This window comes from Haliaeetus leucocephalus, unplaced genomic scaffold (genome assembly GCF_000737465.1).
Source record: "Haliaeetus leucocephalus isolate CR32 unplaced genomic scaffold, Haliaeetus_leucocephalus-4.0 Scaffold0, whole genome shotgun sequence".
In the NCBI taxonomy this organism is placed as follows: domain Eukaryota; kingdom Metazoa; phylum Chordata; class Aves; order Accipitriformes; family Accipitridae; genus Haliaeetus; species Haliaeetus leucocephalus.
The window spans coordinates 23781936-24066051 of NW_010972436.1; the positions used below are offsets into that span (position 1 = coordinate 23781936).

Genomic DNA, 284116 nt, shown 5'->3' on the forward strand with positions numbered 1-284116 from the left:
AGTCCTCAGCCTCTCTGCTATGGCTATTAATAATCACTTCCCGTGATTTTCATAGCTTTCTGATGCGGACACTTGACCTCTTGTAATTGTGTTCAGATTCCCCACTCATGTTACACAGGATATCCAGCAGCCGTGGCGCTGGGGACGGGGCTGAACGTCTCCTCCTCGTTGCTCAGCCCCGGAGCCCATGTGCTGGTATCCCCACTTTCATCTCAATAGGGATCCGATGCGCAGTTTTTCTCGTCGCTGTTCTGGCAGCTCTCCATTATCCATATTCAAATTTAAACACCAGGTTGCACCTGTTAGTTTAGCTGTTGATTGGGAGGAACCGAAGCGGAAAGTGACCCCGCGTGTCCAGCTAAGCAATCCCTCGCCGCTAATGGAAAAGAGCCGGCTGCACTAAAGCCGCCAGCGTGTTCCTCCAGGCTATTTGTATCGCCAGCGTTTCTGTCTTATTGACTGCCTCCTTGGAAAATAATTCTGTTACTTAATTGATTGTAACATTTCTTTCTTTTTTTTTTTTTCCCCTCTGCCAGTCCATCAGCCTCGGGACTTTATTTCTCACTTTTATTTATTTGCTGGTGTGCAGCGGGAGCTGATTTTAGGATGGTAGGCAGCACACACTTGTTCTTCCAAACCATGCATTAGGGAGTTTGATATTGTCCCAGCACAATGTCTTTCTTCAATGAAAAACAAGTGGGTTTTATGCAGCTCTGGCTTTCCAGGCCAACTCCGTTCACCTGTATCCTCTGCTTTACACAAAGACTTGCATTTTCCAAAGTTGTTTCCCGATTGTGTGGTTTCCTACGTGTCTATGGGTGGGCCCCAGAAACGGGGGCTTCAGAATGAAAGGGTGTGAAAGAAATGTTAGCCGGGGACCTTCAGTCAAGCAGCACAAACCACAAGAGTCCTTCAAAATGCCGTATCAATGCAGCAAGTCGGGTCCTTCCTGGTGAGAATAACCATCAGCCAGGAGAACCATCAACCTGGGCCCTTGTGGCAGCCCAGGACACACTCTGGGGGGAAGCAGGGACAATGCATTTTCCTTTCTTTCTGCTGTTAAAAACTCTGAAAGTCACATATTAAGCTAGCCCTTGGATCATCCTGTTGCAGCCCATATCTGGATACCTCCCAACAGGCCATAAGGAGCTTTCAGAGGTCCCTCAAGCTACCCTGTTCCTATCTCCCATCAGCCAGCACCTTCTCAGGGTAGCTCAGCTCAGATAAGAGATGTTCTTATTTTCTTCATGTTCGCGGTGTGACATCCCAGTCCTGCTGAGGAGGGATGATATTGCCTGTATTGCCAACAAAGAGAGTGGAGAGGGAGGGCAAAACAGCTTGGCAGCTGCTTCTCAAGTAGACCATTGACGACTATCTGCTGGTAAATTTAAAATAAATCAGGAAAGAGTTCTCATTTACAACTTTCCCTCATTTTTCCGCTGGCTAGCAGGCAGACTTTTGCATCCAACAAAATAAGAAGCGTTTCCATGAGCTGTTTATTTGACAGGGCATTGGAGGAAGAGGAATGATTAGGCCTTGGGGGTGTTAGCAGGGTCATTTCATACTGTGGTTATTGGTGGACTGATAAAATGGATTATGTGCCTATAATTATCATTTTTTGCTGCTGGGTGGTCACCATTTCCCATTGTAAATCTGCTTGTCAGGGCACCAAGACATTTTTCCGTGGGTGTTTCTTATTGTTATTTAAAGGTAAGGAAATAATTTCAAAAGCACAAATTAAGCTTGGTTGCCAACAGGAAGGAGATAAAGTTGACTGAAGGAAAAAAAAAAGCCACTGGGAATCTGACAGTCCTTCCCACATGCAACCACACTCCTGTGGGATGGGGGGATGCGTGGGCTGCCACCGGCCCCCACGTTCGGCTCTGACGTGGAGAGCTGGGAATCAATCACTTTGATGTCTTATCTTATCCCTGAAGAAAGATAGCAGTGGCTTGTTTGGTGACTGCTGTAGTGCTACTTTAACAGACCCTTTTGAAGTACTAGAGCAGCACTTCAGTGGCTGTTGTGAGAGCAGAAAAGCTGACACCAACGCTGCTTTGGGAAATGGCCACCAGGGACGGGGGGAAGATGACGTGTTTGTGCTGAATGGTATCTTTCCTTGTCACCCATGGGTGTCACGGCCGTGACTGTCGGTGGGTGGCTTTGTGCATCTCCCATCCATGTGCGCCTCTGCCCTGGGCACGTTTCTGGGTCCGACAGCTTTTGCTCTAGCAGAGATGCACTTACTGGGTGTGAAGATGGCAGAAAAAGGCAGGGAGGTGTTCAAACATGTTCCTCTGCTTCTTGGGGCTTAGATATCTTGCTGGCATTTTGGGTATCCAAGCTGAGCTGCTGACTCTGTCCCTGGCAAGTCTCTGTGGACAACATGAACTGGGTTCCTATCAACAACCCTAATGAGAGTCATCTTCCACCCCTCCAGCCTCTCCCCACACAGTTTATTTCTTGTTCTTTCTGATTTGTTCTTCCTACCATCCAGAATATACCACAGAGCTCAAAGCCAAAAGTTTGCTCCAAGTTTACATTACCGAAATTTGGAGCAACCTTTTCCCTAGACTTGACAAGCACAGCCCTACTGGGCACATACCTGTTCACAGCATTTTCCCATCCCTTTGCTATGGCTGGCACACCTCTCTGCTTTTATCTTTCCACTGGTTTGCCTTCCTTTTTGCATCAGGAACAGCAGTCTGATTGTATTTTTCAAGACCTCTGTTGCCTGTTTCTTGCTGCCTCTAATTCCCAGCTCTAACCTGCCCCACATCAGCCTCTGCTTCTCACTTGTACGATTTTCGAACAAGCACCTTTCTGTTTTCCTGTGGACACTTAGAAACTATCTGCAGAGTGCCCTCATTGCCCTCCTTCGAACTTGCCTTTGCTGCAAGAGAGCCCTCGGTAGTAATTAAGTCACTGATGGAGGAGTATCACGGCCATCATGCTGACAGATACCACTTCATCATTTCCCAGCAATCTATTGCACCTGTTATTAAATGTTGTCTTTTCTTTAGTCTGGAAACTCTTAAGAGGGCTTTTTATTTGGCATTTTTAGAGTCCCCAGAACAAAGATATCCTGGACTCTCTCGAATGCTGTAGGAACTCAGGTGATGAATAAAAGAATAGTAATTTAGAGCTGACCACTTCTATCTAGTTCAACACTGAGGATAAAATCCAGCTGAGTTTCTTTCAAAATTTTCTCATTTATACATCAGCTGAATAAAATCCAAAGGCTCTGTTCTTCATCAGCTTGGCTAGTTTGTTTGCAGTGCCATGGCAAAATTTCCTTCCATTAATGAAGTATTTCTTTTTTGTTGTTGTTTGTTTTCTTTTGGCAAAGAGTTGAAGACTTGAGTTTTGAACTGAAAACAATTCCTTGCCCATACCCCAAAACAGCTCTGTGGTGCATCACAGTTTCCCCTCTCTATGTGTTATCATGCAGAATAAAAGCAGATCCTGGAACCAGTATGTTGAGAAGTGATCAAGCCCAATTCACAGGATAACTTCTGCCATCTGCCACCAGAAACCTTCTGAATGACATTTTTTTCCTTGCTTTAAGTAATCAGTCCAAATGGAAAGGGCATAGCAATGGAAAGCAGACACTCTTTGGTTTAAAAAAAAAAAGAAGTGTTTGGTCAAACCCCTAACACTCAGTTGCTGAATGGATTTCACAGCAGGTACCTGATCAGCCTGGCTCACAGGCAATAGTCAAGCTGCTCTTTGCAGAACTGATCTGACGGTGAGTCCTGGTACTGACACAAACCCTTTGCACCAGGAGGAGCTCTTCCCAGCTGTCTGACCTGTTTTAACATCCTCCTCCCTCACACTGGGTTTTTTGGCTCTCCTTCCATGTCACCCACTGAGCCCTCCTCCCAGCATCTCCTTTGGCTCCCCTGAGTTTTAGAGGAAAGACCCACAAACCACAGCAGTTCTCACACACCTTGGTGGATCACCATGCATGTTTATCCAGCCTGGACCTCCTTTACAAGCATCATCTTTGGTGATCACCAGTAACTGGAACAGGTTGCTGGATTAAAGGTCTGACTCCAGTACCCCTGCTTGCAGTAAAAGTCTAAAGTGTAAGTATAAAGGCAATATCTGGGTAGTACCTCCACAAAGCTTTCTGTGTGGGGCCAGCTACACTTGATTGGTCTCTTCATCAGGTCATTTAAGTGTGTCACATTTTCCTGACCTTACATAAGAACGCATTTTATTCTTTATTTTTTTCTTTTTATCCTGTGGATTCAGAAGTGAAATTGTTCAATATAAAGGAGCTCCATTCTGCTTCAATTTATATAGCCGAATATTAAAATGTAATACTGTGAGACAAAGTCACCCAGATCCTGGTTTTCATCTGGCAATAGTATTTGCTAGTGAATCATTGCTGAAAATGGTTGTTCTCAGTTATTTTACATCGTGGAGAAAAAGTGGCTTGGTAGCAGGATCCCTTCAGATGCCTGGACAAAACTGATTTTTTTTTTTTCTAAATTACTGTTTAGAAATCCAAAGTTGTTCCCTGCTATTTGCTGGCATGTGAAAAAAGGCACACGAAATGGCACTTGGGGGTTAATTTCCATGACCCTGACTCTACCTCTCAACAAGACAGATTACATTTTCAATTCTATCCCTTGGTGTATAAGAGAGAATCATTTTGTAGAAAATGAGAATTGATCCAAATCTTCACCCTAAAGTCAAACTGCAGCATTATTGACCATAAAGCACAAAAAAAAAAGGATGCATTTCTTTAGAATAGTGTTCCCCATGATATCCTCCGTGCCAAAACAGCATGAAACAGGAGCAGAGCTCCCACCTCAATGGGGAAACCAAAGTCTGGAGAAGGGCAGGCCATGCTTGGGACACCCAACTCTCTCCTACGGGCTCATTTGCAGCTTGTGTGCAACCTTCACACCTTTTCTTCTCTTCCCACGATTTGGCTCACTGCCTCCCTGCCCTCCGTGCCTCTTCGAGCCTGACACTGCAGCCATCGGGGACCATATATAGCCCGATGCAGATAAAAAGCCAAGGGGATTTTCCAAGGTGTGAACAGGAGCTAGGCGCCTCTCTCTTGTTGAAAGTCCCTGCGAGTTGGCATCCGTGCTGGCTTTCAGGAGTCACGGGGCAAAGGGAAGCACTGGCGTTTGGGTGATGGACATCCTGCAAGAGGGTTGTCAGGGGCATCGGCAACTGGGCACAGCTCAGGTGTACCCTCCCCTGGGCTGGGGACACTCCACCTGCAAGGCAAGCAGGGTTTGGGACTTCATCCTGCTGTCCTGGCCAGGCAGAGGCATAGATTTTACTTCTGGCCATGCCCCAGGCCTGCTGTCACTTTGGGAAAGGTCATTTTATTACTCTGCTTCTACGTCTCCTCGCTCATGTTTGGCTTTGCTCCGCTTATCTGCACTGCCAGTCCTCTGGGGATGCACTGGGAATCAGCCCTGCTGATGAAGCCTGGCCAGGTGTCTCAGGTTGGGTATAAAGTCTGATGCCATTTTATCTTCCCGTTCCCTTGAGAGATTAAACAGGGTTAAAAAAACCAAAAATGTTCCTAACCTTTACCCTGGGAGAAGAATGCTTGAAAATGTGAGCCTACAGGGCAAAACAAGCTGAAACTCCTCCCTTTCATAAGACATATAAGAAAATTCCCAAGTTTTACTTATTGTAGGGCTGAAGACTTTTACAGCCTCCCTACCGCATGGCACTGAATATTTGGGCTGGCACTACCAGTGACGAGCCAGGCGTGCCAGCGTTTCGTTCTCAGCACCTTGTGTGCCTGCATGCGGCCAGGCTGGAGAATCCTATTTTATCATCCTGCTTCATAGGAGAGGAAAAGAAAAAACCCAACAGATCCCCAACCCAACAACAAAGCCTTTCTGCAGGAGGCAGAGGGCAGTGTTAGCACACACATAGTAATTAGAAGCGCAAGTGGGTCAAGTTTGTTCCTGATGCTCTCTCTGCTGTTCTCTTTGGGGTGATGGTGGTGCCCCGCTGGGTTTCGGTGAGATGAGATGGATTTATGTCCAGCTTGGATGCGTTTGGAGAACCTCATGGGGGTGGTTGTAGTGCTCACCTCTTCTCCAAAACTGCCACGAGTCCCCGTGTGAGCCCCTTGAGACTGGGGGGAGCACTGCCTGGGGGGAGCACTGCGTCAGGGAGCCCTGATGGGTTTTTTCCCCCCCCAGCTGGGGGAATTGCGCTGCACCCAGCAAGATCAGAAGCTGAGTCACAAATATTACAGGTTCCGCAGGAGGCAGCTGCTCACAGGTTTGGTTCTTTGGGCCTGTCCCTTGAGCACTCATGGGTCTGGAGAGAGGGAAAAAGTGCCCACTACACTATTCTGCTTGTTGCACTTAGTATGGCTCTCTTAATATTAGCTGTATGGGGGCAGCTGGTTTTACACCCCTCCGTGATAAGCAGGCGAGGGGCAATGTGCCTGTGTGCACCTTTTCCCTGTGTACATGCCTAGGAGGCTAATTCGATCTCCTCCCTGCCTCCCCCCGCCATGCCACCCCAAAACAAACCTACAGCGTGGCAATGTGCCTCGCGGATTAGCGAGGGGAGACTGTGGGAGAGTCTCGCTTCTGGGAAATGACACCGGCTAATAGCACGGCACAGGGCGTTTGCAGCCTTGGAGCCGACCCTTTGGCAGGAGTCTGTAGGTCTGAAATCAATACCCCCCTCTGCTTCCCGTGCCCCCCTGCTCCTGCTCCTTCCCTCCAGGGATGAGCTTTCCCAGGGTCACAGCCCAGCTCGGAAAAGATCTGCCTCATCCAGACCCCCCCCGCAATGGCAAAACGGTCTCTAAAGGTAAACATGTGTAAAAATGGAATGAAAACTTTTTTCCAAGCTAAACTCGGTTTGCATTTACAAACAGGGCTGCTTTGGAAAATTAATAAATTTCACACCTCTGTGCTGGTACCCTCATGGGAAAAATACTGCAGCTCTGAAGCCCTGTTCCTACAGAAACAGTTGGCGCGTGCCTATAGAGACCATCATAGTTTGTATTCATTTGAACAGGGAGTACATAAAATTTTCCTTAGCATCTCTTTGATGTCACCTGCAACCTCCGTTGCAAGAGGCAGCTTCCCCTCTCCAGCAGCGGCTGCATCTCACATCACGGTAAAGATGGCAAAGGGAGATTCTTCTGCCACTCGATACTAACCTCCTGTGATTAAATTCATCCTTACTTTAGCTTCATTGTGCCAATGGAGCTGAGTCAAGGATTAATTTATCCCACATAATTTACGAGGTCCTCATGAGTTTATGGCAGAAGAGAAATATACTACATGCCAGCAGTACACCCAAACAGCTATTCGAAAGTCCCGGCTCTGAGCTGAGCGGGCTCTAGGAGACCGCTGCAGCAGGTGGTACTTAAAGAGATGTAAAACACAGCCATGTCTAACTAGTTGTTAAACCGTATGCCTGAGAAATGCAAAGTTAGCTCTAAGATAACATTTCATAGCCATCAGAGACATGGCACTGCTCTCACTGAAGTGTGGGAATTCCTGTTCCCCACTTTGAGCCAGGCAGCTATTGAATGCTGAGGGATCCCCAGGCTGTTTCCAGCAGGGATGGGAACTGGCTATAATAAGATATTTCTTTGATGCAGTCTCTGATGGACATGTTTGGTCCCTCACTGCTTTAGGAACCAAACAAGAGCACATCTCCTCTTCCAGGCTCTGTCCTCCTGTCAGCACGTCAACCTTTCTCTATCATTTTTTCTAATGGCCATCCTATAAATGCCTTCTCTCTCTGCTTAGCAACATGTTTGCTCCTTTTGTGCCAGCCACATCTAGCCAAACACACACAGAGAGCACTCTGCCAGCACCAGTGCACAGGTTTCTACTCTGGCATCCAGTCCCAAGGCCAGGCCTTTCTTACACAGTTTAATTCTGATCAGCCTCACATGTTCTTCTGGTCAGTCTTGCAACTTCAACTATGTGCATTGCAAAAAGCTTATTTACTACATCCATCTATCCTGAATAAAGAATGACATTCCCACCTACATGGCACACAGCTGAGACCGGGTCCCAAACCTATTAAACCCCCAGGGGTCTCCCCGACGGGATGGCGATGCGCTCTTAGGTTCACTCCAAATGAGATTTGTTTTGTTAAAGATTTAAAAAACTATAGAAAAGCAATTATTTTTATAGTGTGTTTCTGTTGGGACATTTTGACAATGCAGGCTGATTTTAAGTCCTGTCCAAAGCTCCTCGGAGCTTTTGTGCCACTCCATGTCCATCCCAGCTGGCCAGGACACCTCTCTGCACAAGCCCCCTGCTGCCCTTCTGCAGGGTGACGCCTGCCCAGAGCTCCAGCCTTTTTGTTCGAGAGGAACCTCATTGCCCTCACACCTGCCCCAGGCTTTGCTACCCTAATTGTATTCTCAGTTTTGGAGGTTTCCACTGTGAAATCCTGTCCAAAACCCTGTCCCCTTCACACCTCTTTGGGTGATACATAGGGATAACTTGGAAGGCAGACCTGAGCCCGGCAACCTCCTGTACAGAAATTCACTTTTTCAGGCAGCACTGGACAGTGTCTCCCCCACAGTTTCTCTATTTTAGGATTTCTAGTTTCCCTTCTTCCAGAGTTGTGGAAGCAAAAGCAATCTTGGATTTTAAACGTTTCACAATTTAAACAGCTCCCTTTAGAAAATGAACTAAAATCTACCTATAGAATTATTTTAACAAAACTTCTAGCTTTTAAAAACCCTGGAGACCTTAGTGGGAATTCAGAAAGCTGTGATGGCTGGGAGAGCCTTGGGGGGCTTTGCTGCAGGGTGGTGAAGGGATCAGTGGTACTTTCATGGATCAAAAGCAGAATTTGGGAAAGCACCACACCAGTGGGAGGCTTGAGATTGGCATTGGAAGAAGGGAGGTGGGAATGGAGATTAGAGATTTTGGAGGCTTTGGGGGACTTGAGAGCAGACAAGGGACTGATTGGTCTCTCTCCACTGGTACTATAGGTCCCCCCTGAAGAGAAACAGGAGAGAAAAGGACAGAAGCTGATGGTGGTGAACAGGGCTGCCCATACTGCCTTACACCCCTTTCCTTTCCCTTGATGCCGGTAGAGGACTGTCCGGGCAGGAGGCAAGCAAAGAGCAAGACCACTTATCCCAGACTCCTCTGACATGCCCAAAACAAGCAATTTGCCTTCCTAGGGAAATGCTTACTTAAAGTAGGTCAACATTTGTGGTCAGTCATGCTTTCCATTTTAGGTGTTCTTCAAAACTTCAGCAAAGCTTCAGACAGGGTAATTCCAGGTGACTAAAGCCCTAAGATTCGTACCACAACATCCTTGCGTAGTGTTGGTGGTGCTGGGACAGCCATGGTTGCTTACAGCAGCTCATCATGTTTGCAACAACTGGATATACCTGTTGGGAGAGCGCCATGAATGCTCAAATCATCTAAGGGAAGTACTTTGTGAAACACATCATTTTAGGGGGTAAGATGTTTCTTGCTACTATGTGTTGGTGCAAAAAAATAAGGGAAAAGTTCTTCACTAGAATGACTTCACCCTATCTGATATTCAGAGCTGGAGAGAAGCCCAAGGGAGTAATGGGCCCCTTTGCTGCTGAGTGCATGGGAGCTTGCAAGAGCTGCCTGCCCAGCAATGCCTCAGCAACACTTTGGGCATCAGCCTGGCAAGAGAGATGGTTAGCCAATGTGTGGGTTGCAGAAAAGAGCTGGTTCCCATTTGGTTCAAGCAGAATAATGTCCTCAAAGCTCCAAAATCTACTTTTTTAATTTTTTTTTTTTTTTTTTTTTTTTTTGCCCCAAGAGAGACTTTTTCTCCCCTTTCAGGGCTCTGATGTAAGCTCCGCACAGCTCTCCTTCATGGGACACTGGACAGAGAGAGGTCTTTGCAGCACTGCAAAGCAGCACGCAGCCCCCGGTGACCACTGCCGATGTGACAGCTGGTTTTGGAGCTGCAGTTGCCTGGTGGCAGCGCCTCAGGGTTCGACCAGACTAAACTTCCAATGTGGCAGGAGACACCTCTGCCTACGTGCTCCAGGACTCGGGCAACGTGCTGCCCTCAGGCGCTGAACAGCAAATGCAGCAAGTGGGGTTATGGCATGTTAGTGCTGTAGGGGTTCACGTTTACACTGCATTTCTTTTCTTACATCAGAATTCTCTTTAATACACATTCAGAGTTTGCATACAAAGAAGATTTGCTTCTTAGGAAAAAACTCCTAGTAGGAATCCACTTGTTCCCCAAAATCATGATGGGGGACTGTTCTTTGTTTAGGAGGTGTCCCGCTCTCCCCTGAGCACTCTTCACCTAGCAGAAGTGCTGCATAAGTTATCACAAAAAAGCCTACCTTGTCTAGCTTCGTGGGAAGTCAGATCTGGGAAGAATATCCTTCCCTACTTATTTCTGCACAAGTTTTTAACATCTGGCTTGGTGCTCAAACCAGGACACATCCACTTTGAACTATTTTGTCTCCATAGATGGTGTTGGTGTGCCCTGGTGTGTCTGACCTCTGTGCCTCCAGGGATGCTCTATGCCAACATGTGCATTGTATATGTTGGGATATGCTCAGTAAAGACAATAGATTTAATCCTTGGTGACACTGTGTAAATAAAACAGATTTTAACATCTGGTCTTCTGTCTTTAAAACACAATGGCACTTCATAAATAATATAGCATTATAGCTCCCAGAAGGCATATACAAGTACTTTATTAGGTGTCATGTCAGTGCTCCATTTTGCAGTAACTGCCCAGAACTAGACGTCCTATAATTCAGTTACACTGTAAGTAGCTACTAATGAGGCATATTATTATAAAGAGCCAGTGCTGTACAGCTACACTGCAGTAAATCTGGAGTAATTCCAGTGAAATCAGTGCTGAAGAATGGATTTGCCCCTATGAAATGAACAGCACAGTCTCACTCAAAAAAAAAAAAATTGAAGAATGATTGTAAGACTTGGAGGAGAGGTTTGTGGAAACCTCCTAATTCTTATTTTCTGCCCTTCCCTATTCTCTTTTCCACTCTGTTCTCATCTGTCACTCATGTATTGAGTATCCTGACAAGTCTGCCTGATGATTAATGCTCCTATTTTGTGGGTTTGCATAGTACCTCCTGAGTACTTAACAGGTCTTAGAGAGTTCAGTTCACTAAGCTCTCAGATTGTCTGGCAGTCCCCAATGGCTTAATAATGTAAAATCATAAAGCGGACTGCAACTGATTCCTCTTTCCTGTCTATTTTTTTTATCAGGGACTGCTATGTGGGATCTGGAAGATAGAAACATAATTAGATGTGTGCTGAGTGGGATTTCCCTTTAGCAAGCACAGTTCTGACCTCCAGCTCTAGATATAACCAGGGGTTTGGAGGAGATGGATTTTCTGGAGATAATAATGCTTCCTTTGCTATAGGATGGAGAAGTTCATAAAGGAGCTTTCTGTGCATAGAAAGATTTCTAGCCTCTTTCCTGAGACTGCTTACTCAAATACGCTCCTGTAGCAAAGCTGAAATTGTTACATGCTCTCATAGTATATAAATTGGGATGCAACATGGCTGTATGACGTAATCTAAAGATGACCTCATCCTCCTTAAAATCAGTCTCATTCACCCAGTTTCCAGCTGATTGATAGATTTATTCTTATCCCAGAATGACATTATCTCCCATAGTAGACTAAGAGGCTTGTTTCTGATCTCTGCTAATTAATTGAAAGTGTGTTTCCAGAGACAAACCCTGGTGTGTATGTAAGGATAGGTCACTCTGTGGGCATGTGCATGTATACGTGTGCGTGTGCTTGATGACAGCACACCAATCCTGCTAGTAAGTCACAATTGAATTTACTGTTTCTTTTTGATCTGAACAACGTCATTACCTCCCACTAATGTGGTTAGGAGGGAGAAGGAGATGCTCTGGGATGTTGGTTGTTAGTAGTGAAGCCAGCACCAGAGCACGTGCGCGAACCATGGGCTTTGGGGGCAATTGCTACTTGCACAGGAGAGGGATGCTATACCCTGATCATAAAATTGGAACGATGTTTGCATTGGATGACAGAAGCATAAAATGTCCCAAGTTGAGACTGCTTTGAGCAGCAGTAGTCAGCAGCAGAACACCCATCTAAACTTACCTTTGTGTTGCAGTTTCTGCAGTTTAAGAAAGACGAGTCAACCCTGATTCAGAAAAATACATGCGAAGCTTGAACTGGGCTTCCCTGGGGCTGCCCATGGGCTCGCGATGGGCAGATGCTTCCAGGCACCCCTCAGAGACAGGAGTGGTTGGCACTGTGCAAGTCAGCACACAGCTGGGCTTGCAATGCTTCTGCTCTTCACTGGACAAAAGGGTTGAGGTGGAAGATCTATGTATCTCTGGAGGCACTCAGGGAATAGCACAGAGCAAAACCTTTTCTTTAATATTGAGCAGTAAAATATTAAGTGGACTGGAAGCCAGCTAACCCCTCCTAGGGGAGCACCCAACTCATGAAAATCAGTCACTTCTCCCTTCTTTCCAGCCCAGCCCAATTGCCATTTAGTTCTTTCAAGAGACCAAAATAACATCTATATCAGGGAATGAAACACACATCGCTGCTCCAGCATGCCCTATGCTTTTGTGGCCACAGTGCCCAGAAAATGGGTTCAGCTCCCCATGAGTGGAGACAGAACCATATTTTGGTCTTCCACAAATGAACCAGCTTCCTCAGTGGTGGATCTACAGGAGAAGAGCAGGGAACCATTTAGTTTTGGAGGGGGCAAAGCCTGGTCTTGCAAGCGTGCTCAGAGCATGTCTGCAGCCCAAACTCCACCAGGTAGCTTCTAATTGTGCAGTATGATAAGCCTGAGGAATGAGGTAGGTGCTGGGATACTTGGTCTTCCGAAGACTGGGACATGTTGGGGAGTGCTATCGGCAGACCTTTAACTACCTGGAAACGTTGATGTAAAAAGACATTAGCAGCTCTGAACTTCGAGGGCCTCCTGAGCCCTGCCTCTGCAGAACAAGAGTTTTTCACGGCGGAGCCCCAAGCAGTGTTTAGGCAATCGCGACCCCTGCGTGGAGGTAGGGCTGTGTACTTCCATCTGCAAAATAGGTGCGATGAGGTGAAAAATGCTACGAGCACAAAGCACTTGGCCGTTGTGCCAGTAGGAGCAATGAAATAATGTAGACAAACAGAAATAGAAAAGTGTTTGCACTGTGTTCCAGGGACAGAGAAAGAATAAGAAACCAGGTATTTGGTCTCCCAAATCCCTACTCTGGATATAAAATCAGACAACTTTCCTTTTGGTGCAAAGATGTACTCAATTTCCACTTATTCTACAGAAGAGTTTGCTACACTTGTGTTTTAAAAGCACCACCGTGTTTTCTCACAGGTCTTTGTTATGCAGCTGATCTTTACTCTTTGCATAAAATATCTTTTTTTTTCTCACATACCTTGGGCAAGGTCTATTTGCTACCCATCTCCTCTTGCCTGGCATAGTGAATCACTGTTCACACAATGCTGAACGAAGCCACTAATTAAATATGTGATTTTTATTAGGCTCTAGACAGGCTATACTTACAAGACTGTGCAGTAAATGACTTGTTTGTACTATTCTTTAACTTATCTCCTGCCCCTATCCAACTGCTTTGAGTGCAAACAACTGTGCTCGCAAGGTATGACGGCCAATTCTCTCAGGATTCATGCTTTTGTACACAGATCCAAATTCATAAGTAAGGAAGCCTGGAAAAGTAATTACTTGGCCGCTTGTGACTCATTTGGTTACCCTGAAGTAGCTCCGAGGCTTGAAAGGGCTCTCTGTGCTCACGCTGAGCTGTTTGCTGACTTTGCGAGGAGTTCATTGAAGTGAATGGTGCATACCCACTCCCGTACTCACACATGTCGGACAGAAAAAAATTGGGGTGAAAACATACCCAAAGAGCGCAGTCTTATGCAGATCTCCATCATACAGATCTCCATCCCTTCATTCCCTTAGGCAGGAGCAAGTTGCCAGTTTTGTCGCAAAACTCTAGTTAATAATAAATCATATTGCTCTGCTGGCCCTACTCATGTGTGTGAAACAGCCCGGCTGGATTCAGCCAGCTCTCCCAAATGTTCTGCGCTGCCAGTGTGCCATGTCGCTGAGCAGTAGCTGGGGGCACCCAAAGTTTTATCTCCTTCTAAAACAAATTGGTTATTGTGATACCTCAAGGGGGTCTGTGCAGCAGGCGAAAAATGGGTGGAAGTAGGCAAAGAAAAACATCACTTTGCAGTCACTCTTTCTATGACTGAACGGATTAAAAGCAGATGTGCAAGAAGACACAGCTTCCCAAATCCCAGCATAAGATTTTTTTTGTTTTTTTTACAAAACACCATCCAGCTTTACAAAGATAAGAAAGATGTTTGTGGGAAAAAAAGCAGCTCACCTTCTGTTTCTCAGACAAATGCTCTTTTATAGTGTGGATGTGTGCTATTTTCTTATGGCTTTCAAATTGGTTCCTTGATTTGTTTCTTTATCTGCTCCCTGAGACTTTCCTGATTAGTTGAGATTTTTGCACTCACTAGTTGATTAAATAATGAATACATTTGTTTGATTTGCAGTTGCTTACTTAATTAAAATTTCTTTTCAGTGCCCCAATTTTCATTATGATTTCAATTTTGCATTTAATCACTGTGTTGTTCTTTGCTGCCACCTCTCTTAATAGAGGTCTACTCTCCTGTCAGCCTTATTGCAAAGCTTGGCTCCAAGCTGCACATGGGCACACACTAGAGAGAACCCTCCATTTGTGCAGTTGATTTAGACAGGAATTAGAACCTTGGGGGGAAGGATGGGAGGAGGTTGAGTTTGCAGGAATATCCAAAGAGTATAGATGCATTTTAGGATAGAAAATTAAGGTAAACTATTTCTAACATTTTCTGGTCAAGGAGCATCACATTTGCCTGTGGAGGAAGATCAGATTTTATATTTAATGGTCTCTAGGCCAAGTACAAAGGCAAGTCTCTTCACCCCACAGTGCAGAGAGAACAATCACCAGTACCAGTAGCTCATTCATAGCAGTGGGACAATATTTCCTTCAGCAGAATTTGTGTGATGAGATATGTGTTCAATGCTTTAATGCTGCTTCCTTTTAGAATACTGCAATTTCTTCACTTTTTTATTCTCCCTTCTCTCTCTTCTCACTTTTTTCCCACATCTGATCCCACTCTTTTGTCTATATTTGCTTTCCTGCAGTGGACCTCAAATTTCTATGTCCTGGACTTCTTTCTCAGTCTGAAACTTTTTCTATTCACTGGTAGGATCACGCATGAAATGCTTAATGTTGTCCCATTACCAGATTTTAATGCCTGTATCCCAGTCTAATTAATAAGAGTGAGGGAAATCCCACATTTGATGCTGGTGCAGGCTGCAGATGTGGGCACATGCCCCTGCCTTGGTTCACAGTTGAAGGGGACTGTGAGTCAGAAGTGTAGTATTGGTGTTTCAAAAGAAAAAGGCATCTGTCATCCCATGTGCAGCAAGCTCAGCAGTTTTTTTTTTATTGCCAGGCAATGCAGAAACATTGCATGGCAAACCCCTCCCCAGGCACACAATAATACTCCTATGATGGGGTTCTTGGAGAAGAAATTATTTATGATATATTTGGTTGTCTGCACAAGTATTACAGTAAGAGTCATCAAAATATCTAGCTGGAAAAGCTGATCATCACATCAGAGGTGAAGAGGGCGCAACACAGAGGGGTTCGAGGGGACAGGCACTGAGGACAACTGATATCTTGGGAAGCCGAGAGGAGGGAATGACCAGGGTTAATGGCTTAAATCCTTATCCATCCAGGAAATCCCTTTAACTCCGCTGAAGTGAATATATGTCAGCTTAGAAATCACAAGAACATCTGGTTTATGTATTTGCAGAAGCAAGTCTTTTCAAGGACTCAAATTTTGCTGTGCTTCCATGTCTGCAGCTTTTAATTCAGGATGAAATACAAAAGCATCCTTTAAAGCTGTCCACAAATAACAATGAGTCTTCTGGAGTTACGAATTATTTTTGCTAACACCAAAAGCAGTAGGAACAGATCTTGTAATCTTGACAACTGTGCGTGATAAGTCTATGACAAATGTGCCTTTTCATAGAAATTAGAAATCAGCTATTCATAAAAAAATGGAGTTGAAAGAAACCTTGAAAATTCATCTTTCCCAAGCGTAGGAGAATCAGAGAAAAAGCCTTCCTTCCCCTAAAAGCTGTTTTGTTTTTAGAGTAAGAGACACATAATAAATGAGTGAAAGAAAGTACCTCATCCATCACCTGTTTGAGAAGGGACTGAAGTGTACTGACTCTGAAGCAACCTCATGAGGAAGTTTTCAGAAGGTATGTACTGTAATATGGACCTTTAAAATAAATATGTGACATCAAGTGCATTAATCTAATGTAAACAGTTATGCTTCCTCATTCTGGATATTTCAATAGCTCTCTTGCTTAAGGAACAGCAGCCCAAAGCTTTCCTGCTCTGGTCTGTGATTTGGATCTACCCTAGTCACCAGCTGCAATGACTATAAATGTGGGTTGCACCTGATTAAACATCTTACACCACTGAAAACATTAATTTCTGAACTATTCACCTGCTTTTTTAATAGACTGTGGTGTTTGGGAGTTGGAAGAATCCATGGTATTGGTGGCACGATTCACCTTGTCCTCTAAAGCAGGTCAGATGAATCACACCCTGCAAGTGGCTATTTCTCTGCACGGACTATAATGAGAGCTACACCAGCTGAGGTGCAGGAACCTGCATGGCAGATGTCTGAAGTTGGAAGGATATTAATCTTGCACATCGTGTGCCTCTATTTTTCCTACTATCTGTATTGACAGACCGGGCAATATACATCCCGGTCTTATCACTGGCAGAAAGATCTATGTGTGCAGCATGGAAGGTAGGAGCAATGACCAGTCACACAAACTGAACAAGAAGTTGTCTTTTGTCTCAGTCTTTCCAGGTGGGATTTCCTTTAATATTATTTCTCGTGAAGTTAGGTGCTAAAAGGTCCATGTGCGGTCTGTGGTGAGAGACAGGTGGCTCACAAAGGGTAATTCGTCCCCTCTTAAATTAGGTATCTCAGATAAGTGGGGTGAATCAGACTCTAGAGGAATTTATCCCTTTCCACCGACTATTTATTAGGTTCAATTAATAATGTAGTTTGAAAATTTAGCTTTTGCTGAGCAGTAACAATGGCAGCAAACTTGCTGTGAAGGAGCACTTGGCATCTAAAGCTTCGAGTTAAGTTGCTTGTAGGCACTTTGTTAAAACTGCCTCCATAGATCTAAGAGCTAAAATGTAAGGAAAGAAAATCAATCTGATGCAAGATTTGATTGGTTTTTTTAATTCTCTCCCCATTTAGCAACCTTCCCATTGTAACATCTAGCAGCTCATACTGGTTTAACTTGTGGAATAACCATCCCTAAAAAGATAAATCCCATTTTGCCAATAAAAGACTTGTCCCACTATAAAGCATATGCCTATGGAGCAGTCGATCATCTCTTGATGCCAGTGTCCCTGGGGAAGACTTTTTTGACTTTGTATTTATCACAATCTGAAGCACCGTCAGCCTTAACATCTCAAATTTAATTACCTCTTCTTCACGCAGTTCATAATTCAGATGGTTTTGTTGTAAATCAACCACAACATAATAACCTAAGTCACTTTTAAGCACTCACTGGACAAGTGTATGTTCTGTGCTTCAATAAGTATTGATAGCAGTTTCAAGTTATAGAGCAAAGATTCAATTATATCTGGGACTAGCAGCGTCTCAAGTATTTCTGATCAGTGCATTCATTATGGAGTGAGTGCTGGAGAAATTTGTAAATAAATCATTCAAATGAAAAGAGGATGCTGTCATCCTCTAGTCTGATGAGTGAAAACAAGATGCAAAACACATAATCCCTGTTGGAGAAGTCTCATTTGGAAGGTAGCTGGAGATTTTGGTACGGCAGCACCCATCTCCTGTATGGAAGGAGCGTAGTCCAAACCTCACTGAATATCTGGATGCACAACCCACCACACAACTGAGTGAACCTGAAATTAGTGGAAATGTTGTGGAATATGGTGATGTCTAACAGATGCACGACTGACATAATTTGGACCTTCAGTAATATCGACTGCCCCAAAACCTGCTCGGTAAAGCCTGGTCTGTTCCTTGCACCCCATCGGCAGGACAGGCTCCGGCTGCACCACAGTGAAGAGCGGCTCTGGGAGGAAGCTGATGGCTTCTGGTGATGGTTTCTGAAGAGGCGGACTAAAAAACTGAAGTTTGAAAGATAAAGGCGTTGTTACAGAGTTCCACAGGCTGAGACATGGAGAAATATGGAGGGAAAGCCCAAATGCTGTGAAGGAAAGAAAGAACAGCTCTTGGCAAGAACAGACATCTAGAAAGTGCTTGAAAATTATGTGTGACTGAGCATCGCAATCCTTTAGACATTTTGGCTTATGTTTACCCACGATGGTTAACAATAAAGGAAACAGAGACTAGCACGCTAATGAGCTTTCGTTCCCTGAGGCACATGTTGCCTTTTTTCAGGTAACGGCACCCTTTCCCGTGCTAATGATTTTCTTCTGTCTACCAAGGCAGATTTTTTTTACCGTTTACCCTCTACCTATGCACGACAGATGGTACGACGTGCAGTTTTGGGAGCTAGTCTAGGGTGCATGAACTGATATGCATTAGGCTCACAAATTCAATTGTGTCTTACCTGTCTGCCTGAGGAAACCATCTACTAGAAGAAGTGAAGAGCCAGAGAAAGGCAGCAGCTTATGCTTGTTTATTGTGTATTTCTTTGCAAAAAAAAAAAAAAATAGTTTTGCCTTTCTGCCAGAACTTTAAATCACATTTCAACAGAATATGTCGAGGGCTTAAGGTCATCCTCTTATGAAAGCACAGGCAGAGGGTCTGGGAAACTTCAAGCTGAAATAACGGTTTCTGGCCTAGATAAATTCAGGGCATGCGGCAAGATGCTTTGCTGTTATGAGTTTAGGCCCAAAGCCTGCAAACTCTGAAGTACTTAACTTTACTCACATGAGTAGATCAGCTGAAGCCTGTGCATCCATTTCCGGGAGACAGGCTAAGCATGGGCATAAATAGCAATAAATCAGGTAAAAATCAATGCTTTCCAAGCTCCACAGAGGGCTGTGCCTGCTCATTCAGTTACAATAATGACAATTCTAGTTGGTCCCCATCTCCCCCCCCCTATTTTACCTCTGATGGAGGATGCATGGCTGAGGCTCGAGGCAATCTCTGTTGACCCACAAGTGAACCAGAGACTGATGAAAGCAGCATTGTGGGGCTCAGCATAACGTAATCATTGAAAAGGGCAAATACGGTAAAATAAAAGTACTAATCGCAGGAACAGGGCTAGTGCACATCCCTTGGCTTGCCAGGTGCAATAATTTTTTTTGCCCAGATTATACAGGGCTGTATTGACAAGATCACACTGTTTGTGCCCTAGACAAACCTTTGCTCCTGGGGATTATTTCTTTCCTTTTGCTGAATTAGAAGAGTGGGGAGAGAGAGTGTCAAGATGTGTCTCGTCCCTAAAGAACAGACTGGAATAACTTGAGCCATCACCCATGCTTGGTACAGGGCTGAGCCAGACTTTTTTGCCAAAGCAAGGCCAGACAAGGACAGACTGACCTCCTCTTGTGCCAGCACAATATTGCATTATTTTTTTGCACTGGGAGAAGAGGAGTTGCATTATTGCAGTATAGCCCTGCAATAATACTGCAACCAAGTTATGGGAGGTCAGACCTAGAGCATCTATTGACCAGCTCACAAATTACCTTGCAGGACAAATTTCCCCTGTAAGCAAAAGTTTTTAAAAACATCTCTGGCACAGCGGCCTGGGTGGATGTAGGCTCATAAATTGACGTACATGTAGTAAGCACTTAACGTTACTGACTCTTTTCAATGAGCAATGAGATCTGGCAAGGGAAAACAGGTCAGCAATGTTGTTTTATTTATTTGTCTATTTAAGCTATAACTCTCACTGTTTTTTTGGCCCCACTCACCCCTTCCCAGCTGTCCGAACTTATGGCCTATGGTGAGACATGAGACAGCTCTAACTCAGATATTCATATGCTCACTCCTTCCTTCTCCTGGATCCTTGCAATGTGTCATGAAGACCAGCATGGGCAGTTCTTTCTTTGTAAGTATTTCACACCAGGAAATACTGGTTTGAAAACATGCATGAAGAGTTCACCTGCAGAAGGAAGAGTGTTAAATGGGAGTGCAAGGGAAACATAAGAGGTAAAAATGAACCAAAGCTTTGCAACCTCAAGTCGCACTATTTCGAAGGTCACTTTTTTACTTTGACCCAATGTGGAGGTAGTGATCAAAGTCTGTGATGTTCTTTGCTGCAGTGTAAAATATAGAGCAAAAAAAGAAAGCTTGTTCCTCCTGCTGCCTCTCCCTTCCACTTGCAACAGGTTTCTCATCATGTCCTGCCCAGAGACTTATGCCTCTATGGAGTGCAGGGCTGTAAACAAGAGGACAGAGAAGGAAAAATTCTGGTAAGCATTTTTTAAGGAAAAAATGACAAAAGACATTAAAATATCATTGCTTTAGATGGAATTTGCAAATTAAACTGCCTGGTTAACTTTCATTGGCAGCTGAACTAAAAAGTAAGTTTCTCCTTCTCCCCATCTCCCACAGCCCAGGGAAGCACAGACACTATTCCAAAGGCACCATTTTTTCCTGTTTTCAAAACCTGTGTTTCCAGCATTTTGTAAAAAAATAAATGTCAGCTAAATGAAAATTTCCTATGGAGAGTTTTGCCCAAAAGCCAGAGGGGAATTACCAGTTCGTCCATTCAAATGGTTGTATGCCAGAGGAACCAGCATAGGGGATGTGGACCAAGCCCTGGCTTTTGAGGACATTAAACAGCCCTGAAGATACAGACGTGTGACCTCATTTAAAGCAGGCTGCCGTGGCATCAGTTACACTGGTGATTAATGGGTTCCTGGTGACTCAGACCCATGGTGATGTCACGCTCTGCTCATATGCAACCCGGTTATCAGAAATGTAATACAAGTGCAGAGTTTAGCCCAGGATTTCATGGAAAAGGGCTGAGTACAAAGTTTAATGTATTATACACTACGGTGTAAAGAACTGAGATTGTGTGGGACAGATATTTATCATAAGATAAAGAAGCACAACAGTGATGTCCAGATGATTGCTTTCTCATTGACCTTCTGAGGGAGCCTCATGCCCTACTGTAGAGACCAGACCGCATACGTTAATTCTTCTTTGATCAACACTTGTATTGGGGTCATTCTGCATACAGCATACCTTAAATTTCCTTCTCAATTCTGTGCCAAAGAATGGAAGGATTTGGTACATCCTGCAGCTTTGAACAGGAGTGAACTTGCTTTTGGACCATTCCTTTCTCAGTGCTAGTGTAGGACGCAGCATTTCCCCAAATCCTGATCTGTTTATCTAATCACAGTGAAGAAGGTGACACTACCGAAAGTTCACCAGAGGAAATGCACTATTGAAATAATAAATATGCTGACCTTTTCTGCCTTCCATGATCTGATGTGACAGCAGAGGTCTAAGATAGAAAACCTTTTTCATTTTCCCTCATCCTTTGCTATTTTGATGTTCTTACTCTCTTCTCTGCTTTGCAAGCATGAAGCTTTTTACTTGCTTTCTCCCACCAGCACCCGCAGAAAAAACCCACTTTGGAATTAGGTGCTGGAATTTGGGCTGGGGAGGCAAAACCTGGCCTTTGAGCAGACATGGCTCCACACTGCAGGGTGATGGGGACCAGGAGCTGAATGTAGGTGCAGTCCTTTGTACCCACTTTGCATGGAAGGGTGCAGCAAGGCTGGAAAGACCCTGGCTTACAGGGAAGGGGGTGAGCACAAGGAAGCCAGAAGCAATGCCAATTTTGAGAAGGTGGCCCCTCCACAGCATCTACTTTGTCTTATTTCACATCTTAACCCATTTCCTTATCGCATGGTCTTGTGGGAACAGGCCTGTAATTCAAGTCATATTTGTTTTAATTGCCGCTGGCTTTCCTCGCCATTTGGCATATGTACAAAAGGAGGGTGGAAGAGCTTTTATGGGAGTAAAATTCTATGATGAATCACTTATATACAAAACAGACCACATACTAATGGGGAGGCTGGGAAAGTTGCTTTGACCATGCCATTAACTTATTATTATGCATCCCAGAAATGAATGGAAAAATCTTTTGCTTCACAAAGTCTCTCCTTTGCTGCGGTACAGCAACCTTTCCCATAGCTACTCAATTGTAGTGTGTATAAAGGAGATTAGACAGTGCATTTGCCATATGTAAAATTTAATTGTAGCATTTCCATGACAACAAAACTGACCGTACTCTTTCCTGGATGCTGATATGAGGTTTGAGTGTTGGCTTCTCCCTGTTATTACATACTCCAGAGCTGATTTCATATCCTGCGTGCAGCCTTTTAGCATCACCTACCCGGCATTAAAGACCATTATCTGACCAACCTACCGATTTTCTGAAGAACTTCCATGGGGAAGGACTGGAGGATGGCAAGTCACAGAGACAATGAACTTCCATGCCAACTGCTCCAGCCACCTCAGCATGGGGATGTTTTGGGACTGGAGCCAACTCCTCACAGGCATACGGTCCTTTCGCCACTCCAAGGCACGAGCAGATTGAGAAGCACAGACCTTTCCCAGCCCCTTATATGGAACAGATTTCAGTAAAGGAGATAATCCAGCCCGAAGGGGTTATACAGATAATACCCAACAGGCATGATGGAGGCATGCTCTGCTGAAATCCCCTTATATGGCATAGCTGAACAGACTCAGATCTCCCAAATATCTGATGCATAAAACAACTCTGCATGAGGTCATCACACAGCAGACAGAAAGCCACGGGGCAGTGACAGAGTGCATCTTCCCACCACTCTCTTTAAAGCTGGATACCAGAGCGGTGCAGAATCTCCGACCCATGCACCGAAGGCGGCTGCCCCTGCACCCCACACGGGTGGTTGGACAACCACTGCGGTGCTGCAGAGCGGTAAATGCGTCGCATACGTTTGCTACAGGTGTGATTTTGGAGAGGTTTCATCTCATTTCACTTCAGGTGTCTACCGTGAAGGCATCTGCAGAAGAGCTACTCACCCTAAACTCCTGTTGAAATCACTGGAGAGAGACAGGCAATTCTAGCACCATTTTTCTGCCCCAGTTTAGGCATTGGGATGGAGCCAGGCCATCGACATCGTAAAGTCCTTTGCTCCTTGCTGACTGTGCTGGTTGGTTCCCCAACGGGACACAGACATTTTCACTTAGTCAAACAAACCCATCGTTTGCATGTGAAACCTGGCTCATCTTTGGATACTTTTTTCTCACCCTCACTTCCAAAACAATTACTTAACTTTTTTTTTTTTAAAGTGTGTTCTTTCATCTTTAAATTGACAAAAAGCACTTAATGTAGGTACTACCAGAACAAAATGACATGTTGTTAAGGCATTTCCAGAATGTTGTTTATATCCACAAAACTGTTTCTTGAAAGACTTCTTTTAATTTTTTTTTTGGAATAAATACAAAGTATTCCTTCCAAGTCCAGAACTTGTAAATTTATGACAAAATTCCAGTCCTGTCAGACTCAGCTCAACACAGCTATTTTACATTTCAAAACAAAAAAATATGAAGTGACTGGTTGCTACATTTTCTGACATACATCTCTTTTTGAACTTTATTATAATCACTGTGCAGCTGAAGAACGACTCTGAATATCTTTGACTTCATAAAGCCCATGGTGCTCCAGCAAAGGATGCTGTTCACGAGCCAGACCCAGAGGGCCCAGTGCCAAGTCACCTCCCAGCAGGGAAATTCTCCTCTTCCCAGCAGAGCAATGCACCTTTCTCCACGATCCCCATTCCTTCAGCAATATAACCTCTACCTTGTTTCTGATGCATCGACATAAAGTATGTTGGAGTATGCTGTGGAGGGATATCTTAGCAACTGGTAATTTTTGGGTAGGATTATTACTTGTATGGTCAGCCATATGTTTTACAAAAAAGGTATCAGAAATAATATCAGCCTGGCATATTGCTAAACCCAAGTCTCCTCTGACAGTGGAGACTGTCCTCTTGAGCCTTTGAAAAACTTAAGCCAGTACTAAGTATTTTACATTTTTTCCATTTAATTGAAATTTACCAGTATCGTGCACTTTGTAAGATGAAAAACCTGAGCTGTTCTGAAGCTTCTAAAATTCCCAGATTGAAATTTTTCTTCTGGAGAGTGTCATGTAATACAAAAGGAGCTGATCTCTTGCGGCTCTGCTCCGTAGGGGAGAGTGGGAGGGAACTGGATTGCAACTTGTCTCCATCTGAGATTTCTGAAAGGGAAAATACGCTGAAAAATTTCAGAACAGCATCGTAACTGGTGTATCTTATTGCTTGCTAATTGCATAATTTACTGCTCAGAAACTGTGTGGTTTGCACATTCTTGTAGGAGTAGGGTCTACTCTGCTGCACCTCCTGTTCCTTGAGCTGTTTGTTATAGCATTAAGCAGCTAGTAGACTGAACCTGAATTAATCTGAGGAGCACAGTGGCCCATTTTGCAAAGAAGGGGTGGATGGTTCTCCAGCCTCCTCCCTTCTAGCAGTTTCAGTGCCTAAACCTTCCTAAATCACATTTAGATGTTTAATCCTTTATTGGGGCTGGTCCTAAGTAACGTCCCAGGAGGTGCCCTGCATGCCAAGGTGGGAGACCCACCATGCCACAACATACTGCATTCCTCCAAGCACTGCTCGGCATTAATTTTTAAAAGCTAAAGGTTTATATGCGCTTGCAGCTGAATATACATGCATGGAAATCATGGACACAGACAACACTCGCTTGTCCATGCAATGGACACTTAAGCACCCTGTGTGAAAAATCACGTGTTTGAAGTACATGTAGTTGCCTATTTACACAGGTACAAAAGCATGTGTGCTAAGCAGGTGCCTGACTTAAAAATGTATCATCTACTCAGTTTTGTTCTTTTTATTTACACTTTCTTCAATAATTTCACCTGCTAACAGACGCATCAGAAATGCATGATGCTCTGCAATGGCTGCCTAGCAACTCAGTGGGATGAACAAACTCATTTTCATTTAGGTGTTAAATAATCTGAAGTGCAGTGAATTTATCTTACGCAAACATCGGAGGGCTTAATAACAGCAGCAGCAAAACACAGCATTGGCGTAATGGTAATGATGTCCTCATATAATGGAACAATTGATATTTGGTATTTTTGAAACTGCAGTCTGATAGGTTTCTTAAAAGCACATATCTACTAAAATGAGTGAATTGCCTTGGTAAAGATAGACAGACAAAATAGCCATCAGATCTCTGCACACACTCCAGGTATGCTCATCTAGGGCTTCATGATCTACCTAAATATCTGCAAATTTTGAAGTTTGGCAGACCTGAAGTTGCTGCTTACCAAAAGAGCAATTCTTACTTCAAAATATTTTTCTTCAACTCATTAAACAGTTGATTTCAGATTGTTAATTTTACCTTGTAAGCAGAATAAAAATTGACTTTGGGGAAAGAAAAGGTAAAAAACCCAACAATTTTTCCACACAGGAGGTATTTGTGTTGCAGAGTCCTACCTGGGATGGACAGAATCTGCCAAGTAGAGATGAGGGACAGGAATGTATGAAAATGGTATAGAAATCTAAACCCACTGTGGTCCATGAGCATTTCATGCTCCTACATAGTTTAGTAATGCTGATTAAAATGATGGTTTAGACGGTGCAAGGAAGGAGTCAAGACTGAGCTTTCCTATAATATATATATTCGACGAAGATAGCAAATTCACAGCTTGTGAGGCTCGTGGGTGGTTGCTTCTGCTCCCACTGAGAAGAGCAATAATTTCCTTGGAGGTCACGGTTGTGCCAGGCAGTGGGGAATGCAAACTTAGGTGGCTGCTATCCTGGGACATAACCAGCTCAGTTCAGCTTGAACTTAATAAAGGTGGTACAGCAACCTGAGATGGTTACTGTGTGGTCCTGTAATGAACAAGTTGTTTCAGAGATGTGGAGAACCAGGAGAGCTGCTGGGGAAATGCCATTTCCCAGTATATTTGTGGTTTAACCCCAGTGAGCAGCTCAGCCCCACACAGCTGCTCACTCACTCCCTGCAGTGGGATGGGGGAGAGACTCAAACAGGTAAAAGTGAGAAAACCTGTGGGTTGAAATAAAGACAGTTTAACAGGTAAAGCAAAATCAAAATAAGTAATTCATTCACCGCTTCCCATGGGCAGGCAGGTGTTCAGCCATCTTCAAGACAGCAGGGTTCCATCACATGTAATGGTGACTTGGGAAGACAAACGCCATCACTCTGAACGTCCACCCCTTCCTCCTTCTTCCCCAGCTTTTATTGCTGAACATGACATCACATGGTCTGGAATCCCCCTTTGGCCAGTTTGGGTCAGCTGTCCCAGCTGTGTCCCCTCCCAACTTCTCGTGCACCCCCAGCCTGCTTGCTAGTGGGGCAGTGGGAGAAGTAGGAAAGGCCTTGACTCTGTGTAAACACTGCTCAGCAAGAATTAAAACATCCCTTTGTTATCAACACTGTTTTGGTCACAAATCCACAGCATGGTACCATAGGAGCCACTATTAAGAAAATTAACTCTATCCCAGCCAAAACCTACATCCAGGAGCTGGTGACAATGTCTGGGTGCGAACTGGATATAGTGTATCAAAGTGACTCCTCCAAAAGCGATGCACAATTATTAACATAGATGTTCACTTTCCCAGTGGATTTGCAATGAACTTACACTGATGGGAAAAACAAAACAAAAGCACAGCACAGCTTTGAGGTAGAAAAAACCTGAAAATTAATTTTTATTTAATATTCTGCTTCCCCCTCTAAGTTTTCTCCTTTGGCAATAACGGAACAAAATCAATTATTCACATAGATCTGTTGGAAATCAACAGTGAAGCCTAGCACATCCGTATCATTTCACAATAACAGCACTTAAACAGTCCTTACAGAGGCAGAATCTACTTCAGAGCAGTGGGGCGGATCTCAGTCTCTGCTCATCATGGAAAGCAAAAAAGAAAATATTTTGCAAGTCAGCACATGTGTGAGGAAGGTAGATTTTCAACAACAGTTTTTAGATGACCCACATAAATGTTTTTCTCAAAGAATAGGTCCTCCTAACTGCAGAATATCTGCTCTGTAGATGGAGGTCTTTGTGCCAAACTGCTCGCTAATCCTCTTCCCTTGTAAATGTGTTGGCAGAGAATACAAGTCCATTAAGACTCGCATTTAATATTTACAAATCCCTATTTATCTATAAATGCCGTCCCATTTCTTTCCCCATCACTCTATCAATCATCACCTGCCTGTCTGCTCCCTGCATATGTTGTGGTGGAAGACGATTTGGTTTGGGAGAACCTGCTGCTTTGGCTTTTTGCAGAGTCTCTACAACAGTTTTTATTACTTTAAGAGTGTGGTAAAACAGTGCATCGTCTCACTTAAGCTTCTGTTTTTCCAAAGGAAATTCAATTAGCTTTAACATAATTCCAACCAAATGGAAACGTGGACTGTGTAACCTGTACTGGTCTCCTCTGAGAACAGTCCTTGACTTGCCTTTCCACTTGCTACTGAAACAGCAGCAAAATCTGCTGGCCAGACCTCCCCTTTTATCAGAGGCAAAATTAACTTGTCCCTCATGTGTTTTGGATTCCAGTCTAAATCTGGACACTGGGAGATTTTCTCATTGATTTTGACCTTGAAATAGGCCGTGTGGGTGTAGCTGAGCACACCTGGCTGTAGGATCTGAGCTGCTGAAAGATATTCAGGAACAAAAGTGTTAACCGAGTCCACTCCCAACCTCTTTTACTTCCCTTTATCTCTCCCAGCACGTCCCCGTTTCTTTTGCCTAAGAGATCCTCCTGTTCTAGTTTGTATCCAGCTCAGAGATTTGAAACCCTTCTAGGGTTTTTTGGGGTGTATTCAGTTTAATGACAAGATGCAGGTGTTTTGACTTCACCCCTGTCCTGGCGTCCCGACACAAGTACAGATACTCAGTCAAACATTTTGCAGGCTGCATTTAAAAGCCCTATTACAGTGCATCCTGCTATCTGGTAGGCAAGATAGGCGCTGCCATCCAGGTGACGAGTTTTTCTGAATAACACACTGCTCAGAAACAGGGCCATGGGCAGCAAAGACCATGTAGGGTGCAAGCGAGCGGTGGGATACCCACCTGCGCCCAGTCCTGGGCTCTGGTTCGCAATATCCGCGCTGCCCAGCTGCCCGCTTGATGCTGCCACCCAGCGCTCTCGTCCCCTACATCCTACCCCCTTTTCTCTGCTTTCCAACAGCCCATAAATTATCTGGGGGAAAAAAAAAAAAAAGATGCTTTTGTCCTGCAGTCTTTTGTTTCCTCCTCCTCAAATTCCTGCTGCAGTTTGAGACTCCGACCCTTTCCGCAGCGAGAACTGGCGATATCAGAGGCAGAGGACTGTGACCTTTAAGTGTGAACAAGTCAGAGGAGGAGATAAGTTATAAGAAAGTTCCTGCATGGAATAATTCAGTGACAAGGTGTTTTGAGGAACAAAATAGTTTCAAATATATAGGCTGTAATTTCAAAGCTGAGGGGAAGCCCTAAACCACCTCCAAATACAATGATTAACTAAAAAGTGGCTTCAAGACTTAAGGATTTGTTTTGTTTTCCAAGCCCTGCGCTATGCCAGTGTATACAGGGATATATAGGCCTGAAACAATACCAGATTAGAAGCACTGCTGGCACTGTAATATTTGAAAGGCCTATGCTATGAAAGTGTGAAAATACAGCCAGTGAAGGAGAGACGACAGAATATATATAATAATAGTAATAATAATTTTATATGTTTACATGAGATTGAATGAATTTGTTTTGTTGTTGCATTTTGCCTACACTAAAAGCAGAGCATTATATTGCTCCAAATTTCATTAACACTGAAGGTACATGTAGACCTGCACATGATCAGGTCTCTAGTGAGCCAAAAGACTAAGGTAGTCCTGTGGATAACTTTGGATTTAGAACTGTCTCAGCTTTTCATTTTTTGGCTATATCCTCTGTCCATGCTTCAGAGCCAGGTTCTTCACGCTGGCAACCTGGATCAAAGGCAGAGGTGATGTTTCAAATTTATAGACTTAGCTGAGAGAAAGATCAGAGTCATCTTGTGACTACATTTTAGAAGTCCAGCAACACAGAACTGTAGCTGAAGGAAGAGAAAAGGAAATAGTAGCTGGTCACCATGAAGGAGAATTGTGACCCCAAGCTTTGGAAGCGATTTTAGAAGGAATAGAGTCAGGCAGTAGGTCAGGAAGGATTTTTTAATATCCTCATATCAAGGATGAAGGATGAGCCTTGATTTAATCATAAAATCAAAAGCAGGAAGGTGGTCTTGTGTTTAGGTAAGGAAATAGAATGCAGAAAATCAGTGTTCAGCTCCTGCCTTTGGCCAGGCCTCAGTGGGTGCTCTTGAGGTTTTGTATTGCAAATGTATTTTAAGACTGTCCTTGTGGTTAAATTGTCTAGTCATCTACAGAGTTTGAATAGGAGAAACCTTAACATGACTCTGAATTTGGGGTTCTCCTTGCAACTGGAAGAGGTCTTGTTTCTGCACCCATGCCCATTACATGGAAGGAACAACATCTCCGAGGGATGCAGAGTTAAAGCAATGCTGTCTGAAAAATGCTTAAATAATATTTTGTGGCTAAACCCCTTTGCAGAAAGCCTTACAGAGAAAATACGGAAGAAGCACTAAAAGAGCAGCAGGAGTTAAGCTGCTTGCTGGTGTGAAGGAGGCTCATTACGTGGCTGGGTGAGCACCATCACAGAGGAGGTTTGCCTCAAGCAGGCAGACATCACTCCCAATGTCGTGTCCTGGGCTCACTCCCGATGTGTAAAACCACAGCTACCAACTTGAGATACTAGCAGGAAACTGCTCTGTTTTGGCAAATAAATGTTGCACAACAGAAACATAAAAATACCTATACTGTGCCAAACCAGAGATCTGTCTTGCCCAGCGTCCCACCGTCACCCGTGAGCAAGAGCAGGGTGAGCAGACAGCAGCAGCGCCCTGTGGCACCCAAGGGAACTCTCTGTGCTTAGCAGTCCCTGCAGGACTTTTCATCCATCAGTTTGCACTGTCGCATTTTGAACCCACGTAAAAAGAATGCAATGACTACAGCATCCCATGGTCCAAGCTCCAAAGCTGTAGTGCACAGAGGGTGCAGAATAGCTCATTTTATTGCTTTCCCACCCGCCTGTTACTGGTTTATTTGACACCTCCCTAGCCCTTGGATCAGAGGAGTCAGTGTCTCCTTCCCTATTCATTTTTTCCAGGCCAGTCATGATTTTATACCCCTCTATCACATCCTCCTTCAGTTTATCTGCCCTGCAGGCAGAAGAGTCCCAGTCTATTAAATCCTTCCCCACATGGGAGCTGTTTCATACCTTTGATCCCGCCTGTCACCCTTTGCTGCACCAACTCAGCAGCATCTTTTGGGCAAGGGGGAGATGGGAACCGGGCACAAGGGAGACTTACCCCATATTTACGGAGCAGCACATTGATATCTCTCCCAGTAATGCCTAAGAGTTTGTTTTTCTGCCCGCCACCACCCTTCAAGCTGACATTTTCTTAGAATGCCCATTTCAGCTCCAGGATTTCTTTCCTGAGTGGCAGCTATTTCTCCGAAATAGAGGCTTTTTGCCCACCTCTGTCTGCAATTGGCTGTGTGGTGGTGGCACAAGCCAGATTCCCAGCTCAGCTGGGAAGAGGATTAGAGACTTCAAAACTGCAAAACACATGAACAAAGCCACACGCATGGGGGGAAATCGATGTCTCTGTGTTTGCTCTGGATCTAAAAAGCACATAAATCACTGATTAAAACCGCTGCTACTAACGGACATCAGAGGCATGAATGAAAAGAAAGCAAATAATTCCATGTGGACCTTTACGCCAGAGTTGGATCTGCGTAGGTGGGAACTAGAGCTGATGGGCCCTGGTTGCTACCCCTCTAGCAAAGGACCTGAGGCATTTATTGCTATTTTTAGCTTGTTTGATGAGGAGGACTTCCAGAAATAGTGCCTAACTCCAGAGTCTCCATGCCGTTTCTCTAGTGCTACTAGTGTCTGGAATTCAAACTGCGGAGCTCTGCGGGCAGCCTTGGTGCCAAGCACGTTTCACCACACTGCGCACTGCACAGGGTTGAAAAACACCCGCTTCTTGTAGAAAATACTTTCCCTTCCCATAGGACACAGGTTACCAGAAACCTCCAAGACTGTCAGAAGTTGGCATCCGGAGCAGCAGCCAGTCTGATTTCTTCTCTGAGTTTTCGCAAGCTCTGGAAGGGTTATAAAATGTTTAAGTTACATAAACAAATCTCTTTCCTATAGGTTGCTTGATCATAAGTGGGTGATGAAAATATTGTAAGTTTGTGCTTCTACAGCATCTTTCACACGAGGATATAAGAAGTGCTTTATAAACATTAACCAATTAAGCCATTAAACCACACAACACCCCACTGAGTATGTAAGGATTTATAGGGATGTATACAGTAAGAAGATTAAGTTTTACTCTTAGTAGATTTCTTTTTTTTTGGCTGAAAAATGGAAAAATAAATCCAGAAATTATTTTCCTATATAAATGACTTAAACATCTAATAAATCAGGATAATGTCAGCAAATTAGAGACAGGCAGGCTGTGGGTGGGTGGTCTTGGGACCACAGAAGCGAGCACCATGCCGGGAGGTTGCTCGGCGTTTTCCCCATGCTGTACATTGATGGAAAGTAAGCACAGCTCGATGTCAATCCCCTCAGCTTTAAAATAGCCCCTACCCACTGGCACTTCAAAGTGCCTACGCTTTGAAGAACACAGATGCCCACAATGAAGGCCTCTGGCATCTTTTGCACATCCATCACATTAAACGCATCTGTGCTGGAGCACTATATATGCTCATAAGCTGATGCTGCATATAGTCACACATAAGTTGCATCCGTCAGCCTGGAAGAGAGGAAAAGGGAGGATGGGGTTGTCACCTCCTGACCACCAGCTGCAGGAGGACGAGGAGCGCCCTGGGTCTCCGGAGGGGACAAATCCCATGCTTTTCACAGGATGCCACAAGAGCAGCGGTGGCGGGTATCAACAGCCACCACCATGTCAGCAGACCTGACTCAACAGCACGCTCAAAGCTTTTGGGTTCTCAGCCACTTCGGTATCGCCCCGAGGCACGAAAGCTGTTTGGTATCGCGTCTGCCTGTCATCTGGTCTGAATCAGGGTGTCAGGGCTGGTGGCCGGGAAACTTTGGAAGGTTTTTCAGCTCGCAGATAAACAGCAGCAAGCATTCTCAGGACAACACATTCTGGAGCCCCAATCTTATCAGGGCACTTAGGACGCAGTCTGTATACACGTTTCAGGCCAGACAGCCAGAGTGCACAAACAGCTATGAAGACCATGTTGATGGCTGCAGGTTTTGCTGCCTTCTTTCTTTCTTTCTTTCTTTTTTTTGCCAGCCTGATATAACAGAGAATGCTCTGCATGGCTGGCAGGAGAGTGCTAATTAAAGCCAGCTTTGCAGAGATTGATGCAAAACCTAATAGCCCTGAGTGCCTTTACAGCTAAGAGGCTCACCGTGTTGTCTCATGGGGTTGGTGGTAGAGAAAAGCAACCCAGGTCATCCATTCAGATGTGAGGAAGGAATGTGAGACGGTTTTGAGTCCCGTGTTCCCCGCACACAGCTTAAAGGGAGCACTGCGCAGCATTTGGGGAAGAAGCTTGCTGCATTGCTGGCGTGCAGCCCCTGTTCACCCTGCATTGCACAAGCGAGGCTAAACTAGGTTGGCAGTTGTGAGTGTGGCCATGGGGCTTCTGTTATTGTTTGGCTCAGCTTTGTCAAAGCAAGCTCAAATCTGCCTGCACTGTATATTATAAACTTAGCCTCAGTCCTCGCTTTGCATTCACAAGCAGTTATTTGTGTATTTTGTAAAAACTCATCCCACTGCCGTGACTCTGAGAGCTCAAAACCACAAGAAACAGAAATAAGCTCTTATTTAAAAAAACAATATTTCAACAAGAACAAGTCTCTTTTCATGGCTTTTGTTTGAGTAAGGGCAGGGAGTTATAACTGAAATATGTGCATTATAATTTGGGGTTGGAAAAATCAATGTGTTTCACACCTACGTGTATGTTGTTACCTAAAACACCTCCTCCTCCTTCCTGTCTCTGCCTGGAGACTTCCCTGCTGCTCAGTTCCTGCTAGAGGAGCTCTGTGATCTTCCTCCATCAAAACAAGCTCCCCCGCTAAATTCATTACAGCCAAAGGACGTGATGGATACGAGCCCACACATCAGCTCCAACTTCATGTTGAAGTCAGATGTGAACTTCAGGTGAACTCCCACATGCGGTGAGAAAGATGATGCCTGATTCCAGACTCCTCTTTTCTACACTTTCTTCTGTGGTTTGGACAGAGCGCTGTCACAGCCAGGTCTGTTTAACTCTCCTCTACTGCTTTGGGATGGAGTTGTGGCCAAGATCAAGTTGAGCAAGGAACATGGTGGGCTTTAGACAGATTGCCAGCAACCAGCCTTAGACATTCAAAGGGGCAAAAATACAGTCAAAACCTACTCGTTTTGCAAGCAAAAGGGACAAGATCACACGGGTAAAGGCTGCATCTTCCCATTGCTTCTCACACCTTCTTTCCTGCATTGTTCCCCCTAAAAGCAAATATAATTTTTGGTGCATGTTTGTAACTTTGGTGCTGCAAACACTTTCCCTGGATCCTGCTTCACTGCTAGGGGTGATCAGTGTTTGCCAAGTTCTTCTTGGGGCATCTGTGTGATGTGGGAATGGGCCAGATGCTAAATGAAAGCTGAAAGTCAAATAAAGAGTCATCAGAGCTAAAACATTGCATTTTAAGGTGATGTTTGTGTTACTCTGAATTGGATGTAGGCATGACAGCACAGTCCCTCCAGCAGTGCTGTACTGTTTCTGGGTATTAAAGGTGCTGCTGGGGATGTAACTTTGTAACCAGGAAACCGAGCATAAAACCCCACTGACTTTTATTGGCAGCTCCTGATTTAGCCATGATTTTATTATTTTTTCCTTTGTTACTTACATTAAGGCATTCCAAAATTTCCAGGTCCTTTTATTCTAACCAAAGCAATGCCCTTCCCTACCAGCCTTTACAAGCTGAGAATCAGATTCTGCCAAAACGTGCTCCTCAGTACCTAACGTAAGGATAGATATGAGTAGAAAAGGACATAACTCACTTTTTCCTGGAGTTACCTGTTCTCTTCACAGCATACCTATATAAGCCTAGCCTGTAAGCCTATACTGTCATTTTATGTAAATCAGTGTAATCCTGATTTATTTTTAACCCTTCTGTCTCCCTTTTTTCATACTTCTCTCTCTATCATCTACCCCCTCTCCTTCCCTTCCTATTAACTCTTTGCAGAAATCAGTACATGCCAGAAGTCTCCAAAGTCACAAGGACTTGCTCTTGCTATGGCCAAGACCAACTCTGGGGGTCTCATGATCCGCAGCCTCCTCTGCCCGGTGGTGGAAGGACTATGGGGTGTTGCTGTCAGACCTTGGATGGCTCAAGGGTTCCCAGATTCTTTCACCATCAGAGAGATGGGTATGCTCTTGCAGTGGGCTCTTCACAGCTTATTTTTGATCTTTATCACACCAAGGATCTTGCACCAGGAACAGAGAGCTGAGCACCCACACGGAGGCTTTTTTTATAAGGTCACTTGACATCTTCATCCCAAGTTTCCTGTATTATCTGGCATGAGAATGCACTTAAGGCAAACATCTGTCTGAGGCTTATCTGGGGTCAGATTATGTTCACGGAGAGCAAGCTAAGAATACAGGGATTTAAAACTTTTCCTTCTGCTAAAAATTAGTTTAAACTTTACATAATCTGAAAAAGCAGAATGACAAACTTAATTCAACATTCAATGAAGTTGTTTAAAAAATTTCTTCCTGGGGTATGAGCCGACCTTTTCCCAAATAACAAAATGCCAGTGGCTTCTGTCAGAGGCACTCTCAAAAAAGGCAGTTAGGTGTTTTTATGCCATCTCTCCACAGTTCCTATAGGAGGTGGTTTTCTCAAGGCCTGACTGTACTTATCCTTACAAAAACCCTGCGGGGAGCAGAGATGCAATCATTCCTATTTTACCTGTTGGGAATCGAGGCCTAGAAGAATAAATCTTGAATTTTGAAGCCACTATGGAGCAGTTTAACTGGGCAGGTAAGAAACTGCGGGCACGTATCCAGGCATGGAGTACACAGGTGTAGACCCTCATGTCTTTGGACATGAACATACGGACACGCTGTCCATAGGGTGGCCATGGTGAATTATCACATCAAGGACACAGCAGAGATGTTGAGTCTGTGACTGTATCTGTGGCTGCTCTAAGAGCACCATGGGGTAGACAGAGCCAGGATGAGACTCTTTAGCCAAGGGACCTCAGCTGAACTATTGCTCCAGGCTGTCTTTAAGTTAATGGAGAGAAATAGGTGCCTCTACAGAGTGATTCATCTTCTCCTAATATGGCTGTCTATGGGGAATTGCTCTCTGAAATTGCCTGTTTCTATTGATTCCCACTGGAGCTGAGGGTTTCTATCTCAGACTGAGACATCAGTTTTGGGTGAGAAACTCAGAGCAAGGAATTGAACTGGATTCTACCCAATACCGCCTAACCCCTGGAGCAACCTTTCCTATAGCTTTGCATTATGCAGGGCACATTGCTGCAATATCTCAAAGCAGCTGGTAAACTTTGGGTGCTCTAAAGGCCATCTCTATGGCTAAACCAAATTCTACTCTACAGGAGAGACACCAGGCAGGTCCACAAAGGGTTTATCTGCCTTCCAGAGGGTTTGCTCCAACCACTAGACCTTGTTGCCAAGCAAGCTGGCAGAGTTAGAGGGAAAACTGCCCCATATAAAATATTCTGGGTTTACATTTACAAGAATCTCAGTCATGAATAAACCATAGGAGAAGAGACTACATTGCAGTGACATAATCCACGGGCAGAATAACAGTGAGCATCCCTGAAGGCGAGCACTCAGCTGTTTAGCCTTAAAAACAGCAGTAACGAGAAACACCATCCATGTCTGAATTTTCTAATTCCCTTAAAGTTTAGATTCTCCATAATTTAATTTCATGAAAACAGTTAAGTGCTTTCCAGCAGGAGTTGTGATGAGAAGGCAAAAACTTCCAGCTGTCGTGGTTTAACCCCAGCCAGCAACTAAGCACCACGCAGCCGCTCACTCACTCCCCCCCATCCAGTGGGATGGGGGAGAAAATCAGGAAAAGAAGTAAAACTCCTGGGTTGAGATAAGAACAATTTAATAGAACAGAAAAGAAGAGACTAATAATGATAATGATAACACTAATAAAATGACAACAGTAGTAATAAAAGGATTGAAATGTACAAATGATGCGCAGGGCCATTGCTCACCACCCGCCGACTGACACCCAGCCAGTCCCCAAGCGGCGAATCCCTGCCCCCCACTTCCCAGTTCCTAAACTAGATGGGACATCACATGGTATGGAACACACTGTTGGCCAGTTTGGGTCAGGTGCCCTGGCTGGGCATGAGAAGCTGAAAAATCCTTGACTGTAGTCTAAACACTACTGAGCAACAACTGAAAACATCAGTGTTATAAACATTCTTCACATACTGAACTCAAAACATAGCACTGTACCAGCTACTAGGAAGACAGCTAACTACATCCCAGCTGAAACCAGGACACAGCTTACAAACACTGGCACAAACTTTTGTTGTAGGATTAAATAAAAAAAAATGTCCCAGACATCATCAGTGCAGTTCAACTCCCTGTTCTGCATCCAAGAACGAGCATTACATACTGCATTTGCAGAACTTCTTTCACGCCCCTCCCTGTTTAGTAGTCCTGTATATCACAAACACGGTCAAAGCAAGATATGGCCTAACTCAGCGTGGCTTTACTTGCATAAATGACCCTTCCCTCAATGAATAACACCCAGCGATATGTCTTGGGCAGACAGCTGTGTGCAGCTGCTGCAAGGAGCACCAGCTCTTGGCTGCCTGCCTCTTCCAGCCAGATGTCACAGGAGCTACTGAAGATGAGCTGCCAGGTCAGTCTACAGCATCCACACCCTGCGGGGAGCAGATCGTCCGAGAGCATTTTGGGGGTCAGAAGGGCTCATTCTCCCCCACTCATGGGAGCTGGGAGCTGAGGGGCACACGGCCAAGGCTGGAGTGGGGAGGACGGGAAGAGCTGCTAGGAAAAAACCCTCCCTTGGCAGCCGTCAGCTAGCGAGGCTCCGTTGGACGAAACGGCACCGAGAGGTACCATGCCCCCGTCGTCTCGACAGCCAGCGGGAGCTCATACTGCTTGCTCACGCTAGTTAGGTTCTAAATCACTGCTCCAATAATTATGGGTTCTGTGGGAGGCAATTCTCATCTCTTGTGAGGTTGTCCAAATTCTGGACACCCTATCTTATACACAAGTATTTAAATGGTGCTCTGGAGACAGGATATGGAGAGAGGGATCCAAGAGATTACTGCCTGTATCCACTTTTCTATTACCAACATGAAAAAGGTTGTTATAATGTTCCCAAACAGCAGCTCCTGCGAGTACACATTACTGTGCAAGTAATATTGTTCTACAGTACCCCTTCCCTCTGCTGTCACCTCTGTTTGCTTAACAATTGTTTTATTTTTAGCTGGAAAATAGTCATACAGTTGAAATGAGCCAGCCAGAACACTGTCTCTGAAGTGATAGTCCAAATACTAGAATAAGCAGCCACTGGCCCTAAGAGGAATGACATGAATGAGATGGGAAGTCGTTCATCTTTTTTTATATGGGTGAGATGGTACGTTTCTAGACAAAGAGAGCCCGAGTTCCATCTTGCATGCATACAGTGAATATTCTCACACTGAGTAGCTAACAACTACTTCACGGCTGCTAAGCAGGACACCTTTCCTAACCCTGCGACCTTTGATTCTGCTAAATACAACAAATATGGGTCAGTGGCTTTTGGAGAGGTAAAACTCCAGAGCACTCCTGTACTGACACTGAAATAATTCCAGTGCATGAAAAGTGAGAGCAGCTGTGGCTGCTTCCACATCCACAAGCAATGCCGCTTGCTCGTTGCCAGTGATCCTTAATCCTCTTTGAACTCCTGACTTTACATATCGAATGGTTGCTCCATGGAGTAATATCTGTGTATTATTGCCCATTCACTCTAAGTATTTTACAAGGTGATACAAAGTCGGGAAATGTTTTCTCAGGAGCCACAGGCACAAAGGTTACCAAATGCAAATCATATTTGCATTGGCACTGGTATCTGACATGTTTGTAAAACCGGGAGCAGGGTATCAAGTGTTAAAATGGGAAAAATTCCCTCTGCATCCTGTGAAAATGCTGGCAGCCCAAGGGCAGAGAGTGCCCGCGGGTGTGGTAATTCAGTATGGGCACTGCTTACTAAACAAAGTACTCATTTCAGCCGCCAAATAAAGGGATAAAACTATTTCAGTGGGCAAAATGGAGTCTCTCTTAATCTGGGGAGATGTAATAGAAGCCTTTAGGTCTGTGTTAGTGCTTGCTCTTCAGAATACCTATTTTGCAGTAGTCTATGTTTTCCTTAAAGCCCTGGCTTTGGGACTCTAGTGATTAGGTGTTTTACACATTTTTTTAGGAAGGATTTTTAAAATGCAAGTTTTTTTGTCTTACAGTGGAGAAAATGCCCACCATGTTGCAGCCCAAAAATATAACCTGCAGATGCTGAAAAGTCAGAAGTAAAAAGAACAAAAGAGGAGGTTGAACCTTTTCTTGGTTTTTTTTTAAATATTGTTTCCTTCTCCGACCCTGCTGTTGGGGGCAGGAAGGGAGAAAAAAGGGGTAGCCAGTCATGATTTGGGAGCATTTATGTTAGTGTTCTCAGCAGCCAAGGGGATTGTGCTCCCCTGGAGATGGATGCGCCCTCAGACAGGAGTCAGTCACTGCTGGGCAGAAGGGTATTCCTGCATGTATGTATTACACAGAGGTTAAGAGTATTTTTATTTTCCAGAAGATATTTACTGCTTTTTTTCCCTTTCAAAAAGTTTGTTTGGTTTTTTTTTGTTTGGTTTTTGGGTTTTGTTTTTGTTTTTTAAATAAAAAGATTTGGTTTCCTTACAAGATTGAGGTTTGTTAATCACAAGCAAACACTTCTCACAACAGATGGCTTCACCGCAGAGTGAATTTCTTGGTGAAAAGGGATTTTGACAGACAAACAGTGCTCATCTCTCCTTTCCCCCAATCTCCCTTTTTCGCACAGGGACATTGGCACTTGGGCTACATGGTCAGAAACACGTCAGCCATGTGAGCTGCATCCTAAGGCAAACCACCCTTGGAGTGGGTGCTCTAGCCTTGGGAGCAAGCTGATTTGAGTCCAGTGAAAGTACATATAGTAAAATTAATCCCCATGCTTTAGGCTGTCAGAGTTTTTAGGGGTGTTGTGCTGTAGGATGTCCACCAGGACCCACCACCCGTCCTTGCCAGGCAATGTCTCCATGAGCCTTCCTTCAAGCCTGCTTGCAGCGGTCTACATCTTTGATTGCAGAAGCAAGGTCATTGATCAACAGCTTTTTCATGGACAGACATTTGCCTTATTTGCTTGTATTTGGGTCAGCCTGAAGCACAATATCAAGGCTGAGTCTTCCATGAAGAGACTGAGAGCTCCAACCCTCTCCTGTCAAGTCTGTCCTAGGGAAAAGACTGGGAAGAAAGAGGAAAGTCTGTCCCCCCCACCAAATCTTCTACAGAAGGCAAATCCTGCACTGAGTATGAAGGGTTAGGAGAGCTGAGACCCTGTCTGGAAGCCACTTGTCCTGTCAGCTGAGCAATATATGACTGTCAAAACTTTTCCACAACCCTATTGTTAACAGCTCTTGAGTTAGGTACATACAGCATTAACATCCAAAAGTCGTCTCTGGAGTGAGCCCATACTTGGGAGGCCTGGCGACAGATCACATCAAGGACCAGCTCCACATCCACATCTCGCAGAAGACATTTGCTTTAACAAGTCTAGTGGAGCACGTGGGGTCAAGTCTGTGTCCTGAAGCACTCCTGCTGCAGTTGACTTTTGACTGGAACGGAGATGACCCCTGGAGTCAGAGGCAGAATAAGCTCTGCCCTCAGTTGCATGTGTAGAAATCCAAATGCAGGACATTTGCCTGAGTTTCTACCCATGAATCTGAGCCCTTTACATAAAAAGCTGGCAGAGCCTTGGGAGCAGCAAGTTGAAGAATTTTGTCAAATTTTATTGAGGGAGGAGAAAGGAAAGGGATTTCATTAGCTAGGTACCAAGTATATGCCAGAAGAACTTAATCCCCATACTTCAACACAGATTTAGAAGTACTGTTTTGCCCTGAACTCCGCTTCCTCACATTTTTCCCAAATAATAGAAAAATATGAGGTTTACAAAGGAATAAGGCAGTTTCCTGGAATACGTCAGCTCCTGTCCTCATTTCCTATGCAGTCATGGTGTCAGTCACTGAGCATCATCTGAAGGCAGGTATGATCGTAACAGCAAGAAAAATTATGATTTTCTTTTAAAGTCCATTTCTGAAGTTTACAATCCAAGCTGGGGCAAGAGACAAAATTAAAATGTGAATTTACTATTCAGATACCAGGGGTGTTCATTCAGCTCAACACAACTCAAATGTCAAGGAGATGCAATAAAGGGGTAAAAAGCTAGAAGCAGTGAAACTGTAACTCATTAACATCATTATTCACCAACAGTGTACCCCACTGATGTCCTTGCAGAGCAGGTCACATACAGAGTAGAAGAGATTTCTTTAATTAATGAAACAGATACTAAAAAATGAAAATATGCTGGAAGTGCCAGGACAAAAGTGACTCAAGGCTGCTCACGTTGTGATACAACCTAGGGATATTCGTTTTTGTGAAACAGGCAGGTTGCTTTCTATCCTCATAAGAATGTGTGTATGTCTTACCAGATAAATGGCAAGAAAAAGCATTTATGGGTAGCATACATGGAGAAGGGACTCACTTGGAACCCATAAGTATGGGCTTCTTGTTAGGGGGTAAGTCAAAAAGATGCATTTTGAGCTGCCTGAACTATGATTTATGTCCGTGCAAGGGTGTAAATCAGCATCACACAGCATTTTCCCTGAAAGAGCTTTCCCAATATTGCTAGGGTTTTTTTTTTTTTTTCCAAATAGGAAAAACACATATTGCAGACTTTTCTTAAATCGTGTTTGGGTATAGCCTGTTAAATGGGTTCTCTGACAGGGCTGATATTGTAATTATGGCATGTGTTGTGCAGTAGCTCTTCCCAGTCATTCCTAATCTGCTGGGCTGGAGGGGTAGGGAGAAGCTGTCAGCGGTGGTGTGCAGCAGCATAACCCAGCTCCCTGGCTGCCAGCCAGCATGGATAATAGACATTTATTCAGTACGTGTTCCTCTGACAGACCCCAGAGAAACTTCCCAGAGCATTTGTGGCGCTGGAGCGGCAGTTTGCACCACCTCCACTGTATATAGGTATTGCCAACTCCCTCTTGCAACACCCTCACTTTGGAGGACACACCTCCAGGTCTCTCGGTGAGGGCTGTCCTTCTTGCATCTACTCAAGTGACCCTTCCTTGAAGATGTGGACTCTAGCCAGAGCATGGATGAATTTCCCTAGCATTGTGGATTTATTGCTTGAACTGGTTGCATGTCAAACCCTATACCTGCTGCAGTTAACAGGCATTGATATAAAAGGACTAAAATTTGGCCTTGCTCACTCTTTGGTGAATTTCAAGAGGAAACTTCAGCTGATAGTAGGTTGTAGTACATCTTCTTTGCAAGGATTGCTCTTGCACAGGGAAAAATCCCTCTTCCAGGGGATGCGCAGGGAGCACCAAATCACACCAAGCTCTCAGACCTTGTGTCCAAGGTGCCAGCAGGTCCCTCCTCCTCTCAGAAGTCCAAGGGTTGGACGTTGACAGCTGTGCTCTCGAGGTATTGCAGAGCTGTCTGTGATAAGGATAAAGTTCACGTGTGCATGAAGAAGAGCTGCAGTGGAGGCCAAGCCCAAGTTCAGCAAGGGTATAACCCAGCAGCTGGTGGCCACCTCAAACCTCAATGCCTTCTGCTCCGAGCGAGGCATGCACCCTTCACCTTGCCTTTTCCAGAGCAGCAGGTACCCAAACCCCACATTTGGTGTCCTTAAAACACACTTGAGAAAACCTGATGCCAGTGTTGTCGGGGCGGCTCTGTGTGGATGAGAGCTGCCGTGCTGATAAGGGCTAATGAGTTTACAGAGTATCTCCAGCATGATAGCAGCAGCTGCAGCTGATCCCAGGGACATTCCCCAGCCACTCAGTGAGTCGGCAGAATCGTTAATCCTGGGGCATTAGATATCTGAGGAGGAAACGATGGAAGAGACACAGGCTGATGCTTGGCCAGAATTATGGAGGGTGTCTCCCATTCCCACCCTTTACATAAAACTCAAATACAGGAGCAGTAAAGGCTCTGCATGTGGCAAGCTTGGGAGGAGTGACCGCAAACACTAAACTTGTTGCTTTGTCTTGTTTTCTCAAGCTTCTGGCAGATTTAAGAGAGGATTTTGTGAGGCAAAGGACTGATCCAGGGAGGTGGGTTGTCCAGGGAGTGCCCAGACATGCCCAGACCCAAAGTCTAGGGAAGGTGGATGTGGATGTTGATCGTGGTTGGGATCTTGGCCACAGGTCTTGTGATAACTTCTGCTGTTCCCAGACATCGTCTGCAGTTTCAAAAGCAACTAAAATACCAACATTGCAATTCCCAACCTCTCCTCTAACATCCAGAGCTCTGTTTCTGCATGTCAATGACTGCCTTAGCAGTCTTGAATTCTTCTTAAACACATTTTCCCTTCAGGGAGCTTATACACATGAAATGTCAGAACAGGCAGTCATTTCCCACAGGTCACGCTAATGAGCATCGCTGAAACATCCTCATCCCTGAGCCACCCCAGCAGGTGACTTGCCATGTTAAGTAGTATCATGTTCCTCAGCAGAGACAGATGAGGGCCAGGCCAGCACATAACATTCAAGTTAATGGATTAGATCTTCAGCTGATCTTCAGGACACGCCTAAATAGCCCATGGAGCAATGGTCTGTGACGCATGCTTCAAAGATGCTGTAGCCTGTGCTGTAATCCAAAATATTCCCAGGGTACTTCTTAGGTAAAGCTTAACACTTTAGGGGATGCCTGCATGGTGTGGCTCTAACACAGCTTTCACTTTCACCAGGTGTGACAACTATTTGAAAATTTATTTTCTGAAAAACCTCAATCATCTCAAATCCTAGGGTGCTGCAGAAAATATCTAGGCAGGGTTTTTTTTCTTTTTTCTTTTCTATGGATAATTAAACTTTGCTTTATTCAAAACCTTTCAAAGAACAGCTGGCAGAAAATAAACCCTAAAACTCCAAGACATGAAGGAAGGGTTGCTTTTACAGAGACATCTAAATTGCACACACTTCAAAAACAGAGCACTAGAACCAGCAAAAAGGGAGGCATTTAAATAAGGGTCCCTTGTTCTGTGGTTGCCAACAAAGACATTACTGTTACTCGACAGTGCTACAAAGGCCTTTTTTAGCTCAATAGAAACAGCCTTTTAAAACCCAAAGATGTCTTTAAAAGGCCATCAGATTAGAGCAAGAGAAAAATTGTAGCTATATTACATTGAAAGTTGCTCTACAAGCCAAGGGGAATGTCTCATGTTTTTGGCTGTATTTGCTTCTACGATCCTTACTCTTCATTTCTGGCTCACAGTTAGTCATGCTGGGATGCTGTTCCTACCAGATACATCTGCTGAGAAGAAACAAATGGAAAGGGTTTCCCTTCCAGCACAGTGCCTTAAGGATACCTTGCCATCTTGCTATGTTAAAGGCAACATCGCCATTTTCAGCCAGTTCCTGCATTTTTTAAACTCCGATGGTTTTCACATCAAGCTGGAAGAAAAGGAGGTGGATTAGACACAGGCTTTTGTTTGTAGAAAGGATCCTCCAACCTCATGGGCCTCTGACCCTTTCCATAGTTGTGTCCCACAACTGACTCATTATCACGGGTAAGGAGCATGGAATAGATGTTCAGTCACACAGCCCAGCTTTATTTAATTAGTGGCACTTTTAATTAAACTTCAACGTTAAAGTTGTAGCAGGAGCACGCTTATATAAAAACCATTTAATAAAGATTTCCTTGGCATCAAAGAAGAAAGGTGTGACTTCAGCTTAATCACTTAGACCAACAGAGGTAGAACATGGATGTATCTGAGAATTGGTTGCAAGCAGTGTTCATAATTCAACCACCAAATTAAGGCTGCAAATAAAGGCATTTGCTGTACACCCTGTGGCTTTCCTGCAGTGTTTACTGGCATGGTGGCTGTAAAATTTGATGACAGCTGAGATATAGCTCTTGGGACATTTTTACTGTTTACATTAAACAATTGATTAGACCTACAATTACACTGTGCTAATTGTTAGCCAGGAACAGAGACTTCTGCTCTAAGCAGGCAGGTAATAGGATGTACCCTAATAGGTTCCCTTGAAATTCTCAAACCAAGAGCCAGATTTAGGAGTGTGCTGGTTTCAGCTGGGATAGAGTTAATTGTCTTCCTAGTAGCTGGTACAGTGCTGTGTTTTGAGTTCAGTATGTGAAGAATGTTTATAACACTGATGTTTTCAGTTGTTGCTCAGTAGTGTTTAGTCTAAAGTCAAGGATTTTTCAGCTTCTCATACTGCCCAGCCAGCAAAGAAGGCTGGAGGGGCACAAGAAGTTGGGAGGGGACACAGCCAGGCCAGCTGACCCAAACTGGCCAAAGGGGTATTCCATACCATGTGATGTCATGTCCAGTATATAAACTGGGGGGAGTAGGAGGGGGGGGGGATCACCACTCAGGGACTAACTGGGTGTGGATTGGTGGGTGGTGAGCAATTGCACTGTGCATCATCTGTACATTCCAATCCTTTTATTATTACTGTTGTCATTTTATTAGTGTTATCATTATCATTATTAGTTTCTTCTTTTTTGTTCTATTAAACCGTTCTTATCTCAACCCACGAGTTTTACTTCTTTTCCTGATTTTCTCCCTCATCCCACTGAGTAGGGGGGAGTGAGTGAGCGGCTGCGTGATGCTTAGTTGCTGGCTGGGGTTAAACCACGACAAGGAGTTACCCAAATCTTGCTCAAATGGAGCTTGGAAGTTTGAACCTCATGGATCCTACCATGACCAAGGACCATTATCTCTGTTGGAGGGTCCTGTTGCAGAAAAGGAGTTGGTGAAGTTCCCCCTTCCTGATTTTCCTTCCACAAAGGGGACACTCGTCTGATTTGTGAGTCATTGCACGCTTGGAAAAAATGTCTAATTTGCCTGCTCGTTGCCAGACACATCCCAAGCTCATCATTTTCTACCAGGAGGCAGAGAGAACAGCCATCAAACCCAGCAGTGAAAGAAGAAAATCACATGCACAATTTGCTGCCTGTGCCTCTCCCCTGGGACTCCAGGGTTTAATGCAATTTGGTGTATCCCAGCCGGTGGTGCTTGGCTGCTTTTAATTAAAAAAAAATTAAAGGATTTATGTTGGGATTAAATGGGATAATTATTGATTGATCTCTGCCTTCTAAATTGAAAAGCATTTGGATTAATCAGCTTTTAAGTAGGAAATCACTCGGCTCTGGACAGGAAGCCAGCCTCAGGCCCTGCACTTTACCTCTAGCAGGGCTTTATTTTGTCCTCTTTCCCCAAACCCAATGGGAAATATTTTCCTTTCTCTCTTCTTCTTCCTGATTCATACTCATAGCTCAGAAGAAAATTGCTTTCGTTGAGACAGGCTGTAGGTCATACGTGTTAAGATCACCCTACCTTTGCAAGTTACCTTGCACTACCCACAGAGAACATCTGCCAGCCTCTGGACCATCCTGATACATCTGGCCAGGAGGTCTGCCATCCTCTGAAAGCCTTGTGCTGGGAACTGGGCAACCCACCTCCCAGGTGGGTCAAGTCAGCGCTGAAACGCTCCATGGATGGAAAGAGTATGTTTGCACCAACAGCGATGCTGGTAGATCTGTCTTGCAGGTCAAGCAAAGCAGACAGCCAAATAGTCAGCTCAACAATCAGAAAGGACTTGTAAATAAAATGGCGTAAAGCTTGCTCTTGGTTTAGTTCTGGGACTGTATATATCACCCCATCTCTACAAGCAGTTGGAAATTAGGTTAAGCAGGTGAGGAAGGTGGTAGGGCAGTCTGAACTAAAAATAATAATGGCATACTCAAAATAATATTGTTCTCCATCCCCAGCTGCAGAAGTAGGCTGCTGACCTAAGCACTGTGTGTTCAGGTTTCTGCATTTATTCTGGAGCAGAAATAGTGCAGTTGTGTGACCCTCATTGGATTATTCCACTTGCATGAAAACAAAAGTCTTGTTAACTCCCAAGAAACACCAAATGGAGAATTTGGAAGAAAAGATTTGCTATTTCAGGAGAAATATTACTTTAAAAAACAGGGAGTTTCAATGGGATTTTTCAGCCTCTGAATAAAATTCTCATTTCCAATGAGTCATGTTTCCAATGCCAGAACTTAGAAGCAAGTTTTAACTTCACCCTTTGTGGATGAGGACAGTAATGTCCACTTTACAGTCTTTGCCTTCTAATTTATCTAGTGTTGGGAAATTTTCCTATTTTATTTTAAAAAGTTCCTCCTGCCTCTAAAAAAAGAGTCCCCTTTCAAAATTATTATTTTTTTTAAGATTCCCCATCAGAAGAAAGGAGGATACCCATCCAATGAGACTACTTTTTTCTAGGAAGCATTTCTGCTGAAGTGCTCCAATCACTATGATGCTGATCCAGCATTGACTCACACACAAACCTCCCCCACAACTCATCTACTGGAGGTAGGTGACCCGGCAGCACGGTGGCAGATTACATCCCTCTGCAGATGTAAGGTAATTCATACTTGAAAGGCTGATTTGAGTTCCTCACAGAGTAGTCAACTCTATATTAATTGGAACAAAAGACATTTCTTCAGCTCAGTGAAAGCCTCTCCTCCACAGACAGCCAAACTCAGAGAGCAAAGCACCCACATTGTTTCAGTCCCAGTCTCTGGGCACCCTGAAATTATAACCACCCTGGCCATAACCCCTGAACGATCCCCTCTGCACAGCTTCGTTAGGAAGAGTGTACTCAGAGCTGATCAGCCTAGCTCATGAGCGTTTCAAGAACTACTGATGAGATTAGGCAATGATGATATAAAAATGGGTGTATTGTTATTTGAACTCTGAAGTTACTTGTCTCATCTCAGTTAGAGAGAAGAGCTAGTGCATTTTCTAAAGCGACCTGATCCTCAGACTGACTTCATATGTCTTGGGTACAGGGTTTCCATAGGATGCCTTCTAAGGGACATCAAGAAACGAATGAGCTCCACCAAGTGTTGACCAAGTCCAGCGGAGCCATTCCAGCCTCTCTGCACCATACCGCTGGTGCGTGGACTGGTCTGCGTTTGGAGATGAGCACGAGGGAGAGCACTTCTGTCTACATGTGTAGGCAGACGTATATATACAAGTCTATATGCATAAGTCTATGCAAGTGCATGAGTGTCATGAGAAAGGGTGGGACCATGCATCCCTGTGCATGATCAGCACGTCTCTCCACCATGTCCTTTAGCTATTTCCAGAGCTTTGATCAGGTGCAGCACTCGGATGCAAAGCTACATGTGTCTCTGTGTACCCGAAGTACTGTTCTCCCCTGGGCCTGATGCTGCAGGGCATGTGACATGGGATGCAGGCTCAAGGGGGTCTGCAGAAGTCGCTCCAGACCTAGGAGGACTTGTTGGGCCATGTCGTATCCCAGCTCCTTCTGGACAAAGCAGCTCAGGTATTTTCAATACTTTCTGTTTATCTCAGGCCCACATGATGATGGAAAACAAAGGGACTTTGGCTGTCTTTTTAAGAAGAGACTAAGTAAAACAATGAAGCACAATAAAATGAATTGGTTAGGGAAGATAACTGAACATGCTTTTCTGCATAAGAGTCATTACATTAAAAATATGTAAGACCGAGTGACATAAAAAATTGAAGGCTAGAGATGCTACTTTGAATGCAGAGAAGAAAGTGTAAAACCAGCTTCTGTTCTTGTCCTTTTCCCAAAGTAAACAAGTGGAGCAAGACTAAGGAGTACGGATCAGAAGAGTGCAGAACCAACATGACCACCTGCTCAAGGGAAATAATCTTGCTCAAGATCTCTCCAGACTACTGCATTGTGCCATTCCCCATGGTGAAACTTAAACCCACTCTCAGATCTGTCAGTCAGAAGTAACTGTCCTTACTTAACATCTGATAACCACTTGCCTAGTGACCTCCTGGGTTGACCAGAGGGAGGCAGCATGTTGAAGATTTAGTCCCAGATCAGCTCCTGCACCTAAGTGCCCTGCTCCTTTAGGGGAGATTAAAATCACTTGGACCACCAGTGCAGCTCTTCTCCACCTCCCAGACCACACATAGCAAGGAGAAGCTGAAGTGCTCCTTAAAATGTTGGTTGGACCTACCCTGAGACATAGGAGACTGGGACTGAGTTTTACTTTACCAGACAACGTGTAGCAGAGTATTTTCCTTAACAGTGCCTTAAGACATATTTTGTCCTTGTCCTTCAGATAATGTGCTTACTGGGAGCCTGGTGTTGTCACCTCAAAAAGAAGTGGCACAATCCTACCAGTCAATCAATGACCTTTTTGAATTTCCTGCTTTCCGATCTCAGAAGCCATACATACCAGGCATCAAGTGCCATTTAAAAGCCTGCTCATGTGCCAGCTATTACTTTCCCTGGAACCCGAGGGGAGCAGACAACAAGCTGGAGGTCAAGGCTGCCATTCAGCCAGAGAAATGGGCAGATGGGAACCTCACAGGTTGCAGCACGAGCAAATGCTCTTGCAATTTGCTCAGCAAGAGCATGTGCTCCAGTCCTACACCTGGGGTAGAATAACCCCACACAGTTGGACCTGCTGGGGGCTGACCAGCCACGGGGGGCTTTGCAGAAAGTCTCCTGGTGGGTAAGGAGTTGAACGGGAGTCTACAAGAGTCCCTGACAACAGTGAAGGTCTCTCACATATTGGGCTGTAGCAGCACAAGTGCAGCCAGCATGCCCAGGGATGTAATTTTTTCCTTCTCTTGAGCCTCATACGGTCATATCTGGATTACTGTGTCCAGTTTCAGGCTTCCCAATTCAAGGGAGATATGACAAACTGGAGCTTGTCCAGCGGAGGGCCAGCTTGGTGGTTAAGGTGCTGGAGGGCAGAGTGTGTGAGAAGAAGGTCAGAAAGAATATTTTCCTCAGCCTGGAAGGAAGAAAAGACTTAGAGGGGACCACACTGCTGTTTTCTCCTACCTGATGTGGGATCAATGAGAAAATAGAACCATATTTTTTCCCAAGGACCACAGCAAAACAGGAAGAGGCAATGGCATGATTTGTGGCAAAGGAAATTTCAATTAGGTATAAGGGCAAAAAAATCCCCCAAAGAGCGATGCAGCCTGGAACAGGGAACCTGAGTAGATAGGGCTCTGAACAACCTGATTTAACATCAAACGCTTGAAGCAAGACCTGCTTTGAGCAGGGCATTGGACCTCTAGAGGTCCTCTCCCGCCTAAATTATCCTGTGATTTTATGGCACATTACTGACTTCCACTACAGAAATCAAAGTTATAAACCATGGATTTTATTCTAAGAGCTCCAGGCAATCTTTCAGATACCTCCAGTCCATGCTTTTAAATGCTCGCAAGGTAGGCACTAGAGACTGTGAATCTGATCTGATATTCCCTGGGCAGCGCGGGAAGCAGAGGAGACTTAATGTGTGTGCAGGAGCCGGTATCGCCAGGGAGACACGCAGCACGCTGCGGTCTGGGATTTCCCAGGCGCTGAAGCCCCTGTGCCAGGCATGTTGCACCGCGATAGCTGAGAGGTAACGAGAAGCATTAGCAGACAAGCTGTTTCGCCGGTCAGTAGAAAAAGGATATTTGGGCAGGAGGCAACAGAAAGGAGAAATTTTGGGGTGATGCTCTTCGTGCATTTTGCAGGTGTTGCTTGTGGCAGGAGGACGCCGTGCCTCGTGCCTGAAGGAGCCTTTAAGGCAGCAACTGAAGTGCCCCTGCAAGAGGCTGTAGCATCGATAACCCCTTACCACCTCCTTGCAGGCAGAAATTGGGGCAGGCAGCAGCTACTAACGTCTCTCCTGCCCACATCGCCGTAACCTGCTTAAGCAACTGCCTCTGCATTTAGAGCCAGCCGTGCTACAGGATGGCTGTGTAAAGAAGGTAACCTTCACCCATCTCCTAGGAGCCTCGCAATGCATTTCTTTCTTCTCCTCCCCCATCACTTTTCCGTGACCTCAAAGTCCCCCTGGGGACTGTCAGAGTTTTGAATGATTTATTCCAGTAATGGCAAAAGCCCTGCAGAGCCCAACCCCTTCTTCTCAGTAACTGCTGGCTGTTTGGGACAGCTCAGGTCACCAGAGGGTGCTGCTGGGGCCCTCCAAGAGCCAGCCTGGCAGATGGAAAGCAAAATAAAAGTGCTCTTCTGCCCCTGCTCCTTTTTTTCTGTGCGGTGACCCGTCTATTTTCAGGCAGGTTGGCCTTTTCTCCTGTGCACTCCCCATTCCTGTGAAGGTAGGCTGTGTAAAACCGCCTTTCTTTGCAATCTCAGGGTTGGAGCATCCTGGAGAGAGCTGGTGTGTGTTCTCCTGAGATTTTGCTCATGCTCGTTCAAAAAGTCATCTGGCAGCCCCTCGGTGCAGGAGGGTCTGTAAGGCTGAGTGGTTGACCATGGTCACACATTAAGAGGGTGTTTCCACCACCCCAAAGAGGAAAGGAGAAGAAGTGTGTGTATCTGTGCACGTGTGCTGTGCACAAGCAGGCACAGAATCACTTAAAACCAGTAAAAGCCAACGCATTAGTTTCATGGAGCGGCAGGGAAGTCCGTCTGGACTTTTTGGCTTCTCGTGCCTAAAGCTGCTGTTGTGACAGATTATCCTCGCAGTTTGTGAGGCATCCTTGAATTTAGTCTTACATGTTTCTATACTGTTTGGTTTCAGCCAAGTTAATCCTGGCTGTCACTTGAGTACAGTTAATGATGTTCTACCCAGAGATTTGCAATTGTGCATAATGGGGCTAAAGTCCCTCCCTGCATTCTTCACGCTGCTTTCGGAGAGCTTCTGTCGGGCGCGCAGGAGTCACCGAGCCTTTTGCAAAGGAGTACCTGAAAATGAATTCTGCAGTCCTAAATGAGCTGCTTTATAATCCTTCTATCTGCTTCAGGCTGTCTCAGATTAAAACTATTTGCCAGTCACTTCCCCCTCGCTCTAAAAAAGGCACGTATTTTTAGCCTCTCAACAAATCTGACACACTGGAGTTTCCCCTTGCGTGTAATCCCACTGTCACCATTTGTAAGTATTTTTTTAAAAAACTCTTCTTAACTTCACGTAGTCCAGGACAGGGAATTTAAGATCAGTAGTTCAAGCAGCCGGTGCCTATGGATACACGTGCATTTATAATGCTTGCGAGAGACACAGTCCCCCCCCAACTGCACCAGGGGAAAAAAACCAGCATAGGTTTGTAGAGTGACAGAAAAGCTCTTCCTAAAGACAAGCTCTGCGGCGGAGTCGATGGCTCTCTCCTGCCCACGGTTTTTAACGTGCCCTGCGCAGGCCAATTGCGGTTATATAATACTGGCTCCGGAGCAGATGCTGCCGTGTTCGGGCTGGGAGATTATAGCTGGCATGCACCACTAATGGAAGCTTTCTGACAAATGCAGCCATCCCTGTCAGGCAGGGGATAGCAGCGGGGCAGCCGCTCTCCGGCTCTTCCCCACGATCCCGCGTGGCTGGGATGGAGCGGAGGCTGCGGTGGGACCCGGCAGCTCCGCTGGGAGCAGGCAGCCTTCCAAAGCAACAACAACAAAAAAACCCAAACCCAAAAAACTCAGCAAATACTCTCCTGCTCGACCCGCGTATGGCTGGAGGTGTACTACGGGCTGTAACTGATGGACTGTAACAGTTGTCAGGCATGGGTGTCTCGTTTGGAGGAAGATGATATACCGCATCCGCGACGGTTAGTGTGTTCCTGTGGTTAAGTATCTGATCGAATATTTCTTCGTGTTCCTTTGTGATTCGCCACATGTTTGGTGTATCGAGTGTCTCATTACCTTTTTTGAGGGCCGTGACTTGGCGTTGTGGCATGTGCAGCATAATGCCACCACGAAAATGGAACAGGCCCTTATCACAGCGTGCTGGGTACGGCTCCAAGATAGGCTTTAACACTTAGGTATCGAAAGGCTATCTTAACCATCCTAAATCTGCTCTGACTCTGCTTCAGAAAATCTCACGCGTCATCTTTTGGTGGCACGGGCTTCTTCCAGGCAGGTAGGAGACAGGAGGGAAGCAGAAGCAAAGCCTCCAGCTGCTGTTCACAGCAGCACTGCCCCTGTCCCCACCCTTGAGAGACTTTCTATGTCTGACTGATCAACGCCAATCCCTGCTGTCCCTGAGGGGCTGCAAACGCAGCTTCCCGAGCGTCCTGCGGTTTGACAGACACAGCCGTTGCAGTCTGCTGACTCCCAGCACATCCCTCCAAAACCCTGGGCTGCTACATCACGTTAAAGTGATGGACGAGGAAGAGCTGTACCCAGAGGATTCAAACCACTCCTTGTTAGTGCTTAAAGTTGCTTCACATCTGGATCCCATTAAAAAAAAACTATCCAGTTTGGTTACCAAATAAAACTCATCCAGGCATAAGACTAAATGAGCAAGCATTTCTCGTAAGACTGGTATTGCCTGGTTTGAGATATGTGCCACCACAGATGCCCTTATGCTACCTTTACAGCCATACTAGGGATAGGATCCAGCTGGATCCTTTTCCCCACAAAATGAAATAATCAACAGGCCACCTCCTACTTAGCCTTATTTGGCCATTTTCAGCTTCACTTCTGCTGTTGTTTTCTGATACCTGGCAAAACAGGCCTTTTGCTATCACCAACCTGCATCTGAGTCCAGCAGGGAGATGAGCGGGGGTGACACATTCCCATGGCTCACACCATGGGACATCCCATCTGTCCATATGGAGCTGTGGGAGAACTCCCAACTCACCTCAGCCATTTCCTAAATCCCCACGGAGAAGGAGTATTTCCAAGAAGAAAAGCAAAAGGAGATCTGAAAGGTATGCAGGTGCCTTAAATTTGCCTAATAATGTCCCTTGGGAAGGTCTGCCAAGGAGATTCTTCCTACCTTCCAGTCTCAGCTGAGTAGCCGCCTCTCCATTTACGGTCCTCAACAGTGACAGGTCAGATGTGTCGGAGCATCAACCAAGGGAGGATTGGACCTTGCTGGACTGCAGACACATGTATTAACTTCTAATTAACACTTTAGTTATTCTTTTTTATTGCCTTTCCACTGCACGCACTCCATCCATCCATTTCACAAAGGGCAGAGAAAGCAGACAGATTCCTCAAGGGATTAATCTGCAACATCACCCTTTGGTTGCACTTCAGGATCTTCTAGGGCAAGGTACCAGTGGGACCTGAGCTCGTTTTAAGCCTGCTGGCTCGCAGCAATCTAATTAAAACAGCACAGAGGTCAGAACGGGCTGCGTACCTTACCCAAGGCAGGGAGGAATCAGTTCATAGAGGGATCTGTGCTCATGTCTGTGGTTACATCGCCACCAGCACCTGAGCTATGTAACGCCCATCTTGCAAAGGCATGTCTACATGATGCTGCAGCTCCCAGAAGTGGTGTTACCAGAATAAAATGTTGGGCTCCAGCCACCGTCCAAACCACAAAGCCTCCCTTCCCTCAATAAACAGCAGCTGCTTCCCTTCCCAGAAGTGACCACATTTCAGCAATGGCTGTCGCAATGTAAATATTTTCTAACCCACCAGAAACACGTGGGCAAACTGTACTTAAGGGTTTACGCTCTTAAAGTGAGAGGTGCAAGCGTGGAGCTGGATGGTCTTGTTGGGTTTATTTGTTCATAGGGAGTGCAAGAACAAATGATCACGTATTTGCTGTTTAAGGGCAGTGCTGTCAGCTGAATCCGACTACAAACGGTTCAGTCAGTTACTTATGCAAGAGTATTAGAAGCATTGGACCAGAGGAGGAAGAGCAGTGATCCTTTCATGGACCTAACTGTAGCAGAAGAGTGGCAGCTCCATAGTGCCATGTGTGCATAACAATGCTGGCACTGGGGAGCCCATGCCACAGGTCTGCACCCCAGATCTGCTTTCCTCTGGAAAGCAACAAGAGATGGGATTGCAAGTTATCATGACTGCACAGGCTCTGACAGTCCCGCAGAACCAGTAATATCCAGAGAGGCAATATTTCACTGTGTCGCTGGAAAAAGGCTATGGAAGAGATTATTAACATGACCACTACCACCAAAATCCTCTAGGATTGTGGTCATTTTCTTAGGCTGTTCTGGGGAAAGCAAACATAACAGAGGGGCCAAAAAATGTTACAGTAGATCAAGCAGGCTTCAGGTAACAGCTTTCAGTTGTGGCTTCAAGCAGGATACTTCTTAACCCCCTTTTTCAAATTTGCATGAAGTTGAACATAGTTCAATTGTTAACAGCATTTAAAGAATATCTACAGTCATTTGAAGAGATATTAGATTATCTTGGTTCTTTACAGCATCAGCCACCTAGGACAAAGGCTGTCTTTATTCACGGCCAGGGCTGGGCTTGAGAAACGGAGTACAGCAATGCATTTGCAGAGGAACACGCTGCATCTGGGCAGAGCTGGGGCAGCTCGCCCGTCTCTGCAACCGAGTCTGCACAGTGCTACGCTGCAGCAGGTCACAGCTCGCTGCTGCATTAACAGCTTAGGGACGCTCGCAGGCACTACAAAAACCCCAGTGGGAAATGGAGACTTTCACCTCCAGGACATGGTACAGCATCAGGCCGGAGTGCTACTGGAGAGGAATTAAATTCTTTGGCCTGTGGCATGGACAGTAGCGCCAGGGACATCTGACATGAGCTGGATGTCCAAGCTTGACCAAGGCTTGAAATTCTTTTAGCCTGAATCTTAATGAAACAAAAGGCGGATAAGGAAACAGAGTATTCAGAGAGAAAACTGCGGAGTCCAAATATCTGAGTGTGATATTGCGATATGATGTCTTCATCCAAAGCTGCCCTTAATAAATATACATGTAGTTTTGGTTCAGTCAAAATGTTTAATATAAAATTGACCAAAAGATTTGAATTGGGGACTTTGTTCAACAACTGAAAGAAAAATGTCTGCTAGCAGTACTTCTGTCACTGAAAGTTAGGGGAAGTCCTGGCAGAAAACTGTTATTAACCAGTGAGGGGCTGGAGACGTCCATGCTGAGAAGCTAGGGGAGGGAAAGGGAAGAGGAGCTATGGTGTTTCTGGAGAGCACACCAGCATGGCTGGTACCCCTGGACTGCCACATGTCCTCCCATGAAGCATCCCGTGGCCTGCCGAGCCTCAAACATCAGCCATGAGCAAGGCAGGACAGCCTGCATCTGCCCCGTGGCTAGAGGACATCAGTTGTCAATGCTCTTTGGAAAGAATCTTGCAAAGAAAAGGGGAATCCTTTACTTACTTCCCCCTCTCGGAGACCTGGGTCTTGCTGAGCATGCAATCTTTATGGAGATTCCAAGAGTCAGCAGAAAGCTAACTCCTGGAGCTTGCCCACTGCTTCTCATGCTGATTTGTGGCAGAAGATTACATTTGCTCAACACAAAAGCCGTTGCTTGTGCACAGCTGAATGATTACCCGTTTTTAATGTGCTATGACAAGGACGACCGGGTCTTGAACCTTTTGGCCCTGCTGCAGGATCACTTTTAGCCTGCAGTGCTGTTTGAGTTTTCCTGCTGAGTGTGGCAGGAGACATACCAAGATTTCTTAGATGCCTCTTTGCTCTGAACAGAGGGACAGCTGCTGTTACGAGAGATGCCCAGAGCATCCTTTATGGATCAGCAGTAGTCAAGCTGCACATGGGGAGAGGAGGAAAGCTGATTTACTGCTGAGTCAGATGCATTTATCTCACTCTGGCCTTGGGTCCTGTGATGATGTTGCCATCACTAGCGAGATGAGTTGTCTCTAGCACAAGGAGCCTCCTGCCTCCCTCCGTGATCCCCTATAAACAAAAAGGAAAGAGATTTAGCAAGGAGGAAGCAACAATAACAGCGAACTGCACTCACGTCTTGGGTCACCAGCTGCCTGGGGCAGGTTTCTAGCCCAGCATGTTTTCTCCCCAGGAGTGGCGACAGCAGTAACCAGATCATGCTTTGCATTCCTTGTGGTCATCTTCTTGTAAGACAGCAGGCATTTGAACTCCACCAATATTAGATTTTGTGGTCACTTTGTAATGCAAGTGTAATTGAGCCCTTTTGTGGTTTTGGCTTCATTAGTGTCGCACTCGTTTTTAAAGTATAAAATAGCCTGCCTTCTCCATCCTCTAAAAATGAAGAGTATGTTTTGGCTCAGACAAATATCCTCAGCAGCCCAGGATGGAGATGTGGAGTCCTCTCCAGGTAAATCACTCTCAGAAATTCCTCCTGCAGCTGTGTATTTCCATGTATACATATGCATGCATGCAGAGTTTTGCTTTTCTGATTTTATTTTTTACAATATAATGAGATTGTTTAGACTTGTGGGGAAAACAAAAAAAGTTGTTAGACAAACATTCCCCAAAGTCCTTAACTTCTAGGAGCCTACCAAGGAGAACTCTCAAACCAGAATATACCACACTTTTTGGTAACTTGACAAATCAGCCAGGTTTCTTGTCGGGACTGAACAGATGGAGAGGCAGCCTATCTAGGGAACTTCCCGGGTTTCTTCCAAGGTGTGTGAGCCCTTTGTCAAAGTGATTATTCCTGTACTGCTAAATGAGACACGGCCAGACACAGACCTCAGTGCTGGCACACTATCATCTGGACTACAAAATTGCTCTGAGCACTGCACCACTTGCTCCCTGTGTGCTTTCTGGTAGTGGTAGCAGCTTGGTGGTGTCCCCAGGCTATCCCATGCCACCCATATTTAATTCCGCTGTTCCCTCACACCCCTTCCCATCTCTCATTGATTGTCTCCCAGTTCTGTTCTACCTACATTTCTTTTCCCAGCAGCTGTTTCCCCTCTTGGAAATTGGAGCTTTGGTGGAGACTGGTCTAGCAGCAAACCCTGATAGGTGATCAGTGAATGATCCCTGGGACTGTTCTGCTCTAGGTCAATGTGCATCTCCCAAATATATTTTTCAGGGTTTAGACTGGCTGAGGACTGCTAGAGCTAAGCAGGTTGGAAGACGAGACCCTGCTCAGGGAGGCCAGGATTTAGTCCTGCCATCCTATTTAGCCTCTGGGCAAGAAGAATAACCTGTGACTCATTTTGGTTACCAGTGTGGGTGTAACCTGTAAGAGTCAGAAACGCAGCCCAAGATGTGGTCCCTGCAGGTAAACAGCCCTGCCTGGCTCACTGCTCCAAAACTACTTATGTCTGAGGTTAACAGAGAGCATGTTTTCATTGTGCTCACCTAAATCCTACAGCAAAAGTAAAAAAAAAAATTAAAAAAAAATCAATAGTCAGAAGTTAATGTATATCCTTACAAACAGGGAAATCAGCAGAAAACTAGTGCTTGGAACCAGTGTAGGGTATCTCAACCATTTTGGAGGGGTGGGGGAATGAAGTGTGTCTCGTGGCTGGATGTGAGGAATTGTCTTGTGCTCAGTTGTATAGCAAGTGCTGCAAGCCAAGGAACTCTTGATTCATATTGAAGGGACCACCTTCTCATAGCTTTTGTCAGTGACATGACGCCCTTAAGAAAATCTGCGTCTTGCAGGCAGACCTGTCTGACCCCATTAGCTTGGGAGGGAGATGAGTGTTTGGAATGGAAACTCTCATCCTGACTCTTTCATAGACCAATAAGACAGAGCACCAAGGTGCAAACATCAGAGTGACTCATAGCAAACTGAGCTGAAATAGAGATTACATCAAAGCATTAATAACAGCATCTTTGCATCGCGGTGTTTAGAAAACCAGCTTTAGTGATGGCAAAGCAGAGTAGAAAGCAGACTTAGAGGGTAAAGAAGCTGTTTCTGGACCTCACTGGAGAGCATCAGGTCTCCCTGCTTCAATAAAGGGATTTATTTGCTGAGTAGGTGATAACATCAAACTGACACCCCTGGAGAGAGAGCATCCCAATTTAGGACAGCATCACAAGCATGTTTTGCCAGTCGCTATGAAGGTATTTACATGCATTTAATCCACATAGTCAGCTGGTGTGAGAGTCAAAGCTCTCAAATTAGAGCTGGGTAACGACCTTAAGCTTCAGGCTTCAGGGATTTGGACACAGCTCTGAGACCAGAACTGTGATACTTGCAACCATCAACTACCTACACCAAGAATGGACAGGATTACAAAAGCTCAGATTGCTAATTGCAAACATCATCAGATAAAAAGATTCTTACAGGATCATGTTTTATCTCATTCTTTACTCTGGGTAGCTCCCTTTAACTTTATTTGGCGTTTGCTCCAGGACAGATCTCTAAGGAAGGCATGCTCTGGTTGCCTTCATGGAGGTGATAATATGGTTTTACCAAAAATCCTCCACACCAGTTCCGAGCATGTGAACTAAATTCCTTTCAGAGGAAACTAAGGAGGATGGCTCACTTCGAGTATGAAAGGGTGTGCTTCGTCCACCCTTCCCGATACACACTGCGACACTGAACTGACTTGAGAGGTGTAAACCATCGAAGTGACCCCCCACTCCCCATGTCACCTACAACCTTATAAAGCAACAGCCCTACTACCCCTGTTAGATTTGGACAGGGGCCACGTTTACCACCTTCGGGAGCCTGGGTAGCTCTTCACCTTCCCCCCTGTCAGTGCCCAGGAGTGTTTCTATGCCAAACACTCCAAGAATGTGAAGGCTGACTAATCTCCAGGCTGATCTTCCCACTCTTCCCAGGGAGGCTGAGGTGTGAGGAGATCGTAGCTGCCGGGAAGCAGGCTCACGCTCTGGCCCCCAAAGCTGTTAAGTCCTTGAGACCCTACCCAAAAATAAGCCTCTGCAGCCTTTGTGGATTACGGTTCCCGGAGTACACATACCATAACGTGAAGTGCAAGACCTTCTCATGGTGCAAGAGCGTGGGTCAACAGCGGGGTGACAAACTGGGGCTTTACCCTTGGTGGTCACACCTGACCTGTGGACACGACCAGCTTCCCCTTGCACCATGCACTCCTGTTTTCACCGGGGACAACTTATCTTTGACTGCGCTATGGCAGCCCAACGTCAGGCTCAGAATAGGATCAGAAACCTGACTTCACCCAGTTGGGCATTTCCCTTTCTGGCTAACCACTAAAAGCTTGAAGTACAATGAGGAAGACCTCCCTGGAGCTTAGCAAGCCTCCACCTGTGAGAAGGTAGGTGGTTTTTCTGCTGGCCTCTCTTGTCTTCTCAGTGGATAAAGTGGGATCACTCATTTAGCCCAGCTCTATTGCAAATACTATTGCAAGGAGCTGCTTTTTTTGCCAGGCACACACTCCCGGCAAAAGAAATTTCATCATAGCTTGAATGGCAACAAACTTAGGTATTTAAACAGGGCATTTTAACTGTGTTTTTTCTTTCTTATCCTATACCAACATCCAGCTGTGCAGTGTGCCCTGTTATACGGAAGGGAGAGAAACAGCTTGGCTTATAACTGCTAACAGGAGTAGCAGCACTGGGGTTGAATATTACAGGGTTTCAGAGGGGCTTTCGTCTGACAATGAGGAGAAAAAGGACTTGAATCCAAGACCCCCAACACAGCCCTGAGTTTTAAAAACAAAATAATGAAAGTGGATCTTATCTCCAGTGGATGTATTTTCGAGCCCACCTCATCTTCTCTTTTGCCTTACCGTATCACGGTGCTTTGTGCTCCATTTTCTGGGAGGTCAATCCAACCGTTGGGGCCCCACATGCAGGAACACATCCAGATTGCTGCCCTTTGCACCTCCCTGCTGCCTGGAGAGGAGAGTCAGGGCAGCCTTTTGTGCAGGGAAACCCTGAGGCTGGAGAGCCTGCCCAGCTGAACTCTGCAATATTTCTAGGAGGATAAATGAACACTGGAGCACCAGCCATGCAGATAAGCAGTTATCCGTGCTGCACACACACAGAGGCATCCGTCGCGGCACTGCACGCAACCCTGAGCTGCTTACAGGTCTGCATCACTGCTGCTGCTACTGAGATGAGCGTTGCCTATTGCAAGTGATTTATGCCAATGTCATCACCACTGAGTTTACCCCCTCACCCACCCACCACACTATTCAATAACTGCTCGTACCAAAGCAAATCGAGGTACTTGTATACTCTTACCCCTCACCTTGCTTCTCCCCATTTCTCAACTCCTCAAACTTTTGATGAGAAACACTTCAGAGAAGTGCAGCTAGGGAGAGAGGTACAGGGCTGATCTTACTTCTAAAGTGCATAGCTGTCATCCCAGATCCTCAAAGAAAACAAAAAGTACAACAACTTCTGTCTCAAGCATCTTCCCATTTGACAGTGAAGGCAATCCCAACAAATCTCAAGGCACCAGAACTAACAACATCTGATTTCCTGTGGTTCATGCCATGGAATTGGTGGTCCCTGGTGGTAAAGCAAGTGCAAATGAATTGCTCCCCTTACAAACTGAGGCATTTACAAGATCTGCCATCTCTATGAAAATGTTTTGTCTTTTCTCAAGACCTGAGCTCTTTTTACAACCTTTCCTGCTTGCTGAAGCCTCACAGTGGACATCTCCCCAAGCTGCTTATTTTCACAAAACTTGTAGGAATGAAATTATTTTTGAGATTCTCACCCCTCCATCAAACCAGACTGAAACAGGACAGGGGGAGAGACACAGGCAGATGCACATGGACCCTGTGAGCTCGTAGCTCGTCTCCACGGACAGCCAGACAGATCCTCAGAGGCACCTGCCTCCTTTGAGGGCTGATACCACCATCACTCATCCCCATCTGGGTAAGGGGCTCCCTTCTCCTACCACACAAGGGAAACAGCTATCTTCATATCAACCACAGGCTTTAGAGAAGACCTTGCACATCTGCAACACCTCAGCACGGCGCTGCTGAAGCACTTGTCACAGCTATGAACCTCCTCCTGCAACATCCAGAGCAACCCACCTTCAGACCTCAGCCCCTCACTTTGTCACAGGCTCAGGAGGACCTTCTCTTCTGCTTCCCCCAAAGTCTTTCCAGGAAACCTCACACCAGCTCCAGACCCCACAACAAATGCAGCTAAGCCCCAGAGTCCCCTTTCAGTCCCTACTCCCATAATAGGAGAAAGGAGCTTGTTTAAAGCTGCCTAGCTCTTTCTCTGCTTTGCTTGACCTCTGGGGTAAGGCAAGCACAGGTGGAAGTGATGTCCACTCCTTTTTAAGGTTTAATGTGGCTGGGACTGCAAGTTGCGGTCTGCAGTCTTCAACTCAGTAAAAAAAAAAAGAACATTGAGTTCCTTCAAGATCAACAAAACACCTTTCAGAAATAGTAGGTGTGCCTTCCAAGCATTGCCATGCTCTGCTGTGAGAAAAGGCAGCTCTTCGCACCAATCCGTGAAGGAAAGCAGCCCAAGAGGTGCGCTAGGGATTTATCCCTCCCCGCAGACCTTACCCCACTCAGGTGCAAACTAGGAAACAGCTGCAGGATGGAGAGCATCCTCCATGAGACAAAGGTGCAGAGCAGACGTGGGGATGTGTCGGAGGGTGTAGGGCTTCTTGGAAGAGTACCTGCTCTTGAGCCCCAAGCGTGAATGCAAGCTTTGCCTAACCTGAAGCTTTTTAGCTCAGCCTGCAGCATTTCCATGTCTGCTGGGAGCGGATTCAGAGAAGCACCTGCAGTCACGCCGGTCTGCAGATCCTGCAAAGAAAGGGTGTCAACAGATCTCCATGTGGTTTTGTCTAGAAAAGGGCCTGTATAAAGGAGACAGCTTTGGGCTTACGGTCAACTTGTCCTTGTGCCTGGGCTGCAGTTGCACAAATATTTGCTAAAAAGCCAGCCCTGCATGATGCAGTGAGCTTTTCTCCTACTCAGACATCACCGAGACAAACCATGCTCCTGGTCTTCTCCTAGTAGGACTTAGCTGGTCCTCAAAAAAGCCCAAAATTCCTTTACACTCCAACGTGTCACCGAGGGCTGAATTGTCCTATGTTGCATTGGGTCCCATGACTCCAGGTTTGTATCCTTTGTAGAAATTCACCTGCACAGCTTGTGCTTGAGCTAAAAAATGAAAATTATTTTATTTGTGGTTGGTCTGCAGGCTTGGGAAGATTAAAAGTTAAGACAAATGTGAGCCACTGGGACAGTCTCTATGAAAAAAAGGGTTGGAAACCTGGCTCCCTAAGGGCAATTGCTAAATTCCCTTTGGCTTTAGAGTAACTGGGATTTCACAGAAAACACAGATGTTTTAAAGTACAGGTACATAGTTCAGGTTACCTTTCAGCAAAGAACCACATTTTAACTCCTTTTAGGACCACTTTGCATGGTGTTATCCTAACTGTCTCAGTTTTTAGTCTTTTAAAACCCCAGGTTTTTTCCTAACATAGTTGTTAGAAAATCAAAAAGCTTGAAAATATCACCAGGACATACCCTTGAAGTTTTGGGGAATTAAAAAGAAAATACTACTACTACTACTACTAATACACACGCACCCCGAGACATTAATTTTGAAATAAAATCTCACTTTTTAAGCCCCTCTGGTGATGTTTGAGCACTGGATCGTGGTTTGTGGGACTGCGCAGTATTCAATACAGTTATTTTCTAGGGGGAAAAAGCCCCCCCTGATGCCCTGGCCTGGCCAGGACTCACTACCCATCGCAAACCAGTGAGACCCCAGGGACAACAACTGCAGCAGCGGTCTCAGAAACTTTGCCGCGGCAAAAGCACGCTGGCCAGGAGCTGCTCAGAGTCCTGTTTGTCAGCTGGCGAAAATAGCTCAGGCGGAGGTGCTGACAAACCCATCCCCACACCGCGGCCCAACACCTCCAGCCCTCGTGGGGTTATCGGTGACGTTTGACTCCGAAGCATTTTTTCGCTCGCTGCCAATAGCTATTCCCCTTAGACTATTTGCTTTCACATGCTTTCCCTTTGACACGGCTGCTATTTCTTTGTAATATGTAAACACTCAGAAGGATTTCCATGTTTGTTCTTCACGCGGCGCGGCCAGTCTTTCACAGCTCGCTGGGAGAATTGACATGAAGAAGCAGCCGTTTCGCAGGCGTTTGGTATTCTTTTTTTGTGCTGCGCTCCCGTCTCTTTTCTCTTGTTTTAAATCCAGTTCTGCTCTTGTCTCGGCACCCCGGCACAGAGCAGAAAAATGCAGTGCTGTTGTCAGAAACACGACACTTACTGTCATCCTACATGGGCGTCCTTTAATACTAGAGCCCAGCGGAGGCTTCACGCTGCAAAGCATTTATTTTTTATTTCACCTCTTCCTACAGCAACTCTTGATGACTATAAAAATTCTCTTTAAATCTAAAGCAAGCTGCTAATGTGTGGCTTTTTCTAAGAAAACTGCCTAAGTTTGCCTGTGCTGCTGTTAATGCAGTCTTGTTTCCAAAATGATCCTGGTATTTAGTAAGACAATCCACATCAAAAGTAAGAAGGAACTGAAACCACTAAAAAATCTCAAGGTGCATCTGGAAATTGCAGGCCCTGACTCTGATCTCATAGATTCACACAGGCTCAATTTAATAGATCTGCAGCTTTGTAAAATCAACGTAATTTGACAGATTAAAAAAAAAAAAACCCTATAAAAATTTGCATTTACTGAGGACCCAGTCCTCCACATTCCTTGCTAGGGTTGGAAAACAAGAAATCCCTTTGGCAAATTTTTTTTTAAATTTCATCCTGAAAAATGGAAAATCTGAAAGCCTTTAGAAACTCCACCAAGATCTGCATGAAAATAGAGTCCTGTAACCCAAAGCAGCCCCTAGCACAGTGATGGGAACACATGTATAGGAGTTAGGTGGTTCTGGTAAAAATCGAGGCACGGAAATTTTCATAGTAGGGATTATGACCCTTAATTTCCTTCCCATGGGAAGTTTGACCACAAATTCTAAGGAATTTCCTTAACTAACCTGATGTGTCTCCACAGAGTGTTCTCATTTCAGCAAACTGTTCCTTCCAGCCAAAAATATCTTGCTGAAAATTTTTCAGACAGACTATATACACAATTACTCAGAAGTCATATTAGCATATGACACATTTTAGCAAAAGTTTATTTAAAAAAAAGTCTTTTCCACAAGTCAGACTGCCCCAGGTTAATGTAAAACATGATTATAAAGTGATTCTATTAAACTAATTCAAAGGACTGAGTGGACTTTTTCATTGCCATTTAAACCACCTCAATTTTGTTCTGTTTTAATATGATTAGGAACCTGCCATGTTTAAATAGAAATTAGAGCACTGAAACAGGGTAACCAAATTGGTGCTAGCCTGGGTGAATATAAGGCTGATTCAATCAATGCTGATAACAACCAAGGGACATCTGTGTCCCTTCTGAAGCTCCTTCCAGGATTAAGGCCTGCATGCATTGGGAAGGATGTCACTCTTTGTTTAGTACAAATTTTTACATATAACTAACATAATAATAATCAAAATGCAAATCAATATAATTAAACTGGAAGGACATGAATATTAGCATTAAGAAAATCTTATATATATATTTTTTTTTTAATCTCCAGGTGGGATCCCATGTTTCCAGTAAACCCCTTCCTCCTCCAGCTAATTCTACAGGGCAGGATGGGGCGAAATATCAATGCTGGGCTCATCCTATAAATTACTCTGAAGAGAAGCTTTTGGATCTGAAGTACCCAGAAATTCTCCACTGATTTCCACAAGCTTTGGCTCAAGCCTTTAATGCCCTGTAGTTAGCCTTACAATGCAAGATGAACTAGAGGGGTTTTCACTGACAAGCCTTCTAACAAAAGTCACCATGCATTTCCCAAACAAATGTGCTGAAAAAGAGTCAGAGAAATAATAATATAAATTTTGATAAAATAACAAAAAAAAAAAAAAAGGCACAGGAAATATTTGTTATCCTTATTTATTTAATAAAGAAACATAATAAACTTGAATTTTTCCAGGTACAAACAGCTTAATATGTCCTATGATATTGGCTGATATTTTCCTTGCTCTTTTCATAGCTTGAGTGATTCATGTGGTAGCCTTTATTGAACAAATCAACAGAAAAAATGGTAGCACTCACCATGCTTATAGACAGTGTGGGCCAACTATTGAGTTAGTGTCTTTAACTAAATCACTGCACCGGGAGGTTGTATCATTGCTAGATTCGGATTGGCATCTCCATTAATAAAGATCTGCAAGTGAGGTTATTTGAAGTTTTTGAGGGGAATTCTGCATACCATACAAAGATACCTTTCCCTCTTCAGGTCTAAAGAAATGTGCCACAAAACAATAGAAAACCAACCTTCCAGTTACAAAGGTTTTGAAAGTAATTTACAATTCAGTTTTAGAAAGTTGCACTGTAAACTTCTATGGTTAAGACCCTCTTTCAGATTTTTTTGCATTATGGGTTTTTTTACAGATTTTGGGTAGAAGACAGAATCATTTGTAATTGCATCAGTACTGTAGGGTCTCACAGCAATGACAATAAAATATTCAACGCAAGGGTGAAATGACCAGAGGAAGAGCTCTTCTCTAATATAATCAGTGACCAGCTAATTGTCCCATTACATCCTGTTCTTTACTGGGCCTGACTCTTAATAAGAATATCAGTTGAATATTTTTTAATACAAGTTGCAAATAATTAAAATATTTTTGAAACAGCATGACCAACACCACACTGCTGAGTGCAGACTGTTTTTTTCCTTGGGTTTTCAACAGTTTACATTGTACGTGAAAGAATCACGTAAGAAATGCTCCTTTTTCTTAGTATTTTTCCCCTCTTTTTTTATTCTAAAGCTTTGAAAGGAAAATAATTTTACCAGTTGTCAGCCAATAAATGCTTGTTCAGCAAGTAATGAATGTACTATTTTCTAATTAAACGATTTCATTATAGGCAGCAGCTCGTTGCTAATGATCAATAAATCCCATTGAGAAGAAAACATTTTAATCAGTAAGTCGTGTCCTCTGAGTGTCAGCCACTCTATAAACTCACAAGATACATGTATATGTATAGATATACGTATGTGTGTATATATATATATGCATATAAATATAAAAATCGCATACTCTTTCTGGGTGATATGTACAGTTAGAATAACATTACAGCATAAATACACAGGGAATCTGTATAAAGTTTCCCTAATTTGAGAAGCCTTGAGCAATTTTGTTTTTTTGGGGGGGAGGGGGTTAGGAGTGGGGAGGGAGGAAGGAATAAAGAGTGTATTCACTTTAAGGAACAAAGAGTAGTTCCCTTAAGTTAGAATCTAATTACATACAAGATTTAAAGGCAACAAAATGCCCAGAGGAACAGCCCTATGTTATACACCATAGACGTGGTTAAAAGGGCAAGAGAGCATGATTATAATAATACTTATATAGTACGTTTCATTCCCTTATAGCACTTTGCAACCAGAAAGTCTTACAACACCCTTGTGAGGTAGGTAAGTATTATTATCCCCATTTTACAGATGGGTAAACTGAGGCACAGATAGGTTAAATTATTTGCCTAAAAATCGTGTAGTAAGAATCAGGAATAGACCCCAGGAATCCTGATGGCAAATCCTCTGAATTAACCGATAGACCACTCTCAAGTGAATGCCTGAGACACCTCTCAATGAATGGAGAGAATATATATTATTTACACAGATACATTGTCATCCTTTTGACATGTTGTCTTTACATATTCTGACTTGTTTAGAGGACAGATAACAATGGCCATAGATAAACTTGACTGTAACACGTTGCTTTAATACTTGTTGCCAACCCCATGTGGATTTTGACTCCTTTACAACCTGGGATGTAACTAAATGTTAATGACAATACACCCTAAATACATTCTTGGTATCTTTGCTTCTCCAAGGTGAAAAGCACAATTACTCTTCCTTAAAGTGCAATGGCTCGTTACAGAAATCTCAAGATTTTCCATGAAATCCAACCAAACCCAAGTACAATCAGTCTGAAGGTGAAAAAGAAAGAACTTGTCTGAATGATGGACTTGTCTCTATATTCCATAAATACTTTCTCACATTCTATCGAGGCTGAAAGTTTAATAATAAATAATAATCTATGTTAGCACGTAAAACCTCTAATACTTTTCTACAGCCACACATCCACCTTTCACCCCGTTGTCTTTTCTTTGGCCTGAAGCTGATGGACACATCAACTGCAAATATTACTTTGCCTACAGGAATGAGGATATATCTATTTTCTAGTAGATTCTTTTCATGGGTTCCTGTATTTCTTGTCCTTCCCCAGTAATCTAACTGTACCGTCTGAGAAAATGAAAGATGGACACTGAGTAGAAAGGCTTCAAAACCTCAAAATTTACATACAGATCCAGAGGCGATTCCCCTCCCACCTTCCTGAACACACTGCCACAGCCGTTCTGCATGGTCCAATTGGCATTGGTTTTATTCATAGCAGTAGTAGTGGTTTTGGAGTAATGTTGATGCACAGAGTTTCCAATAAGGCTGCTTAGCTCAGTGTTCCTGGGGAAAACGTGACCTATCCCACTACCTTAACAGAAACTTTGCCAGCATAGATGGTGCTTTGGAGCGCTACACACAAATGTGATGCACTACTTCTATGGCGAGTTGGCAGTATTCAAAGCAGATTCTTGAAACATACTAAAAAATTAGTGCTTTTATTAACAGTTTTACAAACAGAATCCATTACTGTCTAGTTTCCTGAAGGATAGAACAAGCCATTTCTCTCATTATTTTGACATCATTTCCTTCTCTGGTTTTTTTTTTTTTTGTATTTCTGCTGATGAGCAGTTGCAAGTCCCAAGAGGGAGGGCTTAGCGTATATAAACAGTTAAAATGTTGCTAATTTGATAGTTTACTTTGCAACAACTTTCCTCTTCAAACGATGGGGATCCCGCAAGTTCCTATTACCTTGACTCAGAGTTCATCATGAAGAGTGTGAGGATCATTAATCTCCATGGAAAAAGAGACATATTTTTTTTTTAAGTAAAAAAATATCAAATATAATAAATTTATGAAAGACCATTCACAACATATACAGTAAGTGTTACATTTTGCTACAGCAGCTGTGATATTTTTTTTTTCTTTTTAGAATGCAAGGTCATACATCGCCATAAGTAAACACACTAATATGAGTAAGACCTTAAATGAATGTATACAGCCAGGCTTTATCTGTGGATAGATATACACTGTGTTTACTGTTTTACAGTCTAGCATATTCTTATTCACACCATTGATATAACAGCTATGACCCTGCAAAGATTCTTCCTGTGCATATAAATATAAATATTGAGCCAAGTCAAAAAGAGCAGGGTCAAAGGTTATATGTCTTATTAGACTCCTGTAGTTAAGGGTAAAAACTCCATTGTTTCTTTTGCAACTAATTTTTAATAAGAAGGCTGCTTCAATCATTGTGTAGTTACAGCATTACATTCTGTAAACAATATTTTAAAGCATTCTAAACAAACATTTAAACAATTGATTCTTTATCCTTGTCTGGTGAGAGAAGACAATCTATAGCCTCATCGCTTTTGCTCGAGTCCGTCATCTTCAGCTGGAGATTATCACTCGTACCTCTGGTGACGCTGTCGTAGGATGGAGGGAAAGATGTGGAGGACAGAGTTTCTGATTTGTCTATTGGCCTGCCGTAGTTTTCGTTCATCATGAACGCAATAAGACCCTCCTTCTCGGGTGCATCATCCTCGAGGATGCTGCCATCAAAAGTTCTGTGCCGGTACAGGTAAGATGCTTGCTTCATGGAGCGCCGAAACAAATGTCTCCTGTAGGCCCGCTGGATGATGATGGCGGAGACCTCTTCTTGTTTCCGTCTGAGAGTTGTTGTAATTGGTTCGTAAGAGATTTTAGATGGATTTGCTGCCATGAACTTTTCTTCCATCTGTATTTTAAGGGCATCCATCTCTCCGGATTCTCCTAGCACCCTTTTTGTAAAAGCAAACAAAATATCCAAGCAATGGATCCTATCTCCACTGACCATGGGCAAGTCCATTGCTATGAGTTTGATTTTGTTTGGTTTCGCTATACGCAAAGGTTCTGACAGCGCGTCTGCAAAGTCTGAAAGTGCAGAATACTCAATAAACTGAGTGGCTTCGGGGTCAAACTTCTCCCAGATTTCATAGAACATATCAAAATCATCCTCGCTTAGAGGCTCTGTACTTTCCTCAGTGGCTACACTGAAGTTCTCTAAAATAATGGCTATATACATGTTTACAACAATGAGAAATGATATAATGATATAAGTAACAAAGAATAAAATCCCTACAGCAGGGCTTCCGCAGTCTCCCTTTGAACCATTTGCATTCGGAAGGTTTGGGTCGCAATACGGTGGTCCAGTGTTTAAAATAGGGTTGAGAAGACCATCCCAGCCAGCTGACGTTGTGATTTGGAAGAGACAGAGCATGCTGTTAGCAAAGGTCTGGAAGTTGAACATGTCATCAATCCCATGCTCCTTCTTAACATAGGCAAAGTTAGCCATGCCAAAAATGGCATAAATGAACATGACCAGAAAAAGCAAGAGGCCAATGTTGAATAGAGCAGGTAGAGACATCATTAAGGCAAACAGGAGAGTTCGAATTCCTTTGGCTCCCCGGATGAGTCTTAGGATCCGGCCAATCCGAGCCAAGCGAATGACTCTGAAGAGTGTGGGAGAGAAGAAATATTTCTGGATGATGTCAGAAAGTACAGTGCCTTGAAAAGGAAAGAGACAAACAGCGAGTTAGTACATGGGAAATAATCCCAGGCTTCCCTTTAAAGCAATCAGTCAGGATTATGGACAAAATCAATGAAAAGTTCCTCAGACTGGAAGACCCACAGTAAAGGGAATGGCATTGTCGTTAACGTTTTCATGCCCATTTAATACATTCAAACTTTGTTGAGCCTATGAGCAAAGTTGTCAATGGTAGCTGCAGTTTTATTAAGGGAAAGCTTGTCTATTGGGAATGAGAAACCAGGACCAACTCAGATAGGACACAGATATCTGCAGCTTTGGGCCACGACCCACCTGAGAATTTTATCCTGAGTGAAGCTGGTCAGAATTTTTCTGATACAACAATATTTTTGTCTGTAAACTGTTAGCGAGTCAGCTGACTGAAACGCTGGTGTGCTGGGCCTGTTTGCTGAGCCACCACCAGAACAGTGCAGGTTTCTACTGGAAATGAACTTGGTTGCTTGTTTGCTTATTAATTGTCCCAGCTTCCCTGATGGGCTGGCAGGGAACTAAGGGCTAAGATTGTACTAGTAAGGAAATGAGCTTGCATCCCTCTAGCTAAACTTTTCTTGCAGAAACACAGCAGCTTGGTCTGGATTGATGCCAACAGTCCCTGGCTGCACTGAGCTGTGCTGAGCTCGTGTCTCCCAGCCCAGCCTGGGAGATGGTTCACTGGCATGGCCCGAGTCTTCCGACACTGGGATGACCTGGTTGATCATGGGGCAGCACTATGACCAACGTGATTGCTGTGGTTAACTGGCTGCTATGGGCATATCCAGAACATCAAGGCTCTGATGACAGCTGCATGGTAGTGATGTTCCCTGAGTGACCCAAATCTGTGAAATACAGGTGGTCCAAGGCCCCCAAAAGACCGGCTGCTCTCTGGGCACCAGAGATGTGCTGCATTGGGATCTTGCAGGTTCCCCAGTCCACCAGAGAGAGTTTAGAGCAACAGGAACATCAGTGAATGAGCAGATGGCTCTGTTTTCCTAAAGTGACACTTTTTTCATTCACCTATTCCCTCCTTCAAAATGGAAATTTTATTTGGAAGAGCTGAATTTCTGAGTTCCTTCTGCTCACTGGATCAGTTGATCATGAGGGTGTGGAGCTCTAGTGACAACAGGGCTGAGAACAGCCAGACTCACTGCACCTGCCCAAACCTGCCCTGAAGGACTATTTCATACTGTTGTAATAAAAAGGAAATAGTAAAACAATAGCAATTCACATGTGCCCTTTTCGTGTGACTTTTTTACTTCTCTGTCTTTGGCTGTTACACAGAACCAGGGTTAAGTGTATGGTGCCAGTTCTGGACCATGTTTTATCACCATGAACCATTAAGCGTATATTAAAACCAATACGGTGGTATGATAAACTACATCATTTTGCTGATCACACAAGTTATTGTTTGGTAGTATTATGTTATATTATCATTACATATTAAAAAAAATGCTTAGGATCCAATTCTCTGAGTTGGAAGTGTATATTATTGCACAAAGCCTTTAACTTTGTCTAATTAATTTCACGTCTGCCTTTTTAACTTTGGAGTTTGGGTGAAAATCTAGGTTCACCTACCTACGATAGACAGAATCACGACGACAAAGTCAAATATGTTCCAGCCATTGGTGAAGTAGTAGTGTCGCAAAGCCAGCATTTTGATAATGCACTCCCCAGTGAAGATGGCAACAAAAAGCATGTTGATTTTATGGAGGATGTTCACTTTTTCTTGACTTTGGTCATCCGTTTCCACCATCATGGTAACCATGTTAAGGCAGATGAGAATCATGATAGAGACATCAAAGGCTTGTTTTGAGACGACATCGAAAATAAAACCTTGGTATTTGTTCTGGAGGAAAGGAGAAGATTTAGTTAGGAAATTTGAACCATGCCAAAATGATGACATCATTGTCTCCTGATTGATCAGAAAGTAGAGGAAAATAGACAGTATACTGTTTCTGATTGGAACTTCATGAACTTAGAGATGATGACAAATGGTTGTATGATAGTTTTCAAACCCATTTACTCCTAATGCTTCTTGAAACTACTGAAAAAAGACCCTGGACTGGGGCCATGACTTCATTCAATACAGGCATGTGGCCACTGGCTTATGTAAATGCATACGTAAATTGGACTTTTAGTCAATATTGCAGAACAGTGGGAATTTTGTACCACAGGTCACTGGACTTGCAAATATTGTCCAAAATCAAACCATGTAAATACTAAGTGGCTTTCATCTGGGAGTGATCAACCCTCCTACACCGGGAAGTTGAATTGCATTTATTTTATTAAATGTTCAGCTATTACACAAAGTTCAACCGAATTATGCCATCCTTACCAGTGGCCTTGGGATTGGCTTTTGAGGTTTCTTAGATCCTAGTTTTTTCATTGCATTATAATACTTTTTCTGTTCTTCTGTCATAAAGATGTCCTGGCCACCTAAGTATAGGGTGAGAAAAAAGCTATTACTTTTGATGGAAAAAAACCAGTTCAGGGCTGCATCTTCTTCTTCTATTTTCTTATTTCATGTAGCTTTCATCAAAGTATCTAAGGAGGGCTTGTTGAGATGCAGTGCAAGGAGCTGCTTATCGCATGGAGGCAAAGGGCAGGAGATGGAGCAGTGCGGGCAACCGAGGAGGAGCAAGACTCCGATTCTGTCTGCACTCGAGGAAGGTCCAGGGCGAGAGGACAAAATATAAGAAACTCAGCCCTTTGTTTAGACCCTACAAAGCAGTGAGAAACACAGCTCTCAGGCCAGGCTGCTCCTCCGTGACCCTGCCTGGACCTTGGGGCAGGGGGGTGATGGGTTGAGGAGACTGGGTTGAGCTGTTTGTGCATGGGGGACACCACGGTGGTCTGTGCCCCTGCGGCAGAGTTTGTGCCAGAGATCCCGTCCGCATGGAGCTGCTTCACTGCTTTCTGTGGGGAATATAATCCCCCAGCCTGTATTTTCAGGATGCTCATCCTATGGGGACATTAGGGGCTGCTACAGCTGTGCTTTTGTAAAAGTGGTTTCTGCGGCTGTTCTGTCAATGCTAATCTCGAGGGTAATGTGGCAAAAGAACTGCTTTTAAATCTATCCCTTGCCCTGGTCTCTGCAGCAATCACAAGGTGATGTGTAGCATATGCACTACTTATCTTTTTCTTTTGTTGGTTAAAATTGTCAATGATGACACCAATGAAGAGGTTCAATGTGAAGAAAGACCCGAAGATGATGAAAATCACAAAGTACAGGTACATGTACAAATTACATTCCCATTCAGGCTGCTCCTCACACTGCAAAGGGAAAAGGGAAAATGTGAAAATGACACCATTTCTGCACATATCAAAATATTAATGCAGTTAAAAAGAGAACTGTCCATTGGCAATAGAGATTATGAAACAGGAAAAACAGTGTAACTCCCACTAGCAGAGTCAGCACTCCTCGGTCTCTGTTTGACGTTTACTATCTTATTATGTGTAATTGTTCTAGTATGAGAATTAATAATAATATTTTTAAAATATTCAAAAATGGTCAAACAAGCAAATTTAAATTGATGAAGATTTAGGGGGAAGGATAGCAATTCAGAGAATAATAAGGACTGTGTCTCGAAGGTGTCTGCCTGATCATGATCAGACAATCTTGCACCAGGGAAGGTTTAGTTTGGATATTAGGAAAAATTTCCTCACCGAAAGGGTTGTCAAGCATTGGAACAGGCTGCCCGGGGAAGTGGCTGAGTTGCCATCCCTGTAGGTATTTAAAAGACGTGTGGATGTGGCACGTAGGGACGTGGTTTTGTGGTGGACTTGGCAGTATTAGGTTTATGGTTGGACTCGATGATCTTAAAGTCTTTTCCAACCTAAATGATTCTATGATTCTACTGGCATCTGCAATGCCATGGTCATTTCAGCTACATTTCATAACACTGCCATAGCGATCACACTGCTCCAGAAAGCGCAACTTCAGAATAAATCCTATAAAATGTTCTCAGTCTGAACCCAGAAGGGGAAGAGAATCAATCTCCTGATTATACCCAATCTTATATGAACTAATGTTACTTATAAAAAGCGAAAGTATAATTAAACGCTACTGAAGAGCACTGTATTTAGAAGTACAATTTTTCATTTATGAAGGGTGGAAATGAAGAATTTCTCTTGCTGAAGAACTGAGCAACACAGTCTGATAGCCTCAAATCACACGTACTACATTTGGCAAAAATGCTCAAGTTTGCCTCGTCAGCTCCAGGTATCTCACCAAGAAGCCAGAAGCTCGCATTTCCCTAAACGTCGTATTTTCTCACGTGTAACCCATGTGTTTCATTCAGCAGAAGGGAGGATACACACACGTGTACATGTAGTACAAGAATAAATCAACATCATGAGCTATGCTATGCAAAGGTAATTCTCTGCCTCTATGATGCCATGAGGCTTTTCCACCGCTTATTCCTCCATTTAGGGCTCGACTCCCTTTTACTCAATTCAGCCTGTCAAATTCCCAGTACCAGATAACTATCTCAAAAATTAACAGTAAGTGTAATCTTGTTTCTTTAATATTATTAAAAGAGGGAAAGGAGACAACAGGTCCTTCCATAAAAAATAAACAAACCACATGTGATGTAGCAAGTGAAATGCCTTTTTTTTTTTTTTTTTTTTTTTAGGAAACCTGAAAGCTGAACAGGATACAAGTAAGAACTGGGCAGTCCCCAGCACTCAGAGCTCCAGCACATCTCAAGCCTGAGCTGGAAGCTCACACCAGCCTCTTTCCCTGCCAGGAGACCTCCCAGCCCTTCTTGGATGGAGCTGCTGGTTGCAGAGAAACTTGACTAAGGTGAAGATACAGGGAGGGTTGAGTATGTCCGTTACAGGGGAATGTAATTTATCCCAGTGCTTTTAGAGAGGGTCTATTAGCAGAAGTTAGAGCCTTGGAAAATATGGGAGTCAACTGGGAGAGTGGAAGAAACAGAGAGGACAATTTAGGGTTTCAGTAGACTCACTCTCACCCTGGAGGCGCCTCTCTGTGCTGGGAGTTTTGCAATACTAATAGAAAAATCAGTTGTGTAGAACTGAGGGCTACATTTGTTTTAATCTCAGGATCGTGATGCTTCAGTAGCAGCTGCAAAAAATGAAGGTCTGCAACTGTCTCAACCAGGGTAAGGCAAGGACTGGCAACCTCTGTGTATTTTTTTTGTTGTTAAACATCATGCATGCTGCAAATGTCAATGGAAAAGGAAGTGATTCATTTCCTTGTAGTGACCTACCTCTCGTGAATCCACTGCTGCATACATAATATCCATCCAACCTTTAAATGTGGCCTGAAAAAAACCCCCCAAAATATATAATTAAGCATATTAAATAAGTATATCTTGAAATGATATAATCTCTGTGATGAGTTTTCAAAAATGCAATGTTGAACGTGTTTTTCACAGTTAATGAATTGCCTCTCTTTTAAAGCAATATGTATCTATGAATTCGTGTTCATTTAGATATTTAAAATCATTACAGAATGGTTTTCTCCTGGATTCTCTCATTCACGTTTTCTGATTTTCTGCACTTTCAGTGATAAAACAGAGGTTTTTAAAAAAGATTTTAAAAAGGAGAGAAAACATGGCAATTAAATCTTTGGAAGCTTTGACCTTCAGAATTTCAAGTAATGAAGAGATATGGCTACACAGGACAACTCAGAGTGCTATCCTGCACAAGTCTCGGACCAGGTGAGCTGGATGCCATCCATATTGCTTGTTCAGACTGATGGGCAGTGACTATGTTGTAGGATCCCACTGAAGCTTGGATTCTGCCCTTTTTTAAAACAGGGTAAATCAAGGCAGTGTCAAAGCCCAGGGAGTCGCATAAATCACAGCTGACTTGAAAGGCGCAAAGGCTATCAACACCTGCTGTGAGCCTGGCCCTGGAAATTCAATCTGCTTTACTGTTCAGATTTTTTTTTTTAATTTTTAAAAAATTTTACTTTTTTTTTTCTTAATTGTTTAAACAAGGAGGGATTCCACAGAAGTCAGTGCCTCTTTCTGGAACGTGCAATGGAGAAAGGGCAGTCACAACTCTCCTAGGAGAAACATGTAGAAGTGATTTTTTTACTATTCTGTAGCAAAAACATGACTCTTTGCTCTCAATATATACCTCTTAATTAGACACAGCCTGATGCCAAACATGCCTGGCATTAGGTCTGACTCTGGCCTAAGCCACATTGACTTTTTTTAGTTCTCTGGGATTGTTTCTCATTTGACTTCTGACCCGTTTAGATTTTCACTGGATTTAAAATCAGTGTGAGCAGATAATGAGGCATTTTTAGATTTATTTATTTAAACAGATTTACACTAGCATGCATGACAGATCCAGGCCCAATATTTTTTTGCATCCTACTGACACTTAGGTTGAATTTTCTCCTGGTGTGTAGGCACACAATTCCAGATAATGCTAACAGGAACTTGGCCAGTGGTTCCCAGGAGAAACCCAGGCATTTGTGTTGAGCTGGGTACATCCAGCGGTTTTAGAAATGCTCCATTATACACTCTCTATTATTAAATTAAATCCTGGAGGTTACACTGCCTTCCCATTTCCCTCTGAAGGCTGCTGAGCCAAAGGAAAATGTTGTACAAGAGGTCAACCGTATTTCTCATGAAAGTATATATAAAATAATGTTTGAAAGGTTACATTCATTTTTATCTATTGGTTGAAAGAGATTAAATCCCCCAAATCAGAACCCTTTGGAAAATCTATTCCATGGTACTGTGTTAAAAAACACTTTGGATGTAAAGTGTTTACAGGAAAAATCAGCACTTTTATTGAAACAAATAATTATTTGAACCTGTCATGCTGATCCTCCTCGACTGTTCTAATATTTTCCTTTTTTGCTTTTCTCTTTCTATTCTGATGAAAGATTTTCTAGTGTCATTACAGTTGCTTGCAGCTTCCAGCTCAAAGTGCCGTTCAAGAAGGGTGGACAGGATGAAACAAGAAATCCTTTCCCTGTGTCACAAAATTATATGATCTTAGCCTGTACTTTTCTCCCACTTGGGAGGAAATCTTTTCTCTTGAGTAGCTATTTTACCCCTCAATGTGTACCACAGACACGAGAGACTCTACTGCAAGGCGCAGTGGTTTATAGTGATAACAGACGATGAAGTGATCTGACAAAAATAAATATTAAGAGAATGAAGTACTGTGATTTTCTGCTTTTCCCAGTTGTCCAGAAGTAAGAGAATTAAAAATCCATAAGGCTTCTGGAAAGCTTCCCTAGACACTTCATCTGCAGAGGGTAAAAGATACTGAGAATGGAAGAAATATAACACTGGGGAAAGAAATTATTTATCTGGAATTAGTAACCACTTACACTCTGGATAAGGAAGTGACAATATCTTCATGGGAGTGTTTGTGATATTATCCTGTCTGGAAGCTATCCAGAGAAACACCATTTTCTACTGAAACTGTCATGTGATGAGATTATCTACCGATAAACTCATCTTGGGATGGGATTACATTTTGTTATTTGACTGGTGGTTAGAGTTGCAATGCAGTAAATTAGTGAGGAGGAGAATAGGTGGGATGGCACTAGCTGCCCTCAAACCATTTATTGTATAACCAAATGGTGCCTTAAAATAAAACAAAGCATTAAATCTGCAAGGGGGGTGTGTGTCTAGAAAAGGACTGCAATAGTGCAATAAAAATGTCTGCTTCTGACGGCAGAAATACTGGTCTTTGCATTTCTGAAATGCTTCTTTAAGCATTACTATTGGCAAGAGAAACTTCTGAAAGCTAAACCACAGCCACCAACAGTACAGCCAAACTACATATATTTAAGTTGGCTAGGATAACTCACTATCTGCTGGCTTTTCTGTTGAATTTGTCAGTTTGTTCAACTTCATCATAACAGCAATTTTATACCAAACATTTGTTCTATGTTTATTTTGCATTAAGATGATTTACTGGCAAGGACACCCCCAAGCACTGGACCCACCAGAGCATTCCAGAGGTTTGCACTGTGCTGGGCTATGCAGGCTCCAAGGGCACTGCCTCTGCTTTCCTTGAATTTCCACCAGGAATTCCTCATGGAAATACCACTTACTCCTGATCTTTGGGCATACAGAGAAATCTACTCAGGCGCAGCAATTTATGGTTTGTTCAGAAGCACGGATTTTTTGCACATTTTGCATCCACTGTGAAAGTAAAATCCAGTATTACAGTTTACAGAAGGCCAAGAGATCGTGTAACTCAGTAACTTTAGACACACGCCGCTGTCTCATGACCATTTTGTAGCTGATTTACGAGCTCGGTCATGACTTCGAACCTGGCATGAGGGCATGATTTAACTCTACAGCTCCTGATTGCTGTACTGGTCTAGGAGTGCTTCTGTTATCTTCCCATTCCTTATCTGGAGTCCCAGAGTGACAAAGAGTTGTAGGACATATTAGATGTAAGTCTTTTCCTGTCTAAGGAGAACTTTTCCAACCAAGCCAGATGCTGCATGAGAGACCACTTGTTTTCTTGGTGTTCTTCAATAGGTTGCTGAAACTTCAAGATACGTTGCAAAAAAATCTGTCGTGATCATAATGTGAAAGGAAGGATTCTGCAAGGGAAATGCAAAACGCCTACTGGAAATTTAAGATGTTTCTTTGTTTAGCTCAAATACAGATTTATAGAACATAGGTGCTACAATCTGCAAAGCAATTCTGGGAATATAGGAAAAGCATTACTGAAGCATTGGGTTGTAGCAATAATTTTTTTCCTAACAGATTAGGGTGTTAAGGGTGTTAAATCCCCAGAAGAGTGAAACATCCTTCTTGCAAATTAAAAAGTCGCGATAATGAAGATCTTTTCCTCCCTGTGAATGAGGCATTTCTCTTGCTTGTAGAGTGAGCAGAGACTACCTCCTATTTTAGTAATCTGTTTTGAGACAGCCTGTTTGTTAGTTGGAGAAGCTTGAAACTTGACTGTCCACTTCACATGAATGTTTTCTCAGACTCATTAATTCAAAGTAGCATCTTCAGAACAACAGGATGGATCCTAAACAAGGTAGGAAAATAGGAAAGAATATTTTGGGAAAGTTTCACACAGTTCTCAACTACATTGTCAGAAAGTTTGCCTCTGGATAGTAGTAAGTCTTAAGGATTCCATAGTAGCAACTTCTCATTTCTTTCAAGGATGCTGTAGAAGTGAAGACAGAACATTAGACTGACAGATTTGTTCTACATATTTCCATTTGAATTTTCAGACACATTCAGGCATCCAATGGTAACTTTAAAGTCACTTAAAGAGTGTGTTGCAGCAGCTGAAAATGTCAACAGTCAAAAGACAAGTCCCACTTAAAAGCTCATATTTTGGATCCTGGAGGATTGTAACCAAAAGGCTTATTTCATCATTGCTACGTGCTGTCTCAGTGTGCGCAAAGATGCCTGGATGTGTCTGTCTCTTTAGGAAAGCTGACTGTTAACTGATCCCCTGCAATTCCTACGGTAGTTTGCTCATGAAATGCGACCCCATACGGAGGATATTTGGCAAGGAGCACCTGTAACCAACACTCCTCAGCTGGAGTCTGGCAAAGGAGATCCAGATGTTTGGGTCCCTTCTCTGTGGCTGTCATCTTCATGCTTTATTGCCTAAGACTGTCGCTAGCAGCAGATGTAAGAGCTCCAGGTGCAGGATGAAAGTTAAAATCAATCCCCTAATGGCATCTGGCTCCTGCCCTTCCTCCTGGAAGAAGGAGCCAGCACCTGCCATAGAAGCTGAGCAAGGTTTTAGGGCTCCCTCATTTTCTGCCATAACCAGTTTGTCCAGCCTGCACAGACTCTACATTTACGGCACCTCTTTTGTACTTCTGCAACTGGAAAACCTACTTCTTTGCAACCCAATACAGGATCATAGGTTTGAAAGAAACCTGCAGGGTCGTTAAGTCCATTTTCAGCTGGAAAACAGCAGTACTAAATCATCCCTTCATATATGTGCCAAGATCCACCTTACGACCAGTTATATTTCTTCTGCCATCACTGATCCTAACAGAAGGCAGTCCCACTTGCTGAACGCAACCAGTATCACCAGTGCCACGTGTCCAGGAACTGATACTGCAGAATAGTAGAATAGACTGCTTCAGGATACTCCTTAGGCAATGCCAGCTTATGAAAAGTTTCAGATTTTCAGAAAGGTGAAGTTTGAGTCTTATAGAAGAAATGGTGAAGGAATAACTACTACTCTGATGGCATTTTTTCACCAAACTAAGCACCTTTTATGCAGTCATGGAGAAGATAAAAAGCTTCAGGTAAGGCACAGTATTTTAAAACTGGAAATATTTGCTCAGCTAGATTGGATGTTTAACTAAAAGACAAAGAAAGCGCTATATAGAACGGAAAATCTAATTAAAGACGTTCAAAGTGAATTAATCTACCCTGCATGGGTGAGCTGAATATCATAATGACATGCAAAAGATAAAAGCTCTTGCTCTCAGCAAGTTCAGCTTTATGTCATGGAAAGAACCAGCAGTAGTTGTGCCCATTCTAACCTTTCTGCTTTCCAGAGGGTATGAAAGCAAAGACTCGATGGGCAGTGGTGAGAAGATGGCAAACTAAAGTGTATGTGTACCAGGAACAGAGTACAGAAGGATAAGCGTTTCTACAAGAAAGGAAACCTACTTCATGGAGCTATGTCACTTATCTGTGACAGAGAAAAAAAAGATCTGGGAGAAAGCGAACTTGCATCATGGGAAGGAGAAGGGCTGGCAGATCTGATGGGGATGCGTGGGAGGCACGTGCCTGCTTGGAAGGGCAGGTGGGGCCCAGGGCAGTACTCTACTCGTTGCGAAGGGTGGATGTCTATATGTGACCACCGAATTAAGCTCCAAGAATGCAAGTCTTTATCCCAGAAGCAAGGAATGCCATCACAGGAGCTTCAAGAAAGTCCAAGGATGTAGCAAGGGACTTGTTGAACTCTGCATACATAAAATGCAACACAACAAACACTCCTAGTGCATATCCAGCCCTTGTCATTGCTAGGCTTCAGGGCAAATTGGGAACAATGGAAATAAGTATCATTACCACTATTTTACATGAGGGCCCCATGGAATTGAAACACAAAGCAATTAGTCTAAAATCACTCAGTAGTCCAGCGGCAGAGCCTGGACAAGAAGATGGAGTCTCCTGTGGCTCTATCCATTAGGTTGTGCTGCGTCACAACGCAGTAAATCTCAGCGCATACAACCCATTTATCCATGTTTTACATTTGCTGCTGAAAAACGCTGTAAAAGTGGCTTACTTCTGTCTTTATAGGTCAAGTATTGCCATCACCTTTGAACCTCAAGTCTCTTCTCTGATATGCTTTTGCCACCCTTCCAGCGAGACCAGGCTGTATGGCATTACAGCAATCTGATCACCACCATGTTTCATGGTTAGGTTCAGTCTGACTCATTATGTTTAGCAGGTGGAAATGAGGTGAGGAACCAGAACGAGAGGCACCAGTGTCCTTCTTGAACATCTCCATGGAAGGTGAGCAGAGGACTGTAAATTAAGATTCCTCTGTGACTACAGCTTTATGCAATAACTTCAGCTGAGTAACTGAAGGCACTGCAACTTCATTTTTTTCCCAGCAGGGTATAGTGAAGTCCCAGGCTGTTCAGGAAGGCCAGTGCACTCTGTCTGCATGAACAAGCCTTCCTGGACCATGACTTCTTGTTTCTGGAACTGAACTTTGCTCTGGATTACAATATTGACAAAGTGGTCTTTAATTCACCTCAAGGGTCCAATCACCTCCCAGGGTATAGCAGTGATGCAGCAGAAATTCAGATTAAAACCAGAAGCTGCCATAAATATGTCTAGGCCAAATTAATAAGCCAAATATGACTCATTTACACTTGACGAAAGGCATTCCCCTGATGGGTAAGGCTGAAAATCCCAGAAAAGCATAAAGGTTAACTTGAGTCTTTAAACTGATGATTTCAATGGGAACAAGTGACATTTTCCCGTTAGTTTCTGGTGGTCACACTTACCACTTGTAGCAGAGCCAGGTACCCAGCACCAACATTATCGAAGTTAACTTTAACTTTTGTCCAGTAAAACGTGCCTGACACATTATAGAGTATACAGTCACTCATGTTGTTAATAATTTTAGAGTCTAAAGGCATATCTCCTTCTGTCTTATTAATGCACTTCCCAAACTTCCCAGCAAACAGGTTCACTCCCATAATGCTAAAGATAAGCCAGAAGATGAGGCAGACGAGCAGAACGTTCATGATGGAAGGGATGGCTCCCACGAGGGCATTGACCACCACCTTGGGGGAAACAGGAGAGGAAAACCAGAATTGATGTCAGCACTTATATAGACACTTAACTAACAAGCTGTTGTGCACTCTTGATTAACTAGGCTTAACCCTCATATGGTGACAGGTGGGTAACTATTAACACTACCTAAGGAGCCAGACCACCATTAAAGGCTTCACGCACGATTATTTTTTTCCTTTTGTAACTGAAAAGTTAATCTGTTGGCATCCCATGCATGGGATGATGTTTTTTTAAGAGGAATCTTTTAATTCAGGAGCAATCTGTGAAGTCATCTTGACCTCTCAGATCCTACTGGATTAATACACTTCAGTCAAACTATCTCTCATAATCATATGATTAATTGGAAACAGCGGGGGTACATCACAGTGTCTCAGAAGAGACAAAAAAAGATTTCTGAAATCTTTTACTGAACTCAGGCCTCCATAGTCCTTGGGATGTGAACTCTAGCTGTGATAAATTTTGCTTATTTAAATAACAACTGATTGAGACATACTGTATGAAGCCAGCTTCCCCTGTCTGATCAGTATGCATGATTAAAACAGTGAAACCATTCTAATTTAACAAAAAATGCATTATTTTTTCCTGTGACATGCTGTAAAGTTCCTACACACCAACCTGGGCAGGGCTGTAAACCCCTGTGTAAAATCATAAAAATGAAAAGCAAAAGGAGCTTTTAAGGTGTGGGAATGATGGCACTGGCAATGGACACCATCCTGAAGCCATGCAAAAGAAATGATAATTTCAGACGATCCACAGACCCTCTACAGCTGCCAGGTTTGAATGCAGCATTATAATACCAGTACATCAACCAGGCAAGACGCACATCATGTACTGTTTTGAACATTAAGATGTTTATGCATGCCAAACATTATACTAAAGATATTTTCTGAGGGAAGAACACTATCGCAAAATGTAGTTTTCTCCTTCCTATGTCAACAAGGTTTCTGCATATTCACAGCTTTTGGAGATGTTGCCGCTACATGGTCCAGGCAAAGCTGCCTGACAGCATTGCAGCAGACACCAGCCCCACTACATGAATTTGTCTCCATCTCTATCATGCTTTGGTGATTAAAATCTGGTAGGCAGACACTAAGCTCTTCCTCTTCTCCATCTACATTTCTGAAACTGAGACAAGGTGATATTGATCCATAAAAATTAAATTTTATTCTATTGTGAATCTGATTATGGAAAATGTCAGATCTTGTTTTCTCTTGTATTAGTGTCCAGTTTTCTGACAAGCTAATAATGTAACGGTCGTTTCCCCATCATTTTTGCATTGCTGAGGAAGAAAAATACCCGGAAGAGTAAAATGGGTTTCATGCATGTATAGCAGCAGCTTCATCTACAATATACAATACAAAATTATGTAGATCTTTCAAAACTCAGATTTGTATTTTGTGCATTTATGAATGAAGCTAATTTTCACATAGAAAAAGCTGCTTGACCATTTAAAATTTTTTTTTCTGTATAGGCCCATTCCTGATGACTTTTCAATTGCTTTTTTTTTTTTTCCTGATTTTATCTTTCAGTTTTGGATGTTAATCAATTTCTAACTTTGTTGTTTTAAGATCAAGTTTACTACTTTAATGAAAATGCCAAATAATTTCCAAATCAAGGGCTTACTTGGATATAGCCCTGGCCCTTGTCGAAGTAGCTGTCATTTGCTGCTATGCGGGACAATATTTTTGTTCAATTTTAATCCCTGCCAGCAAAAAGCCACTGCACCTATGTTACATACAGTGCTGAACCCAGCTCCTGCCCGCAAGCCCTGTGACAGGACACAGACATCCAGTGGGTTTCAGCAGTGCCAGTGATGGCCATGCCTGCATCCTGCTTTTTTCTTTCTTCTGAATTATGTTCGATGACTTGTAGATAACAGAACACGACATGAAGCTGAAGCAAATCCTGTAACTCCTCTCCAAATGAATTATTAACAGGGGGGTTTATTCTTCTCTCGCTGCTTCTGCTCTTACACCAGCATGATGGCATTTGGTCTGCTGGAAGCACTCCTGATTTGCACTGAGGCAAGTGAGAAGACTTAAAGACCTGGATACATAAAGGCAAGTTATTATCATAAATTCATGTTAAAAGTTCAGCTGCAAACCTTGCCATGGAAAGGGCTGAATTTCTGCTGCATCTAGGAATAGCAACATACATAGCCATGTATAAGAAAAGGTTTCACGCCTCTTGGTTTCCATCAATACCTTTATAGCTGAAACCACCTTCCAGGTGACTTCGTTAGGGATAGCCTAGAAACTGAGCCACCCTCGGCCCTAATCCACAGTGGTGCAAATCTATAGTCTGTGCCCGGCCCCCAGCTCTCCTGATCTCATGGGCCACCTCCTCAGCCGAAGCTGATTCAGATTTTGAATCCGGAGATAGACTTGCATAATGTGTTAAATCCTCCCTTTGCTACAGGAGAGCCCACCAGACTTCCCACAGTAATTTCACCCCCAGGCTATAACTCCTAGCCAAGCCTGGGCGCAGCTTTTGCAAAGACATCTAATTTACAGTGTCATAATGTCAAATAATGGACAAAAATTTTATTATTAGATAATCTATTCCCGGTGTCCTTTGCCCTCACTGTTAGAAAGAGGTGCCGTATTTTTAGGTTGAATTTGTTGAACTTGAGGCACTAGTCATCTGCTGTTAGATATCTTCTCCTATTATTCCCATCTTCACTGCATGTGAGTTACCAGTCAATGTTGCTTTGGGTAATTAAAAAAATTAAAGAAACAGAGCTTCTTTCTAACTGTCATGATTCCTTCAGATTTCTAATCACGCTCACAGCTCCCTGCAGAGACTTTCCCATTTTTACCACCCCATTTGCAGCAGTTTGGTGGAATTCCAGTATTGAAGTACTGCCCTCTCCCTCTGCTTGCTGGGTTATTTCCCTACATATTGAGGGATTGTAATAGTCACCTCATTTATTGGACCTGCCCAAAAGCTTGTGTCCTGTTGAACAGTCATCCCAATCCCTAAGTCCTTCTCAGCTGCTGTTTTCCAAGAAACGTCCCCCGGGGTGACCTACTTTCCTCCTCCCGAGGTGTACGACGTATGTGGTTTTATTAAAATGCATGTTGTACAATTGATCTGTTCTTCATGGTGATCCAGATCAGTCAGTATAATTCCCTTATCCGTAATATCACTTACTACTCCGCTCACTTTGTGTGTTGTCAGCAAAGATTTTATATTTTCTTCCAGATGCTGTTAAAGTCCAGATTAAGGACAGTTCTCATTCTGAAGCATCCCTCACCCTGAGACACTCATCACCAAATTTACAGTGTCATCACTGTTTACAATTATTTTTTGAGATCCATCAGCCATTTAAAATTAATTTAAAGTATATTTACTTGGCTTGGTACAAAGCCTGTGTTTTCATCACAATGTCCCGTGGTATCAGATTCCTCTCTGAAATCTAAGGATATTATATCAGCACAGTTACCGTCATCAGCATAATTTGTAATCAAATCAAAGGACCATATCGGATTTACAAGAACTATTCCCATGAAATCATGCTAACTAGCATTAATTATGCTTTCTTTCCTGCATGTAACTTGTAGCAGCCTCACCATGACTTTGCCTAGTATCACTTTCACATTAAATGGTCTATCATCATCCCACTCATCCTTTTAAAATACTGCAATAACCTCCCTTGCTGGGAAGAAACTTGCAGGGAAGTGGCACCTCTGACACAGCTCCCTGATGGACAACAAATGAGGAGACATGGGAGACTTCATGATTCAGGACAGGCAGACTTAAGTTAATTTATGCTGGGCTCTAATGCTGCCTGGAAAGCAGTGGGTTAGGCAGGGTGGTGGCACGTGTGTGGAAAACCCCAGGGTCTACAGTAACTGTCAGGTGGGATACTGGTCTTACTGGGATCTTTTCTGGGGCCAGAGGGGCAAGATGGCAACAGTTCAGCCTTATTTTGCAGACCTCTCATGGGAGCTGCTGGGACTTGTGTCAAACTCAGGTCCCAGCCTGTTTGAAGACAGGGAAAGGGCTGAAGTCTGATGGAAACAGGTCCTCTTGGCCATAAAAGTCCTACTCTGTGCCTTTGCCTCAGGACCAATTGTTTCCGAAATTTAGGTACAGCGTCAAAGAAATAAGTGTCTTACTGCAGTATAAATGACAACTTTCTTGTTCCTGTTCTAGGCATGCAGAGATCTTTCAGTTATTCAAGAAAAAGACATTATAATAGAGCAAACTATTATTATTGTCTTACTGTCAGTGTTTGCTTCCCAACATTATCATTATTTAATCCATCACTGTGCTGGCAATTTTCCTGTGCATTTTGGAGCATATGAACTCCTAATAATGAAAGGTCTAACTGTCCCTAGTCATGTTAAGTGTGGTTAGACAAACTAAAAATAAAATGATTTGATTTTCCAATAGCACGTATTCTCAATTACACTTTATCACAGTTTACAAGCTAATTCACTACCTCCAATAGCTCAGAATGACTGAACATATTTCAGCTGCAGCAATGGTACAGGGAAGAAAAGAGATGTTGGGTCAGGGACCAGGGGACCCTACAAGTATGAGCACGTTAGGAAGCAAACTTGCAGGGCTGATGCATGTGTCTATGCCACGTAAGATCTCCACCAAGCCAACCTCTTGCTCTTCTCAGATAGAGGTGCAAACTTTTTCACATTCTTTCTTTCCTATTTCAGTCTCACTTCTCTGATGCTTTGGGCTAGCCTTCCCACTGCTTTTCAGGTTTGAATCCAATTTAGTTAAACTGATGCAAAGTCACGAGTGAACATTCTTATGTCAGCTTAGAATATGTTAAAGGGGTTTTGCTTGAACTTGCAAATCCACCAGTAGAAGCTAAGCCTTCATAAACCAGATTTAAATTGATTTGGGAGAGTCCGTTCACGAATCACTCTGGTAGTTAAACTAGTGCAGCTTTTGCTGATACCAACTTTTGCTCAATTTGTGAATGTTTAATAAAGACTTGGGGTGAGGTCATCAGATGACATAGGAGTGAGAGCTTTAATTAATGTCGGTAGTGCAACATCACTTTGTGCCAGCTGAGTATCTGCAGCTTGCTTTTGTTTTATTTTGTGAATAACCTGCAAAAGATTGCCTGTGTTTGCTGAAAAGAGTGTGGTGAACAAAACAATTCAGGTTTGGGTGCCAAGATGAATAGAGCCTTTTGAATCCTTTTGTCTTAGTACTAACACAAAGGAGAGTGGTCTGCAACTAGATTTGTCTGATCTTCACCCACAAAAATAATGTCATTTACATAATCACAAGGACTGTGGGATAAAGCCACAGATCCCCAATTCTGGTCTTCCACAGAATAGGCAAAGCATTGGTACAGGGTTTTCAAAAATTGCTCTGTCACCATATTTCCTGGGTTATCTTGGTCGTTAGGCTCTCTAGCCTTCAGTCTGTCTTACTGCAAGGGTATTGCAAAAAAGAACAGTTAATTGCTTGGAGCTCAGTGCATGAACTACACATTTTAGTCACTGATGATTCAGACCAAAATTTTGTCTAGAGGAAGGCTTTACCCTGAATATACCTCAGTATGAAAGCTGTAGCATTTTCGTTGGCCTAGTAGAGAGATTTGGGATTGTCAGACAGTGTAGGTTGTTTTACATATAATTTTGTCACAGATTTGCTTTATCTTGCTATACAATCTGCAAGATTAGCTGTACCCTCAGCTCATACAGAACACAGTTGTCATCATCTGCAAGTCGTGCATGGTGCAAGGAGTTAAATAAAGTGCTTATCTAGAGAATAATTGATTAGTGGAGCAGGTAGGCTTAACAAATAAACAGGTATGCTGTGTGGATATAGCCATGCTGGCAAAGGAACGCAGAAAGGAAAGAGGTCAATGCACAAGATGGAGCAACAAACACAAGCTACATGGTTTTAATGTTAATCCTGACATTCCACATTAAAACTGCAATCTGTTCAAAGGAAAGATTTTATATTTTCATCCATTTGCTTTCCCTATCTTTAGCATTTCTAATTTTTGCTTTAATTATTAGTGAAAAAGTCCTTAAGAACTTTCCCAGTCGGTCTCATTTTAATACATGTCAAAAGCAGGGAGAAAACTTGTAGCTTGGTTATTCCCCTGATACGCCTTATAATTGAGAGGTAATTGTTAGCCAGATGCTTCCTTGGCCAAAAAGCTGTTTTTTAAAGTGCAGTATGACAAGTTAGGCAGCAGGATTAGTTTATCATTAAATCCACCAGAGGATAAAGCTATAATGATACAATTGCAATCAAGACAAAGGAGTGATTTCTGATTTTGATACAGCATTATCATTCATTTCCTTCTGCAGACAAAACAAACCCACATGCAACAGTTGCCTGTTACATGCTTGATGTCACACAGTTGAGCTTTGATCGATGCTTTATATACTCTTACCCTCATCCCTTCAAATCGTGACAATGCTCTTAACGGTCGCAGAGCTCGGAGGGTCCTGAGGGATTTAATGGGACCCATTTCAGAGTATCCAAGTGTATTGGCGATGAGGCTTATTAAAGAGACCTGAATGGAGACACAAAGCAAAAATCCAATCTGTTAGTACACTCCTGCCATTTTCCTTCTCTTCTGACTTCCTTTCCTGAAAAGAAACAGCTAGTTAGTGGAACAGTGGAAAAAAAATCTTAAATGGAAGCCATTAAATTAAACCTACACAGAAAAAAGGATATTTTTATATCCACACATATACAGAATTCTTACCAACTGACAAAACTTTTGTTTTCACTTTAGTGCAAAATTTATAGAAATACAGACTTTCAAAGCTGTTGGTTTTCTTTTAACTAAGCACACAGAAATCCTCTTAATGTCACCTTGCACAAAGTGGATGAGAAAGGAGATCACTAGTACAAAATCACTGCTCTGTGATGCTTGTGCTGTAGGTTTCCTGTACACTCCTCAATATGTGTGTATCTTCCACTATTGAAAATATGAGTCATGTAAGTGTTATAATTTAGGGTTTTCTGGATGAAAGCACCTGTAAGATCTAACCATTTCTAGCAGAGATAAAAGATTTTAGCATTACCGTTCAATTACTAATCTTAAACTTACTGATTAGAAACAAGTCTTCTAGATTGCTGATAGACGTGACTTTATACCATAGACTCTAAAAGAATGATGTGCATGACACCTTGATTCTGCACTTTTTCACTTTTTCTGGTTTCTGCACAGCCTCTGAAGGAGAAGGAAACTTGACAGGTGCTCAACATTGAGGTTCATACTTCTCAAAGACTATTTCTTTGAAATAAATTATCTATTTCTGAATCTGGAGACAGCATGGAGGGGTTCCAATGCTCTTCATGTTCTCAGACCTTTTGCAGTGCCCAGTTGGTCAGAAATGCGGATGCTATCAGGCACAGGACTGGAGTCTGGATGAACTGAATGGCAGTGGAGATTATGGGTCAGATTAACAAACACATGGAGCAATTGGGTTTTACATGCTCAAATCAGTGTTCACAGCCTGAATTCTTACCGAGCAGGGAGAAACAAACAGCTCTCCAACACCACAGGTATCATGCCAATTTGCATGCATTAAAAAAAGGAGCAAAATTAACTGCTAGATATTACAAACTATTATTTTCTTAGAAGAGCGAGACCTATGTATATTGTTCATCACGGTTCCCTTACTCCCATCTTTAGCTGTTTTCACAGCCCCAGTTATCGTAGTATCGGATTATCTCACACTCACCAATGTGGGTGTTGAATGCTTATCTGGAAGGAGTGTGCTTTATTGCCATTTTAAAGATAGCAGCTAAGTTTAAAACCAGGGATTCTTCTACACTATATAAAAAATAGGTGCTTAATGTAAAAGGAAACTTTAGTCTCCCCCATGAAGACACACAGCTCTAGTGGGAACCCTTCCTTTTCATTTTAGGATGGGATGATATTTTCCTCTGAACCCCACTGCTGGCTGACCAGCCCAGCATCACCCATGAGGTTTGTGATAAAGCAGGATAAGATGAGCCTGGTCCCATAAGTCGCAAACTAGTATCCTCAGCTTTCTCCTCAATATGCACTGTCTGCACAGCTAAGCATCTTTGTAAAACTTGATCAATTTGTTAAATTATTTACCTATTGATGGCTTTATTGTGGCATGTGGGTGACAGCAAGCCTAAGGGCAGGAGGTCTCAGAGACACCAAGGTTGGGCTGGATGCAGCGGGCTGGTATCTGCCGGGAGAAGACAGCCCACCTCTGCAGACTACTAAGTGGCACAGAGGCTGGCTGTCACGCTTTAACATGTCACTCTTTAACAAGGTGTGACACGAACTCACTTCTTGTGTACAGACCCAGCGGCTGATGCGGAAGGAAGGTCCTAATAAACACTTCTGCATTTTAGCGGTGAGTGTGCTGTAAAACCATCACAGTAGACAGGCAGACTGGATTCAGGGTCTGATGTCTTAGGCCCCTTAGACATGGGGAGGTGAAAATCACCAGTGAAGCCTTTGCTTCCATCTCTAAGAAAGCAGATCTGAACCCGTGACGTGAGCATGCCTAAGAAGTTATTTCACAGTAAGCAATGCCATAGGTTTGACATGTTTCTTTCACCTAAATCCTCCTCAGTCAATGCTCACAGTTAAAGGTCAAAATCTGGGTTTGACTTAGAAACCTTCTTAAACTCACCAGTACTTCCAAACTGAGGCAGCACCCGTTTTCTGTCTTCCCTATTTCTTACCAGCCTTGATTACATCCTGTACCCTGAAGTTGCATTAACATACAGTCCAAAGCCTTCTCCTTTCATTTACTCTCCTCATTGACTTAATGTTGCCTAAATAATGAGAAAGGGCTGAAGGATTTGTCTAATAGCAGTAAGCAAATGCACAGCACACTTATATACTAAAGCCATTCAAATAAGTAATCTTAAAACTGCAATATAACTGGCATTATTGAGATATCGTGATAGGAGTAACACTGTGGCACATATTTCTGTCTTTGGTGGAAAGTCTAGTGCTGAAAATGGTCTTAACCCCACAAAGCCTTGGAGCTTCCTATCCAGAAAGGCTGGAGGTATAAGAAAAACAGCTCAATGATAGCATGTTTGATAGAAACCAAGATCCATACACTCACATACCAAGGGAAGCTCATTCATTTGTAAAATGAATGTAGACATTTAAAAGAAAATTAATCAGAGAACATCCAACACCCTTCTTTGCTAGCTTCACCCCCAGTGACTGAAAGTCAGATCTTCTCAAGGTCTTCACACTGCCTTGTGCATCTGCATGCTTCCTCACTCATCCTGGATTTATGTCCTATAACTCCCCTTTCTCTTGAGGCAGAAGACATTCTGTTCAAATCCTGCAAGACCAGACTACGGATCTGAGAGGGTTACCATTTTCTTTGGAGTCCCATAAGTGTCACCCTGAAACACATCACAGGTGCTGTTGTCCTCCTGACACAGATTTACGCAGCATTAGATATCTCTTCAGAGGATTAGGCCATGAAGCTGTGTGATATTTGGCAATGATTTACAAGGCCTGGAGTCAGAACTGAGTTTGAGACAACTTGTTTAAATGCTTGGATGTTGGTTTTGAAGGTATCCCCGTCAAATTTTATTTATAGGAGAATTACTAACACAGAGACTTGGCCATTTGGACTTGATTAAAAGTGACCCGGAAGGCTATTTTTAGGAAAAAAATCAAGCAGTGTTCAAAATTGGTGCTGACTGCCCCACATAATCACAGCAAAAGGTGAAGTCAGCTGTTTCTGTTACCTTTTTTTTCCTGTTACAAGGCTGTGCAGCCCAGAGCTGCTGTAAGATTCTGCTTTGTGCTCTGCTCAGTATCAGAAATGTGCTGGCACCCAGAAAGCACCTCCAGGGTCAACGTAACCTCCAGACTCACAATATGACACACATTTCTGATCCTTTGAGTATCTGTTTGAAAACAGTTTTATAGGTTTTTCAGAAAAAAACCCCAAGCTCTGAAGACCATGCAGCACTGTAACATCATGGAGAGCAGGCGAATCCTAAGGAGTCACTATTGCCTGGAACCATTTCCCATAAAATGCACAACTTGCTGTCGGGCTTGAGCTTTCACCTCACCTTCACCTTTCACATGGCATGTGTGCTAACAGGCAAGCTACGGAGTCTCTCATCCTCCTGTGCACTTTTTCTGACCCAAGAAGCCTTATTATTGTTCTCATTCGCAGATGCTCTACTTCTAGCATTTCCCTTGAGGGTCTTTCCAGAATCTGCTAGATCTTACTAAGAAGCTTTCAAAGCTTTTCATCTAAACTTTCCTGGCCCTTAACTTAATCAAGTAATAATATCCTCCATGTTAGCTCTAGACTGTTCCTTATCCCCTTGGCTTGCTTTTCATTTGGTGCCTCTGAAGTTCCCAGGACAATGTTGTCACTGGAACCGTCTATCCAGCGTGAACCCCGGTGTACAACCTGGCCAGCAATGAGAGTCCCTAAGGTGGGGAGTGGTCCTCATAAATCAGCGTTTGCAATCCTGTCTGCGCAGACGTTAACAGCAAAAGCCTCGCCAATCACACGGGCTAGGATTTCAATCGCGTGGCAGCTCTTCCCTTTTGCTTTCTTCAGGTCGTCTCAGCACAGCCCAACAAGAGCCCAGCCTCAGCACTGTCAGTAGCTTCCCCAAATTTATTCCAATCCAAAAGAGTGGAAACCCTGAAAGACAGCATTTACTGCCCAGCTGAATAGCAGAGTTTCCCAGCTCAGGCTCCAGGCAAAGCCACGTTGATGTTACCTACACACCTTGGCTTCTTCTTGCCATTGTAGACAGACAGATGGTGTTGAGCTCTCTCTGCTCCTGGCATTTAGGGAAGTTTTTTGCCCCTGTTCCTTACTTCCTTTGCCCAGAGATAGTTTTATCTATGTGTCTATAAATATACTCTATCTGTAAATATATCTATAGACCTGTATTTCTGTATTTCTGTATTACTACATATTTCTATATTGCTACATATTTCTATATGCAAGTTTATCTATATAGATTTTACAATCGTTTGTATGACAGCCTCCTGGAGCTGGGTAAGGGGAGAGATAAATGAACATCACAGCTTTCATTTTTGCCATTTTCAGTGTTATGCTCAAGGTAAAAATGTGAGATTTTAAATCTTGTAGCTGCATTGAACACTAGAAATACCAGCCATGGGGATTACCGGGCCTGTGGCTGGTGTTTTGAAAGCCAGCCTCCTGTTATCTATGTGGCTTAGCGGCATTAGCAGCACAGGTCTAGAGTGCCCCACTGTATGACACTCATATGTGTTTCCAGGGCAAAATCAAGAAGAACCAATGAATTTCGACTGCTAGAACAGAGGCAATGTTCTCTGAAGAGAGGCTAGCCTCACTGATAACTGTTCAAAGTTATTGCTAATATGTTCTAATGAGAGTAATGTCTCAATTTCTTAATTATTTTGATAATCCACTATTAGATTATATTTGACCAAAAACTGTCTTGTCCAGGAATCGGGATGGTTTTTCAGTAACTGCCACTTTTTGGTTTACTACTTTAGTGGAATATTGTCGTTCTTGAGATGGGAAATACAGCTCATGTATTTGTACCTAGGTGGCACCTGTGTAGTGTTAGGTTCCCAGTGTGCTCACATTGGTGCCTACAGTAATTCATCAGTTAACAGATATGCAGCATTTTCAGACTATTAAAATTGTTCATTATGAACACAGAGAGATAAAGTTATACAATAGGTATATATGTCTTCATTATCTGACAATGACTTAAAAAATCAGTGTTGTAAACCAATGTAAACTCCAGTGAAGCTGTCAGAAGAGAATTTTAAGGCTGCAGAAAAACAATTATAAAGTAGGAAGTGCAATAACGCAGCTTCCTTTCAGCACACACAGGGGAAATGGTCTTTAACCAAAAGATCAGACTCTTCTTCCCAAGGAGCTATTGCATTTATAACAGTAGTGGGGTTCCTTCTTATATGCATACATTTTAATAGCATATCAGTAGCATGCACAGACTCCCTAGCCATGAAATTATGCTGGTGGCAGTAATCCAAAGGGCACAGACTTTGGGAGCAGTGTTTCACCTGAGGCTGACAGAGTTTCCTATAGCGAGGAGGTGAGTTTGAGCTGGAATAGGGGCCGCTCCTCTCTTTTTCACATTCCTTCCCACCACCCTGAAAGCACATAATTTCAGATAACCAGCGAGCATCCACTGGACCGAGCTGGAAGCAGATCTGAGCAGCACCATTCAAAGGCAGATGCTATTCGGCATAGACGGCATTTTTGAATTAACCCCAGATCACCACCGAGATGAATTAATAGCAGAGCCCAGGGAACAAGGAGTTCTGCCTGAGCAACAGTAAAAATCCTCCTTGGCTAGTCACAGAAATCCTAAAACCCAGGAGAACAACGAGAACCTCTACTAAATGTCTGCCTGCTGTAGCACACAGCTGTGAGCGATACCCTGCAAGCTGCTGTCTCAGGGAGAAGAGGAGACCTCCTTCCCGGTTTGGGCAACAGCATATGTTTTATGCAGCGAGGGATTTCGTCAAATTAACCTTCTTGTTCAAATCAGAGGGGAGGGAGCAGGGGAAAAAAAAAGGACATTCGAAAGGGAACACAGCAGCTGAGTTGAAAGCTCTGGCCACTTATTTAAATAAGCAGTTTCAGCTAATGCAGGCCCCCAGTGCTTTCAAATAGCTTTTTGTGTGCCCCAGGAACACCTGTCTCTCCTTCCCTAATTGTGCTTTTTTTAAAAAAAAAGTAGAAGAAAGAGAGCTTGGATTACTTTGGATGCCTCTTTTCAATGCAGTCTGGTTTCTCCTGTCCATTGCTGCCAAGAATAGGATTACCCAAAGAAATCTTCACAGCCCGAGCGGCAGCCCAGTGTATTTGAGAGCCAGGCCTGTGGTCCCAGGTTGCTCCCCTTGATTTGAAAAGGAACAAAATTAGGTCTGTACCCCAAATGCAAACTGGAAAAACTACAGGGAAAGGGGAATTTGCAAATAAATTGAAATACTTGGAACTTCTTGTTGCCACTCTGAAATACTTTTGGGAGAAAAGGGCTTGTAATGAGGTTGGTACTCCCTTTATCGTCTACCATTTCTGAGCAGACATTTATTATTGCTTTTTTTTTTTAATATCTTGTTACCCTTTCATTCTGACATTGCATTTTCTGCCATATGGATGCCTAACTGTATGATTGCACCTGCCAATCCAGAAATTGCATGCTATGAATGAAAGGCATAAAGTTAAAGGAAAGTCTTCAAATTAGGATACTAGCGAGAGACTAAGGTGACCTAAACCAAATTCTCACCTCTGCTACCTGTTCCTTTGAATCACAACCCTCACGTTCAGGTAAAGACTACAAACTCCTTAGGGCTGCTCTGGAGTTAGTCCATGGCATGGAGATGAAAGCACATCTGTAAACGAGTTAATGAACAGCTTCTCTCACCAGCAGCGGAGTTCATTACCGCTTGTGGAGTCCTCTCGTGTATCATAATGTGACGGGCTACACGAGCGCCTAGATTAATTATAAACAAAAATTATCTCATGGAAAGCCCAATGCTGCTTCTTATAACTCAAGTTAAAAAAGGCTTTTACATCACCCACACATGTTTTTTTTTTCCTCTGGGACACTTCCTCTTCTTTTCTTATTTTTTGTTTCCCCATCTACTACTCAAACTAAGTCTGTGAAACTCTATTAATATTCCATCTTCTCAGCTTGTTTCCTGGTCCTCATGTCCATGCTTTTTGAGGCAATATTTCCTTTTCAGAGGGCAGCCTTGTTGCAAACAGCATGTGTCACTCCTGTTGGCTTAAATGCTTTTAAATAAATCATTCCTCCATCCTAATTGCTTCCTGGCAGTTTCCAGAAGAACCTCTTTACGTCTCGCTGTTCTCTTAATCTGTCACCTCCTTTACACCTGCTCAGGCTTTTCTAACAACTCCAGTCAATTCCCAAGGCAGATGGCTGTGAATCAAGAATTAAACCTCAGCAAATTTCTGAGGGTGAGTCGAACGACCTGCTGCTGCGAGTTTACATCCAGCGAGATGGCAAACTGACTCATTGATTTGCAGTTTTCCCACCTCACCCTTTCCAAATGGATTTTCAGCTTGTCTCGATTCACCTTTCCACTGCAAACAGACACCTTTGCCAGACCTCTGGGTCCTGTTTATCAGCACTGGGTAGGGATGGCAGAGGGATCGCTGTGACTTTTGGGGACCGCATGACACTCCTTGATCAGCCAAACCTTGGCCAAGACCCAAAGTCTTTCTCCTTGTTGCAGCAGTGGTGGCTGTGCAGGTACATCTGCCTTGAAAAGTCTCGTATTTCTACTGGGATTTAGAGCAAAAGAATTTCTTCATCATCAACTTCGTTCTGCTTCTCATGTGGAGACAGCCTTGATTTAGGGTAGCTGAAGAGGAAAGATAGTCTCCCCTTACAAAGATCTCCAAAAACATGGCACGATTCATCCCAGGGTACCTTCCTGATGCTGAACGCTGTTGTCAGGAGTAGACGGGAATACACTTGATTATTATTTATTATTTGAAGATAGCCTTATAATGCCCGAGGTTTGCATAGTGATTACTGAGAGAACATTTCCCTGGGGGTTCAGGCCCCTTAGCTCTGCTGCATTTCCATCCCAGCCGGTGGGAGTTGAGGTGCTGAGCTGAAGGCGTGCCTATTTCTGGGCAGGATTAGGATCAACCCTACTTACATATGACATGATAAAAAAAAAAATTTAAAAAAAAAGAGAAAAATCTGTTTGGGCTGTTTCCACAAGGTGCTGTTCTGGATTTGCTTGACTCCCTGAAGCACTTATTTAATCAGATGTTCCAAATCAATATGAAAAATACCAAGTTGATGTGGGAAATATGACAGTCTTAGCTTGAAAATCATCTCTGTTTAGTTGGATTCTTGAACCTGATTGATCTTGATATTGTATTGAATATGCTAGGATGGAGAGAGAGTCAGAAGAATTAGAGGATCCCCAATTTCTGCCAGAAAGGACAATGGTACAAGTAGGAGTACATACTACAAGTAGGAATCCTCATCTTCATTTGCCTTAGCACAAAGCACCCCAAAGCCAGTCATACCAGGGTAGGAGGCCAGCACAGAGTCTCCACACCACTGGGGCCCAGCTTTCAAGTTTCAACCCAATTCCTTTGATCTCTCCCCCTCGCAATAAAGAATCCCTGACCCCTCTGCAGGCTGCTTCTCTCCCTTCACTTCTTCCTTCCCCCTCCTCCTGGCACCAGTCTCTTGAGCTGTGCCTGGTCATCCTGGATGGAGCCACAGGGGTGGTAGGAAGATGTTTTTCAGTCTGCAACAGTTGACGTTGCAAAGTTGCTGGTCATCAGGGAGAGGAACGGTAGGACAATCTTCCCCGGCCCTGCAGAGCGTGTGGGACTCTGTCTGGAGTGTTAAATCCAGTTTACATGTCCCTCCCAGCTCTGATCCTCTGTGCAAGGGAGAACATCACTGTATAAGGAATTTGGCTGCTATGCTCACAGTAATGGAAAGGGCCAAGCAAGCTGCATGCAAGAGCTCCAGGGTTTTATTCATTATTTTCTTTTTAAGCATATTCTTCTAAAAAAGGACATTGAAATGTGCTCTATCTTTAAATAACTTCAAAAAATAAACATGGTTGGTAAACTTAGTTCAGCAGAATCTGAGTTCGAATGAGTTTTTTACACCGCTTTCAAAAGCTGAAATTCTCCCTCAGTAATTGAAATTCTTCAGTAATTGCAGTAATTCTTCATATTGCAACCATTTCACAAGGTGTAGGCAGGCAGTGAGCTACGCTTACTGCTGGACTTTTCTCCTCACCTCCGTTTACTGTCCCTTTTCCTCCAGCTGCAGCGTTCTTTGTCCTGCTGTGCCTTGTCTGAAACCAAGCTTGTGCTTCCTCTTGGCAAAGCCTGGTTGCTCTCCTTTTAGCATCTATGTGGTAACCGACATGAGGTGCAAACCAAGATAAGACAAGACATTTGGATGTTTTTGCATGTGTTATGTTGAGATAAAATGTGGGGAGGCAGCAGGGAGATTTACAGCATCGGCTGACCTGCTAACACACATTAAAACCACTTATCTCCTCTTCATGTGGAATTTTTTTTTTCACTTATCCTGAATTAGCCGATATGTAGTAAACCAGCATTTTTTTTTTCTTCTTTTTTTTTTTTCTCTTCAAAACCAAGCTCCCTGGCTTCTGGAGAGGGATTCTCTTTCCTATTAGTTATCTGGGAGGTTTATGCCATCAGCAGGGGCCCAGAAGAATGTGCACTGAGACATCTTCAAAAATCCCACATGAGCATTTGCTTTGAGGAACTGGAAGAAAACTAGTCAAAAAAGAATTCTGAAGTAATAGTACCCTGTTGAAACCCGTGGATTTTTGATAACTCGCAGAGAGCACTAATAAGTTCACTCTTAAGATGCTTCTCCAAGTGACAAGCTACATTATTTTTACTTTGCCTCGGCTGTATTTTTGTCATTCTGTTCCTGTGTGCTTTTCTGAGCAGAAACTAGATGAAATTCGCATGCTTTTAGGATAATTTCCCAAGAATACAAATTGGATTTCAGTGCTGTTTGGGAACAACTCATTACAGCAGATTGTGTAATTACTGGTAAAGCAAACAGAAATCACCTTGCTAATCAACAAGGAATACAGATGGAAAAAACAATTAAAGTAATCATAAGTCATCAATAATTACTTCACACAGCAAGTTTTTAATTGTCACTTAAAGACAATCCAACACAAGGGCATAATTTAACCCAATTCAATTTTTAACTAGGGATAGAAAGACTGTTTATATTGTTCATCTCAAATTCAAAGATTATTATCTGCTTCTTAACTCATCTGGCAGTGAAGTATCCAAAGGAGAAATCTTAGAGCAAGTGCTTTCCAGGAAACTCTCTTGGAAAACATAATATCTGTATTTTTTTAAGCATTCAGCGAAAATGATGGTACATTTAATGACTGAACTTCCCTGAGCAGTTTTCAAACAAGCAGACAGGAAATTTGGCAGCAAACAGGAAATTTGGAAAGCTGCTCAATGGGGAATACAGATCTCTAGGTACAAACTCAGCAGCTCCAGGCAAACAGCAGAAACATGTTGTGTTATAATCATTCACAAACGGTGTGGTGACGGGGAAACGCACATAGTATTTTCCTTCCGTAAAAGCATGTACAAAAGCCTGCCTAGTGGACTTGTTGAATAACTCATTTGAGATGTCTGGCCTCCAAATCCTTTGCTGAGCTTTGCTTGAACTATTTTGCGGACAACTATACTGTTTAAAGCTGTTGTGAGCCCCTGCCTCCACAGCAGCAGAGCAGGCTCTTGGGGAAAAGGGATGGAAGGAGCAATCTTTCTCTGTGGTGACTCAGCTGGAGAGAAACTGGTGGGGCATCGGAGTAGAAATTGAGAACTAGAGATGATCTTTCCCTCCTCGCTGAAGGACATAGTGTTAGGACACATTGCTGGAGATGGCTGAAGGGGAAGGAGGCTGCCAGCAACTCTAAAAAAGCAATTGCTTAAACTACCTTTCCCAAGTATCAAATCTTGAAAGATGGGATAATCTTAGAAAGAATTGGTGGAGAAACCCTCATCAACACTCATCTCCGAAATCAGTAAATGACAATCAGGGGCTTTTTTAAGCCTGGATTGGGACTAACTTTTGGTCAATTAAATTGAACCCAAAAGCTGCGCTGGAGATGATGGATTTGTGGTAACGGACTTTTGTAGAGAGATGACATTGGGGCCCGTTTAAGAGGATTTTCCTGTGTATGCTACAGGCAATGGAACTTGGCTGTGACTTTTTTCCTGAGCATTCTTACTAATGATTTAGGGACTTTACACCCGTTTCCTAAGAGCTTTCTCGTGACAGCTTCCGTAGAGTACTGCTCTTTTCCCTCTGCCTTCAACGCATGATCAGCAAGCAAAGAAGCTGTTGACTGCAACACCTCCAGTCTTTGAATGATGCTAAGCTCCAGACTGATGCCTTTCCTGAACTGACCACTGCAATGGAATAATCCACCTGCTGTCAGCAGAGACTGGGACATAGCTCAGAATTAATTGGCTGAAGCTCAGACTAGATAAGCTCAAGATAATATTTATAGGTCGGAGGAAACAATTGAAAGCAACATCAAACATGACACCAGCATGCACAACCGGTGGAGTTTATCTGCCCCTTGTTTTAAACCCCAACTGTCTCTGCCTGTCGCAGGACATGCCTGGTTGAGAGCGGTTTTCATAAACATTTGTTTTGAATGCCACGCATCTCCATCTCTGGCCAAGTTCCGACTCCTTGTTTAATCTGCTTTGTACAAAGAGGTTTTGATTGCATGAATGCTTGGAAAATATCTATTCCTTGTGAAAATATTTGCCTGCGCTTCTTAGCAAAGAGGATTGTGCATAAACACCATTCCTGATGGTGATACTGATGTCTGTCCATACTTCAGATATACTACGGTCTCTGCTTTTCCCTCATTTAAAAAGAGGTGTGGACTGAGTGCCCACCACTCCAATTCATGAACACAGAGAGTCTGTATTTGTAGTGTAGAAGGGGGTTACTTTTAGCAATATGCTTGTTATTTGCAGGGAGGTAGCACGTATAAATGTACATTAATGCTGTTTGTTCAGTATATCCAAATTTCAGCAGACATTTAAGGCATCTTTCCCAGGTGCCCTAAGTTGAAATGAGCCTGTATTTTGTGGTTTGATTACTTCTTTCTCCCTTCCTCCCAAAGAAATCTGTTGCAATGTTGTTGATAGGACTTTATTGTATTGCAATGTATTTAAAAGCACTCTCTTATGGGTTTGCTACACTAGCACACTTCTTTGAGATGCAGAAGCCCTTATCAGAGATCATCCTTTAGGGATTCTTCATCCAAAAAAAATAGCTCTCAGTTTGTGGATTACTGTGTGTTTTGATGTTCACACTTTGCAAGACAGAATTTTCTTTAGTAATCTACAATTGTCAGATGGAGTCTTTGCTGTTCCACTGGCCCAAATCAGTGTCAAAGGTTTTTCACAAGGCAGGGTAAGAAAAAAAAAAAAAATTCAGCAGCAGAATGCTTATACCCCCTCTGGGTTCACTTCCCATTTAGAAATAGTGAATACTTGCAAATTTTGAGCTGGTTTTATGAATTATTCACAACAGAAAAAGGATTCTGAGTTGCATTTGTACAATGAGAAAACACAGATGATAGATGGTTTCACATGTCCAATGAAAAATCAACCATCACAGCTTGAATTTTGAATACCGATACCAAACTGCTAATGAATAATTTGCAGATCAGGAATTTTTAAGTGAATAATTTTAAACAAATAAATTTGAGAAAATCAGACAAGTGGTTCATCTGCTTCTTTTGGAGCAGCTAATTCGCCCATTCACTCCCTTCTGCAGCTCAGTTGCAGTGATTTGGTTCTCAAAGGACCAAAAAGAAAATGTAAATTGAAGTAAAAAGTGTGCTCGAAAAATGATAGCATGTTACTCTGCCAATTCAGAGTGGCAGGGTGTGCGAGCAATAGGGTAGGAGAAGAGCATCTGTTAAACCCGCTAAAAATATAGTACCAGGTTCTTATAATCCGCATTGGGAAATGACTTTGAAGAAAAGAATGGGGCATGGGGAAAAGCTTTATTCATTGAGAATGCCAAAAGGCAAACGATTTCCTAGAGTCAATCAATAACTAAACTCAAGGGTGGAGCGACTTTTTGGTTAGATCAGGAGACTTCAAAAACAACATTTAAATGTGGGTTAAGAAACTAAAAAAACTCTGGGTCAGTAAGAAGGCTCTGGGGTGGATTTTCTGGGGATAAGGGGAGTCCCAGGGGCCCGAGGTCCCCTTTCCCCCTAACACTGTTTTATGCCATATGTGCTCCAGATGCGTGTCAGGGGAGGTGAAGCCCCTTTCCCCAGCCCACCTGTGGCTGCCTCTATAATCTGTCATTATACTCACAATCCCCACCATTAAAAAGCAAATATGTAGCTAAATTTGGGGGTTTCAAACTGACTTTGCATTGCTCCTGTTCCAAGGGGGGGTTTCTCACAGAGGACAGAATTTAGCTTAGTTTTTGTTTCACTCTCTTTGGTACTAAATAGATGTCATGCTATAAAGTATGTATTTCTAACAAGTGTGGAACTCATTTCAAACTGTTAATGATGCAGCAGAGCTCCAAACTGTTTCGGTGAATTCATGGTGCAAACTGTTGCTCCCATCGGGAAGACCCCTACTTATAGTTGTGACAATATTCAGTCCTCATCCAGCCCTTCTAGTCTTCAGAAGCTCATTAAAACAACAACTCCAATAACAAATTCCTGGAAGCCCATATAATACTTTAGGTGAGTCCTATTAGTCCCATTTTACAGATGGAGAAACCAGGAAAGCAAAGCTATGTCACTCGACTGAAACTACAGTAAGCACAGTTTTCAGGGTTGGGCTCTAACTTAGGAACTGGTGGTTTCCAATTTTGTGGTTAGATAATTAAACCAGGCTTTCCTCTTCCATTGAGGCTAATCTGTGAAAAATGAGTGCCTTTCCTTTAAGAGGTTTCCAAGCATGTATGCAAAGAGGAATTTATGACCTACGATTTATGTAAAGAACTTCCTTTTCATAAATCAATTTATTAAAGCTCTGGAGAAGCTTCCAAAGGCTCTGATCCAGCAGTGCACTTAGACACGTCCATAACTTCAAACAAGTAAATCGTCCCATTGAAGTGCTTTCCTGGACAGGGGCCAAAGAAAGTGCAGTTCTCCCCTGAGTCAAGGTTCAGATGTAAAACGGGGAAAAATAATTTATCAAAAGTTTAATAAGTTACACAGTCATGGCAGAGCTCTGCCAGCTTTCCACATTAATACCTCAAGCTAATAAGAAATGGTCTCAGGGAGGTAATTGCCTCCTTGTTGATACGCTGTGATGAAATGTTAAACCTCATCTGGAGGATGGCTGGGTTTTCCTGAATTTGGCAGATCCCACACCCAGGCAACGTGAAACTTCAGAGGGGACGTGCCTGGTTCTAGCAACGCTCCTGGGGCATTGAGCTCCCTTTTGTTCAACTATTACTCGCTTTTAAGGATTGTCCTCATAGGAGAACGAAGCATTGCGATATTTCAAGGATTTGGAGTATTTTGTAAGGTTTTGTAATAGTAAAATAACTTTGACAAGAGGACTGTTCACACCTTCTTCTGGACTCCCTCGCTGGTAAATACCTGGGAGACGGCACTGAACATACTGTTACACGCCGCTGGCAGCCTCACCGGGAAACTACGCCAAGGACAGCTTCTCTAATCTGCTGAAAGACTTGTGTGTCGAGGTCATGTGCGGAGCAGTTAGAGGTAACCGGACCTTGTGCTAGCCGGGAGTGTGGAACGAGATGTTAAATGCTAAAAGAAAGAGCGAGTTCCTAGGGACGAGAAGGGAACGTGACTCAAATTAGCAGGGTGACACCTCTACGTAATGACACGAAGAAGTCTGCTTCGCTCTGGCACGCTGATTCCTGGGGATGCATGGTTACATATCGAGACCGCCTTCGAGCTTTGCCTGGGGTTGTTACTCAGAATCAGAGTGACAGCTGTCATTTTGCAAACACAAAGCTGCCAGACTTAACAGCCCATTATTATGCATTATAAAATCCAACACAAGAAGCGCCGTAGTTCCAAAATGATACTTACATCCACAATAAGGAAGTCAAGCCAGCACCAGGCATTGGTGAAATACTTCTTGAAGCCATAAGCCACCCATTTCAGGAGCATTTCCAAGACGAAGATGTAAGTGAATATTTTGTCAGCATATTCCAGCATGGTTTTTATGTTTTTTCGATCTTCAAGGTAAATATCTTCAAAAGCCTGGAAGTACAAAAGATTGATTACAAACTTCTCCTAAGCTGTTTTGGAAAGCATCGGTGCTGCGCTGCAAGTCTGTAGTATTATTTGATGGGATACCACGTACTGTCTGTGATTCCTGATATATTTTAATGTTACCATCAGAAAATGTGCACAGGCACAAACAGAACTGACCTTAACCGAGACCTGATCAGCTTTCTCTTATAATGAACACATGTTTATCTCTCTCCAGCCCCTACTGCCTGTACTGACTGGACATCCTTTGAGTGTAAGGAGAGCTTAAGGACCCTAAATTTGGGAAAGTGAATCTGTGAGCAGGGTGCCATACCCAAGCTGCCCCATGGCATCCTGCCTCAGGTCCCGTTGGCTGTGCCACTGCTATCAGGGCACATCAGGTGTCCTAGGGCATAGGACACTTGTCTTTAGGAGGCAAAATCTGACCCAAACATTTAGTCAAATGTGTCTTATTGCTAATGAAGACAAATTGAGTTATTAACTTGCTTGTGTTATAGAGTACTGGAGTTCCCTGGCTTCTGTTCAGCCATCACATTTCAGGTAGCTACAGCTATCTGCCTCAAGAAATGCTCATTATTATTCACTTAACAGAACAATTATGTTTTAAAGGTCAAGGTATCTATCTACACATCTCATCTGTCTCTCTAGCTAATCTTTGCAGGGCATCATCAAAGGACTTTCAGCATCTGTATCAAATACAAGCAACTTAATAACCCCTTTAAAATATTTAAGATATAAACCAATATGCCCACTAAAATAAAACAAATAAAGTTGTCTCATAATTTAGTTTTCACTTTATAACGTAGGTCAAATAAAATGTAGGATCCTAGTGTCAGGGCTGCATATATATATGGCCCGTTTGGGGGGCTTCTCAGTCGAGCAGTGGTTACGCTCTGCTTCCCCAGCTTCTCCAGTGACCATCACTACACAAGCTGCTCCCGTGTCCCTGTAACCTGGATAACCCAAGCTTTGATATATTACTCTCATCCCATTGTGTGACCCAGATCACTTGGCAGGAAGAAATAACATTATTTGAGAGCGTCTGTGCTAATCATCTTAATTATCTGCATTTACATATTTTGAGATCTGTAGCTACTTTCTGAGGAACTTCAAAAAGTTAGCAAACACCCAGTGCCTGGAGATACAAGAAGTGTGTTACTTGTCACTCAAGCAGTCACACTGCTCTTTTGCCTGCCAGGGAACAGTAATTAAACTGACAAGAAAGCTTTGGCAGCCTGTGCCAAAGCTTGTCCATTTGTCCCCACACTTTGGGGTGATATTTTCACTGCAACTCAGTCTCCTATCTTGCCTTCAAAAATGATATTTCAAGGGTGTGAAAGAGCTGTTGGAGAAAGCCACAGAAAACAATACACAGAGCGATTGGAGTTTATCACTTCTTGTAGGGGCTCACTCACTTTGTCAGATGACTTGCTGTACTTTGCAATTACTGCAAAAATAACAACAAACTATTTAAAGTGATTTCCTCCTCTCCCTCCTTTGCTCTCTCTATTTGCTACTAACTTGTCAAAAAGTACATTGTGTTTTGTCTACTAAAAGCACCCTGTGAGTCAGGAAGCAGCTTAATAAGGGATGAAAAATATGCTACCTGAATGCCTCAGGTGCACTGTACTTCTGCACGAGCTATCGATATTACCCAAATGACAAAACTCTGGTGCTTTGCATTTTTTCATGGTGACAACTGATGAAAACTTTACAATGTAAAACATCATAAGGGTCACCTCTTCTGCTTTGCTTTGTGTGTTAAAAAAGCGTTAAACGGGATACCTGCAGTCTTATCCACAACTACTATTAAAACACAGGCTCCCAGTTTGGGTGCTTATGGCTTAAATGCATAAGAAGGGGGCTGTAACTTTTGCATTAAGCTATAGATGTATTCTGATGGTTTAACTACCACACACAAATATATACTGGCTTTTAAACTCCCTTAAGAACTTAGCACGTCCCAGGGATGTAGCCAGATGAGCTCAGTTTTTGGAAGAGCTCACCCCAGAATAACAGAAGAAAAAAGTTGTGTGCTGCCTCCAACATCTCCAGTCCAAATACTGAAGTGCAGTGCTGATATGTGAGAAAATGCAGCATAATTTGCCCTTATACAGAATTGCACTGGCTAAATTGAAAATCGCAAAAAGTAAATGAATGCATGCAATGAAAATTAAATGAGATTTATATTGCAGTGTTCAGTATCTAAGGCACTTTTAATTACATATGTAAGGAAGTGTATTCATCTATTATAGCAAGCGACATGCCCCCTTTAAAATGTGTTAAAAAATTAACATGCTGATTCTCAAGCTGGTGCAAAAACTGTCAGACTCCATTGATTTCAGCAAAGCTATGACAATTTTCAGCAGCCTACTATTTACCCAAGTTTTTCAGCCTCTTACTTTTCGTAATAAAATAAAATCCCCTGGGTGAAATTTCAGCCCATCCCTGGTGGACCTGGAGAACAGTCCATTCATTTCCTTTTTGCATCAACATTTATGTATTTCCACCTTCTTGTCTCCCTGCAGAGACTTTCTTTAAACTACATAAGCCCAGTACTTCTGTATTTTCCTCCTTTTTTTAGGCCACTGATAATTTGTGTTGCTCTCCTCTGGAGTTTCTTCAATTAGCCCATGTCTTTCCCAAAGTGCAATGCCCAGAGCTGAAGCCAGTGCTCCAGCTGAGGCCTCCTTGATGCCAACTGGAGTGGAAAAACATGCTTATTTATACAGCCCAGTGGGGTGTTCGGCTTTTGTGTGGTGCTGTGATGTAGTTTACTCTATCCTGTTTGTTGCCTGTTCTCTCTCCAGCTCTTTTTAGTAAATCTGCTACCTCACCAGTCATCCTGCATCATGCCTTTCTGCCCGTGAGTATTCCTGATGAGGTGAAGCAGGCACTTTTTTAAGATGATGTTGTTCCTCTTACTATTTAAGGCAGATTCATCCGTTTGGCTGAAGTTAATCCTGACATCCAGAAATACATGGGTAACCTGTCCAAACACGGCACTGCCTGCAAATTTAGTAGGTGTATTTCTTACTCTGTCACGCAGAAGATCAGTGACCACCAGACCAAAGCCTGGAGAACTCCTGATATACCCTTTGCTCTACACCTAGATAAAAACCTGGGAGAAATCCCACCAACTTCAGTGACATCCTTGCCATGTAAATTAGCAACATAAATATATGCTGCCATCGCTACGAAGAGCCCAGGGCTGATAATACGGAGAGGATAATCCCAGTACGCAGTGGGATCTCAGAAAGAATCCCTTATCAGAGTCCTGGGCAATGACCACCCAGCCTCCATACATGCACATTCATTCGTTTGCAAACAGGAGCGATCTGTGCAGGGAAGGTACAGCGGTTTAAGCTAACGTGTATTCAGAACGTGACAGGCACCCACTGGCTCCATGGATAGCACTGATTCTGTGCCCCCTGCGCCTTTTATGATTTTGCTTTGCTGGTTATAAAATGTGAAAAAAAAAAAGAAAAGAACAAAAAGCCATCCCTGGAGCAAAATACAAGCCTCCAGATGGGAACTGCCATGGAGCAGCCATGGGATGCTGAAGTAACTCTGGGATTCTTCCTCACACAGCCTTCCTTAAGGATTTGCTTTTCAAAACGTGTGCAGGTTATAATTTTATGTTATAACAGAAGGAAGTTCTCCACCATATGGTACAGGCAGGTGAAATCAGAAAAGCTGAAGAAGACCTGTTTTAGCCCCAAACACGCTTTGCTGTGAGAAATGATCAGTAAGGGCTCATAAGATCTTAGGGACAGCTAACTGGAGAACACCTTCTCGGAGAACCACGTCCACTTTTGACCAGCTAGGAAATCCTGTTACATTTACCAGGGCTCCACTGCTCAGCAGGATCATGAATATGATGAAAGTTTCAAACCAGTTGTGTTCAACGATTCTGTAGCAGGTTTTCCGCAGCCTCCACCAGATTTTGCCTGGAAATTTCGTGATGTCCACTGAACAGCATGGGAAGAATCGCACACAAACTGAAAAGGAGCAAAACAAAACCAAATTGTCAAAAAAGCCCATTTAATTCTTAAAGCTGTGATAAGGAGCTGCTGAACAAGATTTCTTCTAGCAATAAGATGCTGCATGGAGTCTTTCCTCCTTTGTTTTTCTCACCAACCTCTTCTGTTCTGCCTTCCTTTTCCCCCAATCACTCATCTATTAAAAAACATTCAAAATCACTTAAAACATGCCGCAGTGATTTCTCCCAATGATTTTTATAATACGGAATATATTGGCCATGAGTCACCAGTGCCCTAGGTTGATCACATTGTATTAGCTGAGCTCAGGCAGCACCCCTGATCAGGACTAATGACTCTAGCAGAGTATTACCAATAGTTTCCACATTCGTTTGAATGGAGTAAGGATATTTTCTTGCTACTAAGATACCACTAGAATTACTGATTAAAAGTGGCAATCTGATGAAAGGGAGACGAGGAGAGGAGGTGCTACAGTGCAGATTGGACCAACGTGCTGAAGAGACTCAGACAGCAAAAGCAGGAACAGATTTTGATCTCTTGGACTCTCATGAGCTTAAACAAGGCGTTAGAACAACTTTGGAAATATATTTAGGTGATTAAATCCCCTTTGATGTCAGAAGAAATTTAGATATACAGTCCACAGCAGCTTCCCCACTGATGCTTCATAGCATCACTTTCTGACCTTGGTGATAAATACTGTGTGATAGTCAAATGCTGTGGTCGTAATGGGGACCACACAAGGATTTCTGATCGGCAAAACCATAGCTATTTTTAGTTTCCTTACCAACATTCATTTGTTATAACAAAAAACTATTGTCATTGGTAATGGACATATCCATCTCTCCTGTTTTAAAAAACACCATGTGTGTTGCCTTGTGCTGGGTAAAAACTTAAAATTGTGTGAGAGGACACCCTGGTATCTGGGACTTGTCCTCTTCCAGGCTGGCCATTCAGCCTTATGTGAGATAATTTGACTCAAATTTCACAACATTTGCTGATGAGAATGACCTTCGGAAATGACTTCGTTTTCAAAAAGCAAGCTTTTTTACCCTACATTTAATCTATGTGTTGTATAGAAAGAGACTGAACTATGGAGCTTTATCAGTCCCATCATGAGTAAAAAAACACAGGCCAACTGCTTCCGTAGCTGAAAGGTGGCCAAGGTCACCAGCATGTCTTGAAGCATACAACAACTGCTCAGAAGTGACAAGGGAGGACATCTCACTGTAGTGATGTAATGAAATGTTATTGCAAGTAGAAAAAATATTTAGGCAAGGAAGCTCGGGAAAGAAAGAGGGTGAGTGCCAAGGTTACGCAGACAGCAGATGCTGCTAATTCAAGGTGGCATAACTGAGGTGCTTGAGCTGCATGCGATATGCAAGGAGATCAAGTGCAACTCCTGGGATGCCAGGATTCCCAAGCAGCTGGAAGCTGGGCTGTGCTGGCAGCAGGCTCTGCCAGGAAGAAGAGTAGTGCTAAGTCTGTTGTGGTCCTCCTGCCATTTTCTGTAAGTTTTTATTATCCCAGATCACTGCTGTGGAGCAGCAGAACTGTAGGATGTTTCATACATGAACCGCTCCCGGAGCTCCCCTTTCTCTCACATTTCTGAGATTTTAGTTAGGTGTAGGCTCTTGGCTGTATGAGATTTTTGGTATGGGACTAACAGTACAGTAAACCATTTATGCAAAGGTAATGTCACAGTGATGCAACTAACTACCTGTCCCCTAAATGCCTGCATCACACAGAGCCACACCAGTTCCCAGCCTACCACTGTATTCTGGAATTCAGAGAAATTATGGGCTCAGTTGAAATACACTAAATTAATCAACCTATTTGAGAAGGACATAATGTTAGGAGAAGATAGAAATGTAAGAACCAGCTCTCTGCATCTTTGTAGGTCAGGTACCAGTCCAGCAAAGGCAAGTTTTATCCTTCTAAGCACTTAAATCCTAAATACCAAAGAATCATGCCAAGGGATAAAAGGATATCATATTAGTCACTACTTTTTGCTAAAACCAGTACACTGCTCATAGAAGGTAATGTGTGTGATTTGGGTGTATTTTAAGAAGTAGGTACATGGAACTACTCGTATGGCAGCTCTGCTTAGAGATGCCCATGTGCTATAATCCCACCAGCATGGCAGCAAAGAGGGGGCTATTAGTTGCATCTCTTAGCAGCGCTGTCAGAAATCTCTTACACTAGTTCTCACCCCACAACCGGTTCGGTCATTACCATCTTTCAGGTGTCTGGTCCGCACTCTGTGCCATTATGCAGGTACACTGGCCACCTCATTGTCAACTCAGCTTTGGATCAGGGACACCAAAGGCTTGGGCTCAGATCCCTTGTTCGTTAAGTGAACAGACTAATGAGCAGGTTGTTCGCCATGTAAGTGTGGATTTCTCATGTTAAGCAGAAATCCCCCTTTGTACTGGAAGTAACCATTGCTTCTAGCAGAATAAACTTTCGATGAGCCTACCTTGTCCCCATAAACAGTTTCAATTTGGAAAAAAACCAGCTTTTTTCTGACTTAAAACATTTGCCCAGAAACTTTCCCCTCTTTTCTCCTAAGTTACTTCCTAGAGGGATACTTGGCTTTTTAGTCTCTTAGACGAATGCCTGGGCTCAGCTACTTACTAACAGGCCTGACACTCTCTGTCATGGTCTTACAGAGTAGAACTGCTCTGTAAGTACCGTTGGAAAAAGTTAGGATCTTCCAGGAAGTGGTTTTCCCCACTGTAAGACAGTTAGATGAATCATTCCCTGGAGGAGTCTGCCTCTGTCTTTCCACTACACAGGGAGCCTACATGATTACCTGAGCCCAAGCACAGCTAAAATTAGGGGATCACCTTCAAATTAAATACTAATGAGCAGGGCACCGTGAGTTCCAAAGTCACTTCTTTTGTGATGGAAAAAAAAAGTCCTAGTTTCTGACAGTAATACCTTGGAAAATCCAAAATAGCTTCTCAGATGAGTCAGCCCAAAATCACAGCGCTATTAAATCCCATTCTTTTGATTGGGCCCAATTCAGAAATGTTTAGACCAGATTCTGATACAATTACTAATGTCAAATAGCACTTCCATGAATAATCACGCTGGCTGCAATTCAGATGACATGCTCTTTTTAACTATTCATCAATCAAACAGAAAAAAAGAAAATGGAACAAAAAACAAAAAAAAGAAAACTGACCAAAAATAGGTCTTTTAATGAATTAGTAAAGTTCTATTTCCATTTCAAATTTTCTGATTTCCCTCACTGACTGTTATTTTATGCCTGTGCTTTTCTGGACTCTCTCGTGGTGCTGGTAGCCTACTGTTCTGGTGACCCTGACCCGAGCTTAAATGCTGAATTAGAAGCTTCACATAACCCAACAAAAAAAGTTTACCTGACCTTGGTCAGCATTCTAATAGTGGCTTTTTTTCCCATTTCTGTGAAATCAAAATATCAAAAACATTCCAATGTGTCTAAGGCATGACCTGGTGAGGGTCTGTGCAATCATAACTCCAGCTGGCTTCTATAACAAGGCAGGTGGTCAGCAGAGCCCAGCTTCAGGTTTTGAAAGCTACTTTATCCGCACGAAGAAGACTATTCATTAACACCGTTTAGCACAGCAAGTGTCAAGGCAGGAATAAACCCTTTGACATTTCTTATAGCAGCATTACTCATACTGCCTTGTCTAATAGATTTGTGCTATCCCCCTGAAATCAGTGCTAGTAGGGGACGCGTTGTGCAGAAGAAGCTGACCGCCTTGTGATTTAGTAAGGACTTAATTTTGCCACTGTAATTCATGTTGGGCTACATCTTTTTTGAGAGCAAAACTGACTCATTTCCACCATGGCCTGTTGGCTAGTAGGTTACTGCTCAACAGAAACACAGAACAGCAGAAAAAGTTCCCCCGAAGTGTTGAGTTACATGCTGGTAAATCAGTGAAGCTGTACTGAGTTGCATCAGTGGTCAGCTTGTCCAAGGACATCTGTTTTCAATTCACATTTCAACTTTATATACCATTTCTCATGAAACAGAGACCTATTTACCAAGAAACCTTTCCAAATGCATCGGTTTACTATGATATTATTTACTTTTTGTTTGTTTTTCATAACAAGGGAATTGTTCCCTTCAGTCACCGGGGTGTCCTGTAGCGCAATCACAAACTGCAGATTAAAATGTGTCCTAAACCACAGTCTCCACTGCAGGTGTGACAGGGAAAGCTCTTACTTAAGCATCTGCCACAATGATAAACAAGTTAACAACAACAAAAAAAAAGGCAGGAGGAATTTCATTTACAATGCATTTTGTGTAAATATTCCTTTGGTTCCACATTCACATTTTCTAGCCTGGTGCATTATAATCATGGAGCTGCTAGACCTGATTGCATTACCTTGCTGCATTAGGAAAAAAATCTCTTTGTAAATGTGGGAACTATACAGCAAAAACTTCCTCCTGCATGCATGACAGCCAAGACTATTGATTTCAGGCTTATGAGTAAAGACTTTACAAATCCACTGCTTGTTCACACCAATACATACATTTAAATTTACATAAAATTATTAGATATGTTTCAGATGGATTGGGCTGCTGATTCTCTTCAATAAAGTAGGAAGACCAATTAATTTCTTCTTTACTGTGGTACAGCAAGTCTGGTACCTTGTGTTCAAACTGCAGTAATTTTGCTCCTACTTTTACACAGGAGTTCCCAATTATTGGGACATTCATTTTTAGAACAAAACAATATTTTGCTCAGTTCTGAATGCTCTGAGTGGTTACAGCATTGCTTGGTTTGACACAAAGAAAATACAGCTTCCTCAGCATAAACTCAAGCAAGCGGGTATTCGTAACATGGTTTTAATATATGTATCTTCCAAGCTGGGTTTGTAATGACCAGTCTAGCTAGCTGTGTACGCTCAAGCAAGAAAGCAAGCCTGGCTGTAGTCCCTTTGTAAGACCCCAGCTATCTCCCCATGCTGGAGGGAACATGATCTCTGCAGACCCTCCTTATTTAACACCTTTCTCATCTTCGAGCCCCACTAACCCCCTGGCATGCACGGCTGGGTTTTATACTGTGCAGCTCGGAAAAGAGTTTTTTCCCCCTGGCTGACACGGAGAAGATTTGCCATCACTGCCTCCAGCATTCGGGTACCTGAGCACACATGGAGATTTGATTTTTTTCTTGTGTACTACGGCCGGGTGCTGCCAAGAGAGCATCTGACAAAGCCACAATCTGCCAGGTGTTTTTTACTCTTCCAAGGGCTTTACAAGGGTACATTTCTTGTTTATCTGCTGCTCCTCTCCTCAAAACATATCCTCTCAGAATCACTACAAATAACGGTGTAACGCCTTGAAGCAAAGGCAGTGGACAGCCTGGTCTACCACCGACGTCAGCCCTGCTTTAAGCGAGGGGGTGGACGAGTTGAAATCTAGAGGTCCTGTCCAACCTAAATGAATTTAATTCTGTACATCCAATAGGACTGTAAGAGTCTTACGACGTCTGAAAATTGTACACAACAAAACACTAGCATGCCCTTCCCGGTGGAAAAATACACTGTATCTCAGGTATGGCAGCTAGAGCAAAGAGATACTTTAAAACTTGATTTTGTTCCATCATTTTTTTCTAGGATGTCTATTAACACATTTTGTTGGGCTTGGTTTAATTTTACTTAACTTTTAAACATCATCTGGTGGTGGTCCCTGTAGCTCAGTTTAGATTTGTTCAGTTTGACGGTCTAGTTTTGCTCCTCTTTGCTTTTTTATTTCTAAACAGCCGCTAATTGTAGTTGGGAAGGGCATGATGCAGATCCACCATTAATCAGAGTAACTCCACTTTAGTGCATGGTATTTTCCAGCTGCGATAATCGCTCCTACATGGTCACATGAAAAACTGGTTTGGGGCGTCCTTGGTGTCACGAGTTGCGATCAACTGCGCGTTGAGCAAGGTAGTTCATTCTTGCATGACCATCTAACGATACGCCTTTGAAACCTTTGCCAGCGGGCTGTGTCCGGGGAATTACGCTTAAGGACTTGGTGAAAACTTTCTCCTATTAGGGTCTGGGAGAGAGGAGTGTGCTGGGACCAGGGGGCTTTCTTTGGATGACCTTCTGTGAGACACAGAAGATAATGTCCAAACAGATAGCAATTTTTGATGCAGAGAATGCATGCCAATGGAGGTAACAGGACTGGAGTGTTGCAAGGCATCTGGAGGAAAAAATACCCCAATAGCTGGCATTGCCTAGATGTTGCTTTTCCATCATCTGGCAACAAGAACGATCCCTCCATTTCTATCAGGTTTTTCCCAGCAATACTTGCTAGCTGCCAGAGCTGTGACCCTACCTTGGCTTCACATTTCCTGACTGAAGAATATTCCCCATTGACCCTAATCAAAGCTATTTTGAGATGATAATGAATTAACAAGTCTCCCCAAGAAAAAATGACCTATGGCTTATCTGGGTCACCCAACTCCCGGAAAACTGTGACCTCAGCAAACTTTCAGCAACTATTTCAAGAACATGCATTATCTTCATTGCCTTTGTTATCTGAAAAAGGGGGCTGAATCGGGAACATGTTTGTTCAGGACATAACCTATGCTGGATGTGTTTAGAAATGGCATAGTTTGAATTTAGACAGCTGGTGAGCTAACAAGGTACAAACTTAACCCTTGCCCTCTCGCTCTTCCTCTTCATCTCACCTAATCTCCTTCTTTCACAAATATTAGCCGGTTATTCTCCCAAATATACCAAATACTGTTGTATCAAGGCAGTAAAGGCAACACTAGATAAACTTGCCCAGTGCATGCCCTTCAATACTTCCACTTTAGTACTTTATAACCTTGTCATATCTTAGCTAACGAGACTGTAGTTTGTTGGCTTGCTCGTTTTTTAACTAGACTGAAATGATAACTGCATGAGGTTTAATAGCAATGGTAGGCTTGGGTAAAAATTTTGGAAGGTATTTAATGGAAGAAAACTATAGGAAAACAACTTTGTTTCCCTGCATAAATAGAAACAAATGTTAATGTCATTGCAGTGAGAATCATTTGGACTTTCAGTTTATGGCACTTTGACTTGACATTTTATGAGCGAACATTCACATGTCAAGCTTATGCATTTTTGCCAAATCCACGAGGAATGTGATCACATTTAGCCTACACAGTAGCCTCTGAAAAATCTGCATGGATATATGCTGCACAGGAAAGCAGAGCAGATACGTTGGGGAGGACATCGCCTGCAGCCGCATCCCCAGTGCCCCCAGGCACACTGCACTGGGCTGAGGACTGGGAGCAGGTTCTCCTTCAATTCCCATTCAGACCTCAAGGCTCCGCTGGCCGTACCTTGGGAGAAAAGGAAAACTCTCTGACTTGAACAGGGACTGGTGATAAAGTAGGAGAGACAAGGAATAAAAGGCAAAAGGCAGGAGCAGGATGCTGGGGGGGAAGGGACCAGGAGGCGGCAGGGTGGACATAGCCCAGGCCAAGCTTGGGGTTCAGCCCACAACACCTTTATTTCTACATTTCTCTGCTGCCAGGGTTGAGTGGGCTTCAAAACCGGCTTAATGCTTCCAGTGATCTAGAACAGCACCGCTTCCTACCCGGCATCCCATTGACAGCACTGGAGAAGATCTGACAAACTGGGTTGGTACTGGTGTAGTCCTGCACGATGGTTTTTCAGGCAGTTCTGGTTATTTTAAGAGAGAGCAAATTACAGAGTGCTACTGCTCTGGGAATGAATCAGGGCTGTGCACATTTCTTCTAAAAACTGGAAGGTGATTGTGGCCAGCCACAGTTTCAGCATTTGTAAACTGGCGTCTGACTAGCACTGGTCTTACAGCACTGGCTTGTTTAAGCAATTGTAATATAATTTCTCACTTTGCAGTGCACAACATAGATTGCTGCTCACTAGCTTCATTAAGAAATATATTGTGAAAGAATGAAAACACCAGATCTAATTTCTAAATGTTATTGTAGCGGCCAGAATAGTTACCCCATGCTTTCCTCCATCAACTGCATTAATTTTTGGCTACTGCTTTTAAGCAGAGCTGCCAAAAAAATGTTTGGATCCTAGGGACATTTGTAAGCCCTGCAGGGCTCCCTTACCTCATTCAATCATCTTTCTCACAGATATAGAGATGCACATTTTTGCTGACTTCAGGGGCATTCGTATACCCAGCAAATCATCTCTGTCTGATCCCATCTGAGCAGCTCTGTTTTTATTTATAATAATCCTTGAATTTTCTAGGGAATATACGAACATTCAGCTAACCCTATTTTTCCTAACCTAGATTTAAAGAAAAATGAGGAATCTGACTGAGATAATATTTGGAATAGAACTCATTCTGAGAAGAAATAACTTCAAATGTTTTTTACCTTATAGATTAACTTTAAAATAGATCTGATGTAGCTGGGTTTTAAACCTGTGTTTTGGAGCAGGCTGGTGTTAAAAAAATGATAAAATGATGGCATATTTTGGTGTTAAAAGAGTTATGTAAATATGATTTGTTGTTATCTAAAATAATTAAGTAAAATATGCTTTACATAACACATTCCTGGTCAGATGAAAGTTACTGGACATGCTAATCTTAACATCCTTTAAAATAAATGGAAGAGAGTCCCTGGGACTCATGAACTCTCCAGACAGTGTCTGTTAACTGCCTATATACATTTAAGCAACAGAAACACCCTGATCTGGTCAGTTCTCTACCAGAGTTGATCATGCACACATACTGGAAGGCAAAAATCTTCATTGGCCAAGTCAGAAAAATCAACATTTAAAAAAACCCCAAACACCTTTATGGCACAAATTATGGTGAAAAAAAGCCTACCACTTTAGAAGCTGCAGAGCCTTTTAGAGCATGCTTTTGGCTTATCTCACCTTGGAAATCCAAAGACTAATGATAAGAAGTGATTCTGAGCGTGCGTTTGGAGCATTACGATATCTAACAAATGAAGTGCATCTAGTGAAATACTACTGCAAGCAGCCAGGGGAACATGGTGTGAAGGTGGAGAGATGTTCACTAAGAGAAGAGGAGGTTTCTTGCCTCAGCATTGCGGTGAAATATGCAGGCCCTTACCTTCGGGGAAGCAATCTTCAGGCTCCATCAGCTCCTCAGCAAACTCAGGGATCTGTTCCAGCAGTTCTGCAGGATTTGTCAAATCCACTGTGCTGCCTTCAGAAAGACTGATTTCATCAAGCTTTTTGTCAACAAGAGCAAAGATGAAAACAAATTAATCAATCGCCCCGGAGGAAGTAGCTGAGTTTTTATTCCACTAACCAATATCCCAGCTAAAGCCAGCCCAACAGAGCCATCGCCATGCGCTTCACGTGGTGCCCACTCCTCGAGTGGCAGCTCTGCCTACGCTGCTGTGAGCTAACAGTTGACCCATCCACAAGAACAACAACACAAAGTTAACAAGTAAAACTTATTTTTGAAAACGAAACAGAAGCAAACCGCAGAAAGATAGTGAACAGCCATTGAATATTAATGGTAGGTGGAAGCTTGGAATGATGGAACCACTCGTGATTTTAGGGCTTGTATGTCCTGAAGGCTCATACCTTTAAATGGGGGGGGACCAGAAGTGGGACCTAGCTCCTGAAATGGTGGCGAAGGATGAATTTGATGACCTGTGTTGGGTTCCTGTGCCTGGGGCCTCATTCCTGAGGCTCCTCACTCACAGCTGATGGGTGAAATCTGCACCTTGTCAGTCAGGACCATTCCCTGCTCCCTGCTGCCACAGCTTCTCCTCCGAGATGAGCAGAAGACCCTCCGTCACCAGGGTCCAGTCACACGATGCTACAGGAACACCCGTGTGAGAGGGCTCTTCCACCTGCCTCATCCCGGGTCTAACTTGTTCCCACCACGTCATGTTGCCCCTCGCAATTTGGTCACACACTTCTGATCTCACGGTGACGTAGGAGGAGGGACACATGGCTTTTCAAAGCCTTTCAGAGGCTCTATTGCTTGCCTGAAATATGTGACACCATCATCTCGGGCACGTTGTTTAAATTCAGCGTTTCTCAAATCCTCTGCAAAATGGGGACAGGAATATTCCCACTCCCTGAAGCGTTGGTTGTCTTATCTATTTAGAGCAGGAACTCTCAAGTAGATCTGGGTAAAAATTTCTGGGGAATATATTATTTTAAAAAATTGGTTTAGAGGCTGAATTTGCTATGAAAAGAGATATGATACATGATTAAAAAGTCACCCAAATATGAAATAGAAATTCCATTTCAGGTCAAAACTTTCTTTTAACAGAATAAAAACATTTTCTTTAGAAGAAAACAGGATTTTTTCCCCCATATTTTATTTTATTAGTCAAAATAAAACATTTCTATTTTGTTAATCCGAAATTATAATTTACTTGATTATTCAGCTTGGCCACTAAAGTGAAAGGAAATATTTGCCCAGCCCTGCTCACAGTTTGTTTCTGACTGTATTAGAGCACTATTTGGCATAAGTGGGCAACACCAAAGCTGGTATCTTCTATGGGTCATATCAATGCAAAATAGCAATAAGCAGGCATCAGGAAAGGTGGGTTATTTGTTAACTGTCTTATTCTGTTCTCTGAGTACATACTGAAATCTTTTTGTACTTTAGCATGCAATACTATTGTCTCCATTTAAAAAAAAAATGAGGACAATAATACTTACCCATGCTTTTAAACAACCTGTGAGATAGTTATATAAGAGATGGCACGTACACATAAAATATTATTTTCATGAGGATGAAGGTGATGGAGTTAGAGAATAGGTACAGCTTTATATATTTATTATTAATGTGAAAATGGGTCCTCTGTTTTCCAGTATACACAGTCAATGCAAAATTTATAGCTGATTTCAGAGAAATGCTGAACCTTGGGTAAAATGGGCAAGACTGAACATTCCAGCAATGCTTGCAAGTGGGGATGGAAGCTACTTGTTTGCAATTAGCTGCAGCATCCAGAAGGTCATAGTCTTGGCTAGGGTTTTTAATGCTCTATTCAAAAGGACTGCTAACAATTGAGAAGAGACCTTTTAAAAGAGAGTCAGAACAGAAAGCACAAGTCAAAGACATGGTTAAAGCTTCTAAAAAATCCATATTCAGAATGCAGCTGTTGTACAGAGCCCATTTTCTACAGACTACCAGCGCTATATGATGGTGGAAAAAATGTCATACCAAGTTTTAGCACAGTCAGAACTTTCTGATACTCTGTTATGAAGACATCAAAACACAGATCACCGAAATAGTCCTAAATCATATACAGCTATAGGATGTGGAAAATAGGGGTTCCAATGAGAAAAGAAGCCTTGTTGGATAGAATTCTTACCAACAGACAGAAATCAAAGAAAACTGTGAAAACAACGTCAGCTCGATAGCATTGTCAATGAGGGAGCTGGATATAGCAGAGACAGGTTAGGAAATGAACAGAACACAATACAGTGCAATTATAATAGACTACAAGGAAAACATCTTAGAGAATCAAGAATTCTTGAGAGTTATTTATCGGGAGGAGTTTTCAGAAAATATTAGAATCCATTAGCGTCAAAGGGAGATGGGGAACATGCGAGACAAAACAGACAGGATTTCTTCTGAAAAGCCTTCAAAGAAGGAGAGGCAGCAAACATGGCTTCAGAAAACACTAGACAAAGGTTTGAGGGTCCAAACTGGGAGTAGAAAAAGAAGGAACCACAGATATGAGAGGGGAGGGAAAGATTAGGAGAGCTTGTAGGAAAGAAGCAAAGGTTACTCTTTGCCAGAAAGGTTAAAGGGATTAAGAAGGTTTTTATGAACTCAGTAATGGAAAAAAAAGAGCTAGAGACATAATAACAATTGATGAGGGAGAGGTAACTAATCAAAATTCAGTTGCCTAAGAAAATAAACCCTTTTTAAAAGAATCCAGCAAGGGGATAAATAAAAAGAGGGGGGAGAGCCTGTTAGAATTAATACAAATGCAAGTAGAGAAATATCTAGAAAGCCTGCAACATACGCAAATCAGTAGATCCAGGCAAGGCACACTGTAGGGCATAAAGGGATCCAATACACCAAGTTAACACACCATTAGCAATCGATAGTGAATGCTCATGGAAAAATGGAAACAGCCCAGGAGAGCAGCAATAAGTCAACACAATACTGAGCTCAGAGAAGAGGAAAATGGAATAATCATGGGAATCACAGATCACTAAACACTTGCTGTAGCCTGTGATTAAAGTAAATTAAATAAAGACTCAGAGGAGAAAAGGAGAGTGCTTTCTCAGAGTGAAATGTCATAGACACGTAAAGGCAGTAAGGTGGTTCTCCTGTATGCTAAGGGTACTGTGCACAAACAGGGTGCAAAGAGGCCAAAAGAAGGCAAAAAGGACAAATAAATACAGAAGCTCCTCCTTCTGTCTCGGCATAAGTGAGTGAAGGAGGTGTACCAGGCAGAGACAACGGGATCTGTTCGAAGCACCTTTGGCAGACCTCCCACGAGTGCATAAATTCATACTGCAGAGGGTAGTTTTTAATGTTTTTCTGGGTGGACGGGCTGTTTTAAGTAAAAGGACAAGGCTTCTACACCCACCGCTTGTGTCTGTAATCATGGCAAATTGATCTGAATGGCTTTTTCAAAAAGCCTTTAGCAGTGAGATGCTGAAATCTCATTGAAAGTTGATGTTTGCTCAAGGCTTAACTCTCTTATCTCACTTCCTCTCTCCCTCACCTCTGAAGATCACAGACTTAATCTATCAAACTGACATGTGATATATAAACCCTAAGAAAATATCTGAATGTCTATTATAGAAAAGACTACTTTTAAAATAAATTGTAGTTGGCTTGGATTCATCCACTGCTGCGTGGAGAAAAGCCATCATAGGACCCAAATATATAACACACTTTGTCTTCAGAGGAGGAGATCTGTAGGGATTAGAGTCAGCATTATCTTCACTAAAGATATAGAAGAGGTACTGACCAATATAATCCTCATGTTAGCCGGTAACATTAAATTGGAGAGAGTACTGAAACCGAGGAAGCAGAAAGGAAAAGAGAAGTGAAACATGGAGAGAATATAGCAAAATGGGACTTGACTCAAAACAGTACAAATGGGAGTTCCAGGAAAATCCTGGAAACCTGCAGTAATATTAAAAAATTAGATGTGATTTTGCAGTGGGATATAGCAATGTAGAAAACTTAGGTGAAAGCATCATGTCTAGATAATGAGATATTATTTCCTCTCTTTACGGTTCCTTGGAAGTTGTATTTGGAATATTGTGCTTACTTCTTGGCAAAACAACTCCAAAAAGGAACAGCTGAGGGAGTTGCAAAGAAAGAGGTAAAAAAAAAAGTCAGATAAAGGGCACAGAGACATTAATTTACAAGAAATAATGAAATGAAAGAGCAATGGCATGTTACTTCAGGGGGTAAGCCAAAGACAAAAGGAAGCAAAGAACAGTCTATTAAATTAAGTGATATTAATTCATAAAAAGAGAATGATGGATAAAATTGGTAAAAGAGAGTAATGAAATGGTACTTTGAAAGGGAAAAAAGGAAAAAAAAATGGCTGGTTATTAAGGCAATATACCCAGCCATGAGATTTTTTCTAAGCAAGTGAATTGTTCCCTTTGGTAAATGAAGAAATCTAAGTTGCTTGATACATGTAAAAGTAGATTCCACAAAGCTGTACAAAATATTTCATGGGGCAATGTTTTGGCAAAGGAATCAGCCAGTTTATTCTCTGAGGTCTTATCCACCTGTGACATCAGTGATTTCATTTCTATGGTGTCTTTCTGATGATTTACATAGGATGAATTTTTAATCATATAATGTATCCTTTACTGACATCAGCAGTGTTTTATTCAGAACACATTCAATGCTTCGTGTTACTGACTGAATCACTCAAAGCCCTGCCTCTTGGGCATACCAAATCTGTTACTTCCTCACAGTTGCTGGCTTTATTTGGCTAGTCGCAAGTTCTTGGGACATTCATCAAAAAGATGATTAGCATGTCCTTGTGTGCCGGCACAAAGATTACTTCTTAATAGGAGGACTGTAAGTATGTAATGTCCACACAAGATCTGGCCTTCAAAAATAGCATCCTTTGGGCTTTGCTCTTTCATGTTGGCATTCTTAGCCTCATGTGAACTTCCGTTTGATTTCAAGTCATCCCTGGATTATTGCCATATTCCTCCACCTCTTTCTAAGCAGCCGCAAATAGAATCAATTATACTCTACTATAGAAAGGTGACATTTGTGTCCCAGGACCCTTTGAAAGTTGAGGGAGGAAATGGGGATTATTTCTTTATCACGATGTTGCTGAATATATCAAGGCTAGAATGTTCTTGATTTATCATGACATTTCGTTATAGCACTAAAAAAGGACATAATTGTCCAGCTTCCATGTTAGGATCACAAGGTTTATTTATCTCAAAAAGGCATTTAAACATGAAAGATACCTTATCCCCTGAAAGAAGAAATCCTGACATGGTCTTCCAATTCCTCCTAGTTATAATGCTTCATCTCATTATTTTGAGTTTTTTTATTTCTTTGGTAAATATATACATTTTTTTTTCTGAGACTGGAACATCAAATAGTCGAGTCTCCTTCTTCTAATGTTCAGGACCTTTTCTTTCTGAAGATGAAGTTCAATATGCCAAGAAGTATTCTGGCAAGGAGGATTGCTCCTTAAAGAAATGCTTCATGGCTAGAGGATTTCTGGTTACTGTGAGTGGAATTCAGCTCACCTACATGTACAACTCATCTAGTTATCCTGGGCTCCCTTTATAGTCAATGGAGAGAAACCAGCACTTTTAGAAGATGATTCATCTGACCTAATTTAAATGTTGATTTCAGTTGGAGCTAAGACACATCTACCTGACTACATTGGCTCCAGATCCTCATTGACTATAAAGGGGTCTCAGATGACAAGTTCAGCTGCAGATGTTTACATCTAGTTCAGTAAATTCCACACCGTATGACAATATGAATCAGCAGGCCTGAAGAAGAGGAGCGCTGGCTCTGCGATGGGTCTGTTTTCCTGTTGTCCTGTCAAGATTTCTCCATGGGATTGCTCTGGCTGGGCACAAACTTGCCAGCAGTTTATAGCAGAATTGGGAGAGGTGTGATACATGTTGATACTGTGTCATCCTTTCCCTTTCATTAATTCAGTCCCCCAAAACCACCAGTGGTTCCAATCTCACGGAGCTATGGAGTTCCCCAAAGTCCCAGGACATCACCCAAAACATCCACTTCCTGATCTCAAAGAGAGGAATCCGTCACTCTCTAATAATAAAGGCAATGTTATGTCAATAAAATGCTAAATCTGAAAGGGAAAAAACCCCAGCAAGTCAGCAAGTAGGATACAGGGAATCTGAAGCCTGGAGTCACTCAGTGTACAGTACAAATACATGTATTTTTGGTATTCATGCTTATAAGGACAACATAATCCTACAAAATGAAAATGAACGTCAATCTGTACGCATCAAGAAACAATGAGCTGCACTTTAACCAACATAAACTGAATGATACCAAGGCTTACTATTTAGTTAGCATCTTCACCTCAGCTACTTAAATTGTTGCACCTTTCTTGGATCTATGTGCTAACAGGAAAAGAAATGGTAATCTGTGATGGATAGCAGATGCCCTCCAGTGAACTCAAGGTACAGATCTGCCAAGTCAGCAGATGCCATTCTTAGAGCTACTTTTCAGTGGGAAAACACACACATATTTGCTCCTAAAATAAGACAGCAACATTATAGATGATTTTGTGGTATTTTTTTTTTTCCCCAAAGCCTCTTGGAATCCCATCTTAATTTATAATGCACATTTTCCAAGCTTTCCAATTATTTTTATAACAACAAAATCCTCTCTCTTCTTTACTAAGACTGTAATACCTACTATGTATTATTGCTTTCCTACCACTTGACAAACATGTATTTTCACAAGCCATAAACCCCACATAAATCAGTGACATGCACTATGGAGCTGGTGCAATGAATTGCATGCAGTATCAGGTAGGAAAGTTGTTTCTGTTACCTCTTTTTGCCCTACTGGAGGTGGTGGCTCAGCCTTCAACTGTTTATCCACGTGCAACTCACTTAATTCTTCACAAATCTCAGAGTTCTGACTCCGGACACCTGGGCTTTGGCATCGCTGCCCCCTCAGCTGCAGCTGTTTTTCCTGCTGGAAATAATCCTAGATGGTTTTTTTTCTTTTTCTTTGATAGCATGCTTATTTCTTAAGGACAACTCCCCAGCTAGAAGAGAAAATAGCCTGGACTATACTTGTCAGGGGAAAACATCTTAAGGAAAACGGCAAGAAACAAGATAACACAAGCTTATACTGTAACTTCTGAGCTTTAGCAACAGGATATGTCAAGATATCTGGCTGTAGAAAATGGAAATACAAATAGGCCAACTTTTTTTCTGAGCTGTTGTTGCTGGGGCAGGAGGAAATTCCCTTGCAATCTCCATTTTGAGTCTGGCTTTGAGACACAAGCTTCCTCCGGTGACCTGAGGCGCACAGAAAGGTGCTTGCGGTTCAGTGCAATAACCGAGGGGTGTACTCTGAATTTGCGCAGTCAGGTGGCGATACTCAGTGTCACAGCTGGAGAAAGGCACGAGTGCAATACCCAACACTGTGCTACGAGTCTGCTTGAAACGGTGGGGAAAAAACACGCCCAGAGGAGACAAGATCCACATTGAAGGGGAGGAAAATGCAAAGTTCACTGGAAGAGATAAAAAGTATCTAAAAGTAGATGTTGAAAAACTGCAGGTAAATGCGTAAAGGTATGTGGCCCCTATTCAGCAAAACACTTAAGACTACTTTGCATCCCACTGATGCCAAGGGGACTTGACAGCAGGCTAAAAGGAGAGCACATCCTTAAGTTCTTCCCTAAGAAGGGATGGACTCTGGAATCAGAGCACTAATTTTTTTTTTTCTGCAAACACATCTGACTAGACCCAGTGCTTGCTAGTATGAGTGGTGCCATTAACTCCAGCCACTTCTTCCTGGGGTGATGATTGTTACTGCTGAGCCGGCCAGAAGTACTCCAGGACTAATGGCAGAGGAGAGTATGTCTGCAGGGTCGGTCTCTACATCTGGAGGCCCAGGTTCTCTGCTGGTGTAAATCAGTCTGGCTTTATTGATTCACCTAAGACAGGGATTTCTCTGAAAACTCCATAGCTCATCACAGCACTACCATTGTTCATGCCATTACTAATGCTGCTACTAAAATATTAATAAAACTCTAGCCGGTTTCAAAGGGTTGTGCTGAATTGCTTACAGAAGGACTTCCATGCTGAGAAAAAAATTACAAGCATAACAGGATTTCAACAGTAATTATTTAAACCTATTTATCTTTCACTTGTCCACTTTTTTTTTCCCTTGGCTTGACTGACATTTGATGTTATTCATGTATTAAGTGAGTTTCCCTTCCCCAGGGAGCCACAGCCTACCTGCCTCAGTTCTAAAGCCACATCACCACAGGAAGTCCCTCAAGAAGTACCAGGAGCAGAAAAACACTTTATTCCAAATATAACTATCTGAAAGAACAGATGACACAAAGGAAGCAGTTGGTTAAGCAAATTGCTCTTTATATAAATACTTTTGGACTGTCAGATTTGTACCAGCCCTTTCAAATGTCATTCTGTGTTTCTAACAAATTAATTTAAAATCAAATTACTTGTTTCCTGCTTCAGAGAGCATGTGGTCTAAAATATATTCTAACTTTAATAAATTAAATTATGCACGTCCAAGCCTGTACCCTCTGCATAAGAATGTATTACATACAATTTCTAGGTCCAGTTTAGCACTCATCTTCACTGGCCAGAGATTGCTCCATAATCACCGAGTTACAGTTCTGTCCCTGTCAAAAAGTACACTCTTTAAGGCACATCTTTGGAAATAGTGTACTATTCAGGGGAAAAGCAATCGTGGAAGGCACAGTTTGCACAAGTAAGGCGCTCAGCCATAAAAAGTCTTTTTTTTTTAATGCAATGTGCATACAACTTAGTACCAAGTAATCTTAATGGCATGATATTGGTTATAGCACTAAACAACAGAAACAATTGTTTCATGTTAAAAGCACAATGCAATCTGAGGTGACATCTCAAGTTCATTTATGCAGAAAGGTTGTGCACTCAGATTCATTAGAAACTATGGAGTGTATGAGAACAGACTGTGTAATTCAGTTGATCTGACGAATATTTAAGTTGTTAAGCAAATTAGTGCACTAAGCTAGAGTCAAATGCCAAACTTACACCAATTCTCTATTTACTAACCCCTCTGTGTGGTACCAAGACTTAGCAACACTTTCCTACAGACTAAACTCTAGGAAATGTGGACCCAGCTGCTTCCCAGAAATCATACTTGTACCAATAAACTGATGAAATATATCTTGGCAAATTTTCCAATGGGGATAACACACGCATGTGCTTGGACAATGATTTGGTTCATCCCCGTGTGTTTTCAGACTTGTTCTGCAAGTTTTTAAGGTGGGAGAAAATCTCTAAGAGAAATAGACTCTTCAAAAGAACCTGGTTATATAGACTGATCCCAAAAGGAGTGTTAGGGAATCAGCTGAGTTTTTGCAAGCGACTGATGCCAGTCCTGGTAAGCCACTCTCATCGGATGCAACAGTCCCATTTCCAGCACACAGGACCTGAAGGTCGGCACAGACCTGTCTGGGGGAAAGTGCCTTTGGTTTATGCTGCTTAACTTTGGACTGTTTGCTTTTGTTCTGATTCCAGATGATTCGTTCTTCTGGCAGCAACGGCAGCAGGTTTATCTCCTGTAAAGCTCCCCACTGTGGGTGGTTTATATAATTTGTTTTTAATTTTTGTATGAAGTGCCATGTTGCCAAGGCAATACACATTATGTTAATATTTATTGATTCAGTTGTTTTCATAATTTATAAAGTAGAACCATTCAGCAATACAAAACCTTTGTGCATGCAAATGGAGGGTTGGGAGCCCAGGACAGACTACAGCTCCTTTAGAGCGTAAACCAAAAGTTTGCTCACCTCTGCTCTTATCTGGGCCCTAAAAAGAGGTGATGTGCCAACACCGTACCAGTAATTAGCGCATGGAGGAGGACGGATCCAGTATTGTCCCCTTGCATGCTGCAGGCCAGTTGTAGCACCAGAAAAACAGCAACCAGATTGAAAATAGAGCGTAATCTGGGTGACATCTCAAGTGTGTTTGTGCACAGACCCACATACTTGTTTGCTGACACAAATAAATACAAAGGCTTCACACTGCGTTCTGCCTCTGAAAAGCACAGATCGGCTAATTGTTTCAGGCTCAAATGGGGATTAGTGCAAATGCCGCTCCTTTGGAAAGAGGACTTGCTGTTGGCAAAACAAAACAAATACCTGTCATCAGCATGGATTCACTTTATTCCTTCCCCATGGAAATATCTTTTTTTCCATCCCGTGCAAACAAATTTAGAGAGAGGATCCCAGGACCTGCCTTTCAGACGGTGATCAGTTCACATGGGTTCTCCTGATGCTTCACTCACTCCCTAGATCATGACCCTGGCTTGTAACATTTGTTCCCTGATTCCCTGGCTACGGCTGTTGTGGGAAAGAAGGCATGCAAAGCCTTTGATAGCAGGAAGCTTCCTCTCCCAAGCAGGTGGGGAAGCAAGAAATGGGAATTGGCCCTGGAGCCCTCCCCCTTGCAACCGTCACTGCAGAACCAGCAAGCAAGGACGAAGGATGTGGCAGGATTAAGTTAATTTAAGTTACTTTATGAGGTGGACAGGGTATCCCCTGTCTCTGGTGAGACAGCGCAAATGCTAACTGCCCTCCACTCAGTCCACAATGCAATGGGAAGCTTCAGCCCTGTGTATCATCTTCTCTACTCCCCACGAGACACGTGCATCCCTCTGTCTCTTTGAAGACCAATTTCAAGACACTAATGGGATTTCAGGAATGTCCAGGTTCTGCGGTCCCTTTCCAGGAATGAGCTGGTCAGGACATTTCCAGGTGCAGACTCAGTGGGGGAGGCTTGTCCCGGTCCCCCCACATACAAGTCTGCACACATTCGACCCTGCTTTACCACGGGACACTGCCCGTCAGAGGAACCATCACCAGCAGACAAGGACACTGGCGACAGAAATATCTCTGCTTTAGCCATTCATTTAGCCATTCCCTGACGCTATGAAATTGAGCCTCCTCGAGAAATGCAGCTCAATAGAGCAGCAATTAGTCCTTTAATAGATAACAACATAGTTTAACGTGCAAAGCTTCCTATAGCCAGTTTTTGGGTATGAAAACCATGATGGGAGTCTGAGGAGGTTTTCATGTATAGTAAACCCAATTCAGCAGTGTGACACACATAGTTACAAGAGGACTGTTTACTCTGTAAAGTAATTGTTGATGTTTGTGTTCCTCCTTGCAGACAGCTATGGATTTCATAAAATTACCGTGCCTGGTAGCAATTGGCATCCTTTCTCAGCAACAGTTTGCGTCTAGTAACTGGCACGCTTCCTCTGCAAAGAAGCCAAGAAGTAAACGATCGTGAAAACTGAACTGTTTATATCCTACCTCTGCATAAGTGGAGAAGCAAGCAGATTGCAATGCTGCTGAAATACGGCGAGCTTGCATTACTGCTTCGGTGGCACCTGTTTCGTGTGTAAAGCAAACAGGAGACTACAGTCTGCAGAGCTGTCAGGCTGACAACTCTTAGATATGCTGAATTCAGTCTTTCTGGAAAGGCTTGAAAAATCTGAGCTAAAATGGGAGAGAAATAAATAACCACGAACCAGGGAAACGAATCGTGGGTTCTTATTACCAGAAGAGATCATTTATGATCTTGGTTCTCCTCTTTCACAAATAAATGTAATGCCTTGTAGCACCAATAAAATCAGTGGATTTATCTTTCTGCACGTTTAGCATAGAAGAAAAATCACCAAATACATCAGGAAAATCCCCTCGCTCCCTTAATATGAGAAGGGGAAGATTAATATCACTTACTCTGCTAGGAAAAAAAGAGGGCTGGTGTGCAGCTGTCAATTTTAAGTGTGCACATTTTAAAATCTCTCTAACCTGCTTTGAAGAATTGCTTCTGTGCAGCAGAGTTGCTGCTACTTGGTTTAATGAGAAATCAGAGGAAAACCTGGAGCGATACCATACCACAGTGCTAGGATTATAGCTAAGACACAGACAGAACTTGTGCTACACTACGTTCCTTTACAAGTGCATTTTATTGGCAGACTACAGCGTCTGCATTACTGATGTAAAGCTTGTGAAGTCCTACCTTAACGTTGCAACACATGTATATCATTTAAGACCTGCAAATTCCTCAGAGAGAGTATGAAAACTGGAAAAAGAAAGTCTAAACATGATTATTTGAGACTGGTCATCACCACTCTCTATCCTGTCACCTGGTCCGTTGTTCCCCTTCAGCAGAAACAACCAGACGTCAGGCTAGCTTAGCAGACTGGTTTTTGTTCAGTTTTTCAGCCCTTATCTACCCCTCCCAGTCTTTTCTCTTGCCATTCATCTATGCAAAAGTCAGAAACAATCTGGTGCAAAGGGAGTAGTAAAACATCAGAATTAGAAGGTGCTGCTCATGTTTGCAATGTGAATCCATCTGGATTTTTCTTCTTTTTCTCAGTGACCCAGCCTTTATAGGGACCCCATTTATTAAAAACCAAATGACTAACATATGCATGCAGAAGAGCAACATGGGTAAAACAGGTTAAACACAATAGTCTTCGAGTTCAAAAACAGCATCGGCCTGTCACCCAGCTGCTGGGTAGATGAAATTATGTCCCCAGCTTAGATGCCCACGGGTCCCAAGGGAGTTTCCAACTGTGCTGTCATCTGTCAGAGTTAAGGCCACTGAAGTTTGAAGTTACACCTATGTAGCTAAACACAGAACTTGTCCTCCTGCTGGACCTAAGAAACTCTTTCCCCTGCCCTGAAAGTCACAGGGTATTTGGAAGAAAATTGCAGTACTTGTTCTAAAAAAAATAAAGCACCTGTGAGTACTTAGTTGGATAAAAATACCAGAATCTGGCCCTTAAAATTCAGAATGGCTAAGGCTAGGGCTGGCCAGAAACCACAGCTGCTCAGCAGAGGCTGTTAACAGCAAAAACTCCCCTGGAACCAGCCTGCCCTGGTATTTTCTTTCATTTTGAATAAAGGTGAACCAAAACTTCTCCAGACAAACATCATCGCAGCCACTAACTGCCGGTCTCGGCACAGGTGCTGGATGCTTTGCCAAATGTCATCCCTCAAGGAGGGAAACAGCAGTTCAGCAGTACTCCTCAGATTAATCCAGAACATTTTAAGCATTTGAACTCTGGCAGTGGAGGAGCAAGGCACGTTATTTCTGATGGCTGGCCCATTATTTCTTCCTTGCTGGCCCAAGATCTTTTCCCTCACTGGGCAACACACTGCCCATAATAAAACAGAGATTCATTATTCCGAGGGTTGACTCTTAAAATTAGTCTAAGTGGGAGAACTTGGCAAAAAGATGGACTGCCAAAGTTAATTTAGCCTGTTATCAACTCAATAGGCTTAAATAGGCAGTGAAAGTGTTTCGCAAGTGTTCATTGTTCAGAGTTCAAGCTAATACCTTCTGCTAAATTGCATTTTGAAGTTTAATCACAATCTACTTTATGTTTCTTTTGGTACTTGGGATCTCTCCACAGTATAATATGAGGAACTCAAACTAATGCGCTCCTCTGATGGAAGTTTAAATTTTGGAATTTTGCCTCAAAGTACATTGAGTGTGAGTGCCTGAAATAACCTGGAACCTTTCACCCAAATAAGACGTTAATATTTTGATCATTAATGAAGTCTCTGGCAATAGCAACAAAATAACCATTATTTTAAATTTGGTTATGTTGGACCATAACTAATGGGAGTAATTTCAGCCCCCTCAACACACACACGCGCTGTCTCACTTGGCGCAGGAGCTGTTGGGGAACTGGCTGCTGTTCATTTTGTCCAAAATGTTAAATGTCAGCATTTTCTTTACCAAAGGGAGAAACACTGAGAAATGCTCATTTCTGGGCAGCATTTTGCTCCAGGGAGGGATATGGATACTGGGAAATGGCACCCAGTAAGCTGTGACTGACGTGTAGTCCATGGTCTGGGCACTTGTCCAAATGCATGTTGTCAAGTCCACTATGCCTGATATCGGCTCTTTCAATGCCAGGCTTTTTTTTTTTCCCTCCCCCCTCTTTCTCTCCTCCATCAGCTCCCTGTGTTTCCTGCACCTTAGGCATTATGCTGTGGACAAATATATTTCCCTGCCACCGCGTACTGAATAAGCACCCTAAAACCTTTGTTCACAGTGTGACTGCTCTAATCATGTCAGCAGAGATCTGACATGGAATATTCTCCTTCTGCCCCATCGTACTGAAACAAAATAAACATGAATGTCTTTCTATATGTAGAAGCAAAGATGAGGACATAGGTGCATTAAATCTGCTGCTGTGATTTACAGTCCTTTTTCTTTTTCTAATGGCCTTGCTGCTATTCTTCTGAAGACAATAAATACAGAAATGTTCTGGTTTATTGCTAAAAATAATTAGCAAATAATTTGAGTTCTACACAGTTTTCAGGCAAAGCAAAGCAAAACATACAGTTTAAAAAGGGAGAAATCCAGGCAAACTCTGTATGTAGTAATAATGAAAAACCCCTGCTATCTTACTTAAAGATCAGAAAAATATTGGCCCAAATAAAGCTGACAAGAAGAATGCTGTAAGATTTATTGTGTGCTGCATGCATGTATACACGTGGGCTCACTCTCCTGCCAGTAAGAACTGGGGAGTCATCAACAGAATTCAAAGGTATTTTATCCAGTTGCACTAAAAGAGAACGTGTCCTACAGACTGGAACTGAAAACAGATGGAATATAAATACTGTTTGAAAGGGCATTACGGTTCCTGACAATAAAGTATATTTCCTGCAGTAAAAGGTTGAAATTAATGTACCCTGTCAAATAAACACATGACTTCATGGTATCTCTGATTTATAGACGTTAGAATTATTAGAAGCATAAGACATTGTCACAAACAATTTTATATCAAAATCTTTATGCACTGGCATTTTTATAGCAATTTTCAATAATTTCAGCTACACTTATGTCAACCTGGAATAATTCTATTGACTTTTACAGAATCACTTCAGGTTTAGGAGCAGGTCTGTAATGCACAGAAATTGTACAGTCAAATTTCCACTGTATACAAAGGAAACAGATGTGGGTCCAGATGCAGATGGTGAACTCTCTGTTACCTGAGACATTTCATTCTTTTTTTCTTTCTTACAGATGATGTATCATAGCTAAAATAAACTTACAGGCTCTGTGCAGAAATTAGTGCCTGAAGTTTTTGACTCAGTGTTATGAGAAAGCTAAACCCTGATCATCCTAATGGTCCTCTCTGACCCCCAAATTATTAATCTCTTACTGGTAGAAACATGCAAAAAAAAGCATCTAAAACAGTTTCACCTTGTCAAATGAAATAAAATGAATCAGTAATTCTGCAATAAATACAGGGAAGAAGAGAATAAAAGCTTGGGGGTTTGAACCAGTTCAGGGCAGTATAGAAATTGTACCACTGAATAGGAACCATGGTGGCAGCCAGCTCTGTTGTTGATGTGTATAGGGACAGTTACTCATCTAAAGTCTGGTTTTCCTGGGAGATGCGTTTGGTGGAGCCCAGACAAGGGGAGAACTGCCAATCGAGAAAAAAACATTAATATGACTGAGAAAGCGAGGCATGCTCTGGAGCAATGAATACTCATTCAGTGTGCAAAATCCAGGCAACATACACCGCTTGGGTCCTCTGTGTAGCCCCAGACCCAAACCTCTTGAAAAACCCCAGGAGAGGTGCTGCTCTGCCTTGGAGGGGTCTAAGAAAAGCACACTGAGAAGTGCAGCCGTGCAAGTGGGAAACCTTGAGAGGGAATGAAAGACACTATCTCCTTCCCACAGGCAATATTCCCTGCCAGGTCACGAAAAGGTGAGTCCTAGCAGGCACAGCAACATCTCTCCGCTATTCAAGGATTTCCACAGCCAGCGGGATTTCAAGGATTTCCACTGCTTTGCAGTCTCAGGATGGCACAAATTGGCGATGCTGGGAGCCGGGACCTGGCGCAGGGAAAGGCAGCGCTGCGTCCCACGGCACGCGTGCCTGGTGTCGAGGAAGGGGTAAGAAGCTGGAAGGCGCTTCGGCCCGGCAGCAGGCGGCCAGCACTTTCCATATGACCCAATTAGCCACTCCGTCGGAACAAATCAATAATGGCATTTTCTGAAGACAAGCAGGCAAGTGCTGCTGGCTCGGCACTGCGCCGCATGTGAAAATAACAAGGTGTTATCTCTGCGGAAAGCAGCGTCCGTGCCTGGCTTTGTCACTGCAGAGGGGGCAAATGTGAGATGTGGCCAAGAGCCACTAGCCATGGCAGCGTGGATTTTCTTCTCCGTGGCATGCTATAGACAGATCAAGTTGAGGACAGTAGTTTGAGGGAGGCAGCACATGTAGTAATTAAATTAAGAAAGGGGAGAAAGCGGTAACAACCCTGTTGGGCTGAGTCGAACAATGAGGAAAAGGTAGAGCCATTTTCTTAGGTTGTACTGATAAAATTTGCTGACTGCGGGAACTCATCGATGCAGAAAAAGATCCAGATAGTGTGCAGAAAGACCTGCACATCATTGAGGTCTGGGGTAATAGAAACAAGACAGAGTTCAACAGTATAAACGCAGGACACTGTACTCTGGGGACTGATTCAGGCCACCCAGCATTACTCATTTGGAACCTCCTTTTAGTCCATTAATCACAGGATTCCTCTGAACCACAGAGTGAAGTCACTGCGAAATAGGCACACACCGTTCTGGGCTACAGCTGTGGGCACCTTGAAGGTTAAGCAATGCTAAGTAGGAATTTTGAAGATTTAAGCTTTGGACTTTGATATCTAATGTAAATTATACAAAGCCCTCTGATGTCTGAAACTTTCAATGTAGTTAAATTGCAGTTAAGTTCTAGTAGAATCCACTGTGTCAGGTGGACTGGACCGTGCACACTGAATTGTCCCATCAGCTTACTGTGCCCATAATCTGGTTCTTACTCCTTCAGGAGACTGAAAGTTGATGTCACATAGGAAAAGATGGTCTTTATATGCAATTACAAGACACTCTACGGAGATTCAAGAAAATAATTTCCACATTTTAATCATCTAGGAAACCAAAATGAGAACCCAAAAGAACCTTGAGAAGATGCAGCCAGCATGTTACTGTGGTTGCTGCTGAGATTCTGGGAGCTGTTTTCCTGCTAGAACAACCCATACTTAAATTATACATCCCAAAGACAGAGGAAAAATGGAAGACAGCTATCCTTCTTCTCAATACAGTTATCCTTCTTCTCAATATGGGGCTAAACTTATCATCAAATCCTGAAGAAATCTTGTGGACTGACAGGGAGACACTTCCCCAGCACTATGAGCAGGGCAAGGAGGCAGGGTTAGATAAAGTCATAAGCTAAAATGTTGCGGTGAGCGGCATCAACACACGTATCACACAATAATGACAAATGAATTAAGGGGTCCTTTCTCAGCCTCGCTCCTCTTCTGGCAGCTTCTTGCACCTGTGCTGACTTTTATAGTTCAGCTTTTCTTTCTGATCCTTTCACCATATGTGTGGGCTACAGGCATGTGTCTCCTGGCTCTCCGAGCCGGCAGAGCATCTCACTTGCATCTCAGTAATCAAAGGAGATTTAGAAGCTATCAGGTGGGCTTGCTCCTTCTAAACCGTCTCAAGGACAGTGCCACAAATTGGTAGCTTTCAGGAAGACAGCTGCTGCCAGCGTAAGCTTTGATAATAGAAATGGCAGCTGAAATTTAAACTTAGACATTTCTATTACTCAGAGGAAAATGTGCAGTCACCGAAGGGTTTCTCATCATCTGAAATTTCAAACTGCTGAGTGTAACACTGTGGGGCCCATTTCTCATAGCCACGACGGCTTACTTCAGAGTAGTTTTGTGACTTTCCAGGAAGAGCCCGGCATTGGTACAGGAGCTGTAAACTGAGCGAATCATCACCCTAAAATATCCCATTGGGATCAAAAACCTTGTGGTTCTGCCTGAGACCAGCCTCCCTTTAGCCTCTCTGATTCATGACGGATGAGTCCAGACTGATGTGAGCACAAGGTGAACAGAATAGGGTCCAGGATCTTCAACTGACAGAGAAAGTGTAAAGGACGTGTAAGGATTGTGTAGGTTTACCTAGCCGTGAACTTGAGAGGCATCCCTACATATACTCCCTTCTTGTGCTTCAACTTTCACCTCCTCTTCCATGCTATTGCACCAAAATCTACATGCACGAGGAGGAAGGCAGGTTCTGGCAATGTTGCCAAAGGGCTGCTGAATTCCAGGTCAGCCAACAACTTTAAAGAGAAGCAGGGGTACGTTGTCTTCTCTTGAGAAGTAAATATACATACACACTCTCTTTGTACATACTAAAATATTTAAATATGTAAAAATATGGATTATAATTAGGGGAAAGATAGAATATATTTGAATGTTTAGTGTACCCTTGGTAGTTCTTGTTTCGTTTATGTATGATGCCCTCCACACAAAAGGATACTTCACCGTAATTGTGCCCTTTCAGTGCAATCATGTAAATTTTGCTCTTGTTCACGTTGTTCTTCCTTTGCAAGCTCTGCTGTGATTATTATGGCCGTCCTGGAGGGAAGGAGGTAAGGACCCCCATGGAGTTGGGCCTCGCAGGATTAAAGCTTCTGGGAGTGAGTGGGGAAGTTTATTCCCCAGAGTCCCACAGGGCTGCCCTTGATACAAAGGTTAGCATGCTGTAATGCCCACAACTCTATATCCAGGGAATTGGGTTTTCATACTGATCTGCAGGTGCAATAATTTGTTCTACAGTAACCTTCATGCTGATCAAGAGATTTTTTTTGTGGGCCCAGAGATAGTACATCTTTGGAAAGGGCACCATTAAAAATGACAATCTTTGAGTTGTTTGGGATCTGCTTTCTCATGGCTCTGCTCCTTATGGAGACACTTACAGCTGTGCAAATTTATTAGGGTTTTGCAGGAAAGCAAATGCAAAGCTCATCACACAATTATCATTTCTGCTGTTAAGCTTCTTCCTATTTTTGTTTATTTATTATGCCAAAGTATTTTGAGCCTTTGAGTTGGAACCCCCTTGCATGCACACATTTTTCTCCCTAGAAATTCAATAAAATTGCTTGCTGGATATCTGAACTCGGTTCTTGTTTGGACCTTTTCAGCAGTAGACCCCTCAGGCCTGCAGACAAAGGTTGAAAACCATTGATCAGGGTTATGCACAGGGGAACAGCAGTGACCTGCAGCAGCTGTTTGTCAAAGCCTGGAAAACACTAGTGACAAAGCTAATTAATACATTTCTCAACTCCATGCCTTCTATGTAATGCACACGCTAGCAGTGAACTATATTATTTCACTGCAATGCAAGTATCTTGTGGTAATGTGACAATGTTACGCTAATGTTTATTGTAAATTTCATGAAAAGATACAGTGTGAAAAACAGTATTTTGGTTTGCTTCTCCTACTGGGTTTTATTTCCTCCTATTTTGTTTCACTCTGAATCCTCAATGTTTATATTACATATGGTAATGTTTCAATATTATTGAAACAATTTGAAGAAGTTTTCTTCATATTTTCAAATCAACTTTTATTCGTGATGTTCCATGTCATTAAAATGCATATTTTTCTACATCTGTTCTTTCCCTCATGTTTCTAACAGATCTCACTAAAGTTCTAATTCCGTATTTACTTGCTGTACAGCATAAACTGGACGGCTACCTGTTCTGTCTACTAATATACACAGTAGCACCTACATGGACACATTGTGCAGCTAAATAGAAATCCACATTTTTATGCTTTTAAGGTACGGTAAGATGCAAAAATCCCAAACCCTCCGTGCTCTATGCTGCAGTTTAGCTTGCAGTTGCGAACGCTGCTATTTATCTTGAGGAATGTGGAATACAGTGATGCAACATACACATGTCTGCATACACACACACACACGCTTCCAGACCTCATGGACCCTTACATGCAAAGTTTCAACAAACTTTTGCTTTTCACCGTGAAGGAAAAAAATCTGAGAGCTTTTACGATTGTGACCCTCTGTCAGATGTAGCAGAAAGGCATGGATATCTTTAAAGGCCAAAAAAAAAACCAACCCCAAACCCAAAACTCTGGAATTAAACATGTTTATACTAGTCAGTATTTGCAGATCAGCTAATACTAAGAAACCCATCTACTATATTTGTATTTCACTTTTCAAGTGTACTCTGCTTGTAGGTTTATCTAATACAATACTGAGAAAAGAGAAGGACTTCAAGGAGAAAAACAGACACCATCCATGCCACCCACACTGATCCACGGGTCATTTCAATAAAAGTATTCCTTAAAAAAGATACAAGAAAAAGTCCCTAAAAGTGTTTACCAAAAATTTCAGACTTCTTTCTTTGTTACCTAGGTGTCTATTTGGACAGTGGGGCTTGATGATAAAGTTTTCTGACCCCTTGCCATTCAGCTCCCCAACGGTAAGATCAATGTAAAAGACTTGCTGGTGAGCAGATGCACTAACACTGAAAAGATTTCCGCAATGGAGCGGCAGAAATTGATGTTTAGCAGCCAATTTGTGCCTGCCTCCTGACACAGAGTCCTTCCTTGGGGTTTTTTAGGACAGCCCTTCTCTAAGGACAGTTTTGCTTCAAAACTTTCCTCGCCTCAACCGAGAGATTGGGGATCCCTCCTGACAGCTGGGTCTGAAACGGGAGCTTTGATCCAGTGTCTGCTGAACTCCGTGGGTCTCAGCCGGTGTCAGAGGATGCTGGATCAAAGCTGGAGGGTTTGGAAAACATTAACTAGATACAGTGTGTGGAGCCAAGAGATAAAGCTGCTAGAAAGGGGAGAGGGGGAGAAGGAGAGAAAGAAAAGCATTACCACAAAGATTTTTCTTCTCCGTTTTACACCGACACTTGGAACCACACAGAATTTTTCAGCCTTTACTACTGGGTGCTCTTGGGAAAATGAAAATCTGCCATGTCACACCAAAAACCAGGCAAATAACTATTTTTCCTGTCTGAATACATACGATTACATGTCTTCTCTCTTTCTTTGGTGCCTTGTCATATCAGCCTCTGCCTTGTATTTTTAAGAGAACTACCCGGCCCTCGATTCTTGCTGCACAAATCCAACCGAGCCATTGCCCATTTTTGCACACTGAGAAACCCCCCTGTCGTAGTCAGAGGACCTAAGGTTTGTTCTGTAACATTCCCATGATTCAGCTGAAAGGAAAAAAAAACCAGTCTCCTGTGTGAGAAAGGGTTTAACTGCTCTGGTTAGAAGAATTAATCTAGACAAGCACAAAGAATACAAAGAAAGGGAATGCCTCTTGTTGGAGACTGAATTTTGCTCTTGGATATGCACTTGTAACTTCTTCTGAAGTTAACAACATATCAAAGGCAGGATTAGGCCATAGGACATTTGCATCACGAGCCATGGATCCAGATCGAGGGTGGGAACAAAGGCCATCTGAATAAGCTGCAACTAGCAAACATTTTAGTTGCCTACCTGCTCCATTTCCGTAAAGGTGCTCTGCTCCTCATCTTCCTCCTCAATATCCGACTCTCCCACAGCAATAGGAACACAAATGGACAGGTCAGGATTGGTCATAAAATCATCATTGTCTGTAATTCCTAGGTGTTTCTCCCCATTTTTATTCATTCCATCCTCAGCGTGGTTCTCTTTGTGATTCTCCATGTCTTTGCCAAGGTCAGCGGTTGTGTGACTGTTCACACAATTATTAAGGGCACCTGTATTCTGGGCAGCAAGCTTCATCATTGCCTTCTTTTCAGCCGTTGTCTTGGGGTGACGGAGAACATTGCAGCAAAAATTCCACGTCGTGTGCTTCACGTACCGAAGACCCCTGTTGATCCGAGCAAAAGCAAGCTGCAGGTTGTTCATCTCCCCATCCTCGTCTGGTGCTGAGAGGTTGTCAGCGCTGAAGGAGCTTAGCAGCAAGGCAAGGAACAGGTTGAGCACCTGAAACAAATAAAGTGAAAAGGAAATCAATGACCCTTAAATGTGGAGGATGAATGTTTGGTCTTGGAAGCAGGAGGGTCTGGGTCTCATCTCATCTGTATCACCGTAACACCACCTGCGTTCATGGAACTACCTCTAATTATAGGTGATTTCAGTAGGAAAAAGAGTTTTTCAGACATTTCCAAATGCATTAATTTCAGGTGCAGAAGTATAGCATGGAGAATAACAAACTCTGACATTCCCTTTCCCCCTCCAACACCCCAAAACACAGAAAAGAAAAGATAAAGCTCAGCAACAGAATAAAAGATAAAATTTTAATTGCAAGCTACATAGTGCAAATATTCTTATAAGTGGTAGTATAATGAAATTCCTGTAATTTCCAGTATTCCATCTTGGAGAAAAGCACTAACTGCAACTCTAACTGACATCCAGAAAGATACTGCTTACACTTAGAAAAAGACTATAGGAAGAATGTTTTCAGGACTTTTTAGTTTTTACTCAGTGTGAATATTGTTATTTATATTTCATAGTATATAATATATAGGGAGATGGACAAGCTGGAGGAGTGGGTCCATGTGAACATCATGAGGTTCAACAAGGTCAAGTGCAAGGTCCTGCATCTGGGCTGGGGCAAACCCGGTATCCATACAGGCTGGGGGGTGAAGGGATTGAGAGCAGCCCTGCAGAGAAAGACTTGGGGACACTGGTGGATGAAAAGCTGGACAGGAGCCGGCAATGTGCGCTCGCCACCCAGAATGCCAACCGTACCCTGGGCTGCATCACAAGAAGCGTGGCCAGCGGGTCGAGGGAGGGGATTCTGCCCCTCTGCTCTCTTGAGACCCCACCTGCAGTACTGCGTCCAGCTCTGGGGTCCTCAGCACAGGAAAGACATGGACCTGGTGGAGCGAGTCCAGAGGAGGGCCACAAAAATGATCAGAGGGATGGAACGCCTCTCCTGTGAGGAAAGACTGTGAGAGTTGAGGTTGTTCAGCCTGGAGAAGAGAAGGGCCCAGGGAGACCCTATTGTGGCCTTTCAACACTTAAAGTGGGCTTATAAGAAAGATGGGGACAGACTTTTTAGTAGGGCCTGTAACGAAAAGACAAGAGGTAATGGTTTTAAACTTGAAGAAGGTAGATTCAGGCTAGATATAAGGAAGAAGTGTTTTATGATGAGGGTGGTGAAACACTGGAACAGGTTGCCCAGAGAGGTTGTAGCTGCCCCATCCCTGGAAACATTCCAGGTCAGGTTGGACGGGGCTCTGAGCAACCTGATCGAGTTGAGGATGTCCTTGCTCATTGCAGGGGGTTGGACTAGATGACCTTTAAAGGTCCCTTCCAACCCAAACTATTCTATGATTCTATGATAATGATATACATATGTATGGTACTTAAACCAACTAGTACATTTGGAAATGTTTCTAAACATTTGTATGTATTTTCACAGATAGTCTTGATTTAAATATCCTCTGGGCCATGAGGAAAATCTATTTTGACTGTGAATAAACACCTAAGAAGTCATATAGTTTCAAAAACTTTTCCCTCCAGGCAAAAACGAATGATCACAACCAGGATTAACGTGGCCAAATCTGAGCAGGGTTCACCCCCAAAACAGGCTTGGTCCTGGAAATGCTGCTACTAGGCAGGAGAAAACTATTTGAAGATTTTCATGGGTGTATGAGAAGATCCTAACCAAACTGGAGACTGTAAGTTGGCTTCCTCTTGTTCCTGCAACTTCAGAACTGTCTACATTTGCTGCTAGCACACAGCAAGATTAGACACAGCTACACATTTCGGTGACATATTTAATGATTTAAGTCTCTTTTTACCTTCTTCCCCCCTCCAATAAATATAATTATATCCAATAAATAAAACTAGCTTCTTCTCAAAGGCTATTCCCAGTAATATGTCTTGCAGGCTGATCACCAGTTGCTGTGTATGGGACATTACACCTGCTCGTGGTCTGAGAAGGAATGAATTCCAGCTTTTGTGCCGGATTGACAAGGGCAAGAAGCTCAAACCAGAGGTATATGCCTGGGATGACAGGAATGGGGCAAAGGTGACTCAAACCAGCTAAAATATGTTTACCCAAAATAAACTAGGAGCAAATTGCCTGGTATCAACTCATCTGCTGCCTGTAGAAGGTAGGTGGGTGCCAGCTCTGTGGCACTGCAAGGCAGAGATCAGTGCTGCAGCACTTTTGCAGTTTTAGCAATAAAATGGACTTTGTGAAGACATTTTCTCTGTGATTTCTTAAAGCTACCAGAAATACTTATAAGTCCCCTGGCTTCTGTCTTTCTGATAGCATTTTGAATTGACAGTCTGCTAGACCAAAATAAAGAGTAAAAAGTACTTATATTTAATTGGGCCTTACCAAAGAACCACCAACTTTTGCTATCGCCCCTCCACCCTGCTCCTTCTTATTTCAAATATTCAGAATATGTGAGCTGGAATTTTGAAAACTTGGTCTTAATCACTCCGGTGACACTGCATTTGAAGTGACCTGTCAGTACTGTTTTGTAAAGTACTCTTTGCAATCACCGTGATTATAAACGAAAGCAGTTGGTAGCACAGCAGATGCCCATGTCCATTATGAAATACTGTATAAACTATTGCTGCACTGAGCACTACTCTGCTCTAAATCAAAGTGAGATTAAAGCTAATTGTTTCTTAGCTGGTCCATCATACTGGAGTGTCCCTGACAGCTCGTGTGGGTCTCCTCTTAATCATTGTGGCGGTCTGGTATCAATCAATCTTTCATTTCATATCCCACTCGGAGGTATTCCAAGTGATGTTGTCTGATAGGTAGCTGAAAACCAGAGTACTGGATATAGTGCCAAGCAGGTGGGAGCCCATCGGTGAAGGAGTCACTGGTAGAATCACTTTAGTCATTTTTAACCAAGTTTGATAGAAGGATGGGGGCTCAGAGGTAACCACATTGCTACAAGTGACCTGAAAATAAGCACGTGTGTAGAGAAGAGACGCTGCCCAGGTCACCAGTGAGACAGACCTTGGAACAAGCCACAGCACGTGTCTCCTTCCCAGTGGCAACCGTGGGACATGGGAAGGAGCTGGAGGGAGGGAGGGGATAAAGAAATCCAGAATAAAAATCTTCTGGACTTTATAGGTTCAATTCAGCTACCTTAACAGAGGTGTCTACTGTTGTTTGAGGTTATCTGAGACATCTGCACCAGACCTACAGGAGATGTGTGTCCTCCCAAAAAGCTCCAGCTATCATCCAACCAGGGCATGACAGGGTGTTGCAGCAGACAACAGACTGGTGGTGTTTAGGGAACTGAACTCTTCAAGGATGGCAGTTGCCTCTAGGCACAGACACCAAAGCTTGAGGGTCTAATGGGGCATCTAAGTCCCATTTCAATCAAAATAAATTAATCATGTAGACAACAGAGCCTGACCAAATACAGGTAACCACATCAGGGCTGCATGCACCTGCCAATATGTAGTCATCTAGTGCCAACCGACCCTAGCGTGCCCAAGTCATCCTGAGGCAACTGGCCAAGAGAACACACTATTATGGGAGATCTGTGTCTAGTTGGAGGTGAGGATGGATTACCTTACAGTATCCCCACTTGTGCTAGACAAAACTGAGTCAAGCCCCAGATCTCGGCAGACTGTAGTGGTAGCTCAGACATCGTCTCCATATATGAATACCTCCATGTAGGCACCCAAATTTTGTTATCTGAAGCTGATTTTCATCCTATACTTCATTAATTCTGCTGTTCACAGAATAACTTGCTTGAAATGCCTTTTTTTAATTTTCTGTATTTTTTTTAGGTGTCAAACTACAGTTACATAAGTTTATCCAGATACACCTGCAGGTGTATATAATAGGTGGTAAGATTCTTAGTGCTGTTATTTACCATGGATTATTAAGGCAATGTTGTTTGCTTCCCAGAAATGCAGCTGACATTTTGCACAAAGAGCTATTTGCACTTCATGCTTTTAGCCAAAAATAAACCTCAAATATCATTCCCTCCTTCCTTTATGAGCAGGTAACCTCAGAGTTCTATTGCTGGGCATTCAAATAGAGTGAACTGCTGTATAAGCACTTTATGTTTACTTATTCCCCCCCCATTTCACTGTACACTGCATTTTCTAGAAAAATATATGCTCAACCCATGACACACCACATCTCCTGTAAAAGGTTACTAATAATATCCAGTCCTCCTGGTTGCTAACGCAATGCTTTCAGTGTAAGTAAAAGCAAACTAAAGACTAATTCAGTTTTCAAAAGCAATGGCAGATTTGTGTGTCCATATGGATCCCCTTAAAAAGTAATCTGCTTTCCAGTGACACCAAGCAGCCAGCCTGTGAAAGCAGGTCGCTTTTTTGGTCTTTGAGGTTAGGAATCGAATGACAGAGGCACTCAAAGAAACCCTAATTCCTTTAGCATAATGATGTGAAGCATTTATCCTAATGACAATATGGCATGCTTTCATAGGCTTTCTCACTTTTAATGCCTTTCCAAAGCTGGTGACTCTGGTTATGCCATTATAAGGCACAATCAGATTCATCCAGCCTAATGTCAGGTGCCTCCCTTTGGTGCTTAAGGTGGAGGAGTTTTCCTAGGATGTCTGCAGATGATGGAGACAGTCTGGCATCCCAGGAGATGCTGAAGAGCTGAACCATCGCTGGTGGTGCCTACTAAAGCCTAAGCTATCTTGGGTTTACTATCTCGCAGCTAGACTAAAGTTAAGGCACTTACCAATGCAGGCTAAATAAATAACAGAGAATCATAGAATACCTCAAGTTGGAAGGGACCCATAAGGATCATCAAGCCCAACTCCCTGCTCCTCACAGGACTACCTAAAACTAAATGATATGACTAAGACCATCATCTGTGACTTGTCAAACCCAGCAAGGTATCCAGAAAGTCCTTCTTGGTGTCAGACTGGTACTCCATGCTCCAGGCCAGTGGTGGCCAACCTTTATAACCAGGCAACCTACACCAGGTGAGAGAAGAGCTCAGGATGTTTCAGCCCCATCCTGACCAGAGCTGCAACACACAGGTAGCAAGCCTGCCATTGCACAAAGTGTTACGCCAATTCTGTGGTCGCAGCTAGTGAAGAGTTACAGAGGCATGAAGCCATGAAGGTAATTCCTAGCTCCCCAGTGAACATCTCAGCTCCATTGCCTCCTTTTGTTTTGGCCAACATAGGTCAAAACCAGACAGTTTCATTTAAGATGACACCTTCTCATCAAACCCTCTTCGAAAATATGTCTGCAAACTCTGTTGCTGAAGTTAAAATACTTCTGGAGCGAAAGCGTGTGACTACTCTCTCATTTCCCTTCCATTCTTGTATTTTTCTTGATTTGACAAAAATGGAGGGACATAAATCTTTATGTATTTAACGTTCCACCTGTCATTCAGTCAAACCGTGTGCAGCCCTGCAGTCCTCCTGTGCTCCTGTGAATTGATTCAGCAATGCATTCTCTGCCTTGCACTCTCACTGGTGTCACCCAGACGGAGGGCATTTGGCACCTTGCTCAGCACTGTGCTGAATATAGGCTGAAAACCCACTGGAAAGTCTAAGGCCATTTCTTAGCAGATTGAAAATAATTCTGTATTTCATTTAGCTAGGAGCAAGAATGATGTTGCACCTGCACAAGTTCAATGGCAGGGTTAAGCCATCTCCAAAGTGAAGTCCTCAGCTACTGGTCTTGTTTGATTGCAGAGGGTCTCATATAAGTTCACCCACACAGCTTCTCCAGTAGTGGGATCTGTCTTGACCACACACTACCAACAAAACAAGTGAGTTTGATTTTCGAACCCCTGATCCTTTCCTGTGCATGCAGTTTAAATGAACCTTCACATTGAGCAGCAATTAAGGCCAGACATTCTCATCTGCCCAGACCACACAGGACAAATCTTAGTAGGCTGGAATCAAAGATGGGATCATCCTTGCAAGGGGCAGGTTCACAGAGCAGGAGCTGCTCTCGTGAGCACTTGTTTGCTTGTAAACCCACAGGACCCTTCAAACAACAGCAGATGTGTGCCATCCTCTCATGTGCAGGAGATGGAGGATAGGAAGGACAGTTGAGGGCAGCTACAAGGGACCTACATCACCTGAGGGTGCTTCCCGCCCCATCAGTGAATTCTGTCATGCAAAAAAGAAAGCAGTTAAAACAAATTGTATCCCTGTGGCAGTACATTGTCACCGCTGTCACTCAGCTGCATAGAAAAGCCCAGACAGCGCAGCATGGTGAGGTACCTTCCAGGAACATCAGCCACTCACCTAATAACTTTTTTTTGTGGATAAAACAAGACCCATACACCTCAGCCTATTCAAACCCACTTCTCTGGCAATGCTTGTCAGACACAGACCAGTAAGAAGCTATTTAGGCACTCTCTGACCAGTGGAAACCAATTTTCTTCCTTCCTGTTTGTTTTCTGATGGCAGTGGACATCTGTTCTTTGGCTAACACAGATGGGAAAGATGCAGTTTTCTCTTTGCAGACCTTGATGACTTCTAGCAAGCCTAATACAACATGTACCAATTTTTTTATTTTATTTACTGTAGCAAAATCCATGAAGCTGCAAAGAAAAACTACTCATAAAGGCTTTCAGTACATCAAGGAAGTGTGAGATCTAAGTTTAAGAGAGAGACCTGCAGTAATAGGTCATCTAGTCCATCTCTTTGCTACTGGAGGATTATTTCTTTCTTTGGAAGTGTATTTTCCAATCCTTTGTACATTTTCATCCCAGAGCAAAGTTTACCAAGAGAGAGTACTCCTGCAAAAAGCAATTTACATGATCAGTTATTTTCTACATTCCCTTTTCTATTATTTAAGCTATTTGTGCTTGGATAAGAGGCTTATATCCTCCCAGCCCAGTTTCTCTTTATCCTGTAGTCAATCTCATAATTCCATTCTCGTGATATCTTAGTTTCTCGCTGTCGAAATGATCATGATACCACAAGTATGGCATGAGGTCCTTGTGGCCAGGGGCAGGTGGGAGAGAACACGAGTCGGAGCAGGATTGATCTTCATGTTTCTTGCCCAAGATCAGCTAGGAAAAAACATGGAAATGGGGATATGGATTTCCTGCCTTGCAGCCATAAAACTTCCCAAGTGGACTGTGTTTGGTCTTACAAGGCAGGCTAGCAGTTGTAGATGAGAGGTTTTTCGGGGCACTATAGGACCAGTTTGTTGCAACAGGAATATTTTCTTATCAACTCCATGTCAATCTGTTCAGCAAAATAACTGGTTTGTCTGGTTAAATATAAGAAAATGAAAGTTAATAAAAACAATGCACCAAATTCAGCCTATTTCCCATGTAAAATCCCTAAACTACTTTATGATGGTAATGAGAGCAATGTTCTCCACTTGAAAAAAAAAACCAGAAGTAATATGGTAGGAATAATTCTCTCATATGCAAATACAAAAGTGGCTATAACTTCAGTGATTTCATGTGAATGATTTCTATTTTCCCTAAGAAAGGAGAGAACAAGGCCTGATTTTGCCCCTAGCCTGCCAGCTACCACGTGCATTTCCCCTGCCAGTGCAGAACAGCGCTCGTAGACCGCGCGCTTGAGAAGTGCAGCCGTGGGGGCACGGATGGCACTCACACTCCCTTCAGGGGAGTCGAAGGCATCTAGGGTCCTTTTTATAGACAGGCTAGATCCAATCCATATGGTCAGAGGAGCTCGAGCCCAATGTGTCCCATCCTAAATGTGATGGCTGCACAGGTGAGATGAAATGAAGGACTAGAAGTGCCTTTTCTCTCTGTTGACTGTGAAGAATAGGTAGGGTGGCTGATACAGCTGTAGCTATCTGCACGGTAGACTCTTGAAACTGGGCGAGACTAATGTCCCCCCCATCTCATTAGTGGTTTTGTGGTATTTACCATAAGGCTACGAGTTTTTCTGACCATTCTTTCAGCGGTCTCTTGTGCAGCTGGTTGTCTTTAAGCAGTACAAGGCAGAGAAGTGATGCTGGACGGCAGTTGTGCTTGCCCACGTTTGATGGTGTGTGGATGGGTGGGGGGAATGGTCACTCTATTTCTCACTTCAGAGTTTAAAAGCGTATGTATAATTAATGGAGCAGATTCCTCGGTGCTGTTCTTGCCACTTTACATAGGAGTAAATCTCCTTGAGTAATGGAAGGGTAGATTAAGTCCATTAATTACACTTCACAACACCTTTGTGTCACATAAGAATTTTTTGAGGTCATTTGAAGCTGCCATTCATCCCTTCCTGCTTTCAGTGGAGCTACAAAGCTGCACTAGCACTGGGGTACGTCAGACCCGGCACGGCTACATCCTATCGAGAGGGGGAGGCAGGCAAAGGGCACCACATCAACATCGGTCTTGCTACCAGTCTGACACACAGGACCACACAACGAAATGCCTCTTCAGAGAGGGAAGCTGAACCGGGAGGGAGAGGCTGGAGCTTCCCCAGGTCCCGTCTCACAAGGACCAGCCACTAGCCTCTGCCTTTCCTCACCTCCAGCCTCTGCAGCACCCCAAAAGCGGGCAGAATGAGGGGCCTATGTCCTTGTCACTCTGAAACACGGATCTGAGGCAATCCATGATGCTTCTTACAACAACCTGGTGGATCTCTCATCCCAAGTCTTTTTCATTTGTTATCCACCTATGTGGGTGTAAAAGTGCACACAAACTGTACCACTCCAAGTGCTGGTCAAGAACTGCTGAATTGAATTTAGATATTTTTTTTTAGCTGATGACTTCCAGGTTTTTTTGAAAGTAAATCCCTTAGAAGTATCAGAAGATGAGTCTCTGGAAACCAAGAAAATCTTAGTCTCCAAGTCCTGTATGAAAGAGGGGGGTGGGATGGTGAGTGGAGGAAGATAAATACTTTCCACTGCTAAAGCCACAGCTTAAAAACAAACATGTTCCCACAGGTTTTCCATCAGATATCAAAACAACACTAATTCACCAGCATAGCAAGAGCTCCATCAGAGCTGCTGGGGACATCTCAAACCACTGTCTAGACAGACAAAACGTGCTATCAGACAAGTCCAGTTCCAAACCTCTCCTGGCAAGTCAGCTGTGTTCGCGATGTGAAAGGCTCAACATACCCCAAAAGCATTAGAGAAACTACAGAAAGTTTATTGATTACAAACCAAGAGACAATTACCTTTTTGCTAAGTCAACAAAAGTGTTTAGCTGTCATGGTGATTAGGATGTCAAGAAAATCAGAGGGCGAGACAGACTGCACAGGCTTGGGCTGACTGTACACACTTAAGAGTTTTTGCTATTGCTGCTCGCCTCAAGGAGTGATGATAGGTGAGAAACACCTGTATTATACCTGGAATATTTTCACTACTCATACGCAAACACCACCTCATCGGCTGCTCTACCAATTATTATTCAATGACTAGACACAAGAAAAAAAACAAAGGATTTTGGAAGTTTAAGCTCTGTGGTTTTTACCTGGAGACCACACCAGCCCTAACCCTGCATGGCTGGGCACACATAGAGGACACTGCCCAGTCAAGGCAGAGTGGGATTGCTGGAGTCATCCCTTTAAAATTCAGATCCTACACCTCCCCTGAGAGGAAGACACCCAGCTGTGACCAAAGATTGTGCTAAGTTCTGCCCTCGGTCATCTACAGGCCATCATGACCCTTGGGCAGTCAGAGAGATCAAGAGAAAAAGGTAATTCCCATTCACACATGGCAGAAAACATCTGGGGTAAGATAAGCCACAGAGAAACAAAAGGATAAAAAAACCCCTGGAAACAGAGTAACAGAGAAAGAAAACCAGTGATAATGGCCACAGTAAGCAATGACTTCCCTGCAGCCAATATATTACACCAAAGCAAAATCAATATGAGGGTAGGCCCAGAGACTAGAAAATTAAATCAGAGAGTCAAGAAATAATTAATATTAGCTTTGCCTTTGGGTTTTGTTTTGTTTTGTTTACAGGGAGGGGAACAATATTTCCTTTAAAATGTTACTTTCTAAGCCATTTCCCAGGTTTGATATTACAATTTGGGTTCCATCATGCAATCAAACTTTCCTATTAAGTGAAAAGTGAAAAGGATATCTATTTAGTGAATTTCAGAGGTGTAAGGAGGTTCTGATTTTTTGCATTTTGCAAGTGCAAATTCCTGGGAGGGCAGAGCAGAGTGACAGAGCTGTCTTCCAGCCAGCAGGACTTCTTTCAGGAAAGCTACAAAACAGATTTCTACTAGTAATTTTGCGCAGTACGAAATCTCCTGCCTTCACAGCACATGGCTGGGCTTCCAGCTTTCACATACCTCTGCTGCCGAAGACCGATGACCCAAAAGCGGGACAAACCCCTGGCTTTCATTAAAGAAACAGGGCGGAAGGGTTTACCAGCAGTGGTGCCAGTTACATCTCCAAAATGAGAGCCACCCCTCTGTTTGCAAGGCAGGAGGTGCTGACACGCACATCTCACTGCTGTCCTAAAGAGTGACCCATTTTCTCTGCCACCATCTGCTCCTGGCTCCCACGGTGCCCCCAGTCAGCAGCCCATCCTCTTTGGTCTCTGGCTTAGCTGTGGCTACTTCTGCAAGTTTATAGTGCTTCCTAAATTCCCAGGGAGATATCCTTGTTCTTTTGCAAGGAAGGAGGTGGATGTCCTTTCTTCCCTCAGTGTATGTCTACAGGATAAAGCTGGCTCTGAGCTGTGTTTTGCAGAGAAGCAGTACTAAAAACATAAGAAAAGCACTTTGTGGAGGACTGGCTACCAGCACCCTTCAAACCAAGTCTGTGCTCAACTGCACGATCAAAGCAAACTCTTCTTTCCAGGCATGATGACCTCATCTTTGACTACCTTCTTATATCAGGAAGTACAAAGGTATTGTGCTGATGTGGAAATTTGAAAATTATTTTATGTATTAATTGTATGCTGTGTGCCTGGCTGAAATCCCAGCAACTGGAGTTGCTCAAAGTCTTCTTCAGTGCAACATAGAGATAAAATTGAGGAATCAAAGGAGAAAGTTGGTAGTGTAAGTTGTCCATAAGAACATTTTCATTAGTTTATGTTCACTGCCAATCTGCTAGAGAGAAGAAAGGAACCAAGAGCTAGGCAGCTAGTCCATTTTATGATCTAAAACTTGCATCTGCAGTAGTAAACAAAGATGAGCCAAGGCCTGTCCTCCATCCCTGAGGGTAAGCAGCTCACCTCCCTTCCCTGCTCTTCCCCCAGGCAGGATTGCTTCATGGCTGCTGTCCCCAGCCAAGGCTGTCCCCTGAATGCCCAGGCACGAGGTGGGACGGGGTGGCCAGGGAATTTGTTAACCAAGACAGAGGAGGGACACTCATAATGTTTGAGTTCACGCCCTGGCCAGTTTATAGATGCAACCACCTGCCTGTGTTTTCAAGCAGAGAGACCTCAGAAGGTGTTTTGCACTTGCTGAACCTCCCAGAAATGGGATGGCATGACATCTAAATGTGGGAGACGAGGATTACAGGAGAGGAGAAGGGATATGGAAGTCCTCCTGGAAGAAACACCCATACAAAGGAGTTTGTAGCACAGGGAGCACGAGAGTGTTCTTAGTTGTGTGGTTGCAACAAATGAGTATATGTGAGGGGGACCAGAAAGAAGGGAACTGGTGGCAGGGAGGAGGCAGCAAACAGAGGGGAAGGGGTATGAACTGAGAGTAGGGCTGCTTGAAAAACGTCCATCTCCAAAGACAAATGTAAGTGCCTCTTTTCATCTCCATGAAAATTCAGCATGGAAAATATCAAGTATACTTACTTCAATCCAAACCCTAAGATCAGTTAGCATGTACTCTTTTCATGAGAAAATATGACTATGACCCACAGAAGGCAGAGCTTCTGTACAAACATTGGCTTGGTCAAAAAATAAAACCACTTTTGCATTGAAAAAATTGCAAGAATTTCAAATGGCTTCAGGACAGAGACTTGGAATTTGCTTGTGTGTTGGGAAGGGTGAAGTCAGGATACACGATGAGATGGAGCTTGCAGAAGATGTCATGAAAGGCAGAAAGCCAAAGCAATGTTGAAAAAGAATGAGGTTTGCTCAGAGCATGAGACTAGGAAGACTACAGCAGAGATATGTGGCAACGTCGAAGAGGGAATTACTATAATCAAGGCCAGAGCTGACCAAAAAGAAAGAAAATACATTTTAGGTAGAAGAAAAATAAAGGAAGGGCAGATTTGGGTCATATTCAATGAGAACTAATTTAAACAAGAGTCTGGCTAGGGATGACCCAAACAAAACAAGAAGAAAAGATAGCACATGAAATCTAGAGACGGAGAAATAGAACAAAACAGACTTAAATAGCAGCAAAGAAATAAAAATGTTAAGAGGGATGAAAAAACAACAGGTCTGATACTCCTTTTCTTTGCACTGTTTGCAGTAATACAAAATCAATGGAGTAGATCTGTATTTGTTGGAGATTCTCCTTGGCAAATATGGGCCAGTGGTTTTATTGGATTTGTAGGAGTTTAACAGAGTAAGAGCCAGCCAAGCTGACTTTTGGGAACAGGAGGAAATGTGAGATGGTAGCAGGAAACTAATGGCAAGACCTCTTTTCACCGCAGGAACTTCTTACAGTTCAGTAAGACCCAAAAAGGCAGGAAATTGGTATCTAATCTTGTGTATTACATTTAGTTTCCAAATGTATTCTTCAGCATATTTCCTTGGGAAGCCACAGACTATGTTGCCATGTATGTGCTAGGTGGAGAAATGCAGATATGAATATGCACTGTACATGGAAAAGATAAATTCCAGACTCTTTTAAATATCATACACCTCCTAAGAAGGTTAAGGCTGTCATGACTAGCTGATTGTTTCACATATCCCTTTTAACAAGGTATTTCTAGAGGCAGCTGTTAGAATTAACTGCTCACTGCTTAGTTTTGGTGGGAAAAAATAATATTTTTAACTGATTTTTTTTTTTGAACAAATGTATGAGATGTTTAGGAGTAATGAATAATGTATTAAATTTGTACCACCTTGTCTATTTTAATATTAAAAGCTTGCCCTTCCCTCGACACACACTAGGAAGAATTCTGTTGTCATTACCCTTTCAATGACATCCGGACAACTCGCACAGTGACATTAATAAAAAGAGACATATTTAGTTGTACCTACCTTTGCACACTCTTGTCCAATTAAATCTGACTCAGTGTCTTCTAGATTTTTAATAACTACCCAGCTATTAGCAAGAGCTTAACCACTGACAAAACCCTGCTTAGATGATTAACCAAGGACAGATGCAGTACAAAAAATGGGAGGTATTTTACCCTACTGATGCCTACTATATTAACAGGGTTGCGGTTTTTATTTTGAAAACTCAGCTCCCCTTCAATCCCCAGACTACAACCAAATCTCAACAAACAATCCACTAGAATCATCTTCACAAATAAAGCATATAAGTGCAAATATATATATGGTGGATCCTATTAAAAATATTTCATCTCGTCAGTAGTTCATATAACGGAGTCAATGCTTAAGCAAAATTTTTAGAGAAATATCTCTGACTTGGAAACACAATTAGAACAAAAGGCCTAAGGATGGTTTCCAAGGGGCAGGTTGATTGAACTAATACATTACCATTCTTCTTACTCCATATTTCTAAGTCGTCTCACACCCCTGAAGGTTAATGGGAGATAGTTACATATTCCCTTATATACATACCTATGGAAGAGCACTAGCATTATTATCAGATTTTTTTCCTCTCTGGTACATCCCAGTGACTAATTTATAGATCGAGAAGCAATATTTACAATTCTACCGATGAAAATCTGCACCAAATGCCAAAAACTGTCACAGCTCACCAGTGAATCTGGTTTGGATTATTGCTTTTGGGAATTCCTTATTTCACAGATGAAAAAAGAGCCTTGGTCCAGTTTTTGTTTTCAGCCTCCTCTAATCTGCCTCAGAAGCAAAAGCTCGCTCCTCTTCTGTATGCCAACTTTTATTAGGATCTTGGCTATTTGTACTTAAAAAGATCTACCTTTCTGTGGATGGATGTTGCAGAGAAAATTTGGCAGATTTTAGTGCATATTCAACATGGACACCACATAGTACCTTGAAAACAGGAACTGAACACACTTGTCTCCTAATACAAGATGCGTGCTCAGATTTAGTCACCAAGTTCCAAGATTCAACTCTTCAGAAGAAACAATTGAGCCTGTGGCAGGATACAGAAACTCATAAATCTGGAGTGACAGAAGGGAGCAGATTACTTTTTAGGAGTACATTTTGAAAGTAGTTTCTCCTCCCATCTCTTCTCAGGTGTATTTCCCTCACATCTCTTGGGCAAAGCAGCCCTATACCTCCCAGCTTTGAATGGACTCTACTTAATCTACCATACAATGGCATTTTTGAAAACCAGCAGTCTTTGGTGGTCCATCATAAACATCCTGAGGTTAATCTCCCCAGACTTTTTAGCACCAGCATCTGGTGTTACACATGAGGGTGGGATATATCTACTCAATAAAATAAATGATAGTCATTTTTGTGGGCACTGATAAATCACAAAATTTTTAAAGCCTGGAGTCTTAGGCAAAAGGTTTGTATTTAAAGTAACCCATATGAGGACACAAGCTTTCCATGTCTGCTAGGAGTCATCAGAGGCAACTGGACTGATTGATGGTTGGTGTCAGGTTTTATCTTTTTGATTTATCCCATGATGCTATCTGTTTCTGGTGGACCTTTCTTTACTCTTGAGGATGTTAAATACTTAAGCAGATATAGCCAGATGTTTGCTCAAAAGCATCAGCTACCTGAGTGCTCTGCTTACCAGACACTGCTCAAGCAAGGATGGATAAGGGGGAACAGCAAAAATTGCTTTGGGACACGTGGACTATGCAGGTAGCTGGCATGAAAAATATGAAGGGAGAAGCTGGGAAACGTGCTGGGGTTTAGCTACTTTCCTCTGAGGTTTGAATTCTCTGGTATCACGCTAAATGTACCTGCTGCCAGCCTTAAGCATACATCAATAGAAGCAAAAAGGATGGAAACATGCTGACGGTTGTTTTGACTCTATTTTGCTTGTGTCCCCAAATGTGCTTACTCATGTATTCCGGGCTGCTCTTCTGCAAAGCTGCATGTGACTCAGGAAAGAAAATTCACCTCCCTTATGTAAGTGTCCAAGTTGGTGAGACAGACTCAAACGACACTTCCACTTCTCACTAATGATCCCTTGGGCTCCCTGGCTTCTTCTGGACCCTGTAACTCTCCGGCCCCCACCTCCAGTATTCCCGCAGCTCTCATTATGGCTCCTGCAGCTTTCTGATGAGCCCTCCTCCTCCACCGTGCCCCCCACGCACTCCGCTTGCCGCTTTGCAGATTTTGTGTGTCCTGACGATGACTGTTACTGACATGCCTATTCTCGCCTGTTTGTCTAGTGGCCGTCTCAGCTGATGTAACCAAACCACAAACGCACATTCCCAGAATGTTGGGAGCTGCTGAAAGAGCAGATAAGGTGAACAAGAGCACCCAGGACATGAACATGGGGGTGCGGAGAGAGTGGGGGGAAGGCAGTGCTCATGCAAGACTTGGGACAACCTGAACTTCTCTTTGAATCTCCTGTGGATGCACATTTCCTTGCAAAACACTGTTCTTCCCCAGCTTTAGATAGTTGTCTTATCCTCTCTTCCTTCCACTGTGCAAGAAATGGAACTGGTGGGCCCCAAGGAGAGTACCTGCTTGGTGGTAGAAGTACAATGTACAAAGCTTAAGGACACAGACCTCTACCACGGTTTGAAAACTAAAAAACTAAAACCTAAAATGTTGTAACTTGGGCTTGTAATACCTTCTCCCCAAACTTGCTTTACCTTCCAGCAGGCAGATCTAACCTAGTATTTGCAATTAGAAGGCACACAATATCTTAAAATTCCAGTTCATTTGTATTAATCATCAGCTGCAATACAAATACTACATTTCCCTCCAAGGAGATTAACCTTTAGTCACAGAGTGGATGTCTTCAGTGGCCCCTATGAATAAAAGCATGTTTGTCATTAAATGCAAAAATAATTACTTGATTCAGGGCAGCAAGTCTCACTGCAGCTTTCGAGCTGTACATTTCTCTGGGGATAGACAGTAAAAAACAGGAAAATGGGGCTTCGGTAGTTCTAGATTTGTACATAATTTGAAAAGAAAATAAGGAGATAGCTGGAAAAGTGCTATCATATGTCATCAGTGTTCCATTTTCATTCGTTTATTGGCACAAGAAATCTTAATGAATGAGGCCTCGTTCCTTTGGGGTAAAGCAACCCTTAATACCCTGTAAAAAGTTTCATGGTCTTGAAAGCCCCTGGTGTAATGCTTCATGTCTTTTAAAAGCATCAGAGTCTTGATGTAGCTTTCCTCAGTGACAGTCCCATCATGTCAGGCAGAAATACAAGTCTCATCTGAAGACCTTCTTTGACCATCATAATATGCTTTGGCTGTCTGAGCTCTTGAAATGTAAAATTGTAATCCACTTTTACCTAGGCCTGTTAGATGCCTGGCTATTTTGCTATTACTTGTGATTTTACCACAAGGGACAGTGATAGATCTCTATATCCATTTCATTTAAACAAAGAGAAAATCTGACACATTACCATAAACCTCTTTCAAGCCTGCTTGCAGTGACGGAGATGTATCAGGATCGGGTGAGACAGGACTTTATGGCTACTTCTACACTAATAAATTAAATGTGCCCAGGAACATTTTGTGATACTGAGAACAAATGCAAAAGACCATCTTGCTCCATATTATTAAACTTCTTCATACCCTGCACTGACCACAAAATTTCAGCTGGGATAGTCCCTTGCCTGTGAAACTCCCATATAGTCAGCCGGCTGATGGATTCCCACAGGGTGGGCTACCAGTTCTCCTACGCAGGTGGCCACAAACACTCACTCTTATGTTCCTTAATTAGAGATCGTGGTGCTCATGTAGTAACACTCAGTATTTAACTCTAGGAACTAGTTTTATAGGGAAACAAAGCCCCCATGCTGAAGACGATACAATCCAAATAGCAATCCCGTCTTACGTGTTTATACACTATACATCACAGCTACCTCTTTTGTGAGTTTTTTTCTATTTTCTTGACTGCAAACACCAAACTAAAGGCAACATTAGCAAACAAAGAAAAAAAAAAGGCAAACAAAGCTAATCAGAATTAAACATTTATCACATGCCCTTACTTTGTTCTAAATATTAAAAAAAATAGGCAGGAAAGAAAGCAATTGATCTGGATAGACACAAATGTGCAGGCACACATAGAAAGTGATTTTGCCTAACTGTAGGATTACAGCCATAGCTAGTAGATATTAGATAGACACATGGGACCCAATGGCTCCTTATGTTACTTAGGGTCTGTCACTTAGGAAAGGGATTCAGGACAGGAAATTGCTACGAATTTCTTCTCATAGACTGAACTTCACATATACCTGTAGTCACTTCTCTTCCCCACCAAAACAATCCTCCCGGTCCCAAATCTCTCTCTTGCGCATCTGTCAGGCCAGGATCTGTGCTAAATGGCCCTTCATCCCTCTCACCCCTCTCCTCCTTCTAGGACATTTATTCCCATCCAGGTTGCATTGGTGGTGCTCAGCACAACCTTCTAGTGGTAGGGAGGGAGACTCTTGTGGAAGAACATGTTGAAGTGGAAATACTAGGAAGTTATGCATTGCTCACATTCCCCGTAACTTGATTTCTTTCTTTCTGGCCCTGCCACAGAGACGTTTCTCTGTCAGAACAGCTCTGGTAATATGACATTTTATCAACAGACTTCGGCTGTTAAAGATTGAAATGGTGGTGAATGAGACCTAATGAGGTCTTCTTGGCATCTGACCAGTTTGAGAATCCACAGATTTTAACTTGATGGAGATTTAGCAGCACTTTCCCAGAACATCTCTTCAAGGAACTGTCCTACACTAACTTGTAGGAAAGGCATACGAGGAGGCACAAACATCTTTTTTCCAAGAATGTGACATTTCCAAATTTATGTGTTTCACAGTCATGGGCCGTGTTAGAACAGAAGAAATACCTATTAAGGCTTCTTGAGACATGGAAGCAGAATAAGAGGATGGGTTCCAGGCATATCTGACTTTTTCAGAGAAAAATTTCCACTGAGTTTAACCAAAGCAGGCCACTTCAAATCTCATCCAAACCATTCCGAGCAGCTCTGCTGCCAGGCACTCCAATTACCATAGGAAGACAGGACTGGAAGGTCCTCTTGGGCCACCAAGCCAAGCTCCCTGCTAACATGGGTTGTTTCCTTCGTGAACTAATCAAGCTCCATCTCACACACTGCTGGTTTGGGGTTAGTCAGTCTTGTTGGAAAGTCCTTCTAAACAGCCTCACGGTGCTGATAGTCAGAAGCCTCCTTTCCAATCCCAGCCTAAAGGTACCTACAGTGATTTATACTCGTTTGCTTTGGGATGAGCAGTATCCTGTCACTTAAACTGTTCTCCTCCCATGCCTAGCTCTGTATTCCCCTCATCAACATTCATATTCCCATACTGTGCTTTTCCCAGTAGTACTTAATCTTGAGCATCAGCCATTAATGGGGTGTATTGCATATCCAGTATTGCAGATCGCTGTGCAACAGCATTCACACTCTCCTTTCTCCTCCATAATTATCTTTCCTGATATGTATTAGAATCTCATTTACTTTTTTAATGGGTGCAATGTACTGGTGCATTGGTACCTCGTACTGGCTCAGTCAGCCAGAGTGATGTGTACATGGGGATATCTACAGCTGACTTTGCCTCCCAAGACTTCAGGGACAGAAACAGGTACTTTTAGGGCTATTTAGTCTGATGTATTTTAGATGTCTTTTTGGGGAAGATATTTTATGACTTCACAGACTCCATTAACCAGATCTGACTACAAAGGCATCTCCATGCAATTATCTCAGATGTAGATGTCCACAGTGACTGGTACATATACTTTTATTATCCTCTCAAACATTTTCTGTTGGTAAGCTACTTGGTCATAACATAAATTCTTAAATAGGGCTGAGTGCATGACCTTACACTTCGTATTTCATAATTCCATGCATCACGCATTAATTCAATGATAATGGTTATGCAATTCTTCCAACAGGATAGCCTGATACCCTAGCAATTGGTGGTGCTTTCTACCTTTGTGTTCTCTGAACATGTCATTAATATTTTTCTGAGTGAATAGCATTTCCACGGACAGTAGACAAAAAAAAATAAGCCTAGGACTGACCCTAAAAGAGCACTTCCAGCCTTATAGTTCACCTGTCAAGAAAATTCTGAAGATGTCACTTCCCTGGTTGCAGACTCTCCATCTTGGCATGCTTGTGACTCCAGGAAGACGAAATCCACCATGGAAATGCCTCAGTGAATTCCCAGCTTGTGGTGGATTGGGGAACGGGTATGGATGTGCCATAGAAGTACTAAGGAATGTGTGTCAATCAGGCAGAGGTGAGACAAAGGCAGTCCAGAAACTCAGCCCTGAGGGTGAGTTAACGCACTGCGGCTGTTACCTTGGGTTAACACTAACTGATCCTTTTTGGGTGCTGTCTACGCCATGCACAGCCGAATTGGAGCATGAGCAAAGACAGTGAGTGCATTTCTGCCCTGCATGGAGTTTGCCTTCACTTGGTGGCATTTCAGGAGAAGCTGGTGAAAAACAGGCTTCATCTGGGTAGCTGGCAGAAGAAGAAAAGGGCGGCTTGGCCGGCGTACGTCATGCCCACACAATGAGGTTGGAAGGTTGTTCCGTCTGTGATTGAAGTGTCAGTTTTATTCATGCACGTTGTTAGCACCTATAACGTGCAATCGTCCCCTGAGAAGTGGCTGGTGTCACGCTCGACTCGCGCATCGGCTGACCTGCCAGAGCAGGGGGCACCACCGACTGCCTCGCTACCCAAATTCCCCTACACCTTCTTAATAATTCCTGTCTTGGTGATTTTCCTTATTAACCTCTGTAACATAAACATACATAGGAAATATGTTAAGCCCTTTATAAAACTTAACAGTAAACATAATTACTCAGTTAGCAATTTCAGAAGCTCTTTCTTACAAATGAGGGAGAAACTATTTTATTATCTCTCTCATTTGGCTTTACCTTCCAAAGCGGCTTCAATGATACCAAAAATGCCATCTGACAACAGTAGCCCGGTCTTATTGTGCAAAAAGTAGCTACACAGCACATAGTTTTCCAAATACGTTGTAAAGTTTAGTTCTCTAAAGATGACTCAAATACCAGCTGACCAGCAGTAAACATAGTTTCACGTGGCACTGCACTGGTCCAAGACATCTTCAGGATATATGAATACAGACCAAAGATTTAAGATTTACTAAAATTCCTTTCAACAGCTGGACTGCTAACATGAAGTTGCCCAGGGCTCTTTACTAACTTTCCTGACTTTTCTTCCACCATTCCTTTGAATTTCTGTTAGAGAGGCTTGGTAAGACCTGCAAACTGAATCACTGAACACAGTACAGAATCACAGAGGTTGTAACTCTTCCAACACCAGTTTGCAGCCTTTACTTTACAGTATTTAAAGAGCAGGTCTGCTAAGCTCTGTAACGCTTAACTTTGCAGTTGGGAAAGAGACCATAGACAGTACCAATAACTACTGGCAGATGTGACAGATAAAAGCAGTTAATCTAGATGAGTGTGCAGATCTGCTACACTGGGAAAAATGCTGTAGGATTTCCTCCATGCCTTCAGAGACTAAGAAAGAGTTCAGAGTCCAAATGAGATACAACCTCAGGATAATATCTTTCTTATCAGAACTGACTCTTGAAACAGAGGAGGAACAAGGATCTCAGCAAGTTAAAAGAGAAACTGCTGGCACAGATTGCAACGGAGTTACAGGTAAAAGATTTAGCGCTCAAATATTCTTATTTTAAAGGGCTCGTGGTGCTTCTCAGCTACAAGAATTTTGGGGTCTGATGATGTTCAGCACATAAGTGAGTTTGTGAATTCAATCCACTCTCACTGAAGAAAGCAAGAATTCTGCTGATGCCAGAGGAATAAGATGACCTTCTCTCTACCTGCTAATCAACACCATGAAATCTCAGTGTAACGCAGTTGACACTGGATCAATCTCATGATTCAGAATCTGTTGTTCTTTTCACACCTATGAATCATTTTCTTTTTTTTTTTTTTGGAGTGATCTACAGACAATAATAATTCCTATTTACCAGTCATTGCCGCATGCTTACAGAACTGTTGGCCGAAAAGGATAAAGCTAGCATTTTTACTTTCAGCTGACCAGTAACTTCAGCTTATCCATGCTGACAGAGTTTTTCAATATCTGGTTTTACATCTGGGACAGTCTTTTTTGAGCACTGAAGGTTAAATATATGTAGATAATATTAGTGCAATCTCTGCTGAATCAGATCTTATATTTAACAGATCTTATGCACACTGATGAGTGTTAATATCTAAGCATATCAGATGCTGCAAATTCACATCTTTCAATAATCCATGAATATTTCAAATGTTTCAAGTTTCACATTTTCCCCAGAATTTACCACATATTATTTTCAGGTTTCATTATCATACACAGAATCCATTACTTAATGGCAGGGGCAGATTAACTTTCTGGATCTCAGGCTAAACTCCCCAAAAAGATATGCAGAAAGTCATAATTTGCCCCAACTTCTCTAATCACATTTAGTTCCAAGAAAAATCTATAGAAACAGGAAGTCAGGGAAAAAAGCATAAGTAATCTGGTACTTTCTGAGTAATCAGAGTTTAACCTTTTGACTTTTCTAAAAAAACCCTGTAAGATATAATTTGCTGTTGCAATCAACATTTTCAGTGCAAAACTAACTGTTAAAGTATAAATTAATGTAAATAATACAATGCCCTGTTTTTCTAGAGGCTCATTCAAGAACTTTCCTACCCTAGCAGCTAAGAACCAAAACATTGGGTACTTAAAAGCAAAACAACCACTAAAAACAATCGGTAGCAAACCCCAACATTTTTTATAGCAGCATCTACTATTAAACAACTCACTACATAAACAGTAAGCCCATTAGAGCCACAATGTCAAAGATGCTCTGTAAGCTGAGCAGGCGAAACATTTCCATGATGACTGCAAGCCAGCAAAGCGCTCCATAAGATGTCAACAGGGAAATACAATTCAGTCTTAATAGGTTCAGAGCTTATGTAAGCCATGCTTATGGGATAGTCTATTAAAAAATCAAGCGAGCAAGTGACATTACTGTAAACACAGCCTGCAGCTTCCTAGAACATGCAGGCTAAAGACATTCAAAACTCCACTCAAAAGACACTGTGCTAGCTGTAAGGTGTTCTGGACCAAAAATGAAGGGAAATAAAAATATCTCCCGATACAGTGACAGTTGAGGTGATATTCACTCCTATATACAAGAGAGATCTGGAATCCCTTCAGCCCCATGAATGGCTTAAGAAATAAAATCATTATAACCAGCTCATGTGCCTTTCTTCTAGTAAACCATTATCTGTTCTGCTAAAAACAGTAAGCCTTCATTCCTAATTAGTAATGCAATGCTAGCAATTTTGTATTTGGGATGTGAACAAGTTTCTCTGGGTGACAACTTGGTTCATCAAATTAAAGCCGTGGAGCAATGTGAGATTGGCCATTTCTGGATAAAAACATGGTACATTTGCACAGACCCACCAGGAAAGGGAGAAAAAACCATCTTGAGAACTCACCACCAGGTTTCCTATCACCATGACCAACAAGAAGACAAGAAGGCACAGCGGCTGCCCAGCTACTTCCATGCAGTCCCACATGGTCTCGATCCACTCCCCACACAAAATTCGGAAGATGATGAGGAATGAGTGGAAGAAATCATTCATGTGCCACCGTGGCAAATTCCCGGTCGTGCTTATCTTCTTCACGTTGTCTATGTAGCTTTTCCCAAAAAGCTGCATTCCTACCACGGCAAAAATAAAGACGATGATTGCCAACACAAGAGTGAGGTTACCGAGGGCACCCACTGAATTACCAATGATTTTAATGAGCGTATTTAAGGTCGGCCAGGACTTTGCCAATTTGAAGACTCGCAGCTGTGAACAAAACATAAACAACAGTGTCAGTTCACAGAAGCGACAGACTTTTCAGCTGATGAATTATTAAAGTGGGTAAAACGTGAAAGACATTAAATGCCACAGTGTGTGTGGTACAAGGTGATTTTAGCCATATTTCCTGTTAGCCTCGCTACATCTATTAATAAAATATCAGTTGGGCTTCGTGGGTGAGAATTAAGTTTTCCAGAGCTATGCTCTGCCTCGTTAGGTAGATTGTGCTTTTAGAGGCTCGTTCCCCCAATATCATGGTGGGGAGAGGATGGAAGGAAGAAATCTCAGGCCTTAATATTTTCTTTTACATTGCTTTTCCTCCTCAAATTAAACAGCCTGGCAGGCATGTGGGGGAAGGGGTTTAGGGCTCGATCCCACAAAGAGAGAAGAAATTCCTCTGTGTTTCAGAGTAAGCCTCAGCCAGATGCCATTAGCTGTTAGCTCCCAGGGTGAAAATCACCTCTGTGCCGAGGATCACGCAGTCTATGCACAACCCACTTCCCACTTAAGACCTATTTTAAGGATGTAAATGGTGCCTAGCCCTTGTGCTGTGTTTTCAACTAAAGGTTTAATTTCAGCCTTATTGAAGAGGGATTGCTCAAAAACAGAGAGGGGACTCTCAGGACCTAACACCAGTGGTGAAAAATTTGCATTTTTGAGCAGTGCAGAGAACTTTGGAAAAAAAAAAGGTCTTCTGCTAAATGTAACCATAAGGGCTTATTTTCCTCATCTTTCCAAGTTGTGAAGCCATATCATGGCCAGAATGATTAGCATGGACATCCTGGTACATGAAGTGCAACACAAATGTCAGGCTGGCAAGGAAACTACTTTTCTGTTCCAATATGTCAACAGTCTCTCATTAATAGAATACCACTATCCCGTGCATAACAAAGGAGCTGACAGCTAAGGAGTTCCCGTGAAAGACAGATGCTATGTTATGCTGATCAGTTCTAGAAAAAAAAAAATCACTCCACGAATAAATCAAAGACATTTTCTTTTGACAACATTTAAAAGAACAGTGGCATGTTTATAACATAATTTAGGAATAACAACTTCTAAAACAACACCTTACTGGCTCTTGCATTCCTTGGGCTATCAATTATCTGCTGACTATGCTAACAGGTGTACAGGTATAAAATGGCAGATTTTTATTACAAATTGGAACTCAAACATTTTAAGTGTGCTACAATTACCTGGCACAGCTAGAAGGAATCAAATTATGTTCTCATTTACCCTGATGTAAATCTGGAACAATTCCATTTGTCCTGCAGCCTATAATTAGTGTCACGTACTGTTCACTAGTTTGCAGCAATTAAAGTCTTTATCGGCAGATGCGTTTTTAAGAAAATATGTTACATTCATGTCAGAGTTTATATGTAATAAAAGAAGAGGGGTAAGAACACAATAAGACCGTTACCAGTCGAAAGGAGCGTAAAACAGACAGGTTTCCCATGCTGGACAAACCAAGTTCCATCAGGCTTAGAATAACAATTATGCTGTCAAAAATATTCCAGCCCTGCTGAAAATAGTAGTAGGGGTCAAGGGCAATTACTTTGAAGATCATTTCTGCTGTAAAAATCCCAGTGAAGACCTGCAGAAAGAAAATATGAATTCAAAGTAACCTTTTAAGCACAGCTCCTTGCTTGCAGACTTTCCACTGATACAGGTGAACACAGCAGAAAGCCAAAAACATTTTACAGGCAAATACTTTCTTTTTCTTGGCTGATTCTTTATCACTATTACAACTTGTCTAGTTTTTTCACAATAATATTTGATACTGCTGTAAACTTAGAATGACATCTGAGTTCAAGCTCTGGATTGGAACATACATTTCCATCTCCTTCCATCATCTGAATAATCCCAGTGGTAAAAAAGAAAGAGTAAAGGTGCCTTTTATAAAGGTTAAATCTATTCATTTCAGTGGAGAAACCCAAATGAATGGAGTGTGAGTGTTAAGGGGTATTTGGGTTGTAGTATACCTGCTGTATTATCCCTTTTCATTTTGTTGTTATTACCAATACCGGGACAACACAAGCCTCCAGTCATTCTGAGGTTGTTGCTAGCAGCAAAGGCGATTAGAAACTCTAATTTGAGTCCTAGGCTTTTTTTACAAATAGTCACGGCAATTTTCTTTTTACAGCATCTTGGGAACACATTGCTTATTTATGACCCAGTTCAAATGTCATATGGTGGAACTTCTAATTGGAACATTTTTCTTTAAAACAACATATAAATATTACCTATGAGGCAGAGGGAGAGGGTAAGGGAAAGCTACTGACAGCAAGTTCAGTTTTAACACATTCCTGGAAAGTATCTCAGAGAATCAGATCTTGTCCTTTCGTACACCCTCCTTAAGTAACAGTTTAAATGAACAATGCAAGGCTACAGTCAACTTAAAGTGACAAAATGTGGGCACCGAGGTCTTCATATACTCTTTTATTTTCATTCCAAGCCCCAATACAAGCTGCACAGAGCTTTGTGTTTCTGAAAACTTCTCTATTGTACATATATATTAAAGCACATGGTCTTCCATGAAACGATCAGTATCAATGCGCTGTGTTGGTCAAACAAGAGGGGCAAATCCAGAGCTCACATATCAGTAACATACAGTCAAGGAGAAATTTTTTCCTTCCAGTAAACTGAATATTTGCAGCATTATCCCAGCAAAACTGATCAACTCTGAGCAACAGAGATGAGAAACCCATTAAGATGTGGAAGGGAAAATTTAAGATTACATAATTATGATATTAAGGAATAAAAATAAATGATAATAGCCTGCGTTTGAGGAATGCTTGGCTTTACTCAGTAGTGCTTCAGGAAGGAATTTTTCCAAGCAGTCATTTTACGCAATTCCTTATGTAAAATACCTTCTCTTTCTCATCAGGAATATAATACCTTGGACTGCAAAAACCCCTTGGGATGCAACAACATCCCATCACCATCTCATACCAAGAACCCAACACCTGTCTCATATTTCTAAATAGCCAACAATTTCTGAGTCACAGTGGTCAGAGATACCAAAGATTCCCACCAGAATGCCCCAATTTCCCCTAGGACAGAGAACAAGACAAAACTGGATGTCTGTGAAATTGTATCCAGAGGACTGCCTTAAAAACCACAATACCATGCTGCGTACATTATGCAACCATCTTGCTGAGAAATGACTCAGGAGGATCACTTTCTTTGCCTGAATCATTTTAATCAATAGCCTTCTGAGAAGGAAATGTCACAGTAAGATAGCAAAATGTCTGAGCCTTCCTAAAGGCATCGGGAATTGTGTACGTGTACCAGCTACGAATTTCAAACGGCAGTTGTCAAATCACCAGCACCTGCTACACACGGCGCCTGCGCTTGTACAAGAGGGTGGATACTTAGTGTGGTAAAGGCTGGAAAGAAAATGACTAACTTCACATCCCACTGATGCTAAATATGATGCTGCTGATTTGGAGGGCTTTGTCTTAAAAAACCTCTTTTATCTATCATTTCAGCCATTTAGGCTTTAATACTGCATAATGGTATCTCAGTTTCTAAAGAAAAACAAAAAAATTGGGGAATCTTGCTTTATCTACCCACTTTTTAAGTGATGGCACTGCACAGGCAGATGAACCATGTAAAGATGTACATGTGCTTGGCTGGCCTTCCGATCACATTCGAAACTGTTGATTCCTGTAAGTGATGAACTGAAGGAGTCTGAAGGTAGCAGATGCTGCATGAAGCAGATGGACAGAGGGAGATCTCTAATGACTGGCAGCAGACAAAGAATTGCTCTTGGAGAAAGCGAATTCATATTCCACTTTCATTCTTTCACTTCTCTCAGAAATATTTGTTTTGAGGAAAAAATGCCAAAGACCTGCCCTTTTTAATATTTCCCCCCATTTAATGCTAGTATAATCACTCAAAGAGGGTTAGATGCAATGGGAAGACGACAGCCAGCCAGCGTGGGGGCAGAGGAGGGGTCTGGCCGTCTGCGCTGGAGCTGGGACTCCCTTCCCTTTCATAGGGAATTGCAAAAAATGTCAATTCTGATTACAAATGACTTTGCAAAATCCTCCACAAAATGGAGCTACCTTCCGCTAACCTGCTCTACTCGCAATCAATCCGGTTAGGCAGAGGTTTAGTAAAGCTGCCGAGGGGGAGCTGGGACGGTCTGGCTTCTCACAGACCCATTCTGGGGTCTCAGGGGAAGGGGAGCCCCGTGCCATCAGCCTGCTACAAAAAATATTAGCAAGCTGCTTTGCATATTTTACACTTCAGCACACAGAGGAGAAATAGCTCTAGGCAGTGCTGAGAAACTCACAGTGAGATAATTATTTATTTTTTTGCAAAATTTTGCAAAATTTGATTTGCAATCCCTCCCTCTGCTCATCGTCTCGATTTTCTTGTTGTTACCTGGAGAAGCCCCCGCGAAGCCCTGGCAGGTTTGCAGGAGCCTTGTTGGCAGGAGGGATGCCAGGGGCTAAAGTTTCACTGCCTGTGGTCTGCAAAGGGAGAAGCTGAGCTGCCAAAAGCAGAGCAAGGAGCAGACGCATTTACCATCCCAAGTGCCGCGGGGGAAACGGCAGCATTGCCACCTGCTCTGGTGGATACTCGGTCCAAAGGAGGTTTTTTAAGTCATCTTAGAAGGCCACAAATTGTTGAGCAACAAGGAAAGCTGGCTGCAAAGCAGAGCTGGGTGCAGTCCTGTGAGATGACTTTCCAAGCTACCCTTATCTATTGCTTTCCGCAGAGGGCGAGAGCATGGGTTTGAAGCAAGAGACCCAAACAGATTTCTGCTTAGAGCAACATCAGAGGGAGATTTGCCAAGACACAGCAGCTGAAAAACTGGAGACTGGTCCCACAGCCTAGGAAAAGAACCTCAACCTGCCCAAGGTGGCCCAGAGCTAAGAATAACAAGGAGCAGGGTAAAGAAAAAAATCCATACGTGATCTAGCACATATGCTAGGACTGATACAAAAAGTCTGATTATTGCTGCTACCCACCTAAACCTGCCAGCGTAGGATGCTTCTCACTAAAGGCAGACATCACATCTGTAGTGTCTCTACATACTCCCACTATAGTTGATGGTGACTACAGTCACTGGCCTCCAGGACATAGTTCACCTTATCCAAAAGTAAATGTCTTTAAAACATGACATTAACTGTGCCTTAAAATGGTCCATTACTCTCCATTGGCTTTAAAGGGAGACAAAGGCAACCGACTCAGAGACTCCTACGCTGTAAATACCTAAAGTTAGGCAAGGTGAATCCCACTTTGAGATACTGCAGCCTTCATTTTTATAGAAATAAAGGGCTTTTTTCATCTCTGTTGTGAGCTTCTCAAATACAAACTCAGCAGCATCCACATTCCAGGGTACTCCAGACTTACTCATGGTCCTATAGGATATCTTTGCTTCTATCACTAGATTTTAGGGGCAATTCCACCACATCATAGCTAAACGGCCTGTGCCTTTTCCAGTACAGACTCTTCTAAAATTAAAAGGATTTTAAACATTAAGTTTTAAAGCAGTAAACCACAATAACTTTTAAACATAAACTCAGAGACAGACGGTTAAAGAAAAAGCTTCCGTTTTGTAGTAACTGCAGAATTTTAGTGGCCCCCTGGGTTAACAAATTGTACCGCATCGCCTCTGGAAAGGCTTTTCTGCTGTCCCTGCAGCTTGGCTGTAGATCTGTCACTCTGCTTTTTCTTGGAGAAGTGCGGTCTCTGCTTACTTTGCAGCTCTCTCCCCGGGTGCTCCAGCTTGCACATTAAGAGCTTCCCCTGGAAGCATCAGCCGTGCTTTGCTCCATGTCCCCTCGTCCCCAGGGTGTGCATGGGACCCAGCACATGCTGCTGGGCAAGACTGGGAGGCACAGCAGGACATACAGGGGCATACAGAAAATGTGCCATAGGCGCCTTCCTGCATACGCATCTACCTACGATCAAACACCACTCTATTTCCCTCCATGATCTTGCTTTGGTTTTTTCCTGTAGTTTTTTTTTTAACTTAAAAGTCACTGTTAGTCACCAATGCTGCCTTATCATTGCTTTACCAGAAATCCCAAATAAGCCTCATTAAGCGTTCTCTTATCTCATTTCTTAAACAGACACAAACTAGATACCTACCAGGAACAGCCCAGAAACGTGGCTTTAATGGTTACTAATAACATTAGAATATGTTAGTTCAATAAAAATAGACCCTTGTCCTTCATTCCTTTCTCTTCACGCCCAGAAAGAGGTGACTATGGACTTGCTTGGTATGTCCTAGGCAAAGTGATGCTGACAGCATACCAAAATGGGGTCTTCCCAAGCTGCAGCGAAAACTTTAAAAAGCAGGAAATACACTCCTCAGGTTCGTATTCACTTACCAAATTGCCTATGTAAAGCATGTGGTCAAACTCCTTTGTCATCTTGTAATGCTCCAAGGCCATGAAGAGCGTGTTCAGCACAATGCAAAGGGTGATGGTGAGGTCAGTAAATGGGTCCATTACCACGAACTTGACAAATTTCTTGATTAAAAGCCAAAGCGGGCAGCAATCCCAAATGAGAAATTTAACAGCAAAGTGGTTCCAGCAGGGAGGACATTTCTGGTGTGATTCCTCAAGCTCTAAGTCACAAGCAGTAAAGTAACAGTCAATTCACGCTGAGTTATATGACAAGGGAACACTTAAAATGACGCATAACATAGAGGAAGCCCCCTGCATTACCCCAAACTTTTTTTTTAGGATAAAATATTTCTGTCCTAACAGGCTGGCAAATTACACACTTTTGGGGTTTTGCCAGTTGACCTGCGCTTAGCAGACAGTGACCTATTCTGAAAGTAATAACCTTTTAAAAGTGTCACAAGCAAAAAAAGGTGAATCACACTAAATATGTAAAGTCCAATATTATATATAGGCTTAGATTTTTATATATAGGCTCAGATTTTTACTCTCTTTTCCATTTTGGCAAGTTTGAATAGATAAGAATACACTATCTTCATTTAACTTAGATCGGAATATATTTTTTCATTCCCAGGTCACATTTGATAAGTATCTCAAGTAATACCTTTGATAGTGGTTAAGAGATGAAAGAGCTTAAATCCAATATTTAGAGTTGATTTAAGCACTTGAGAGCCAGGGTATCACTGGTTATCAATAGGGTTTCTGTTCTTGATGTGCAATCCAAAAGGCATTAAGCCTCTGATTCCTTCTGAAAGGCCCACATACAAAATCGGGGGAGTGCATAAGTCAGTTTGAAAATGCTACTAGAGCTCCAGAGTGCTTTTTAAAGGTGCTTTTAAAACATTACCTAAAATACAACTTTTATATGTTCATTTTACTTGAGCACAAAAGAATTGAAATAGCTTCATAAGTATAATTTGCATTAAACAGTGAAAAAGAAAAGCCAAAAAAGACAATTAATGGCTGAATGATAATGATTAGTGGAATTGCTTAATGCTTTCCTTTTCTGATTCCTTTATGGGCATGGAATGCTGTATAATGGTTTTAGTCTATATAATTAGAACCTGCACTGATAACAGGAAAACTTCAGCCAAGGCTGTTATTTCAATCAGTTCATAAACAGCCTCCTCTCTCAAGACAGGATGCATTCTCTGTGCATTTTTCTTCATTGGACAACAGAACTGCAATATTAAGTATCTTCTAGCAAGCTTTCAAAATATCGGATGATGTCCTGCATGCGCAGGGTTTGCACAAACATCTACACTGCTCTGAAATCGTTGGGAAACCAAAGTGCTCCCAAGAAATAACTATGTCTTTCCAGCCTCCAAACAGAGGGCTTACAGGTAAGTGCCTCAAATGATGTGAGAACCATCCATACCCCAAACAATTTCAATGTAAAATCCTAATTTTGCATTTTTTTGGAAATCTGCTGCTGAAAGTAATAAAGAGTTTAGGGCAGTTACTTCCTAAAGGATCTAATTTTCCAGGTAAATCCAGAACACATCTATCTATATCCATACTCCTCATAATCACTTCTAACCAACCCTGCTTATTCCACTCTTATTCGTTTGGGGACCTTCATGATGGACACACATTAGTTGAGTGACTCTTTTCCCTGAGGGTCCACACTGGACACAAGCCCCTTTAAGTCCAGGTTGCTGCTAAAAGGGGTAGTGTCATCCCTCTCAGCCTCAGGCACATGTTATTTCTCTGTCGTTTTGCCAGCTTTTGTGCTCCTGGACCTTCTGGGTGAGCTGGTTCTGCTTGTCGATCCAGCTGAAAACCAATTGTTTGTACAGTCAAATCAAACTGCAGGAACACAGCAAGGGAAGGAGGAAGGTGTGACTGTCCTCTTTTGGCAGTCATGTGGCATCAGAAGGATTTAAATTGGTTAGGAAACCCCATGCCTTCCACCACAGGTGATCTTTGGTTGTCACAACAGATTTAATATTTTTTGAAAAATATCTGTAAAGGGAAAAGTAAAATTAGACTAAACTGCTTTTTTTCTGATACTTTATATTGTTTTTTTTAAAAATGGTTGGAAAAGCACAAAGTTTGTGTTGGAGGTATTTTTCCTCTTATTTTTAAATGAAAAAAACCTAGGTCCTTCCTTGAACGCAAAGCTTTGCAATGTCTGGGAAAACTAGGCAGATGATGACTACTCAAGCTGAGAGCAGAAACCAGACAACTAAAGGGGAAGGGATTTCTGGGCTGGCTGTTTCACACAGCTTGGCACAAATCATACAGATATTATTATAGTTAAAGCCTGTGATACATTTTATTCTGATTTGATATTCCTCTTGTTGTTAACAAGTATTAAATTTCAATGACTAATCAAAGTCTGTGAGTTAGGAAATCTTTGATAAGGTTTGAAACAGTTTTCTTCTATATGAAGCCAAAAAAGTACATCCTCTGAGTTACCCTAGACTTGATGGTCTGTATTTCTGTGGTAAAAAGTAATAGAAAGTACCATTAAATAAATAAGAAGTCGTCCAGCTCAGGCCTTTTAGGCACCCTTAACACTTTACAAAGAAGCAAATCAATCACAAAGCTAATTGCTAAAAACCCCACAGAAAACAGAACCTTTGCAGACTACACTAAGCGTTGGAATACATTGAAGTGATTATTTACCTATTAAGAATACAACTCTTTATTTATTTAAACATATATATATCTGTTCTGGCCACAATACTGCTGAACGTAACCACAGGGGATGGTAAAAAGCTGAGGAAGAAGAAGAGCTTTTTGGTTTCATGCTGGGCTGTCTCCAAAGAGCTAGGTCCAGTGTCTTTCTGTAAGGCATCTCCCAGCTAAGTCCCTCTGTCTTGCCTTGCCTTTCTATTCATTGGTAACACAGAGAATAAGGCTGCAGGAAAATCCAAAATTTCCCTTGCTCCACAGTGCGTTCTTGACAGGCATTTTTCTATACTTTTAGTTGCTACCTCCCATCTTTTCTCAATTTACAATGTAGGGGACATGAGGAACTGTAAGAAGCTGTATGTAAAGAGGCTGTATGTAAAGAGGCTAGAAACGTGATGTCTTGCTATGAGTTGTTGTCTTGCTATTGATAAATTTGTGAAAGGGAAATGCAAAGTCCCTGTGTATGGAAAGACAGGGAAGGGAAATCCTCCTGCACTTAATGAGAAGACTAATAAGCAATGAAAAAACTTGCTCAGAAATATTTGTATGGACAAATGAGAGCTTTGAGCACCCTTAAAGTGGTGCTCAGTGGGATTCAAACACCCACGAAACTGTTGTTTCCCACTAGCTGCTCTGCAAGGAGGAGACTTCCATCCCCCACATCTTGGAAGTTCTGCACGTAACTGGTGACTGCACATGCCAGGCTTTGCATCAGCTCCAGAGAGATGAGGTACAAATGTATGTACAGTCACCCAAACAGTCTGGTGCTCCACCACCCTGCATCTTGGTTAGCCTTCTGTAAATCAAATGCCACGGGGTCACAAAATCTTACCAGATCCAGTTTTATATGGCCAGCATTTTGCCAGGATTTTACAAGTCTGTGGGTAAGACTGATTATATTGCCTTCTGTTACAGCATTGCCTCTGTTATAGGGGTTACAATAACTGTCTATAATGCCTTCTTGCAAAACAGCAAGAGTTTATTAGGGTCTTTTGTGTCACTTTGTTCTTGCCAATCAACATGAATATGGCTTTGAGTCGGGGAACTAAAGACGTATCTTACCTTCCAGGGCACTGGTGATGATGCTGACAGCGCTCACTGCCCTCTGCCTCTGAAAGGGTTCCTCCGAGTGGTCCACCGACGCGCGGTGGGGCATTAAAAGCTGCTTCTTGCTTGCCTCATCCGAGGGAGAGGTCTGTTTAAATGAAACACATTGGATCAGCGGAATAAAACCAAGGCAGATACAGGGTAGCATTTTCAAAATTGCCTAAGCACTCTTTTTCCCATCTGAAAAGTCCAAAGCTCACTGATTTCCCAATTAGACACATGCTAATGGGGTACTGCTTTTGAAAATGGCACTTTGAGCAATTTTGGAAACTTTGCCTTGCCCTTTACCTTCATGTAAACAGGTGAAAGATGCAGGTGAAAATAAAGGGACGCTTCTGATGCTGGATAAACAGCAGTGCTGCTTTATCACGCTCTTTGCTTGTGAAAGAAGCCCTGCTTAATTACATTAATTATTCCATTATTTCTGAAATGTGTTAACTGTTTAATTATACTGCTAGAAGAGGAAAAGGGGCGTGGGTAACAGCTCCATTACAGGCCTCTGGTATCATACCAAGCAAACTGACTCCTCAACACATGTTTTTTCTTGTTCTGAAACACTGCCAAATCTCAGGAACATATTGTCATTCTGGTGATCTTTGGTGTCATGGATTCTGAAGCTCCATAATTAGGGGAGATTCACAGCTTCTTTTTTCTCAGAAAAAAGTGAAAAATAACCCAAACTCTCTTATTCTCATGTTTCTCAAGGAAAAGCTTTAAAAAAAACCCCAAAGAAATCAAGTACCAGAAAAACAGAACTCCCAAACTGTCTTTATTTAATGTTTCATTTTAAATTAGTTTTATGCTTTTTGAAGGCTTGGGTTTCTGAAGTCAGCCAGAAACACAGTATAGCTGCAGACAGACACTGTATTAAATTCTTTTTATTGTCAGCTCACAGGAGCAAGATGTTAAGACTTTTATTATTACGAGCTCCCACTTCATACAGAGACAAATCCCGCTTTCTTTACTCCTCCAGCTCTCCCACAGGTAGAAGGAAAGGTGGTGGCTGAAGGGTAAGGATCTGGGAAAGCCAGGTACAACATCATTCTCTGTCACAGACCTCCTGGGTGAGACCCTCAGTCTCCCAAAATAAATGTTTTAACAACCTCTGTCCTGGTCCTCCAAGCATACAGGCTGTGAGGTCTGAGACACTATGTAGGCAAGAGAGATGCTCTGTAGATAGATGGGTTCTGATGGTTCTTGCAATATAGCTCAAGGAAATGTGAAAGGAGAAGAAATCCCTATGAAGATGATAACCCCTGGTTTATACAGGTGTCAGAATAGCTGCTTTTGCTTCTCCATAGTCAAATGAGCTACAGGAATTGGATTCAGTCTTCTGGATCTTCCATCACTTGTGTCTGAGATGGCCCTAAGCACCCTGAGCAGCACCCAGGATGCCAACCGAAACGTGCCATGGGCAGCAGCTCCACAGCTCTACATCTGTGCCTGGGACATGCACCCAGGGAGACTCAGGATCCCTCCTCTTCACCATTTCTCTACTGAAACTGCTCTTCAAGAAAGGCAATTGGGTAAGAACGGCAGAAAAAAAGTGCTGAAGCTCTAGAGCTGTCTTTCTAGAGTGTCTTCTTCAGGGCAGGGGACATCCCCTTGTCAGATGGTGGCAAAGGACAAAGCCGCTTGGCCACTAGTTGACAATGAAAATAATAGCCAGGATACTGGTCCCAGGTCACTTCCAAGTACTGCAGTTAAAAATACCAATCACTGCAAGACCAGAGAAGAGTAAGGACTTTTAAAGCAAGCACTTAAAACATTAGCTAAGCCAGGAAAGCAGTAATGCTTCAAAATGGCTTTTTTGTTTTTCTAAAATGTTCTCTTTTGTTAAAACAATTGGCTTGTCCATTGAGTTACTGACGCAGTCATCTCAAAAGGAGAGGTATAATCAGAACCTATTCAAAGAGACTCCTACTTGTGCACAGCATAACAAGATAATATTCTATCCTTGGCTTAGGAGCTGGGGAAACCAGGAACCGTATTTCAGATGCATTAGTTCGCTTGATTCCCTTCACCTCAAAAACATCCAGTAAAAAAATAAGAAACAACAAATGTTTTATTAATGAAGAAAGCATCTACAAAACTGCATAATCATTCACACCAGTTTGGAGTATGTAACAAATACATGGGATTGAAAAGAATTAACTAGACAAGGAGATAAAAAACATAAGGGAGACAAATTTCTGAAGTAGAATAAACTAAAAGTGTAAAAGCAAAGAAAAAGGAATAAAAAGCCAAATAAAAACCCAGCTCTTCCAAGTCCCTCATCTGTAGAATGAACCATAAGACAACCTCAAATTTCAAATTCCTCTGGATCATCTAACTCTGTTTAGACTGTACCATCTCCCTATCCCATACGACCCAAAGCTTAGAGCATACCAGTAGCACGTCTTTAGACAACCTCATCCCCAGAAATACCAGTTTTCTGACTGTCAAGGAAGGTACTATATTCCTATTATTGCATGCAGAAGTGCTTTTGCAGAAGTTATGGGTTGGTGGCCTTTTTCTGAAAGCCACCTTTTACTCACAGGTGCAAAGAGAATTCACTGCAGGGGTAAAAAGTCAAAGGAAAAACATTCAGAGACTCATTCTTCCTATTTTTTGATTCAGCTAAACCAGGGTAAATGAAAAGTCCAAGTTAAACAGGTTTGCCATATCCTTCATTAAAAAAAATAGCAGGGAACTGACTTTCTCCCTAGGTTTGATGTGATATTCCCAACCCAACATGTTTCTTAAGTAACCCTATTTTTCTTTCCAGCCCAGCATCCTCAATCCTGCCAATAAGAAGCAGTCCCCAAGACTTCAGGAGTCCTGCTGGAGTCAAGGGGACTGTTTGCAGCGTGTCATCCTCTGTGTGCAGAGGGGTATTTCAGAAGGAGACATGTGCATGGCTCCTTCCTTCCTTCACCTCTGGAGAGGCGACGTGGTGCAATTTGGCTGGCGTTCAGAGCAAATGCTCCTGCACATGGTAGCCACCCACTTGCCCAGCTACGGAGGGCAGAGCCCGAAGCCCGCTGCTCCCTGCCAGCCGCTCAGCAGCGGGCACACAGCAGAGGTTCATCCCCAGAGCCAGAACACAGAGCCTGGCAGGCAATGCCGGGCTGTAAGGAATGCTCCTGTGCTCTTGCAGGACGATGAGGTCTCTTTCCCAGTAGAGCAGTAAATCTATCAGATAGTCAGCTTGCCATCTACTATGAAGTGTTTTTTTCAAGAAAGAAAGTTTCCATCCAGGTGAATTGCTTAAAATTATTTAAGTTACTTGGGGAAGTTTACAAGCTTTTGTTCTTTGTAAAGAATAGCTACGTGTGGGGGGGATTATTATTTTAGAACAGAGATAGCTAATAGTCACGCAAGGAACTGGCAGGTTTTGCACTCTGAGATAGAGAGCAGTTCCAGGAACTGGACAAACAAGGCAGCATAAAGGATATTATCGTTACAGAGAGAATATACACAGGCACAGTTGTTCATCATACTTATATTTCTATAGAAATTCAGCAAAAATCACAACAGTCCCTACAGTTATGGAAGGAGTCTCCTTAGGATCCAGATGAGGAATCACAATGGAGTTAAACACAGGCACCTCCAGCAGCATGAGATTATTTGTGTTGCTCCCTGATTGACTGGAATTGTTTCTCAGTTGGATTAGCTAAATTCTATAGGGACAAATATACTATTCAGTAATTTACATGTAAATGAGGATGCATAATACTACAGAATTATTTTCATCTGAGTGCCTACAGTTTGGAGTTATGTCAGAACTGTTATGTGAAGATGAGCTTATACATGGCAGCATTTTAAAGACCACATTTGGTAACTGGGACAGGTTTAATTTTCCTTGTACAGTTAAAATCTTTTCAAGCATAAAAAGAGGTGGACAGGCCACACCATGAACAATGGACCCAGTAAGGCACTAGCAAAAATGTTTAATGAGATTGAAGGTGTCCATAATAGTGCACAGCATTAAAAAGAAGCCATATAATTTTGTGGATGCTTGATTATTTAAAGAGATGCACTGTAAACCGGAGCAGCTTGCAATATTTGTGTCAAATCTGAATCATTTACGCTTAGGATGTGCTAAAGCAAAGTTTGAAATGAGCAGAAAGTAGAGACATGGCGACAACTCCCCGTGTGACAGCGGCAGAGGACTAGCTAGCTTTCGTCCATATAACTTATTGGTGGCGATTTTTGGATGACTTATTTTGTTGACCTTTTTTCTGAACATGGAAACTGCTAACACTTTCCCTTTTCACCAGTCCTGTGGCAAAACAAGGAGGGAAAAAAAGAAATTTTACCTTGGGGCAGTCTTAGGATCAACAAGAAAACCTCAAACCAATGTGGTCAGCAAAACGGTTTCATGCTTAGTGGCAACAAAAGCCAAGGCCTTTTTTTTTTTTAATATATAAAAAAGACAACAAAAAGTTTATCTAAAGATAAGCTTCTAAATCCTTAGTTCGGCACCTCGATAAGCAGCCTGGCCTTTCTTAAGGGCTCACTCCCCACTAGTTTTCATTCCTGTCAGGCTAGCAATACTCGACATTTCTAGTTTCCTAAAAGAAAAAAACATATGTGTGACCAAGAGGAAATTCAGGAAAGGTTGTATGTGCAAGAGGGACACCCCGGGTAGCTCCAACCTTGGCCTTGTTGCCCATCCCAAAGCCGTGTCACTGGTGGCCCTGCTTTGCTCCTGGACTGATGAGGAGCTCTGGTGAGCCAGTGCCCCAGGGAGAGCAAAGCAGTGGGGACCACCAGCTAACGGCCAGCTGCCCATTTGCAGCCAACCACCTCCTCAGTCCTGCATCCATTTCTCTGCCACTTCTAATCTCCAAAATAATTGGAAAGTCAGGCTAAACCAAAAACCTTGTGATTTCCCCGCAGAGCTAAAGAAAGGTCTCCAGCTGGTTTTAGGAGGCAAGAGGGGATGCTGTCATGGGTATTTCTTAAGCCTCAAGAAATTCTTGACAACCACAGGTGACATCTTATTCATCCTCATCAGATCCCATGGATAAATTGAGCTCCAGATAACTGCTCGTTAACTCAATCCAATTCTGTTCAAACAGATCAATACCTTGCGAAGGAAGATGTTATTCTAACCTCTTAACTAAGAAACACCAAGACACAACAGACCAATGCATAGCTACAAATAAATACTACAGGAATGCGCAGAAACTTTAGGTTGTAGTGTGTCCTGAAGTTACTTACATAATGCATAGACTTTCTCTAAAAAAGGCGAAAGCCCAAACTCGCAGCCCAGCAATCAGCAGGAGCATAAAAACATATCATTTTTCAAACCTCAGTCTCAGGTCAAGCCAAAAAAAATTAGGACTTTAAGCATAGTCACCAGGTCCTGCTCATGTCTTATTTACACTGGGGTAAGTTTGATGAAATCAGCAGCTACACCACTTAAATAAAGCTGGTAGGAGAGCAGGACCAGCCCTGATTCAGTCCCCTGCAGGACACACCGGAGATTTCCAGGGGGGTGAGTAGGACTTAGCATGGGTTTCTTGGGACAAGGCTCCCTGCACCCCTCGGACTTGAACGCCTGCTGCTCTTCACATCCAGGTGAAGACTGCCTGACCCAGAGCCACATTCGTGGAGGGTGTTTACAGATCATACTTTCATATTGCACTACATATGACCTCAGCAGGCTTTCTAGCTTGAACACCGCAGTGTAACCCTCTGTGCTGCCACGGGCAGCTCCCCAACAACATTGCCACCACTCCTTGTGGGTGCTTTTATGTGGCACGGGAACATCAGCGGGTGTAGCAAAGTGTGCTGAGATGCCTGGGTTCCCTGCAGAGGATAGGATGTCCCTCCTCTCGCCCAGGCTGTGCACTGGAGCCCCTGGTGACTTGGCAGGACCGCTTCGATGCAGAAGACTGCATGGACGGATGCCATTCTGCATGGACCATGCCATCCATGGCCAGCAAGCCTGCTGACCAGTCAGACTACCCCAGCTGACAAGACTGATGGGCCTAAGCACCATCTACTGAGATTATTGGAAATCTCTCCTGTTTCACTGGCTGTATTTAGGGATTAGGGGGAGGAGATGGAAAGTGCAAGCACACTTGGTTTCTCATGGAAACACACTCACATCCATCTGTGCCAAGCAGCCAGGGCAATCTGAAGAGCATTTGAAACCGGCTTTTTTAGCTTACATGCTCTTCTAGAGCCAAGTGTTAGGAGACCACTCAACCGAGTCACCAGCCTGAAGAGTGGGATAATCTGCTGCAGCCACCTCTTTCATGGGCGAGGGCACAAGCTGCACAGATGCCTTCACGTCAGCTCAGCTGCCACTCGCAGCCATTCCCGTGGGCAAAGGGCCCGTGGCTGGGACAGGGGGTAGCAGTTGCGATGACGCAAAGGCATGAAAGTTGTTTATTGTGGTCCCAACTACTTTGCCTGGGGTAAAATCTTCAGGCTGAACGTTGCTAAAACTGATCAGGCTAAAATTCTCAAAAGCGGCTAGTGACTTTTTGTGCTTTCCCTGAGAAACCGTAGGAGGGTCCAGTTTGAAATCATCTGCTGAAACTATGGTCTGCTTAAGGGCTGCAGGCTGGAAACTCAAAACCAGAGACGGTCAGACCTTGTTTGATGTTTACTCTGCCTTTTAAATCAGAAGTGCTCTTCCAAGCTTTCCCCAAACCAGAATTCATTGGTCTCCCCCATCAGTAGCAATCAGAAGGTCTGTGTCACGCTCACCTGATGATACTACTGAGCATCACAGAGGGACCTAAACAGATGTGTCTTCAAAACCTAACGCTGTAAAATGTGTTTTGCCAGCTCCATCAAGTTAGTTGTTGCGTTTACATGCGTGGAGCCACACTTACACCTCAGGAAGCTGCAAGTCAGGGCTTAGCGCATATTACAGTGATGCCTTTTCATGGACTGGTCCTTCGTTTCTTGTTCAGGGAAGATACAACAGATAGCACAAGTGAGCCTTTTTTTCTCCATGGGCTTACACTTGTACAAAATAAGTAACAGTGGCAGGGTCATTGGGGTTAATGAGGTAACTTCAACTTCACCCTGCAACATCTTTCTTTTGCCTCCCCCAAACATATCAAGAGACTATAAAAAGAAGCCAGAACTGCTAACAAAGAACAAACTAAACTTCAAATTTTAACAAGAAAAAGGCAAAAATAACCAAACACAAAGTCTGGAAATGTGTTGATTTATCTCCGAGCACACTGAGGTGTTGGATTTGCTATTTTCTTCTGCCTGCGCTCCACAGCTGAGGCTGCACGTTTATGCCCAGCGCTTATGGTTCCTGTAGCGAATACATCTGTACAGCAATGGGCTTCTTGCCAATTAGCTTGTAACGCCAGCTCATATTTTCTGGATAGATTAGATACCAAACCTGTTTTGCAGAAGACACAACATCCTTCACATTGCATCACTGAATGAGCATCTGTTACTATAGTGCCTGGGTGTTATTTCCTAGATGACCAGGGAACTGCCAAGTGAGCTCACCCACCCGGGCCATTCAATTTTCAACATTCATTTTTTTAAAGGCAGGAAGCTGGCAAACAAAAAGAAATGCCAGCAGAGCTCAAAGCCTCCCTGTCACCTCAGGGCCCAATCCTGTAAAATATCAATATTTCCTGTGAAAGGTTGAGTGCTCTCATGCTTTGTTAAGCTTTTTCTGACAGCTGGAAGAGCCTTAGCAGCCCGCAGAGCTGCTTTCTTACAGAGAAAAGGGGGACATCCCCTGCTCATCTACTGAGGCCTTTCTACTCTGGTTCAGATTTTTTCTTTTAAACAGATGCACACACTTTCTTGCAGAGTTCCTTTATCGCACAGCTTTTTTTGCACCAAGTTAAGTCCCATAAAACTCCACTATCTACAAATAGTGTTTCGGTTGCTCAGCTGCCTCAAGACTGCTCTCAGGGCTGGTCTTCTTTGTCTGCAAAGAGTAAAAATGGGAGTACTAAAGTCCTAAATGAAAGAAGGTGTTAACATCTGAAAAAAGCAGCAACAGCCTCAAAACTGTCAACAAAACAGATAATTCCCACACCAACCGGCTTCCCACACGCAGCATGGCCCCTCCTCTCATGTACGGTGTGAGAGTCTATTTGCAGGACTACAGGGAATGCCCAGTTATGTGAGGAAAAAAATTCAATCCAAAGCTTGAAAGGGAAGAAGCTGTCTGGCTCTAAAGAAAAAAAAGCAACTTCTCAATTTACTGATAATCTGACACCACGGCTGGATTCCATCTCACTCGCCTTTCTCTTCAGGAAATACCTTGCCTAGTACATGTTAGAATCACTTTTGCTTATTTCCACACCAACGTAACCCATTTTTGGCACCTTGTTACTCTGAGTGGGCTTCATCTCACCTGACTTAAGACATGTGCAATATTGAGTTATTCACCTAGGGCTCCCCTTGTAGTTAAAGTGAACAGAAAGAGGCACTTTCAGGGAGAGAGATTATTCTGACCCATTTTTGATCTCTAAGATTAAATAAGTCCTCCCACACTGATTGTTAAGGACTAGACCTCCATTGCTTGAAAGACTGTTGAGAGTGATGAGCTCCAACGTAGATTATCTACATTAAAAGAGATAAATTCCCATCATATCAAACTGGCAAGGTGTCCAAATTGCCCTGCCTGTGTAGCAGCTATTTCCAAAACACCATCTCACGGTTTTCCAAGCGAATTTGTGCTTGGGTCCTAATGGTATCAGTCTTAATAGTTTTATTTACAGCCTTATCAAATATTTTGCAGCAGTGGTGCTTTGCAACAAAGATCCTGGCAATCTGCAAAAGGCTTGAAGTCTCTGTTGATCGTCTGCTCATCTTTCCTGGGTGTTATTTGAACTGGATGCTAAACCCTTCTGGGAACTACCTTTGGACTGTAAGAACAGCCCTCCACAAACAGCTATGCGGAAGACCAGAGGTTAGATGCAAACAGACAGCAACCAGTGGGAGAAAACGCAGTCTCAAGATGGTAAGACTCACACTGAATCATTTTAAACACCTCATCATCTACCCACCGGACAATGCCAGATATTCAAATGTCAAAAGAAACCAACTTAAGAGATGTCCCTACAAGAAAACAAAAATCATATCAAACCCAAGATTTAGGTATTTGCCTCCAGCCAGCTTTGAGGAGTAAGTCTCACCAGAATATTATGAACCTCTCTTACGTGGCACTAGACACACGTTGCTGTGTGAGTTGGCCCGTCATCTTCCCACCCTGCCTAGGATGGTGGGTCCGGGTTTCTCACTGTAGACTGCGTATCGCGTAAATAAATTACAGCAAACTCCAACAACATTTAGAAGGTAACAAGAGCGTGAATCACATACAAAAGTTATAAAGTACTCACCAGGTCGCCTGTCCCAGGTTTTTCCATAATAACTGGGGGGAGCAGTAACCCTGCAGGAGAAGTAGGGTCTGGGTTGAGTGCCCCGGTGCCTCCTCCTATCAGGGAAACCACACCATTGCAATCCACTGAGCTGTTCCTTTTGCCCGTCTGGGTGTAGTTGGGAGTAGTAGGGTGAGAACTATGGCTCACTTGACTTTGCACGCTCGGACGCCTCCCAGATCTTGGAATTAAGAGAGAGCCCCGGTGGCTTTCATTTTCCCCAGCAGTGCTGATCTCATCATCGGCAAAATCTGTTTCGGAGCCAGTGTCTCTGCCACGGAGTCGGAAACTGAATATGCTTCCGTGGCTGGTTCTGCGCTTCACCAAGTTTGCACTGGGACCATAACTAATGCCAAGGAGAGTCTAGAAACCCCCAGAAAGGAAAAAGGGGAAAGAGAAACAACATTTTGCAACATGTTTTCAGGAGCGAGGAGGGTCTGGGGAGAGCAGTAAGTTCCATTTTAAATCAAGTGCTTTAGAGAAAGACTTAATTACACGTATTCAACCTTCATAAAGTTAAGAGGTTGAATAGTCATTCCTAGCTATTCGGTATTTGTCTAACACTTGACAGTTAAAGAGGTACTGATATAGGAAGGGTCAAGGTGGCATTCACCTCGTAGCGTGATACTTCTTTTGCTTCTACTCCCCCCCATCTGATAAGTGCCAAAGGACCTGGGAAGGCAGCACGAGGAGTGGAAGACAGGAGCAGGGAAGGGGATCCAGCTCCAGTTTACTGCATTATCACACATCTTCATAACAGCTAGGGAAGGAACGTTGCAGTGGGAGAAGAAGAGATAAAGAAATAGGGCAGGAAATGAACTGCAGGGAAAATGAGAAGAAGAGGGAAGAAGAAGAAGCAGAATACGACGGAAGAAGGTGATAAAGGAAAAAAACAAAACAAGAGCAAGAAGAGGGATATGGTTTATTAGTTTGTAAAATCATTATCCCAATGCACATGGTTGCTTTAAGGGGTAGGTAACCTCCGCAGACAGCAGTCTCCCTCACACTCAAATATCAGCCTTGACGATCCACTCTGACATCAGCTAGTGAGAGTGCAACTCTGACAGGGCATCAGTAAGACGTAGCCAAGGACTAAACACACCTAAACCCTGGCAGAGTAAAAAGGATGTTCAGAAAATGCATAAGAAATTCAAGTCTATCCCTTTCCCTTGTATCTGAAGAGGAAATTATTGGAGTAAGAGCATTTAGGCAGAACATTCTTTTGATTTTATGGCCTGTACAGAATTTTCAGCTTCTTCAGAACTTTCTCATGAGCCAAGTATATACGAAGAGAGGTCAGATCTCCACAGCATCCACAAACCAGACAAACAAAATGAAGCCTGATTTCATTTCGCACTGTAGCTTACACCACTGAGTTACGTAATGATGCTATGTTGTGCCACTGGTACAAGGAAGAGTACAAAAACCAGGCCCCTTCTAACTAAAACCAGCCCGTTTGGATTGCTACCAAATTTTAACTGGTCAAAAATCCATGCCTGGGTTTCCATGGCACAGTCATTGAGACTGATTTCTGATGGCAACATACTTCCAGCTGCTCAGATTGCATCTGAATGATGACTCAGCCTTACTCCCTCCAACCATGCCAGACACAGCCTTGCAGAGAAGATTTACTATAAGCTTTGAAATGTGTCTCCCATGTTTCTCATGCATGTGACATCCAGGGGCGAAAAGTGAAAACAAGAAATATTAATCTAAGAAACAAACTGGCAATGCACAGCTCCAATCCACGGTCATTCTGGTATGTGGTGCCTTGAAACCCATCCAGAATGGAGCTAAAGAGCAATTCTAGCTTTAACAAAGGTGTAATTTGTAACGCAACCCGCTCGACCAATGAGACAACAACAAAAACTATAAGGTTAAAAAATACATGTCATTTACAGAAATCCAGCTCTGTGTAAATTTTGTGAGCTGGGGAGTCATTAATTGGTCACATTTACTTACATCACTTACATGTTTTTTATGAGCTTTTTATGGCTGCCAAATATCCCTAAATTCACTGACAACAAAATGTAAAAAGACTTAGCCCATTACATGGCTATTCAGAAAAACAGAATAAACTGATTTAAACTTTGCCCTCAGTTAAGCAAAGACAAATTATCTGAAGCTATTTATGATCATTTGATACATACAGCGTGTGCAGATTCATATTCATGCATGTCAGTAACATTTACATAAAACCCTATTTAACAACAGTCTCACTATTTTTTTCCCTGCAGTAGAAAGTAGAAACAAGTGCCACAAAGTTTTGACTTGAAGGCAACTAGCAAAGGAATATAAAAATATTAATAATGTCTTTGCATAGCATTTAAAAAGCCCTCAGAGACAAGTTTCCTCGCTTTCTCCTCCTCCCTTTGCCTTTTGAGCTTTGCAGGTTTTTTCTAAGAATTTTTTATCTCTAGTAGGGATAGGATAGATATAATCAGATGAATGAAATTAAAGTCAGGAAATAAAACAGACTGTGGGTAATCTTGAAGTGAAAAAAAGGCAAAAAAAATTGAAACAAAATAGATTCGTAAGAATGTTTAATGGGCATTTTTAATTCATTTTGAAAATAAAGTGGTAACAAATTTCTTTCCACTGTTCTAACACAGACTGTCTGCAGGTCAGTTATGACATTAAGTATCATCTGATTCTTCTTCAAAGCTGAAAGTTTCAGCTTAAATTGCCTACTCAGAGCCTGGCCTATCCAGAAAAGTGCAGTGTGGAGTAAGTGACGTTTCAGACCATGGCTTACCATTCTCCTCTGACCATCGTCATAGTCACATTTGGGATTCCTTTGGTCTTCCCCATACTCTTCTGCTCCCAAAGATTTCTTTTTCTTTCGCTTATTTCTTCTTTCCTTGGCATTTTTGGATGACAAAGGTGACATTTCCAATGAACTAAGAGACATTGAATCAATTCCTTTAGCAGCTAGTGCCTAAAACAGAAGATGGTAGAAGGTGTAAAATTTATTATTTGAGTTAAGGATCTCAGTGAGAACTAATAATTACTCTGCTCAGCAATTATTTCTCATTTTAAGTTTAAAGGTTGTTTAGGAGATAAATTAAAAATTTCAGGTGGCCATTAATCAGAAAACTATCTCACGTGGCTGGAACTGGTCTTAATGTGTTTCTAACCTCTATATTTAGCCATAGGAAAAGAAACAACAAGCGAGACACATTCCTAGTACAAATGCACACTTGCAGGTCTGCCACCCAGATCCTATGATGGAGCATTAGGAATAGCTGCATAAGATAATGTGATTTATATAGAGCTCACATGCAAGATCCTTTGACATTTCAAGAGAGGAACAGCCTGTGTGCATACACCTGCAGGTGTACACTGTGCACACATCTCTGGAGTAACACTTCTGGTGCCAGCTAAAAAAAATCTCAAGCTGGGGAACCTCAGAATAAGCCCCCCCTGGACTTCAGCCCCTTGAACTGGGAGGGCTGGACAGGAGGGCAGCCAAGCTGGCTGCCAGGATTTTTCCTCCCCTGTCACAGAGGGATGCGAGGAACAGCAGGCAATTCAGCTGGCACGTTTTTGTAAACACTTATCCCGAGCAGCAGAGCAGGCAGCTCTAATCAGAGATGCAAAAAGAAAACCGTGGGCTTAACTGAAGATAAGGTGGACTTTGCTTTGCCGTGTGCTTCGGTGCTGGGCTGGCTATCTGGTGGGATCGCTGCAGGAGCTGACCGATAACAGACCAACTGCTAGAAAAACTGCAGAAGCCGAAAGCGAAAGCCTGAGCCCACAAAGCCACAGCCTTGGAAGCAAAGGAGCAGCCAGGAGGAAGAATTGATAGGTGCGAGGAGGAAGCCGAGTCCCCATCCCTGGTGCGGGCAGGATGGAGCGAGGGGGCTCTGAACACAAAGCACGAGGTCAGGTTTGGAGGTGCCAGCGTCTCAGCGGTAGCCACACCAGTGGCCTGGAGACAAGTCCATTTGCAGAGCTCCCAGCCGAAATAGATAAAGCGAGTGAATTACAAAAAAAGAAAAAAAAAAAGCCTCTCCAGATTCCCAAGAACAGGAGAAATGGATGAATCCTCAATGCTATTGTCAGTAAGCCACTAGAATCAAACAGGCAATCAGCTCTCTGCAGCAAAATACTCCCTTCCTCCCACAGGCATCAGTCCAAGGAAAGTGAAGGCACTTAACAGTCGTGTAAAGAATCAATCATGTATTTCAAGGAGTAGCGGTAGCTCTATCAAGCTGAGAGCACAACAAAACTTAATTCCTGTGGGAAATATCTTTCATGAGCAAGCTGCTTAGAGTAGAGAGGAGGAGGGCTCAGACACTGGTCTAGGCTGTTTTTTTTTTTTTTTTTTTTTTGAGCCAATTGATTTAATTGCTATGCTGAAGTGCTTTCTCTTCATAAAGATTCAGCAAGTCTTTTGGTGTTAAATTCAGGTTTAGGAATGTGTTAGACCAATTGTGTAAATTGACTGATAGTCTTCAAGCAGGCCTATCAATTATATTTGTGCTCTCTTTATACTGCACAGTGTAAAAGCTGATCTAAAGACTTTCAGTTTTCCTTTCTGATTGCCGTCATATTTTATCAATCTAGAAAATATTGTAGGCTGTGCTACTAAGCATGCTGTACTCTTGCTGCAAAATAAGCTAATTTTCAGTTTCCTGGCTTTTTCTTACCCATTGCTTGGGTCGAAATGCTTCTGCCCTGCGTACCTTTTTAAGTTATTGAAAAAGGATTTGGACTAAATTGTTTCTCCGGGCATGGAGGATGTGCCCACATGCTGCCTATTTACCCTTTCTGGTTGGGTTCCTGTGGCTGGACCACGTCCTGCCCCTCAGGCATTGGAAGCCATAACCCACCGCGGTAACTCCCAGGGGCAGGAAAGGCGCGTGGGACCCCACGTGTCTGGCGAGGACGGGTGGTGGCTGAAGGATGGGAGAAAAGCTTAGCTCACACGAGCGCTGACATGGGGATTATGCAGGAGATAGGACTTGAGGTACAGTAAGAAAGTCAAAACCAAGATCTTGATGAAGGCTTGGAGAACAAGATTAAAACTGAGTAGCTCTGACTGGGGCGAGACACCCCAGAAGGACATCTGGAAGCTATATGGTGCATCCACCCAATTCACTTTCCTGAGCCTCTTCTTCCAGATGTCTAATCTGAGATGTCAGGGGTTGATTTGCAGAATTACTGGTCTTCACTAGTGACACGACGGACACCAATCGCTACACTCCGAAATTTCCTTTTGATAAGATTAGGATAATTCTCCAGGAGTATTACAAATACAAATGAGTATTTTTGAAGCACACAGAGCCTGAGCAGAGACAAGAGGCACTGAAAAACCTCTGAGGAGGTTAGTCATTTTGTCTTTGAAGCAGCCTTTGAATGCCTGAGTCGGGAAGTCTGCTCCAGCTGGCCTAAGGCTACAGAACAAATGATGAGAAAGCGAAGAGCTGCTCTTGAGTCATGCACTGTCCACCCTTTGTACTGAATAGGGCACAGGAAAAATGAGACATGGTTGGCTGAAGACAAGACTATGTTATAAAGCATATAGATAAATGGGAACAATTTAAGTTTTCACGAGCAACCTTCATTTTGACACATTCTGACTTTCAGGGCTTAATGTTCCTTTTTTGTGTACATACAGGCTTAACTGAAATCAAAGCCTTCAAAAGGAAATTCTTAAATATCTTTAATTATAGCTGGGGCTACCAAAGTTGGCTGTTATTAGGAAGAGCTCAGCTGGAGTCAAAACACATGAAAATTTGTATAAAATAGGTACGAGTTGGAGCTCAGTTTGCTCCCTTAGGTTACAGCAGAAAGTTACTCTGTTCAAAGTGCCTGTACATGGACTAAATTGCATTTACCTATTACTTAAACCATCAAAGAGGATCTTTAAAAGGACTTAAACGATGTATAAGCCTCTACTAGCACTTTGTCAAGGGTGAATTGCATTTTCTATTTTCTTTCCAAGGATTTAAATGGGCTTTGGATCAGACCCTGAAGCTATATGTACCCAAAAGAAAATTATGTATACTAGTTTATATTGTGTATTGAGGATTTATTTCTCTGAACTACACTGCTACGTGTTATTTCAGACTAATTTTCTTATTGTCTTCTTGTTCACAGCACCTAAAATGTTCTCTTCAGCTGTTTAACAAAGACTTTCTACCCCACACAAACCACATGCAAATTAACTAGTGTTATTAAGGCTATATGGCTGCATCCACCATTTGGCCCCCCTGTTTTGTTTAAACTTATGACATAACATTAAATCCATATCCTTTGCATAATTTGCAAAGTTTAGCCTCAAGATCTGCCTGTTTACTTGTTCAGGAATGAAGTCGTATGTGCTTCAAAGAGGTTATCCTACACCTTTATCTTCATTATCGGACGGCTGGAGGTTCATGGCAGTTTGAATGAGACAGTGAGGAAATGAACATGAGCTAAAGTGGTGGTGGAAGAAAGTTCAGCTGGGGCTATGGCTGAGCTACCAAAATAGCTGGGTTTTGCTCAAATGCAGATGTAGTTATACCATCATTAAAATGTCTTATATGCCAACCAATATAAATTCCTCTGCTGGCATATGTGGTACAGTTAGACCAGTACAACTCTGGATATGTAAACCCTAAATGGCCCAATGCTAGCAGGAAGAGCCATCATTTTTCCTTTAGAGAGAATTGTAATAACTCTGTCCAGGACAATAAACGTTAAGCTGCTTTCAAGCAAAGTCTTACTTTGGTTATCACATAAATGTAAAATAAAGAGAATGTGAATCTCAAGGTACCATCTGTTCAAGTTACCCAAGGCTAATCATATCACATAGTTTACTGACCTCCTGCTCTTTCTTTAACATCTCCATGGCTTCCCGAAACTTTCTTTCCTTCTCCTCTGTTTCAGCAATAGTGGCTTGATTCTGCTCTTCATATGCCATGGCCACAACAGCCAGAATCAGGTTGACCAGATAAAATGAGCCCAAAAAGATGACCAGCATAAAAAAAAGCATGTAGATCTTCCCAGCAGATCTGAGAGTCTGTAAGCACAAAAGTAAAATCACTAACACTTGTTTACAATTTTTTTTAAAGAAAAAAAAATTAGATTTACAATATAATTGAATTAAGCCTTTGTTAATAGCCCAAACAGAATCCCTTTGATGACAAATGACAACCACATGCAAGGAAATAATCTTCTCACCAATAAATTTTTATACCTTAGTCAAAAATTACGTGCCTTGCAGGAAAATTAATTTCTAAATCAAGAATGCTTTCTTTGTTTACCAAATATCTCCACTGGTTTTCTTTTAGAATAAATAATCTTATGATCAGTTGCAGTGAAAGCTTCCCCCACACAGCTCAATTTATTTTTGTCCAGTGCATAGAAACTTTCCAAGCAGGATTCATGTTGTATCCCTTCAGATGTCTACAGTCTAGGTCCTTTACAGTCAGTGGGGAGAAAAAGATACTTTCAGGGCGTAACTCATCTGAATGTTATTTAGACATCTGCCTTGGTATAAGGAGAAACAAACCTTGGGACCATTGACTGTATCGCCTGGTTCTTCACCAGATTTATAGGCCTAACTGGAGTTTAGGTTAACAGGCTGAGCTTATATTACAGATATGTCCCATGGTCAATGACTTGATGCTAGTGATAGAAACCACTGTGTGTTATTATAAGGTCAAATAATAAAAGGGAGTGACATTCACCCTTATTTGCCGTGACACTTTCAGTCTTCCAGAGTTGTACATACAGCTGTGGGCCAAGTAAGTGAATATAGTTTAAAGAAACTTCGGTTTCATTGTTTTACATTTTCCTGAAATGAAATTGTATAACTGGCTGCATGTGAAGCTGAAATCCCCGGTACCTTCAAAAATGTCTGCCTCAGTACCTTCAGAGTAGTATCTGTCAGCACTAACTCCCTTGATTTCCTTATGAGCATGTTCTGGTTTGGGCAATTTTGAGATGCAGAAGTAAATCTTCAGTGGCTTCACGGACAGAGTATGTCCTTCAGCACCAAACTACCATATGTAGTTCTTCAGAGTTCGCATACATTTCAGGAAATGCACGCTAAAATGAGGATTTACCTAGCACACCTTGCACACAACTGCAAGTTGACTCTGACTCCATTTGTGCCTCTGGCTGTCAGGTGTCCATGATGAAAAGTTTGCAGCAGAGAGAACTGAAAGGTACCAGGTAGTCTTACCATTTGCTGAATTCGTGTTCATTATTGTGCCTTGCAAAACCAGATCTGCCAAGTACACAGCTGCTTCTCTAGCCTTTTTCTGAGCTGGACTCCAAAGATTAGTTCATGTTACACCAGCCCCCCAGAAAATCATTATATGGTGACGTGGTGATCTTTCTCAAGTGGTTAACTTCATTTAGATTCAGCTGAATTACCCATTCAAAGTGTCTTTCGGTACCAATTTTTCGCCCTTTCCCCAAACACCCAGCATAATGTCTTCTGGTATCATCACTCCTAAGAAAAGAAAAGATGGATCTTCTCCAGAACACTAAGAGCACTGTTTACCTAATAACCAGCAATTCTTTCTTGTCTTTAATTATTGGATATATAACTGTAACAAGGAAACGTGTTTATTTTATATTTTTAACAGTAATAAAACAATCTCATACCTGTTGATAAAGACGTTCCCAACAATCTTGAGTCATTAGACGGAACAAAGAGAGAAAGGCCCAGCCAAAAGTATCAAAGCTTGTGTAACCATGGTCAGGATTTTCCCCGGCCTTCAGACATATATATCCCTCAGGGCACGTGCTGCAAAACATGAAAGACAATACATGAAATGCATCATAGGTGGCTTCAGCATGGAGAAACTGATTTCCAGGGGAACACATGGAATTCTCTTGGTTAAGAGTATAAATCCTCAATGGTAAATTCCTCACTGGGTAAGAACACAGGTGGATGCTAACTTCACAATACCAAAGATCTTTGCAATCTTATTTTTCCTTTGAAAGGCTAACTGGAAAATGGTAACCATAGCTTGAGCTTCAATGGCAAATGAGCACCTAGCATTTCAGATATTTGGAACAGACCACAATTAGGTGTATAAGCAGGACTTTGGTGCTTAAATATGATGTCTCTTGGCACTTAATCCTAATTAAGAATCATAAATGCAGTGTCTCCTGTAATAGTTGTGGGTAATACTGTGATGGTGAACCTGCTTTTCTGGTTACGTAGTCTGACACTGGCTGGACGACACCAGCGTGCGCCATCTGAGCACCTTCCCGATTGCTTACTATGCCTGACCTTGCGCTCACCCCCTGCAAGGACTAAATCTTTAATCTAAGAAACCCAGCCCTTTGTTCCACTCACCGCCGTAGTCTGGGGTCACAACATTTTTTCTGTTTCTGCCAGGAAAATGTTTTCCTTGTGTGTCTTGCAGACTCACAAATTAAATGGCATGCAGACAGCATGAATATCACTGGCTCTTATTAAACTTTGAGACTCTTGACAAGTAATTTTCCAGCCCCATATGCCAGAATAGAAAAAGAATGCTCTCAGTGGTACTATGGAAGTACTGAATTGCATCACCAGGTGAAACACAAGGTAGAAGAGATCCCAGGTCAATGAGCCACCCTCTTTCCCAGAACGGTGCAATATGATTAATCAAAAGATCCCACACCTCTTGCATATCACAAGCTGCTTCCCAAGCATAAGATATGACCCATCAGAAACTGAATACACAGAGTGATATGCAAAGGCTTACCACTCTATGTAAAGGACAAGAATATGAGATCGAGGACGTTGCCAGCATCCTGGAGCTCTACATTATTTGGGAATTTGTTAGGTGGGAACCATCTAACTATCTGGAGAAGCAGACTTCAGGAGAACTTGCAGTAATGCCAGCTCTCTCTGTTCTCCTTATGCTTCAGATAGATAGATAGCAATGAACCTGGTACGATTTGGTGCAAATTCTAGCTGACACAACTAGGGATGTTTGGAACAGGAGGGATTGTGAAAGCACTTTGTCAGAGATCAGAGACACTGAGAGACACCAACTTCCAGGCAGTGTTTTGAAAACAGAGCAACACCCTCTGCCCTGGCAGATGGTGAGCTTGATGTTCTGCCTGTCAGATGGAGAAATCAAGGTTTTCTGAACTGCCTTCAGATAGGATGATTACTGTAATATCCAGCCATTTTAGACATGTCATCAGTCATGTAGAGTGTGTCCAATGTGTACAGCTTTTAACTTTTTTCTCCCAGCAAAAACCCACAGAGTGTTTCAAACACTGCTGTTTTTTACCGAAGCCGTATATTGCCACAAATTGAAATGCAAAGCAGTAATATAAATAATGCAAAGTAATTTTTAAAATGCCACCCAAAAAAGAAATTGACTCCTGAGAAAGCGGAGTGTGTCTCAGTGTGAAAATCAAGGATTATTTTTTTTTAAATATCAATTTTATACTCATATAAATCAAATCTCTACAGCACAGGATAGCAAACTTGTATTGCATGTTGAGATGAGAAAAAATTGTTATAGGTTTTGAAGTTACACGAATCTATGGTGTCAGCCACCAATGTTAGACATTCGACAACACTATAAGAAGCTTAATTTAATATCATTAGTCAAGCACAAATTTTTAAGTCTGCTTTGAACGCTGAAAAAAAGAGTGCTGAAGCATTGCAAAATGTGTGCATATCCTTGTTTGCAGTACTCTTCAGAAAAAGCAATAAAAATGAAAAGGAACCGTTGATGTTTAATGAATTAAATGTAACACACAAGTGAGAATGTAAGAAGTGATTCTGTCACCTTAGGTAGAGCCAAGTTAGTTTATATCAGTTGAGAATTTAGACAATAGTAACTATAGCTCACAGAGAAAGAAGAAGAGCCACTTCTAATTTTTTTCCCTGCCAGCCTCGAAATGCCTCCTTCTAGATCTTTCCTACTTTGACTACCTATTGTTTCCTGGTAAGAGCCACATTTGAATAAAAATTACAGTAACGTTACTGAGTTAGAAGAGAACAAAACACAGAAATCTCAGGGTTTTTTCCCCTAAAATACGCAGATGCACACTGAATCTCCCTTCTATATCCATGTCCTTTTTCAAGGCAGCCTTTTCACGAAATCTCCTCTCTCCCAAAGGCAGCATCTGCTGTCACTCTCTGCCATAGAGACATGAGATTTCTGCCTCTGATCTGCTGCTGCAGACAGCCTTCAGTGCCTGTGACGTGCTGCTGACACTGCTCAAGAGCTCTGAGAAATGGATCCTCTGGGTTCCTGAGAAGGAAACCCTTTCCACTTGCTTGCGCTAAGACATCATGTCCAGACAGGACATGAAAATTTTTGTAAGGCTTATTCCTTTTGCCATGAGAAAAATGACTGCTCTCACCTACTGTGCTTGGCTGGAAACTAAGTGATCATGTCCAGAGGTGAACAGCCTTTCCTTAGTCTTCCACAAAAGACCAGTTCCAAGTCTCATCACTCATATTTTAACATCACTAATGACTAAAACATCTGAATACAGCTGTGAGAAACTGGATGGTGATTACACGAATGGTGAACTTAAGCCTAGACAGTGCAGTTGGTTGGAAATGAGGTTTCATCCAGAATAAGTTGCCTAAAATCTTAGGCAAAATAGAAATTTTGCCATTAATTTCAATGTGACAGAGAGAGAGACTTTCCTCTTAATCTCTTCACCATTTTGAACAAGAGAGTCTGAAAGAAAGGATATATTAGGAGCATTGCACTTAGCTGTATTTTCATAGGAACCTCTTCGCACCACGAGATTAGAGGCTGCAAAGTCACTCTTAGGTTCACTGCCAGCGTTGCTTCCTGGGGAAACTCTGTTTTGATGCAGAAGAAAATTAGAGCAACTGCTCAAAGCACTTCACCACAACTGCTTGGAAAGCCCTAGGACATGGAGGTGCAACTCCCCTGACTGTGAAAATGAGCAATGGTACCTAAGACAAATATTTTCTGTTTATAATACAGTTAGCATTTTTTCATGTTTCATTCTGTGTTTATGTGTCTCTAAAACCTTTTCCACTCAGCAGTAGATTGCTAGTGCGAAAAGATCTGTCTTACTCTGCAGTGAGTGTACACGGTTCTCTAATATTATGTTCAGGTGTAAGAGCATTCAAACAAGGTGTCTTCAGCATGAAAAGTATGAACTTCAGCTCAAAGATGCTATTATTGTTAGCTCGCATCCTTCTTACAGAGACTAGACACTTGAGACAAAATATCCTACATTTCAACTCCTTATTCTTGCTCGCCCTCTTTTGTAGCCAACAAAAGTGATAACCCATGGGGTATGGGAACGCATTAAAAACACTGAGAGGAAAACAAAAAGCTGCTTCCCAGAAAAACACTCTACAGAAATTTAGGTGTAAGAGTCTCATATGAGAATATTATTTTGCAACTGAGACCATTTCCTCTGAGGATTTTTTTAAGGAGTCTTAAGATTTGGCTGAAGCATCTTCGATGTATAATATTAAGCCTTCCCCTTCGGATTTTTTAGCAAACTCTTTAGCTTCTTTTACCTCGGGGAAGCATTTCACAGGATTGCACTCTCCTCTGATGCACAGGGATGGGCAACAACAACAGCAAGCTACATAAATATAATATCCTCCACAGGAGCCTAACAGGATGCTGTTCAATTGATCACAATAAAATTAGTGTCATTGATTCAGAAAAGTTAAAAGCATCAGTCTACCTACCTATCCATCAGGCTGTAATCACCATTGTAAGCTGGCATTGGTACAGGAAATTAAAGAACAGAAGAAACAGCTTTGTTTTAAATAACACAGATTGGGATTGCCAGAGAGTTGTAGCCGAGGGGCATAATTACAAAACGCTCTGTCTCAAGAGTTTAATCTAGGCAAGCCAAGTGACCTGCTGATCCAGACTGTAGTGGCCAATAGGGTTGTGCAATAAAAGAAGATTTGTAAAACAACCATGTGCTGGATTGTAACATTCAGACCCTGAAAATACAGGGAGGGTTGTCCATGTGTCACCAGGAGTTAGCAGCAAGCAGCTGCTAACGTCAGCTACGACATCTGTAAGGTGAAGGCTGCACTCTCATTTGGTTTAGCTTGCAAAGGCACGCTACGGCTTGCTACACCCAATTGCTTATGAAAGAAGCAATAATGGGAGATAAAGTACATACCACAGCCACACTGAAAATTAAAAAAAACAAACCATATTGCGGTAAGGGCCCCTTACTGTTCCTGCTTAGGTCACAGCTTAAGCCCAAGAATGCAGAAACCAAGCTGAAATGTTTATCACTGATGTTTTTGACACATGGCTAATTCCAGAGGAATGGAAACTACCTTGCTGAGCACGGTGGGGTGTCAAAGCCTGGCAGTGAGAGCTGAAGGGCAGCTGGTGCCCATGGCCTCCAAGGCTTATTGATGTGCACGGTAGAGTCTTCCTCAGCTTGCCTCTTCACGCTAAAGTCCTCAGGCCACAAAAGAGAGGTTTAGATCTCCTTTAGGTCACAGGCCTGAGTGTTTTTCTCTGCACTTTTCGTGTGTTCTAACTTTCCTTGGTTTTGAGGCAGGAGACCAGCAGCCAAACGAGGAGTGCATACTGTGCTGTGGTTGTGGGGGAACAGACAAAGATCCTTAGACTAACATTTGCTCCTACCTGAGAAGATGAAACTACCCATTCTGAAACAGGGCAATATTTTTAAAAATGGATGTTGTAAGGACGACTGAGCATGCAGGAGAAAGGGGCCAAAAGGCAGCAACGCCCCAGCCAAAGCTGGGCATTGCCATCAGCAGGTGCCCAGTCTGCCCGAGTTCACAGGTCACCCTCCTTCCCTTGCTCTTTCTGTTTTGATATGTCAAAGTCTAATCACGGTTAGAGGGTCTGACTTACAATTCCCCCTTAACTGCCATCTAAGAGCCAACATCTCGCCCGCAGAGGCACCCTTCGCTTTGGATAGGTCTGACTAGGAGCCCCCAGCAGCTCTTATTCCAGGCATCTAAGGGGTCAGAGAGAATTTGAAGGGCATTTTTTAAAACAAGGGGTGCCAATGGTCTGGAAGGAAGGAAGTGCAAGCAAGTCCAACCAAGGGAAAAAAAGGCGCAGAAAAAAAAAAAAAAAGAAGAAGAAGAAAAGCTCAGAATAAAGAGCAACATCAACCAGGAGCTGAAACTGGAGGAGAAAAGGGAAGGAGAAGCCCATGAGCAGGCTTGCTCACAGGCTCAGAGCACCCACTGACCTGTGCGTGCCACTGACTTGTATCCAGGAAAAAAGTTTCTGCCTCCCCCCACGGGCTACTTGCTCAGGCGGATGGAAAACCACTGGTTTCAGCCTGACACATCAGACCCCTCCACGCACTCACGCAAGCAGCGAGAGGAAGAACTCCCTCTGCTGCAGTGTGGCTTTTTGAGACTTTGTGCTGCAGCAAGGTAAGCAAACTCTCATTTCTTCTCACTCAATCCAGTGGCCAGACACTGGATCCTCTGTCTAACCCATCAAACAAAATGTAGGGCAATAATTTATCATAAACATAATGGTAGATTACTGCTTAATGAAGGCTGTAGCCGCTGGTAAGTCTGCTTCTCTCATGTGGCTGATGAGCTTATTACAGCTTTGACTAAGAGGTAATATTACCCATCCTTAAGAATTGAGTGGATTTGGATTTAATCCCTACTGCTGCTGTTTAACCAGAGACATGATCTTCCAAATACACAACTGATCCCTAGGAGTGGGGACTGTTATTGTTGCCCCTAAGCCTGTATAATACCTAATGTTATGCCAATGGCCCCTGCAGCGTCTTTCAGGTGACATACTTGCTTTCTGTTTTTTCTCATACTCAAGCGAGAGGCTTTCTCACTGTGAGCAAACCATCCTCATTCTCCTGTCACTGTACCAACACAGAGTAGATGGAAAAGTTTGTGTGATTTACATCAGAATCTAGTTAAATTCATTTAAGGTATGCTGTACAGCCTGAAGGTTTGTAATAAATTCATTAATATTGCTTACTAATCTGGGGTGTAATTACGTTATTAGCTCTGGTAATTTAAACAACACACTTCATTCTTTCCAAAATACCCTTGCTTTGGTGACATTTGAAGAAGGCACATTTGGGAACTGTATCCCCTTCCTCACTCCACCAGCCTTTCCAGCCTTTCCCGCCCGTCAGCCAGCTGTACCCCATCAGACTGAATTTGGTGAGTGTTATGAACACACCAGTCCCACCAGGCACATGCCAAAGCTCCCCAGTACCCCATTCCCTGTGATAGACCCGTTCATAAACACATGCTGCCAGACCACAACCTGCCCGACAAAGTTGGCTATCGCTCCCCAGGAGGAGATATGTGCCACTAAGACACCTGAGCACCATCTTCACCCCACCCATCCATGGACTGCACCTCTGAAATGCAAACCCTCCAAGCCAAGGGGGCTATTCCCACCCTACTTGTCCAGTATCCAACACAACGTGGCCTGAATCTGGGGCCTTCTTGTATTAAGAAAACAAGTAATAATAACAATAAATTAATAATAATATGGATTTAAGTTCAGGCAACTCACAGCTGCAGTGGTCCTAATTACCAGCAGCAAATAAAGAATCGCCTGGGTGCATCATTCTCTGGTGCAGTTCCCCAGTTTCCAGCGCAGCTGGGGTTGTGTTACTGGGCATGTTTGCTTGTAGTCAGGGGACAAAGTGCTGTGGGAGAGCACGCTGTTTGACATGTTCTTCTGGCAGGCATGTACACTGTTCCAGGCTCTCCACCTGCCGAGGGCTGGGTGAGAGCTGCAGCGCTGGGCTGCGCAAAGTAGCTTTGGTGGAAGCATCTGAGAGCAGCGCTGCTCCTCAGTCTGCTGCATGTTTCTTCTCTACCCTTGAGGGGTATGATAAGCTTTTGGAAGAGACTTTAAATCACCACGTGGAGGATGCGTAAAGGCAAAGGAATGTTACTATAGCTCAGAGAGATCAAAGTGCTGCATCGCTGTACATGCCATAACGAGTACGCTGACAGTACGGTGGCATGGAGAACCTACCATAAAAATGATGCTTTCGGTACTCTTGGTGACTAGAAAACAGGCATCTGATGCAACTTTATGCATTGGTATTAACTACCTTAGGAAAATACCACAACACAAAAGGAAACAAAGTTTTTTTCTGATGATGCTTTAGAAAGAGTTAGGACTCACTCAAAAACTTTGAGGAGCACTACACCGCATGGTTGTTCCTTCATCCCTTATATGCAATAAGCTCAGTGACAGCAGAATTTACCAAACCATATAGAATCTTGCCCCGCGCTGTACATTATTTTAATGTACCCTGTTAAGAAAAATCAAGGTCATAGTGAGGATAAAGGTAGCTAAAGTTTCTATAGCAACAGTTACTAGGATGCAGTTGCCAAAGGTGCTTTCTTGTTGCATCCTGAAGTAGCTTTACTGGCTGCTTTTACTTCCTGCTCACTAGTCTTTTTGGTAATATCAGTACAGACACGATGCAAATGTGCTTTCATTGTCAGTATGATCTCCTAGAATATTCCTGCCTACAAGCTGAATATACAGGACATATCATGTGAAAGGGAAAAAAAAAAATTAAGCAGTATGACCTTGAGATCCAAAGGGGATACAATTGACTTAAAACATGCACACTTTTCTGAAAAGCCAGCTCCCTGTTGTAGTTGTGAGTGAAAAAGTGAAAAGAACAAAGATAAGTTTCTCTTTTTTGTCTGTTTGTTTACTTTGTACATTGATAGCATCTTGTCTGTTTCTCTTTCTCCTAATGGACAAATTTCCTTGCTGTTTCTATTGCTCTTCCAAACCTTCAGGCAGAAAGGGAAGAAAAAACCAGCAGTCTAACCACAGCAGAAAAATGCCCCTGTGAAATTACAACAGGATAAAAGTGGAAATGTTTTAGAGCTGAAATGTATCTTCCTTTCTCACGGACAGATAATTCCAAGCTGCTGCAGCCCCTGTGAGTCTTTACTCTGCGGGGAAGCACGGGACTCTGCGGTGCTGGTTGTCTCATCAAAATGACCGGTTAATAGTCATGGAGAAGGAGCAAGCCGTAATTGTACGGGCGGCTTGAAGCAGGTTGACATGAAACGGTTCCCACAGCCCACTTGCTGGGAGATTTGCTCTGATGATCACAGTAGGGCGATGCCTGGTAGAAGCAGTGGGGTTGTGCTCGTTGGATCTGGAGTTGGGATCAGGTCCGCGTCTCCTCCTGAGAGCAGCACCCTTGGAGGCTCCCTCACTTCTTGCCCGGCGTTGGCCATGTCCCATTGCCTGGAGCCAGGCACTGAATGCCGGGGTTTGTCCTTGCTGTAGGTCCCTGAGTACACCCTAAAGCATTGCGCCCAACTACAGGCCTTTCCTTTGGCACTATCACCATACATACTCATCTCTGTATATGAAGTAATTTTGCCCTCAGGGGCGACTTTCACCCAGTAGGGTAGATGCCTTCAAAAGGACCGTGATGCCTGACTACAGGGAGTGTACGGTGCTGCTTGCTGTCGCCTGCTGTTCTGTAGCCCTTGCAAAGCGTAGTCCACTTGATGCTAAGACTGGATTTCACAAAGGCTAGAGCAGCTTTCAGCTTCTGCTCTGAGCTAAGGTCTTCCAAATATTTGATCATTGTACTGGATCTTTACTGGACCTTCCTTAGGGCTGAAACAAGGTGTTCAAAACTGGATAAGCTATACACTGGGAATTAAATTGAAAAGTAAGTTTATAGAGTTTGTAATCCCTTTGAAAATCAGACTATCTGAGCTTTCTCCATTTATTTTAACCAAATCAAATCAAAGAAGCTGAATTTGCAAAGAGAACCAACTTGGATAAATCCTAGCGCGGCCACATCCAAAAGAACAACAAAATTTAACCCCAAAACACATCTAGAAACATGAATAATTCTGCAAGTAAACTACGTTTTTTTCTGTTAAAAGAGCCTTGCTGTTAGCACTGCTTCCAGTGTCTGACCAATCTGACACACACCTCAGAGCAGAGGATTTTTCCATTAACGTGGTGCTCTGAATGTGCTTGTTGTGAAACACCGAGCACGCGTCACTAGCGTTCACTTTGAGCCAGAGAACATCTTTGATCACAATCATTTGATTTTCTCCCTTCTCCAAACATTACTTCTTGTTTCCATTGGACTCTTTGTTCCTTGTAAATACAAAGCAAATTCTTGCAGTACATCAAGGGGAAAAATGCAGTTGGACAAACAAGAAGAAAAACAACACGAAATTTCTATTTGATTAAATGAAGAAAAATCAAATTTCATGTATCCTGAAGAAAGTTTCTGAGGGATCATATGGGAAACCCCACAGACAGGTTAGTTCTTGTGCAACTAAGAAATATGCCATCCTCCTGACACTCCTACTATGTGTCTGCAGTGTGATTTTTAAAGTGGCTTCTTGAGGTTGCTTAAGCATACCTAAAAACATAAATAAATGCTTTTTCTTCCATCTGCCAGGTGAAGTACTAGAGACGTGTTTGCTGTTGCTGAGTGACATACATCTATTCAAATCCCTTCTGAACTAGAATCAATATTAGCTAGATCCATTACCTCCTACTTTATTGGCAGTTTGGGTGCTTGTTCAGAAAACAGTCCCTCTTAGTAATGTAATAAAGCCCCCACCTTGGAGATAATTAGGTTGTCTGTGATATAGCATCCACTGATGATCATTTCCCTGCTGATTTTGGCCTGCTACTCCAGCTCAGGTTGCAGTTTCCATCACTACACACTCTTACATCAGACCATCTGAGTCTCATCACCTAATAATTGCCATCGTAGATTTATTTAGATCTTTTTTCTTTTTACTCTTCCATAATAACAGCAACCAGCCAAACCTCAGAGTGTCATTAACATGCTTTTAAAAATGCACTAAAATGGCTTTGTCAATTACCTCGAGATTTAATATCCCAGCCACAACACAGATATCCCTCACTAACAACAAATCCCTCCAGGAGTGCACACATGACGCTGCCCTTCCCTGCATTTCCTTTGGGTCCTCAGTGTACCCCAGAGGCTAATAAATTCAAGCTCCAAACTGGGAGCAGAAGCAAGCTCCACAAATGCTATGAACACTCAGACATGGCCTTGCCGGCTGTCTTTCCCTACCACACCTTCCTGATGTCTCGATGGGTTCCCAACTTAAGCATCCTCACTTGTCATTAATTTCATTGCTAATAGATGGGGGAACCCCAGTCTGATGCATCCACTCACTCTTAACTCACCTCCCTGACCCTGTGGTGCAACCTGTCCCAAAAGGTCCCATGCATTCAGATTTTTGTGTTTTACCATTGAACGCACTTGCTCTTGGCTTTGACCATTGAAGAATAAAAGAAAACAAATCCACTCTGTTAAATACGTCAGCCTGTAAAATGATGGTCTCTCTAGCCTAACAGGTGGGAATACATGACTTTGCAAGTCCCCTGAGGTCTTAGGATCATCTTCCTGATTATCTTCATGTCTTTAAACAACAGAGTGGAGGACTGGCAGGAACTCTGTGCAAGGTATAACAATGAGACAACACTTGCTAGTCCTGAGCTAAAAAAACAGTGCAAGTAGGAATATTTAATCCTCATTTTTAGGCGTTTAAAACCAAACCTTACTCAGTGGTATTAAATACTTAACTAAAACAGCAAGAGGCTGAAGAAGAAAGAACTGATGCATAAAGGGGAAGTGGGTTTCCCCTAATGGCACAAACACTGATAGTTTTGATGTATTTATCAAAACAAGCACAAGGACTCTAGCTGTTGGGGTGGCATTTTCCTCTTTTTTATACAGGAAAGCTGGAAGTTCTCCCCTGGCTGTTTCAGGCTGTGACTCTCTCATGGGCATAGTGCCTCCATTGGAGGTTTTCTCCAATCATGGCTTTTTGCTGACACAGTGCAATTTATTGACTTTCTAGGGAAGGAAATAAGGGTGTCTTTGCTAAGATGCATTTCTAGAACCCAATCCTTAAATCCATAAAGGCTACTAATAGATACTCCATGGATATTGGATTGGTATTTAAGTTCCCACCACTTGGACAATTCCAAAGCAGTAGTCCCTAAACTATGCCTCACAAACTACCTATAATCTAATCAACCCTTTTGCCATCACTCATGACATTAGCACCTTGCCACCAACATGGTTCAGGTGGTCAGAGAGAACAAGGTATAATATTTCATGATGTGCAAAATATTGTTGCTGTGCAGAACATATTTTGCTCAATATTATTGCCTATTGGCTAGCAAAGGCTGAAGTCCACCAGCACAGGCAGATTGCCAAATCCTGGGATCCTCAGGAAACATCCCAATAGTCTTGGAGTCCAGCCTGAGCCTGGATAAATGCAATGTATTACAATCAACAAAGCACTTCATTAATGAATGCTGACATTGTACCTTCCATGGAACAAACAAAGAGGAAAGCATGGCCCTCTGCCCAAGGAGCTTACAGTCTAAATTAGACTGGCAATACAGATCAGACACACAAGACATGCAGAAGGAAGGCTGACACTTCAGCTTTCCCTTTGTCTTATGTAAATACAGATATAGACGGTGGCAGCAGAAAGTAAAGCATCTCTCTCCAGGACCCCATGGCTTTTCTTGCCCTCCTGTCCACAAGCAAGTTTAGATTTTTTCTTCCCTTCATCTTCCTGCTGTCTCCCTCTTTTCACATTTCTTCCTAATTTAAACCCTATTTTTTTTTAGTTTTCTACATTTAGTTCTACCAACTCAAAACGTCTCCCTCCAAAAGTAGACCACCTCACCTCTTCCCTTCACTTGACCTAGGTCATCCACCTCCCTGATTCAAATACTCTCACATACTTAGATCAAACCTCATCCATCCCACCACTCCAAGGTCTTTTCTTCCTTTTCCTACAACTCCTAACAGCTTACAATCTTTGCATGTTTATAATCTCTGCCCACACAAGATCTCATCTCTCTCCATCCCATCTGAACTCTTCCATTTCCATCAGGATCATGAGAACCTGTCAAACAAAATCACACTCTCAGACAATGCGCTTAGACTCTGAGGGCTGGATGCAGGAGGAACCGCTAGCATCTACAGATGGTAGGGATAGGAATAAAGTCCTTTATGCAGAGTAAGTTATATACCACAGGAATTATTCTGGATCTCTTTACTGTCTATATTATAAGAAAATGAAACACACATAGTCTATAAACTTGTCATGTACAAATGTAGATCACAACTCAAAACTGAGTACCTTCCCACCTCCAAAGCATGTTATTTTGGGGACTAGCATTTGTTGATTTGTTTACCTTCCTTTGCCAAAAGCCAAGAATTCATCATCAGTCTAAATCCCTCCAGCTTTTCTGTTTCCTTTCCTGTTTCATTTCCTTTAAAATACTCTCCACTCAGCCAAAGTGTTACTTAGTTTTCACTATTTTTTTTTACTGAGATATTTAAACATATTGAAAAAGAACTGTAATAAGGCCCCTAAAGATTTTAGACCTGAATACATGACACACACAAACTTCTCTTCCCTGCAGTTCAGAAAACTGTATTACTATGCACAATATTGTCATTATCCTCTCTCCTATTATGATTGACACAGGGAAGTTGAAATATCTACTTCATGCTGGTGAGAAGTAGACAATGGAAGGAAAATGTAGCAAGAAAAAAAACCACCCTGCAACAAAAACGAACCAGAAGTGAAGATATTTTTAAAGTACTTACCCAGCATCAGTGCTATTGCCGCACAGTAACACATCTTCTGTACCATTTTTTATGAAATAGTTCACTGCAACAGAAATAGAGAAATGGCTTTTTAACAACTACATTCTGGGAGTGATAACATTCACAAATATCATCCACCAACCAGCGTATTCAACTGGGACAGTAATTGAGAGACGAATGGCGTGCTTTTGCTTTGTTTTGCTAATTTTAACTTTTATAAATTGTAAAAACAAATTTATTTTTCAAAGCTCTTTAAGCACTTGCTGTTTGTATTTCAAATCTGACCAGTTTAATAAGGTGGCTGCAGGACTGTGGGCAATGTTTGTGGCAAACATCATCTAGCCGTGTCCCTGGCTGTTCTAACCGAGAACATTGTTACCGAATTCAGTACAGCGCTATGTAGTAAAGCCAAACCATAAGCCTGTCCATAACTTTTAGACTCTACTCTGATGAGATGTGCATAAATTGAAGTTTGTGATAGAAGTTCCTGACTCATAGGTTAAAAATGCAACCAACTGTAAGTCAAAACGTAATAATACTAACAAAGCAGCCCACTCCCCCAATCTGGTGGATTCTGCTCAGCATAGAAAACACACAGTATAAAGCAAAAGAAACAGACAAATGCATCCTGTTAAAGATTAAACAAACAAGGAAGTGTTCATAAAGACAAATATTTCTCAACATAGTCATCTGTAATGGCAATGGAGAGATACAGACACTTCTTGAGCCAGACTCAGAGCAGCAAGCTAAATTTAAGTGCTCTGGATCTTTCCCTGGTTGACTATCAATGAGGCTTAAGGAAATTAGCATCCCCAGGCTAACAAGGGCCTTCGTTTACACACTCCCTCTTCTATCTCCAGCCAACAAAGTCTAGCTTTCAGAGAAATGGAACAGGAGGCCAACTCCTTCTCAAAAGGATAAGCTAAATCAGTTTTCCAGGGAGAGTCTGAAGAAAAGGAGATGTTCTAAGGAGCATCTCTAAAACCTGAGTGGCGGCATGGAAGAACAGATAAAAGCACTTATCTAGAAACACAATAAATGCAAAACAGAGGCCAGTGGCTGACTGATGGAGGGTAGATAATCCGGTGTGCTTTGCTGCAGCGGAGAGGACGTGATCCCCTGTTGACATAAGACACGATGGTGGCAGCCTTAAGCAGCATGTGTTTGTGAGCAGAGGGGCCTCTGCAGATGATGCTCAGAAGAGGTTCTCCATTCTAGGCTAACCCTCTGTTGTGAAATGTTTTAAAAATCAAGAGTGACAGCTTATCCAGGCAGGCTATGCAAAGAATGCTCAATGGCTCAAGCCACCGAACAGATGTGCTGTGGCTTTCTCAGTAAGCTGCGAGCAGTGGAAAAGCCCTACCCTGCTGCATGCCAAGAGGGAATTACTGTCCATGAGCTTGTGGTTACGAGGGCACGTGATGGGGTTCACAAGTTATCAGAGTATATAGCCTGCTCAGACTGTATGCTTTCCCACTTTGTCTTACATGTGGGCTTTCTACGGAAACATCTTGACTGCCAGCAACACCCAGGTATTCAATATGGTTAAGGATCTGTGACCAACCACCACAGAAGGGGGAAGGATGCCACGTCTTCCACCTCCTTTCACCCTCCCCTCCTGCTGGTGAAAGACTTCTGCTCGTCTCAGGAGAGAGCGTATCTTATTTGGGGTACATAGAGTTAGTGACACAAACTCATCAGACTCTGGGGTACAGAGGAAATATGGTACAACCGTGAGATAAGAGATAGACAAACAACTGCAGAGCTTCTGCACCTTGTTAAGAAATGTTATCACTACGCGGGGTACCCTGAACTTCACAAACATGCACCGCTCCCTGGGAATGGCAACTTTTCATACTGCAAACACTAAGACCAGGAGGACCACAGATCTGTCACTGTGTGTTGACCACTTTCTTTGAGGGATGACTGAAGCACAGCGCTGGTTGAAGACCAAACCAACACCTCCTGCTCAGTCAGGTCAGAAGATGAGAACGGGCCCAGAGCACAGAAGTAAGGAGGAAAAGGAGACTGTGTGCAAACAAGAAATTTAAAATCTCAAGAACAGACAAACTTCTCTTTGCTGTTGACTTAAACATTTACATTTTTAAACCAAGCAATACGGTAGGTGCCAAAGAGTGCTATGAAATGCATGCTGAGGAACAGGTGCGTGATGCTGCTGGGAGGGGGTTTCTTCACTCAGAGTCTGCAAGTGCGCAACAGAGTGTCACGGCTACCCTGCCAAACCTCAGCCCGAGGAAGAGCTGAATTGCCGATTCCCTACTGATAAATGAAGGGGCGATTAGAGTATTATACCCAAGGAGACAAATTGCTATATTATCAAAAATGCGCACAACAATCAATTTGTCATTCAAAGCAAGTTGGTTTGGATTACAATCAAGCATGCCGGGCAATCAGAGGTCTTTAAGAAGCAAACAGTCATCACTCTTGCTTTTAAGAACAAACAATCTTGGTATCATATTAACCCAAGGCCTCAGCTTTCTGTCAGTTAACTCTAACATGGACAAAGAACATAAAACGTCTTTTTCATTTGCAGTAGGATTTTCTCTCTGAAACATAGAGTGCTCAAACTGATCATCACCACCTGAAAACACAATGACTTTTTTGTTGTCTTGGAAGATTACAGTTAGTTTTTGTTTTGCTTTGTTAGTTTTTTCACTGAAAAATTTCAGCGTGTCAGTGGGAAACAAAATAGGAAAAGGAAAGTGGAAAACAAAACTGAAAAGCTCCATATTAGATTTTTTTTTAATTTTTAAAGTAAAATCAAGCCAAAACAATGATGCTTTTACGCATGCGTGTGTGTACATAATCTTTATGCAACATGCCATTCTTTCCAAAGGAAATGCTAATTTTTTTTCCCACCAGCTTTACTAAAATGTTGATGCCACAGTTATAGCGTATATAATGCCTTTCAGGAACTTTTCTACAGGAATCTCCAGAGCAAGATAACTACTTGATCATACTAAAAGAATTAAAAAACAAAAAAATGGTCAGAATAACACCAGCTTCCTATCAGTTTCCGGTCGGTCACGCATTATTTACTCTATTGTTGCCAAATAAACTCATCTATTTTTCAATAATACGAAACATTTCTTGTCAGTACTCAGCAGTCAAAAATTCAACAGAAATATGTTTTCTAATAACCAGATGCTATCTTCTCCAAAACATATGCACATTTGTGCCTGAGCCTTATAAATACTTACTAAGACCCTGTATCTCCAATGCTCCTGATATAGTATTACTTGTGTTAGGTTGATTCTGTTGCCATTAAAAAGGTGTACAATGAATCCTTATACTGGGGTTGTCTTCCTAAGGCTTGTGTTTTAGAGGTGCCAAGTAAAATAATCCGATAAAGTGAGTGCTCACAAGCAGCTTACTAGCTTCTTACAGAGTTTTGTCTACCTGCAAAGGACAGCCAGATGATGGCAACCTCTTCAGCCAAAGTGGCTCAAGCACCAAGTAACAGCATTGACCCTAGTTTTAAAGTTGCTGTATGCAAGTAGTGAGGAAATATACAAATTGCTCTAGACTATTCTTGCAATGTCTTCCTTCTAAAGCTTCTCATAATTTCTGGTGTTTCATTCTATACTTTTTCCAATTTATCAATATCTTTCAGGTTTCTGCTTTGCTCCCTTCCACACCAGGCAATTCTAACAGAGCAAACATTCATGATATCTCCACCTGTCAAGTTTAAAAAAAGGCAAACTTCTTCAAAAAAATAATTTATTCTAATTAAAATTATGCTGCAGCTTATACTTTCCAGACCTATATCACACCATTGAGCAGAAAGCCAGTGGGGTACATAGAGCTCCAGGGTAGAAGGCCTCCTCATTTCTGTGCAAAGAAAGGAAAATTTTCCAGTTCAGAAAAATAAAAAAGGTTAGAGTCAACTTAGAAAACACAGCTTCTGAGTCCAGCTTCTCTTCCTCCTTCGAAGACCCAACTGAAATGATATTTTGACTTGTCTTACAACAAATTCATTCCAGTTTGAAAAAAACCCTATATATTATCACACTTGCATAAGGAGCAGCATTCAAATGTCATTAGTCACTGCCCAGAGAAGAGTCCTCTGGCTGACTTTCTAACAAAGACTTCAGGGAGGTGTCTGTTATCTCAGACTATTTATTGCAGCCACACGGGTGCTCGCTGGTTGGAGACTTTCTCCCTGTGCTACGGCTGGCACAAAGCACTGTCAGCCACCAAACGTCCCAATTCCAAATTTAAAATGCAATTCAGAAAGCCCCATCACCTTACAGTTGCGATACGTGACACAGAATCAAAATAGATAACACCCCCTCCTCGCCCTTTCGCCCACCGGCACAAACACACTGTACCTCCTGGTAATACATAATAATTAAAATGAATCCTTGCTGCACTTGCTGTGTGCACACTGTGTCACATACGGTGAAGTCTCTAATAAATGAAATTGAGTTTGAAGATGAAAAACATGCCTCACAAAAGCAATGGAACAGGCTGTATTAAGGGTATTATTAGGGAAGAATGCTTGGGAATAAATGGCACTGCCAGTTAGCTCTTCCCTGCTAAAAGGGGTTGCAAATAATTATAATAATCAGTTACTCTCCTGTTGCTCACCCCCATGACAGGGGATCTGGCTCTCCTCTGCTGTCCCCTGGCATTTGCTGCTGCCAGCCCTTCTGCTGGGTTTCGCAAGCTCTTGGGTGCTCTCCTCTCCCTTCTTGCTCCCCATCCTTCCCTCCCTCTTCCCCTGGGCGCTCGCTTCTGGTCCAGCTCTCTCCCACCACCTTACCACGTAACTGTCTAGAAGGACATTTTCCATCCTTCAGTTAAAAAAGCAACAGGAGGAGTTAATTGTGAGGATGGTTGGGTGGGTAGAGGGGGCAGAGATCAAGGGGGCAACTTTTTTTTTGAGAATCTTATATACAGCATTGGTTATTACGTGACCTTAGGGTAAATACAGCCCTGAATTCTGGGCATGAGATATCCTGCCGGAGATATGGAGGGGCTGGGAGGAGGTCGTGGAATACCATACAACAAGGTGCTGGGAGGAAAGTGGTCTCCTTAAGCTCAAGTGTCTCTGGTAGGCTTCTATCGTTGCTTCCCCCCATGCTCGAGACAAGCCAAAGAAGCAATTTCCCAGCCAGGGCTCAGCAGTGACCACAGCACAGAAAATGTGCCCAATTTTGATAGTACAGCTTTTTCCCTCTTTGAGAAAAAGCCACTAAAAATATCGATCAAGCCCTCTGCTAGATGGCTCCCCTGCACTAGGAAGAGGCTCTGAAAGCCTCAAAGATCCACAGTACCTGGTTTGTGCTGCCCGTACGGTCCGAGGGAAGGAAAAGCACATCAGGAGCGTTTGGAGCTGCGGACTAGAGGGGAGCAGAGAATTTAGATGCTGTCAAATTGCCTTGGGGACCATGCCAAGTCCATGAGCATCCTGAGGAAGACGAGACAGGAGACAATGCCTAGCAATAAATACGCATGCTGGCTTTTAAACATCTTCAGATAACCTCCTTCCATGTCTCTGTGTCTGACCAGTCACGCAGATCCACGCTCTTAGGGCTGTAGGCTGCATAGCACGTAACTAAAAGCATATTTAGTACCACTTGTTTAGATGTACGCTTCACATGAATAGGCAGCAAAATGCTGAAGTGTGCTTTCTGGAAGTTTTGTAGAGGTTCTGTGTTTTGTGGAGGTTTTTTTATATGTTTCACACAAAAGAATTAAAATCAAAAGCTGATATAAGGGTTGAATGCATTTGTGATTACAGACAGACACCAGAAAAATAGAAGAAAATACTCCTGCTTGTATTGTGATAAAGAAAACAAATGAATTGGATCAAAAACTGAGTAAGAGACAAAAGACAAAGGTTGAAATGAAAAGTCAATGTGCAGTATCTCTGCAGGCTAACAGAGGGCTGTATCTGCACCACTTTATTACATTTGTAAGTACAAGGGAAAGAGAGGGTGAGCAGAGAGATGACAAAATCTACTATACACAGTATTTTCCAGGTAAATCAAGTCCAAGGCCAGGATTGAATGAGGAACACTGGAGAGGCCTATTCACTAAAATAAAATGAGCAGAGAAATGCAGAGTGAGATATGTTGTCAGATGTGAAGTAAAGCAGAGAAGGAGAAAAATCTCACCCATCCATAACCTTTTGAAGTTTTAAATTCCCTGTATCAGTTCAGGTAAGAGATATGGATTTTTTTAGGGATCCTTAGCCAACAGTTTTATGTAATATGAAGCTGTGATCAAAGAAAAGTGTAATATTGAGATGCAGGAGAAACAGGATGGAGTTCTATACAGGAAACAACCTATAAACCAGTGGCTTGTCTCATCCAGCCCTTTTTAATATCTTTATCCAGTTCTGTTTACTATCTTTATCAATGATCTGGATGAGGGGATCAAGTACACCCTCAGTAAGTTTGCAGATGACACCAAGTTGGGAGGGAGGGTTGATCTGCTGGAGGGTAGGAAGGCTCTACAGAGGGATCTGGACAGGCTGGATCGATGGGCTGAGGCCAATTGTATGAGGTTCTACAAGGCCGAGTGCTGGGTCCTGCACTTGGGTCACAACAATCCCATGCAGTGCTACGGGCTTGGGGAAGAGTGGCTGGAAAGCTGCCTGGAAGAAAAGAACCTGGGGGTGTTGGTTGACCAGGAGCTGAACACAACCAGCAGTGTGCCCAGGTGGCCAAGAAGACCAACGGCATCCTGGCTTGTATCAGAAACAGTGTGGCCAGAAGGACTAGGGGAGTGGTTGTCCCCCTGTACTCGGCACTGGTGAGGCTGCACCTCGAGTCCTGTGTTCAGTTTTGGGCCCCTCGCTACAGGAAAGACATGGAGGCACTGGAGCATGTCCAAAGAAGAGCAATGAAGCTGGTGAAGTGTCTAGAACACAAGTCTTATGAGGAGCGGCTGAGGGAACTGGGGTTGTTCAGCCTGGAGAAAAGGAGGCTGAGGGGATACCTGATCGCTCCCTACAACTACCTGAAAGGAGGGTGTAGTGAGGTGGGTGCTGGTCTCTTCTGTCAGGTGGCTGGAGATAGGACAAGAGAAGATGGCCTCAAGTGGTGGCAGGGGTGGTTTAGGTTGGATATTACGAAAAATTCCTTCACCGAAAGGGTTGTCAAGCATTGGAACAGGCTGCCCAGGGAAGTGGTTGAGTCACCATCCCTGGAGGTATTTAAAAGACGTGTAGATGTGGCACTTAGGGACGTGGTTTAGTGGTGGACTTGGCAGTACTATGTTAATGGCTGGACTCGATGATCTTAAAGTCTTTTCCAACCTAAATGATTCTATGATTCTATGGTCCAGAAGACAGACCACAGCTTTGCTTTCAATAGGGTTACTGTTGGATTGGAGGGTATTGAGAGGCAGGTAATGACAATGACTGGGAAAAGTTTAATAAGAAGAGCAATTGAAAAAATTGAGATCTTTTATCCTAGAAAAGAGGTGACTATGACAGTAAAAAATAGCATGCATTCTGGAAAATGAGAACAGGGAGCTTTGTGTGGTCCCGGTCACAGAACGTGATAACAATGTTTTTTGCACTAAGAAAATGGAGAGGGGAAAAAAATTTAAAAAAAAAAGAAAAAAATTTTCAAAACTAAAGGAAATATTTTTCGCTACACTTGCCATTTCAAGTGCTGAAGTTACTGCCACAGGCTGCCCCTGTGGCCAAAACACTCAAAGAGGGATTTGTTGCTAATGTAGAAAAGGATATCCAGAGTTATAATAGTTAATGTTAATAAAAATTTAGAAAAACATCTATATTCAGGCTCTACTAATTTGTTCTGGAACATGTGGGGCTGCTCTGTGTCACAGACAGGTGCTGCTGTAGATACACGAAGGCCAGACTGAGCCTGGCAATTCCCATATTTTATCTTCACCTCACTTGGGTGAATTCAGCGTTGATGAAAAGTATCAGGAGAAAATATTTCTTTACTTATTCGTTAAAACCAGTGCAATACGGGAAAGCAGCGCTGTGAGCCGTTCTCTGCAGGTGGGCTGACGGTGCACCTGGGCTGACTGTTCAGAGTTAAAAGCAAAAGCTACCTCTTGCCTTTGCAAGGCACATTACAGCTGAGCCCGGAGCAAGCACAAGTCCATGGACAGGCTCAAAAGGGCACAGACAAGGTCCTTTCAAATGCACATCACTGTGCAAGTCAAGTGGTGTATTAGTTTGATAGTTTATGAACAATTTGAAGGTGCAGGAAAACTCTAAAAAATGTTCAGTCTGAATCTTCTGACACATCTTTCCTTTAGTAGATCTGTCCTTTCTGTGAGCAGTAATGCAGTGATGAGAGCAAAAGAAATGTACCTGTGGAAAAAATCCTCCTGTTCTACAAACTGTTCCAAAGTAAGAACTTACTCTTTCACCACAAGGCCAAAAAAAATCCTTTTGAATGGTCAGAAAGACACTGTATTGGATACAACAGTACCAATTCCTATGTTTTTCTGACCCATGCGCTTCTTCTGCTGGGCCTTTCTTTTTCTATTTAGCTTAAAACATTAAAGTGCGCATGTTAATAACACATCAGAGCATTAAGGTTTGAGCATTTATGAAGCTCTTTATCAAAAGATCCACAGCACCCGAACAAAGCCACAATATTTACAGTTAACGGTGGAGTAACGTGAACAGATTCTATGCTGACAAGCACAGCCTGAAAGCCCAGAGAGGTTTTTTGTCTTAATCATTGGTTCATATACAATCATACATAATAAAACACCTATTCCAGTCTCAACCTGATTTATTGCTTCCCTCTTTCCTCCCACCTCCATAATTACTCATCAAACACTCACTGTCTTCTATTACCACCTCAGACAACACCTCAAACACTTCAGCTCTCCCCAAACTTGGTACATTTATTATCTGACTTGGACATCATTATTTTCTATACAGTTCTCATACAGTTTCAGAATATCAGTTCATGCAGTTCCATTTCAGCGGTTCTGAAAGCAAAAATGAAACAATTCATCAGGCGGCGCTAACAAGGCACAGAGCTTAGAGAAGATATATGTGTACGCACACACGCATCTATATACACACATGTATATTCCTGTATATTCACAGACACACGCCTCAACATCCATGCCTGTTTATTTCCACAGTGCATTACACCTAGGACATCAAAGAGGAGGATGTGGAAAGTCTCTAGAATTATTTCACATTGGTCTGGGACTGCTCCTAGTTTATCAGCTCCGAGCAGCCAGACTGGTTCATTCACACCATGGGCAAGACCAGCTGCTTCCCACAAGCCTGTCATCCCTTCTCAAGTACCCAAGAAGACCATGATTTGGATGGGAATCACATCAATGTTCAGCAAGTTGCTCTGCAACCAAAGGTCATCTATGCAGAGTGGTCATGTTCCTCAACCTTAGGCATCTAACACGGCTGGTTTAGTTGGATCATCTCCCTAGGCTGCCTAGTATGATTAAGGGATAGAAAATGAAGCAGACTCCTCCAGAGGCCATCTCAGAAAGTTCCTTCTCCAAATCACTCCTATCACTTTGTTGGATGCAATCGGGACCCGCAAAGACTAGGTACCTAAAATAAGGACCTAAACTTGATGTATTTTATACATCTTTCTAAATATAGAACCTGAAGCAACCATAAGTCTTGCAGGTCTAACTGGAGATGACAAAACAGAGATTACATTTCTCTTTATCTGGATTTTTTCTTTCTAATTAAAGCTTTTTCCCGCCCCCCCCCCCCCGACCTTTGGTAACTGCACAGTTTGACTTCAGAAGAAGAGAAAAATCACTGCCACAAAATGAATGCCAGAAACTAGTCTGGAAGAAAAAAAAATAACAACCCTGAAAAGTCTTCTTTTAAGCTATAAAAATAGCAGTTGATTCCTCCCCAGTAAAAGGTTAATAAAGCTTAAACCTTCTTTTATTTTATTTTTAAACTTTTTTATTTCAATAGCTTGGACAAGATTATCTAAGGAAATTACAGGGGTTTATTTTACTTTACAAGATACTGATTTTGAGAGAAAATATATATAGAATACTTTGAAACAAGACCTTTTCAGAGTGTCTTAAGTAGGGTATTTAGTTTAAAGAAAAAGAAAATACTGGGGTTTGAGACTATCATTTCAAAACTATTTTATAATAATTTTACTAATTTTTAAGGTTTTTTTTTCTGAAGTGTTTTTTCTTATGCATTCAGCACTTACATTGAGCCCTGCTCTACAAAAGAACACACTATTTAAACTTAGATTTCTACTTACTACTTACTGACTAGTCAATAATCCATTTTAGTAATGGAATACATAAATGACATTAAAGATTCTACAATCATCAGCCATATGAATCAACTACACCCAGTCCATTGTTACATCTTTTCTCTCTCTAAGCCAGTGACATATCTGACATCCACTCTAACTCACACATTCATAAAGCTTCACTTCATCAAATACATCTTTAATTTAAACACCACAGCCTAAGACAGGCTTTCAAGCATGCTATTTGCAGCTGCTTTCCTAGAAATCTTTACAAGTATTGGAATTAAGCTTGCAGATCTTCAATCAGCTGGTATTTCTAAACTATTAGCTCTCCTAAAGATAACTGACAGCTCAATGACTTTGCTATTGATATATTGATCACATAATTTTCATAATGCTGTGGATGTAAACTATCACTATTTTCCACTTTTTTTGTCTTGATTTCATTTTTATATATGAGCACTGCTGCATCTACAACTTCAGATTCCCAGGTTTGTTATTATTAATGTCTAAAAATAATCCTCCTTGGGCTTATTGATTGCAGTCCCTTACCGAGTCTAGAATTGCAGGTAGGAAAATAGTTACTTACCAGTAGTCGTTGTTTTCCCAGATGAATGAACTGTGCCTCCATTTTAACTTTACCATTGGCACTTGACATCAAGAATTTTTTAGCCTTATTCTACCTAATACTCAATGGTCACCCATCCCACACTCCATTCATACAGGCAAAGGATGGTCCTATGGAGGAGTCTGGGAGACCTGATGAGCAGCTTCTGCCTTACTCTTCCTTATTCCCCTTCCTAGGTTTGCAGTGGTAAGCATTACTCATTGGAGGCAAAACGAAAGTGGAATAACTTTTCTGATAAGCTGCCTTCTTAGAAGTTGGTTTGTAAATTGCGATGACCTAGAGTCATTTAAATTGGTGGAAAGAATAGAAGAATCCTCCTGTTCATCATGAGATAGATGTGCCCACCAAAAGGCAGATTTTAGACCTGCATCTCCGCTGTGAGTTGAGGCGAGACTAAGCAGGTATCTCACCTTACCACAACCGCTGTGCCCAGTAACAAAGCTGAGAAAACAGAGGCACGTCCAGCAGCTTAGATGAAGTTTCTTTCACAGAATTAAGCTTTTAATGACAATGCCAAGAAAGTCCCCTTCTTGACAGTCTGATCAGGAATTTTCATCATCGCTTTTGTATGCTAGGACTTAGTGATTAGTGAAGCTAAATGGCAGAGATTGCTCAGTGTGTATTTTCCCACTGAATCCCCATGCTTAAGGGCTCTGTCCCTTGCTTCCCAAGTTACCTGGCATTTCCTACAGCTGCATGACCCAGTGAAATGATGGAAAGAACAAGCTAAGTGTTGGGTGGATAGGTAGGAAATCCTTGCTCCTTATGGGATTTAGTTTGTAGGATTGTCTCATGGCAGGTGCACAAGGGGAGGAGAGAACGCAACAATTCTCAACACCACCAGCAACCTTGCAATGTAGAACTTAGAAGTTAATGCAAGAAAGTTTAAGTAACAACCAAAGGCCTGAAAGGGGAGGTGGTGGGGGATGCCTGCTTATGGATCTATCATGCACAGAAATGGACCAAATTTTTTTTTTTTTTTTTTTTTGAAAAAAAGATTTTTCTTCTGCCACCACAGTTCCTGCCACCACCACTACCAGTGCTGATACACTGCCTTTACTGGTCGTGGAGGCAGGAACAGGGGTAGCAGAGGGGCCAGGCAGCACCTGCACCATCTGTCAAGATAGTTGTGGTGACCACAGTGGTAGAGCAGGAAAGTATGAGTGGGTCTTCAGTGTGTAGGAAGGAGGAGTTCCTAGACCCTGGGGGCATTGTGGTTGTTTCCTCAAGGATCAACCAAAAATTAAACGTTACCACATAACGGTGGTTAAGCCAATGATGATGCAAAGTTTATAAACTGACTTTTTCCCCCCATCTATAAAATGAAAACAAGAGGATTGAGAGACAGATGAGAAAATATGTCCTACCTGGGGGCTGAAAGGAGCTAAGGAAAAAGGATAGAATTTAGTCCAGATACCAAGTCAGTTTGGAATAAAAAAGTAGAGCTGAAGCTATCCGAGGCCTTCTACAAACCCAAAATGTCTCCTGTACTGTATGAAGTGCCTGTGGCACACAATTATCTCAAGCTAAAAAGGGCACGGAAAGACTGAAAACTGAGTTCTTATCTTTCTTTGCACATCATGACTAAGTCTCTCAGCTATTTCCTCTGCAGCACCAGGCAATTCTTCACTGTTTTACCCTTTTAAGGGGTTTCATTCGTTTTTGTTTTTCCATTCATGCAAAAAAGGTTCAAAGGCACAAGAGGAGGCTGATGCCATTTCAGAGGCTCCCCACTGTACTTTAAAACATTAAAAACTCTCTCAAAGAATCCAAAGCAAACTTTTGCTCTCCAAGAAGAGAACTGCATATCACCCCATTTTGATTCTCTATTTTGGTGTCCTGATGAACAGAATTAACAATTCATTTTTCCAATTTTGCTTTTGAGTGTTTTTCACTCCTTTATTTCTTTACATCCCCCACCCCCTTTCTTTTTTTTGAAGTTTTCTTATAAATCCCTGACAGTACTTCAGGTTTCTGTTTTTTAGATTAGTATCCCTGCTCCAAACTAAGTGACTCAGCCTCATTGGTTTTGAAGTCTCCAAAGAGCTTTTGTAATTGCCTGTGCTCCCTTCGAGTGAACTCTACTATCTCAACATGTTGGCCAATTTTCTTCTCTAGTTCTTCTTCAGAATAAACACTGACACTACTCTGTTTCTTAATATATTCCTCTTTTTATCTAATTTTGCCTGCCTACACTTTAATCTAACTGTATGTATTGCTTAATTCCCTGCAGTACTTGAAATTTGGACTGTTATTAAATTGTGGTCAGTACTACTCTGTTAAACAATCACTTCATTTCACCGTAATACTTATGCAAAATGAAATATAAAGCACTATCCCATCTAGTTACAAAATGAGCCAGTCCTTCCATTTCTGAATTGCTTTAGCGCAACATTAAATGAAAATCCTACTTAATATTGTTCTCCCTAGCCTAATAGCTAAACCACCTTCTCCAGCATTTCGAGGAACACTTCATTATTCTTCATCAGAAGTCAGTACGTTTTTCCTATAAATCTACTTTTGTTCTAGTTCTTCAGTGGCCTGCTGCACTGACTCAACACTTCAACTATTTAAATCATTTTCCTCCATCCACCATAACTGACGGCTGTTTGACATAATGTACCGTGTCTTTATTTTCAGATATTTTGAAAACATGAAAACATTCATTGATATTATTATTACTTACTATTAATACCACATGGTCAAACTTTAGCTTGCTTTAATCCATTATCTCACCAAGTTGATTACCTTTGTAATAGGTAAATCTCCTGTAGCGACACAAGTATATTTTCATGACCATATTAACCATTGCTGGATTTATTAAATGGATTTACGGGAGCGTCTCCCCTCCTCCCCATATCAGGGCCACACAAATAAACTTGCTCATGGTATGCTGGAGCAGCTGTACAATTCCTCCCATTTAAAGCCATGCTGCAGCTGGCCCTGACATTAACTATATTTTTATAGAGACTATCCAGTAGCACATTTACCCTACTTCCATTTCCAGAGAGCCACACTATCTTCACAGCTCCGCTTCATCCCTTCACCTTTATTGCAGGGCTTTATACTTCCAGCCATCACTATTTTATCCCTCAATGCCTCTATGAGAGGGGGAGAGCAGCACCTCACACATCTGTCAGACATCTGGGGGTGGAAGAGCCGCGAAGTGCCGTAACCCACCTCAGGTGCACAGATTTCTTTACTAGCTCCGTGAGCACTCATCTCCAAGCTGGAAGCACAGAGACCGTGGGTGGGAAAACATGTCAGCAGGCCCACCACCAGCCAGCACAGGCCCACAGTGGTTTTTTAGCTGTGGCACAGAGCTCTTTCCCCTTTCAGCTGACAAGAGGCTCTGATGCAGGGACATTGAGAGGACACATAACCCGCTAGTCAGGGTCAGTCCCAAACACAACCCTAATTCAGCCAGAGCTTCGTGAGCTGCCCTTCCTTAACGCTGCATCAACCGCATCATACACTGAAGACACCGACGTTGAGCTTTTTATTCCTTGAGTGAAACCCTTCTAACACCACTGCTTCCAGCTCCTCAGACTGCAGGGAGAGGAGATGAGCAGAAAGGCCAGAAGTCACCTGTGGGGAATGGTGGGACTGCCCTTGGGCCAATCCCTGGACCACATAGCCTGGCTGAAGAGGTGTACGATGCTGAGGAGCCAGCAGGAGCTGGAGGCAACCCTGTGCCAGGCATTCAACAGAGCCCTGGGTCAAGCCAGGCAATTTCCAGAAGTCAGGTGCGGGGTTTTTATAGTGCAGATGGCTGGAGATACAAGCCTGTAGGGTCCACGTTCTTCTCCTCAAAATAAATAAAATACCAAAGGTCACCGGTCATAAGTTCCTGCCAATGCACATCAGTCTGGCTGTTTCTCTCAAGAGCATTATACTGAATTGTTTTAGATGTGAGTCCATGTCCACTGCAGTTGGTGTGGGTCCTCCAGGGACTCAGAGGGTTTCAGAGCAGCAACAGCTGGGCCACTTGTTTACATTCTGAAGTATATTTACATGAAGTGCTTATTTTTTTTTAAATGTTAATAAATTAGTTCAGTGAACCTATTTCATTGTAATTCAAAGTATAGCAGACTGTAGAGTATTAAAAATTGCTTTGGCCTAGAAAACAAGCCTTTTGATAATAAACATCAGAGCACCAGATACTGCAAGATGGCCCAACCCAGATAATGAGTTAGGGCCCTAATAGCGTAAGATTTCCTTAAAAAAAAATGCTCTTGGGATTTTTCAGATTAATAAATACTGAATTGCTCTGCTTCACTTTTTGATTTTTTAAGACCCTTAATTCAAATTTTGAAGTTCTGCTAGAAAATACAAGACCTATAAATTGTTTAAAGAAACAGTGGGCAAACCAGACCCACACAAAGACTTGAAATTTTTATGCGATTGCCTAATTCCAGGAAAGGGAGCTTTAAGAAAAATATCATGAGACACCCTAAAACTGTGAAAAGCATCAATGATACAACAAGGACCTTAGTCTGGATCATAGGAAAGCGCCAGAAATACTTTCAGCATGAACTGTGAAGGCACCACAGAGATCAGAAAAAGCTATCTAGAACTTTCAAAACCAAATCAACATCGTGAAGAGCCAGTAGTCAGGTAATGCTGCATTTGCTGATTCACAGATTATGGTCGATATAATAAAATTTAAAAAAAACCAACCAAACCAACCAAAAACCACCAGACAACAGGATGAAAAAGAGCTTACCTGGATCACTAAGAAATTCCTCTGAGGTGTTCCACATCCTACCATCCAAGTACAGCGTGCCATTGGTGGAGTTAAACTTGGTGTAGTCCCTGACACACTTGTGTCGCAAGTTGCCCATGAAGAGCTGGAGGCCTATGAGGGCAAAGACACTCAAGCAGAAAACGGTCAGGATCATCACATCAGCAAGTTTCTTAACAGACTGGATAAGTGCCCCTACAATGGTCTTCAGTCCTAGGGAGATAAAAGCCAAGAGTTTATAGACTGAGAGGCTGAAACATGTCTGCAGATAGCTACTTTTCATTATGAAAATCTCCATGGAAAGGAAAATCGGAGGGGTTTCCACTACATGTTTGTAACTGGACGGCAGAAACGAGAGACAAGTGATCACTATGAATGTTTAGTTTGGCCTACTTTTGTCTGGACAAAAGTCTTGGTATTACTCTTACACAAACACTGATTTTAAAATGGAGGGAAAGAACTGAATGGAGGAACAGTGAGGTACAAAAATATTCATGGATAAAGAAAATACAGAATGTCTTTTACATTTTCATGGAGTGGTAGTAGAGGCTGTAAAGCCTAAATCCCATTGAATTTTGAGAATGTGAATTACTTTTAAATCACTCAGGTGATTCTGATAACTTTATCCCTCACATAAAGAGATGAAGAGGTATGAAAATGTTATTTATTCCCTGATTATTTTACATATTTTGGTGCCAAATCCAGCTCACTGTCCTCATATGAATAATTCCTCTGCCTTCAGTTCATTTGCTTAAGACAACAAGAATTTGGGATTAAAAATAAGCCAAATAATATGGGCAATCGAATAAACTCAGTGGAAACTATTTGACTAAAACAACCTGAGGCTCCAACAGTACCTGGGCGAAGTGTATAATTTTGTAATATGCTGCCAATATAGATAAATCATCTTATTACAAACACCGAAGGCTTGGGTCACACAAATTAGCTTCTCCTGTGTTATTTCATCCTGTAACGCTAGCTTCAGTTTATTATTCTATAAATACACAGATACAAATAATTATACTGTTTTCTCAAAAGATATTGCTTGCTTTTGAAATGTTCCTGGCGATCAGCACTATTTGAGCTGATTGAATATTACATGAATACGACAAACCCCACTCTTTTCAAAAAAAGACCCTTCTTCTAAACTTGTGTGCTGTAGTTGGACGTTAATATCACCTGCACAATGGTAGCAATTTTGTTGTTTCTTTCCTATTTATATTTAATTAGTACTTGATAAGTAGTAATCAGTGCTTCTGATAATCAATGTCACCAGTATGGCAGCAGTAAGAGAAATTGAGTTAAATGGAACAAAGAAAATGCAAAGAGGAAACAGGAGGAATTCTCCTGGGCAATACTCAGAAGCACATTGATTTGCTCACTGAATACGATCATACACATTAAATCTCAGTTCCCTGGAATTCCACCCCAAGAGTTTGGCAGCCACAAAGGTTGAGCTAGTGCTGTATAATTTAAAATAATATGAAAACGTACTTGAGGACTCACAGGAAGGCAACATGTGTTTTTGGTCTTGCTTAAACCCTGCAGTTAAAGTAAGGGGAAATCATAGTTTCCCAAAGGAGGATGAGCTGCTAGAATGGCCAACAGGTCCAGCAGTCCCTGTATCCAGCAGCCTAAAATATTCCACTCCTGGATAAGGTATTGCCATTACATTAACCTGTGAATGATATTAATGACTATAAAATGGCCATTTAACCAAAAGGGACTGACCCATCAGGTGTGGGTAGTCCCCTTTCTCCACTAAATTCTTTGTTTGTCTCTTTAAAGCTAGTTTGTGGCATGGTAAAGAAGGTTAGACAGCTCCCTGCTCTACTCAAAAATAGAGCAAAAAATATTGTAGTACAAACATGAGGCAAACACTGGATTTGTATGCTATGTGCACTCCTCACCAGAAAGAGATTTTACAAATGAGGTCAATTCTATTCAGGTACCTAAAAAAAGGCCTGCTTTGAACTTTTAAGTCCATCTGTAGATTTGGCTACCTATTCTGATGCCTAAATAAAAAGCATAGCTCTTCTGATAATCTAGTCTTGGGTGAACTTTAGACCTGAATTGTAGCCCACTTCTGAAGGTCTTTCTGGGCTCTCACCCTTACCCAGTGTTAAGACTACAAGACCTTTAAGACAGCCAGGTCTTAAACAAGTAGTGAGGTATGGAAAAGAAATATGATTTGCAAATGCACTAGAATATTTTTTTATTTTATCTAATATTGTGAAATGTTTTCAATGATTCTCCTCACTGCCTGTCCTTTGAATGCACGGATGTTTCTTCACTGAAACTGGTGAAACTTGGGAAGTCCAAATGCAAACTGAGTCTTAAGAAAGGGAAAAAAGCCAAACCACAAATTCTTTTACTGCAGTACCCTCTGTGAAATCCCTGCAGCATATTTATTTGCTCATAATACAAATACAAGCTTGGAGCCTGTATTAGTATCATCTAAGTACACTAATTAATCTTACTCACATGGGCAAGTACAATGGGAGTCCTAACGTGAATAGGGATAATATTAGGAAACAAGACCTACAAAATCCTAATCACCAGTAAAGACTATCTGTTTTCAAAATCAGGCCCCAGTAATGTTGATTTCAAGGTCATTTCATGAAACATGTTTTTCTCAGTTTACTTACTGGGGTTTTAAATAGAATAGTAATCCTATACTATTAGTTTTACAAGTTCATTCCTTGCAGGTATCAAATAATTTCTTTATGAGAGGGCTTTCTGCTTTACTTTCTTTTCCTTTTTGTGTTTTAATAGCATACAGGCTTCTGAACAGTTTAAGAAAAGAATGCTTTAGTAATACAATTGCTCTAATTAAAGACCATTCAAAAATAACTTGTACTCTGCCTCCTGGACCTTTGTTAAAACTTTCCAGGAAAACCATTTGGAGAGTGGTATACTTACAGTCTAGCTGTTTTTTCACACCCGTTAAAAACAAAATTTGCCCAAAAAAATGAAGTAGCATCCGTTAAGTTGCTTGGCACAACTCACTGCTAAGCAAAGTGTTTAAATCACCATTCGTTTAAACTTCTTGTGCCTCATAAATGGAAGGGTTGAGGGGAAATAAGGACACCCAGAACTTCTTGCAGGTGCCCTGTATTTCTCTGAATCAATCCCATGTTTTGTAAATGCAATGCTTGATGTATTCAAATTTAGAGCACTGTTAAATCTTCTAGATAAATAATCCTCCTTTGAAATAGTGCCAATGAGAGCACTGCAATATAGCTTAATAGAAGATACTATTTATGGGGCATTAAAGGCATTTACTTAATTCTTGCAAGTCAAACATCAAACCAGGCGGCATGCACAGAAAAACTGAGGATCTGATCCAAAGCTGAGTAACATCTACACCCGTTAATGACAATGGGTCTATAGATTACTCCCTATGGAATAATCGATACAGGCTTTTCCTGAATCACTGAATTCTTTCCACAATTCTGGGCCAAATCCTGCTTGCATGACATGAAAAATGCCATGAGATCCAAAATCAGTGGAATGAGGGCTGTACAGGCAGCCTGACATCTGCAGAAAGCAAGAAGGATTTGGCCCAAACATTCCTGTTAACGCAGGTAGAAATTACCACATTCAGAGGTTAATCAAATAATCAGCTTTCAAATGCAAATCAGAAACCATAGAAAATGCAAGCAACACCAAACAATGAGAAATGGCAAGATCCCACAAAACCATCCATTCCTTCTACAAGATGTGAGAAAGTATTAGCGTAATTCAGTATGACATCCATACCAGATGTTGGCAATCACCTACAGAACATTAGGCACTATCATGCACAGTCTGGAAACAAGCAGGGAGAAAAAAGCAAAAACGAAAAAAAGAGAGTGTGACTTGCACCATGATTGTCCTCACCTAGCCTAATCCTTCTCCTGAGGATATGCACGTGTCCTGTAAATGTCTGCATGAGCCATGTGCATATAGGGAGAGAAGAGTTCATTCTTGATGAACGTATTTTGTCACTAGCCACTGAGACGTGGGGCAGCATAGAGTTTAAGAGCATGTTGGCAAACCAGAATGGTTGTCAGCATTCCTGTAGACCATCTTTGCATGGAAATGTGACTGTCAGGCCAGTCTCCAAGGAAAACACAAATATGTCATGTATTTTTCACCTCTGGGATAGTTACTTCTTGAGTTGAGTGATTTAGCCACTGGAAGGATGACATTTATCTCTCTGCAGGAGGACTTGAGACTGAAGCAGGGAACTAGGGTCACTGTCCTCCACACAGTCTTAATTCTTGTGCTCCCAGCTCTTTTCTGGCTATCAGTAAAGCACTGGATAACATTCACAGCACTATTTATAGCCTTTAGACTCACACTAACTTAAACAGGAGCTGGATCAGGCCCCAAAGTGCCTTGGCCCAATTTTCTATGAGGTCACCTTTCACCGGTATCCTGTCATTTCATGTGAGATGTCCGTGATGTACACGCCTGTTCCAGAAAGAGCAGTGGAGCTTCTCTAGATACAGGCACTTTACAAAATCCTGGTGATGACGATGGCCTGTATTTTGCAGGCTTTTGATGGGGAGGCATACAAGGGTGTATCTCAATATTACCTCAATTAGTAGTCATCAAAAACATTGGTGATTTCCATGCAGATAAACTATGATTCGAGACCCTCTGTTGTCATGGGAAGGGTTCCTATTGAGCACACTGGGCCTTGGATACGCTGGTAATGGGAGACAAATGAGTGACTTCAGTGGATTGTTCTGTTGCTGACCACGGTTCCCATCTAGATTGAAAACGAACGAATCCAGTTGCCATGGCAATGTGCAAGACGCTAATTAATACAGAAAATCACTGAGAGTTGAAGGTTTTATGCTCTCATAGAGAAAATGTTACCTATTTCTAAGCACCTGAATATAAGGTGTTATTTGAAGAAATTAAATACTTTTTTCTTTTAATGAGTATAGATAGACAGATATGCAGCTACTGTACAAAGCTTGCTTTCTCTTGATATCACGGGCAACTGGAAAACAAAAAGAAATGGGTGTGCTTAGCACAAAAAAGGGAAAATTGAGGAGATCCATAAAGGTCCTCTGGCATGTTAAGGGCTGCCACAGAGGGTAAGGCACTGACCTGATGTCCTACACACTGGCTGTCGAGTTAAAAATAAAGAGCTGGTAATGCACCAAGAAAGAGCGAGGCTGGATGGGGGTCTGGATTCAGAGACAGGACCTGCAGGTGATCCGTGGTCCTGGGGAGCAGGAGATACCAGCATAGTGGCAACCAAAGTGAGCCCCAGAGCTCCAGTGAGCAGGAAGTACAGGGCTTGCTGGTAGATGCTAATATTTGTGTTGCTGAATGTGGATCTGAACCCATCTTCCCCGGGAAAAATCTTCTAATGGTGAAAGCAATGAGGTGCTGGAACAGACTTCTTGGGAAGATGGTGTGAGACCTCCACCTTTGAAGGATTGTTAGAACAAGTCAGGCAATAAATATCGTGCCAAGCCTGAGCTGTACTGAATGCAGCCTTAGGCCAGGGGAATGGACTCTGGGAGTTTAGGAGATCTTCTGGAGCCCTGCGAGTCCCTGTCCCCTAAACGTCCCTGTGCCTGCTTGCGCACTTAGAGCCAGGCATTGAAGGTAGGTGAGATTTTTAAAAGCACTAATTGTTAGCTTTACTGACTCCCTCTGGAGTCAATAGTGAAACTCATTGATTTCAAGTGAAGCAGAATGCCTTTGAAAACCAGCCTCTAAGTGCTTTGCTGGACAGAAGCCTTACACCACGGAGGACTTGGCCCGTTACTTTCGGTAAGCAATTTCACTGAGCATGCTGAGGCCAAGTATGTTTGTGCAAATATAACTACCTGATGGAAAAGTGTGATCAATTTTATTGAGGAAAAGCTTAGATATTTGCAAAGGAGAATACCTCTCAGTGTTCTTCACCTAAGATGTAAAAGAGGAAGCAAAAATGACGACTGCCTTCTCTCTCTAGCAGCTGAACCCCAAAATCTCGTGGAAGATATTAGTGTTCATCATCTTTTCATTTTTAAGCCTATTGGGGAAAAATATTTCATCTCAGCATAAGCCTGTGTTGTCATTAAAAACTCAGACTGATCTCCAAATAAACCACAGCATCACGCCCAATATTTCTTCTAAAATATACTTGCCTAACTGAGAAATGAACCACCTCCTCTGAAATTATCTGCTAACATTAAAAAGAAACCTTAGCTGTGCTTTACAGGCAGCTAGGTGTTCCCTGGTAATTTGTAACCCTCCACATGTGTAATTTAAACATACTCAGGGCACAGGTAATCTTGACAATAAAATCTAAGGCCAGAGATTCTATTAGCATATCTTCATGCAGTTATGTCAGCAAATAATTTAGTTACTAGTACCTAAAAATGCAGTTATCAAAAACCTAATCAAATAGTCAGTCAGAAAGAAAAAAAGAGAATGTGAGTTATTATGTATTACTCTAATAAATAAGACTCTTCATCTTTTTTTCTTTTTCTCTTAACCAACAAATGGAACAACTCGGTGTTTAATGTCACTGAAGGGCTTTGATATATTTTTAAGTAAAGTTCTTCTGAATCTCAGTACTCCTTTTTTTCCACTAAAAACCCAGCCAAAATTTATCATTTGATGTAAAACAAGCTCTAGCTCTAACCCTGATATAGGGCAGCAGAAAATTGTTATATATATAACGCAGCAAAATTGACAGGCTCTGCTCTGAAGAGGCTCAAGCTTGAGACAAGATGGAAAGTGAAAGGTGTCCCCTGGAGATGACTGTCCCTCCAAGTTAGTCTTCAAATTGCTGGCAAAGGAAACTAGGAAATTCCAGTTTTCTTTCTGATTAGCCACTACTATCCCACATGATCTGTCAAACCGTGCTCAACTTTCTGCTTCCCAAGGAAAAAAAAAATCCTTTCTCAGTGGAAATCCAATTAGAGAAAACTTAAAAAAAACCCTCTCTGCTAATAGATTATTCTTTTTAAACTTAAAACCAAAACCTGACGGGAACTGATTTCAGGTAATACCAGACCTAATGAATTATCATCTTAAAGTATTCTTTAAAAGCTATATTTTGACATACACTTTCAACGAAAAGTACCTTGCTCTTTCCGTAATTCCACTGACTTTCATTACTTTAATGTTGGAGAGAGGGAGTAAGCCCTAGACTCAGATATATATGTTTTCTTAACACCCCAATTCCAGAATTCCCATTTCTAGCTTATACTCCATGTGAGTGCTAGTGATAGTTGTAATACACGTCCCTATAAGTTTACACCACAGAATTTGATCAGATTTCTATTACAGTGTAGATGTGCATAATATAATGGGTGGAAAAGCCTTTCTAACCTTAAAGAGCTGTGCGTGAGAATCTGAGCAGTTGTCTCGATGTTTTGAATATTTTTGACATGTAATTGCCAACATCTGTTCAGGATTATCACCGAAAGGATCTACCATGCATGGGTTTTGCTATCTTCTCTACCTTGTCATGCAGGTTGGCGATGTTAAACACTGAGGCTGAATGAGACCTGTCCATAGATAATGCTTGGCAAGAAAGTATTCTCATATGGTTAGTCCTTGGTGGACTCATCTCTGTATAAATTACTTAATAGTAAATATTATTCATTATTTTAAGAAATAGTAATAGATTAGATAAAAAGCTATGAAAAAAAGAGCTTCTTTCATTACCAGATCTGTAGTAATTTTTTTTTTTGGGGGGGGGAATCATATCCTTGAAAATGTGAGAAGATGTGAGTTGATGAAATGCTGAACCTACCAAAATCAACGATGAAACGTTTTCTGATCTCTTCAGGGTCCGAAATTTAAACAGTGTTTCTATCACATGCAAATGGATAAACACCATGACAAATTAGGCTATCTATGCCTGCAGTCTTGAAACCTCAGCTCATAGCACAGATTTAGATTCCTCTATCGATGCGCTCTTAAACACGAATATGCATTTTGAGGTCATTAAACTTCCATTTTTAAAAATCAATATCCGAAGACTTTAAAACAGTTTCATTGCCATTTTCCTATGGTTCATGAATGAGTACTTTATGTATGTGATTCACGAGCCACCGCATACCGCCGTTCTTACAGCAGCACTCGTCTTAGTGAGGTCTGTAATTTTGGAGGCACTCTAATTCCTTCTGCCCACAAAAACAGTATTGGAAAAACATATGAAAAATGTATTCTATTGACAGGTCACATTCCCTACATTCCTCCATTTCCTGAACAATATCTATGGTTAAGTCATTTGTAATTACTGTGTTTACTACTGGAAATGGCATGTAGGCTTTAACTGCAGCCGGAGTGTTTAACCTGATTTTCACCTGAAATGACTGAGATTGTTTTCAGCGCCCGCAGTACTCTGAACGTTCGTAAGGCTGAGACATTGCCCAGGTCCACAAATTCAGTTATGTATCTGTAACAAGGGAAAGTCACACACAGACAATGACAAAACACCAGCAAAAAAACAACAGTCAAAGGGACAAAGAGAGACAGAGAAAGAATCACTTGTAGCTGAGAGCCAAAACGTAAGGATCAGGGCTTCTTACCTGGGATTACTGAAATAGTTTTTAAAGCTCTCAAAACCCTGAAAGTCCGAAGAGGTGAAACACTGCCTACATTCACAAATTCTCCTACATACCTGTAGAATTAAGTCACAGTTATTTGGAATTATACAATAGAGTATGAGACTTGTCTGAATGAAGAATGCATTCATACACAACGGGAGCGAACGCAGCCGAATGAGAGGTGCATCCACTTTTCAAGCTGTTCTTTGATGCCATTTGTCCCAGGTTTTTCATAGTACACATTATTTCAAATGTTTCTTGAACTATTCAACTTATCTAATAGGCATCAATTTATAAAACTACTGGGTGAACTTTGTTATCGTGCTGTTCAGCAATAAATACTTTACAGATTTTACCATCATGTAGTTTAACAAAAAATTCTTCACATTATAGGAAACATTAAGAGTTACTTTGCTGCTCTTAAAAAAAATAAAAGCTTCAAATACCCAAGTAATTTTCACATAATAGCTTCTGTAAACTACATATAGGACAACATTGGAAAATATCAGCGCAAATGTTTCTACTGGGTTATTTATTCTAAGATGCTGTACTCCGTGGTAAAGCAGATGTTGGTTTCAAGGGATGCTTAACATTTTATTTTGTTTTGAACATCAAATCCATTCCCTTTGGCTGCAGGAAGATGGATTTTGAATGAATATAATTGCAATCCTACTAAAAACTATTTAGGATTAAAATACCAATCCCAGCTCTTCACTGACATGCCTATTTTGGTCATCATGGAGACCCATGCCACATCTGAGCTAAATGCTCCCAGGAAGGTCAGTTATGGAATGAGTTTGGCTTTATCAGTGTTGTACAAAATTACTTCCTCCAAGTCGGTATACAGTAAAAGCATAGTCACCACTGTTTCTTCTGAACAAAAGAGCTCTTGGACCCTTTAATTTCACTATTAAACTTCTATTAAATTTCATTAACATATTCTACTTCTTTGAGGTATTTGTTTTTACACGTTAAGGAAAAAACTCACCTGGTTATTTTACAAAGCCTGCTTAAGTGGGCTTTGTGCAAAGGCCTCTGGGGGGGACAAAGCATCCTCTCCATATCTACTAATCCAGATTATAGCCTGGAAAAGCAATATTGCTTCTCCTCTTCATAATCTCATAGGGGAGTCTGGGCAAAGATTTACCTGTTTCCTCCCCAGGTTTACCCAGTGCTTCTCTCCCAAACTATTCTGCAGCATGCAAGTGTAGAAAAAAAATGATTTTGGGAGAAGCAATAGCATGGGCATATGCTTTTGCTGACCAGAGATTTGTAAAAACACATTACTAATATGTGAACAAGCATATGAAACAAATCCTGCTGCTGCTTGTTCACAATCTTTAATTAAGATTTATTTTGGCTGTTTCTTGGGTGAAATTGCAGCAGACTGGTTCATCCCTATTGGGGAGCGAGAAGCAACTGGAATTCCCATCCGGAATTTTCCTGCTAGCCAGGGAATTGCTTATTGTGTTTAAGCTTTTGGCAGGGCACTTTCCAACCCTGAGTTAGAGCTGCCTCTCCCTTGCCTGTCCTGGAAAGTACTCGCTTGTCTGGGAAAGACTGATCGAAACAGGGGCAGTTTCAGAAGTTCCCCAGAACCCATCCATGGCCCCACAGAGGGTCCCAAGCCATGGCTGTGTCTGCTGGCACAGGGTGGGAGGAAAGCCCTGGAGACCTGTGGCACATCTTACTCTCTAGTGAGCTATTTAAAACTACTCTCTGTGACCCAGCCTGTGCCGTTTCTGCCCGAAAGAGGACGTAAGAAGATATTATGCAATAACTCTAAAGCAAGGGATGGTCTTTCCATTGTAACACCCATCAGTGAAAGAATCAGATTTTCTATTAGCTCAAAACCCTCAGTTCATCTAAATCTCATGGCCCTCTTATTTTGAACCCTCATGCCATCTTTGTTTCCAGATACAGAAATACCTCTAGCATCACGCTGGCTATAAGCAAAGACAACACCAGGGTTACCTGCGTGATCAATCTTACTTTAAATTACTTGCAAATTGGATTTATATGAAGGATAAATCATATCAGAGTCCATTATCCAACACTCTGTACTATCTGCTGCTTGCATACTTGGGAAGGAGGTTTCATTGTACATATGAAGATCATATTGCAGTTCACTTTTAACTCTCTCACTGCTGCCTATAGACTCAATAAAACACTTTTCTATTTCTTTTGTCTTCCAGAATTCCAATACTTTTTTTTTCCTATTTAAAAAATTGTTAGTATAATATGCCTTAAAGTAAGAAACAATAGGAACGGGTGCCAGTTCTGAAGAGCACAGCCACTGCTATAATTTGATGTTTAGAAGCTTGATTTTTCACAGTTGCTGGCCCCCCTCTTTTAAGGATCTTCTAACTAAGAGATGAAATACCACTCGGAAAGAAAATTGAAATGTAACTAGGAAAGAAAGCACAGACACCCAAGCTTCTCATTAAATAAGCCTTAAGGAAGTTTTCATGAATCCTTGGGCTGGAGCACTGAGTGGCCATTCAAGTCTAGAAGTAGAAAAGAAAAAAGACGTGTAAGCCCACAACCTCTGGGCACCAAATCCTGGTTCCTACCAGCAGGGAGGGAATTGCACCTCAAGGTCTGTGCAAACCTTCACATCTTTCCAGCTCCCTAAGCCCAAAACACCCAGAGATGATGTGGACAGACTTTAAGGGATATCCAGACCTGACTGTTCAGACTTGCGTTTCAGTGCCAGTAAATGAGATGAGAACCAGAGGAGTTCTTCAGAGCCGGGGGTGATGCCCCAACCTCCGCCTGAGCTGAGAAGATGAGGTGGAGCAGATGCATTGCCAAGGCTGTGAGTCCTCTTGCCCTTTTCTCTGCTCCTTTCTGCCTCACTCTCAAAAACCTCCTTCCTTGTAGAATAGAGGGAACCCATGCACAGAAACTCTCCATGTTGTGCTGAATTCAGAGACCTGCAAATAAACTCGTGTCGTAAGTCACAAAGAGATGAACTCTCGTACCCTGCTTTTACCACCTGCCTGATGGACAGGAGAGCAGGCGGGTGACGCTTGTCGTTCTGTCCTGCCTCTAAATGTTGCAGGAGAATTGCACTTAGCACCACTTGAGGAAAAGTTTATCTGAGAAAAATACCTAATATGTGCTGACCTCTAAAAGCTCCTCCCCATCTGCGTTGCATTTTTTTAAAAAAGCTTATCACGACGGCCAGATGTCAGTTCAGCCAAATCCATAGGAATGCAGTAACAGATACCAGGATCTGGCCTAGGGCTGGCTTTGATCCAAAGCCTACTAAAATAAATGGGAGTCTTCCGGATGAAGTCCACGTAGGTTTTACACATCTTCATGCTGTTCTGCTAAATGCTGCTGAGGATCACAGAATCATAGAAACATCAAATCTCAAGTTGGAAGGCATCCACAAGGATCATCAAGTCCAAATCTCTGCTCCTTGCAGGACTACCTAAAACCAAACCATACAACTAAGAGCATCGTCCAGATGCTCCTTGGATATTGGCCCTGATCTCTGCACCCTACCAGAGTTGTGCTATCAACTGCAGTGGCCCTCATTGGTGTTTGAACTAAGTTTGGTTGAATATTTTTTCCCAGCTTTGGTTCCATTCAAATATCACAGGCCCAGGAGTTCAGCTCAAATGTCAGTGCTAACAGGCTTGCATCTCACATAACGCTGTGAATTATGAGGTTTAAAGATGGCAATGAGAACTAAACTAAAACCAGAACAGAATATAGGTCTCATTAAGCAGAAAATACAGGGAGATCAGCTGAAATCCTTCTACGATTAAGAAATGGGGCCTTTCAGGGCATCTCTACTAGCTTCCACTTCAAGATGACATGTGCTCTTTGCGTGCTTTTCTCTCCTCTTTGACTGTGAAGAAAAATCTGGATTTCTAGCTCAGCTGCAGATACCGATGGTGTCAGACATCTGCCTTTGGCCACAGCTTGGGCTGACCCTGTGTCCGCTGCGAGCGTTGGCTGACTGTTCCCCTACCCCCATGTATTTTTAGCTGTCTAGATGCCACAAATCCATCAGCTCCTTCAACGCACCAGAACCCCACGTGTCCTGAGTGAACTCTAATAATCTAGGTAGAAGTATGCAGCTGAAGGGGAATATCATATTGGGGGAAAAGTTTCTATTCCCAAGCTATATAACAAGTTTCAGAGGCCTTTAATTTAATTCTCTATTGTAGTAAAATAGTAATTACTTTCAGGGCGAAGAAGGTTTGTGAAGTTAAGAATGCAAAAACAGCTTTGGTGGTGTTATGGATAGATAGAGTATAAACAGGGATTTAAATACAAGGGTATTCAGTCACACTTATAACACTTTCTATACAGGGGTCTGAAGCTTCCCAAAACTACATTAGATAGGCAAGTATTAAAGTATTATTACAGATATTTTACAAACAGCTCTCTCTGTGGAGCACAGAGAGAGTAGATAATTTCTCCAAAATAGTCTAGTGAATTGAGAGAACAGAATTGAGAATCCCTCTGACTTCTTCCTCAGAAACCACTCAGGAAAAAAACCCTCCATCCTAATACACTTCAGCATTTTCTCATTTTCAGTACAACTTGAGTGGGAAAAAAAGAGAACAGCCAATTTTTTAAAAAGTTCTATTGCTTATCGCTGTCTTGAAAAATATAAGGGAGTGCTACTTACGCCATAACAATAACACTGAAATCCAGCCAGTTCCATGGATCTCGAAGGAAGGTGAATTCTGTCATGCAAAATCCTCTTGCCAATATTTTTATCAATGACTCAAAAGTGTAAATGCCAGTGAAAGTGTACCTGGGGAATAAAGTGGCCGAGATAAGCAAGAGCATTATAAGCAGTAGACGGCAGCAACGGCAGAGGCACACTCAACCCAGTCCTACTCACACGAGACACTCCTGCCCAAATCGTTGGGGCTGCTCATGTGAGTCACGGCTGCAGCACTGGGCTGTGCATGAGCAGCTTCACGTGTGGACCAAGGAACACGTAAGAAATGGGAAAGTGCTCACGACAGCCGCGGGATGAAGATAATTTTCACCAGAGGGTGTACCTGGATGAATACTCACTCATGGATACTACGCTGCTAAGCTGTGCTATGGGACTTTTGAAGCTCTGTCTGCCATCACCAGTGAAAGAGGAATGGATTATGCCACATTCCTTGTTGTTTCTCTAATTTGAATGAGGGTGGTTGTTCCATTCATACCTCTCATCTCTTCCTGCCCAGGACATTTTGAAGGGCAGTAGGTTAAAAAATGTCACCACTTGGTTTCATTAGCCAAAAAAAGTATTCTTCCTGCAACTTCCCTTGTGTTTCACTATCCATGGTAAATCACACCAGCCCTCAGAATTAAACAACAGACTGCCCTCACTGAAAAAGAGTAAACAACTCCCACCCTAATACTATATCTAGTAATTTTGACCTGCTTGACAGTAAAAGACACAAGGGTGGTTTTTTCCCATAATAAGATAAATTGTTTGTTACCAACAGCCTCTTGACTGTGATGAACTTGGTTAGAACATACATCTTACCTTTCGTAATAAAGATGGTACCTGTAATAAAATTTAGCAAATTCTCTGTGGAGGACAGTAATGTATCTGACTTATAACATTCACCCAGGGCTCTACCTACCATTAGAGACATACTTCAGGGCATACAACACCTCTTTTTTAATGTTTCTACCTGACACACCTAGCCCAGTGGGACTAGGTATTCTAGGCCATATCTTAATAAAAATAATAAAAGTTTAGTATCCACTAATGGCATTCCCTACCCCTTTTCTCCAAATGAAGATGCAGATGATACCAAAGCCTATTAAAAAACCCCCAAACACCTAAAATCCCATAAAACACAAATCTGGTAAGTCATGATGTTAGAGGCTTTTACTGGAAACACTGGCTTGAGTTTTCTCTTCAGTCCCTAAACATCAGTAGCTATAATCATGCCATCACACACAAAAAATTATAACAGTTGGGACTTCTGTTTAGTAAAAAAACAGGTGTAAGCAATTAAAGGTGGTAATATAAAGAACAACTTCATTATGTATAAAAAGGAAAGGTTTTCTCTTAGCTGTATTCTGCTGATCTGCAACTGGGCATACAGACAGATAGTGGCAAATCTCATGCCCTCCTGCCATCATGTCACACAGTAGAGCTAGTTACACATGTTATAAAAGCTCGGTATGCTTCATCTTAAAATGGAGATTAGCAGGACAGTTTTTGTGCAACAGTAGGCATTAAATGTTTCTTACATCTCCTCTTTGACCATACACCTAAGCATTATCTTGTATCCGACTTTTCATGGCTCCTATTTAGTTTTGCTCTGGTATTTCAAATATAGGTCACCCATGTGATAGTCTCTTTAAGCATGTGTATTCAGTAATACATGCAGAAAACACATGCAAAGAACTAAAAAAAATACTTAACGGTACATAAGCTCATTAAAATGATAAAGCACTTGTATTTATTCAGCATGTCAGATGGTTTAATTGATTGTATAATCATCATCTAATTCTAAATGGATGGGGCAAAGTCCTCCAGCAACTGAACAGCTTCTTTAACAACAGGAGTCAGGATTTTTAAAAAATTTTTAGTGGAAGGAAGTCGAATTGATTTCTTTTTCCAAAATGGTAAGGAAAATATTTTAAAGGACCATTATTTGCACGAGGTTAGTCTTGTATCCCCTGTGAGTCTCTGGAACAGCAGAACAAAACAGATTTAATGTGTCTTTTCCAAATCCAATATTGATCAATTTCAATTACAGTTCCTTGCGTTATTTTGCTCCTCAAAAGTACTTGCCTTGGATTTCATTCTATGCATTTGAGGAGGAAAAGCTGAGAGGTATGAAGGCACACAGGAGAAGAGGAGACATGGAAGATTTACTCCATGCTGCATGAGCCCATTTGCACTTCTGCTCTACGTTTCTTGCATGCCCTGCTTGGCACACTGATAACATCATCCACATTTTCCTGCTTACGGAAGATACAACAAGCACTTTGATATTTTCCTCCAGAATGTTCAAATTCCCAGCTGTAGACCCACTGACCAAATTTTGACTCACATGGATGAGTTGTCCATGTTTCAGCTGAATACATCATGGCTATGGTACTGTCTGACAGTTTTCAGTAGGAAAAGGACAACGTCAGGGGAAAAGGAAAGTCACAGATGTACTCGGGGGTACTAGACTATACAGAATACATGAAACAACCTGGGATTAGGATGTTATTGTGATCAAAGGAAATATTTGGTTCAGTGCTGTCTATAATTAGTAATTTATGGCCTAGAAGATGTGCCCTGCATGATTTTATGAAACCTAAAATAAGGGCATTTTATTGTCTTTCCTTACAGCCTTGAGTAGGCCAAACACCAGGCTATGGAGCAGCAGATGGCTGTGTTTATCATATGTCAGTCAAAAATAAAAAGTGTGTTCTGATTGGTTCAATGAGCCAAAATAATTGTTTAATGCACTGTAGGTTGATTAGCTTGTGCATCTGGTATCTGTTTCTAAGAAGAATATTTTAAAGCAACTTAAAGAAATGAAAGGGGCTTCCTGAAGGCCATTAGCCTCTTTTTAAATTAATTTAAGGAAAAAAAAAAAAATCCAACCAAAAAACCTTCAAGTGATATCTTTGCTATTTTTTTTTGAAGGTTTGACAAGCTAAAAAGACAGGAACCTCATAAAAGTGTTCCCAGACAATTTTATGCTTGCTCATAAAGTATGCCTACCAACGATTCCAGGGGAACACTTCTCATGATGCACTCAGTCCGAAAGAAACTTTTGCTTCCAATAAGTTTCAGTTTAAGGACAGCACTAAGTATGTCCAGGAAGTGTTTTCTGAAATAATTCAGCTTAAACTCCATCAGCCTATTCTAATGTGCCCAACCATCAAATCTCTTGCATGGGAACTGTGGAAGGCTGGCCAGTTTCAAATGGAGTTCTCCTCATATGTGATTTCATTCAGATGTAGCATAGCAGGTGCATTTAGCAGTAGGTATGAGCTTGGTAGACTAAAAATTGTTAGTTTACTTACTAAGGGAGGTTTCACAGGCAACAAACACCTGGAAAACACATTTTGTCAGCACAGATACTATGGTCAGTATTACTGGAAAGAAATTAGACAAAAGCAAACAAGATGAAAAGAATGTAACAAATGGAAGAGGAAGGAGGAGATAAGGACAGGGCAGCTGTAAACCAGAAAGGATACTTACTCAACATATTTATTCCATGACGGAGTCTCTGATTGTGCCATGAACACACAATTAGTTAAAATAGTGCACATAATAAACATACTGAACAATGTAAATAAGTGAATTAAGGAAAACAACGCATATGTTATAAGAATTCATAAATCTTTGTCCTTCACACAAGAGGTGACAGCTCACTCATAATTTGCAAGTTGCTTAAAAAGGACTAAAAACATTTGTTTGCAAGTGCATAAGGAAACAATTATATAAACATAGGAAAAATGAGGGAACCTCTTCTGCTTTTTTTTTCTTTGCCTACATCTTTTATACATACTTTATACAGTAAACAAATGTACTGACTCTGCAGTCCTCTGAAAATACAATACCCCAAATTTACAGCTGTGTTGGTCAGATAACAATGTGCATAGGTGCACAACTTTGTATGAAAAGAGGGATTAGTCTCATTTAAGTATCTACAGAAAAACCTGTGTCTGCAAATTCCCATTTTATTTTGCATCCTGAAACATTTCTCAGGCAGTAGGGCAAGTTATAAATCTGGTCTTTCTAATCTCTCTAATGGGCTTGAGGTCTCGCTTTCAGTATAAAGTTTCACCAAAAGCTAATATGAGTTTCAGAGCACTAATTTTAAGGCTTGGTCTGCAAACCCGCTTGGCAAATATGCAGTCTTGGTCTGCAAAGCTGACTGCCTCAGCTGAGGCACCAGTTTCCCTAATTGGAGGCTAAAACGAACCTCCCAAGTGTATAGTCCATGCACTTAGCTGCTAAGCTGAGGCCATAAATACAAAAAGGAGCACCCTAAATCAAATTCCTGAAATTGAAAACATAGTTCACTGAACTGCCCTCCTAAAAGCACGTGCCACTTTCTGTAAAAAAAATACAAAACATGATGGGATTCTTCTGCATAAATAATAGGTCCCATGCTACTGGAGAAAGTTTGACTAATGAGTTTAAGTGGACAGAAGAAAAGGCAAAGGAAAACAGCCTACAACTCAGTGAATAGGCTGGGACCCTTCCCAGCGAAGAATGGTAGCATCCAAATGTAAATGTCTTTTGTCTTCTTTAGGAAAAAAAATAAGTTGGGGGGTTTTTTTTCACCTCTTTACTAATTTCATTGGTGTTATTTTTGTTTGAGAATAGTGGTCAAAGAATATAATTTCAAACATATGTCCTGAAATGTTTGCATGAAAATTGTCCTTTCACAGAGCCAAAATCTCTGCTGAATACAGAGTGGAATGTTTTCCAATGGGCCACATAAGCAACTACTAGGTTAAATTGGTAGTAACCAACCTGCATATCCCCCAGCGCCATCGCAGAAAGCAGTAATTGAACTCAAAGGGACTGCTCATCTCACAAACATTTTCCACTTCTGGACCAACACCTCCTACTGAAGGACTGGGAAGGATATCTGATTTCCAGTCACATTTTCCCACGTCAGCTTGAGATAAGTTGTGTCCATCTGGTTAACACAATTAGGTTGTAAGCTGCAGCTAGCCTAGAAAACACTGGATTACTTTTTCAACTACAGTGAAATGCTATGAAATGCTATGTAAACAACAACAGTAAAACAGAGTGGTATCTTCAGGCCATGCCAAACAGATACTATACTCCAATTCCAAAGAAAGACATTCCTCTATAACCACCCATTTTAGGATCACTGGTCTGATTTATACATCCCTGTTTCCTTGTGTATAAGTTGAATCTAACAGCTTTCCCAGATGCTCACTTATAGGCAGGTGTCACTACTTTCTTATTCAAACACCGGAGACAATACACCAGAGAACACAGGTTGAAAATGTAAGGGGTCAGCTTTGGGACATCAAACACACTATGAATTCAAACTGAGTTTCATGACCAAGCTGAAAACTACAAAGAACATAAAAGAATGAAACATATCAGCTGGTTATGCACAGAAGTCAGAGACCTGTGTTAAAAGAAAAAAGAAAACAGAAACTCCTACAGAATTAAAATTAGCATTCTGACCTGAAAGCTAATGCAATTGTTTGCATTAGAAAAGGTCAGTGGTGATGATCTACTTAGAAAGGACAAAGTAAAGGAGATGAAATTGAGATAAGCTATATTAGCAGCATTGTCTGTTACCTGTCTTAGAACTGCTATTAATTCAAATTTTTGAAAGCCTACTGACCCATGAGTTGACATGGCTAATGCATCCAGAAGTATGGGTTGGACTCTGCTATGGACCACAAACCAAATAAACTAAACTACTCATCAGGATCCTTTCTGCAATAAATTAAACCTATTATTTCCAATGTGAAGTTATAGAATAGGCTTTGCGCAAACTGATTCTAAAAGTTATAAATTTTATCTTCTAGCACAAAGATATTGAGTCAAACACAGCATACTTCTGTTCTAGTCTTCATTATGATGGATAATTGTTAATTAGCAGACTGAATACTAGGGGCTCTTTAAGTGATCATTGCCAAATTACATATAATATGTGCAAGCAAAGGTTAGTCCCAATCAATAGTACATATAATTGGTGCTTCACAAGGTCTCATTTTCCCTTACGGAGGAAAGTGTGTAAAATCAGATGGGAGAAAAGTTGCAAGCAGAAAATAAGAACTAAGATTGGAAATTCTTTAAGAAGATTTTTTTTTTAATGGGCCAGTATCCATAATTCTAGCATCAAGGATGGTAATTTTGGCCAAAACCCCATTTTGGATCAGTGGCAAACTGAGAGCAACTATCTATAATAGCTAGAAAAACTAGGAATAGCAATTGCTATCTATTTTATACAGGGCAGCAAAGGGCTCGAAGAAACTAAGGACACCACAGAATGGTCCTTGGCTTGCAGGCAAAAAGAACTAAGAGGGGTCTTTTAAGCATAAGGCATCAATGAAGTGTTAGCAATGGTTTAATCTTATTAATAGGTGGACTTAGTAAATAAAGATGTTAATAATAGCTAATAACAATGCAGAAGGCAAAAAGTGTTCATTCAATGGGATGCAGACCTACACTCCCCATGTCCTCTGTGACAGGAACGGACCAGGACCTTGTTCGGGGCAGCAGCCTGGGCCATGGTCCTTTCATGAGGCCACCTAGACTCTGAAGAAGAAGTGAAATTACCTAGAAGAGGTTTAGGGATATGTTGTTAATTGAAGTAATTCACATTGCTAGGAGGCTGTGGATGTTATTTGCCCTTGGAAAGGTGTATTTTTGAATGCCTAGACTAATCAGGCTTGGCTGGATGAGCAGTGAACTTACAGGATCTATCCTGCCTGAAGTCTCACAGGAAGAACTCCATATACAGCTACTTAACCAAGAAATGTGACCCCCACAGCTTCTATATAGGACAATTTTACTCTGTCCTCTATTCTGTTCTACTGTTGGCCTTTACGGTACACTCAATGACTGGAAATGGAAATATGGCATCTACTAAGGAAGTTGCTTCAGACACTTACGTGACAGGGCACCATTTGTTAATGCTCTTTTTTGGCTTTTGCCCTGGGGAAAATAAAGATTGCTTGATTACACTCACGCAAGACAATAGATCTGGTTCCCAGATTCATGTCTGTGATATTATCTGCTTGAGTACTTGCCGATTCAGGCTCCTCTCTGCCTGGGATATTGACTGCCTGCTCAGCCAATTGGCCTTTGTGTTTCAGGTTGATGTGAAAGGTCTTCATCGACAGAAAACAAATCAGTGCCTAATGCAGGAACTTCACTGCTGTTTTGCTGGGACTGGAGCTGTTGCCTCCTGCCCGTGCTTGCCAAAGATTGAGCTGTTGGATTTCCTGACATTATCAATGCAAGGTGATAACTTGGGTCTTTCTGGCACTAAAATGCTCTTTGCATTGTGACCTTCCATTCCCCAGATTTTACACTCCTTATCTGACCATATGTCTGTTCCTGACATATCTTTCAAATTCACTCCTCTGTGGTCTTTATCTTTGGAAGTAATGTGCTCAGGATTTCTTGCATACTTATCTTTTGGCCGACTGCTACCAAGGGCATGTAGTTCCTGTGTATTACATGTACCTGTGACCTCTTGGCTTCACCAGTCAGTGTAGAAGAAAGTGAGCAGAAGACAGAACAGGCCTCCAAAGCTGGAGGCAATATTCACACATACGTGCTTTTTTCTAAGAAGCTCAATTTTCAGATTCTTCTCTTAGCCATACCTGTGCAAATTCATTGACCTCAATTAAGTCCAGCAAGTCTGTGCTGATGTAATTGTGCCTAATAAACACTGCTGGGCTCTGGGTATGCAGCAGCATGTGCAGCACTGCCTGCACGTATAACCTGGTCCATAAGGAAAACTTTTTGCAAAATTCTATGGTGTACTCTCAGAAACCATAATAATGTCTTGGCTGATATCACATATTCATTTTTGGATAGAATTATTGTAACTAGAAGCTTCACCTATTTTTCCTCTTGCTGGAATATCTATAGTCTCACTTTTTTTTTCTTTCTCACTGTATGGACAACCACTGGGAATCTGGTTTCTTTCTCTATTTTTTCCCCTGAAATCTGATAATAAACCAATGATTCTAAGATGCTACCTGCTTAGTATTTATTAGTTGTCTGTGCTGGATGTGAACATTGCAGATGAGGGATTTCCATCACTAAAACATCACACGATCATCACAGCAGCATGCGGAGTCTTTGAATTATCACCGCCAGGTCTCTCATGTGAACCGTAGAGAAAGCAAGCAACTCATGAACAAGGGTGTGTTTTTAGTAATGTTCACACAAAGCTGAACATTTGGGTCAGTTTGGTCTTCCAGAGAGATGTGACTATGTCAGAATATAATGTTTCTGTTGCTGTGTTAACAAAACAAGCCACAACCAACCGCTGCAATATATCTTGCATGACTTCAGAACTAGAACTAGGGGAAATCGGGCATCGCCCTTCCATCAAAAGGTCCAGCAGGCCAGCCTGTGCTTTCATTCCTAGCTGGATAACACATTGTAATAAACAAACTAAAAAAGCAACAGAACAATTTTTTAAATGTTCTGCTTCAGGAGAGAAAAAAAATCAGTTCTGAGGCAGTTCAAAATTAAATTGCATCTGCATATGGTGTCACAGAGTCTTATGGGAGAGGTTGCTTAAGTGCTCAGTAGCAAAACTCTCCATCAGTGTAGATGTCCCCAGGTGTATTCCAGCCTCCTGGTTCCCTTTCTTTCTAAGGTACTACACCCAGTTTCTTCCACTGACTCTTTGCTAAACATGATCAGGCCCTTCACACCTTTTAATCCTGAGTAAACTCACCAGACTCTCCAGTGCAGTTCACATTATCTGATGCTAGCAGTATAATATAGTCATTTTCATAGCTCACATAAGAATATAAAGTGAAACAACCCAAAAAATCAAATGCATTTCTTCTTGTGCAAGCAAATTCAACCAAAAGATTTAAAACAGCTTAATGAAATAAAATGGTTTCTGACTTCCATCCATCTGTGTTTAAAAACCATATAAAATACACAAGGAGGGAAATCAACAGAAAGGATATGAATGTACCAAAATTTTAATTGCTGCTCTTCTGATTGGATGGAAAGGACTAAGTATATACAAGGCAGGAGTGGCACTAAATCGAAAGATTGTCTTCCCTTTGTTCAGTACTATAAATGTCTGGAAAAAAAAAAAAAGAAAATGAGAACATTCAGTATTTGCATTTATGCTTTTCTTTTCCCAGCCCATGTCCCACTGGGAATCTCCTGCCACTATTCCATACATCTTCCCCACTCCCTCCCAAGACCCCCAAATTTCTTTTCACTCAGTGAAGAGTTTTATCCAAGACCCTCCCAGCAGAGCTGTTGCCTCTCTTATTGCAATTTCCCAACTATATTTTCTTGTTTCACTCCTTACAGTGTCCTGTGCCATCATCTCCATCACGGGGCTGGGAAGAGAGCGGAATCACCTTTAAAAATAAAAAATGACCTGGAGACTAAAATGTGGTGGAGGGACTTTTATGATGCTCTTCTTCCCAGGTGCCAGGAACCTTACTATGTTGTTACTCCATCTTCTCTACCTTGAGCACTTTATTGCTCTCAGTCGATGTTTTTTGTCTCACCAAGTAGGAAGCTGCATGAGGCACAACTCCACAGCAGAATCTGACCTTGGCACTGAAGCACTGTCATTGTACTCGGGTTAATACGGGCGGAGGAAACCAATACTCTGAGTTATCTTAAATCCAAAGCAAAGGTGAATTGGATGCTGGCCCAATTTACAGAGCTCTGAAGATGCCCCACCATGCACAGAGGAACTAATATTCACTCAGAGACAGGATCAGGACACCCAATAGATAAACTCTAAGCAACTCACCCACCTTGAGTCTAAGACCTTCATGACACTAAAATTGCAAATCTATATCCTGCTGCTTGTGCCTGGGGATAGCAGGCAAATTAAAAGGTAAATTAATTCTGGCTCTTCCAGGTAAGTAATCTATTTGTCTTTATCCGTTTAACTTAGTTCTTGCACCTGTTTCTACACTGTTTGAATGGAAGTAGCATCGTGGTCATATTAATTAATTGTTTACAGGAAATCGCATAGCCCAAAATCAGGAACATCAGTACCTGAAAGAACTGGAAGCTGCCTAAAAATACACCATGCTTCCAAGCATAATATTGTCCTCTGTTTTGCGAAACATTTGGAAAGCGGAATGAACTGTAGTAAGCAACCAGCCCAGCTCTGCTGTCAACAGTCTTTTGACAGAAGCTGTTTGCACTGTTGTGGCTTTGGTCCAGCCTACACGTGATTCCTCATCAGGTGATTCTCGCTTTGGGATGAAGCTTACCCTTCTGCAAAATGCCAGCATTGCACATGCTACTCACATTTCCCTTCAGCTTTATTTTGGTCAACTTAAATGGAGTTGAGCTATCCCTCAGCAGGAAAAGAACCGCTGCTCTCCAGGAACGGTTGTGGAGGTGCCTCCTGCTCTTGTGCAGAGTGCTAGCACAAGACTCAAGTCACCCAGAAGCCCTTAACATTAAGGGGTTTAAGTGATAAACAGACCCGTGAAGAGTCAAGGCTCATGCAGAAGGCAAGATAGGGTAGATAAAAACCTCTGGCTTAATTTAACTCAGCTACTGCTCTGCTCTTTTCAGACACCGTATATTCGTACTCAGAGTTATCTGAAAACACCCAAGTTTTAATTATGCTTTTTATCCCTCTTTGCCCTCCCGCTTAGATGTTTTCTGGGAGCCCTACTCATGCTGAAACTCTGATCCTTAATGTGGAAAAAAATATTTTTACTGGCTGTAGAAAGATCAAAACAAGAGGCCTCAAAACAGAGAGTGTTTATGCTTTAGCAAAAGCGAAGAAGCAGGACGGCTGGCTGGTGCTCACCTTACGATCATTGTAGAAAGGGTCAAGGTCCTCCAATGGCTCCCCAATGAGATCTGGAGGAACAGTCCCATAGATATCGGGCAGCTTCTTGCAAGCTTGCAAATCAAACTGAGGCTGAGGTTTCTCTTCTTCGCCCAGCTGCTCTCTGTATTCCTGCTTGGCATTCCTTGCAAGCTTCTCCGCAATTCGTTTCTCAATAGCAGCCAAGGATTCAGGCGTGAACCGGTGGAAGCTGTTAGTACCCGGTGGTAACAAGAAGTCAGCCATCTTTTCATCCTGCTTTGTCTTTACTGGTCTTTACTCCTAGTAGTGGAAACAGCTGAAACAAAAAGTACCAAAAGTTAGTGACAGGAGCAAAGCAAGAAGAACAAAGCCATGGGAATGAAAAATAACACAAATAACTTGTAGGCTATCTATTACCAGGAAACGCTTCATCTATTTTTATGTGGTTAGTAGAACATCAAGAAAAAAAAGAAATGACTGAAACTGTAATTTCAATTAGGGATCACCCTTGATCAGAGCTAAAAGACTTTGTAGATAGACCATGGAGTGTTCTTAAGTTTTTCTGTCACTTGGGATCCTAAATGCAAACTAAGGAGTAACTTAGATTCATACAAGCTTAAGTTTCATTGAAAGTCACAGGGATTTGGATTCCTAACTCATTTTTGAAAATGCAGCTCTGGGAGTGGATGAACACTGTGCCTAAGATGACTGCAGGGCAGATTTAAATCAGCCGATCTCCGGCCACATGATGCAAACTCTAAAAATGCCCCAGCTGTTCTATTCCAAATTTAAAGAGTGAAGGGTCAAGTTCCGATTCTTAAATCACATAGAAATTCTTCATAATCTCTGTCTTAGGCTTCTGCAAAATAATTTCGTTTTCCTTTGGGATAGGAAATACCATCTTCAAGATATCTGTCAAGACTTTTGAGCATTTTCTTCTTCTCCACACCCTACAATCTGAAGGATGTTGGAAGCCCAAATGTGCCTGGCAAAGCCCTGAGACCTTCATGAGAGCACTCGAAGCTTCTGAGATGCTGAATAGCCGCTGCTGCCAGTTCATCACATCTGAAAGCCAGGCTCCTTCCATCCAATGCCAGTTTGAACATCTAACCCAAACCTGTGAGCTTTGACCATCTAGGGTTGATGGTGCTTCACTGTTAACACTTCCAATCCCCACCTGAATGAAAATGAGTGAGAATTCTCACATCTCTTCAACTTACGTGAATAAAGACAAGTGTGAAAAACAGCAGAACAAAAAGCCTTCTTGTATCTGCACTAAACAACACGGATAGCTGTGAAAATTAATGTAAAACTACTGTTTGAAAAGGGATAAAGCTTATCCCTGTTCTAGTAGCCTGCACAAATCCATCCAAGTTCAAATAAGCCACATTTTGCAATTTAATAGTGACTTTAGTGGCCTGTCTTTCCAGCAAAAGAAACCCTCACTACACAACAATTAAAACTCATTTCACAGAAGAAACACAGCCCTTGTTTTTTTACCACCACCAGACCATTCATACTAAATCAGAATATAAGCTGGTGACAAACAAAATAGTAGATTTTGAGGTGGGCTACCCTATTGCATTCATCGATGTGTGCAAGATACAACTCTTTGTTCAGCCGCAATTGTTGTTTTCTGCTTTCAGATGGTATTTGTCTATTTACAGTGGATAGTTCCAGATAGTTTGCCTCTATTAGGCTCTGTGATGACAGCATTTTTGTTAGCAAACAAGACTTTAACTGGACTCTGCATGACAAATAGCATATTTATTGACTCAATTTATTTGAGTAAAGTACTCTTTCAAATAACTACTGTTTTTCCTATTCTGACTTCATTTTAAAATGAATTCATTAAATTGTCATTGATCACAGCCTATCATAGAGGAATGATTTACTGGAGCTTGTACATTATACTCTGCATTACTCCTTGTTTGAACAAGCAGGGCTAAAATGAATTAGCTTTCCCGGAGTTTGGGTATTCTGACATTCTTCTTTATTCAGATTTAGTCTCTTTATTCCTTTCACCTCTCCCCCCACATCACTTGTTCTATCCCCTTCCTCCTGAAAAACAGGAAATTAGAAGCTTTCCCGCAAATTGAGTTTTCTTATGCTCAATGCTTTGTGACTCAGCACCAGTGCAAGCAAATAGAATTTCACTTTCTATAAATGACATCAGTACAGGTGGCCAGAGAATTCTCAGAGTTTTTTGTGGTTTAATTTTTGGGTTTTTTTCACAGTGAAACCTGTCTCATTGCTGAAGGGGACAACAAAAATCAGTGGCTGATCAGTACTTCTGCAAGGGCACAGACTAGGTCTCTAAACTGGAGAGCAGATCATTGAGGGCTGTTAGTTTAGGTCTAGAAAATCATGAGCGCTGTGAAGATGGTGAAGGGGAATGATTGTTCATTTTTTCTCATAATACAAGAATGGAGAAACTTTAAATGAAACCACAGAGCAGCAGGTTTGAAACAACCACTGGAGCCACTTTCCACAGGGCGCAGAGCTGTCCTGGGAAACTTGTTGGCGGCAAATGACAAGGATTCACCAAACCACAAGACAAATCCAAGGGCAAAAGAGCCATTAAAGGTTTTAAACACAAAGATGCTGTCTCTGACTGAGAAAATCCCTTAGCTGCAGAACCTGGGTGCGTGCAAGAAAGACTACTTATGTTTGCCCTATTTTTACACTCTTCCGAGGCTACCAGTCTGGAGAAACCAGTCACCTCATCTTACACGCTTTTGTCCTTACTAGCACTAATGCCAACACAAGAGAGCCTACGCTGCCTTGGGCAAGGGCTCGATCTGCCTGCCGACTCCGCGGCTGGCCTGAGCTTGCGCAGACGTAGAAGCACACAGAGATCCAAAGTTAATACCCCCGTACATCTGCGGGGGCACCAACTACCTGCTTCCAGGGCTTCGGAGCAGGGGCTGCGTGACTGCCTCCAACCTACGCAGACATTCCCTTTGCTGGAAAACCGGTGGTAGCCACCTCTGCACCACCTTCTCCATATAGTCAAACTGGAGGCATGGCCATATAGCATGAGGGACAGCAAGTACTTTACTGAGATGATAAGAGAGTACGTGGGATGTCTCTACTAAGTGTCGCGGTTTTATAGGTGTTGCTTGTTCATAAAAACTGAATCTTCATTAGAATATTCAGCGTCCTCTCAGACTTCCTTAAAGACTTCTGAAAGATGCTATTCTAGCAACAGAACTGGTCAAAATTTAAAAAAAAAAAAGAAAAGAAAAAAAAGGATAGGGGGTGGTGAGGGAGATAAAATAGCCAGAAAAACCTACTCAAAATGAGAAGTTTCAATTTCTTTTTTTTTCTTTAAAAGGGAATTATTTTTGCTTAAAGCTCTCTCTTATTAGAAAATTGAATCAACCTCAAACTGGTCAAAACCAGATCTTTTCAATTTTGGCTGCAAAATCCAGAAAGATAGCTGCCTAGGAACAACTGCAAAATCCTACATAAACTTCATTAGCGCTTTTGCTACTCTTCTATTTACTTTTCCTTAAAAAAATTACATTTTCCAGCATCCTTGAAAAATCTTGACATGTTCTGTCTTCATATTGTACATAAGTTAAAGTTCCAAATTTTTATATATATATATATATATATATATTTAGCCTAATTCTTTTTCAATTTCATATGCTTTCATGAAATGGATGAGATAATTTCACGGGTCCTTTCTATGTCTAATTTCTTTTAATCTATGAATTGCAAACATTTCTACAAATAGCCAGGGTTAGCCCAGATGTTTCTTAAAAGGGTAAGAAAGCACCACAACTTAAAAAGGGAAATCATCAATGACTGAATCAAAAAGCTGGACTGCCATTTCTTAAAGAGATAATAGCTGTTGTGACTCACGTTTTTACAATATGAGCCTGGATTTTTCCATTCCTTTCAGGCATATTTTTGAAGTACAAGGCTTCAAAGACATTGTTTCTGTGATATCACCATGCACAGAATGAACATTTCCCTCTTGCTTTGTCTTTGTTAAATTCAGTTAACATCGGTTCTTGCTGATAAAAATGTACTGGTTATGTAAACAAAATGTGCATATGAAAATAAAGCCCCAAGATGCATATTTTCTATGGCATGGCAAGAAGTGAGAACAGTACAAACAAATAAGATATTGCTAGCGCCTGTATTTATTCAGAAGGATAAACGCCGTTTTCCATTACAGTTTTAGCCTTACTCTCATAGGCTTCAGCCACCCCAGCTCAAAAAGTCCTTTCCGGTTCTCAGAACATGACCTGCATGCCCTGCAAGCCTTTCCCTGACTCTTTGTGGACGGGTGACCATGGCCCAAAAGGCCACTTTGGGCAACAGGTTGCCTGCAGGGGCGTAAATCCAGGGAAAGTGGGTCCTGCTCACCTCCAGCTAGCTGCCCTCCTGCTCTCGCATGGGCTCTGTGGACTCAGACCACCCCACTATCACCCACCAACCCCTTATCATGGCCCAAGACGTTGACATGAGCCAGCAGGGAGGTCCCATCCCCCAGAAGCACCAGCAGAAGCAGAGGCTGAGGTCATTGCTGTGCGCTACGCCTGATTTCAGAGAATTCACGGCTTCTTGCAGCTCCATTTCCTTCTTGCACGATGGCATAGGGTGGCTTGCCTGGCGTGGTATCAAGGACATGCAGGCCTGTATTTCAGACACTTGGCAATGACAATAAAGGAGCCAAACTTGAGGATCAACAATGTGAAAGCGGCACTCACAGGCTAGAAGTTAGACACCATCAGACATGTTCATCTCGAGTAGGACTGTATCAGTTTAACCCTACGGATTTCCATGATGCCACTCAAGAAGCTACTGGTGACCATGGGCTGGGGAGGTGGATGATAGCCCGTGGCAGAAGGTATGTTTCCACTGCGATTCTGCTAGACCTAAATCTTACAAAATAACTATCAGGAGTCCTAAATTCTCCTTTTGTTTAAGAAATATTAATGACTAAATATAGACTTTGCATTCCTAACTGCTGTGGTAACAAAAACGGTCATGAGGATGGGTTTCTTTTAAATGTCTGAGACTGCATGGAGCACAGTCATCTCTTTTTTCCCCCCCTTCTTTTCCATATAATCTCTTTAGCATTTTCCTTTGACCTGCAGAGCACTGCAAAATATGAGAATAATAGGCTAGGGAAATAAAGAACAATACAATGACACACCTAATTTAATGTCACTGGCCTAGATTCACAAATTCTTCTGCATACATTTACACATACACACAAACATTTTTATGTATTTAAAAAGACTACAAGGTGATACGGGATCACATGAAATTTTTTTCCAACCATGAAGTAATAGCTTCATGGTGAACTCCTGTTTTTAACTAAGATCAAATAAAGACCTTCTACATAAAGTTACATAAAGATCAAGAGGCTAAAGGAGTCTAGGTGACTTAGACGCTCTTCATAATTTTACTGACAATCAACAGGCAACCTTTTGAGACTTAATTCACTTATATTTATACAGCACTTCACATTCCACAGCTAGGAGGTGTCATGGGAAATTCTCTTTTAACTGAAAAATTTCAGTTGCTGTTAATACACACTCTGAGGGTCTGTGCGCTCACATCAAAACAAGGGGGAACTGAATAATACAGTCCTTGAAATTTTACACAGCACACTCATTACTTCTGCTTAGACTGATATCTGGTTTGTTTCTTTTTTTCAACAGGCATGATTTTGTCAAGACCATAAACAATGATTTTTTTGTAGCACACATTCCTAACACATATAATCAGCCACATCTCCAGCTGGCGTAAATCAGCACAGCTCTACCCATCCCAGGGAAGTCACAGCAGCTGGGGAAATTATCTATTAGGACCACGTATATTCAGAGAGAAATGCTTTCTTTAAAGAGACTACCTTCACACCAGAGCATGAACACCAGAGAGTGTGTAATTGAGGTTTTAAAGTAATGGCCTAGAAGGTAACCAAGCTTGCAGGAGCTGGAAAACCCTGGGGTTTTCTGCAATGTGTGAAGGCAACCTGCAAATGCTTCTTCATCCAGAGACGTCTTGCTGGGTGAGCTCAGAGTCAAAGGTGCAAAAAGGGGTGCTGGAGACACCAGTGCCTGCCAGGGACCGGGCAGGCTCCTGTCACTGGCCTGCAGGGGAAAGGTTTTGTATTCCACAAAAATCTGATGGAAACGGCTGCAATGTTGAGTTCTCAAAGGAGATCTGGGAAAAGCAGAGCGTTGAAATCAGCCCCAGACTGACGCAGGAGGAGCTGTGAGACAGAGTTCCTCTCGCTGCCTGTGTCACAGGGCAAACCTGCAGGTTGATATGACCTTGCACAACACAGATTCCCTAAAATGAGCCCTGTTTCTTCACCACGCATGGTGACCAGGGACAGAAATAAATAAGAGATCTCATTGCATTCACATTGTTGGGAAAAAAAAAAAAAAACAACACAAAATGTCCAAACCGAAATCTCAGAGGCACCAACCCACGAGCCTTTCGTCACAACCAGCTCTGCCTACGCTGTATCTTCCTTTAAATCCACTTTAATGAGTTTTGCTGGCATCTCACTCATCAGAATCACGGCATTCTGACATTACCAATGGCTTATTGATAAGATAAAGTCTTCAGAAAGCTAACATGTGCTAAAAGGAAATTAATTCAGAAGATTTCATCCCGATATTGAAACAGTATTTGGGGATGACAAATGTTATGCCAAGAATTAAATGCTGGCACTAAGTCTTCTCTTATGATAAAATATATATTTTTAGTGAGCTAAAAATATTCTGCTTTCTTTGCAGGTGTTTTTATATCAAATTATGCTGCAACCAAATGACATAAATAAGCAAGAGGGAAGCAGCACATTATAGTTACCAATGCGCATCTCTATATTTTGCTGAAAATTATAATTCTCTGCACCCAACAGGTTTTCATGTCTATTTTAATTAAGTAGAGATTGGCCTCAGAGTTATTTTACTATAAACTACTCAGCCTTCAGTTCCAGGGAAAGATTTCTCCTTTGCTACTCTGAATCAACAGAGCTTGCAAAGAGCTACCAAGAAAGAGGAATGTTTTCAGCTCAGGATGCAGTCAGTGGCTTTTGAACAAGAAATAAGAAATCTACAGGAGAACTCCATGTTGTGCCAAATATAATATACACTGCTCACACCATTAGCTGCTTTGAATGCTCACATGAATAAAATATATCAAATCTGGTCCATTTTATTCGCAGACCGTTTTGTAAAGACATTCTAATGGATATAGGAAGTTGTAAAATGGCTATTAAAATATATTCTGAAGCCATTATGGGATAGTTATGCTGCTGAAGAAGGCAGGTTTTATGCTGGCCACCAAAAGCTTGGCTGCATGCTTCTAGAGGAGAGGGAGCCACGGCTGGAAAGCTGTCTAATGTATTACCACAAAGTTATAGGAAAGGCATCAGTGATCGCCCCCATCTAAGTTATGGAGACACATTTCATCAGCAGGGAAAACCAGCAGACTTATAAAAGCCATCACCAGAACTGGCATGTTTACGTTAAAAAAGATGGATGAAACTCTAGAAGCGAAGCCAGGATGCCTCTCACAATTTTGGCGTTGAACTAAGAGACAAACATGACGTAACAACAGAACTTCATTCTTAATAGTGAATGGAGCAATATAGGTTTTCCTTCTTTCAGGTGACAGAAACAAAATGAGGCTGACATGAGGGGTCAAGAAAATACTGGATGTGAAAGGTTGGGAGAGACAGACCCAAATCATACAAAGTTAAGCTGTGGGAGGTGGCAGGTCCCCCTCCCGCATCCCACAGATACGAAGTGAGACCACAGGTCCTGCCAAGTCTGCAGTACCAGGAGCACTTTGCTCCACGATCACCATCCTCCATTGAACCGCACCCCATCCGTACACCTCCGTTACACACAGCTTCCCGTTCTTCTCCACCTCTATCCCTTTCCCATTCGTTAGCCAAGAAAATGATCTCATCCTCCCACCTACTTCATGCCAAGTCAACATAACCTTTCCACAAACCTCTCCCTGTCCACAGCGATCACCCTGAAGTGACATTCACACCAATCCGATGTGATTTTTTGGCACGGCTACTTTATTCTCCCCTTTGTCCCGTGCAACGCATCTCTGCCTATCATGGTAAGTTCCCCTGGACAAGGATGCAGGGTCCCTGTTTGTCTCTGGGTTTGGATGGTGTTCGGTGCTAATGGAGCCCCAGCTACTGGCAGGTATTTTCAGTGCTTTTGCAGTAAAATACACAGGAGAAAAATGAAAAGGCACAGATTTAGAAGCACACTGGCAAAATTATAGTCCCTGGTAATGGAAATAGAGACTCACAAAGGACAAATTGAACAGGGACCCTATCAGGGAGTAGCTGGTTGCTGCTTGCTGGGGTATATAGAAGATTTGATTCATTATTTAGTGCACTGTAAATTTGACAATATTATTTGGATAAAGCTAGTGGATCTTCCACTCTGATGGAAGAGATTTTCCCCCCGGAGAGACAGAGGGAGATTATTGCTGTCCAAAGAGGAGGGATATTCCGCCCGTTTGCGATTGAAAACCGCCTGGGTTTGGTTGCCAAGTTCAGGAATCAGAGCTAAGAGCTTACATGGGCTCTGGGGGTGCAATCCTCAGCTCATGTCAGTCAAGGGGAATATTTCATGTGACTGCAACAGGCAGTGGGTCAGACCCCTGACGTCGAAGAGACAGAATTATTTCATTTCCGTCATTCCTTTCAAGTACGTTTACTTCAGCAACTCGGCGTAGCTTCATGGAAAAGATGCAATGGATGCTGGTGTCGACTGACAGTGATTTGATTTGAATTACATAATGCTCTAAACCATTATGTAAATGAGGAGGATGGAAGCACAGAAGCAGAGAAGCCAGGGATTTTTCATTGTTGGGTGTTTTTTTTTTTAATACCTAGTAGCACTTCAACGCTAGTATCAAGATTATGTTCTTCTAGCTGCTACATTTTGCTGGTAGGTTGGCTGAATTAAACTTTATTTCTCCTGACATTAACCAAAACCTAAAGTGCATCTGAGCAAATGATGGGGAGCATCTAAAGAGTGGTGAACGTGGGTGACTTTAGAGGTACACGAGTGAGTCACATTACCAGGAGTGGTTTTGGCTATGTCCCACTGATGTCAAGGAGACTCAGGCTTCTGAGAACCCTGTGGCTCTCCTGAATATTCCTCCCCTTCTCCCCTGTATAATTTCCTCATCTTTTTACATGGAAGAATTTTTCAGAGTAAATAACACATTGCACAAACAATTATTTTCCAAAAGTCATGACATTTTCTGTTAATTAGCAATAATATAATCATCCAAATAAAACTGCTGGGGACATTGCATTTACTAACAAGCTACATCCAAATGCATTTATGTGTCAACGGTGCATGCTCGAGTGGTTGGTAATACTCAATTGGGCCTGAGGCACAATGCACTGGAAGCATACAATAGTGGCCTAGTATTGCAAACCCCGTTGTGGCTTCTTGCTTAATTTAGCTTATGGGACCAAACAGTCAATGAATAAACCAGAAAATAATACATCAAGTGGCCTGTGAAAGAGAAACATCTGATGATGGTACCAATGCAGGACGTTTTCTAAATGGAAAATGCACTAGCTCCATAATTTGGGAACTTGTTTGCACTTCCTGAAAGAAAAAACACTATTCCTAAAAATAACTTTATCATTACTAATAGCCATGATAAACAGCAATTGCACCAAGAGGTCATCCAATATCTTGGCCCTAATACCCTCCTATAGCCAGAGTTCTGTCTATGCTAGAGACCCACAATAATATATGGATATTGGGGGCAACGTAAGAGCCCCCAGATGACATTATGTCTACGAGGTATAACAGCACCTACTCTCATAGGGTCCTAAAATGATACAGAAATGACTGTACTGCTTGAACGTTCAGATTTTTTTTTTTTTCCCTCTTTCAAGACATCTTCAACTAAAAATAAAAATATGACAAGAAAGTGGAAGATTTTGGTCAGATCTCTTAATTTTTAATCTGCCATGTACGGGGCTAATAATTCAAGCACTGCCTGCTCTTCTGTACATTCACCTGTATCTTTATCCATCCTGCAGTATAGTTCTGCAGCTTAGACAGGACAAATAATGTATTCTAGAAATTTTTGGCTAAAAAATATGTATTGAATATGCAGCTCTTGTGAAATAGCCTCATACACAGGATAGAATGAATCAACTAAAATCTAGCTTCTCTGATGCATTGGAATAGATTAGCCAAACCAAAGAAATGCAGGATGTTAGACATTCTGGATGAAGTAGACACTGTTAGGACATGAGTCATCTCTCCTGTTTTGTATGTCTACTTCAGTGAGATAAACTATGCTTTAGACCCTAGCGAAGGTCCTGATGATTCAATTTGTTTATTAGAACATCTAAATTTAGGTGTTGATACGTACCTGTAGGTACCTGTGAACTGAGTGTCTATGCTTGCATGCTTGCTTTTCTCTGACAGAGCAGGGACATCTAGGCTGAAATCTGTCCTCCCAAAATTCAGACCATTATGAAATATGATGCAAGGTCTGTGATGTGCGCTAGATTCTCTTCTACTTGGTTCTTCTCGGAAAAAAAAGGGACCAGCTACCTCTAAATGCATGGTGGTAAAGGAATGGAGCATGGGGCTGTTCCACTCCAGCCGGTGGCAAACTCTAACACTTCTACAACAGCTTTCCAGTGCCCACAATTACTTTACAACATGAAGCACAGATCTTCAGTTTCAAAAATGGCATACATTTAATTAGTCAATGACAGCCATATTGTTCCCAGAAACATGATCACCCAGGTTATCCTGATACTCTCAGACTCACCATGGACTCACAAGTCTGTAAAATATTTTCTGTCTTATCTTTTGTTTCTACAAATTAAAGGGATGTTTGAGATCTGGATTGTGCAGTTACATGGGCAAAAGTTGTTTTGAGCTAATATTTTTAAAAGTAGAGTGGAATACGGGCTAGTGGCATCCATGACTTCTAGGGGACAACAATGGAACAACCCCAAAAAGAGCTGAAAATGCACATCCATCCTAGTTCACAGCCAATTTCCTACTCCAGTCTTGGGCTTGTCTTGCAGATTATGTCAAAGCATATAGTGATTTTAAAAGCAGAACAAGTGGGATGGCACAGTTTCTCTCTTCCCACACAAGTGTTTAGCCTGGCTCCAAAATAGGCTTCCCTGACTCTACTTCCCTTCCAAAAATATCCCCAAAACTGGTAGTGCTAACTCTAGAAAACCTGTCTGGGATCCCAGCTCTCCCCTGCCCAATTCTACTGCTGGAGAAGAGAGAAATGTAAGTGGGCGAAAGAAAAGAGGCAAATGTGGATGGCATGTCACAGATTGCCCTTGTCCATGTCTCCAGGATACATTTCACACTCTCCAAGGGCCTAATAACCGTCCTTTATATAGGATGGTTGTATATTAGGTCCCCTTTACCAAATAACCATCTATGGTGGGTTAATCCAACCCGAGGAGGTGGGAGTTAGAGAGCAGCTTGGTGGGCATTTGGCAGCCAGACAAGGTCAACCCACCACACCAGCCTTTGTGGAAACTGCGCTTCTCACTTGATCTCCAAGACAGTTTGCTGCAAAGAAGATAAAGATGATGGCCTGGAAGAACTGGTCACAGTAGCCTTGGGCTTCAGAATGAGTTCTCCTATCTCCCCTTTCCATCCCTCCCAAAGGGATGGAGCTGGTAAAGAGAGCTGTGTAAAATGCTGTCACAAAACACAGAAGAGAGCCTGTAAGCCAGCCCTTAGGTCCAAGCAAGAAGTACATCTAGCCTGTAAGATCAGACCATTAAAAGCATTACTGATCCTCTCAATTCTTACAATTCATAATATTCCCAGATGAATCTAAATTAAATTGAAGATTCACATTAAGAATGTAATGGGAAATCCCACCTCACATGCTTAACATTTACTCTTACAGTGGCTAACAAGAATAAGATAGTCCAGGACAGAGTTCTGCTGATTTATCTTAACTCCCTTCTCCTTACACACCCAAAGCAGAAACACATATCAGTGCCTGGTCTTCTTGTATCTATTATTTAGGTATGGCCTGATAGCACAGACATCATTGCCTCCATTATACCCAATGCACACCGTAATGATCCCAAGAGCTAACAGTTTACGTGTGCTTTGCTTTTGGCTGGCTGGCACAGATAGGCGGCAGAGATACAGGCCCTGCTCTTTGAGTTTTTCTGATGTGGCTAGTGGTGCCATCAGCTCTGGCCATCTCATATCTCACTCATCGCCTCCTTCTCCCTGCCCTGGCAAACACAAGCTGGGTTCGTTTTTCCGAAACTGCCTCCAAACCCAGGGCCAGGACTGTTCACCACGCTGACCCTGCTGCTCCTGCTTGTTCTCACATCTCCAACTTCATTTGGAGGCTCTGACTTAAACTAACATTACTACAAACCAAATAGAAATGTTTTACTGCGCATGTCTAAAAATAGAATTGCAATCATCTATGCTTCCGTTACTTTAAAACTAAATTTATCAAGAGATTATTCTTCCGTGAGGTTTAGCACACGAGAAGTCTTATGTTTTAAAGTTCAATCATTTCACAGTTATTTATGAGCAGAAAATCTATGGATTAATTTTATAAAGAAGCACAATCATCTTGGGGATCAGATCTTCTTTTGGTGTAAATGGTCAGAATAAGTATGCAGCCCATCAAGACAGTTTTTGCCTCTTTTTTTTTATATTGTTTGCTATGTTCACAGATAATGTGTAGCTGAGCACCAATAAGATAAAATATAAGGGTTATAATTCTGTTTCAGGAAAATCTTCCAAGTAACAGTTAAGACTCTTATGACTGAATAAGGAGAGAAAGAAAAACATATATTTCTTGGGGTTTTTTTTATTGGTTTAGTTTCTACATTAGACAGTTCTTTGAGTGCAATTGATTTTGTAGTTTCCTCTGTAGTTTCCAATTAATCATCCTCCCTCTTTGTGAGGATGTTTTACACAAAAACAGGAGACAGGAAAACATTTTAAAATAGGAAAATGTGCTTGTAAAAAACCCACAACACTGGCATGGGTATGCAGAAGTGCAGGTTCTGTATGAAACAACCCTCTCTAGAAGAAGGGGGAGCAGCATTGCCTGCCGTATGTAACAGCTGACTGCAAATTTCCTATTGAAACTCTGTTTCTATAGAAAAATGCTTTTCCAATAAGAGAAGCATTTTAGTAAAGAGCATCTACTTTGAGATACAAATTTCTTTGTACAACAAAGAAGCTTCCAAACTGAAAAGGGGACAGATTTCTAACAGAAAATCACAATTAATCATGGGGGAAAAAAAATACTTTATCTCCAAGAATGATGGGAAACAGGCCAGAAATCACCCTAATCACACCCCATTTCTGGTTCTCCCACTGGCTTGACGTCCCTGTGTTTGTGTTTTTAAAGTATGTGAGAAAATTGGGAACTTTACATAGTTATTTTGATCCCAATATAAAAATGTATTTTAAAATTACTTGGGTTTGACCAGACAAATGACACCTCTTTAAATCACAAAACAATAAATGTGACAATGCCTATTCAAAACCAGAAAAACCTGTTTTTCTTCTAAAAGTCATCATTAGAATCTCATCCAAGCATAAAACTTTTGACTGAGGACAAGGATCTTTTGGAGCTTTGAATGAGTAACAATGGGATTATTACAAAAATAAATAAAATATGAGCAAGCTGCCACTTAAGCTATGGATTTCCCACTGCAACAGCTTCAAAACTTTCTTGAAACACAACAAATTAAAAAAAAAAAAGGCAGGCAGACGAGAAGGCTCTGTCTAACTGATAGCATGAAAACATCAAGCACTTCGATTCAGATTAATAAATAATGATGGCGTGTTATCCAGGAAACAGTGCAATGCCAAGTCTGTTTGATCTCAGACCAACTGTTGGGTAAAAGTATTCTGAAACGCTCTCTTGGGCAAACGGGCCAGTTGTATCTCATCTCTGAGACTTTGATTATTTAAACGGGGCTTTTATTAAAAGAAGGAATTTCATCCTAGAAGAAATTTTATACCATACCACCTTCCTAAGGGCAAACACCAGCTTTACTTGGCTTATTTGGGTGGCTGGGGTCGTAGGAGCAGGGGAGCTCAGAGCATCCTCTGGTTTTGCCCTCCTACACTGAAATGGAAGCAATGGGAAAGGAAGAAAAGAGGGAGACCTGCGAGCCCTGACCCTTGCATTTCAGGGCTGTCCCAGCAAAGCCGGGAAATTATCCTCCCTGCAGGTCCCACAGCCCACACCAAGAGCTGTGAACCCCTGGAAGCATCTCTTTCCCCCCAGCCCTGCACGGCAAGGAGCATTACTCCCAGTTTATGGCTGGGAGCACGTGCCAGCCTGGCTTAGGTGCACAGGGATGTTGAACACTCAGTGCCATGGCGCAGGGAGCGGACAACGGGACTGGGGGTGGACATATGTCCTCAGCACTCCTGGAGCCTTCTCCTAAGGTGGCCGTGTGGTGGAGACGGCACGTGGTACGAGTAGGCTTTCTGGATGAACCAGCTAGAAACTCTCCCTTGGCTCCAGCTGCCATATAACCCCCTCTGTTGCAAGCCGTGGCTCCAAGCCTGAGTCGAACCCTTAAATGACATCCCAAGGCTGACAGATGAGTTCACAGAGGTCCGCTTTCAGATGGCAGAAAATGCTGCTTTTCCCCAGACCCGTCTGTCACAGCCCACCTTCTCTCCAAGGGAGAGTCCTTCATCTCTCAGGCTAGAACTTCCATTTCATACCCGACTCTTTTAGAGATGGGTATCTCTCTGTCTTTCTCAAAACATCTAAAAACCCCCTTAAGCTTACAAGCATGCATTGTCCAGGCAGGTGTTTCTGGACTTGTTCACTTTTTTCAGTATGGTCATTCCCTGCATGGAACACTCCACCGGACACACGGCTCTTTCTCTGCCAAACAGGGCTTCGGCAGCCTGAGAGCTCAGCTCAAAAAAAACCCCCAAGCACTAATGCAGGAAGCGTAAAGAGATCTGATAAATGCTCCAAAGCTTCAGCTTCCAATAAACATATGAACTATAGCAACTGCCAAGAATTATGACTGCATGACATTACATCCAGCTCCTTGCTCTTATTAAAAAGTAAGCACGGGTATCCGATGTGCAGATGGGCAGTACCACACAATCTGCTCTGCTCCACGATCTGTGTCTTAATGGATGTTCATAGGTTATCACAAAGCAAAAGTTTTCATCTTAAGGAAATGTGTGAACTGCGCAAACAGCTGCTTTTAGGGTTTGCTCTAGTAAATGGACAGAAGTGAGTGATTCTGGACTTTCGGTCAGTTTTTGTATGCTCTGAAATGAGATGTCTTCCAATCTCTTTCCTACTACAGAAAATATAATGGACTCTAATAGCTAGTTTTAGATAGAGGAAGGTAATTTGCACATTTTTTGTAAGTGCAAATTAGTATTTTTGGAAAATGCTAAACTGATGAGCTTCCTTTTGCCCGCACAGTGTAAGAAGTGGCAACGTAAGATCCTTGGAAGAGTGGCAAGATTGCCAAGATACTCCACTCTGATCTGCAGAGATCAGCTCTAGCAAGATGAGGATGGTTTTACATTCATAATCCCTGATTTTACAAAGTGTCAGTTTACTCAGTTGGTATTGGGTGTATGGTTATTGAGATCTTTGCATGATCACACTTGGCCTCAATACTCATAGGTAATAACAGAGAGGTGATATTTTGGAGACTGTGAACATTAAACTGATTCTAATCTATCAAAAACTTTTGCCACTATTAGCTGCAACCCTGAGCTGTAAGAAAAATATTCTGTGCTTTTTTAATAATAGTCCTGATCTATCTGTCCTCAAATTTCCCAAACTACACCTGATCCAAGGTGGGATAGACGGGCAAAGAGGGATACAGAAAGGGTTCTAGGCAAGGCAGGTTTGAATTTGGCATCCTCTGAAAACAACACCAGCCTTAGTGTGCTCCAGGATCCACAGTAAAGATGCCCTGCCAGCAATGAATTTGCATTCCCCGGATTTCACTTCTGGAAATGTATTTCAATCATGTTCGCTCTCACTCTGAATAGTAGTGCTATGAGCCTTTGTTGAGGCTGCTCAGATTTTCCCCTTGCTTTTATAGATGTTGCTCCTTGGTGCACTTCTTAACAGAAATAGGGCAGCATAATTTATTAGAAGTGATGGTATTTTGATTTGTGACCATCAATAAGTCTGTGGCCTTCGGACCAAACACTATTATCAAGACATCCATTGAACTGGAAACAGCGTTAGAGAAAAGACAGCTAACTCAGCGTTAATCAAGACTTTCTGTTCTTCCAGTATCTGAATATTGCTATCAGGCTTTCTGATAATACCAAACCTCTGGCATTTCCAGGCGATCACACACTGATTTATTAAGGTGGTCACGTAGACAGGTGACTTGTGATACTGCACTACAAGGATTACGTCCCAGATTGACAGTTAACATAATCATTTCTAGTGCCATGCACAGGGTCCAATGCTCACATCAGATTTTGCATGTCAAGATTCAGGAAACTCTGCAAATAAATAAGATCATCTAGTTACAAATTTGACTTGCTCTACCAGCAACAGAAATTAGACAGGGTACAGTATACATTTGGAGACCAGTCCAGTCTCCTGAACAAGCCCTTTAGCAGTCTAATGAAAATTACCAGTATAACCAGCATGTTTGCTTGTCTGCCTGACCACAAGATGCTAGCTAGTTAGAGCCCCAGCTAAAACTTTTAGCTTAACCAGCACCTACAGGCTTTTAAATCTGGAGCTCAGGTTGCAGTTGTGTTTGTCAGCTCTAAGAACAGCATCCCCACCACTGTTCTGCCCAAAGAAATTGCAAGTCTGGCTCTTCCCGCCTTTCTTAATATTTATGCATCTGGTCTGGCAGCATCCATCATCGGGGTAGCCTTAGTAGGTGCCCCAGAGGGATGAAATAATAGCAATTGCAAAATGAGACACAAGACGAATGAATAAGGAGGGTGGGAGGAAGCTAGTATCAGGAGTCTTTAAGAGTTATGTTATATGAGGCTATATCTCTTGCAGCACAGGAAGAAAAACCACCACCACAAATTAGCAACAAAGGAAAACAATGAGTCTGAGCTGGTTTCAGTGGGGGGGTGGGGAAGGAGAAGAATTTGGTAGAACCTTGTACAGAATATACATTGCCAAGGGATCAAGGCCAGGGTAGAGGCATAAAGTACTTTGCAAGGCGTCTCGCAATCTTTAGGCATGGGCAGTGACCCGCTCCTGGATGGCAGAGTGCACACCCAAGTCTCCCATAAACCAACCCAACAAAAGTAGGGGTAGAAGCCACCTCTTCTCAACTGCCTCTGGAGAGCAAATTGCCAAAAGGCAGCAGCTCTGCAGTTCCCAGGTGGAGAGGAAACATCAGACTTCAGCTGGGAAACTGCTTTCTGACACCGAGCCATTTTCAGAGCTTTTTTCTGGCTGCGGTGGGAGATGGTGGGGGTTCCCCCCAGCTGCACACCTGATGTACCCAGGGTAAAGGCAGCGTGGTCCCTCCTGGCCAGCAGGCTCACAGATAACGACCTTTTTGAGTGTAGTGCTTCAGTACGCACACCAGATTAATTCCCTCCTCCCAGACTTCTCCAAGAAGGAACTTGGCTAAATTTTTGCTATGTAGTCAGGGGCTTTAGATTAACACAGACAACAAAGCAAATTACTAATCCTGAAGACTAGGCATGGTACCAAGCGTTCCTTCACAATGTTAAGCGTCCAGCTGAGGGGGAAGGGCAGGGAGGGATTTTCAAGCGTGCACAATCTTTTTGAGCCTCTGAACCGAAGCCCAGCCCCCAAAATTCCTGTTGCTATTTTTTGTTCTTTGACAGTAGCACCCAGAGGCCCCAAAGGAAATTACTTTGCAGCTAGGTGCTGGACAAACACACTGTGGATTGAACAAAGGCTGGGAAAGCGTGAAGTTATTTGCCTCTTCCACCAGCGAGGTGAAGGGATTCCAGCTCTCCTAGGCTTTGCCCAGCAGCCCATCCTCTGCCTCCCCATGCAAGAAGTGCGGCTGCACCATGACCTGGGGTGAGACACACTCAGAAGGTCTGAAAGCCCAAGCAAGCACCAGATGAAACCTTTTTCTTGGCAGGTGTGAACTTAATCTCGTGTCCAGCACCTCGGCCAACCACGTTGCCCACCAGCTCATCTGAATTCCTCCAAATAGAGTTCAAAGCACTGATTGTGAGCCATAAAGCCTCTTCTCCATGGGGGTGCTCAGAAGCTACTAGACCCCCAGCACTACAGGTGCAGGGGGACAAGACAGTCTCTTCAGGCTGTCGTCTGGAGCTCATTTGCCATCCTGCTCTGGAAAGCTGCCTCGTGGGCCTCAGCAATGCTTGTAAGAGCTCAGGCATGTCGTGACGGCTGAGATGATGGGGATGTCAGAGGAGCAGGAAGGGAGGGAGGAGCGTTGGAGCCCAGCTGGCTTGCTGGATTTGTGTGCGTGGGCGGCAGGTTCACAACCAGCTATTCCTTTTATTTCTGGATTTGTGTGTCTGCTTGCAAATTTGTACCAGCTCTGCTATATAAACAGGAACACAGAAAATTGGGCTAGAAATGCCAAGATAACCCAGAACCCCAAATCTTAGCCTTGCACCTTTCCTTCCTGTTTCAAAATCCATCTCCCAGCACATGCCTTTATTTAGCCTGAAATTAAATTCCAAGTCTTAATACCTTCATAGGCTTTAACTATTTTTCTTCTTGCAACTGAGGCTGGCTTTCATCCCAGTACCCTTCCCTCAGATGAAAAGCTCCATTAAACCCAACCCCCTTCCGGCACTCCTCTTGGATCACGGGATCACGATTAACAGTTTGCTCTGAGATGTGCACAGGGATCAAAGGGTCATCAGCTTTGCTGTACATGCAAAGTGCCAACATCTTATCTAGAGACCAAGTACAGGGCCTCATGGACTTCCCCACCTCCCAGAGTCTGTATACCTTGATTTATGAACTGAACCGGCAGCTTCTAGACAGCAAAATGTTGCCCGTTGTGAAAGGTGCTGGTCAAATATATATTTGGGGCTGAGAGGGGCACAGCCTCATATCCCTACTCAACAAAAATATTTCCACGTTCACACCTAGACTGAGGAGAAGCAGCAAAGTCCTCATTAGCTGCTCGAGGATACAGAATGACCAACCTGTCGGCTTGTCTGACAGCCCCTCAGCAAACAGTGACTAGTCCATGGGGCTTGTCTCCTGGCAGCTAAATCCTGTTTTGGGCAAGGGGGTGTTCAGACGGGGGTAACCTGGAGCCAGTCCTCACGCACACGTGACAGATTTCAGCTGCTGAGACAAGGGACCGATGCCACATCAGTGGGCTGACCACATTCAATATTGCAGGTGTAATGTAAACAAACAGCCAGAGGAAAGGAGAGTGGCATTTCTGTATGTGCTGCATCACTCATTTGTAAATACTCAGAGCTTCCAGTATTAACTACTGCAGATGCTGAAAAAACCAGGATGTACAGAGGACATCGCAGGAGTCCTTGCACTAGATTTTTTTCCCTTTTTAGCCTAGTTTTCTGAGGAAAAAGGCTTAGCTGATCATGCTGTCTGTCTTTTAATCCCCTCTAATAACTTTTGAATCCATTGGCCAATTTCAACCACACTTGAGACGGAAGTAGACATTTCAGATACACTAAACACCCACTCATTCTACAGAAATGAAGAGCTAAGTAAAATAAATCAACAGTAGTTAGTGCTACCACTATGGTGAAACTCCAGCCCCTTACCCGTTCTGAGAGACGGCAGTCAGCATGTCAATCAGTTTAGGGATGCAAACGAATCCTTAATAAGCTGTTGCACACATTGCCACTTGGCCCCACAAGCAGTCAGAAAGAGACTATGGGCTTGGAAGGGCAAGTTAAATGAGCTAGATCCACAGCTTTGCCACTCATAAAGCAACAAAAGCTTTATTTTTCCTGTTTTAGGATAATAAGCTTAGAAAAGCAAAATCAGTGTGGCTGTGCAGGGATTAATATTGTGGCTTCCTCTCTTATCCTTTTCCGCCTTGAAATAGTAAAGTCTAAAACTTAGCTCCTGAAGAAAGAGGAGGAAGCCAACACTGATAAGATGAATCAATCCCTTAAAGAAGCACCATGCAGAATAGTGAGAACATGAAAGCCATTCAGCTCTCCGTCGCTGTGTTCAGTTCTCAATTTGGTTCAGGGGTAGTAACTTCATGCAAAGCCTCTGACCAGGGCAGTAAAGCAGCAGTGACAGACTCCCACGGGAGCCTGATTGTTGGGCTGAAATCCTACTCTCCCGAGAGCAGCATATGGTACACGAGAGCTGCAAAAGCAGCCTCTGAATTTACACACACTTATAGCTTTATTTCCCTGACTACATGCACCACATCGTAGATCTGCACCTAGAAACAGGACCTCGGTATCTTAACGAGAGGTCTTGTGCGCACATGCACAATATGCTGAAAACAAGTTTTAAGCCAGGAGCAGAAATATGCTCCCAAACTCACGTGCCCTTGCTACAAACGGATGCAGACAAGCACAGGACTAACAGAACTTTCTCCCACATGGCAAGCTCAACATGTTTCAAAGCTTCCACAAAAAAAAAAATCTAGCTCAGCTGCTCTATATCATGAGAAATGGCTGATGCGCCCAGCACACTGGCAGACTGCCTGGCTGCCAGCTGTGGTCCGATTTCTAACCCTGCTAAAAACAGAGGTCTGCCAGTGGACCCAGTGCCACAAAAAGTGCAGAAAGCAACGCCTGCCTTCGGATGTGCCTGTGAAACTGCTACCGTGGCCAACGAGATGCACGCAATGCTGTGGGCAACACTTTAGGCAGCTGGGCTCTCTTCGCTGTGGCTAGCAATGACCCGGCATCCTGGAAGTCAGTAGGAAAACTCAACCCTGGGTTCTGCCTGGAGGGCAAGAAGTTCAAAGGACTCCAGACTGGCCTGTGGCCAGACTGAGAGGAGTGTTTAACTGGGTGCCTGTAAGAGGCATTTCAGTCATTCCCATAAAAATGCCATTTCCATGTAAGTCCTACACAGGCAGGCTTGCTCCGCTCCTCTCCCAATCAAGGAATGCAGCAATTATGCCCACAACGGGAGGTCATCTTCCCGCTCAACAGCCAAGCTGCTTTCCCATCAGTCAAGCTCTGGTTCTGGAGGCAGCTCTCACCTCAAAATCCAGCGCCTGACAGGCAAACCAGAGCTGCTGGCTTTGAAAATTGGAAGGACAAGATACAATTTAGGTGTCTGGGAGACCAAACTAGACTAGGAATTGTTTTTTGTGGGTTGGTCAGTACAGATCTGAAAGCTCAGTCTCCATGATCTCTAGGTACCTTGTGCTCTGACTCTCTCTCCTGCCCACACGAGCACTTCCTAGGCAGGCTGTCGACACTCTTCTGATATATTAATCCACAATTATTAACAAGCCTGTGATTTTCAAGGCCACATCTGCTGTACCTGTCTCTGGAATTCAGGATTTACTGTCTGCATGTCCTGCAAGTCTTGTCTTGAAGGCAGCCTCAAGGCTGCCAGCAGAAGGCAAGGCAGTACGAACTTTTTTCACACAGGATAGTTCATCTAATTGCTCTTTCCCCATTACTGTCATCTCTGTATTCCTTTATCTTGTTCTGTTCAGGTCAAGATGCTGAGAAAAATCTGGGTTGCAACGTCATATACACTTTGGGTACCTAGTTCTACCATGAAAGCCAATGACGCTCTATTTTGCAATCCTTTTCCAGAAGGTGCAGCTCACTTGTCATCCAGTTCCTGGTACAGATAGGAACCTTGATGAAAGCCAGGTGATTTTACCTCAAATAAGATAAATCAGAGTGATGTCCAGCAGAGAACTACCTTCAAGTGTATTTAACAAGAGTAATGTGGGCTTTCTTCTTCCTCATCTTATCCTTTCTAGCATGTGTCCTCCGGGGCATTTGCAACCTGGAGGATTATTTCCGTCTGCGTTGTAGAGGAATGCCTTTCTTTCATTTCAGGTATCCAGAAGATTGTACATACCTTTATAAAATGGAGTTCCCACCAAGTTCATTCAGGTCTCTGTCATTGCAAGGCAGCATTATTGCAATACACTCAACTCGGGTCTACCTTTTAAGACTGTTTTGTCAAGAATATAGCGAATGCTAATGTGAGGCTATCTGCCTTCTGAACAAACCAGACCACTTGAGCACATTACACGTGTAATGCGCACACCTCGGACTGCTAATTTGTTCCTGTGTGTTATACAGCGTGAAAGTCCTTAGCAACAAACTCAAAGAAAGATTTGAGCCCCAGCTGTACCACTGCTCTGATGCAGCTCTCTGTGATGAAGCTAAGCTGTGTCTGTAGGACAGATCCTACCTCTGGAACTCGGCCATATTGGGAAAAACATCTCGCCTCCATCCTGGTTGAGTTCAGAGTAAGATAAATAATGTCATTCTATTCATTTACAGCGGAATGCAGGTTTCTCCTTAGATTCATCTCTGAACTGCCATTTGGGATCTGAAGACAGCTGCTCCTGTGCCCTGCCCAGTCCTAGAATAGAGATTGGTCCTATCTTAACTACAGCAAAGTGAACCTCAGCTGTAGGGTGATAGGTGCCTTTTAAGTACTCCTAGCAAAATAGTAGATAATACTACCACTTGAGGCTTGACTTAGCACTTGGGTTTGATCAACACCCAGTTCAGAGGAGGTGGGAAACAAAGTGTGACCCCGACGCCATTTCATGTCTTCACCATTTCCCCTGCTTCCTAAATAGTAGTATATCTGCACAGGCGGTAACTGGTGCCTAGCTTATGTGCCAACATGAGCTGCAGCTCCCTATGCTCACTGGTTTATTGCTAATGCAACAAATAGCCTTGGGTATGCAGTATTTGTTGTGACAAGCTGGAAGAAGTCCATGCGTCAGATGATGAAGTTGTTCTTGCTACTAGCAGGTACAATTGTCTTTTCTGCTGAACTAGCAGCACACGCGCTTCTCCTTTTGCTCTTAACTTTTCCCCCTTTTTGCCTACTTTTTAAATATTTTACAGATGTTATACGCTCATGGCTAAGCTCTCCAACACATTTTCAGCAGTTTTGTTGAGTCTGCATTTTCAGTCTATACAGGGCTAGGATCAGGGTTAGAGCCACTCATGCCAACACACTTCGAATGCTCTGTTATTCCTACAGCACGGTCTCGACATGCATGGCAAACTCCATGCAGAGAAAAAGCTAGGCAGGCCCCCAGGAGAGGTCCATTTCGAGGACTGGAGAGCAGCATAGACCTTGGCTGAAAAACTCAGCATCCCTGAAGACAAGAGCTTTTTTGCATTTGATCACCTAAGCAGCACATTTTAGCCATCCTACTTCAGCAAAGCACATGGTGAGAGCGCAGATACTCTGGGTTCATATGGCACCAACGCAGACAGAGGCACCTCCGGGCAATGTCTGAGGTCATACAAGAGCATCGCCATACAAGTTGTGTTCTCTCTTTACACCCGATTAACTGCGTAAGGCATGCTCACACACAGTTCCTGTCCACGAAAATCCTGAATCCAGTGCTGTCTCTTGGGGTGGGAGGTTCTCCTGCTTGGAAGGAAGCAAAAGCGAGGTGATGGGGAATGTTCTCCTAAGTGGAATTCGAGGCAGGAGCGGGAAGGTTTTGGAGAAAAAAAAAAAAGAATGGTGGTGAAGGCAGAAACTCTGGAGAGCTATGGGTGGAAAGATCCTTCATCAGGTCCCTGGAACTGGAAGGTGCGTGCTGGGGTATCTGTGGAGGTTTGAAGAGGTGGTGCACCAACTTGTTTGCTGGTGTAGGGTGCAGGGCCAACTGTCTGCTGTGCAGTTTCTACAGGACTTTGGGCATGCAATTTGCCCTCAGGTCTACCTCTGTAAAATGAGAAAACCAGAGCTCCCTGTGATAGAAAGATGCTGTCTAAATAAACACAGGGGATGTCACTTTTTGGTAGAGGTTTTTTGGTTGTTTTGTTTTTTTTTTTTCTTTTTTTTTCTCAAGTAATTAATTTAGGTAGCATCTATCTCTTTTTCTCTTCATTGAGAACAAGTCCTTTAATTTTCCAGCCCAGTTTGGCAGTGTTCTCACATGCCCAGGTACCTCATTCAGGCGACTCAAAAGCGCCCAAGGCAAACATCACTCTCAGAGTGATCTCCACCTCCCATTCTCAAGCAGCCACAGGCTCTCCTCCCTGGAGGGATGGCCCTCTCCTCCAAAATTACAATTCCCTTTGCCTCAGCTGCTGCAGCCTTTTTTTTGGAGGATATCTCAGCCCTACCCAAGCTTCCTTGAGGGTGGTTGAACTGACAGTAACTGAAGAGCTTCCCAGTCCAATTGGGTCAGTCTTTGAGAAACTCTGCCCCTGACTCCAGCCCCACGCTTAGTCCGTTCTGCGACTTCACCCATTCTCCCCACTCAGAGAAACAAGTGACCTATCACAGACAATAAAAGCCAGGAACAGTGTTTGGACAATCAAAGCCCTGCCCTTAAAAAAAAAACTTTTAAAAATAATGGCAAGCAACACGTATGAATACCTCCTTTGACTTAAAGCTAAACATGCCTGCTTGTGCTCACAGTACCCAACAGTAAAATCACATTGTCATCCAAAGCTTTTACCTCTGTAAAACAAATTTTTTTGCCACTTACTATAAGAAATTGCTACTTTGGTAACAAAGAAGAGGTCTTTAGATTTTCAAAATACAGATGAGGTCCCTATAGACTATTCAGGCATAAAAGTCACCATTTATCAAAAGAAGGTTTTCTCAATCTGTATTTAAGCACCTCTGAAAGAAACTGGCCTCACAACCAAGGTCTTATTGCCTGGATCAGCATTTTAAAACTGGGGGGGGGGGGCGGGCAGAGTAGAAAACTGTACCAAATGTAAAATGCTGTTAACAGTGAAGAAACTATGAAAAGCACAATAAACAGCATACGTTCACTTTAGCAATTTGAGGCTGTAGAATGGGAAAGAAGGTCAAAACTAGCAACACTAAAACACACAAAACATAATTTATATTACTAAATATACCACTTTGGTAAATGCTTAAGGCGCTACAGATAATGTTAAGACCTGTTATTTTGGCCAACGGAACAATTACAAGACAGGAGTGGTCCTGCTGATGGGTCAGGATGAATAAGAGCTCTTTCCCTCACCAGCACTCTCTGCCTCATCCTTCCTCTCCCTCCTGGAGGCTCAACCTGCCAGAGGAAGAAGATGGGATGGAGTAGAACAGCCGTGGCTCAGCAGTGTGGGGAAAGGTGAGCCCGAGAAACCATCCTTTCTCCATTTCTAATTTGGATGCTGTCAGGTTTCCCATTAGGAGCAGCGGGGGATGACTCACTGCTCAATGAATCCCCTGCACACCACTGCTTGGACTGAAGCGCTCTGTACACACACGCTGAGTCCTCAACGGAGCAAAAAGAAAGCCCTGGCCTCATGTGGTGATGGGGACTGCAGAGGCATCCCTCCCTCCACCCCTCCCTGCCACCCCCCAGTACTCTGTAGGATCCAGACCGCAGCATAAGGTAGGGAGGGCTTCTGGCCTAATTCCCCAATCCTTCCAGTCCACAGCAGTGCGATAAACCAGCTTTCCCAGTGCAGGGGATGGTGTCATGCTGAGCACACCTAGGTCATGCAGTGCAGAGCCCCATTAGGGATTCCTGGACCAGCTCCAAATGAGTAAAAGCATCCATAGCACATAATACAGCAGCACACAACGATAGTAGGTCAGGTCCTAGAAGCAATAAAACCACATTAGCAGCATGTAAAACTATGCTAAGTAGCCTCTCCGATTGTGCCCTGAAAAAAAAAATAGCCTCCTCCAGTAGCTCTTTACTGCAATCACTTACACGAGCGTGATTTTTTAGGTGCACAGCAAAAGCTCTTGGGGCACGCACTGCCCCTCGGGCATAGTGGGATGGTGAGAGATGATATGGACCCTCAAGAGCTCGTGCAATCAAGCACATAGAGATACTGCTGCTCTTGCAGCAGAGCTTTCTCCTACTTGGTGTGTGACTACCTGCAAGGCGCATGGGGCAAGAGGTTTTGGGGCGCTGGAAGAAGCGATGCCTCCTTGGGGTTAAAGGTGCTCCTTTGACCAATAGTAGGGGAATCTGACTGCTTCTGAACTGAAGAAGTAGACATGTGAATCCAAGAGAAAGATTTAGAAATTCTCAAAACTAAAAATACTCTACTTCCCCAGTAAAGCCAGTGAAGCACAGCTTTCCCACCGAGCCACATTTATCATTTTTATTAATATTTATTATTACTCTCAGGGCACATAAGAAAGGTAGATAGTCCCTGCCACAATGTGCTTACAAAGAGCCTAAATTCTTTACACAGAATCCATGTTTCTTCCAAGAGACACCATCCTACAGCTGATACTAGGATGAAAGGGAACCCAGCAGAGATTGCACTTCTGTTACACATTTTTCCAGCAAATAACTGATTAAAGTTTGCATTCCAAGTACAGCTATGCTGTAGGCTTATGAAAAATCTTCTCATTTGAAAGTCATTTTCCTCCCCTGCATCTAGGACAATCAGCAGCATGAAATAGAAAATAACAATAAATAAATATGCATCAGCCCAGAGTTCATATACAGTCAAAGCCAGGAGGCCTTGTGTCTCTCGCTAAGGGACCCCAGTATCAGTGGGTTTGAGAGACTGAATTCTGATACTTTCAGTAAATGGAAAACAATCTCACCAGCTTGTAGGGATTCAATCATGATTTGGGAAGTTATTCTTCCTCCTCGTAACCCTGGGTGTTTGGCTTATTGACCCAGTGCTATAGCTCACCTCCCAGCCTGGGCTTTCCCACAGAGCAGAGGGCTTCTCCCCAAATCCTGAGTGTTTCAGCCCAGTGAGAGCGTGCTGAGGCCACTGACTGTCCCAACGATGCTGTTTTGTTGCAGTTCCCAGCTTAGGATGAAGTCAGAGAGGAGTGATTTACTGCTCGGCTGCAGAAAGACAGTGGCTGTAGGATCATGACTCTGGTTTTGACCCTGGTATCATTTTCCTAAGTTCCAGTTATGTGTGGGCTGTTAGCAGAAACACAGAAGAAAGTGGCATGATATGGCAACCACATGTCATGGGGGGAAAAGAGTATATTTGCAGTTGCCATCATATAGTATGATGTGGGAATGAACACATACCAGACCGCTCTGTATTAATGGCTGGGGGCTTGTAGCCCCCCTTAGTCTGTCCTTTATTAAAAGGGATGCACCAAGGTTTGGTGATGTGAAGCAGGTCTGTTTTGCTGAGGCTTTTTGCAGAGAAAGGATTTCACCCTTAATGAGATGTTGGGGACTTTTCTCTTCCCTAGTTTCCTAGCTCTCTCCGAATACCCGCTGCATTGTCCTTCAAATCCCTTGTTGGCCATGTAGTGCAGAGACTGTACAGTCACTCTCCCTGGGCACTGAAGGGCTCAAAAAAGTGTCTACATCCTATCCTATGTCAACCAAAATGTCTTGCACAGTGCAAAGAAATGCTGCACACACTCCATAGTGCAAAATGCTTTAAAAAAAAAAATAATAAAAGAAGTCAAGAATAATACATGTAACTCAGGAGCCAGTGATAGAGTAGAAAGACACAGTGAGAAAACTGTAGCTAGAGACATTGCTGGCCTTTTTAAGGACAAGAAGGAACTTTTCAAACACATAAGGAACCAAATGTATCCTGTAAGTACTGTCAGGTGCAACACCACGGAAAGGGCAGAAATGTCCAATACATATTTCTGTTCTGTCCTTGGGAAAAATCCATGCAATAGAGCAGTAATATGCTGAGAATGACATTCTTTCCAATTTAAGAGCGATAAAGAAGTACAATATACACCAGCTTTTTTAGCTAGACTTTCTAAATCAACAAGTCAGGATAACTGCACCCAAGAGTTACTACAGACTTGGCCAAGATGTACTCTGAATATCAATGTTGCTTTCCCAGCTATTGGGACACTGTTGTAAAGCACCAGAAGAAAACCACAGTTACGGCGGTATTTTATATGGATAAACAGAAAGATCTGAGTGACTGTCAGCCTCTCTGCTTTCTGGGCAAAAGAGCAGAATAGCTGATGCAGGGATTGGTTAATCAGGACTCAGAGGACAGTAATATAATTTGATGGGAACATTACCCCTGTAGAGCATTTCAGTTCTGATGTCCAAACGCAAGGGTTATGGTGATAAATTAGAAAGGTTTAGGGAAGTATCACTAAGGACAATTACGAGCTGGAAAACAGGCTCATAGTAAATGCTTCAGAGAGCTCAATCATACAAAGAGAAAGTAAACGGATGAATCAATCACTGTACCAGCAGCACGCTTGGACAACACCAGCTACAACAATACTACTACTCCACATCTTACAGAGTACTTTGCAGTCTGTCAGAATAAGAAAGAAGAAATCCAGTGGCCAGGAACTGGCACAAAAGAAATATAAATCAGCTGTAATGTGCACATTTAGAAGAAAATAATTTAACCATGGTTTACCAAAGACTGATAATTTACCAAAAACTGAAGGATGGAAAATCTATCCCCCTCAATTCCTGTTTTCTAGACGGTATGTGCTTTAGCTCAAACAACACTAATTACTAGGAGCCCTCTGCTATTCTGAAGACAGAGTAGATTATCAAGTTTTACTTTATGATTTTATAATCTCTAAATTAGAGGGTTGAGCCTAAATTTTATAGCCTTTTTTTTTTTATCCCACTACCAAATGAACAGAAAGGCACAAGCTGAAACCCCGTACTTGGACTTCAAAACACTGTGTGTCACGGTGTGTATGAAGCTCTGTTATAAAATGTGATGGGAGGGACGAGAAAGCAATCCAGCTAAAAATAAACAGATGCAATGGCAAAAAAGAACCATCACTGCAAATCTAGACAGACTCAGGGTCCCTCGCTGCAGAAAGATGGCTCAAATCTCCGCTCTTTTTCTGCTCCAGCGCCTGCCACAGCCCGGCCGCTGTCGGGGCTGCGTTACAGACAGGCAAGCGTCGCCTCGCGACACCACCTAATTGGCACCCATCCTTCCAGGGAGTGGGAGATAGTCTGCCTAAAAATAGGCTGCCTTCTGTTTTGGCTCTCCCCTCCCTCCGTCCCCCCGCAAAGGCACAGGGCTGGCGGTCCAGGGTAAAACTTCCAGAAAAGCAGCAACCTCAGCGGAAGGAGCCGGGAGGTATTTTTTTGGAGATGGAGGAGCAGGATGGGGTGTTATCAGGGTGGTGCTGAGCATCGCATGGGGGGTCCCTGCTTGACCTCCCGCTTCTGGGAAAGAGCCGTTTCCTCCACCTTTAGCACGGGAGCTGCAATCCGAGCTCCCCCAGCCTCGCTGGAGGTGCAGGGACAGAACGGAGCCACAGAGCCCGTCCCTGCCCGCCGGGATGCTGTCCCCAGCCGACCCACAGCCACAGCAAAGCAGCTGAGCTTGACTTTCGTGGCAGCTCCCCTGTTGTTCGCTGCTCGGAAGCTCTCTCCAGCCATCCCGTTATTCTGTGGAGGCCTTTGCTCCAACAGTCCGTGCAATTTCTGGTTCACGGAATCAGTATTTACAGGCAGCAAAGCCTCGCAGGACAGTTTTTAATAGGAATTTCATTGACATTGAAGATCCTCGTAGGACTTTGATGAACACTTGAACTTTAGTCTGACATTTAAGTGCCTAAAACTCTGTATGAGGCCCAAATTAAGAGATCTTATACTCTGCTATTGATGCTTTCTCTCATATGCAGCTCTACGAAGCTCCTGAACATCAGTAACATTTCAGAAAGCATTGGTTCTGCTTTTAACTGGATACGTCAAGTCAAAATCAATAAGAGATTGATCTCAATTCTGCTTTTTTTAAAATTTCTTTTTAGCGTACAGTTCAGCAACCAAAGTGAAGAACTGCAGTCAATGAAGCTAACATGCTTTGTAGCAAAGCTACCACCCAGCTTATAAGACATTTTGCAAAGTTTCCCAAGCTCATAAAGGCAACTGTGTAAATAATGTCACTTATTGAATTCTGTGGAGTGCTCTAACAGCAAGACTGATGGGTAGCCTAATACATTGTGTAGTTGCTATAAGCAATAATCTCCCATGCTAATCACAACTTTCGCATTTATTAACATTATAGGAACCTCCTGGAAGAAATCACGTACCGGGGAACCATTCAAACATATGCAAAGCTAGCTATGACTGTAAAACCAGCTTTCAAACTGGCATTGGGAAGAACATATCCAACATATTGTACATCCCACAGACCTAAATGTGCTGGGTGCTGCTTTCTGAGTCCTGCTTTGGGCCACTTGGTCCTGCAAACCACTGTGCATGTCCTGCTGCCACAATTTAAAATGAGCATGAAGTGAAGGTGCTCTGCCTTCAAGGTGAGATCCTGGCCCACTGAAGTGAGAGGAGAAAATGCCCTCGCAAGAGCATTTCTCCGCGTGTTGCTGCTCAGCTTGTTTCCTGCCTGAGCAGGACTTTGGGTTAACATTGAGGAGGCATAACTTGACACAGTCACAAAAATTAAGGCAGTGTTACTCCCCAGCCACCCCCAGAGACCATCTCACCATAAAACCAGTACAGTTGGCACAATCCCCACCTTGGAAAATAAACCTAGGAACCACGGGGCCAATGGGGCCAGTTGTTGGTGACTCTATGGCCATGCAGCGCTGGTCAGCAGCACTCCCTGCTTTACAAAGCTGCTGTCAGCCCAGGGATGAGAAGCTGAAAATGAAGGTGCCCAAGGGGAGCGCACGGGATGAGGAACCTCCCTGGAAGGGCTCTCCCACGCACAGGGAAATATCCTCTGCGTTTTGGGGCACAAGGGTTGCTGGAGCTGATGGGGACAATGCTGACGGTCTCTCCAAAGTGTGTTTTAAAACACCTTCCTCCTGGTCCTGGCAGACAAGCAGCCCTCCAAAATAACCTCTCTAACAGAGATAAAGCTTCTCAGCTAGGCCACCCACCACAAACCACATCAAGGGCACTAGCTTGACATTAATATATACCATTTTCAGCACTGGGTGTGCACATGCCTCTGTTTTCCCTGACTTCTTGCAACCTTTCGATCTCCAAAGTAATGGTGCATGCAGTTCCCTCCTGCTCCTTTCCTCCTAGAGGCAGCTTGGCCAGAAAGGACACTGCAGAGAACTGGGCACAGCTCGTTACATGCCTCTGCACTAGATCTGCTTATGACAACCTCATGATGGTTCCCAGCCTCGCGCCATCGTGATTTATCATTTGGGGTTAGAAGACCCTGTTTCTGTTCATCAAGAAAAAGGCAGCCAGCATGCATGCATGTCGCTCCCCTAGCAAGATGCTTAAGGAAGATGACTCTACGCCAATTATTAGCTCAGAAAGCCACGCAATACATGGGGAAAAAAAACCATTTTGATCTGCAGTCGACTGCAGAGGGTGGGCTTGATTTATCAGGGAAGGCAAAAGCTGTTGCCGAGCTGGGCGAGGAGGAGGAGCCCGCTGGTGGCTCTCAGCCACCTCCATGCTCCTTTGTTCCCGGGGCCATGCTGGCCGCAGGCCAGTCCCCGCTGTGGGCTGTGTTAATCTGCGCTGGCCATGGGTGCCTCCCAGGAGGCTCGGTGGCAGCTGGGGATTACTGGGGTCAGGGACACCCTCCATTTTCCCTTCCTCGTACCACTCGCAGCGATGGTCAGGCCAAGGTCTGGGGGAGAAAGAGCCGCAGCCTTGTTGCGAGGTATCCTCAGCGTATCCCCTGCTGCCTTTTAGCCCGGTTTGCACCAGTTTCTTGCAATAGCTGGGCACGCATGTCCCATCTGTTCCCAGCAAAAGGGGAAGTATTCAACTGGTGGAGCTGGAAATTGCATTTTCTATAGCCCTGCTTCATTCCTGATTTGTTTATACACATATATAAATAAAATTTATATTTTCTACACATATGCATATATATGGTTATTAATCCATGGCTGATGCCCATAAGTGGGCAGCAGTGCCAATACAAACATCCCCCAGGCACACAGGGAGACTCAGATATAACGGCATGCGGAGCGGGATTAGAGCAGGAGGACCACGGTCCTCTGGGACATCATCTTTGTCCCTCTTTCACCTCCTCCAGTCTTTCGACAGGACCACAGGCTCTCTCACAGCTGGGGGCACCTTTGGTCCCTGACTCCTGACACCCACTCCTCAGCAGGTGGCACATGCAGACCTATCCACAGCCTCCTGAAGCCAACGGGGAGCTTTGGTGGGTCTGGATCAGGCACTACATTCATATGATGGAGCCTTTTGAGATGTGATCTCAAAAGAGGCTGACATCCCAGGGCTTTGTTTCCAAGTTGCCTTTAAAACGATACAGTTATAGCCTACATCTGGCATTACCTGATCTCATGAACCTGGTTGATGTAGGTTAAGCAGTCACTGGCCTGGCAACAGGACACTAAACATAAAATACAATATGGTATAACACAATAGAAATTCTGTGAACAACCCACGTTATCTAAGTAATCTGCTTCCCTATGGATCTCTGGTGGATTCATTGCTGTGTGGTATGTGGCTGAGTCACCCTAAGTCACTTTCTTACATATGACACTCCTTTGAGTATCTCTACTGTCTATCCAGGAACATCCTTTGACAGCACTTGCAAACCCCAGATATCTTTTAGTCCTGAACCTCTGAATCAAATTGCCCAGCGGGTTCAAAAGCTACAGGATAGGACAGATGCGTAATGAGAGCAATGGTAAACCAACTGAGAAGCCCAGCAACAAAAGATGATTTTCTATGGTTTGTGCAATGAATGACTGAATAAATAGAAAATCAGAATTTCCTGTGCAACAAAGTAATTATGCTATTTCCTTCTTATATTTAACCAACCCAAGCGCTAAAGGGATACAAAAGACATTACATCTGGCATAATAGCTAATCAAAAAACACCTAAAAGACAACTTTAGAAAATTCTGGGGAGAGAATGATGTTTCAAAGTGTAATGCCAGATCCGAAGAAGTCAAAAGAAGCTTTACCTTTGGCTTCACCAGGCTTTGGATCAGGCCCTTAAAATAGTTCTGGAAATGTTCCAGAAAACTTATTTCAGCTACATGTAAGCTCTGAGCTTTGCAGCTATTCAGTAATTTTCACTGTTAGTGTTAAACTGTCCAGGGGACTTTTATGCTTGTAAACAAATCCTCCATCGCCCTATGTTGCTTTTACTTTGATGCTGCATCACTGACTTCGATAAACAGTCTCCTGATTCACCCTGTTATGAGACAGCGAGCAGAATTAGGCACCAGAGATGTGTCTAAAAGCCTTGGTTTCAGGTTCTGAACATCACTTTAGCTAATTAATAAAGGAAAACCACAGCCCAGAAACTTTCAATGTTTTCAGACCATAACCTCATATTCAGCCACTTGCTCTGTTCCCAGGACTCTAGAGTCACCAGGTCTTTTTCTTTTTTTTTTTTTTTATTATTGTTATTACTATTTTGGGGGTCTTTTTTGCCTTTCTCCGTATTTCTTTAGAAAAGGCAATGCGTGACTCAGTGCAGTGTTTCTAGGTTCTTTCTGGCCTGCCCTGAAAAGCAGCTAAAAAGCAGAGAGCTTTGCCGGGTCCTGACTATTGAGCTCACAACACAGAGAGCAAGCCCTGCCAGCCCAGCACCGCTCAGATTTCACAACACGGGGAAAACCCGGGGAAAGCTGGAGGAATCTTTTAACGAAAAGAACAATTTTTCACAGATCTAACAGCACACGAGGAGCAGTGCTGCATTTCACAGCTACAGAAGAAAGCAAGTTCTCCAAGGCAGCCAGAAGGACATCTGTACACCTTGCAGATAGATGCTCGTTCAGACACCGTGTGGTCATGACACAACATTTGGGGGTCGTCAAGTTCAGGCAGCTTCGTAGAAAAGCAAACTCAACGTAACTCAAACAAAACTTCCACTAAGGGCAAAGGAAGCCAAGAACTCAGAAACTTTTCTACCCCAATTTCATCTTCCCATGAAGAATTCAGAGCCTTGATTCAAAGCTGCCTGGACCCAGCAGGAATAGGAGCACAGCGGACCTACAGAAAATTTGTTCTCGACTAAAGTAATAAAGTACTTCTTTAGCTAATGTACTACTACAGAAGTATCAAGAAAGAACGGGACAAGGGGGAAAAAGCACAGAGACGATTTATTCTGCCTTTTTCTTCCATATTCATATGTTGATTCCTTTTTTTTCCTTTTAGTTATGACGTATGGTTTCATAACAACTATTTACTTTTCTCTCTTTATCTAACAGCTGTCTGCTGAGAACGATGGAAAAATAAACTAAACATGTTAAAAATGAGAGAAACTATTCATATGCAATGTATAATTGCATGCTATATTTAAATCTTCGTACATTATCTTTCAAATTATATTTAGTTTCAACAGGAGGGGGAAAAAATTCCCCCTTACTTTCTAAAATTAGCAATGGAATTTGTGTATTGTTTTCAAATACAACCACTCTTCCTCAGAAACTTTTGCCAAGGAATAATTAATGGTTGGAGACAGGGAATCTGACTACATCGGATGTATTTTGACATTGGCCCACCTAGAGCAAAAAAACGGGGAAGTCCTCAGGGAAAGGGCTGTGTAAATCTGGATTAGCTCCGCTGAAGCCAAACGAATCAATCTGGATTTACGCCGGTGGAGCCGAGAGGAGGATTCACCCCTCCGTTTGACGGACGCAGGGAAGAAAAGAGCTACAAGGACTTCAGCAAACAGGGGGAACTTTGCCACGCGCTGCAACTCTGAAGGGGTTATTTCCTAAGGGACGCACAGCACAAGCCGGCGGCAGCCCCTGCGCTCACATGGATGGGAATTACACGCGCGCATCGAGGGAGATTAGACCTCTCGACGTGAAACACTGTTGAAAAGAGATAAAAGGGAAAAAAAAAAAAAATTCTTAAGATACTTGCAGTGCTTTCCAGACCCTCTTGCCGCAGACACCGCTGGCAGCGCCTCCGGCCCCTCCAGCAGCACGGGAACCGCGCGTAGCTCGATGTCGGAGGCTGGAAACGGGGCTGGGGAGGCAGCGGAGACGATGTGCTCGGCCCTGGGGAGGGAGAGGGGGGGTGGCTGCGTCACGCCGCCGTGTTGGCTGTACTAATATGGGGAGCAGCGGCGGCCAGAAATCCTCGTCTGGAAGGAAAGGACAACCCCTGTAACGCGAGAGCCGGCGCGGGCCAGTGAAGCGAGGGGCAGACACGCGACCGTGGGGGGCTTCGGAGGGTTTAGGACTTCCCCGGGACAAGAGGACGGCACCATCGGCCGCATCCGACATGGCAGGCGGAGGAACGGGTTTCGGGTGCCGGGGGGTCCCTTCCCCGCAGCACCCAGCTCTATTAAACGTGGCATAATTACCCTGTTATAATCAGGCAGGTATTTTAAAGAGGCTTTAGTGTGATTTTATAATTGTGCGTTATGTAACAGCTACTAACGTGTCAGGCCTCAGACAACGCTAAATGCCTGTCTACAGGTCAGGCTGTAATACTTTAATGATGTGTTCAAGCGGTTCAGTCTGGGCTTAAACCCTCTCGTTATCGTGCCCTCCCTTTCCACCCCCGTCCCGGTCCGGAGGCTTGGGCTGCAACTCCAGTGAGGCAGCCGCGCACGGAGATTCCTCCCGTCACCGAAAGCCTCCCTCTAACATTTCTCTCCATAGCCCCCTGCCCGCTTTCGGTGGCTATATCATGGGGAAAAACGAAAACTTCAACACAGAGTCGCTCCTCTTTACGAGCTTTACATGACGGTGAGCCACTTTTAGTTTATTTAATCATCACTTTTTTTTAAAGTTCATGTTTTTCAGGATTTCCCAGGGGCAGCGTCTGCCCTTGTACAGCCCGGCAGCAGAGATGCTCCTCAGAGGACTGAAATGGGCTGACAGCAGGGCATAAAATCTGAGCTGGCTCCTACAGGGGTGAATGTTTGCTCACTGAAAACCACTAGAAATGATCCCTCTGTGCTGTCCTGGTTTGGTTACCCAGGACCAAGCGGGCACCTGGTTCTGTAAAGCCAGAGCCGTGATGCACGCACAGCTTGTTAGACCCGGCGTGCTGCAAGCCAGATGTATTCAGCCACCGAGACACTAACAAAACTGCCCATTTCTTTGGATAAAGTGACTGTTTCATTATGACACTAGAAAGAATCTTGGAAAAATCCCTTTATAAATAATACAGTCTTTGAGAATGGATTTTGGCCTAAAAAGTTAATATCTAATCTATCTCCAGCTAACGGGTCTTGAAGGAATTTGTTCAGGGGGCAAGTTTTTCCATAAGTTCTTATTACATAGATTTTCTAATTTTCTCTAAAGCCTTTAGAAACAGCAAAAAAAGTCCCACAACTCCCCCCTTCCAAGAGCCCTCCAAAGCCTCAAAATCTGGCTTATTGGTCAGAATCAGCCTGCAAATGCCATGAATATTGAGAGGGACTCCTTGCTTCTAGCACAGACACCTTACTGGTGCCCACGGTCTGCGTTGTTGCCTAGCTTTTATACACTTAAAAATGAACCTGACACCAATAAGGCCTTTTAAATATCCCATACTAATATTGGAGTTGGATTAAAATTAATAAAGCATAGCTTGCAGATATCTTTCAATTGATAACTTGGATGCAGAGCAGTTTTAGTACCTTAGGAATCCAGCAAGCTCTAAAAAGCATCTATAACCTGTTGGTAGGGCTCTCAGCATTGCAGCAGAAAGCCTCTTTGGCAGAAGTTTAGTGAACCAGGAAAGTTCAATTCAAGCTGAAAGATGAACTAAATAATCTGGTAAAGAATGGGCTTATTTTTTCCAAGATAGAAAAGAAAATCTTCTCATTTTAAAAGTAAATAAAAAAAGGCAAAGGGAAAACTCAGAGCTTAACAGAATTTTTAATTTTTCTGTATGCTTTGGTAAAACATTATTATTTGATGTGTGGTATCTCTAAATTTAAAAAGTTCTTGCAATATTATGATAAAAATAAAAAGCAGCCAATCATGTCATGCAGAATTGTGATTAAAAACGGCTTTGTTCATTAAAAAGAGCAGGGAGGCATGTTTTTTGCCAGAAAAGATAAGAGATCTTTTGACATCAATGAAAATTTTGCACACACAAGACTCACAAGGTGACCTCCTCATAGGAGGCCAAACCGCACCTCCTCAAAGGTGGGTGTGTTAGAAGAGAGGGAATTTTTGTGGTTCATTTGCCGTCTTTCCTGGGAATATGCCTCCGTGAACTGGGACTGATAAGAAACCTAAAAAGAAGGGGTACAAATGGCGATCACGACAGCTGATACTACATGCATTTAACAAAGCCAGTGTGTCCACTCTGTCCCCAGCCTTCTTCGGGACTGGGATGGGGATAACTTTGGTAAATGTCTCCTCGTTCTTCTCCCAGATTAAAATCTGAACAGCTCTACAGTGGGATCTCACCTACTGCAACCAGGCAGCCCACAGCTGGTCCAGTAACACCATCCCAGAACGAGTGGGAAATCAATAAGGAAACGCTATTAATCCAAGGGAAAGAAAGTAAGGGTGACCACATCACCTGCAGCTACGATTAAAGGAAGTCACTCGCTGTATAATGGAGCAAAAGGATCCTCCACAACAAACTTTCTAAACTACCTGGGTCTCTTCGGTGACACAAAAACCGCAAGAAGGAGAGAGGGGTTAGGGACATTCCAGTTCTGGAAAAGTTTTCTCTTCCTCATTATTAGTAACTCTAATTACTTTGAAAGAAGAGCAATGAGATAAATCCTGCAGAGCCAGAAATGTGACCTGATTTCCTTCCTGATTTAGAAACTGTCACTTTGCAAGAGAAACCCAAAGAGACAGAGCCAGGTCAAAGAGGGCCCATCAGTTTGGTTTGCAGAGTAAATAATAAACCAAGATCAATAGAAATATAACCGGCGTTTTCTTTTGGTAGATGTTCATAAGGACGATGTTATTTAAAAGATAAATAAACACTTGTTTATCTGAACAGTTTGCAGTCATACATGACACCATGGAAGAGATATTCACTATAAGCAAACAGGAATATACCTGACTGACTTTATGTATTTTCCTCTAGGTTAGATGGTAAAAGTGAGAAGCAATGACAGAATTTAAAATATAAATTGCTTCACACTATGATTAAGGCCCTACCTCAAGACAGCACGTAAACACAAAGCAGAAAAGTCAAGCATGTACTTAAAAGTGATGCTGCTTCTGTGATACCTGAGTTTTATTTAACAGAACTGAGAAATTACTTGTTGTCACCTTTTAACTATCAGAGCTATAATTTTCCAAAGTAATTCTTGAGGACGATTGGAGACAACTTACAAGGTAGTAATTTTCAGGAAGAACTGAGCACCCACCCTCTGAAAACAACAGGTCTCTTCTATGTTTTTCAAATTGAGCTTCCAAAAACTAAGGCATCTGAGGTGATAACAGATAATAAAAAACCTGTTCCGTCTGAAAAGCATGACCAGGATTTCCGAACAACCGCCAACATGCTTTAATATGCAACCCGAAATGTTCTTTACTCACATACATACACAGAGCATTCCTTCAAGATACTGAACAGAAAATGGTAATGAGAGAGAAGAGAGAAGAGAGAAGAGAGAAGAGAGAAGAGAGAAGAGAGAAGAGAGAAGAGAGAAGAGAGAAGAGGTCAATCCCTGTCTAATATCATAAGTAGGATCTTTTAAAGAAATTAAAACTAACTGTATTTCATAAATCTTCCATGCCCGTCAGGATGTCATTTCCTATCAGGACATTTTTAAATATAATTTTGACAACACATTTAAATCAAGAATACAGCAACTACTCAACGTTTTCCTGTAGCCTGTAAAAGTCCTAGGAGGTGTCAGCTGGTGCCACAGGTGTTAGTCCTTCATAGCAAGAACTGAGGCCAGTTTCTGATTCAAGCCAGGAATATAATGTTTTCAACTCGGTTGCAGTTTTAAAGTCTGTACCCGTAAGCTGTCATTCAGAGTCAGGAAGCCTCATGGTCTACATACACCCTTCATGGTCAAGGTATTTAGGCTACATACCCAATGATGCAACCGAATACCTTTGTGAGCTCTGACGAATGATTGAGGGTATGAAACAATATCAGTTCTCTACCATACTGTACAGAGTTTTTGCATGCTTTAAATCTGCAGGACTCCTCACAGCATAAACTACTTCTCCGTGCAAACACAGGCATTACACTCTGACCCTTTGTGTTTGTAAAACCCTTTGAGAGTCTCAGACAGAAGTACAAAGCTGCATTATGAATGGATTCAGAGCAAGTGTCGAGAACTGAGAAAAAACACGTTACAACATCGAACTCCACTCACATATAAGTTAGGTAACATATTCATCTATGATTATTTCTGGCAATACTGTGATCTGCCTCATACCAAAGCTTACATAAACTCCACTACTTAAGGCTGAGACCTTTTGGCACATTAATCTAAAAATATCACAACTTGCAGGACAGGCTTCCATTGCTTAAATGTTGAGACACTTGCCCCCAAAAGACATGCTTTTTTTCTTAAGGACCCTCTGTTTCTGAAGCTGTCTGTCAACCGTGTTTGCCATTTGAAAAGGCTACACCAGAAAAAAAAGAAATGTTACCAAAATCAGTGAAAATCACTCCAATCCCATTTGCATCATTCCCATCCCGTCCTGACACTGGGCTCCCCTCAACTTTTTTGGAACCAGATGTCTCATCAGAGGCAATGCACTCAAACCAACAGCAGCGACACTCTCAGAAACACCACTTTCTTGGTCCATTAGAATAAGGGGGTTTCACTCCTCACTGCCTCACAGCTCTGACCTTTCCAATTCTCTGCCACCAAAAGCTTATAGGATCTGCCGGATCCATCTGCGGCTCCACCTGGCCCGCTTTCCCACGCCAAAATGACGGATCAAATATACGTGTCTGAAAACACATCCCTGCTTTCTCTTCCTACCACCCGGGCGGGAACCTCCTCTCCCCCCCCCCCCCCGCTCCCGGTTTCAGCCGAGAGGAAGCCTCCAAGACCACTTCTGCAAAGCCCCGAAATCCTGGGAAATCGCAAGAAAATGAACTTCAGCACCTTGGACAGGACACACGGACGGAAAATCGCCGAAATCGGCTCATCGGCCCTGAAAACGCTGCGCCTGGACGTGACCCTCTAGGACACATCTGCGGGCCTGTTTATTTTTAGTATTGACAAATCCTCTTTGAATCGCCGCGTTTATTCCACCATCCACCCTGTATTTTGGGAAGAGCTGTTCACCAACCCGGCGGTGGGAGAAATCGGGGCCAGCAGCTCCGGATCCGACGCCTGTCTGCGGGATCAGCGGCTGCCCCAGTTGCAACTGGAAAGGCTCGGCTCAAGCACTCACAAAGCTCAGCTTATCCTTTCCAGGCAAAACAAGACCTGTTGCTGTAGGTGTGCGTGGCTCGTGCATTTCTCCGCTTCCTAGAAGCTCATCTCCACCTCCTCACCCAAATCTCCAGGAAAAACGAAATTAAAAGCTCTGATTTATTCCCATTGCAGCCCCACTTCGGCTGCATAAGTTTTGCTTTAATTCAGCTTTCGTTCTGTCCTACAGTGCTCCCAGTATGTCACTGCTCCCCTCGGGGCTGCCTCAATAAAATCACGATCACCTTGCCGGACCGCAGCACAGCTCTCCCTGTTTATTCTGTTATTTGCACAAGCCCAGTCGAGTTTTTAATTTGTGCTGCTAAAAACTCCAAACATTTTAAGCAGAGGTATTCTACAAGCAGCTCTGAGGCAAGCGGTGCCCATTAAGATACACGCTTAAAATATGTCAGTTCTTAAAATAAGTAATACCAGTAATACTCTCATGATACAGGAGAACGGCACATTTTCCCTGCTACCACAGAAATCCCTGCTCCAGTTCATTTCTTCCCTTCCAAATGTGCCACTAAATTACCACTCCAACACATCTGACGCCACATGACATTACCGAACGATTCACGGAGTCTTTTTCTCTGTCGTTCTTTCTTTCTGGCACTTCTGCGAGAAGCGAGACGGAAACTAGACAGTTTCCCTGCCGGAGTTCCCCTTCAACGGCAAAACAGATCCATCTTTCTCTATCCTCCGGTCTTACACCCCGGCACAAGCTTTGCTGAGCCAACTTCTCCCTCCTCCAGCCCCCGGCAGCCCCTCCGCCACCCTGCCCGGACAGGGCGGTCGCGGTCCCCCCGCCTCCAGGGGAAAGTTTGGGGAAGGGAAAAACCCCGGCACTACCCATTCCTCCTCCACGACACGCTCGGAACCGGACGTCTTTTTGGTTTCTTTTTCCTCTTTTTCTTTTTTATTATTATTATTTTATTAACAAGCAAACAAAAAAAAAAAAGAGAAACTTACATCGGTTTATTTAATTTTTCCTGCTAAACCATGAGTCCCAGAGCCACTTCATTGTATCCACAGAGTTTTAGTCCCCGAGCGGTACCGTCCCGCGGGAAGGGCCCGGTTGCCGGGCGCGGAGGGCGCATGGCTCGGAGCCGCCGCGCCGTCTGTGCGGCTGCCGCGGGAGCGCAGCCCCGGCCGGGCGGCTGGGGGGGGAGAGGGGAGGGGGAGAGCGGAGGG

General features: G+C 42.6%; 1 protein-coding gene across 2 annotated transcripts; it reads right to left on the reverse strand.

The window, feature by feature from the left end:
• Positions 1-68210: 68210 nt before the first annotated feature.
• On the reverse strand, positions 68211-242882 carry SCN5A (sodium channel, voltage-gated, type V, alpha subunit). Of its 2 annotated transcripts, XM_010561013.1 has the most exons (29): positions 242616-242882; positions 240781-240899; positions 235316-235405; positions 231779-231907; positions 226885-226976; positions 218552-218782; positions 202969-203032; positions 189982-190123; positions 188189-188386; positions 184133-184315; positions 181339-181740; positions 171965-172097; positions 168188-168426; positions 163258-163431; positions 161472-161828; positions 138424-138871; positions 125949-125964; positions 124645-124658; positions 122265-122272; positions 116932-117052; positions 107722-107876; positions 103690-103863; positions 88471-88593; positions 81794-82075; positions 75066-75119; positions 72963-73104; positions 72167-72267; positions 71407-71677; positions 68211-69815 (listed from the first exon to the last, which is right to left on the reverse strand). In XM_010561013.1, the coding sequence occupies exons 1-29, from the start codon at positions 242880-242882 to the stop codon at positions 68581-68583; spliced, it is 5964 nt and encodes a 1987-aa protein (XP_010559315.1). In that variant the 3' UTR covers positions 68211-68580. The 2 variants fall into 2 exon arrangements, with proteins under 2 accessions (XP_010559315.1, XP_010559322.1); XM_010561020.1 differs by lacking the exons at positions 122265-122272; positions 124645-124658; positions 125949-125964 and adding an exon at positions 134407-134415 and having other exon boundaries at positions 138401-138871.
• Between the last annotated feature and the right edge of the window lie 41234 nt (positions 242883-284116).

Bases quoted from the DNA above. Each gene is read 5' to 3' on its own strand.
- SCN5A (XM_010561013.1), bottom strand. From the start codon at position 242,882: ATGGCTGACTTCTTGTTACCACCGGGTACTAACAGCTTCCACCGGTTC. The intron at 235,406-240,780 runs ATATCCTTTCTG...TCACTTATTTAC, and splicing joins ATTAAAATTTTGGTACATTC to ATTGTTCAGTATGTTTATTA. The intron at 103,864-107,721 runs GTAAATGTAACA...TTGTACTTCCAG, and splicing joins TGCTGAGCAGTGGAGCCCTG to GCTTTTGAAGATATTTACCT.